This window comes from Populus trichocarpa, chromosome 12 (assembly GCF_000002775.5).
Source record: "Populus trichocarpa isolate Nisqually-1 chromosome 12, P.trichocarpa_v4.1, whole genome shotgun sequence".
Taxonomy (NCBI): Eukaryota; Viridiplantae; Streptophyta; class Magnoliopsida; order Malpighiales; family Salicaceae; genus Populus; species Populus trichocarpa.
Window position 1 is genome coordinate 2159704 of NC_037296.2, and position 212302 is coordinate 2372005.

Genomic DNA, 212302 nt, shown 5'->3' on the forward strand with positions numbered 1-212302 from the left:
AACTCATCAAGTCAACACACAACCTAGCCAAAATCTTGTTTGACTTTGAAAAAACTCAAAATGAAGTTCCATTAACTTTTTATCAAAATTATTTTGGATTGAATCGGGTTAACTTGTTAATCCATAACTCTAGCTTTAAATTAGATCATAAACATGATCCATGTTAGGTTTAATAAGTTTGCATGAATAATCTAGATTTTGTTATTTGCGTTAATAATTTTTAATTTTTTGATTAAGTGTAATATTTTTTTTAAATGCATAAATATGGTGTATTTTTTTATTTTTTTTTGCTTTTTGTGTTGTGAACATGTTAGGTATTTATGATATTAGAGGAATTAATGTACTGAAATTAAATATAAAGCTAAATTTTTTTGGAGAAAACACTGTTTTTTCACTTCTATTATAGATTAAATAGTAATTTGTAGTGTTGTTTTTTAATTATTTTTCACATATAGTAATTTAGTTCTTGCTAAATTAGGTGTTCATCAATATCATTATCTCACAAGAGCAATCCTCTTCCAAAATTGAGAAACAAATAGGCATGTTGTTAAAGGATGAAGATATATACGAAATAAATTTTTTTATATATATTTTTATAAAATATATCTAAAATATATTTTTATAGATATAATATAATTAGTGTGTAATCTTCCTCTCATTTATCACACAAAGCTTCAATTTTAAAGAAAAGATAACAATAAATCGCTAATAATGACAAATTTTAGATCTGATCAAAGTATAATTTAATCTGAATTCTCGAAAACCGGGTAACACTGAAGACTGTGAAAAAAGTCAAAGTATCTATAGTATATTTTTCTGTTTCCAGATCTTGACAGGGTACAAGCATGAGAAGCGAGTGACATATTGTAGGGCCCAGAAACGCGGTTTTCACTGCGACTGATTGTACGGACGTATGAGACGTGGCGAGATCAAGACGAGTTTGATGAATTTTATCGTGGCTTTCAGTGTCGGTGGTTCTGTCGACGAGAGACCCGCATGGCATGTCTTGGATCATGTGCTTATGTTAACATTTTGTGTTCCCACTTTCCAATTCTCTGCACCGTCTGATGTAAAGTGGGACATGTGTGAAGAAAGTACTTCACTATTTTTGATCATGTACTTATGTGGGGACTTGCTCATGAGTGTTGTTCCATTTGTAGAAGAACAAATTAAATGAGCATTTGGTGAAGGAAATACGCCAGCCATAATGAATTTTATTACTGCAATAAATAACACAATGAGTTTTTATATATTAAAATTGAATTTTGACATATTTTGTTTAAGATGGTATGTAATAATGAAACTCATGTATTTATGAAATCTTATTATTGTAATTTTTATTTTAAATTATTTTGAAAATAAAAAAGTGATGAAATTTTTTTTGATCAAACACGTAGTCTTATAATAATGGATATAAGTTTCTTTATAATTTTTGGATCATGATAAATTTTTTCTAAAATATTCTAGAACATGTGTTTTATAGGGATAAAATTTAATAGCCATCTAAGTTAGGAAGACTTTAAAATATAACTTAGAAATTATTGTTCGAGGTTTATCATATTTTCTTAATTAATTTAGGATTTTTTTCCTATTTGTTTTAGATTTTTTTTTTTTAGTTTTATTCAAAATGTTTCTCTTAGTATATATATAAGAAGTATAAAGTAGTTGTAATATAGATTTTTGATGAGAGAAAATATTAAGTAATAAAAATTTAAATTAAAGTTTTTGTGTGGTTACCCTTTTTTTTATATCTTATATCTTATATATATATATATATATATATATTTGTTGTCTTTTTTGTGTTGTTCTTTGAAAATACTAGGTGAAAATATTCTTATTAATTTTTGTGAGTCATGTGTTTTTTTTTTCCCTCTTTGTGTCTATCTTTTCTTTTAAAGTGGACACATGAAATAACTAATAAGATAACACTAATTATTTTCTGAATATCATAAAATTTCTCAGCAAAATATTTTACCATCTTAACTAATATTTTAAAAATCTTACATTAATGTTTTTTTTTTGCTCTTTTTTTTAATTGGAGTGGAAATAATAATTTTCACTTTCTATTGATAGACTATAATACTATATGTATATCTTCAGAAAAAAACATATTTTTTTATTTATGCATTTCCATCAAATTGGTTATAAAAATCACTTCTTTATTTTCTTTCATTTTAAACAAAAAAAGGGTTAATCCATTTTTGAAACTAGGATAATTTTTTTTATAAAATACCTTGCAATTATGAGTTTGGTGTAGATCCCTCATCTTTGAATGGGGAATTCTTTTGCTTGCATTTATATATATTGGACAAGTTTTATAAAGTATAAGTCAGCCAACCTGTAAACCCGTTTAAAATTGTAAGCAAATATAGAAGTAAAATGTATTTTAAACAAGTTGAAATGAATATTTAATTGTATAAAAAAATAATAATAATATAATAATAATAATTATGTAACCTTAAGGCTTTAAGGTTGAGAATAAAATATGTCAGTACAAATCTCTAATTGTAATGGAGTTTTGGATGAATGGAAATAATAAATAAATACAAAATTTATAAATAAATAATGTAAATTGGGAATAAGATATTAGTTGAAGAATATGAATAAATTTGTTCAATATAGTATCAAATTTTATCAGAAACTTGAAAAAATACCTGGAATTATCTAAGAGAAAATGAACAACGGAAAAACTGTATTTTAAAAAAAAAATCTAGCCCCCTCTCTTGTTTAAAGTAGTCGGTCAGGGAGGAAAGGGCATTCTTCTTGTTTTCTTCCTTGCTTTTCTCTAAATTTCTTAGGTAAATTAAATTCTTTAGACATTAATAAGTAAGATTATTAGAGTTAAACACATAATACACAAGAAATGTGAGCGATTAAAGTGAGAAGAAAAGTATAGTTTTAGAGAGAAAAACTAGAAAAAAAGAAGGAAGAAGAAGGATTAGTGGAGACTCGACTGAATAGCATTCGAAGTTGATATAATCAATTGGCAAGGTGTTTTAAACCCATTCATTCAAGTTTGGTGGAAATTTAATGGTTTTGATAAAAAAAAAACAAATTCTCAAAATCTAGGTGAGGATTCAATATTATTGAAATTTAGAAGAATTGCAAAATCAGGTGTAATTGAAGTAATTAAGATGGAATAAGTTGTGATGGATGCAAAATCATGGAAAAACAAAGTAGGAATCATGGTGGTAATGATGGGCTAGGGCCGGCCTTGTTTGTTTCTAAATTAGAAGTTGTTTGTTTGAGTTAAATGTTTAGAAATTGCATAAAATTAAGGTGTTGTTGAAAATGATGATTAAAAATGAATTAAATTATTTTACCATGCAGAATCTAATTGATTTTATTAGTATATTGTGAATTAAGGTATATGTGTGATTTTGTAGGGAATTGTGTTATTGATTTATAATTGATGGATTTAGTTAGAGTAGCTTATTTTTAATGTAAATTCATGAACAATTGAAGAAACAACTATGATGATGGAATGAACCTTATGATCTGTCAAGTATATGGTTTTGAGAGCAATTGGATAATTGATCATAAATTTTATCAATTGTGATTAATCTTGTAATATTAATGAAATGGTGATGGCTAGAAAAGAATACTCCATTTTGTACATTAAAATTTTTGTTTTTACTTAGTTGAAATTATATATGAAAGTTTCAAATATGATTTTGGATAGTTATGAGCTTGTGAGATTTTATAAAGATGGAATTTATGGATAAAATATATGATATTTGTGTGTTTAGTATTTTGTTAAGAAAAAGTAAAATATGTTAGACCCCATTTGTTTGCTGGAAAGTAGTTTCCTTTTAGAAAGTGAATTCCAGGGAAAGTGAATTCTGGGAAAGTATTTTTCAATGTTTGGTAGTGTAAAGAAAAATAAGTTGGAAAACACTTTCTAGTGTTTGGTTATGTCCTGAAAACCAAGCCAAATTTTTCTTTGACTGGAAAGTGTTTTCCGTTGACCAACTTTTCTAATGGCAAACAAACACATGAAAGTTTGGAAAGTGGTTTTCCAGAAATCACTTTCTGGAAAATAAACACAGCCAAAAGGAAAAACACTTTCCTGGAAACCAAACCAAATTTTTCTTTGACTGGAAAATGTTTTCCGTTGACCGGAAAGTGTTTTCATTGACCGGAAAGTGTTTTCCGTTGACCAACTTTTCTAATGACAAACAAACACAGGAAAGTTTGGAAAATGGTTTCCTGAAAAGTGGTTTCCTGGAAAGTAAATTCCGGGAAACAAACATGGCCTTAATGGTAAATAAAAAGTGGTTTGACTTGAAAATTGGATAAGTCAATTTGGGGGACGTATTGATTTTGTGTTGTATTTCCTTTTTGAAATTAGGAGAAATATCAGGAGTTGGGAAAGCAGCTAGAGGAGTTAGGTCTATTGAAGGAGCAGGTAGGTGCCCAACACCTTATTCTATTTAATTTTTTTTTATTTTTCTTCTTTAATTTTTCTTAAATGTTGTATCATTGTTGACTAAATTTGAAAATGAAAATCATGGGAATTATGTTTTGAGATGGACATAATGAATGACTCAACTTTGAACGAGAATTTATAAATCAAATGTAAAAGAGAGATGAATTAAATTAAGTAAAAACATTTCACCACTTACACTTATCAATTTTATTAACATATATATAAGATCAAATACTTAATTTACCATGTTGACAGTAGCTAAGAAAGTTATATCATTATTAATCAATTGTTTTGACAGACAAATAAGATGTTTTGACATTTAATTTACTGTATTGATGGTGGCTAAGAAAATGATATCACTATTAATTAATTGTATTGACAAGCATGTAAGATATTGTGATACTTAGTTTACCGTATTTGATAGTAGTTAAAGGAATGATATCGATATTATAGACTTTATTGATAAAACATGAAGGAAAGTTCTGAAACTTAATTAACTATGTTGATGGTAATTAAGAAGATTGATTTGAAATACATAAATGAGTTATGTAGATGGTGTTTATAATGAAGAATACAATATTTAGTTGTTTGTATTGATGATAACTGAGAAAATTAATGGAAATCTTAGTTTGAATAATTTGATGGTGACTTATTTGATATATACAGATTAATAAATTTATAATGTGGCGGCAAAAATTTAGAATCATTGCAAACATTAAATTGATTGTATTAGTTGAGGGAAATATATTTATGAAATAATAAATTGGTATCTAATTTTACTTTAAATGTATAATAAAATCTAGGGGTGAGCAAAAAAACTGGAAAACCGATTAAACCGAGAAAACCGGAAAAAAATAACCGAAAAAACCAAACCGAAAAAAAAACCGATTAAACTGATGAAAAATTTAAAAAAACCGGCCGGTTCGGTTCGGTTTCGGTTTTATAACCAAAAAACCGAAAAACCAACCGAACCCGACAAAAAACCGGAAAAAAACCGAGCCAAACTGAGCCAAAACCGAGCCAAACCGGAAAAACCGAGCCAAAACCGAGAAAACCGAGCCAAAACCGGAAAAACCGAGCCAAACTGGTTTGAACTGGTTTTTGCCCTAAAAAAACCGAACCGAACCGAAACCGGTCGGTTTGACTCGGTTTCGGTTTTTTTTTTCAAAAAAAAAAATTTCGGTTTGGTTACTTTTTTTGATTAAAACCGAACCGAACCGAAAATGATCACCCCTATTAAAATCCATCTCATTTAGTGAGAATGCGCTGACATTTGTTATTAGTTTATATTTTGCTTGGTATATAGTCTATGTAATTTAAGTATTATGTTATTGTAAAGATTTCCTTTTAAGATGTGTTTAATTATGCAACTTTACTTAAATATTTAGTAAATTAAACATTTTTGTGTTAAATTCCTCCATGAATATAAGAATATGAAAATTATTAATCAAAATAGAGAGTTCAATGGCATGAAACATATAAATTCATAAATAGAATAGTGAAAAGAAGTGATAGTGAATACAGTTAGAAAAGAGAATAAATATAATATTTAAAAAAGAATTTTACCTCATTTTCATTAATGTTACGAAAAACTTGGTGAAATTCTCTACAAAAATACTCATGGGCAAACTTCACTGCTAGATAAGCTGCTAGCATATACTCATGGGCAAACTTCACTGCTAGATCTTGAACATAGTAGACAAGAATCTTGACAAGACTAGTGAGGAACCAATTCCGAGCAGTGCCGGTTGTTCTAGATATTCTTCTTCATCATATCATAGAGTATATAAAATATGAAGAGTTCTGTTTATGCATGACAATGATGGGGTGTGGATAGTTTCAATGTACCAACAACAGCTACCAAAAACAAAAATATTCATCAACTTGTCGAGTGCCAAGTGCAGGTCAATTTCTCTTGTTCTTTTTTTTTTCGTAAAAAAATACGAACTTATGGAAAACCCCCTAAAAATAGTCGTGCTTTCAAGTCAAATATACGAGGCACTGCGGTTTGGCTTCAGTGGTTTTTTTTCTTTCTAAGTAAGGTATTTTGGGACTAGTTTTTGTGTATGGAGATTGACTTCACTTTCCTCCGAATCTCTGACTTAGCCAGAGGCATCATCATATACCCTCTTTATACCCTCTTTGAATCTGTGAGCTCCCAAGCTGCTGCACTCCACTCTCTGGACGTGTATTTAATTTGGGATTAATTTTTGTGTATGGAGACTAAGTGACATCCATGACAAATTTTAAAGTGAGTTATTTGTGTTTAATTAGTGTTTCTGGATAAAAAAAGATGTAGAAGAGACCTGAAAATATTTAATTGAAAAAATAGATACGAAGATACAAAATAAATTCATTTATAATCTTGGAGAGAATTTTTGTATTTTAAAAATAGAAATATAAGAAGACATGTCTCCATTTATTCTTGCTATTTTTGTCTTTTTTATCAAGAGGTAATTACTAAAAACTATGAATTAAGATTGGTATTTTCAAGAAAAAAATTCTTTTTCAAAATTTGTTTTTAGGTTATATTGGTACCAGGAAAAAAAAAGTCTCACCTTTTTTTTTATCTATTAATACTTTTCACCTCTTCCTCTTCATGTTCGATATAAATGATTGAGAGGGAGAAATATTGAGGATGCATCGTTTCAACCATATAAATGGGATTAAATGTCACCCTCCAAGCATGAAAGAGAAACCTCACCCTTTTTTGAAATGAGGGAATGGGTCTCATTTCATATTTAATTATTTATTTAATTTATCACTTATAAATAAGTATCTCATCTTTCATCTTTCATCTTTCATCATTTATTATATTTAAATTTCATGATCTATTAAGGTGTGTGGTGTCCATTAATATCATTTATAAATTTAATTTATTACAAGTCTCATCATTATCAAAATTTTCATCAATTCTTATCAAACATCTTTAAGCACTTCATCTTTTTAACACATTTTAGTTCTTTACTTCTTTTTTAATTTTGCCGGCTCAACAATTTTTTTTAAATTTTTATTAATTTGGTATCAAATATAGTATTAAATGTTAAAAAATTAATTTAACTCAAAAATTCAAGCTGTTATGTTAGATTTCAAGATATAATTTATATTATTTTTTAATATACCACCTCAGATAAAAGTTTTTTGAACTTGAAATTTATACAAACTTACAATACTTTGTGTTTTATTTTTTATCAAATAAATAAGAATGATGAAATATGAATCTCGGACAAGAGCCACAGGTTCAGATGTTCGAGAGAGTGAATATAAAAAAACATACACAATGCCTATGGCCAATTTACCGATTTGCTAGCATTCAACCAACTCGAAGTGTAGCCCAGCAAGGAGCAGAATCAGTCTTCTGCTCATTTATGGAACAATTAACGAACTCCACAGCCAAATTTCCGACTTAATGGCTGCACTTCCTCCAATCAGTTCACGCTCATCTTCATCTTCTTTGTATCCTTATTATCAATCATCACCACTAATTTTGTCTTCAAAGACTACACAGGAGGCCTAAAAGTCTTCACTATCAGACCAAATGGATCTTTAAGGTAGAGATTATCATCGAGCACAGTTCCAAGAGGCCTAAAAGTCTTCACTATATCAGGATAAGGTCGAGTTTGATGAATCTTATTATGGCCTTCAGTGTCGGTGGTTCTGTCGACGAGAGCTAGTGCTGGAGACTCAGATGGCACGTCCTGGATTCATGTGCTTCTGTTAAACATATTGTCTTCCCACTTTCCATTTCTCTGCACCGTCGATGTCAAGTGGGACATGTGTGAAGAAAGTACTCACTATTTTTTATCATGTACTTATGGTAGGGATTTGCTCATGATTGTTCAATTTTGTAGAAAAAGAAATTAATTTAGCATTTGGTGAAGGAAATACGCCAAACATAATGAATTTTATTATTGTAATAAATAATAAAATCAGTTTTTTTTAAAGAGAAAACTCTACAAAATTTATTGGTTTAATTTTAGTGGTTTTTGGGGCTTTTTATGGTCAAATTCAGTTGATTTTTATAGAATAAAGAACAAAAAATCAAATTTATAAAATAAATAATATAATTATAGATACTTAACAATATATATAAATATAATCATAAAAGTTTGTTGGAAGTAAAACTTATCCCAACACTAGAATTGTTCTCTTTTATATATTAGAAACAATATCAACTTCATGTTTTAATAAAATGACAAATTTTATGGGTGGGCTACGAGTGGAGTCGCGGGGGAGATCGAAAGAGAAGGGTGAAGAGGGGGAATGGAGCGTGTGACTATGATAATGAATTTTTGGGTTTGAGTTTTTAGAAGATAATTTTTTATTTATATCCTTGTTAAGTTAACATATATTTTAATTTTTTTTGGTTGAACTGATTTGTTTCAATAAATTAAAACTGAAACAAATTTATTTTTTTGGTTTTCTAACCATTATTATTATTATTATTTTCTCGGTACGGTGATTTTTTCAGTTTAAATAACTTTCCAGTTTTTTTTCTCATCCTATTTACATATAATTAAAAAAAAAAGTGTACTTATTTATTTATTTATGTATTTTCATCAAATACATAAAAAGCTGCTTATAAAAATCATTTCTTTAATTGCTTTAATTTTAAACAAAAAAGGGGTCAATTCATTTTTGAAACTGGGATAAATATTTGTATAAAATATCTTTCAATTATGAGTTTGGTGTAGATCTCTATCCTTTGGAAGGCGAATTCTTTTGCTTGCACGAAGGTCCCATCATTTACAATTGACAAGTACTGTAAAGTATAAATCAGCCAACCTCTTTGAAAAGGGTTTGGATTTTAAATAATTAGGTCTAGGACGTAGAAGTTTGGACCTAGCTGGGGTATGAAAAGGAAACAACATGCATCCTACCTACGTTTGCCTAACTTAATGGAAATGCAAGTTGCTATAATATACTCATGGGAAAACTTTACTGCTAGATCTTGAACAGGGTCGAGCAGCGTCGGCTGTTCTTGATATTCTTATTAATATCATGAAATATATAAAATATGAAGAGTTTTGTTTGCCATGCATGCTTGGACATGGAAATGATGGGGTATGGATAGTTTCCATGTACCTACAAAAACAAACAAAGCAAGATTGTCAAGTGCCGAGTACAGATCAATTTCTCTTGTTCTTTTATTTTAAAAAAATACGAACTTATGGAAGACCCCAAAAACATAAGTCGTAATTTTCCATTACAACATGGTTCAAGTCAAACACATGAGGCAGTGCGGTGGTTTGGCTTCAATGGTTTTTTTCTTTCTAAGAAATGTATTTTGGGACTAGTTTTTGTGTATGGAGACTGACTTCACTTTCCTCAGCAATCTCTAACTTAGATTAGGAAAATACAGTGCAAATTATTTTTAAATTTTTTTATTTAAAATAATTTTTTTATATTTTTAGATCGTTTTATGTGCCCTCCCGTACCTTCTTTGAATCTGTGAGCTCACAAGCTGCTGCACTGCACTCTCTGGTCAGGTATTTAATTTGGGAGTTGGGACTTACTTTTGTGTATGGAGACTAAGTTACATCCAAAAGAGAAATAAATGTTAGATTGAAAAAATAAAGATAAATATATAAAATAAATTTATTTTTATAATATTTTTAGAATAAATTTTTATATTTTTAAAATAAAAAATTGAAGAAGATGTGTCTTCCTCTATCTCACTGTTTTTTTTTTTTTTTTATCAAGAGATAGTTACTGCACACTATGAATTAAGATTGGTATTTTCAAGAAAAAAAATAAAATCTCTCCTTTTTTTTATCTATGAATTTTTCACCCTCTTCCTCGTCATGTTCGATACAAATTATAGAGGGGGAGAAATATTGAAGATATATGTAACGTTTCAATATAAATGGGATTAAATGTCACCCTCCAAGCATGAAAGAGAAACCTTACCCTTCTTTGAAATGAAGCGATTCTCATCGCTTCATATTTAATTATTTATTTAATTTATTACTTATTTATGTATGTATCGCATCTTTCATCATTTATTTTATTTAAAATTCATAATATATTAAGGTGTGTGGTATCCATTAATATCTTTTATAAATCTAATTTATATATTACAAGTCTCATCATTATCTAAATTCTTTTGGATTCTTATCAAACATATATATTTAAACACTTCATCTTTTTAACTCACCCTTCATTTATTATTTTTTCACCTCAACATTTTCCTTATAATTTTTAATCTCATATCAAACGCAATATTAATATTACATGGTACACGAGACAAACCTTAAACATGTTTAGGCTCAATGGTTAGTACAAAAAGCTTGTCCAAGTACACATAGCTTTTTGAGCTTTTTGTAATAGTTTTGCATGAAGTAAGATATCACTTAATTTGTGAGAAAAGGGAAGGGACAATACAAAAGGATCCCATATAAATATCCATCTGGAAAAAGCCCTCGAACTAGAACCACATGTTCAGATCTTTGAGATGGATAATATCAAAAAAATCCACAATGCGTATGGCCCATTTACCTATTTGCTAGCATTCAATCAACTTCAAGTGGTGCACAGCAAGGAGCAGAAGCTGTCTTCTGCTCATTTATTGAACAATCAGGTATTAAGACCGGCCGTGTAAAAAAAAGATATTAGTATTTCAATTACTTCCTACCTAAAATAAGCTGTATTATTTAATTGTTTGATATATTCTAAGGTATTGTCGTGCTTTTTTTTTCCTGTCTGTCTATTGTTCGAGAAAAGCTCTTTTTAGTGAGGAGATTCTTATCTTGCTGGGTAAAACCTAACCATTCTAATCATCGCAAAAAAACTAATTTTTATTTAATATTAGGAATACGACTTACGTAGAAGTTCATAATCCTAGATATTAGAAAGGAAGACAAAATATTTTCTTTTTATTTTTGAAATATTAACCCAGTTCTCGTGACTTTAATAAACTTGTTATTAAAGCCACAAATACATGCTAAGACATTTTTTTATTTTCTATGTTGTATTGAACTACGATAATAATTTATTTTTTTATCTTTGAAAAACTTGATCGTATGCATGAAAATAAAATATTTTTTTTCAGATATATATATATTTGCAACAATTATTAGAAAACCAAGTATTTAATACCAAATTTATATTTTTACAAAAAAAAAAAACAAATCATAAAATAAATACACAATAAAACCACCAATCTCTCTCCCTTTTTTTTTTTTTTTTTTGACTGAGTCTAGCTTGGCCCATATAACTAAGCTGGATCCAAAAGGCCTAACCAGGTCAGTACCCAAGCCAATAAACCGGGTGGGCAAAACAGAGGCGTGTGTGAAATGTACAGCACGCTTGCTACAGCTACAGGAAGAAGTTAATTATAAATGAAGATGCACAGTACCAATGTAATTAAAATGCAAAGTGGGAGGAATGTATGAAACTTACCTTAACTGAGACAGACAAAGACGATGGCGCTGAAACTTTTACACAGAATCGTTGGTAACTGAAACAGACGAAGATGTGAGGTTGTTGGTCGTTAACGCTCCTTTCTTCAATTCTGCCTCTTGCCTTTTTTTGGTTTCTCTCTAGTCGTTCTCCTCTCTGGTTCCTCTGTGTTTTTGTGTTCTCTGTTTTGTTCTTCTCGGTGCTTGTTCCTCCTGGTATCCTCCGTGCAGCCCTCTGTGTTGTACGTCCTGTTCTCTCTTTTCTGTTCTTCTCTTTGCTTGTTCCTCCTCTTCTCTGGTTTTTAGTTCTTCTCTCTTTTTTTCCTTTTTTTAATTTTTCAGTTCCTCTCCTTCTTTTTTTTTCACTTCCTCCCGTTCTCTGTGTTTTCCTTCTCTTTTTTCCCCTTTCGGTCGTGGCCTTTCTCTGGCTTTTATAAGGCCAGAGAATGCCATGCGGTGTAACAGTCGGCTTGGTAACGGCATGCAGAGAGATAGTAGCCGTGAAATGTGCCCCATAACTGAAGCAATTTAGTGCTTTTGCTGTTGAAACGTCTGCACTGCCTTTACTGCCGAAACAGTTGCTGAGGAAGAAGGCAATGAACAGTTGTCCAGGAAACGGCTCCGTTTTCCAATTCAAATGGCTATTTTTGATTTGGTCCTTGGGGTTTCGCGAGTTTTTAATTAAGCCCCTGGATAATTTGTAATTGGAGCCCTGTATTTTATCACCATTTACAGCACAGTCCTTGTTCTTTCTGAACTATTTAATTCAGTCCTCAATTGCTCTAAACTTTGATAACCTCTTCTAACTGCTATTATTTTTGGTTTTTTTCTGAATATTTTTTTTTATTTTCTTTTTTTTACGTGGGGATTCAAAAATAAGTAACAACACACAGTTCCTAGAGGCCTAAAAGCCTTAAACTCATCAACAAAACCTGCAAAATCACCAGGAAGATTGGAAGACTAAGAGAAGTGCTACTGCAGAATAAGGTCCCTTTTTCCCTACCATTGTCTCTCAGACTCCATGTGTTTGCATGCACAGAGAGAGAATTGAGAACCGAAATATTTGTTATTTCCAGGTCAGGAGTGTAATGTGAAGGAAGCTTTAAGATAAGGTGGATAAGATTCTTCAAATCAAGGTTTACAAATACCGTTCTGAAATTCATTCCAAATCTTCGTTTGATACTAAAATTTTCTATATCAGTTCATTTTGGCGTGTCTCAAAACTAGTATTATCACATTTAAAATATTTTTTATACATTTAAAGAAATTTAACTATATTTGTTGTTCTTAATTTCTTAATTGTTTTTGTTCTATTTCTCTCTACTAATTAATATTCATTTGCTAATATAAAGCATGATTTTATAGTTAACATAAACTACAACATACATTAACTATTACATTAATTTGACTTTTTTTCATAGAAGTAAAAAAAAAAAAAATGAACAACAGAAATCCAATACTATGAATCTGCCACTTTAATGTTGTTCCAATATCAACTCTACTTGGTATCTCGTGAGGTAAAACCTTCATTGAAATTGTACTGCAATAAAAAAAAACATATAACCTTCAGTAGTCATGAATACTTATAGTTCTATACTCATAGAATTAGAAATGTTAGACTTATCAAATGAAATAGCAAAGAAAAGATAGTCTCACACAAACTTTGCTAATAAAACCTGAAAATATCAAAAGCTTGCAAAACTTACTTGAATTTACCAAATGCATTTTTTAATTTCTTCTTGCACCATGTATGCGAGCATTCTTCTTTGTTCTTCCTGCCTTCAGATTCCATTGACGTTCAACCATGCTATGAAACCATGCAGGTCGTCTTGTTCTAAACACAATATAACCCATTGTGACTCCAAATACAAACCCACATCCATACCCCATTGCCACAACTTTCCATCCAAACCCATCTTCTTCATTAAAGTTTAATGGCGGTAATGGTGGTACCGCGCCATTGTTGCATTCTGTTAGCACTTGGATTCCACATAAACCCAAGTTTCCTTGAAATGAGCTTGCATCAAACGTGTTGAACTGCATCCCAACAGGTATGGGCCCCTCGAGTTTGTTTTGTGAAAGGTTTAAGATTGCAAGAAATGTTAGATCTGTCAACTGCACAGGAATCCTTCCCGTAAGCATATTTGAAGACATATCTAATGACTCTAGATTGGTTAAAAACCGTAATGATGATTGGATATGGCCTGTAAGGGAATTGTGAGAGAGGTTAAGTTGTTGAAGTCCTTCAAGCTTTCCAATTAGTTCTGGAATCTCACCGGTGAAACTGTTGTTTGATAAATCAAATAATCTGAAGAAACTTCGGATTTTCACAAATTCAATTTCCAACCCTTTCCATGTCATTTTTATTGAATAGGTGTAGCCAGAGTAAGTTCTTGCCGTCATGTAAATCATATCTTGATCGACAGTCATCATTCCTTCAAGACTATTGAAAAACTCTTCTGGTAATGATCCACTCAAATTATTTCCAGAGATGTCAAGAATACGTAATGCGGAGAAGGAATTAAAAGTAGTCGGACCCTTCATAAAACCTTGGAGTTTATTGGATTTTAGAACAAGAATCTTTAGCTCCGGAAGCATTCCTAGGAAATAGGGGAATGTATCCTCAATCTTATTGTTACCAAGATTAAGAAACTTCAGCATTGTGCACTTGACAATAGACATCGGTATTTTCCCTTCTAATTCATTGCCATTGAGGTTGAGATATTCCAAGTTACTTCCCTCTGAAAATGTTGATGGAATAGTGCCTCGGAGATTGTTCATGCCTAGATCCAAAATTGAGAGTCTGTTGCTGAAGTTTCCCAAACATTGTGGTGCAGAACCACTCAAGTCATTGTTGGAAAGGTCCAGGACTCGCAGGAATTTTAACTTGCAAATTGAAGAAGGAACCTCCCATGTCAAGTTACTGTTGGATGCAAGAATAAGAACTACCAAGTTCTCTTGATTGAAAATTGAACTTGGGATTGGACCATGCAAGGAGTTTTTGCTCAAATCAAGGTATTGCAATGAATTGTGTTGGAATTCACCTATATTGCCTATGAATTGATTATTATGAAGGTCCAAATTCCATAAAGAAGGGAGAGCAAATAAAAAGGATGGTATCGTCCCATTGAGTTGATTGTTTGATAAATCTAAATCTGCGAGCAGGGTTAGGTTAGCGAAAAAATCTGGAATCTGACCCATAAAATTATTGGAACTGAGATCCAAGTAACGAAGCTGCACAAGGTTTCCAAATGAAGATGGAATCTGTCTACTAAAATTGTTGTTTGTGAGGTCTAATTGAAAGAGCCGTGTAAGATTACCAAACAGAGCTAGTTTTGACCCAACAATGTTACAATTACTAAGTAACATATACTCTAACGACTTTAAATTACTGATGGAGTCATTTTCTAGATAAATTGAAATTCTTGTATCAGAAAGGTCCAACAGCCAGAGGACATTACTCACATTGGAGGAAGGAAAAGAGCCAGTGAGGCCTTCATTGTCTCGCAGAATGAGTAATTCAAGGTTTGGTAGGAGAAAGATATTACCCGGGATTTTCCCTTGCAATCCGCAACCCCAAAGGTAAAGAGATGACAAAGAAGAGGACAGATTCGTCAAGGAATTAGGTGCAACCAAAGACATATTTACAGAACTCAAATCGAGATCTCTTAGCTTGGTTAGGTTTCGAACAAGCTTGTCAAAAGAAACTGGTTCTACACTTAGATGGTTGTTTCCAGAGAGATTAAGAGAAATCAATTTGGAGAGACGGGAGACTTCTAATGGAACTTGGCCTGCGAAATTGGAATAATTTAGATTAAGATGTGTCAGATTGGAAAACTGGCCAAATCGAGAAGAAATATGGGAGGAGTTGAAATCATTGAAAGAGAGATCGAGCTTCTGAAGATGATGAAGAGAGAAGAGAGAATTATTGGAATGGAGGGTGCCATAAAGCATACTGCAAGAGAGGTTCAGTCCAGTGACTTGCCCGGTTTTCATATCACAAGTGACCCCATCCCACAAGCAGCAATCTGTACCGTCTTTCCATGACTCTGTCTTGGGTTGGCAATCCTCCCAATAAGCAGAACTCTTAATGGAAAAGGATTGTTTGAATTGAAGGAGAGAAAGACTTTGGTGATGAGCACACAAATGATTAGAAGAGGAGTGATTTAAGGAGAATGATGATGAAATTGTTGTATGAAAATGGAAGAGAAACAAAATGGAACAGAGAAATTGAGAGAGGGATAATGAAAACTTCATGTTGGCTTTTCAGGATTCAAAGTATATTTGGAATGCTGAACGATTGGGGAGAGATGAGAAATAAAGAAAGGCACTATTAGTAGTATTTATAGACAAACCAATCTTAGATTCTTCTGTTCATTCAGTTTCTGTAGTAAAAACTAAAAAGAAACCAACCTTGAGTACTAACAACTTGGTCTGTCCTTTTTCTTGACCCCAAAGTCATTTTATATATAAAAAAAATTGTGTAAGAAATGAAATTTCTTGAGCACTAACAACTAAGTTCAGAGATGTTTTTCTATACTGTATTTAGCAATGAAATTTCTGCGAAGCTTGCCTTGACCATCAACAAGGAAAACGAATGTTCAGGATATATTGTATATGAAACTGAATTCAATTGCAAATATTTCCACACAAAGTAGGTCCTTTAGTTGACTGAACCACTACCGGAAAACAGAGAAGCGTGCTAAAACTGACAAAGATCGGAGTTTCAAGGTTCTTGCCCTCAAGATTACCAAGTTAGTGTAGGCCTAAAAGATCTTTCTTTTCCAGCATCAACAAGGGAAAACCAATCGTCACTTGGTCTGTCCTTTTGTGAATATGGAACTGCAGGTTGAATTATTCAATTGCAAATATTTCCAAACAATCAGATCCCTTTGTTGACTATACAAGAATGTTGGAAACATGGCAATATTAATTTCGAAAATTGTCATTTTTTTCAAGAGTAGATAATATCCTTACATTTGCAGCAAGGCTATGTGCTAATAGATTCAACTTTTGCTCTTATTAGAACTTCCTTTGATTTCTTTACCAAGAAGGAGGATGGGTTGGGTTTCAAATTAAGTTGAGTTTGAGTTAATCAAAACTCGGTTTAATTTTTTTTCTCCAAAACATCATGGTTTTCGTTCTTTTTTTAAGAAACTAGTATTTAAAGAAAATTACATATGTTAGTTGTTCTTAATTTCTTTATTGTTTTTGTTTTAGTTATGTCTACTTGTTAATATTGACTTGCTAATATAAAACAGGGTTTTATAGTTAACATTAGATCATTAACCCGTATCATGCAGTGGGTCAAATAAATTTTTTTAACATAAAAAATCATTGAAGTGTTGCTAATATGTTTTCTAGTAAAAAATAATATGTAAACCATGTAGGAGTTTATCTGATATGACTACGTCAACTTGACGACTAAAAAAAAACATGGACAACCGTTAAAAATTTAGTTTGACTAAAAACAATTTCAAGACGACATCTTTTTTTGTAAAATATTGAGACAAAAATATATTGGATCATGATACCAGGATATCCCTATAAAAAGCAAATCAAAATAAATTATGAAATTCAATTCTTAATCAACCTAATATTGAAGGATAAAATTAAAAAAAAATCCAATTAAAAAAAACAAGCAGCTTGAGTCAGCTTGGACTAGCATGTTAAACTCGCAACTTGGATTATGTGACTAGGATAACTTTTTAGAAAGCAAATTAAAATAAATTATGATGTTCAATTCTCAATCAACTCAATGTTGAAGGATAAATTTGAAAAAAAAAATTAAACAAAAGACATAAAAAAAATAATTTGAATTAATCTGGGTTAATTTGTCAAACTCATGATTTAGGTAATGAGACCAAGATAATTTCATAAAAAACAAATTAAAAAAAATTATGAAGTTTTGTTCTAAATTAATTAAATATTAAAGGATAAAACTAGTGATCCAAATCATAAAACTAAGATAAGCAAGCTCATTGAAGAATGAAATTGATTTTTTTTTAAGAAAAGCAAAAAAAAAAAAAAAAATTAAACGTTCAAGTGAACAATGGTTTATGAGGAGGGCAATAATGAACTCCTCTCATCTGTTAATTAACTATTACATACATTGACTTCTTTTCATGGAAGTTACACCCAATTAACTGAAAACAAAAATGAATAACGCAGAAATCCAGCACTATGAATCTGCCACTTAAGTGTTGTTCCAATGTCAACTCTACTTGGTATCTCACGAGGTAAAACCTTTATTGAAATTGTGCTGCAATAAAAAAATAAAATAAAAACATTAACAATCATAGATTGTTCTATTCATTCAATTTCTTTAGTAAAAAAAAAAAAAGCAATCTTGAGTACTAACAACTCCGTCTGTCCTTTTTCTTGACCCCAAATCTTTGTATATAAAAAATTTCTTGAGCACTAACAACTTACTTTGAATGTTCAGAGATGTTTTTCTATTTTGTATTTAGCAATGAAATTTCTGTGAAGCACTGCTCTTTCATGCCTGATATATTCCATGTTTCTGCCCAAGTCTTCATCATATTGTCTCACCTGCTTCCATAGATCGTTACTCTGCGTAAAAGTTATACCGTCTTAATCAAATTTAAGATACGTGAGATATTACCTCCTTAATTAATTTTCTAACAAATAGGCAATAACGCTAATTAATATCATGAGTTGAGCTACAATTAGTGTATTTATCTGGTAAAATGACCTTGATTAGTATGCCTAATTAAGCAGTATACTTTGCCGTCCAAGATATAGACTAATATATTATTTAATATTAATTATTTAATACTCGGTCAAATCTATTAATATTAATTATTTAATACTCGGTCAAATCTATTAGTCTATAGCTTGGACGGCAAAGTACGTATCTGATGTTAGGTGGACGGCAAAGTATGTCCTAACAGTTCTTAAGGTCTCGCTGGTTAGATTTAGTACGTATCTGATGTTAGGTGGATGGATTGCTTGCTGCATCCAAAACTTATTGCAGTTTGTCATTTTTTTAGACATTTTTTTTAAACTTGAAAGTATTTATAAAATAATTTTATATTTTTTTAGTATATTAAAAATATGTAAAAAATGAAAAAAATCAGGTCTTATCCAAGTTTTTGGTTGACCCGACGGGTTGCCTAGGTTTGACTGCGCCAATTACAAGCCCGGATTTTACCCGTTTAAAACTCAGCCAAAACTCCAAGTTTCGAGTCAACCTATCAAACTAGACTGGGTTTCATAACCTTGTTGCGTTCACAATCAAACCCTAATTCCTTTTAGTTATTTTTTAATCCTTACATTTGTAAAAAGTCCATGGGCAAGTAGATACAAGTTGTGCTCTAACGGGTTAGTTTTAAATTAAATTGGATAAAAATTAACTTTTTAATTTGGTTAAAATCTCATTTATTTTTTTTAAATTGATATCATTTAAATTCTTTTAAAAAAACCCTTCAAAAAGATGGAGTTTTAAATTGACGGGATAACCCATCCAGGGTTTAATAATTTTGATTCAGGGGCAAACTTTACTGCTAGACGTTGAACAGAGTTCACAGGAATCTTGAGAATAGTAAGGAACCAATTTCGAGAAGTGCCGGTTGTTCTTGATATTCTTATTCTTATAATAAAATACGAAGAGTTTTGTTCGTCATGCTTACGCATGGCAATGGTGGGCAATGGATTGTTTCTCTCTACCGCCAACAACCACCACGAACAAAAATATTTACTCATTAACTTTAAAATTTCAGAAAATTAATCAAAATATACATAGCTAACCCGAATAACCATAATTACCAAAAAAGACAAAAAACCATCAAATAGTCCACTGCCCAGTACTGATCAACTTCTCCTTTTCTTTTTCTTTTTTCATAAAGAATATGAACCTGTGAAAAACCCCCCCAAAAAATAAGCCTTACTTCTCCAAGTGCAAGTCAAGTACACGAGGTGCTGCGGTCTGGCTTCAATTGTTTTTTTTTTTTTTTCTTAAGATAGGTTTTTCGGACTCATGTTGTAATATTTTACTTCTCAGGTGTAAGTCAAGCCTTTAACATGCTCCTGTCCTTGATGGTTAGTACAAAAAGTTTTTTTTTAGTTATTGTGGATATTCGAGTCAGTTTACATACACTTCGACTAATCCTACAAGCTCTGAAGTTAATGATCATATAAGTCTCCAGTAGCCCTAAAGTTTGTGAGACTCGAACTAATGACTTCTACAGAGCAAACTCAAGGTCTAACCAATTAAACTGTATCCATCGGGATTATACAAAAACCTTTTTTAATCATGCTTTGCGTGCTTAATATAGTTTTGCATGAAGTAAGATATCACTAAATTTATGTAGTAAACAAGAACCAATCTTGATTGAGCAAGAACAACTTGGCCTGCCCTTTTTCCCGACCCCGAAGTCTTTGTATATAAATAAATTGTGTATGAAATGAAGTTTCTTGAGCACTACCAGCTTAATTTGAATGTTCAGAGATGTTTTTCTGTACTGTATTTAGCAATGAAATTTCTGCGAGGCTTGCTTTGACCATCAACAAGGAAAAACCAATGTTCAGGATATGTTGTATATGAAACTGAAGGTTGAATTATTCAGTGGCAAATATTTTCATACAAGTAGGTCCCTTAGTTGACTATACAAGTTGGAAGCACGGCAATATAAATTTCCAAATTGACATTTTTGTCTGATGAGAAGTGTTCCTGGGGACATCTACCCCTCTGTGCCTAGTTGGCTTATCATCTCAATACTGATTTGATCTTCCTTCGCATGTATTGATAAATTATTGCTGTTATTATTAAAAGGAACAAAGGACTGCATGCCTACTTGAAGGGTTAAACAATTTATATGTTTCTAGAATGAGAAGCATTTTATAGTTTAAAAATAGTAATGCATTGGGCATTTCAGGTCGAGAATTCAGGCAACTGCAGATATTACGCATCAAGAACATTGCAAAAACAATTCATTGACAAATGGAACTTCTCAGGAAAACAAATTTCATACTTATTTCAAGGTTCTTGCACTTAAGATTCCCAAGTTACTGTTGGATTGGCAGTCCTAAAAGATCTTTCTTTTTCACCATCAACAGGGAAACCAGTCTTCATTTGGTCTGTCCTCGACCTCCAAGTTATCGGAACTTGGATATATGGTCCGACAAGTGGTGCTGAATATGGAACTGAAGGTTGAATTAATTAAATTAGACGAGAGAGTTGATTCAGGTCAAGATTTTATTTGAATTTTGTTTTTTTATTCTTTTTTAAATAATATTGTTTGATTTTTTTTTAATTTTATTTTGAAACAATACTACTTTAAATTAATTATGTTAATCTGCCTGACTTGTAATCTGAATTTTAAGATGCACTGGGTTTAATAGCTTTGATTCATGGGCAAACTTTACTGCTAGATCTTAGAATAGAGTTGACAAGAATTGTAATGAACCAATTTCGAACAGTGCTGGTTGTTCTTGATATTCCTTTTCTTATCATAAAATATGAAGAGTTTTGTTTGGCATGCTTGGACATGCATCAATTTGTCAAATGCCAGGCACTGATCAACTTCTCCTGTTTTTTTTTTTCCAAAAAAAAAAATATGAACTTGTGAACACCCCCCCGCCCCCTCTAAAAAAAAAACTAAACTATTAGGGATAATTGAGATTTCTTTTATAAAATTCATTGATCATTTTAAAGTTTGATGGGGGAGGAGCTCAGTTTTTTTATATTTTTTTCGCAATATAATTAATTAATTTTTCTTAAACGTAAAATATTATTTAACTTGGGTTTAAAAGTTTTTTTAGATATTTCACTTTTCACAACAATGTAAAATAACTTTATTGCCTCAAACAAAATTTCCTTACCTTGCCTCCAGTTCTGCTTCATACTTTTTTTTTTTTGTGATTATCATGTGGTACCAGGAGCAATATAGTATTTTTAATATATAAAAAGAAAAGTTTTAGGCACATGTGTTAAACGAGCCAGCGAGTATGCCGCCCTGCCATGCTTAAGTGACATGTGCGAGAACTTAGAAAGGCAAAAAAATGACCTTCCTAATTGATGATTTCCGATTCGTTACAGTAGGGCCTACCTTCCTAGACTGTGTGTGTAGCATAATTCCCCTCGGTTTGGAGCCGATTTGCTTTTCTTTTTTTATCTCTTCTCCTTGTTTTTTGTGTTTGACCTTTCAAAATTTCAGAGCAACCCTTCAATTTGTTTATTCTTCAAACTTGGTCCTTGTTCTTTCAATTGATATATATATATAGAATTAAAAATTGTTTTCAATCTTATCATCCTTTAATTTTTTTAATATGTTAGATTTGATATCTATTTTTTTTATTTTTAATTTATTTTATTTGAGATCATTTTTAGAATTAATTTTTTTTCGATTTCATTCTTCATTTTTTATTGTTATTTTTTTTTTTACTTTGATAAATTTTTTAAATTGATATGTTTTTTTTTCTGATTTGATCATTCAACATTCAATTAAGTTTTTTGATTGAGCCACATTCTACGATTTTACAGGTTGCAAGTTTGGGAGATTCACCCGGGTTTAGGACATTAACCCATATCATTCAGTATGTCACCATCTCAATATTTTAAATGTATTTCATCCACTATGCATTGAATTTTGTATTTTTTAACATCTTTATAAAAAAATTTAAGATTAGAAAAAATAATCTGACTTGCGGCTTAGCACAAGCCAAGAATACAACGGGGACCGAGTTAGTTCAATGAAAAATTTTAAGTTAATTATTAGGTTGTGTTTGGTCGATGTCTCAAGACAAAAATAATAGATACAAAAAAAGATAAAAATATATTTGATTAAAAAAACAAAGATACAGAAATAAAATAAATTTATCTTTAAAACAATTTTAAAATTCTTTTTTATACTTTTACAACATCGAATAAAAAAAAATATGTCCTCTCTATTCTTAATATCTTCATCTCTTTTGTCTTCAAACAATAACCAAACATTATACATCAAGATTGTTGTTTTCATGTAAAAATATTCATTTCCATAACTTGATTTTAGGTTGTGTTTGATAATGGGAAAGCTAAAATTTCACCTTTTTTATCTATTAATTTTTCACCCTCTTCTTTCCTTCATGTTCGATACATAGTGATTGAGAGAGAGAAAAATATTAAGGGTGTAAAAATCTCAACCATAGAAATGGGGTCAAATGTTACTCTTCAAGCATGAAGGGTTAACCTTACCTTTCTTTAAAATGAAGCAATGAGTCTCCCTTCATATTTAATTATTTATTTAATTTATTGCTTATTTATGGATGTATCCCATCTTACATCGTTTATTATATTTAAATTCTTAATCTATCCGATTTATATTGTATGGTATTCATTAATATTATTTATAAATCTAATTTATATTAGATCTCATTATTACCCAAATTCTTTTCAATTCTTATCAAACATTTTTAAACACTTCATCTTTTTAACACCTTTTACTTCTTTACACTTCATCATTGATTTTATCACTTCAACATTTTCCTTCAAATTTTTAACTTTATATCAAACACACTAACAATTTTAATGTTTCCATTTTTCAAATTTTTAACTTTATATCAAACACATTAACAATTTTAATGTTTCCATTTTCACTGATCATTAATTACTGCACACCATCTCATATATCACTATGAATTGGAACAATAATTTTTTTAAATATTTTTAATTTCATCATCGAACATTTATTTTGCATATTTGAGCCCAAATTAGTATCCAATTGTGTTTTATTAGGGAGGGTTGAATTGAAAGAAAGAAGATTGAAGTGAAAAACATGGGTAAAATAGGTAGCAACTTTAAAATTTATTTGAAAAGTTCATTTAGTGCCCCATCTTTTTTAACTATTAGGTAACTGGTCCCTTTAATTTTTAAAAATTTAATTTTAGTACCAAACTTTATTTTTTTTATTTTTCGATTCTTTTTTTGTGAGAGGAGAAAGAGAGCCCGCCAGATTTCAGTGTAGAGAGAGAAAGCTCGTCATTGACACACTTTTTTACCACAAAACATGTTAAAATCGATGTCAACAAGTTCCATCAGGCAAGGATAGTTTTATAGTGGTTGTTTTAAGTTTCAATGTATCCTTAAAAACTAGATTTAGGTCGAGGATGAAATATTTTCTTCGATTTGATTTTGTGGTTTTGGCACAAAAAAAATTTGTTTATTAGGTTCATATGTTGGTTTCTTGGTGTTCCAGGGATGGTTATAAGGTGTTTAATGGTTGAAATGAATTGAACAATGAGTTTTATTGGATATAAAACCCAAAGCCTTAATTTTCCGGCCACCACAACACATTGTATACCATAGTGGATGACGTGTCGTTTGTCTATTTTTTTTTTAAAAAAAAAAAAAGTGGGCGAGCCTCTTTGAATAAAAAAAAAATTAACAAGTCCAGGAAGGTGGGCTTTAGCTTGAAGGTCCACGCACTTTGTCTTTTTTTTTTTAATATATATATTTTTTTTCTAATTAATATTTTTTAAAATAATTTTAAATTTATTTTTTAATTAATACCCCCTTATCCGTTTAAGTTCTCCTCCTTAATCGTTATTCCTGGAGAATGTGTACTTCTACAAGCTTTTTGTAGCATGCTTTGGGTGCTTAATCGGAAAATAGTTTTGCATTAGAAAGATATCACTAAATTTGTGAGAAAAGGGAAGGGACAAAACAAAAGGATTCCGTATAATCCACATGGCAAAGGCCCTCGAACAAGAGCCACAGGTTCAGATTTTTGGGAGAGATAATGTCAAAAAAATCCACAACGCCTATGGCCCATTTACGTATTTCCTAGCATTCAACCACCTCTCAAGGAGAAGAAAGCAAATCTAGCAACTCCTGCTGCTCGTTCATCGAGCAACTACAGCCAAATTTCTGACTTAAAAGTCCTGCCAAATGGCTGCACTTCCTTCAATCAGCTCACACTCATCTTCATCTTCTTTGTATCCTAATTATCAATCATCACCACTAATTTTCTCTTCAAAGACTACACAGGACCATTGCTCACCCTTCTTCACTATCAGATCAAATGGATCTTTGAGGGGGAGATTATCCTCAAGCACATTTCCAAGAGGCCTAAAAGTCTTAAATGCAGCAACAAAACCTGCAAAATCACCAGGTACTTTGCTCTAACCTAGACTTTATTAATAAGATTACCCATGGTTTTTGAACAGACACAAGATCACTGATCTCCTAATGATTGTTTCCAACAAGTCATAGAGTCTTTTCTGTGTTTATCCTCAATCTTGACTCTGAGTAAGTTCTTTTTCGTATCTTTCTTCGGAGAGATTAGCTGAGGAAGATTGGAAGACTAAGAGAGAAGTTCTTCTCCAGAATAAGGTCCCTTTTTCCCTACCGTTGTCTCTCAGACTCGCACGTGCACGCACAGAGAGAGAACTAAGAACCAAAATATTTGTTATTTCCAGGTCAGGAGTGTAGATGTGAAGGAAGCTCTGCGTCTTCAGAAAGAAAACAAGTTTGTGATTCTTGACGTGAGACCAGAAGCAGAATTCAAAGAGGTTAGGGGTCTTATCATCATGTCTGAATAAGCAACATCAATCATAACTGACGGCTTATGAACAGAGCTCAAAAGAGTTAACTGCATATTCTGAGGACAAATAACCTAAGTTATCTTTCCTATTTTGATCTCAGGCTCATCCATCAGGAGCTATCAATGTACAAGTATATAGGCTTATAAAGGAATGGACAGCATGGGACATTGCAAGGCGTGCTGCGTTTGCCTTTTTTGGCATCTTTGCTGGCACAGAAGAAAATCCTGAGTTTATGCAGAGTAAGAAATATCTAACAAAGATGCTAAATTGCTTTGATTCTCAATTTATGTGACCAAGAAAAAACTAACAAGTTAAAACATGCTAGCAGCTGTGGAATCAAAGATCAATAAAAATGCAAAGATAATAGTGGCTTGCTCAGCTGGGGGTACAATGAGGCCATCCCAAAATCTTCCTGAAGGACAACAGTCAAGGTCTGTCAACTTCTCTGATTCTAATGTTACTGTTAATATTCTCTATCTTTCAACTCTACCAGCGATGAATTTTTTTTTCATGCAGATCACTGATAGCAGCTTACCTGTTAGTCCTAAACGGTTACAAGAATGTCTTCCACTTAGAAGGGGGTCTCTACACATGGTTCAAAGAGGATTTGCCAGCAGAGTCTGAAGAGTGAAGCATCATCAGTATTACAAATGGTGCTTCCAGAGAAACTCAAGTTTTGTCTTCGTTAGAGATGGTAATTTACTTGTATCATGACTGACTCTATTTTGTCCAACCACGGATGGAAGATCTATTTATTGAAACTGAGTTTAATCACATTGAGAGGCATGCATGGATCTTCAGTGTATATGAAATTATAGTACTAAACTATCTAGCGGTATACTAACAGTAAAGAGTGATGGACTTTGATCTACAGAACAAATTTCCTCTCAACTACTCCAGAAAACACAAGTCAATCAAAGAGTTCATATACAAGGTTTCTAACAAGGCTTCAAACTTGTTCATGATGGAAGTTGTGAAAAGGATATTGTGACTACAATGCGTTCAAACATAGTAAATTAACAAGTCCAGAAGAGCATACCTCTTCAAAATAAAGGAGAGGCGTGGCCTTCTCTATATGTTCTGATTTAAAAAAACCAGATGTACGCATGATAAGCTGCTCCATGTATGGTTCCAACAATTGTCCACGCAAACATGTCTGGAATGTGCAGGTCCAATAACTAACTTGATTCTTCATAACAATAACTAGAGGTGCAGAAGACTTCGGCATTTAATGATTCAAGAATGTGAACATAGGATCTCCCCTGATGAAACTCCTATTTCGTTAAGCCTTTAAAGAAGCTCTAACCTTCATAACTTCGATTTCCACCTATAAATCCACTCAAGTGGACAAACACACAGCCAGGAATCCCTGCTGCCTCAGAGAGCTCATTATCTACCTCTCCAAGGTAATGGAAGAGGTTTCCGGCTCTCAAACCTATCAGGCAACACTGCCACTGCCTATATTCGCCAATTTCCACTCCTATATTCGCCAACATAAGCATTCCATACTCGGATTATGCATGACATATAGCACACGGACAACAAACAACAGCTCCTCCAATTAAACCTCAATTGCATCTATATCAGAATTTCAGTTTGAGATAGTTAGAAAAAGATGGGCTTTTATGTTACCGTATTTGGTACTTCATTAATTAGCGCCCTCATCCACACGTGATAGCAGCTAAATGACGGGCTATATTATTAGCACCTGGTAAATAACATATTTGATGGACTGAGTGAACTTCGTATTAAAACGAATATTGTGATTACATGATGATGTAATCTACAATTAAGATTAAAATTTAATTCTAAAAAGTCAAAAGAGACTTGATAAGAGTTTGATATGATAAAAACTTGTCTCAAGACAACAACACTATTGAAATAAAGTCAAATAATATTACGAAATAAGTTAATTTTCGATAAGTCAGATTCAGTTCATTCGAGAATAAAAAAGTACAAAATTTTCTCTTACATGTTAAACTAAAAAGTTCGGAAGTATTATTTATCAAAAGTGCTGAAATTTAGGGTTAGCATGTGTTTAAATAGTTCTGAGAAATTAACCGTAATAGATTTATCCTTGTGAGCTGAATTGATCCACTTACAAAAACTGACTCAAAATCTTTACTAGTAAGCCCAAACCCTGATCCAAACAAGTCTTGGATCTTAGTTGAAATCCAAAATATTAATTAAGCTCAAACATAGAAATAATAATGAAAACAACAAGTATGGACAGTAGCTTGTTGATGCCGCATATAATAGAAAGAAAAACAAGATAAAATATCTTAATTCCCTAGCTTAAATAACTCTTAACCGAGATCCACCTTCCTAGATACTCTAGGGTTGCTTAACCAACTTTTAAAGTCCTTTAGATTCTAGAAAATCTGATCTGAATAAGAATTTAATTGTTGAACTCTTTTTTTTTTTAGGAGTAGGATTTCTTTTTAGAACATAAAAACAAATCTTATAAATTAATTTTCCTTGTAGTCGTCCATCACTTTCCTTTCTTGACTAGGAGAGTCAGATCTTTAGCATTAAATAATTCTTTCAAATCTAGAATTCAAATTTGACAACCCCTTTATTTTCTTTGCATGATTAGGAAACTTTCTCTTTTGTTGTTAAATATTATTCTCTTAAATAATAGGGACAATAATAAATGAATTTTCCTTGTAAGAAAAAGGATTTCAGCATCTTATTTAACTGAAGCTAACTTTGAATCTCATGTGACCCAAACTTATACTCATTAATATAACCAAAATCAGACCCGATACAAGCTCCTAACAAGCCTGCTTTGCTGTCTAAATCAAACTCATACATGGACTGACCTGATTTGATCGAATGAACCATCAAAGAGATTGGATCGAACCTATCATCATTCACAAACCAAGGGTGGCTAAAACTATCCCATACCAAAAACTCATGGCCGAATGGAACACAAGCTAAATTCCAATAAAAACACAATCTTAGTCGAATAGCCTTCCCATCAAATCGAAATATAAAACCGAAGGCCCATCAAGAAAAATTAATGACTGAACAGTATCATATATCTTCCTTGAGCTCAAATATGTGGAGCTTCCACTGTCAGAAAGATAAAATACAATTTAAGTTCTAACAATGGCTAGATGTATAAAATAATCTATATCCAACTTATGATTAATGTATTGCTTACTAGCTAGATACTAAAATAAACAGTGTCCAAAGTCAAACTCTCTTTCTTCTCTTCCAAGGAAAATAAGCAATGACATATAAGGAAGAAGTTAAGAATCTGCTAATGAAAGATGTTTTTGCATGACATGGAAAATACTTTATAAATCTGCTCATCCATTTTTTTACATGCTAGAAAAACTGATCAAATTAAATGGATACAAGTCATATATACAAATCTCATAAATAAATAATTAGGCTGTTAAACATTAATATAACTACCCACTAATAATGGCTACGGACTCAGGGCATCCACACCTCCCAATGACTTTGTGAGGGAGGTCTTTTCTGTTGTGAGCCCAAAGAAAATGTTCATTCAAGAAACTATTGGGCTTCTACTTTAATCTAAATAATTCAATCAACGAGGCCCACTGGGCTTACCTAATCTTGAAAATTGTTACACCAATCAAATTCATGCAACCTCAAATTTCCAGTTACTTGCAATGAATAACAGGATTAATCTTAAAGGATTGGTATGTTGTTCAAAACGATTTGCTTTCTCTTTTAGCCTTTTAAGTTAGAATCTCACTGTCAACATCTAAAATAAATTGTTCTTCTAAATACACCAATTTAATATAAAAGGTTTGTTTTTAAGATAATTTAATTAATATATTAACAATTTTGAAAATATATGATTGAAAGCTGCTTAATAGAGAGTATTGCTGCGTCATGCTTTGCAGTCACTTTGACTTGAAATAAAGCCGAAGGCCAAAGATTATTTGCAGTCTCTATCTTGTATTTATTTTCTGTGTTTTATGTGCGCTTGTAACCTTATTTGCATCTATTATATTAAGCTTTGTTAATTTGTTCAAGTTTTTCAACGCAGCAACTTAGACAAACGGGCTAAAGCTAGATGGGAAAAGCCGAAGGGACAATTGGCGATAGGCCAAAAAAACAGGCTTGACTTAATCCAAGGAAGCAAACATGGAAAGGCAGGGAAAAGCCAAATGCCTCAATGGCAACTTGGAAAGGGCAGCTTCTTTGCCATCAAACTTATGCAGCTAAAGATGCTGGGGAATAGTCAAAGCATTGACAAAAATAAAGCATAGAATTCCTTTAATTAAACTGAATTGACCATCCAGAATGTTAGCACAGGTTGTTTGCAATCTTTTGCCGTCAAATCTCAAGGATGAGCTAATGAAGTCATAGAAGACTGCTCAAGATGTCTTTTGCAAGAGGCATTTGGAGTGTTCATCAACATTAACCTTCAGGCAGAGTCAATTGTTGACTGCCATTAAACAAAAAAGAGAAACCTTTTCTTTACCACTATGATGTGTACCCTTTTACAAGAGGGTGTCTTTCTACTTTGCAACCAAAAGAAAAGAAAAGGAAAATTAACATTATGATCTATATTTCTAAATTGAAGATTAATTAAGCTGCTTGCTGTGATTCTTCCTTCTCTGCTGAAGAGCTTAAATCCATTGATTCCTTTCTTCTACTTCCCATCCTCCACAATCCATACAATGTCTTGAATTCCCTCACAGCATGAACACTACTTTCTTGGCTAAACACACCTCCAGTTTCACCTGTCTCATCCCTGCTGGACCGAGCTGACCTACTGCCAGTCATTCTTTGGCCAACCTTGCTTGGCCCTCTTAAATCACCGCTATTGGTTTGTGATTGCAAAGCTGAAATGACTGATTTCAAAGCCCGGGTCGGCGAATTCCTGTTAGAGATCATTATTTCACCAATCTCAGCTGGACTTAAACTCGATCCACCATATTGTAAAATTTCTTCAACTTGTGAGAAAAGCTTGTGTTCCTTCACTCCCAAGTAATTATTGGCTAAACTCTTAAATGCTGAGAAATTACATAATGGGAACTGAATATGAACATCAACCCTGCCAGGCCTTAACACTGCTTGATCAATTTGATCCTTACAGTTCATGGTGAACACCATCACACGCTCCTCGCCGCAACACGAAACAATTCCATCCATGAAATTCAAGACCCCAGACAAGCTCACATCCCTTGATTTCTCAGTCAAGAACCTATCAAAATCCTCAATTACAATCATGGACCGACTTGTGGTTTGCAGCAGGAGCATTTTGAGATCAGAATCACCGGAAACCTTGGAGATGTTAATGTCATAGACATCAAAATTGAGGAATCTAGCCATGGCTGCAATGAAGCTGGATTTGCCTGTCCCGGACGCGCCATAAAGAAGATAACTTCTTTTCCATACATGACCTAATCTGTGATAATACTGCTTAGACTTCAAAAACAATTCAAGATCAGCTTTTACCTTGTTCTTCAAGTCTCCATCCATGATCATTGTATCCATGGTGGCTGGATGTGTGAAAGGAACTGATCTCCACCTTCCATTTTCATAAGGGTTCTTCTCTAGATTCATAAACAATTTGATTTCTTTGCTCTTCTGCTCAACCTGATCCGCAACCGAAAGAATGTGCTGCAAGTAAGGACGTAGAATCATTCTCTTGTCTTTCTTTCTCAACTTCAACACCAATGTTCTCTTACCATTTCCTTCACAATATTTCTCATTGCTCCAATGCACTCTAGCCCCAAGAAAACTATCATGAATCACTTGATTCTTGTCGAGATGTAGGATGATGTCATTCGCTTTCGAACCCGAAAACAGATTGGTGAAATCAGAATCTTCGATGGCAGGCAGCGAGGTTAGATAAGTGGAGACCTTGTGGTAGAGTTGATTTTCTAGGGAAAGATCATTGAATTGTGGAACCTTGAAGATTTGGTAAACATAAAACTTGTCTTCAAATGATCTCCAACATCTAGCAAGAATATGTAGAAATGATGTTTTTGCCAAAAATCTAATTATGACTAAAAAGACAACGATTGTAATGAAATGAACAAGAATTGGGCTGCTAAGATTCATGATAAACATGTTAGAAAGGTAATAAGAACAAAGGGGATTGAAGCAAAGTAGAAATAATGGTCGAGTATGGAAAGTGAGGGATGATGATTTTAATGGTGGAGATGGGAGATGTATGGCTTGTGTAGTTTGGAGTTATAGTCAACTTGTGCCGGCAAATTTACTGGGTCAAAGACACGAGATTGGAAGGAGGGAGGTGGGTTATTGCCCCTAGCTGTTAATGAATGACCAGAAAGACTTGAGGTCTATATATTATGATTTGTGAAGGGACTTGTACGACCATACTTTATTCACATTGCTTGATTCCATTGAATATTCAATTATTTGAGTATTCTTTGAACACCCAGAAAATGAAGGCATTTACTTTTATTGTTCCTTGTATAAATAAAAAAAAGTTGTTCTCTGTTATACTCAAGGATGAGTGGATTAATGGCTGATCTAAAATTTAATTTGGATTTGATTTTATTTTATTTTGAATCAAAATGGATGTTGACATAGTTAAATTTAAGTGATTTAACTAAATTCATGTAAGATTTAATCAAGTTATATTTAAAATAATACAATTGTAAGATATATTCGATTGACTTGCAGATTAATTTAATAAATTAGCAAGCCATACTAGTAAGAAAAAGGTAACAATTGTGACACACAATTTGACGGGCATCAATTTGCATGGCATAAAGAGGCAGAGCAGCCATATATGGACCAGTTTGGGAGGATGAGAAAGTGACAACATGCCAGTCTAACTTAATTTCTTTGAATTTTTCAATCTTTTTGAAGTTTTCTTCCCATGAAAAACACACAATTATTCCATCAGAAGTCGATGGTTTTTCCACCTAACTGATAATTATACTTGCAGGCCTGCCTAATTAGTAACCCAACCCATGCAAATCCAACCTCTTTCGCTTTCGATCCTGTTTCCTGCCGCATGCCACAGCTGCCTAATCGCATAAAAAACAAAGCATGTCCACATTGTTTTTGGAGTTTGAACTTCAAATTAAGCTGCTAAGAATGGAACAAGTCAGCTTAGATTTTTCAAGGATTGCAACACAAGGTATCTCAAGCACCTTTTTTTCTTTTTGTGCCTAAGAATATGGTAGGTCAAGCCTTATCAGCCTGTACAAATATATTATTTTTGAACAGTTTCTACAGCATCTCATCAACCTGTGAGTCACGTAGGATAACAAGAACAAAATTAATATTCTATCATTATATTATTACCAATACAGAATATTATAACTTATAGTTTTGGTTTTTTATATAAAAAAAATATATTTTTTATGTATTTTGTTTTATATTTGAAGAAAACCCGTCTTCGTTCCCAATAAATGACACATGTTCTAATTATTTTATTAAGAAAATCTAATAATGAAAAAAGAAAAGATTCTCTTAATGATTAGTGAACAGACCCCTAGTCTTTATAATGCTCAATACTTGCAGATATCACCTCCATTGCTTTGTTTTCTTCTGTGATTTTGGCCTGTTTCAAGCTAGCTAGTACCAAAAGCATCTACATCATGAACACTTTAATCATTTGACATCGAGTGGACAAAGCTTGCACTCATGAAAGAAGGCTGTGCTACAATGGAATAAAGGCTTGCAACTTTCGTGGAATAAGTGTTTTGCTTTGAAGGCTGGACCTGTCTACTTTAGACAAACCAGTGCCAGCTCTTACCTTAACGAACTTAATCATTGATGGGTGTTGCTGTTTGCAAATCATAGAAATCCTGAAAAGAAACAAAAGGGTAATGAGTGTCGTAATGGATAATGCCCGACCAAATGATCCCAGTCAACCTCTATGGTCATTTGTTGCCTTCACTCTGGTAGAAAATGAACACAAATCCAAATACATGTTAGGACTGAAACCCGGCTTGAATCCGAGGGAATATCTTAGGGATAGAAACATAAATCAAGAAATATCAACGAAAAATAACATAATTCCAGAAATATCGTAGAAAGAATTCTTATCAAGCCCAAACATACAATATATGCAAGATAGGAATAAAATCATAATTATTACATTTGATTCATCTTATAAATCTACCTAATAACTTGTTAATTTAGAGTTTGGCTCGAGTTAGGTTTACTTTTTAATTAAGCTGGGAATGAACTTGATTAAATTCAGGTGATTTGATTGGTTAACATGTGATCTAGTTGATCAAGATAAACTCGGTTGGGATTTAATTTAGTCAAGTTTAAGATATTTTTAAAAATTTTATTTAAAATAATATCGTTTTGATTATTATAGGTAAACGAATTAATTTACTTGAATGAACATTGAATTTTGAATTATCCTATATTGCTATCATAACGACCCCCTGAAATAAATGCCTACCATTTAACCTCACTCCCATTCCATATTTTATAAATCAAACTGCCTGTACAAGAAGACAATTTTGTTTCTAGCAGAAAACAAATCTCAACATCATGCTCGTGTTATCTTAGAATAAAATTACGTTTTGCAGTGAAGCCTAAACCACAGACATTCCAAGAAAAAATCTTCATATGCATTAACAATACAAATCCCACTAGCTATAGACTCAAATCTATTACTCTATAGCTTTCCAATCCTCGACTCCCTTTCCACTTGATTTCTTATCTCCTCTGTGAAATTTCTCAGATTAGAGCCACACCCAATATCCAAAATTGTCCCATTTGTCATCATATGATAAACCTCAGTCTCTGCTGCTGTTGTATCTGCAATCTGCAAATTCCTTTCCTGTAGCTATCTTCTGCTTCCCACTAGAATTGCAGTATCCATTGAAGACGCCTCTACTTCCTCAGCTGTGTTTTGCAAACTTCCTGTATTAAAAAGAAATCTTTCCTTGCGGTATCTGCTCCTTTGAGTTATATAAGAATTATGAGTCTGACGGTCCATATCACACTGTCTATTGGAGTCTGTCATTCGGTTATGAGAGTCCATAGGACTGAGACCCAATTCCTGAGAAGCTTCCAAATTTGAGTCCTCATAATCAGAAGAGTTTGTGTTTGTGTTGGAAATGGAAGCAGTAGGATATCCCAAAATCTCAGGAAATAAAATATTGTACTCCATTATTCTCTCGTGTTCAAAAGTAACTTGCCTCCTGAACTGATCCAATGAAGAATTATATTGCAACTCAAAATTGTCCCTATCAGCATCATCAACTGAAGTATTCATCTCCACATCAACATTATTGTCTACATCAGCATCTGCAGACTCTAAATCACCCGACTGATCATCTTCTTCCTGATTGAGCATTACCAAGAAGCTATTCATGGTATAGGATATGGACTCATAATCTGGATAATGAAGTCAGTCTATTTCCACAATAATCTTCTCCATTCAAACGCAAAGTTACTGTTGTGTGCAAAACTTCCCAGGACATGGTGCCAATTAAAATTCGCAAAGCATACAGTGAAGTAAACTTCAAACTGATTTTATCATGTCCAATAACCCTTCCAATACCATGTAAGATCTTTGGAAGACAATCAACATTCCATCCAGAAATTGGCAAATTTGTTACAGACATTTATGCTAATCTATCAATTGCACAATCGGACTATATCCATGGTCGAACCTTGTCAAAGAATTTATTCCAATAGTGCATGTCAGTGGCAAAAGCTTCCATCATTAAATCATAATCATCAAATAATATTAGTGCTTGGGAAGCACCAAGAAAACGGATGCCAGAAAATATCAAACCTCTCTATATCAATCCCTTCTGTATCATGGAATAATCTACTCCCTCTTAAATCCAACCAACCAAACTATTAAGAAGCCATAGAATATCATGGTCTTTTGAATCATCAAGATGCTTCCTGTCACTATGATTAGCAATCTGAATATGACCTTCATTCTTTGAAACAATGTTCGAATTCAGAACATCTGCATAAGTTCTTTCATCCCTCTACCGAATCGGCACTTGAACCTTAGAAATTCGGTATTCATCTTCAGTGAAACCTTAGTTGCAGTCTGTCTGCGATCATGTCAAGCAATATTTGCTCTAGGTTTGTAAGAACCAAACCAGAGATCATTAAGATTTAACAAGAAGAATGCCGTCAGTTAAATTTTGTGCACTGTTCATATCGTGTTTTGAATAATTCAGCCAAGCTTGTAGGACACGTTGAAGAGAATGACTCAAGGGATACTATTTACTTTGTATTCAGTAATATATATAGAAATTTACATATAACTAATTGAGTAACAAAAGAAGAGTAAAATGAAGATTACAAGAGATTTGAAATTCAAAATAGCTAAAACTATTGATGACTAGAGATTTTTCAGATTGGTAGTGTCTGCAAATCCTTTACTGATCTTTCGATGTCGGCTAATATTTCAAACATTTCTTAATTGGATTCTTCTATCAAGTTTCTTAATATTTTCTATATATTAGACCTATTTTAATCAAGAAAAAGTTAATCAAGAAAAAGGCATCATTTTACAGAAAATTTAATACGAAAATTAGTAGAAATTGATAAAAGGATCCAATTTAGAAATTTCTAAAACGTTTAGAATCTAATTGATAAGATTTTTGTCTTGGAATTCAATTGATAATGCATTGGGGGCTAATTTGAGGTTTCCACTCAAATGTTGTGTAGCTTTTGGGCTTTCTCATGTTGTTCTCTTCTCTGCGTACTTTCATATTTCAACCCTTTGTCTTGTACTGTAGCTTCAAAACAATTCCTTCATTTCTTGCGTTTGTACTGTTCACTTAAAACCCATTATTAATCTACGCTTTGAAAGCTCACTTTTTTACCCTTCATTTCTCTCCAATTCAGTGTTTTAAACATGGGCTCTGTTTATTTTCTTGATTTGCTAGCATACTCATCTCTCTCAATTAATTCTTTCATAGAAAGTTTGGTGATCTTTGAAGTTGGTGTTTCGATTTATTATGCTATTGAATACATTGTTTAGTTGCCAGTTCACATCTTTGGTGAAAGCTGGACTTTTTTCTTTTGATTGTATTTGCAGAGCACTTGAAATGCGATTATGGGATGGTTTTTGTTGTTATTGCCACACCTCGGAAAACACAAATAGAAATCATCGAGGACGGAACCGGCACACGATCGGAAGGATTCCCACCAAAAACCTTCATGGCCGTGTTAAACATGAATTATCCAAATAATAATTCCATCATCCATAATTGATATGTTCTTGAAATAAAAATATTTACAGAAATGAATGAGTTTTCATGATGACTTAGTGAGTAATCAAAATAAATAAATGTCAGAATAACATTATCAAACACATTTGATGATGATTGTATTAGAAATTTTCATATTAATGCATGCCCCTTCACATCCTTTTAAAGGTACAACAATTCACCTAACTATTATAACATTTAAAAAATGTGTGATGGCTAGTCCCACCAAATATATAATTTACAATGTAGATAATAAAAGTTTGAATTGTTTATTAGGGTTTGTTTATGATTTGGAAAAAAATTGAATTTGTTTATAATTTGATAAAATTAAGTTTGATTTTGTAACTTTAGTGTATTATACAGAATGAAAAGATGGCTTATTTAATGGTTAACAATCACATTATATCAATTTTATTGTTATGTTGAAAATCTTGATAAATTGATTTTTTTATGGAATTAATAACAATTAAATGGTATTAATCTAGATTGAATAAGTTTGAATTGAGTAAATGATAAATAATTATTTAGGTACTGATTAACTATTGTTGATTGGGTTTATTTAGTAAATATTTTGATGCATCATTAAATTTTTATACAAAAACAATAATTGGTTATTTGATTGTGAATTCATTTTTAATTATCGAAGTTCATTTTTGAATTGATTATTACATTATTAATAAATATTGTTATCGATATTTTATATAAGTTTCTTAAGTAATGGATGATCGTTCTTAGATGTATCGAGATTCACATCAAGAGTTGTATAGGGAATATTAGTGGAAATTGAATTAAATATTTATGTGAGAAGTGTAAAATAAAAAGTTTCACCAATCAAATGTTGTGACAATACATTTTCTAAAAAAATATTCATTGAGAAAAATTTGTATTGGTTTTCATATGAAGAACTATATGTTCCTTACAAGACCATGTTAAAAAATATTGTTAACTCAATATCTAGTTTTATTGACTTATATGAAGTTGTAAATGATAATTGTAATCATTATAAGAGTATGGTGATGGATGAAATATTAATAAATCATGTTTATTCAGGTGAAAATTCACATAACATCCCTTTAAATGAAAAATCAAATGTAAATGCAGTTAGGTTTTTTGAACTTTTAAAAGGGCCTGATAAACCATTATAAATATTTTTGATAGATAGACTGGCAAATATTGGTCGTCAACTAATTTTATCATCGATACTAACATTCTTTTAGCCTATTCATTGACGTTCAAGTCATCGATGTAATTACTGACGAATCTACAATCCTCGATGCAACACTAGCCGATGAAATGTATTCGTCGATATATCCATCAGTGATATTTTTTTACCAACAAAAACAAAGCTTTTATACTGACAAAATATTATGTCTGAAAAAAAAAATCAATTTTATAGTGGTGATATCAAGATGTAAATTTCATACTTTATAAACACACATATTTCATAATAATTACTCACTTCATATACAAACATACATATCACATAAAAATTACTCATAATCATTTAACAGATTTCATATTGTTATACGTATACAAACACACATTTCATAAAAATTCTTAAATATATATATATATATCTCATATTTATTACTCACTATAATATATTGAATACTCACTTTATAGTATTCAACCACTTTCATTACAAATAAGCTATATGTGGTGCCTACGAATTACCTAAACATATTTGAGCATAATATGGAATTAACACCAAATTCAAATGAAATCAAATAAAACTAGATTAAAAAAAACATCAATAAATCTTAATTTCTTGTTAGGACCTAACTTAGAAATTGTCTTTTACTAGTAGGGACCAATTTGTAATTTCCTTAAAAATTCAAAGGTCAAATCATAATTGTACAATATTCAAGGAATAAACTAAAAATATCATAAAAAAATAAAAAAACAAATTATGATTTTTCATCCTTAACTTCACAATCATTTCATCCAAAATATCAAAAAAAATATTTCAGGTGTAAAATCTTAATTTTCTAAAGCTTAGTAACTAAACTTTAATTTTCATAATTCAAGACAAAAATGAGATTTTGTCATCTTCAACCTTATAACCAGAATTTCTAGAATTTTCAGAAAATATCAATAAAATTTCTTAATTCTTCTATTAAAAATGAGAAACTTTATTGATATGATGTGCCATTACAATCAACCAATTACAATGTATACATAGAAATACAACCAAACAATTATGAAAATAAATTATACTCTTCATTATTTTATTTTATTTTAGTTTAATGTGGGTGTTCGGGTCAGTTTGCGCGTACCTCGACTAAAATTATTAGTTTTATCCTTTGATGTAGTACTTGATTTCCTCCATAATTGATGATTGTATTGATTAGATTTCAATTCAAAATATATTCTCTTGATTTGTTTCCTCAACGTGTCTCTTTAAACTTGTAGAGATTTTTTTAAAACAGTCTCCATAAGTTTGATATCTATATTTAAAGATAATATTGAAATTATGATGAATATTTTTAAAAATAATCTAAATAAGCCAAGATTATTAAATCCAAAATAATACTATGTAACTCTTCGTGTATCATTAAAAAAAAAACAAGGTTGAGAATTGGGAATGTAATTCATTTAAACAAATATAGGTTAATAGTAATATATATATATATATATATATATATATATATATATATATATAGATATATATATATATATATAGATATATATATATATTATTTTTTTGTAAGGGATGTATAGTGACGATGGTAGAAATAAAATGACAAGAACAAAAAAGGTTAAGAAAATAAAGAAAATAAAGATTCATGTCTTTTTCACTGCTGCTCTGTTTATCTAGCTTCCTTCTCTGCTCTCTTTGCCATTCTTTTTCTGCTAAGACCTCTCAGATTTTCAAGTGATTGGTTGTTTAGAAAAGAGAAAGATTTCCATTTATATAGTTCTAAACCTTTTTTATTTTATCCATTTAGCCCCTAAAGCAAGTTTTTTTTTAAAAAAAATATTTTGGTTTACAAAGATACAAAACACTTCCTTACTATTGCTTATTAACAACGAACTCATCATCAATTTACTGATTAAGTTTATCATTAACATTACTTAGCGTTTTCAGTGTCATTATTTCATATTGTTCTCTTCTCTGTATACTTTGAGCTATCCACTCAAATGTTGTATAGCTTTTGGGCTTTCTCATATTGTTCTCTTCTCTGTATACTTTAACTCTTGTCTTGTACTGTAGCTTCAGAACGCTTCCTTCCAAGTTCACCAGAGCTGGACCTGAATTGCTCCGACTCACTGAGACATTGTCGCCAAGTTGGGGGTTTTTTGAAGGTATTTCTCTCACTTGTTCTCTTCTTTCATTTCTTGAGTTGTTCATGGGCTTTTTTGGTTTGGTCAAAAACTCTCTCTATACATCTCTCAGATTTGGTGGGTCTTAGTTTTTTACTGTTCACTTAAATCAATCTTTAAACCCCATTAATCTACACTCTAAAAGTTCACTTTTTTCTTGATTTGCTAACATACTCATCTCTCTCAATTAGTTCTGTCATATAGAGCTTGGTGATTTTTGAAGTTGGGGTTTTGATTTATTATGTTACTGGATCAATTGTTGGAATAAAGTTTAATTTCTATTATGTGTGATGTAGTTTAGTTGCCAGTTCACATCTTTGGTGAAAGTTGGAATTTTTCTTGTTTTGATTGTATTTGCAGTGTACTTGAAATGTGACTATGGGTTGGTTCTGGAGAATAAATGGAGTAGGCCGATTTTTCAATCATTTTCTACCAAAAAAGAGGATGAATGGAATGATGCATGAGAAACAGCGTTGCTGCCGGAGGATCTGATGGTTCAGAACAGAGCTCCATAGGAAAAGGATGTAAAATTGTCTTCATCCACAGGGATAGAGAACAAAAAATAAAAATCGAGAACAAAATCACTTACATGACCATGAAGTAATAAGGCTATGTTTCCTTCCCATTCAAGAATCCAACACAGCTCCCTAAAAGCTGTTTTGAATTTGAATGGACTAAGAATTTGGTGCATTTTGTTTGTAGTAAGTGTGATAAAATGTTTTCTGCTAGATTATTCAGGTAGTCTCATGTTATAGGTCCTCTATGAAGTTTAGAAAATTAGAGAATAAATTTGATGTCCTTTTTAGCCCTACTGAATTCCAGGATCTTTTAAGCTTGTGCAGGATTACTGGCAAGTTTGGAATATAACGTGGATTCCTTTTGTCTAACTCACCAATTCTAATAGATATCTTATCACGTAATTTTGACACTGCCATTAATGACTTGGACAACACAGATCCCAAGCTCTTACGAATTTAAAAGCAAGCTTGATGGTTGGGAAACAACAACGAAGGCACAAGATGGAGATATATGGGAAATGTCACAGAGGGAGGAAGATACTCTCTTCCAAGAATTTGATCATCGAATAGCATACAGCAAATTTCAGGTGAATTGATGTTTTCATGCCATTAAGTTTTTTTTTTCTTAGGCTACTCTTAGCGATGAATCTACAATTCAGCCTAGTCATCATCTCCTTTCTGCTAAACTAGCAAATTTTTCTGTGACTACTTGCAGATAGCTAGTTTTATCGAGGATCGCATATTTAGCAGGAGAAGACCTATTGATGGTTGGAAATACATGATAGAGGTGTTGGGACCAGATGCCAAGAAAGGGAGGGGTAGTGTTTCAAGAATACCGAGTATATCAGATCCATCTACACAACCATTCAAGGGGGACAGGAAACTGATTTCCCACAAAGGGGGTAGTTCAGCTCCTGACTCTGCTGAACTTTCTTTCTTTGTTCTTGGCCATTGTATGTTTGCTTGGTGATCAAGCTGCATGCCGTCATGTTTTCTTGAGAGAGTGTTATAGAAAAGACGTCCAATAGGTTAAGCTACTCGTAGCTGTGAGGAAGATAAAGTTCTGTCAATCAAGAAAATGGCAATCTAAATTTGTAAATCATCGATTCATTGTGACTGTAAATGTTGTATATGTACAGATCTCTACGCTAGAAGATTGGTAGGGGTTTGAGAGGCTAAATGTTGTCTGGTTATTCATTTGTGACCCCCAAACTGCTCTGAAAAAATCAAAGCTACCACAGTTTTTTGACATTATGTTCATCAAACAACTTTGTTTGCCAGGACTCTTCAAAGCACATAGGAAATTCCTTTTAGAACAACTGGTTTCTGAATGATATTGATTCCAATCTGCAAGCATTAGTCCGACACATCATCATCATAAGTTGCTATCATGGCAATGATCAATGGCAAAACACGTCTTCTTAACTTCCAGATTCTCATTGCGACTTCATATCTATCCAACTCAGGCTTCTGAATATTCAAAAGAAGTATTTGGAAAGAAGATGCAGCTTGACCAAGAGCACAAAGGCTTTCAAACCCAGATGCAACAGTAGCAACATTGCAACCTAGCTTCTCAAGCAGTGTCGTAGTGTCCGAGTCACAGCTTTGTTGAAATCATCAACATCAGCTAATAGAACTTGGAAGCCTCTGAAAAGAGAGTTGGAATATGAGTGCTCTGAAGAGTCTCTGGATTCAGAGATTGACTGCAATGGATGGTCAAAGTTGAAACCCAAGAACAAATCTCACGCATTCAGGAAAACCTTGAGAGTTGGGCACTATCTAGATCTTGGCTCGCATCAACTACCAAATATAACGAGGTGGGCTTCATCATTTTAGGGAGAATGCCTGCTTCTGAGATTCATATGTCTTCCATCAACGACCTTTTTCTTCTGATCTTGTGCTCCATGGAATCTACTGCAACTTTTGAGCACTGTCCATGTTTTTTTCCACTGTAAGTTCTGTTTACTTTAACCAGCTAATCGTTTCATTACCTAGATTAGATGTTTCTTCTATATAAAAAAAAACCAACGCCTTTTCCTGGGAAGTTTCATATGTCAATGAATCGATTTTGCAATGTTTTTTATTTGTAATGTCTGCAGTTGCGTAAATTGCCAGCCTCGAATGCCCAATGCATTGCTATTCTTTAAGCTATAAAATGCTTCTTTTTTCCGAGAAACATGTAAATTGTTTAATCCTTCAAGTAAGCAGTCCCTTGTTCTTGTTAATAATAACAGTAATAATTTATCAGTGCATGCAAAGGAAGATTAATTAGTATTAAGATCATAAGCCAACAAGATAGAGGGGTGGATGTTCTCAAGAACAGTTCCCATCAGACGAGCAACAAAGGAAGTTCTAGTTAGAGCACAAACTGTATTTATTAGCACGTAGACTTGCTGCAAATGTGGTCGATATTATCTGCTCTCAACAAAAATGTCAACTTTGGAAATTAATATTTCCGGGTTTCCAAGACTCACTCTTGTTTAGTCATCAACTAAGGGACCTACTTGTGTGGAAATATTTGTAATTGAATAATTCAACCTTCAGTTCCATGTTCAGCACCACTTGCTGGACAATATATTTAAGTTCCGATGACTTGGAGGTGAAGGAGGAAAAGGACACGCCAAACGAAGATTGGTTTTTCTTGTTGACGGTGAAAAAGAAAGATCTTTTAGGACTAACAATCCAACAGCAACTTGGGAATCTTGAGTGCAAGAACCTTGGAACTCCAATTTCCATTAGTAAGCTGCTTCGTTTCTGGTAGTGGTTCAGCAATGTTACTGCAGAAACACGTTGACTGGTGTACAACTGAATTTACTGGTTACTTAATTCTTGGTGTGCAACTGTAGATTGGATTGGATTGAAGTGGACATAAGAAGGTGAAGATGACTTTCTTGATCAGTTTTTTATTTCACTTAATTGGTTTGAAAAAAATTTCCTTGCAGATTTTTCTTCTCACGTACTAATTGGACATATCTGATTTGCTCGATGGTTTGTGGACGTCGATCATAAATGTGATGAGATTTATATACATGAGCATTGCTTAAATGAGAAAAGTTGATGATATATTCATAATAACTGAATACATAATCTCATATTTAAGATTTTGAGCTCCAAAACATATCTACGACTCAAGAAAAAGAAAATTTAAACACAGTTTTTAGATTGAATAAAATGGTATGAAATTATTGTTTTAGAGACGCAGCTTGAGTGTTTCTAGTCCACAATGTCTTGGCACCTTCAGCAACAACCTCTAAGTTTTTCATCAAGGCATGAACAACCTTTAAAGCACTATTTCTTCAACATTTTTAGAGGGGAATCGCTTGGATATTTCAACCTCAATGACAATTAATTTCAAGGGAAAATTCCATTGTTTTTCATCAACTGCACAGTATAGAAAGTTCTTGATCTTGACAAAGATTGAGGATACAATTTCTATTTTCTAGAAATGTTTTTAGAGATATAAGTTCTTGTTTTAAAATTCAATAATGAGGGTCGACTACTTATAATTCTTTCTTTGAATTACAGATTTTTGATATTTCCAAGAATAATTTAAGTGGATTTTTTTAATAATCTTGAAGCAATGATGGGTGCTGATTAAAATATAATTTACATAACAGCAAGAAATTATTCTAGCTATATCTATTCCATAAAAATCACTTGTAAAGAGTCAGAAATTGAGTTTGTGAAAACCCGAAGTATCCTCTCATAGTACTTGATTTATCAAATAACAGTTTCAACAATAAGATTCCAAAGCTAGTGGGAAAGCTTAAATGATAATTAATTATCATTGGGATTTTTTATTAATTTACAGTCATTAGATCTTTCTTCAAATTCAATTGCAGTTGACAAATCCAACATTTCTTGAAGTGTTAAATGTTTTACGTACTATCATGAGAGACCCATACCTTGTGGAAAGTCGTTCAACATGTCTGATCATAGCTCATTTGAAGGAAACTTGGGTTTATATGGATTTCCAAAGCCAAAAGAATGCAACAGTGGTGAGGCACCACCATTGCCGCCATCAAATAAGTAGATGATTCAACATTGTTTGGAGATGGATTTGGATGGAAAGCTGTTGCAATGGGGTATGGATGTGGGCTTATGTTTGGAGTCATCATGGGATATGTTGTGTTTAATTAGAACAAGAAGACCTGCATGGTTTCTAAAAATGGTTGAAGATCAATGGAATCTAAAGGCAAGAAGAAGAAAGAAGAAAGCTAGTAGAAATGCAACAAGAAGAAGCTAAACAGTGCAGTCGGTATCTTCAAGTAAGTTATGTAAGTCCTTACCTTTCTGATTCTTGAAGTGCTCATAATTACACTTTTATATTTTTTTCATTGCAATACAATTTCTTACCTCATATTTTTATTTCTTTCTTGCAAACATAAATGAAGGCAGCAACCTGCACATTTGTAGCCATACTGTAACTTAAAATTTTGAGTATTTGTGGATAAGTAAGGCCAGCAAAAGATCTCAAGACCTCAACATGACCTGCTGTATGCTTCACACTGTAAGTTAGAAATGGCAGGGAGTTTACGCAACACAATCCCTGCAGCATCCTCGTCCCCACCTCTGTTCTCCCTGGGCAACTCTACTATAGGAATCAACTGAGTATCCAAATCAAAATTCAGAAACAATGACCGCCTAACAAATTATGTCAATCCCACCAAACCGGCTCAAGAATGTAGCCATCCTATCAATTTCTTCAATAGACTATAGGAACAAAGCCTTGGACAAATTCACATTGTTTTCTTGAGTAATTCCACGATCAATCAACAGCTTAGCCTTTTCATCAAAACCAGCCAAGAACCTTGGCACAGTGGCAATCACAAGGAGCCTAAGCTACGCTGGCTCGACCTTTCCTTCTAATTCATTAAGCACAAAATATATCAACGGATCAATTTCATCAGCTATTAAACACATCCGGCCACTTCACAATTAAGCGATATAGTTCAACGGCTAATCTAAACGTGAAACATGGTCTCGTATAGAATCAAAAGATGCAAACTTTAGACCTGGGATCTGCTTAACAGTAACCCATTTTCTTTCTCATTAAAACCCAGTACTCCAAATGTGTATCTGAACATAATATGCACAGCATGTTTGACAAAAGGTCTCTGAGAATGAAAACAGCTCACCAACTTCAATCCGCAAAACAGCAGGCAAGTCGAGGCAGCTGTACTGGACTAGAAGGTGTTTAGTGAGTGAAAAACCCACAGGGCCTAAGAATCTTGATGCTTTAGATAAATTTACTAGAGTTGGCTTTTTATGGGTCGAGAGAGTTGCAAATGGAGTAGCTAAAGATTGAAGCTTTGTTGGTGATGTGTTTGTTGTTTGCAATAGAAAGGAAGAACTAGAAGAAGAAAATAATGGGTTTGCTGTTGCAAGCATGGTTGTCTTCGTTCAAATGTTCCCTTTGGACGAGCTTGTGGCCGTGGAAGTTGAAGGTTTTGACAGTGGCTTCAGCTTCACTGCTCTAAGTTTGCCTCTACTACTACTCTGGTGAATTGGGTATAAGCACATAGTTGCATGCAGTTAGGTTTCAAGTATTGGTGGTCATGAGCATGAGAAACCTAATCATTGGTAAAATGCACACACTGCTCTAAGTTGAACTGGGGAATTTGGAACAGGTTCACATTGATGAAAAGATGGAATAATACACTGTAGTTTCCTGTAACGAAATATTTAATGTTACTGAAGGATGTTATAACTACTAGAGATACAAATAATAATGATTTCGCTCCATGTCCAATCAATCAGGGGTTAGAATCAGGGTTTGAGGTAATTGTGAGCTTGAGTTTCAAACCCCAAATTCTGTTACCTCTTTCAGGGGGGATTGTGACAAATGAAACCATTTCAGATCCAAGAGCTTCAGCAGCAGGAGGCGTTGTAGACAAATGTAAAGGGTTTGGTCTTGCAGACAACTTGCAGCTATCAATTCTGGAGTTTAGAACAAATCCATCAAGTCTTGTTCTTTCTTTGATTGTCCTTGAGACGATTCTTGGTAATATTCTTCCCACTTTTGTTGCTCGTAGGTATAGTTTTTATAAGAATAACAGATGAGCCACTCTTTATAGATTTCTCGGGCGATCTTGAAAAATGGAACCTGCAAGACATTCAAAAAGAGAAAAATGCATCTCTCATGTGAATTCAAGCATCAAACAATGTGAAAAATTATGAGAAGCAGCACAAGGCCTGCAATTATATTTGCCTCTTTTTGGGAACTTGGCTAAGATCCTCTGGCATTTGTTTATGTTCCTCTTCCCTTCTCTCATCCTCTTGTTTCTGAACCTACACAAGGAAGAATAAACATAACATTAGCACCTCTCCGGTCATAACTTGAAGACTGATCAAAGCTTCCCCTTCCATACCATCATTTGGCATGCTGTTGTAGTCAGCATTACCAGCTGAGGCACCAAACATCTCAAAATGAAATGAATACAAGTAATGCAGAGAAAGACAGATGACACAGTTGGTCAACTCTTGCTTGCCATGCTTTGATTCAGGAAAAACCCATGCAGAATACTATTACTTTCACACTGTTGGACTGAACTCAGTCCAAGCCAAATGCCAAAAGCATAGCCATAACATTGCTGAACATGGAGGTTAGCAAATAAGCAAAAAGAAAAGGGATACTTCAATGGGTGTTTGCTATAGCAATCTTTAGCTTCCTAACAGCTTTCAGAAAGGTATGCTGCGCATGCAGTTCTAAAATAAGTCCAAACAAACAGAAAGAAAAGGGATACTTCGACCCATTTGCAGTCTTTGGACAAGTAGATGCAGATTACAATGTTACCATAACCATAACAATGTCAAGCAAAGAAAACTGAAAACTTAATCAGTACTATACTGAGTGGAGAATGGTAAAGTGCAAGGCAGTGTGATACTATTAAAATGCCATAACTACTTATTCCAGTAAAAAGAACCGAGATGGTGGCAGATATATATGATCATAATTTATAATATCCTATGCTTATTTACTTCACACATGAGAAAATCTGTACCGCAAAGAACTAGTTGCTGAAAAATTGTTAACCTCTGCATCTTTTGGAAAAGATTTATCAATAAATGGATGTATCTAACCTACATGACTGCTTCGATAGGAAAAAATAGCCCCTGTTCCAAATTAATACAAAGAGGCAGCCAGTAGACGGATCATAAGGTGAGCAAATCATTTCAAGGAAATGAGTCTGCACCCGTAATTAAGTTAGGATTTGCATTCCCAAATGAATACAACTGATCTCAGCGCATTGTAACCTCCATGTGATGCAAACACCAACTAATTAGGAAAGCCAAATAGATCATTGCATTTGTTGAACATGTTCTATCAGGCAAAGGCCCAAAAATGTACACCCCATCAAGTTTTTCCAGAACATAACCTTCTAAGTTCAGAAAATTAGAAAATTGAAGAATATAAAATTTCTTTCTTATAATATGCCTCTAGAAACATAGAACGAATTTCTAAATCATAGAGGTAAATCAGACAGATAAACCTAATCCCAACAAGGAAGTCCACTTAATTGGAAACTTTAAAACCATTGCAGACATATAAGCATAAAATAAAGGCAACTTCTTTATCATACAAACATCAAGTTTTTTAGAGGAAGCAGTTGCAACATTAGAATCAATTACAAGCTAGGAGTATATATACAGTCATTGACAATCAAAAGTTAATATTCAGACATCAAAGTCACAGTCAAGGGTTTCTACTTTATCAGCACTGCAATATTTTGAAAGAGAGGAACTTTCATGCTAAGAGGCATGATTATCTTGCTAAAACTGATGAAATAAAGATGTTGATTTGTGCTTTAGCACTAATCAAACTATTCAAGTTTGACGGGTGAATATTTTATGTAATCTGAGAGGCTAAACTGTGGCAAAATGCATAAGCTCTTTTGCGATATGTGATAGCACAGTTTACTCGATCCATTGCAATGATAGGAATGAATGTAATAAGCTGACCGCTGCAGTTTCAACGCCATAGTCCACGACAATTTATACTGATGCTAGACTCAACAATATCAACTTATCAACTTATCTTACACATGCAATACTGAAAGACCATGTCAAGAAAACAGAAAGGAGCTCAAATGCTGCACAAGTTAAGACCTTGCAATATTAAGTCACTAACTAATTATCTGAAACAAGTTATGCAGCAATAAAACATAAAACCCGTATGTAAAATTTTCCTACCCCACACAAAAAAGACTAAAACAAATAAACTCACATCATTGACATCCTTAGACGATCCAACCTCTAAGTTTGAAACTTTAGCTTTCTTCTTAGCACCATTTCCATTAGCAGATTCCAAGTCATTTCCTTTCCTCTTCTTGCTCCCAAACACCCAAGATTTTCCCTTCTTATCTCTAACTTTCCACACATTCTTCTTTCTAAACACCAACTTATCAAACTTCCACACTTGACAACTTGTATCAATTACAGTCACTTCACTTCTTGAATACCCTTTTAGCTCTTTATCACCACCAACACCAAAACCCTTCTCCTCCTCAACATCCTCCTCAACATCCTCCTCATCGTCATCATCATCATCAACAACCCCACAATCCACATTATTAGAATTCTTATCAGAATTCAATGACCCTGTTGCAGCAAGGACATTCCGGTCTTTTCGCACACAATCTAAAGAATCATTACCACTATTATTCCCTGAAATGAAACAAAATTTAGGTTTTGTTTGTTTCCTAGGAACCTTCTCCTTTTTCCTGGAAAGTCTTGAACTTTCCTCAACTGGGTCACTGACACCACCCATGTTGAAGAGGTCTGAAAGAACATTGTTCATTATAAAGAACAAATCTTTATTGTCACTTGAAGAAATCTCCCTGGCTGTTGCTGTCGCTGTTGTTGCTGTAACTTTGATTTGATCTGAGTCAGAGTGAGTTGACTCAGAGTTTGAGTTGATAACAGAGTTTGAGGCATTGGTAGTTGGAGAACTTGATGGGTTTGGAACAGAAGGGTTATTATCATTGTTGTTGTTGAAGCCTCTGTTGGACCAGAGCCGGTCTAACCAGTTTGAACTGGACTTGCTGGTTTGAACTGAACACAGCATTGATTGATTGGCTTGGTTTAATGGGATTTGAGGAGATTCTCGATCTGTAATAATCTTGAAGGGAATGAGAGAGAGATGAGAGCTTTTTGACACTGAACTACAATAAGTTTGGTGGGTGGTGTTGATGGCGGTGGCTGCCACAGATGGGAAGAAAGAGTTCTTGTAGATTTGCCCATGGGATAAACCATAAGCATAGTTTTGTTGGTTGCCACTTGGTGCATTTTTGGAAGCCTTTGAGAAAATAAAATGTAACCAAGAACTGTTTGAATTGGTTTTTGGCAAAAGCAAAAGGTATCCCTTTGAAGATTTATTTCGTAAAATATATTTGTGCTTTTTATTGTTTTGACTGAATTTGTGCTTTGAAGATTTCTCTTTGACAATATTTTTTGTTTTTTCTTTTAAAAATATTTTTTAAATTGTTTTTTTAGATATTTTTAAATAATTTTGATGTATTGGTATAAAAAGAAAATATAAAAAAATTATTTTGATATATTATTATTTAAAAAATACTTTTAAAATATATTTTATACCACAATATTAAATATTAAATCAATAATATAATGTGTTTTAACCTTTTTTAAAAATCTTAAAATGTTACTGTTTTGGATTGTCGTGTATCAATTTAAATGGTGTTTGGTATTGTGATCTAATTGTATTTTTTAAAAAAAGTTATCTTTAAATTAATTTTTAATGTGTTGATATAAAAAATAAAAAAATATTATTTTGATATATTTTCAAGTAAAAAATACTTTGAAAATCAACATAAATCACACTTATAAACAAACCCTTAAATTAACCTATCTAGTTTGTTACTCGAGTCATGGACCGGGTCAAGGGCTAGATCAAGTTTGATAATTTCAGTATGGACATGTTGCTTCTAACATAGGTATTAATCTTAATCTAGCTTGATAGGTCGACCTAGCCTTTAGCCTGGTTTTTAAAAGATTTAATTTGAAGTTTATCTGATTGATCTTATAGGTGAACTTATGATCAACATACTCAAAATCTAGTTTGAGTTTTTTAAAAAAATAAAATGATGTCACTTTCACTTTTTAAAAAATTAAAACAAAATTATTTTGAATTGATTTGAGTTACCCAAATTAATCTGTCCAACTCGTAACTTAAGTCTTGAGTCGAGTCATAAATCAAGCTGAATTTAATAACTTTAATTTTTATTTAAATATGTGACAACACAATAAAAAAAATACTAATATGAAATAAAATATAAAGATTTCTAATCAAATATGAAAAAAAAAAAAAAGCCACTTTGTTTTTGATGTAATTGTAACAGCTGCAAACCAAAAGTTGCAATTTTGTCACAATGATTCATGGGCTTGCAACAAACTATGCATGGATTGCATAATGTAATGATGTTAAGATCATGTGTGTATGATAATAAATGGTGAGTCACATTATTTCAAGCATAAACATTTTTATCTTTAATTTTATTTTATGAAAAAGCAATTAATGTGATAATTAATGTCAATGTGCTTGCATGGATCCACTCTTTAATTAGGAAGACAACACTCTTTTGCATTGGATGGCGCACCAAATTAATTATAGCAAATTCTATAGTGCCAAAAATAGACATCACTTGTGAGCAGATGACCGAAACAAAATTAGGAAGGAAAAAAAAAATATATATATATATATTTCTCAATGTTCTCAATGTGTATTAAAATTGAAATTAAAAAAAGGGCAACATGTCTCGCTGTGCCCATGTGAGTTTCCACTATGGTTCATATGGTGAAATTATTATTTTTTGTCTCTAAGGTTTTTTTTTTTCAATTTAATCTTTTAATTTTATTTTTCTCTAACATTGCATTGATTTCAGATTAATATCATTGATTTGTTTTTATGTTTATATATGGAAACCTAGTAGTGTCAAGAAATATTTCTCCACTTGATTGATGCTCAATTTAAAATAATAAAATTTAATTTTATTGATTTGAAAAATTAGAGTTTCGAGGACTGGATTTTAAGCTTAAACAAATGTTTGGTCCTTCTTTTTTATGCTAATATCAAAGATTTATTTTCAAAGTCAAGGGAAGATTTTTTTCATCACTCGATTTTTTTTTTCTAATTTAATCCTTTTATACTGACTTTATTTAGGATCTCACTTGATAGTTTGTTTTGATTTTCTAAATATAGAATTCTCGCAATGTCAAGAAAAATAAAATAAAATTATGTTGATGTAGAGCAATTAAATATTGATAGATCAAAATTGAAACTCAAACAAAGATGGTGGGCTAGGGTAAATGGGTAGGGCAACTTAGATGGTGCGTATGTTACACGTGCTGGCATGTGGAGGATAGCTAGTGCATGCAACTACCTTCGGTGATGAAAATTCATTGTTCATAGTTGTTGAAAGCATCGCAGTGAGCATTTTCTAGTGATGTGACACGTGTCATGATTAGAGAAACATGGTAATCCATGTTTTTTTTTTCCTTCTCCTCTCTCTTTTCTCTTTTCTCTCCTAAAGTTTCATGTTGCTCTGCCAAAGAAAAAGGTGTCCTACCATTTTATTTTTGTTTCAAATTTGATCCTATTTTTTATTGTTATTTTTTGCTTTAGGTCTTAAAAAAAATCAATTTTTTTTTAATTTTATTCTTCATCATTGGATTGGTTAGAAGTTAAGGTTCATGATTTTTTTATGAGGTGGTTCTTGCTCATGACTCGGATCACAGATTTAAAATGTTAACCCAGGTTGACATTGATCTTTTTTTAGATATTTTTTTACATCAATTTTTTTTTAATTCCATCATTCAAAATTCTATTTGTTGGAAATTGAGCTATTTGATTTTCTTTGCTTTCCTTTTTAAAGGGTTATCATAGTGTCATGACCTAGATCCCAAGTCTGGCGGCTTAGTCTAAGTGACTTTGATTTATTTTTTCGGGTTGTTTTTTAAGATTGAATATTTTTTTTATTTTGTCCTTCAGAATTAAGTTAGTTTGAGAATTGAGTTTCATAATTTTTCTCGTAATTGGCTTTCTATTAGGTTATCTCGTTTCAATTATCTGGCTCGTAAGGTTTGGCAGCCTTGCTTAGGTTTGTTGGGTTTTTGTTTGCTTCTTTTTGTTAATTGATTTTATTTTTTATTTTATCATTCTACATTTAGATTGTTGAGAATTGAGCATTGTAATTTTTTTAATTTGCTTTCTATAAAGTTATCGTGACCTCACAATCCATGTCACAGGTTTAACATGTTAATTCTAGTTGACTTGGGTCATTTTTTTTTCTCAATTTTATTGTTCGACATTAGATTGTTTAGTAATTGAGATTCATTATTTATTCTTTTGCAAACATTCTTTTTGTGCTGGTTATCATGATCACTTTTTATGTTTTTAATTTAGTCCATTTATTGTTATTGTTTTTTTATCATAATATTAGATGAAGTAGTCTTATTGGATCCAATGAGTTCTATAACTTGGATTATAAATTTTTTTGATTATCTTTTCAAGTTAAATATTTTTTTGCTCAACCCACAATATAATGCAAGTTACCTATCTAATGGTAAGGTGAAACTGAATCATCTTCAAGAGATGAAGAGGTCTTGATTTGTAACGAGGATAAACCAAAGTAGTTTTCTTTATTTTTCTTAAGAAATATTTTTTTTCGAGATAGCAAAGAATGTGTTTAGTTATTAAAAAAAAAACACAACATTATCAGTGTTAAATTCTCTTCGAGAGACGAAGAGGTTTTTATTTATAACAAGGATAAAAGCATTTATTTATTTATTTTTCTTCTTTAGGACACTTTTCCTGAAATAATGAAAAAAATAGTATGCTTATTAACAAAAAAAACAATTGACAGGATTTCCACATTCTTAACGTCAATAATTATGGAATACAAAGAATGAACTTTAGTAAAGGGACTAGATTTAAAAAATGATAAGAATATAGGGACTCATGTAGAATTAGCCCCAAAAACATGTCAACAAAGTACGCTATTACACAACACAACTGAGACCTCTCTGTCTGTACATCCAAAGATACATATAAAGACAAATCTAGGAGAGGCGGTGTTGGGAGACGAGTACTTAACTAAAGTCAGTCTCCACCAATCCTCTCTCTCTCTTTTTTTCCCAAACTGGGCCCCCCTCCTCTATGCACACAGTTCCTTTTAGAAGATTTCTCCTACACCAAACAAGGTTGCTTTGCGAAGTACTCAAAAACAGCATGGTGACATGAACCCAGCCCACCTCTTCTCTTATCCACTCACACAATCTTTTCTTGCCACCACCACTCATGTCTCAATCATCTTCACACACAAAAACAAACACAGACACCCTCTTTGTCTTCTTCTTACCAAATTCATGTGATATTTCTTTTCAGGGTTTGATATTTCTCTATATTTCTTTAAACCCTTTGTTGTCTATCTCTTGAGTTATCAATTTCCTTGATTACTCGATTCAAAGATTGAAACTTTTGTTACCAAAGACAACGAAGATTACAAATTTAGAGGTTTATTGATAACCCATTTAGGTTTTGTGAGTTTATATGATGCTATGGCCTTGATTGAGGCTTTATATGATATTTTAGAGCATCCCTCTTCAATGTTAGGTGTACGTACAGAAACGGTGGGTTTTTTAGGTCCACTGTGGATATCTTTTCTTATTGGCTTGATTATTGGATGGTCATGGAAGCCTAAATGGGTGACCAGGGAAAGTGACAAATTGGCTTCTTGTGTATCAAAGATATTGGAGTCATCGTTGCCATCTTCACCTTGTCGATTTTTGATGTCTCCATTGAAGAGTTTTGGTTCTTTCTCGCAGTGGAATTCGGTCTTGGTGAGGTCTTCAAATTGTGAAGCTTCTTGGGTTGTGGACAACAACAACAATTTAGAGCATCAGAAACCATCTCATGTGCCACCTACAGAATATGAAGATTGCAGGTACGAGCCCTTATCACAAAGTGTCTAGTTTTCTGTATCAATAAAAGATTAAATGAAATGAGCCTTGCAATCTTTGAATGAATTTAGAAGTTTGTCAGTAGTATTTGTTTTGTCTATTGTTAAATAACGGGTAAAGTTCTCAATAATTTTGTGGAGTTGAAATTCGTAATCAGTTTGATTAACTGAGGGTTGCTTGTGCCATCATGACAACTTATGGTATGAAAGTATGGTATCTAATGGGAAACTTGAATCTGTGCAAATACTAGAATTGGATGGGGCAAGAAACAGAAAATCTATGATTCCTTGTAGTAATAGTTTCCAGTTTAGCAATGATCTCGTCCTTTATGATTTGTTTAGAATTATCAATTGTTGGGTTTGACACACAATGGGAAACTTTGTCTCTATGGGATGACCATAAAATGGTTTTGGATAATATCAAAGAAAGTTGTGAATGAGCTTAATTTGGGGCAAGTGAATAATTTATTCTTTGTACTTGTCTAGTAGATCACAGCTGAATGAAGAGCAGTCTAATATTGCTAGTCTAGTCACGGAGGAGGATTTAAAACATTTGAACCAGCTTGTTGAGGTTAAAGATGGAGGTTCTACTTGGATACATATGATGGATCGTTCCACCCCAACTATGAGATACCAAGCATGGAGGAGAGATCCCAAGGTAGACTTTTCTCTCTTATTCAAACAGTAATTTAATACAGGCCAACAGTTTTATCAGTTCTTCTGATTCAATTTGGTAATTTGGTTGGAATTTCAGCTACTTTCTTTCATGCAATTGGATAATGTGTGGAATATAGACATCTTTTTTATCAGTTTTTGGTTTAATGGGTTGTTAGACTGGTCCTCCTCAATATCGTAGCAGTACTGTCTTTGAGGATGCCTCACCAGAGATAGTGAGAGACTTATTTTGGGATGATGACTTCCGGACAAAGTGGGATGACATGCTTGCTTATTCTGCAATATTAGATGAATGTTCCATCACAGGGACCATGCTAGTGCATTGGATACGAAAAGTGAGTCTTCCTTTCATATGTTCTAAATCATAGCTTGTCTTGGTTTTATGTGCTCATCTCCTACCAATGCTTTGTGCTGCAGTTTCCCTTTTTCTGTAGTGACAGAGAATACATAATAGGTCGGCGAATATGGGAGTCGGGCAGATCTTATTTCTGTGTGACGAAGGTATGAATCAGGAGTTTATTATTCTGTGTTTATAAATTATGTACAATAATAATAATAATATTAAGCAGCATCTACTTGGTACCTAACTCAACTTATGATGGGACAAACATGGAAACTGAGTTCAGCTATATGTAAGGTAACAGAGGTCTAACAAGCCAATCGGCTAGGGCTGCTGATGCTAACTAAGTTGAACTGGTCTTCTGAAACCTTCCATTTTGAATATCCCCAACCATAGGGTACAAATAAACAATTAATTCTCACTGGCTTAAAATTGGGATGGCTTAAAGTGCTTCTCAGAGTGTAATTCTTATTAGTTCCAGTTCATATTGAATTGACTCGGGTGAATTGAAAAATTAGTAACTTGTGTCTAAGAAAATGTTTGAAACGATACACAATGATAGGGATGGAAAAGACTCGTTCCTTTTGGATACGAGGGAGGCCCTCTCTGTGTAATTACAGTTCCCAAACTAACCCAGTTTTCTTCTAGAACTACATCTTTCTATTGCTCAAACTCATAATCACTTCCCACTAGTGGGAGAGAGATAGCAATGGACCACAAGGTCCTGTGGAAAAAGACTTTCTTTATTAACAAATGGGAGCATTCTGCAATCTCATCTATCAGCTTTTTATCATGTCTGCTTGTTTTCTTTTGCTATCATCGCTGAGATTTTGGACCTCCAATCTAATTGACTGCTTCTAACTAATTTCAGGGAGTACCATGCTCATCTGTCCCAAGGCGAGATAAGCCAAGACGGGTTGACCTATACTACTCAAGTTGGTGTATCCGAGCAGGTATATCATATCTTCTTCCTTTCTGCCATTTAATTGAATAAATCCTTCTTCACCTTGAAACATTTCTTCAGGTTCTCACTACCCCAGAACATTGGGCAATTGCTTTGTCCCGTGAAGAGCTAGTCTGTATATTATTTGTCATGAGACTTAGAATAGTGACTAACAGCTAAATCCACTTGAATTACACTTGATCAGTGGAATCGAGGAGAGGTGATGGCCAGCTGACTGCTTGTGAGGTGTTGCTCTTCCATCATGAAGACATGGGCATCCCATGGGAAATCGCTAAGCTTGGAGTGCGGCAGGGCATGTGGGGAACTGTCAAGAAGATTGAACCTGGTTTACGTGCCTACCAAAAAGCAAGAGCATCAGGGGCAGAACTTTCTCGGCCTGCTTTCATGGCTCAGGTTAACACCAAAATAAATCCAGAGTTGCTGAGATCCTTGGGAGGCGATGAGAATTTGTCAGAGAATGAAGCAGCTACCACTACTTCTGAGAAGTCTTTGGGCCGGAACATACCAAAGCTTCTAATTTTTGGTGGGGCTATTATCCTTGCATGTAGCTTTGATCGAGGACTCTTGACGAAGGCATTTATATTCAATGTGGGAAGAAGGTTTGGAAACATGGGAAGGAATGCAAGATTGAATGCTGGAACTACTTGAAAGTTGAAAACCCAATATGAGAGATGCTCAACTTTTTAACTACCAGTGTCACTCTTCCCTTTTCAGTGGTAGTGGGAGGTTGTATAATTTTGTATCATACTTTAGAAACATGTTGATAATGCGATATGATGAGGATGCTTTTACTCAAAGCAGAAGTTTTCTCTTCAATCAGTTAAACCACAGATACTTAAAGGTCCATGTAGCATCTGCTCTACAAGATGTTGTCATTGTTTATGTTCATCAGTCTCATTTTAGCTCACTTGTTGCAGAAATATTTGTCAACATGATGTCCTGTGCTTTGATGGCATAGCTTCTCCCGTATTATCAGTTAAAAACACCCATTAAGGTTTTAATCTTCCTTCTGTGCATGCTCTGCTCAAGTACAATATCTAATCTTATAGAATGAGAAGTTTCATAGGAGACATCCCTCTCCTGATTTCCTCCAATTCAACCTCTTTCATTTCATGCCATAGGAATTAACAAATAAATCATAATCAGCAAAAGTTTAGACAAAAAATTGTAGCATTTTTCCCTAGTAATGTCTAATCAATGCATGACTAGCTACAACAGAAGCAGTAAGTAATGTTTTGGAGAAAGAAGGTGATGTCCATGGTTTATCATTAATAACAACCTCTGCAAGGCAGTGTAGGAGATAATTAACCACGTAGACCAAGCAGAATCAATGACATATTAATGTTTCAAAACAGTTTAATCCATCCAGTTGGGGTGCTAATTTTGGCGTCTCACTGGTCTTCACTTTTGCCACCATGTTTTCACTAGATGATCTCATTCTGCTTCCCAGCTCCTGAACATAAACAAAGTTAAGCTTGGATTCTTCCACATAAACAAGAAACTAAAACTACAAGTTGAGAGAAAGCAAAGAAATTTATGAAGGGACCTAGTTTATTACCTGAGCTTTGGTGTGGCTTTTGTCGAAGAAATAAATCCCAGCTGCAGCAACAACAACTGTTACTGTCACAGACATTGCACCCATTGCCATTCTTCTATGTTATTCTTGGAGACAATGGCCTCTAATGAAATAACTTGATTTTATATGGAGAAACGCCAAGGAGGGGGTAAAGCAATAGCAAAGGAATTTGAGATAGCTTGCTAGTGAAGAGAAGTAAAGAGTGATAAAGAGGGGAAAGAAAGGCAAGAAAAGTAGGGCAAGAAAGAAAGGAATACAAAGACCATCTCTTATGGTACTATCATGACTAGGAAAAACTAACAAACAAAAAAACCTAAACTGGAATTTTCTCTGTGACAAAGGACCTAGCCTTCCTTCCCTCTTCACCTTCTTGAATTTATAGTATATTAGGCTCTATTTATGGCTTTGAGTTCATAAGCATTCATTTGGGGTAGAGATGAAAAGGGTAATCCTATCCAATTTCTAAGTTACCTATTCCATTGGACATAGTTTCCTCCTGAGAATAGAAGGAGAGCCCACTTTGCTAATCTCTTATCTTGCAAGCAACTTGCCCTCATGAAAAAAGAGCATGCATCTTGTCTATTTTCATCACGTCAAGACTCACCCAAATTCAATTAATTGATCTAATAGTTGTGATAATTTTCTAAACATAAGTTTTTCGATAACATTAAGGTCATGATTACTTGTTAGAAACATGTTTAAAAAAGACAGATAAATATATTTCTTGCCCTCGCGTATGGCTTGGGTTTGAATCATACTCATACCCGTTTAATGGTCAATATTTTATGTTTATAAATATATCTTAATCTTTATCTACATCCAAATAACTCTACTCAAGATCAAAGATTTAGTCTCAATTCATAGGTTTCTTCACTAATATTAAACTTGGCCGTTTGGGCCTATGACTTCCTAGTATAATATGAGTTTCAAATAAATTAAACTAGGTTTCTGCTTATTTTATGAAAAATAGTTTCTTGAAAATTATTTTTCAATTTTTTTCATATTTATTTGTTATTTAAAAAGTTAGTTAATTAAGATCATTTCACTTTAGAAGTTGCAAAAAAATCAAGAATATCAAGTTATTTGTTAATTATATCAAATTTGGTTCTTAATCTTTTAATTAATATATATTTTGTTTTGAATAATTGTTTTTCAATTTTGTCATTTGAAATTTGATTTGATTTTTGTATCAATTTTGATCTTTATTTTTTTATTATTATTTGTTTTTTTTTTTATCATTTTCTTAATTGAAATTTTTTTTATCTATTAGATTTGACCCCTGTTCTTTTTATTGTTATTTATTTATTTGAAATAATTTATGAAATTGATTTTTTTTTCAATTTCATCCTCCTTCAACTTCTTCGTCTGTCAAATTTGATCCTTATTTTTTTTACTGTTATTTTTTAATTTGAAATAATTTATAAAATTAATATTTTTTTTAATTGCATCATCCTTTAACTTTATAATCTGACATTTTAGGTCCTTATTTTTCTAATAAAATTTTAAAAAAATTTAAACATTAATAAGTTATTTTCTAACTCATTTCTCGTAACATAATTAAATATTAAAAAATATTTTTTATGACATTATAAATATAATAAAATAATTTACTTTTTTAATGAACAAAAAGGATAAAAGTTGACCTCGTCTCACTAGTCACACTGCCCCTAGTTTAACTTTTTTTTAAACAAAACAAAACAAAACAATGTGAATATTTTATGATCTATGGAAAATTTGGCAAGCTATGGCCTTTTTTATTTTTGAGAAAAATTAAACAACATTTAGAGATATGAAAAACATGAGATATTATAGACGGTCAATGTCTTGAATGCCTTAAGGAATATTATGCTAGAAAGATTTTTAATTAGAAATATGAGATAAGAACAAGAGATGCGCCGCTTGGTAAACAAGGAAGATACATCAAGAAAGCATAGGTACGTACGTGTGCTGATGGCATTTAAAACATGATAGTTCCTTGCAAGTATTTAAAACTTCAATCTTCCCTTCTTCTAAACTTTTTTTCAGTGTTCAAAGTAATTGATGAAATGGAAATCGGAATTAATGGCCAGAGATTCTTATGGTTACGGCAAGTTCTTTGACGGAAATAGCAGTGGACAGCTGCTTGCATATGACCTTATCATGCAAGAAATTAAGGGTATTTGTTCGAGTGGATGGACTTTCAGGCACTATACCAAATTATTCCTTACTTGGCGTCCTAAGTTTCATCGGAGGGTGGAGGCCATCATCAGAGCAATCAACAAGCTATCACAGTAATTCCATTTTTTTTTTTCTATTCTTTACCTTCTTGGCTGGTGAAATTATTCTTTCATAAACTTGGTTGCGGTTTTGCCTATAAAGAAACTTGAATTTAATTAAATTAATGATGTTAAATCTACAAATTAAGAGGGAAAAATGAGTCTTATAACTGCAAAATGTTGATTACATTACATGAATCACCCGCAATAAATAAATAAATATACACACACACAAAATTAGTTAGTGAAAAACTGAAAGAAAGCTCAATAAGTAATCATTGTCTCAAAACAGTGCACACCATCTAACTCCGGAGCAAACCTTATCCTCCTCTTTTGTTGCTGTAATGGCTTGCTAATGTTTACAGGAGATGATTTTGACAATGATGTTGAAGACTTGTCATCGCTCCCTTCAGACATCTCTCTGTTCTTCATGGACTCAACCTGTGGCTGGCTGTTCCCTTCTTTGGAAGCACTGGATGAGAACCTGAGCTTCTGCACAAGTGATTCTGCGCATAGGGCATCAAATGAACTGAACATAGACATCATCGTGATTGAAACTTGGATCAAAGAAGTGGGCTGTGTTTACTTTCTTTCGTATATGTTACAACAACTATGCAAGCAATTAAAGATCGTCTTCTGGGGCTCAAAACAGGCTTGTTTTTGAGGTTTCAAGAAAAGGGATTTCCTCTTAGGTTTCTTGAAGGAGAAGGATTTCTTGCTTGGATTCGATACTTGAGAGAGGGAGAGAGGAGAGGTATATAAAGGGTAGGAGAAATCTCATCTCAAATGCCTAGAAACATCTGGAAAGAAGCGGTGGAATGTAGGTGTAGAGGTTGGAGCGTAGGATGACTTGGTCCAGCCAGTTACTGCTTGTAAACTGGACAAAGATATATTTCAACTGCCCATTGGAAGTTGAGCACCCATTGTTTGACTTATCGACTCCGTGGAAAGCTGACTGACTCTCCAAATTCCAACATGGTACGTGGGGTGCTTTTGGGACTTGTCAAAACTGAGCTTGAAACTCACCTTCTGCAAGCTCAAAGAAGGTTCTTTGTTGTTGACGACAAGGCGACCCAGATAGGTACTTCTGTTGGTTGTGTTTGGACAAGAGGTTTTAAACCTAACTCGGCAAGGCAAGTTCTAGAAATAAAAATGATATCAATAAAAATAAAAATAAGAAAAATCAACAAGTTTTAATTAAATTTTTTTTTAAGTTAATTAAGTCGTGAGTTAACCTAGATTTTAAAACAGGTTACCCCAAATTAATTCTCTTTTTATTTTTATTAAAACCCAACCTGATTTATACCCAGATCACTAAAGTTACGAATTAATCTATTAAGTTAGGTTGGGTTTTTAAAACTGTGGCCTGGACAAGCCACTTGTTAGTTAAATTTATATAAAATTGTGGAGGAGAGGGGAGATCAGACCGGTTACTTGTTCCAATTATATTATGATGGTGGCATGATTTTTTACAACATATAGTGGCGGTGGTCGTAGTGTTTTCTTGATCAAGAAAGTTTGTTTGGTGCACTTGTAGCTTTTGCCAGGATATATATGAGAGTAAATTATTCCTTACTCCCTCAGTTGATATATATAAAGAGAAGTTATGTTTTAATAAAGTTAATTAAGTAATTTAATTAATTATGGACCAATCGATATTATTTTTTTATTTGGTATGAACACAAACTATGTATTAAATAGATGGGTGCATCATGACAGGGCTAATGCTCTTGTCTTTATACGTTAGAAAGGGGTTTGTTTGGCAGTGTGGTTGCTGTTGCTTTTCAAATAGCTTTTCGTGCCAAAATACATGCCAATGATTTTTTTTATTTTTTAAAAATTATTTTTGACATCGGCACATCAAAATGATTTGAAAACACTAAAAACATATTAATTTCAAGTTAATAAAAAAATAAAAAAAATTTAAATTTTGTCAAAAGCGCTTTTAAAACGCAGAAACAAAAAGGCCCTAATGGGTTCCAAGTAAGCATGCCAAAGCAATGTCCAATGATCATTTTCCATAGCCCTTGTTAGTAAATTGAAGCAGTTTAGCACAGAAAAAATGGTTCAAATTTCTTTCAACTCAAATCTCATTGTCCAATTAAGACTCACATAGCATATTCCAGCAATTAAAGCGACTATTTTTCCACTGTAAATACCAACTTCAAAACTCTCAAGCTCTCACGCTGAAGCACTATCTTTTTGGACTCAAGAATAGGTTCGGTTTTTGTTGAGGAGGCTAGATCTCTTCTCTGTGGTGTTTTGAAATTAGCAACACAATCATCTCCTAGCTGTTACAAGTGGAAAGATGACAGAAGTTCGAACCAAAGAGAAACTCGAGCACATGATATTAGCAATGCAGCATTGCCACAGTAATGAATACAACTAGAAAACTATTGCATAAAAAAAAACTTTTTCCATCGTGAACTGTGTTAATAGGTTTCCAAAACTTGGATAATCTCCAACGCCATGAACATCAAACTTGGATGACATCCTAAACTATAATAGAGTAAATAACAACTTAGTCGGATATATTTGAAAGTTTTGAAACAACAAAACCATTGAAGTTTGATCCAACAAGTAAGAGTTGTTGAGAACTGAATCATGATTGGTATAAACAAGCAAGTTATAATGCTAAAACATCAAAAATTCTTGTATTACTAGAAAGAATTCATGGTCAATCAGTTAGAAATTCTCAAATCATCAACCAAAATTTCACCAAATTGCAATTTAGGAGCCGGTCCTAATTTCATAAAGAAGCCAAAAGAGTTACAATTGATAACAATGGAAAGAAGCACCTAATCGAACAAGCTGAATCCCATGTCATCGTCACTCTCTGGAGCTTCCTCCTGCACGTAAACAAAAACCAAATCTCAAAACAAAATACAAATTCTCTAAACTCAAATAACCCACAAAACAAAACCTGCAATTTCATTTAAAATTCCCGTGAAAATCAAACCTTGACAAATAAGCAAAACAAATCACAACAAAAACAACACACTCAATTTTAAGACTTCGACACCAAAAAACAGCACCATTAATTTTACCTTCTTCTCCTCAACAGCAGGAGCAGCGGCAGATGCAGCGGCAGGAGCAGAAGAAGAAACAGCAATAGGAGCAGCGGCACCACCACCAGCGCCAATATTCATGATAAGATCACCCACATTTCTCTTTTCAGCAAGCTTAGCAAAAAGACTTGGCCAGTAAGATTCCACATTCACATTAGCTGACTTCACCAGTGTAGCAATCTTATCTGACTGCATAATTATTTCAAGAAAAAAACATTAGTTTTCTTCGCAAAACCTTAGGAAAAAAAAAACCAACAACTTTGTGTTTGTGATGAGTGTTTCTTACAGAGATGGCGATGTCTTCATCGTGGAGGATGAGGGTAGCGTAAATGCAAGCAAGCTCACTACCAGCCATGATTGCTGTGATTTGCTTGGTGACCTGCTGCTGCGTAGGGAGTTTGATTTGTATTTATAGATAGGACTAGGGTTTCAGGAAGAGCGGCAAGAAAGAAAGAAATGGTATTGCTTTTTTCTTTGTATTTTGTAGCAGCCCAAGTAAGTACAATGAGCCCATATTGCAAATTATTTGTTGGCGCCAAGATGGATTCCATGGCCTACCATCCTTGGTTGGTGGAGTCCATCTGTCAATGGTGGGCAAGAATCACCGTAACTTATTTCCATGTTAAAATAAACAGTAAAGAAGATATATTTTTTTTTTTTACATTTTCCTTTTTTTTATCCTTTCATCTCAGTTTTTTTTTAATTTTATTTTTTAATATTTATTTAATTTTATATTTTTCTTTATATTTTGTTTCAATTAATATCTTATAAAATTATTACAATCTCAAACAAAAATCTCAATATTTAATTTATATTTGGTTTTACAAGCATATATTTTTTTATTATATTATTAAATTGAAAATAAATTTTTTTAAAATATCTTAAATTTAGCAAAATCCACCACTTAGATCATGAATTTAATAAGTTAAGCCACAAAATCACTTAGATCATGAATTTAATAAGTTAAGCCACAAAATCTAAGCTGATCCAATACAATGACGTTCAATATTACAAAAAGATCTACTTGAAAAAAAATTTAAAACTAAAAATCACTTTTTATAAGTATTTTGATTATTTTTTAACCCGACAAATCAATTAAGTCAAGTGAATTCAATCACCTCGAAACTCTCGTGTACATACAGGCAGTGAATGAAGAGGAAACATTCACATCTGCTCACTCTCATCACCACAGGTGGGAATACTTGGTCCCATTTCATTTTCCATGGCATTTCACCACCAATGTTCCACCGGTAATGGACAATAAAATGACGTCACAGCACCGTCGCTTTATATTAACAGATCAGAGCAACTGGAGTGACAAGTAACAGGTCAAACTATAACACACTTGAATGTTCACCGATTTAAATTGATGGAAGGGAAGTAGCCAAATTCAACACAAAAGTGCCAACATAAACAAATACTCGGTTCAAGCTTAAGGTAAAAATCCGCAATCCAAAATGACAAGAAACCACCAAGCCTTACACTACTAGTTCATGTCTTCATCAAAGCATTTCAAGTAACAGTCTGACTGGATATTTAGAACAACTGGCCCCTCGATATTCTTGCAGGCAGGCCTCAGAGTTTTCTACATCGAAGAAGTTTCAGGTAACAGTCTGATTGGATACGGAGTTTAAAGCGGTCAGGCACTGCCTGACCGTGCCTGCATAGAGAGAAGAGCTTATACTGAGTACATTATTAGACACTGTATTGAAGTCTCACGCGCACAACAAAATAATAACTAAAAATTCTTTGCCCTTTCTTTTTTGAGTAACCAACCAAAGGGGGACTTGCCTTGGTGGGAGATTCAGACCTCGACCTGGACCTTGATTTTGGTCTGCGTATTCAATACAAGAGAAAGACAAAAGGTGCCTTAGCTCAAGAAAAACAGCAAATAAAATGTGATGCAAAGAAACTAATTACCTGGATGATTTGAGAGGTGAAGCAGATCTAGTTTTAGACCTTGACCTCGACCTTGACCTTGACCTTGAAACAGATCGTTCCAATGATTTGCTGCATAAAACAGACAGCTATCACTTTATGGTGGAAAAAAAAAACCTTCAAAGTAGAATGCCATTGAAAAAAATAAGCACACACACCTCCGGTTCCTCCTCGGACTTCGGCTCCTGCTCCTGCTTCTGCTCCTGCTCCTGCCACGGCTCCGGCTCCTTGATGGAGAGCCCTCATATTGCTTCACCTTTAAGAATCAGAACAAACAGCAGAACCAAGAGCAATTATTAAATGAGCCTGGCATCTTTTAAAAAATATTTTCCTTAATATAGGTCCAAAGCATCTCCATGTGGAAGATAGTGAGCTATTTTTATTCTACAGAAGTATGAAAAGAAAAGGCCTCGAAACTTGATGTTTTCAACAATTCCTAGAACTCCAAAATAGAAGATGGAGGGAGTGAGGTAAGGATCCGCTAGGTATAATTAAAGTGAGAACAGGGCAAATTTGCATGCTTGAGACAGTTCTGCACTATAAAACCATTTTCAAATATTTGAATTAACTTACTACCAACTCAACAGATAAAATGCTGGATTTAATGGTTACCCGAATATAAGCTCTGGCCCAGGGATTTTTAAACTCAGTATCATCAAGTTTCCGAATCTGAATAACATAAACCCATGCCAGCTGTTAGATAAGAGGAAAGAAAAACAATCCCAAGCATTTTATTTTTTTTTTGAACCAAGAAACAACTCACGGCATATTTCATGTCTTCATGATTTGTATAATCAACAAGGCCTAAAGTTCCTGAATGTTAAGTCCAAAATTTCAATTCAGTAGCAGCATGAAGACATGCAGCTCATGAGATATTTAACACTGTGTGTTCCAAAATCAGCATCCAAGCATACTTTGCACCTCACTCCAAATTGGGATGTGAAATTGAACGCCAGTTAGATGAATTTCAAGAAAAAAGCTAAAACAGGAACAGGAATGGGAAGTTACAGCATTCTAAGAGGCATACCATCACCATCACGAGTAACTTCAGCAAAACACACATCTCCTGCTTTCCGCATATGATCCTGAAATCAATTTATCACTAAGTAGCAAGGTACATAAACATATAAATTTTGGTTGGTCAAGCATTGGAAGTTCTCCAACCTTCAAATCTTGCCAGGAAGCAGAAGAAGGAAGACCACGAACAATAACTGCAGGTCAAATATGTGGTTTCAAATTATATCCAGGTTACTTGGAAGGAAACTAGAGCAAAACATATGCAAGAAGGGTAGGTTTTGGAAGGACAGTGTCTATTTATTGCTCTGAATCTTTTATATAGAAAAAAAATATTCCCCAAACAAACCTCGAAATTCAGAATGGCGTGAGATGCCAAGTCGACCCCCACCTCCACCTCCACCTCCTCCTCCTCCTCCTCCACCACCACCACCACCACCATACCCACCACGACGATCATTTGACGATGGTCCTCTACCACCATGGGCAAGCTCAACCTGCATAGTAACAATGAGAAATAAAAGAGGCAAGCAGTAAAAGATATATAGAGAAACAATTGGAACCAGTTAATACCCTTAAACGAGAACCGTCAAAGTTATAGCCATCACGGCCCCTTATTGCATCTTCAGCATCCCGAGCATTTTCAAACTGCAAACAAAAAACCACAAGTCCAATGGTGAAGATTCCAGTTGTGAGAGGGGGCTCGGTGAGATAATGAGGATAGTTTCAGCATTTTCTCAATAAGTTGTTGCTCCCCACCCCAGACTCAAAAAAAATCTACACTCTTGTTGCAACCCAAGACAACCAACAATGCACACAATGGCCCCAAAAGATAATTCAAAGCGCTCTCCTTTTTTCCATCCAGAAAATACAAGATGGCTACCTAGCTCCATATGTTGCAGAGATCAAGTGTAGTAAGAGCACTACCTCGACAAAACAATAACAAGGGGGCCGAGGTGGAATCTTCAATTCAACATCCAGGATACGGCCATACTGCAAAATCAAATAACAAAATCTGTAAGCTTAGCCATACTGGTAAACCATTGGACAGCTAAATTGCAGCTGTATAGCAAATACTAACCATGCCATCTTTATATATATATATATATATAACTGGTCTAGTAACAGCTATTTCTCTATGTTATTGTGCAAACAGCGAGCATTGCATAAGTTATACGCGCACATATTGTTCATCCTCAGAGCAGTATACAGACAAGCAATGTATTGCTTAAATTTCTCAATATTTGAATCCACTGATCAGAAGCACAGCTGTGCCTGAATGAACTTTTGACATGTTTTGAGGCAAGCATGGGATGCTGGAAATATATAGCATCACTCAAGGAAATAGTGATAAATAGCAAGCAGGCATGTACATGCTTAATAGTAGGAAAAAATAATCATTTCTGAGGTTAATAGCAATGATAATGGTGCACATATAATTAACTTAAAATGAATAAATCTCATTATTCTGCTAACAAGAAGTATAAGCTTCACATGAAAACATTTAATACAAACCTTGTAAAACAGATCTTCAACTTTCGATTCTCTTATATCTGCAGGTAAGTTGCCAACATAGATTGTACGAGAAAAACGACCACTCATTTTTTGTATCGGAAGAATATAGCAAAGCCTTCGCTGCACGATGCAAATGCATTGCATAAATAAAGGAACATTTCCAGAAACGAAAACAACTCTATCTGGTTATGTTGCGTTTATCATCAGCATGTACTATGATGATAACAAAAGTATGGCAAAACCAAAAACTATGAAGCAAACCAAGAGAGCAATCCTCCATGTGAACCATGCTCCACAAGCTCCATCGCACATTTTCTCCAAGAAGTTCCAAAGCTATAATAAATTGGAAATATATATTTGGTCTCCTCATCATTCCACAATATTTTGCAGATGTATAGCTCTTCTGAGTGTGAGTAACAATCTCCAGTTATAAAAAATAATACTCATAAGTCCAATCCACCCTGATTTTCCCACTCCCTCTCTATATCCCTATGCATGATTGCAAAGCTCAAATTTGTCCAAGCGCTTGTCATCTATCATAAAGAAAGCATTTGTGTCAAGAGATCAAGTAACATATTTATTTATATACCTTACTCAGCTCGCTTTTCAATCAGAATTGAACAAAACAACCCTGTAAATTACAAATACACCCCCAAATTCCCCCTTTTCAAGTCTCCCTCGGGTAGAGGCTAGGGGGCATCTGGCTTTCACATCACTTTGTAAGACTTTTCTGTTCTCAGATTAAATTCACCGACTCAACAATTCATCAAGTAAGTAATTCAGAAAACAATCTGGCCTATCTCGTTCAAAGTTTAAAAAAAAAAGCACACAACAACTAATCTATACAGCCATACGAGACTATGGACTCGCATCCCATTTCCATCTTCCTTACTTTAGTCAGTTAGTACTTCCTAAGCTCGTCCTCACATCAAGTAAAAGCAGTCTCAACCCACACCACACATTTCGCAACCGCAACATGAGTTACTCCAATTATATAGCTCGAACGGAGCATCAAAGTGTTTTCAATATGTTAAGGAGTCAGTTAATGTTACCATCTTCTCAATTTCAATCAAAATATAAGTTAAATTTGTTTTTAATGAAAAAAACTTAAAAATACTAAAAATAAATACTCTAAAGAACACGAACTGCATTGAATAACAATTACACAAGAAATCACAGTCGATTAATCGTAATTATTGAGCAGTAATTCAATTAGTTGCTGTAAGATTCAAGTTTTGGAAGTTGTTAGGGTTTAACAATCGAAGATTGGAATCTTGAAACCCTAAAATGAACTTGAAGAGGTTAGAGAGAGACAGAGATGAGCTAGGTTATTAATGATTGTACCGAGAGAGAAAGAAATGTCGATGCCGGAGCGAGCAGTTGAAGTGAGTCGGGAAGCTAGTCGCGGTGGTTTCGAGAGAGAGAGCGAAGAAGCTAGCTAGGGTTTCTTGTCGTTCCTTGTCTCAAGGCTTGAAACTTTGGCCGATGCTGCGTTTTGGCTGCAATCACACACTTCACTTTCGTAGTGTAATAATAAGCCCTTGTTATAAGATGAGCCCTGTTTGGCGATTCAAACAGTGATTGCTTGTCAGCTATTGGTTACTATATTAAGGTAGATGACACGGAATCGGTAAAATCAAATGAAACATGTGTCAAACTACTTTCTTATGTTATGAAAGGAGATGAATTCAACAAGACATAATAAGCAACAGTTTTTATTTTTTATAATTAAAATTAAAATTTTTTATAAATTTTTTATTTTTTATAAATTTTTTTTAATGTGATGATATTAAAAATTAATTTTTAAAAATAAAAAATTAATATATTTTCAAATAAAAAATACTTTAAAAAATAATCATTACTATAATATCAAATATATTCTAAAATAAAAATATTAAATTACAAAAACAAATCTATTTTTTTAAAATAATATTATTTTAAAGATTTTTTTTATATAAAAAAAAAAAACTAACTTTGGTGGACACCAATCAATCCATTCGATTGGCCACCCAATCTTAGGGCAGATCGACTCTGGGTTGTTTCTTATTACTACTATGGTGATAAGTAATAACTTGTAAGTTCAAAACTGGCTTGAGCCATAAGAACATATATTGAAATAAGTTAAGATAATGATGGCAACTTTATTTTCTTAAAAAGATAAGAAGAATAATTATTATTAAAAATTTAAAAGGTATGACATTTTTATTATGCGCACACCACTGCTCACTCTTCATATTTTATTATGAATTTATTGTTCAAAATTTTGCTTTTTTTAAATTTGATTCTTGAATTTATTTTTTACACAATTGCATCCGTTTTTGGGCCAAATTGAAAGGCAAATAAATCAAATTTGTTGACTAAGGACAAAATGAAAAGAGAAAGGACCAAAATAGAAAAGGCTCAATAAATGGGTGATGGTTTCAAAGTTTACACAAAAAGTTAATTTAGTCCTCACACTTTAAAAAATTTATATCGGTCTCTCAATATTTTTTTCAATTCAATTTTAGTATAAAAGTTCACTTTTGTTATATTCTAGTCCATGATTTGAGAAATGAGAGAGCAAGGTCACTGAATTCTAAATATATAGAGAAAATATTGTTGGCATCGATTTTGACTACCAAAATAATTGATTTTTATATCAAATAGTTCTATTTAATTATGAGATTTCAGCTTAAGTGTTTTTTACCTTAAAAATGCCTTTAAAAAAATAGACGTTGACTCAACAAGATTTTTGGTTTTTTGTTAATTTCGGGTTTTGAGTTTTTTTTTCATGCCATAAATAGGTTTCTCGAGATTCTTATGGTGTTTTCTAGGTGTTTTGGAGAAAAAAAATGAGTTTTTGGAGGAAAAAAAACTCAAACCTAGATTTTTCAGCTGTCATGGTAGTCAAAATAGAGAAAAGCAGACGATGCGTCATCTAGTTTAATTTTCTTTCAAAAAAAATAGGTGGGCAACTTTGCAATGAAAAGGAATTATGGGCCTGAGCGTGTGGTTCTGCCCTGACAGGCCCACACGCGGGCCCTGACGAGATAGGCCAAGCAGGTTGGTATGGCTTGTCAGGCCCCGTAACACCCAAGCTTTTTCTTTTCTTTTTCTAAATTATTTTCTCCTATTTTTTTAAATTAACGCTTTTTTATATGTTTTTTTTCAATATTAATATTTTATTTATATTTAAATTAATATATTTTCTCTCAATAATTTTGTTTATATAGCCTCTTTAAAATTACAATTATTTTTTTAATTATCTTGTATGCATTTAATTTTTAAAGATATTATCTTAATTCATCTATAATTGTTTTTTGTGTTTTATATGAATAAAAAAATATTTATTTATTTTTCATAATATTTATAACATGTGTAACCTTATATAATATTTTTTTATTTTATTCAATCAATTTTATGTGTATTTATTTTTACTATTATTTAATTGAATGAAAATTTGATTTTGATAAATAAGATCATTTAAGACAATCAAGTGAAAGACCCATGTTGTAATGTCTAAGATCTTGATCCATCCGTGTTTATTAATTTTTCATTTATTGTTAATAACTTTTTATTTTCATTTTTTAAGATACATGATTATCAATTTATTTAATTATAAGCATATGCATAACAAAATTTTATATACAAGTACATCTTGGAAAAACCTTCATGTAAATTTTTTTTATTAAAAAAAAAAATATTTAGTGCAATATTGTAACATGTGAGAGCTTTCACCAGTCAAATAGCTAGTGCACTACTATGACATGTGATAGCTTTCACTTTTAATTTGCATAATAAAAGATTTGTTTTTGTCCTGATATTTTTTTATTTTATTTGGTCTGAAATTAATTTTTATAATTTGTTTTTATGGCAATGATGGTACCTTTTAGTGTTGGGGAAATATTACGTTCTTAGTTGATTCTCAATTTTAAAAAATCAAATTCAATTGCATTCGTATAAAAGAACTAGAAATTCAGAGATTGGAATTGAAGACTAAATAAACGTGCAATCCCATTTCTTTGCTAACATCAATGATTGATTTGCATAATTAATAAAATAATTTTTAAGGTCATTCAATTTTTCTTTTATAATTTGATCCTTTTACTAATATTTTTTAAATTTGAGTTGGTAATTTGTTCGGATGTTTATATATGAGATTCTCGTAATGTAATGTTAAGGGAAAGTTTTAGCACTGGATTGATTTCCATGATCTAACTTGCTGAGTTTACTGGTGTTTTTTTTTTTTTTGTTAATTGATTTTTTTAATTTAATTATTTTACATTTAAATTGTTGAAATTGGACATCATAATTCTTTTTAATTGCTTTACCGGGTTATCCTAACTTTATGACTTAAATCATGATTTTGCTATGCTATCCAGGGTTGATTCAAATCGTTTTTTTATAACAAAAAATAAATTTTATAGATGAATATTATATAAAAATTAAATTTTATAATTTCTTATATTTTTAGTGAGCATTTTTTTTATGCTGGTCATCACAATAACGCCAACCTTTCCTTATCTCAGCCCGCAACGGCATACCACGAGTTATCTATCTAGTTTAATTTAATCGAAACTAGTTACCAAATGCATAATCTCTAGGACAAGGTCTACTTTTATGTGAACAAACGTTGCTACTGAGATGAAGAGAGACCAGATGTTTGGGAGGCAGAGATGGGAAACATGGGGAATTGTTCATGATACGAAGAAGTCCAGATCCTGAAAGGTTTCAGGCATTGACTTGAAGGCTGTTGTTGGGAAAGCAAGAAACTCCAGGGCATTGGCAAGGAGAAGAAGGTGAATTTGCAGGTTTGAAACAAGAGCTGCTCAGAATGTAATTGCAAATGGAGGTAATGAAACTGATGGAGCTGGGTAAGAGAGATGATAACAAGGTAGAGGCACGACAAGGACCTGGAAATGATCGCCGAGTGAACATGGAAAGGTGAAGGGCAACATATTGTTTCTGTGCTCATGGAATTTCTTTTGATTTGACTGGCTGTTCCATCCTCCTTCTCCATGGGCATGGGCCAACCACTTTCTGCATCTCCGAAGCATCCGCAACAAATTAGTGGATTTTTAGGATGGTGGTTGGTGTTGGTTTTTAAAATATTTTTTATTTAAAAATATATTAAAATAATATAATTTTTTATTTTAAAAAAATTATTTTTAATATTAGCGTATTAAAATAATTTAAAAATATCATAAATATGTTAATTTGAAGTAAAGAAAAAAAATTAAGAATTTATAATTTTGTTTCAAAAACGCTTTTGAAACGTAAAAACAATGACACGTCTTCTATATACTATTATAATATTTGAAATTATGGTATCGATTGTTTTTTAAAATATTTTTTTATTTAGAAATGTATTAAAATTATATTTTTTATATTTTTTAAAATTTATTTTTGACATCATATCAAAACGATCCAAAATCATAAAAAATTTAAAAATTTTCAAAAATACTTTTTGAACACAAAATAAACACACGGAGTGTTTGAGAGTATGATAAATGTTGTTTTTCAAAATATTTTTTACTTGAAAATATATTAAAATAATATATTTTTTTAATTTATTTTTAATATCAACATATCAAAATGATCTAAAATACTAAAAAATTTAATCAAAACAAAAAAAAATTCAAATTTTAATAATAATAATAATAAAACAACTCGGATATCAATACAAAACAAATACCTTGTGATAAACAAGTGGGTTTCAGCACAGTCCACCTTTTTCTCTTCTTTTATTTTTCCAGTACAAACTTGCTTTTAATCCTGTTGTTTCTTTTATAAGAGATGAAGGTTGCGTTTTGGTAATATCTCTGGAAAGAAAAAATAAATATAGAAATAAAAAAAATTGTATTTTGTGGAAAAAATATAGACAGAAAAATAAAATAAAAAATCAAACCTTTTGTCCTATTGTTTCAATCCATGTGATGTTAGCCTTGTTCATGCAGGATCGAGAAGCATAATCCAAACCGTAATCTCAAAATATCGTAGTTGAGGAAGTCCTCTCTCTCTCTCTCTCTCTCTATATATATATATATATATATATATATATATATATATATATATATATATATATATATATATATATATATATCTTATCTTATAACCTCATCTAATAACTTAAGTTATTGGATTAAGATATAGTATCAGAGCCTTGATGACTAAATAGTCACGAGTTCGAATCTCACCGTTCCCATTTATTTGATAAAAGTTAAGCACAAAGTAATGTGAATCTGTGCAAGTTTCAAACCCAAATAACTTTCACTTGAGGGAGTGTGTTAGAGAATAATATAAATTATATATTGGAATCTCTCCTAACAACTTAAACTATTGGATTGAGATGTTTATTTGATATATATAACCTCCAAAATTACTAATTTTATGAGAAGATTTTTCTCAAGAAAAAATTTCAATGCCAAATATTAACCTGACCCAAATCACCCAATCCATATCAATGGAGGAACAGAAAACGGTGTCGTTTATATTGAAAAATATTAACGGGAATAAAAAGAGAGAAAATAAGAGAAGACAGCCTCTCTAGATAGAAGCACCATATCAGGATTCGAACTAGGGTTTTGCAGCAAATAATAAAACTCTTATTTTTCCCTCCAAATCCCCCCCCACCTCAAAAAAAAAAAAACCCTCCTCTCTTCACTCTACTCTAACCGTGCAGAATCAGTCAACGTCAATGGCGTCGCGATTCCAGGCGGTGGCGTTAGTGGCGTCGCCGTCGTATCCAAACTCCATTGCTTGGTCCGACGATAACTTCATCGCCGTCGCTTCCGCTCACCTCGTCACCATTCTGGTAATCATCATTCTCTAATTACTCACTCCTGCTACTGATAACAGTCTATTGAGTCAATGCAGTCTATCGAAGCTTTTTTTTTTGTTAATTAGTTACTGATTCTACTAATTAAGATCGTAATTAGAGTAGATTGTGTGGTTATTTAGTGAACGCAATGAAAAAGTTTCAAAATTTTTAAATTTTGGCTTAGCCAATTCAGAAGGAAGCTTTTTTTTTTTTTTGTGTTTTTGGTTTTGCTTAGCTAGTAACTATTGTTATTAGTAATTGCAAGAACAAAATCTGTAGCTCTTTTTTTTTTAACTTTAGCTTTTAATTCCTTATTTTTTCTTAATTAGTTGCTGCACATGCTAATTAGTATCGTATCTGGAGTTGATTTTGTGGTTATGTGAATGCAACTAAAAAGTTCAAATTTTTTTAGATTTTAGCTTAGCAAATTCAGTGATGGAAGTGTTTATGTTTTTGGTGTTGCATAATTAGTTAGTATTATTACTAGTAGTTGCAAGAAAAAAGCCAAGGAAATTCAACAATTTCCTTGGATAAAAGGGATATTGGTCATCATCATCGTCATAGTAAAAGGGATATTGGTGTTTTATTGTTTGGATTATTGTGTTTCACTTGGTTGTTAGTGCTGCTTAATAAATGATACTGATAGTTACTTTTGTAATTTGGAGTTTATTACGTGTTTCTTTAGTAGATGCAATAGAAAAAGTTTGAGGCTTTTCTATTTTAGGTGTGGAAATTTGGGCTTTTATTATTCTAATGTTTTAAGTTCTTAGTAATTTTTTATTGATTACTGTGATTTTGTGAGGTATAGAATCCAGCAGTGCCTTATGGACCAAGAGGTTTGATCAGAGTTCCGACATGTGAACCGTACCCAATTGGTTGTGTTAATAGGGAGGGTATGCCTTTATTACTAGTTCTTTTGAGAAATGGGTTTCGGCCTTTTGATTTACACGGTTAAACATGTTGTTTTATTATTTGGAATGCTTGCAGATTTATTCACTAACTGCATGCTGCCCGCTGCATTATCTCGAGACCGTCGTCCATGTGTTCGGTCAATTTCATGGTCCCCAATTGGAATGGCTCCAAATTATGGGTATGAATTTAAGGGTTTTGGTCATATGATGAGGTGTTACGATAACGTTCACAGACTTTGCTCCTCTTGAACTAAGTTCATTTAAAGGTTGAGCAGATCAATTTATGGTGTTCCATTTGTAATGTAATTCTATGCAGGTGCTTGCTTGCTGTCTGCACTGTAGAAGGGCGTGTTAAGATTTACCGTCCACCTTTTTGTGATTTTAGTGCTGAGTGGGTAGAGGTAATGAAGCACTTATTCATGCAATTTTCTAAATTGTAGTGAGGATTGAAAAGTCAATGAAATTTTTTTCCTTTTATAACCATCATTTACTGAATGACTATCTAATAGATATGATGTTTGCATGTAATAGTGGAATATAATTTTTGGTTTGGGATGTTCATCATGTTTATATGCATTGATCACAGTTATCACTCTCGCACTTTCCTGTAGGTTGTGGATATATCAGATAGGCTATATGATTATCTTGCCAAAATCAATTTTGGGGAGTTGGATAATACCCCCTCTGAATTCTCCCATGTAAGTTCTCAGTTATTAAATCACCTGGTTTGAATTGTCCGGTTACCATTTGATTATATTCCCAGTTGCTGCATCATCCAAGGATTGTTTTTGTTATCATTATTGTTAATATCTTTAATATTTTGAGTCTTCCCCCAGGGGCAACCAATAATCCAAGGATGTGCTGATGAGCGACCAAAATCCTGTGCTAATGACTTGCCAAACTCTGGCACATTAAAGCAATACAAGCGAAGGAAAGTGAATGTTCCCACTTACAAGTAAATAGTTCTTTCCCCTTTTCTTACTCCCCTCATTTTTGGTTAGAAGATTCTTTTACTGCCTTAACTCTTTACCCTCTCTCAAAGTACACGACCAAAACTGCATATATGTCTTTTTTGCACTCTGTCAAGTTCACAACAAGAGAAAACTGAATAGGAAAATTTCATAGCTTCCTAATATTGCACTCTTTGTTTATGAAGAGAAAAGTAAGGAATGGTTGAAAATGCTTTTAACTAACATCTTTCATGTGGACCATCAAATTTCTCTCTAAAATGGGTTCAGGGATGAAAGTTGGTGCCAGGAAGAAAGGGCACCAAATTTTTCTATTTCTTAAATCTTTCTTTCTGTTTCATCTCCACTTTCTCTATGGAACTGAGCTGACAAGAATAGAACTTTCCTTTCTTTTGGTATTACCCCAACTGGTTTTGTATTTGGCAAATGAGAACTTAGATCGAAGAATCCTTTGAGTTTGCTGTTTCCTTGGATATTTCTTTAATTTTAACTTCAACTCATAAGGTCTTTTTTCAATGACTGTACAGCATTAAGGACTCGGAAACTTTTCAGGACCAGTTATCAGATCCTATAAATAGGGGGAGAACCACTGCTGGATCTGACCATGAAAATAAAATAGACAGGAGGAGGACAACTAAGGTAAGCTGTTCTCAGAAAAAAAAGAAATAAAGAAAGGAAAGGAAAAGGGGAAAAGAAAGAAAGAATCAATCCCTTATCTTATCCTTCTCTCCTCCCTTTCTCTAGCGATGGGAACTTAAATATGTAACTATATAGTTTGCATTTTCTTGTCCAATCTGACATGGGAAATGCCTCTTGAAACCTTGTTTCTGCCTGTTATTTAATATTCAGGTCCTTGGGAACTGCACACTCCCACTCATTACTGCAGAGAAATATGCTTCTCGCTGTGCCATGTTATCGTCTCTTGTTATTGCCTGGTCACCAGTACTGTGGTTGCCATCAAAAATCTGTTCAGCTCCAGAAAATGATTCATCCAATGGATTCTCTATACTTGCAGTTGGAGGGAAGTCTGGTAAAATCTCTGTCTGGAGAATTAATGTGCCACAATACTACTCTATTGAGCATAGTAGGGTCCCTACTACTGTAACATTTGTTGGACTTCTTCAAGCCCATAATTCATGGGTCACAACAATCAGTTTGGCATTACTGGGTTCCAAGTCTAATCCTCAGGTCTTATTGGCTAGTGGGAGTTCTGATGGGAGGTGAGTTAGGTATGCAAGAACATCTAATCAGTTTTTCAATTTCTTTATAGTACCATGATAATTATATTTTTGAATACACATAAGCTATGGCCCTCATGTTCTGACATCGATATGCTGGAAATGGTTTTAAACAGAGTACCTTTGTCCTCACTGCAAGTTTGTAGGTCACATGTCTCTTAGAATCTATAGAATCACTTAGTTCAATGGTGTCACCTAATCGATTTGTCTTCGAATCCCTTTAAGAGAAAGTAAAATATCTCTGAAAGTATAGTAACTTCAACTTTAGGATGAAGAAAAGAAATTTATACAATGCCAATTGTAACTGGTGCCTAGTTGAATGGACACATGCTGATGGTGTAAGGCCATTCTTCTGAGCATCTGAATAGCCAAACCCCACTTTACATTACCTTTTTACTAAGGATGACAGAACCTTTAACCCCTCTGTTTTTCTTTCTTTTCAGTGTGAGGATCTGGATTGGGAAGGGTGAGGAGTTGCTGGAGACATCAGGGGCCAATAATGCTCCCTTTTCTCTGCTGAAGGAGGTTGGTGTTGTCATCTCCTTCAACAGTTCTGTTTGCATATTTACTCATAGCAGTGAATTCTGACATTTAAATTTCCAAGCAGGTTGTATCTGTCAATTGTGTCCCAATTTCAGTACTATCACTGGCGGTACCTGTTCAAACCATGCACAAAATGCTTTTAGCAGTTGGCAAAGGATCTGGTTCATTTGAAGTATGGACAGCTGACATATCCAGCTCCAAATTTGATAAAGTTTGTTTATATGATGCTCATGACTGTGTTGTAAGTATCTTAATATATAGTTGATCAGTCTTCTGCTGCTTTTTGATGATCCTTCATATATTTAATAATTCATCAGGTCACAGGTTTAGCTTGGGCTTTTGATGGATGTTGTTTGTACAGCTGTGGCCAGGTACTAAGATTTATTCTGTGCAATGTCATGGAACTTTTTGACTTTTAAGTTATACGATTAAATGTAATTCCATCAGTTACATAACATTGAACGTTTAATGATGCAAGGAAAATTATGTCCGTGCTTGGGTTTTGCATGGAAGTGCTCTTTGTGAAGTATCGATTCCTTCAAATACTCCTGGTTTGAGGAGCTCAAATGATGTATGATGTTAACCTTTTTTCCTGTTATTTATTTATTTATTTATTATAGCATATATACTCTAGCTCTAAAATTTAAAATTATTTGCAGCTTCCAAATGTTTTTGTTTCATGCCTTGGTGTGGCAGCATCCCCTGGAAATATTGCGCTTGCAATGGTATGTTACTTCACCTAAATTTATCACCCTCATCTACATGTTTTTAGTTGTGTACGGCATCTCTATTAAAGTGCTTTATGCCCCCCTCGGAATTATCTGATTGTATTCTTAGATTTCTTACTCATTATACCCAACTGTATCAAATTATGGTTGTGACACATTTTACTTTGAGCTTCATGACATGGCTCCTTAGAAAGCTGAGTTTGAAAAATGTCACTGTCAATTTTTCCTGAACGTGGAAAGATCAAGAAGGTTCTTTCTGCACTTGATGCTTAGCTTTTACCTATCTCTTGAAAGTTTTAGTCCCCAAAATAGAATGAAGGTAGATTGTCAACTGTTAACTAGATCATGTACTGGCCATCACAATTCAGAACTATAAACGTATTAAAATATTGAACATTTATATTGCCTTTGGATGCGTATGGTTTGAGCCTACATGTTCTCAACTTTCCTGTCATGTTCAAAAATAACAGAACTCTCCTGTCTTCTCTTCACAGAAGAAATGTATTTGTTTATTACCGTGATGCTGATGATAGGATATTATATGTATGCATGCTGTAGATTAATTACTGAAACAACTGTGCTTGATATTTGCAGGTTCGTAATGTAGATGGTGATTCGTTGGATCCCATGTATGAGGGAAGGTAAGCCGAATCATTCTGCCAAAATGCTTTATCACATCCAACAATCATAAGTTCTTGCATCTTATCAGCTCTTGTGAGTGTGGATGGTGAGATATTAAGAAAAGGTCAAAAGAATCTAGTGCAACTGAATTTAATTGAAAAGGCCTTTTGACCAACTGCTAGCAGCAAAAGAATACCGAAGAGAAATAAGTCAACAAGGATAAACCAACATTTAAACATATTGTGTTGGTGCTTGTTTGCCTTTGTTCCACATAAATAATGACTCTTCTGTGGAATGTGCAGGCTTCAGAAGGCTGTCGTTGAGTTCCTCTGGATAGGTGGACAACAGAAGGATATACTGTCTCCTTCTTCCTCTGATTTCACTAGCGAAGCCTTTCTTGGTTTTTCTGCAAATGAATTGAATTATTGGGAATCTGATATTCTATGGTATTTAACGAAATATGAAAATCTGGATAACCCTCTAGTTGTTTGGGATATAGTGGCAGCATTGTTGGCTTTCAAGCAGTCTGCACCAAAGTACATGGACCGTATACTGGTTAAGTGGCTTTCTGTGACATTTCTGGGTTCATACACAGGCCTTTCCATTGGCGACGTTCTGACATGCATCCCGGAGAATTTCTCAAAGATAACATCTCGACAATTGCACCTCCTTAATATCATCTGTAGACGTGTAATGCTATCTGATGTGAAGGCTGAAGAAATTAATTGTAAAGTGAACTTAGGAGGTTCAGCAGCTGCCAAAGCGGAGCATCTCACTTTGTGGATAGAGCTTCTTTTTAGCAGTGAAAAAGAACTTCGTGAAAGGCTTGTGGGTTTCAGTTTGGCTACTTTTATAAATCGTTTGTCTGATTCAACCACAACGTTTTCCCGACCTGGATTTTGGTATCCTGTTGGAGTAGAACAAATGGAGCTGTGGATTGCACTTAATCATGATCGTGTTAGGGATCAACTAAAAGTCCTCGCATCAGAAGTCAGAAAGCGTGAAAGAAGGTACTCGTTACCATTTTGTTCTCAATGATGAAAGATATGTTAATTATGATATTATAATTATTTCACCAGTTCTTCCATGGGCCAGAGATGGGGCGACTTAGAGGACCGTGCGCTTTCTTGAAAAAGGAGGAAATAATAGACAACGGCATCATTTCTTGAACACGAGGAATAAGAAAAGGGAACCTGTGTTGCATAATGCATTTTTTTATAACTATCATAAATGCAAAGAGCTCCATCACCTCAAATAAAAATAAAAAGCTGAAATGACATCATTTCCTTTGTTGTATCTTCTCTGTAAATTACCCCATTTCGTGGAAGCATAAAAAGTGGGATCTGAGCCCAAATAAATAAGTTGTCACTTTTAATTGAGTGGGGTTAGTTAGCTACGAGAGTTTATTCTCATGGGAGGAAATATTTGTAATTTTTTTAACACTTTCAATCTGCTAACAGTAAGTTTACAAATATACGAGGAAAACTGGTAGCAAATCAAAAAAAATTGTTATATAGATCAAAATGCACTTTGTTTCAGATACCAAGATCAATAAAAAAGATGAATTGCTATGTGAAACATGCAGTGGATGATTTACTCTGCGAGCTTCAAATGTCTTTAGAATCAGGTCAAACTAAAAGGCTAGTCTTGGAACATAATACAATTATGGTCTATTCCAATTTCCAAGCGCTTGCTTGCAGAGAATGGCCTAGCTGAAATGCTGTTCTTTGCTATGAAGATTTAAGTTTGTCTGCAAAATGGGCGCTTCTGTTTATTATATTTGAGCCGTGCTTATTCTCTTACTATGTAATTTTATGTTCAACACAGGCTTCAGTCAAGTGAATATGGAGTTGAAGAGCAATGCATCTATTGTTCAGAGTCAGTTACTTTTGATTCTCCAGAAGTTGCACATTGCCACTGCTCTAACAGTACTGACGAAACTGTTCAGATCTACCAAATGGCAAGATGTGCTGTTTCCATGCAGGTTTGCCCAGCTATCCCTCTATGGTTTTGCAAGTGTTGTTGTAGACGAGCTTCCAAATTGCCACCGGAGACTCTCTTTACATTGCCTGGTTATCCTTTAGATTTCAAATCCTTGACAGAATCTTCTGTTAAAGAAATCCCCACTAAACCCTTGTGTCCCTTTTGTGGGATACCTCTCCAAAGATTACAGCCAGATTTTCTACTCTCACCTTCACCAGTATAAGCTTCCATTCATCATATATTTATGACATCATACATGATGAGTAGTTTGTTTTACAAGCTAGAAAAGCAAGAAGCTAACGGAACTCTGAGCATTTAGGTTTACCAGGACTAGGAAGAAATCTGAAGTGAAGAGTTTGTTGTGCAATATAGAATGATAGGAATTTAACATGAAAAACTAGAAAGAAATTTTGAGGCTAACAATTTGGTGCTGTAATATCATGGTCATTGTGTATGTTTTGGAAATACTCGAGTATATACAGTAATGTATTATTGGCAGGATATGTCAAAAAGCAATAATGTATAGCTTAATTTGTTTTTTTCCCTATTCTACTGTTAGAATTTTTGTTTTTGCCCTAATTGACTCGAGAAGTTGTCCAGCCATCTGACAACTTGAATTTAGGAGCTGGAAAAATTGATGTGACCAAGAGGTTCCCGACCCATGTTTAAGAAATGTCGAACAAATTTCATGGACGTGGGGCAAAAAACTCTGCAAGGACCCACAAAAAATGAGATTTGTTCCCACAAAGGTCCAATTTACAAGACAAGCAAATCATGCACCAATTTGCACGCAGTTTTTTTTAAATTCTTGAGTCCCAAGGATAATCATGTCAGATTTAGCCTTTTCATGCAGCCCTAGGGCCATCTTCTGTTCTATTTGAAGTTGCCAGTCAATGTCAATTTCCAACAAAAATTATGAATGTCAATGGGTCGTTGGAATGGATTTTCAAAACCTTGAAAGTCATTTTTGGACTTCTATATAAGAAAGTAAAAAAAAAATTCATTCAACACTTCAGCAAATGGTCAGAGATTTTGATTTGAAACTTGAAATCCAATGCTGAATGTAAAGTCCACACCATCTAAGTTTTGTGCTTTCTTTTGTTGTTCTTGATTTATTATTTTTCAAATTAAAAACGTTAAAAAATTATTTTTTATATTTTTAGACTTTATTATGATAAATACAAAATTAGGGTAAGATTGGAACTTGAAATCTATTTTTTTTCTCTATTTTTTATCGGATACAAACATACATGAAATCAATCAATATAATAAAGATTTCTACGCTAAGATGATTTTCAATTTGCATATTAGAACAAGTCAATAAACAAGGCATGGAGTTGGAGATTTGCCACTTCAAGTGCTCTTATAGCCTAATCATGCATTAATCATCGATTGTTTAAACTTGTTAAAATCTGGAAAGCATGTTTGTAGCGTGCTAAATATAGTTTTAGGAGAAAAGGACCTCTGGGCATTAATTAAAAGTGAGAGTGACATTCATCCATTTTTTTTTTTTAGAATTGATGTGTACATGTTGCACGGATCACATTGTTAAATTAAATATGAGTAGCTTCTTTAGCCCTTCAGAAGCAATAATAATTAATAATACATCAATTATTAATTTTTTCTTTTCAGACAATTTTAAAAGTGCATCTTCACATCGATTTTGTACATTCAAGAAAAAAATTAATGAGTTCACCGACCTTGACTCTATATTACAACAGCATAATCTTGGATAACTCTAAAGGGTATACCACAACTAGTTAGACTCTAGATTTGTTTTCTAAAGGTTACCAGTTCAAGTCTTACAAATCTCAGGGCCACTGAAAACTTATATAGTCACTAACTCAGGGCCACTGAAAGCTTATATAGTTACTAACTTAAGATCTATGAAATTAGTTAAGATGCGCATAAACTAGCACGAATACGTACATTAATAATAATAATAAAAAAAAGCATAATCTTGGATGCGAGATTTGTTGACTTCCTTTCTTTTTTAGGAAAAAAAAAACCCTGCCAAGAGATTATGCATGTTTGCCTAAGGCCAAGAGACCTGAAATTCATTCACTTCAAAGATTTATGAGGATGCTCATGAGATATATCTTTCCGTCTTTAGTTATTGTGGCTGATGTGACATGAAAACAACAGAACAAGCCATATTATCAAAGCACCTCTGGTATTTATTGCATGAGGGTGGAGATCTAGCGGTGGGGGCGATAAGGATCATCTCGTTTTTTGTTTGTTTTTCAGACACTCGGAGACACACAAAGGGTTTCACAATCTCTCTCTGTTTCCATTTTTTAACAAGATTTTTGGATTTGCCAATTACGTGCCCTCTTTGAATGCGTTATCCATTGCAAGCAAGGCCTTTTCAGGCAAGGCATTGAGCCTCCCTAGTGATCGCGACCTCCGAGCACATGGGGCTGCACAGGCCACCATTCATAGCATCGATTTCATGCTCTGCTCCCTCGACTTGAGCATCATGTATTGGAGTCACGGCACCGATTTCAACTCTGCTGTTTTTTAAGATTTTCAAGCCGAAAGAATCTGTAGGGTAAATTGCAGTGATTTTATTTTATTTGGAGATTCAAGTAAATTGATACTTCAACAATAATCAATTTGTTTTGTTCTTTAAAATACTAGTATTAGAAATTGGTATCGTTGTTAAAAAGACTGTTCTAAGTAAAAAAATAAAAATAAAATTAAAATTTTTAAAAATACTTTTAAAATATAAAAACAAACAGGGATGTAAGGACAGGTGAGATAGCTTTTATTTTTTAAAAAAATATATTAAAATAATATTTTTATTTTTTAAAATTTATTTTTAACCTTCATCTAAAATAATATAAAAATAAAATAATTTTTTTTTTTAAAGCAAGGACACGCCGCTTAAACGAGCACCCTGAATCTTGAAAACAGCCCATCACTCATGCTGTCCATCACAAATCAATGGCTGAGATTTGGCAATCGAATCAATCACAATCAAGATTAGATGGGGTCCATTACCCAGAGTGCTCTCTTTTCACATTTGCAATTCAGCCATCAGTTTCAGTTGCTTGCTGTTTCTTCAATTTTAAAGAGGAAAACACGTTTTATATATATATATATAGCACGTGGATTTAAAAGATTAGGTAGAATAGTATTTTTTATTAAAAAAAACAATAAAATATCATATTTTATTATTATTGGATTGGTATAAAGTTTGTGTGGGCGCGTGAAATGAAAATTTTACCCTTATAAAACAAAAACATATAATTATAGTTGGCGGGATAATTTGATATTTTTACAAGAGTCCATTAATTATTGTTAAATTTAAAAAGAGGTAAATTAGTCTTTTCATGTTTTTTAAAGCATAGTGAATTTACTATACCACCTTTAAAACTATTTTTTTTAAAATTGACATACAAGGAAGTTTTTACATTTTCAATTTTTTAAATACAATAAAATGACTTAGATCCTTTAAAAGTAAATTTTTTTTTAACTTTGAGGTTTTTTTTTCATTATGTTTTTTTTTAATAATCTAGTTTATAGAGAGACAATTTAATAATTTTATAAATATAAATATTATTAAAAAAGTTGACGATATACGTGTTGCACATGTCAACGAGTGGGTAGTGGTCACACTTTTTAGACAGCAAGTATGGAGTCACCCAGCCACCAAACATCGGCTTCAAGGGCGATATTCAAATCATCTTTGTGACATGTTTCGTGTTTGTTGTTGTATAATTAATTTGTTTCGATTTACTTTTTACAAGATTGTTATGATCTCATGACCTAGATTGCAGCGGAGTGCAAACATATGATCCTCATTTTATTTTTGTATGTGCAAGCATCAACACTTTTACTCATAATTATATTTTTCTCGACGTCAAAAAATACGTGGACAACACTTGCATGTTTATTTTTTGGTGTTCGAAAAAAATAATCAAAGCTAGGTTCAATAGATATGTTAACACCTTTATTTTGTATTTATTGACATATATTATTCTTGATTTTTTTTTCTATTCATGCTTAGAACTTTTTTTGTCAAAAAAATCATGTTGAAAAAACATGTAAATTCATTTCTTTTCCTGGAAAAATAAAAATCACAGCCAAACGCAGGTAAAATAACTAATTTATCTAGAAAAAACAAGTAGTGAAACTTTTACCTACGCATTGTGAATTCATTAGTCTTTTCATTTCATGACAATAAAGATCGTTAAATAAGTAGACCTAATTAATCATAAACCACCTTGTTCACTCGAAACAATTAACTTTAGAGTGTTCTTAAATCAACTCATGTCAAGTACGATTGAACAAACCCTTTGAAATCCATGTGCCATGCTATGTTTGATAGAATAAATTCTTTAAAACGTCGATTATAATGTCCTATTTTTTTATTTATTTAAAAAAAAACAAATTATTTTGAATTATTTTTCAAAGTTATTTTTGCTTGAAAATTTATCAAAATAATATTTTTTATTTTTTAAAAATTATTTTTGATATTAATATATCAAAATAATTTAGAAGTACAAAAATATTAATTTTAAAAAAATAAAAATAAAAATAATTATTACTATTAATATTAAAAACACTTTTAAAATATAAAAATAAACCATCAACCTCCTCGTCTGAAGATGAATTTTCTTTGCACTTGACTACAAGGAGATTGGAATTAATCTATACAATTCAATCGAGTACTTAATAATATTATTTACAGAGACAAAATCACATTGGTTGACTTTTTAAATTGGAAAACATGCACCAAAGTCCAAATAGAAAACATGGTCAAAACCTTGTCCAAATTCTCCACGTTCATCTCATAATTAGGACAGTCTTCATGTCTATCCATCTATCTATGTATACAGTTGTTTTATGCCATGGACAGGGATAGAACTGCCAGCACAACAAGTTCGATTCTCGAACAGTCAAATTCCATTGCAGCAGCACCGCACCCTTCCTCTCTGGTGGCTTGAACAGGTAAAGGCCACCCGTTGACAAATAACTATTGCCTCTTGTTTTCGCCCCCTAGGGTTTCCTCGGGTCAAGGTTTCTGAATCAAGATTCCATTCTCGGTTTTTCTCTAGAAAAATAACATATTTATATCATAAAAATATCTTAAATTTTATTCTTAATATAGTATTGAATTAGCAGGCATCAATCTGGAAAAGCGTATCTGAATTTGTTATTTAGAGATCATCAATTTAAAAACTTCAGAACATGTAAAATTAGTTGAGATACATATAATCTAGTTCGGATATCTATATTATTTTTTATAAAAAAAAACATGATATTTATCATTTGAATGTACCTTTAAATAATTAAAATCTATATAGTTTAACATTGCTGATAAATTAATAATCTTAACTGGATAATATATTAATTTAATCTCAACTTAAATTTAAGGTTTGAACAATATATTGATCGAATGATTAATTAATAAAATTTGAATTTACTATTTAAATGTGTTAAATAAGTTAGTTTCCATGTTATTTCCATATATTCAGATTAAAAAAAAAAGTAACAAATATTTTTTTATAAAACACATTAATCGGAATAAAAGTATTGATTAAAGCAGTATTATTAAATCTCCAGCATGAGTTGACCTTGTCAATTTCCGACGACACGATTAGCAAACAACAACGACCCAATCAACTTATTCAAAAACCCGATTTATATATATAAAAAAACTACATCGGTTTAATTTTTTAAGAAAATCATGAAATAAAACCGTTCTTATTTACCAATGTTAACCTATTTAGACGATGTCAGATATTTAGAAATGCAGTGCAAATCGTGTTTTTTTTAAATTTAATTTTTTGTTTTTGCTAAAAATTAATTTTTTTGGTATGTTTTGGATCGTTTTGATGCGTTAATCTCAAAAATAATATTTAAAAAATAAAAAAAATATCATTTTGATGCATGTCGGCACAAAAAGTATTTTGAAAAGCAACCATAATCACACTTTCAAACAGGCAATATAGGATTAGAGAATGATTTAAATCTGGTTTATTTTTATGTTGTAAAAATATATTTTTAAAAAAATTATTTTATTTATTTATTTTAAATTAATTTTTTTAAATATTTTAAAATTATTTTGATGAGGTGATTCAAATGTAGATTTAAAAAAAAATATTATTTAAATATATTTTAAAATAAAAATATTAAAAAAAACAATAATTAAAGCATTAACTAATATGGCCCTAAAATATGGAGAAAAGTACAAAATTACCCTCACTGGCAAGGAAAAGACAAAAATAAGAGATTAGGCCAGTCAGTTAGCAGTACTATTGATTTTCTAACACCAGCACAAAGTGTGGGCCCACTAGGCTCCATGGTTGTTGCGCTTCTCGAGGAGGAGATAGAAACCGATACTATCTACCTGCTCATCACGGCGGTGCACGGTGACAGCTTTTGTGACTCTATCACCTAACAACCAAATGCTAGATCACACGTGGCACTTAGCGTGACGTTTGCTATGGTTCTGGAGATTAGGCTCGCCCGCACGCTAGCATTTATAGCATTCATGGGTACATCCGATCGCATCGTTGCTTATGTGACATGCATGGATGGATGGTACATGACATGAAATGGCATGTATGGAGTTTTTTGTTATTTTTGGGGGTTTGACAGAACTGGATCGATGGATTAAATTGAAACTAATTTGGATTTTTTGGGAAAAAATGATCAACTAATCGTGAAGGTGGGTTTTTTAAAAACAATAATTATGATATTTAGATGGACCGAACCAACTACATGGAAATTAATTTTCTATGGGTTTCTTGATGTTGCGTGTTTATTATTATTATAAAATTTGGTCTAATTTAGTGGTTTAATTCCACGACTTACTAATTCAAGATATTGTCAAGCCTAGATTCCATGTCGAACCGAGTAGAGAGTGATTGGGTCGATACAGTTAAAATCATGATAACATTTTATTTTATTTTTAAAAAACTAAAATAATACCATTTTGATTTTTAAAAAAATATTAAAATGATATTATTTTAGATTGGGCCGAGTCAAACATGGTAACTCTCTCAATTTATAAATGATACTCTGGAACCAGGTTAAATATCAAGTCGGGTCTTATAACTATGGTGTTGGCTAGGATAAAGATCAAAACGATATCGTTTTAGTTAAAAAAAAGTCAACGGGTTACAACCGGATTTTTGACTGAATCACACCAGGTTTTTCCTTTCTTTATTTTTTCTTCAACCCGGGCCGGGTTTCAAAAATATGATTTTTTACAAGTAAAGCAAGAATTTTAGAATCAAATAACGAATTGAAAAAACATTTTTAATTGTAAGCATTTGTTCTGGTCTTGGTAATTAAGGTTCATGATAGCTATGTGAATCTTTTGGGACAGAAAGAAGGGAAGGGGACAAGGATTGTTTGGGTGTACAAGAAAATAAAATATTACAAGATGGCATAAAATTAATACGTTTGAATTTAAAATAACAATTAAACAAAAACAATTATGATGTTTTTTTTTAAAGTTAAATTTAGCTCTGATGAGAGACATGCCTGTATCACCATCCGGAGCAGCAAGAAGTTCTTGGGGCAAGTAAACGTTATTGTAAAGCATTTTCACACGTGTAGTTAAAAAGCTTGGAATAATTTGATAAAAATATTTAAGATCTGGAATTAATTTAAAATCCCATACTATGTAGAATAATGCATCTCGATTTTGAAAACAACTTCAAAATATAAATAATAGTCTTGGAGCATGACTTGAATTCTGCAGTATATATAAAAAAATGTGTTATCTTGTTCTAGAAAGTGATGATTAAGTATATGATACGTTTAGGAGTTCTGTATATTTTTTTTGTATTATTAGGATTTTCTAGTTTTTTATTCAAATAAAATAGTTTTTCTTTTTTATTCAATACCAATAGGTTTTTTTTTTTCTATATAAAGCTTTGTAATAGTTTTTTTTTTGACAAGTTAGGCTTGAATTAATAAAAAAAATAAATATTTTGAGTGCTTTTTATGATTATGTTCTTTTCCAGGGTTTTAATATGTAACAAATATTGATTTAACCGAGAAATGTATAGTTAATTATTTTTAATATTTATCGAGTTATTAACTATAAATAGTTTTTTGATTTGTTGGTAGATATATAGGTTAATAAGAATGTGTAGTTAATTGTTTTTAATATTTATTTATAGTCATTAATTATGAGTAGATTTTTGAGTTGTTGATAAATAGATAGGTAGATTTGGATCATCTTTGATTAACTATTCAAAAGTTCTTCACTATATCGTAATCAATTGCAATCTAAGTCATAATTAATAACAAAACCAAACAAAAGTTCATCTTTGGTTTAATCGATTTTTCAGTTTTTTTACTCAACTCTAATTTGAATTATCTTTAATTAACTATTCAAAGTAGTTCTTCACTATATCTTAATGAATTATAATCTAAGTCACAATTAATAACAAAACCAATCTCAGATTAGAGTTAAAAACAATGAAACCATTTGTCATTGAGTTTACTTAATTTAGTATCATCAATTATAACAAGATTTATGCTTGATTGGTTATTTTATTAAAAAATTACATGTTAAATTAAATAAAATAATTTTCCAATCACTAATGCTTGCACTAAAGTTTTTATTCATAACAAATCAAATATTTTAAAACCAGATTATATTAGTGTTTTAGACTAAAAATGTATTTGGAAACACATCTAGTTATATAATTGACCGCATCCAAACAAAACCTAAATCTAAATCTTTTGTATAAATAGAAAAATCTATTGAAGATATAAAAAACAAATCATTTAACACACATAGCAAGTTAAAAACAACCAATTAGATTTTTTTAAAAAAATTCAAAAAGTCATTGATGACAATAAACAAATAAACTCACAACCTCAAAAAAAAAAAAAGAAAAAAAAAAAGAAAAAAGAAGAAGCAGATAATCTCAAGAGATTAGAATAATCAATTTCAGAAGTCAAACACTATCAAATGGTAACTGCTGATAGGAAGATAGAAATCAATACAAACATGGTATGAGCACAAATCCACCTACCCCCACCCTTCAAACATTTTATCCATGGTGGTTGCTTTTTGGGTTAGTAAATAACTATGCAAAATCAAAAAGTATCATTATATACATCCTTATTAAATCTGATTTAACAGTAGAGTTAGCATAAAATTCAGGTCACAAGCCGAGCAAGTCAATTTAAATTTAATTAGATTATATTTTAATTTTTTTATATGAAACAGATTTTTCAGGTGGAATTGAATTTAAAGGGTATTTGAAAATATAATAATAATTATTTTTTAAAGTATTTTTATTTTAAAATTCATCAAAATAATATTGTTTTTTGTCTCATTATTTCAAAATAATTCAAAAATATATATTAATAAATAATATTTAATAAAAAAAATTAAAATTTAAAATAAACACAGTTTAAAATGCAATTCTAAATAGTAGCTTATCTAGCTATCCGTACATGGCCATCATTGGAACCGAAAAGAAGAAGAAGCATGGGTCTGGTCATCGTTATATTCATCCCCTGGGCACCATAGTCATCTCCTCATCATAGTAAAAATCATGAAAGAAAATAACTATCTAGATAGTGGTCTAATAGTAAAAATTTAAAATTAAAAGGTTTATTCCTTCTATTGTCTCAGATTCGAGCCCTATGGTTGCTCATATGATGGCCACTAGAGGTTTACATGGTTGTTAATTTCAGGGTCTGTAGAAATAGTCGAGGTGTGCGCAAGCTGACCTGGATACCTGCGTTAAACTAAAAAAATAAAAAAATAAAAAAAAATGCTTAGGGTGTCTTAATTATCTTAAACAAAATTTTGGGAAAAGAAAGGAAATAAAAGAAAAGCAAGGTCCAGAAAGGCATAAACGGACGATCCAAAGGAGAACCCTTTTCCTTCTCTCTCTACTTGTTTCTTCCTCTCTCCACAGCTATATCTACAGAGAGAATCACCAACACTAAAATCAATACATAAAAACTTATAGTAATCTAATAAAGTAAAAGCTACTCTTTCTGTTTGTCTTCTTTTATCATTCCTGTAAAGATAATCCTCAGCTGGGTTATCTCTTTAACATCTAATTGAAATTGTATAGACAACGGAAACCAGGCAGGTATGTGGCTTTTTTTCTTTTTTTTGTGTGTTTTTCTTTTATGGGTTTCTTTAGAATTTTTACTTCTGTAATAAAAATTGTGACTTGATTGGTTTCTGATAAAAACTTGTGAAATTTACAGAGAAATCTGAAGAAAAGAAGGCATCTGTTTGTGTTTTGGATACAAAGAGAGAGGGGAGGGGGGGCCTAGTGTTTGTCTGTTTGGTTGACTGATCATGGCTGTTGCCGAGAATGCTGGGGTTAGGAATGGAACTACTGGTCAAAACTTTGACAACACTGTAGTGTCATCAGAGACGAAAGATCTTGAGAGATCATCATCAAAACCCAGAAATGAACCAGTGGTGGCTAACAACACTAAAGACTCAAACTTTCAAGGCCAAAACAATGATCATCAGAGTATTAATGGCATGTCTGGTGAGACCGGGGGTTTAAGCAATGGAAAGACTAATGGGCCACAGATGCAAAATGGGTTTGATATGAACCAGTCTGGTGGCTATGGGGATGATCAGATTCATCATCAAAGGGCTAAATCTAACGGGGTTAATGATATGAATGATTTGGTGGAGATGCTGTCAAAGCTGAATCCTATGGCTGAAGAGTTTGTGCCTCCTTCACTAGCTAATCATCCTGGATTTTTTGGTAACGGCTTTGGCTTTAATGCTAACAATTTTCTAGTGCAAATTAATAATGGGATTGCCAATGGACAGACTAATAGAAGGGTATGTGTTATTTTCCTCTTGTTTCTTGTTTTTTTGGTTGTTGTCATGTGATTGCGGATAAAATGGGTACTTTTTTCTGTTTTGACTGTTGCTTTTTTGTGGTTGCTGCTGAAATGGAATAGACTGATTAGAGTTTGTTGCTTTTATTTATCTCTGCTAATTTTGGTTACAGAAGAAGAACAGCTATAATCAAGGGAGGCGAAGGATGAACAACAGGACAAGTATGGCTCAGCGAGATGAGATAATCAAGAGGACTGTATATGTTTCAGACATTGATCAACAGGTAAGAAGTTGCATTTGGCTCTGGTATTATCTTCCCCATTTAGATTTTTTATGCCTTCATTGTTGTTTGTATGCTGATTTTGGGATCATTGTTTCCATGTGATGGTATATAGGTTACTGAAGAGCAACTTGCAGGTCTCTTTATTCATTGCGGACAGGTATATGGCCATGGTCTTGTTTTCTCTCACATGTGCCTTTTTCATCTTGTTAACTGCTGATAGTGGATTGTGTTTCTTATTGATTTCCTCTCGTTTTCTGGGACAAAGGTTGTTGACTGTCGTATATGTGGTGACCCTAACTCTGTTCTACGTTTTGCCTTCGTCGAGTTTACTGATGAAGGTAATTTCAAAAGCTCACATATCTTTTTTTCCTCAGTGGATGAGCGTAGCTATTTAACAATCAAATGTGCTTGCAGAAGGTGCAAGGACTGCATTAAGTTTGTCAGGGACTGTTCTTGGATTTTACCCGCTAAGAGTGCTGCCATCAAAAACTGCAATCGCACCGGTTAACCCAACATTTTTGCCAAGGGTGAGGACTTTCTCGGGTGCAATGGATGGTTTTTTTCAATAACCAATCATCACTTTAGAAACCTGATCAATTGAATGGTGCCTGTCTTAAATTTCTCATTCATTACCTTGCTGACATTATCATGATCCTCAGTCTGAAGATGAGCGCGAGATGTGTGCAAGGACTGTTTATTGTACAAATATTGACAAAAAGGTAATATTGGAAGATACATGATGTGTGCTAATGTTTTTAAGAGCTATATCTGGAACATGTTTCCTAATTTATTTAATTTCTATGAATGTAGATTACCCAGGCAGATGTCAGGCTCTTCTTTGAATCCTTTTGCGGAGAGGTTTGTAGTGGGATGTATAACAAAATTGCAAACATTGCCTGTCCTTGATTGCGGACCATTCCTTATTGGACATTTTGTTTTTAATAGGTTCATCGCTTGAGGCTCCTGGGAGATTATCATCATTCAACCCGCATAGCTTTTGTTGAGTTCGCAGTGGTAATTACCCATTTACTCTTGATCTTTGTATTCTGGCATTTTAGCATCCATATGTTGCTGGTTTTATATATATGCCATTTCTCGTGTCTTGTTAACTTCTACTACTTTAGAACCATTCATTATGTAGAGTTGTTTTTGCAATCTCATTTGGCCTGAATTACTCCATGTTCTTAGACATTTGCTTTTCTTCACTATCGGGGCCGCATGCCTGATTTTCCAGAATTTTGTCTGAAAAGCATGTTTTGTCATTTTTTTTCCTTGTCAAAACAATCTCTCTTCTGTTTTGCTAGTGTTTGTGCATATTTATAGCATTCAGATCTGGATCAAACTTCCTAATGTTTAATCAGGGCTTCTCATTTTGGAAATGTTCAGAAGTTGCAACATTTTTTAGAGGTTGCATATGAACCACATATTGAGCTTCTTAATGAGAGATGTTCATGCTATGTTGGAATTGGCATTTAAAGGATTACAACAAACACTACTTTTGATGTTAGAATTATATGGGGGTTTTTGGAGAACTTTAATTTTAACCTGAGCTGCAGCAGATCAGAAACTCTAGTCAAATTTCCTTTTTGTGGTTCACTGAGGATTCTGTACCTGCTCAAAACCATATAACAATAGTTAAGACATTGATTGTGGTATCAAATAAGTTCATTCATAAACCGATTGTGGAAAATGCAATTGGGTTTGATGGATTTAAAGTTCCGATAAGATTTCCAATGTAGTAGTTGTTGGTGTTCAGGTTACTAATGCTGGCTTGGGTGCAATTAAAGGTTTGGGGTTAGTGAGTAGGAAATATTGAGGCCTCCCTTTTGTTGAATCATGAGTCACTCGTAAATAAAATCATGTTTTATGAGTCCATTCAGTCTTGACCACGTACCCTTTTGGTTGTCCTTCTATGTTCTTCTATGTCATTCTATGCACAGGATTGGCACTAAAGAAGTCAGGGTGGGAAAATATATGGCTGTGGATGTTGCAGACCCTTCACATTGCTTTCTTTGGGTGTGAAACCTGGTCTTTGCCTCATATCACCATTTTTGGATCTGTTTTCTTTAGTGTTGGTCTTGGAGTTGGTTAATATTAATTGATTTCTCGTTTTGGAACATTGTGTACCATGGGTGTGAAACCTGGTCGTAGACCATCCCTTCACACTGCTTTCTTTGGTTGTGAAACATGTCTTTGCATCATATCACTATTTTCGATCTCTTTCTCCAGTGTCAGTCTTCGAGTTGATTGAGATTTCACCTTTTGGAATTTCGTGAATCATGATAATTGCACTGGTGTAGAACTTAATTTGAATCAACACCATTTAGGAGAATTGATGAGGTGGAGATCTAGTGGTGGCGTTGATTTGAAATTGAAGTTGAGACTTGAGGCTCCTTTAGAATGAGGCACACTATCAACAGTGCCTTTATTTAGTAAGAAGATGAAATGCTGAAAACGTTGTGATTAAGAGACTAATTTAATGTTGTCTATAATGTCTCTGGATAGATTTGTATAGAGGTGTCAATTCTACAACATTGGGAAGTGCCATCCCATTTGACTTTAGGGGACCCTGACTCTGCGCGCGCGCGCACTTGTGATTGAGTTGGATGGTTAGAGTACTTCATTCTAGGCAGAAATTGTTTGTGAGGCATTGTCAATCTTCTACTTTATTAGGAATGCTTAGTTTGTCTTGGTTTGCACTTAGTCCTTAAACTACCACTCACTTTTCTTGGCTCCTTTAATCTAGTTTGTTTTGTTTCACTTCTCATTAGTCCTAAAATTCTTCATTTTGTCTTCGCACCTTTAGAATTAGCCCATTGCCTCATCCCCCAACCTAACCCTTTCCCAGACAATAGTTTTAAGCTTTGATAATTAATTAATTATCATAAAAATCTTAGTTTCTTCACACTTTTATATTCAAAGATAATAGTGAAGCTTGCATGATTCTGGCCTTTGGGTGCTCCAGGGATCAAGCCCATGTTTACCTGGGGAAAGCAGTTCCGTTTCCACACTCGGCAAGTTCATTAGGACTGATCTTGTATTCCCCAACCAAAAACCTGGTCATGCACACATCAAAATATTTTGGTCTCACCATTGTATTGGATGGATCTAAAAGTAGTGGTCCTCTGTGCTCCATCCAGGTCTATAGAATCATACCTTTTTCCAAAGCATCATCTACACAACTTCCTGATGTTTTGGCTACAGCCACTGGGTTTATAAACTTGGAGGGATGTCTAGTGAAATGCACATATTGTTGAACATTATCACACACACACACACCATATGGTTGATGTTGCTTGCTTCCACAGTGGAACACTATGTGAAGTCATAGCCTCAGCTCATTATTTTTTATCCCTTCTTTACCATGACAGTATAGAAGTTAGGTCCAAAGATTCCCAACAGTTCAGGCTCAACTATTTGGAAACTGTTTAGGCATGACTATTTGGAAAATGTTTAGGCTTGACTGTCAGGATCGTAGCCCTTGCTTCTTTTGAAGGTGAAAGGTCATTATTTTCTTAATCTCATCGTTAGTATTTATGATGTGTTTGCAATTGCTGTTGGTTAGTTAAACTTCAAAATGCTAGAATGTTCCCATGTCGGGGCTTGATTTTGTGGACCTGTGAGTTTAATTGGGTACTATGCAATAAGAATGTCTATAATGCTGTTCTCTCAACTCTTGCAGGCAGAGAGTGCAATTGCAGCTCTTAACTGCAGTGGTGCGGTTCTGGGATCCTTGCCAATAAGGTAACCTGTCGGATATCTTTGTACCAACTGGCTGTTCACTTTCTCCATTTCCCTTACAAATTGTTCCTTGTAATTTTTTGTGTCTATAACGATCTTTTGTTCTATACATGCAGGGTGAGCCCTTCAAAGACACCTGTTCGGCCTCGCCTCCCCCGTCCACCTTTCAACTGAATCATCCCTAGTGCTTCCTGGTCTGATCAACTGCTGATAGATATATTAATATATACACATATATGTAGATACTGAAATCTTTTGAAGGTGCTTGTGGCTTCTATATCTATCCCAGCATGTTAGCCCTGTATCTTTGTTACCTGTAGGGGGTCGTTTGTGGTTTTGTCTGCAGACTATAGAGTTGGATGGGGTTTCAAGGATATGAATGGCTTTATTTATGTTGCATGTCATGATGAATTTCTTGAGAACTCATACCATGGGAATATTTCTTGTCAATTGAGATGGACTCCTTCACAGTTTTTCTCCTCCTCTTCTTACTTTTGGAGTAGTTTTGGGTTTCTTTTCTTGGCCAATGCCCCAAAGTGATGGAAGAAGTGTTTGGCATCACTTTTAGGTTTCTGGTTCTGGTTGGTCAAGTTAGGTTCTTGTTTCATTTGATTATGATGACATGGTTTTTTTCTCTTCAAAATCACATCATTAAAAATTACAAAAGTTTACTAAAGCAGCATTGCTGACTAGGTGCATATATTAAATTAATTTTTAATATATTTCATGGGAAAGTCACGGGTTGGGTTCATTGGACTTTGTAGCTTTTTCTAATGAGGAGAAGGTAAAGTGGACCCAAAATAATTGATATTTCACTGATTGCAGAGAGAAGTGAGAGGTTGGCCTCTGGCAGGCTCTGAAGGGGTAATGAATATCTATAAAAATTCATGTTAGCTCACGTAATGCTTGCCATGACCGCTTTGTCTATTCATTTTCATGAGCTTTGCAACACCTCGAGGTTTCAAACCAAAGCTTGGAATGCTAACAAAACACACGACGAGGAGGAAGGATTAGAGCGAATTTTTATCTTTGTAACACACTATGCCAATATGGAGATGCATCACAACCAATCGTCAGAGAATCAATAGATTTCTTTTCGGGAGTGATTCATCCTTCTTGAATGCAACAATGTTTGTTTTTGCAGTATAATTATATATTTAGATTGTTTTATTAAAACAATCAAAATGATAAAATTATCCTTGAGATTCGAAAAATCAAAGGCTAATTATGGGGGTGTTTTGGGTTTTTTAAATTGTTTTTTTGTTATGCTTGGATTTTGACAAGGACGTCTTGGTAATCTTAGGTTTAAAGATATTATAAAAAAAAAATCACACGCACACGTCAATATATGATGGCCTTGACGCTATTCAAGTGGTGCTTGAGAGCCCGTATAGCAACCAAAATCCCACTTTCACTGCGGTGTTAGGAGCGTCGCATCATCATCTTTTCGACAGTGTGATACGTGCTCACAAAGGAGGTTTGGTTGGGCTGCGGTGAATGTTTTTTTTTCCTTCTCTCTTTTCTCTCTCATTCCCTAGAAAATCATGTTTGAACTTTCAAAAAATGAATTGTATTATCTGGTATGTAATCTTATCGATTTTGGTCCATTTTCTTTTAATTACTGTTTATTTGGCTTTTGAACCTTTTTGAAGTTTGGATTTTGTTCAATTTCATCCATTGACATTTTATTCAATTTGATTTTTTTTATTCGATTTAATTCCTCTACTTTTAATTCTCTATTTCTATGTTTTATACTTTTTTTGATTATTTTTTTCTTGCAATTTCATCCATTTTCATTTTATTACATTTTTTAAATTCATTTTTATTCTCATTCTTTTGATTTTTATATTCTTATCCTTTTCTTGATTTATCTTTTTAATTTTGTCCCTCAACATTTAATTTGATTTTCTATCTAGTTCTGGTCCTCATTTTTTTAGTAATTTTTTTTTTATCATTTTCTTAGTTTTTTTGTTTTACAATTTACCCCTAATTATATTCTTTCATTTTTATACCATATTTAGTATGTATTGTTAGAGTTTTAAATTATTTTATGATTGGATATTTTACTTTGTTATTTTTTGTGTAGTTGCCTTCCAGCATGGTGGTCCTTTATTAAAAATTGATTTTTAAAATTATTTTTTATAATTTGCCATTTGGTTACTAAGCCCTTAGCTTCATTGTTTGTTGCACTTTTTTTTTTTGTTGAGTTATCACATTCTCATATCCCGGGTAATATGTTAGTCAAGTTAACCATAGTTATCTTAGGTTTTTTTTCCTCAGTTTGTTTTTGTGAAATTTATTTTTTTACAATTTTATACTTTGACGTTAAATTATTGGCTTTTGAACTATGTGATTTTTTTACTTTTGTTTCTTTTGGGTTATCTCGGGTGCATGTTAATCACGTTGACCCAGGTTAGCTTGCATTTTCTTACTCAATATTTTTTTATTTAACTTCGTTCTTTTTTACGAGGTCTTTCTTTTGAAAGTCTATTTTTTTTTTATTCTGATCTCATATCGTGAGTGGCGAGGTCAGTCAGGTTAACCCAAGTTGACTCAATTTTTTTTTATATAACTTTATGTTTTTTTTTTAATTTTATTAATTTACATACAATTATTTTTCCTTGAGTTTTGTCATTTTCTTACTTCTCTTTCCGCTTCGTTATTTCTAGAGCGGGTTGGTCAACCTAACTCGGGTGAACTTGTGTTTTCATTCACAATATTTTTTTTATTTAGCTAGGGCCTTTTTTTGTTTGGTCCTTCTTTTGGAAGTTTATTTTTTTTTATCCTGATCTCATGTCGCGGTAGGCGGGTTAGTTGAGTTAACTCGGGTCGACTCAGATTTTTTTCCTCTATATTTTTATGATTTTTTTTTTCAATTTCATCATTTTGCAATAAATTATTGGCCTTTGAGCTTTGTCGTTTTTTTGCTTTTCTTTATGTTTGGTTATTCCGAGAGCGGGTTGATAAAGTTAACCCGGGTTGGCTTTGGGTTTTTTTGATGTTTTTTTTTTAATTGAACTTTGGTTTTCTTTGCTAGGTCATCCTTTTGATGTTCTTTTTTTTATCCCGATCTCATATCGCGGGTTGTTAGTTCGTTAAGTTACCCTAAGTTGACTCGGGATTTCTTCTTCGACATTATATTTTTATGATGTTTTTTTTAATTTCTTTTTGCGGGTTTTTTCGGTCTTATATCTTGGATTATATTTTTAATTAATTTAATCTAGATTGTCTCGGATTATTGTCTAAATATTTTTTTTTAGTGTTGAAAAAAATTTGGCCCGGCTCACGCTCGAGGCATGAATCTTTTCTATGATTTCAATCACTCTCCTTTCAAGGGAATGAGGCTGTGCCTTGGGCTCGAGGGTTAACATATCCTTAAACCATGAATCTTTTCTATGATTTCAATATCTGTGAACTCTGCATGTTGGGTTTGTTTTACAAGGCTTATAAATGTTGAATCTAAGGGCTAGAAGTTCACCATGTTTCCTAAGTTTCGACAATGGGGAAAGAATCGAAAGCTTAAGGCATGTTTGTTTCTCGAAATTCACTTTTCAGGAAATCATTTTCCAAATTTTCCTGTGTTTGTTTGCCATTAGGAAAGTTAGTCAACGAAAAACATTTTCCGGTCAACGGAAAACACTTTCCAATTAAAGAAAAATTTGGTTTGGTTTCCAGAAAATTATTTTCCCTTTTGGCTGTGTTTGTTTTCCGGAAAGTGGTTTCCTGAAAACCACTTTCCAAACTTTCCTGTGTTTGTTTGCCATTAGAAAAGTTGGTCAACGAAAAACACTTTCCAGTCAAAGGAAAATTTGGCTTGGTTTTCAGGAAAGTGTTTTCCTGAAAAATTTGGACGGAAAACACTTTCCGGAAGTAGTGAAAAATTTAGAAATGTCATTATTTGCTGATTATATCAAATTTGATCCTCAAATTTTTGATTGTTATATATAATTTGTTTTGAATATTTATTTTTCAATTCCATCACTTAAAATTTAATTTTTATATTAATTTTAGTCCTTATTTTTATAATTGCTATTTGCTTTTTTCTTATCATTTTTTTATTGAAATTTTTTATCTATCAAATTTGATCCTTTTTTTTTTGTTTGTTACTTATTTTATTTGAAATAATTTATGAAATGTTAATTATTATTATTTTAATTTATTCACCTTTCATTTTTTTTTTAATTTTTTAGATTTGATCTCTATTATTTTGATTATTATTTATTTTATTTGAAATAATTTATGAAATTATATTTTTTTTCAATTTCATTCTCATTCAAACTTTTTAATTTGTAAGATTTGTTCCTCATTATTTTAATAAACTTGAGAAAAATAAAACATTAATAAGTTATTTTCCAGCTCATTTTCCATGACATAACCAAACACTGAAAAGTGTTTTCCAACTTATTTTCCATTACACTACCAAACATCGGAAAATACTTTCTCGAAATTCACTTTCCTGGAATTCACTTTTAAAAAAAAAACTACTTTCCAGCAAACAAACAGGGCTAAGTTTTCAGGGCAAGCAAAAGCCCAACAACACTTCTCAGCGTCTGGTTGGCTGGCTAAAATTGTCTCAATCAATTAGCTAAAAGCAATATTGTGTGTGAGATCATGTTTCATAAAAAAATTAACACACGCTGGTTATGTAAAACACAGTTGATCAGAAATAGTTGATGGCCAAGCCATCCAATCTTTTTATTTTGATCTCAACTCAACCAAATGTAATTTTAATGCAAATGGATTCATGGATGCAAACATGATTGAATTCTATATAAACTTTCAATTCCCATTTCATTTCAGAAAGGAAAATTTTTGAAGTGAAAACACAACTGTGCTAAACCATCACCGAGAGACAAAATGTGCAGCAGCATCCATGCTTGATCAAAATTCTGACCATACTGTATGATGGTGTGTGTCTTGAAGAAGTAAACTATACAGAACCTGTAAAAGTTTCTTCTTTCTATGGAATCTATTCTGTTACACCCTGCTGACTCTGAAATGGTGTGAACTAATAATGTTGTTATAATCAAGCCTATTTCTTCTGTTCAGATACAGTTCCTGGCACTCTCATTGCTGTTTGTTCTGCTGCCGCGGCAGGTCTTGCTTCTGCGTACATATCATGATGTCATATGTTGAGTGTCAATTCGTGGAAACATCAACACAAATAGTAATAACACAAAATTTCTCTAGACACTTAACTGGTAATTGGTAGTGAGGAGGAAGCTGAAGTAGGATTCGATAAGGTCCCAAGAGCATTGTGTTGCTGAGAGTTGTGCATCATTTTTGGGTAGTGACTTGGGCTGTTTTGTCCATGTTGAGCATAGAGTGGATAGTAATTCATGTAGACTCCAGGGGAACCTGGTGCCGCGGCGGGGTAATAGAATGGAAACTGTTTCCCTCCGTATGCATTGTAAAAATTATTCTGCAAGACAAAAAAAAAAAAAAAAACTTGTTGGGCAATCAAAACCTGTACACGCTTCTGCCTGTGTATGCAGGCATTTATCAGTGAGCTATCTCAGAAAAACTAACCATTGCATAAGTGCTCTGTGGGTAGATAGGATACCTGAAAGGTAAGGGGCAAGAAAATTAGAAGACAATTAAGTATTTCGACAATTCTTTTCAAATAAGATAGTTTCTTTACCCAAAAACTGAATTAGGAAATGCATATTGAGGTATTTGTTGATTGAAGTACGCAGAAGGGCCATGAGTGTTTAATGGTGTGATGGATCTTGATGCTGCAGGTCCAAGTTTATCAGTTCCTGCAGCTTTAAGGAAAAAGGGAAAAAAAACAAGGATTACAATAAAAATCACCAACATGGAATCAAGACACAGAATTATGAACTTCCTACTAGTGGCAAGCAATCATGGACCAGATGCAGTTAATCAGACCTTTCTTTTGTGCACCAAAGGCAGCAAGATTGCAGTTGGCTCTCCTTCCATCAATAACAGGATATGGATTTTGACAAGCTCTTGTTGCTGAACCAGGATCCTTGAAAGTTACCTAAGAAGCACACACATGACAAAACTATAGTGAATCACATACATGATCATGCCTAATCTGCAGAAAACTTAGCTAAAAACAGTAGGGCTAGCTTACAAAGCCATATCCTTTTGATCTTCCTGTGCTCCTATCAATGATCACAACTGCTTCTTTGATCTCTCCAAACTGCTCAAAATACCTGTGTAAAGAATCACTTCTAGTCTCCCATGGCAATCCTCCAACAAAAATCTTGGTGTAAGTTGTGTCACGAGTGAATTCTGAAACACTATTAGTTCCATTGATCACCATCTTATTTTCCATGATCTCTTGAGACATCCCAATTCTGATACACTAAATCCGAACTGCCACAAGCTGCTGCAAGAACTAAACAAAGAACTAGCTATATGATCCTCCCCCAGATGCCAAAATATGGTGAAAAAGAGCCAGAAAGTTGGAAAGAGCAGTCTGATCAACCAAAATCAATACCAAAACACTACTTTAATCCACACCCTGCCTTTTCTGCCACCTGTTTCTATATATAAAAAAATAGTCTGTCAGGTGCTCTTGGATTCCCCAGCAAAGATACTCTTAACAAGAAAACTGTTAACTGTTTAGAAAATTAAAAGTTTTAGGCTCAAAAGAAACCGAAAAACATGAGAAAACCCTAAGCACATATGCAATATACATTTTTTTTTGTGCAGACTAATACGGAAAGATAGAGAAGAAGAACAAGAGATGAGGGCAGATGTTTAGGAAATTTCCAAAGTACTAAAAAACAAAATTTTTGTTTCCATTCTTTGGAACATGCTTTAATGGGTCCAAAGTTTTTGTGCCTGAGGTATCTAACTTCCTACCTCCTACCAACTGTTCCTAGTTTTTCTTCCTCGCTAAGTCTTCAAGAGTGGGACCATGAAGAGATAAACCCTTTCATTTCCTTTCATTTCAGGGAAGATTAATTAGCCACTTGCCCTTAATTTATATATTGATGGTGCTAGGGCTTTAAAAATGTGAAAATGATTTATGACCAGGTGTCCCACGCAGTGATCTATGATCATGGAAGAAGACTTTTTGTAGCATAAATATTCAAGGTTGTAATCATGGTGGTGACTCAAATCGTAAATTATTAATTACAAGTAGATAAGGCAGCATGGATGCTTTGTCCGATAGTGGACCATTTAGAGATTAAGATAAACCAAGACAATTATTCTAACGGAAAAATCAAGATTTTGTTTTCATTTTCCAATGATAGAGAAGGAGAACCTGTCCCTGCTTTGATTGTGCTGTGTATGGGTCAAACCTTACTTTCTTGTTGTCTTCTTTAATCGCAACTTTTCATGTTTTAGTTTCGGTGGGGGAACCGAGAGTTACGCCGCAGGGCTAAACTAATTTCTTTTTGGTTTTATAGACATGTTTTGAAGAAGAAGAAGAAGAAGATTAGTGATTCAAGTTAGACAGCTGAATAGATTAATTTTAACTTAATTAAATGATAAAAATTAAATAACGACAACATATAGATAAAAATGAAAAACAAACATCTTTCCAAAAAGAGAACAAACAAAATTGGATAAAAAAACAACATAAAAAAATTAGTCCAAATCAACTCAAGTTAGAATGACAAATCTATAATCCCGGTAATTAGAACCGAGAAAAACCAGGTTATCCCGTTAAATCCACGACTTAAATCATGAAATCGAGATAACCCGGGATAAAAATAACGAAGAAAATAACAAAGCCCTTTTTTTAAAAAAAAAACAATAGTGAATGATGAGAACATAAAAGAAAATAAATAAATAAATAAATAAAAAATAATGTCAATTCACTTTAGCTTTTTAAACATACGATCTTGGTCATTAGAATAGAAGCACCCTCTCTTGAAAAACCATGAAACCCAACTTCTAATCAATCAAAAGTTAAAAGATGAAATTAAAAAATAAATTATATAAAATGATTCAAAATAAAAATAGTAATTAAAAAATGAAGATCAAAATTAAATTAAAAAATAAATTTTATTTTTTATTAAAGAATGAAATTGAAAAGAAAAAATAATTTAACAAAAGGAAAAAAACAATAATAAAAAGAATATGGATAAAAATTGAAATAAAACATATATTTTTTTATTGAAGGGTGAAATTGAAAACAAAAATCAATTCAACAAAAGAAACTACAAGAAAACAAATGAGGACCAAATTGAAAAAAAATATCCTAAATTGGGATTGAATGATTAAATTGAAAACAAATCAAAATCTTACAAAACCAGCAAAGAACAAAAAATAAAAATCAAAAGAATATAGACCTAAATGGCAATACCCGTGAATTTGAGAACAATTCTAAAATTTTGCATGGTTAGCGTGATTTTCGAAGGGATAAGAGAGAAAAGAAGGAGAAACAAAGCATCAACGGTGATAAACCACCGGCTGCAAGTACCATCCCAAAAAAAAAGGACATCACATCACTTCTAAATACACGTTGGAAGGGGGATTTTGGCTGGCGAGAGGCGCTGCATTCACCACTTGAAGGGCACAAGCACCTCCCACACGTTGACATGCATAACTATAAGCACTTCCAACACGTTGGTGTGCGTGTTATATGAGCCAATCACTTATATATATATATATAAATAAAACAAAATCATTGTGAAAATATAAAAAAATCTCTTGATATCATTTTTAATTTTTCTACTTTCAAGGGCCCTTCAGTTGACTTGAAAATAATATAAAAACTATTGTGAAAATATGAAAAAGCTATTTGTAGCTAATTTTAAATTTTTTGTTTTCAAAGACATTTAGGTCGTTGCACTATATTTTTATTTATTTATTCAAATACTAAATTTTCCCACTAATCTGATAATTACAAAAAAAAAAAAACCATTATGAAAAATATAAAAAACCCCATAATGATAATTTTAATTTTTTTTTGCTTTTAATGGTGTTTTAGTGATTTTACTATGCTTTTTGTTTTTTTTTATATTTATCAAAATACCAAGTTGCCCATCAGCTGACCTGATAATAACAAAAAAATCATTGTGAAAATACAAAAAAAGTTCCTTGATGCTAATTTTAATTTTTTTTTATCTTCCAATAGTATTTTGGGAATTCCACTGTGCTTTTTAAAATGGAAAAAACTTGTTTATTCCCAATTAATTTCATAACAACTAATGAACGTTATAAAAAAATCTCAATTCCCTTAATAACTAATTTTAAGTTTCTTAGTGAGAAGAGCAAAATTATGCAAACATTTTTTCAATAAATAATATTTTCATTCATAATCTACAACGTTTTCCCTTCTATTTTAGCTTTTGTTATTGGTGGTTAATCTTGATTTTTCAGATTTATATTTTTGAAAAGGGAAATAAACCAATCTTATAACCAAACGAATCTGCCTATATATAAAACTTATATTTCGAGCATGTTGTCGGAATTCCTAGCTTAGATGAATGCACGTGTTCAGCATAGGTTGAAAATAACTTTGCCAAAAGTAATTAATCATAGAATTCTGCTTAATATATACAAAAATAGAGTCTTATAAGACAATGCATAGTGCAATAAAGGCACAGGTTGGATAAATATAGGGATGATAATAGGTATTCAATATTCAAGTTTCTCTATATTATTTTATTTATTATTATAGATAAAAAAATTAGATATTCATATTTTATTTTTTAAATTTTGAACATCCATATAAATATTTATTATCCTATTATGAAAAACCTATATCCATGCAATTTGGAGTATCATTGAATTATTTTCCCTAGATAAATGTCGTTTTTCGGATCCATCGGACCGGGCCGAATTGCGATGGATTCAGTCTTGGTCATAGCCCAAACACATGATGGAAAGCTGGAAACTTGTATACGGACGAAGACAACATAACTAACGTTAATCCAGTTCTGTTTCTCAAAGCACCAAGCCTCTTTCACTGTCTCTCACCCTCTAGCGATTGCGTTTACAGAGTTTTTAGCGAAGACAAAATGGAAGAGATTGAAAAGGGCAACAAAGGAGGCAGTGAGGAGAGATGGAAAGGAGCTGTTGATAATCTAACAGAGATGACATCAAATCTTGATTCTCTTCAAAAGTTACTTGTTAAAAAAGCTGTCTTTGTTGACGACGAAACCTTCTCCAAAGCCTCCCTCACTTCTGAACAAGCCCGCACTATCAAGGTATTGATCTGGGATCTTCCTATTTCATGCAATCTTGATCGGATTGTTGTTAAATCATGATTCTTTACGTTGGTTTCTTCCGTTTGTCATGATCATTGACCAGTTTCACAATCTGGGTTTTGCAAAGATACCTCCATTTGTAGGTTTTCTGATGTAATGAATGCTTCGTTTATTTGACTATGAGTGTAAGAGTAGAATTACTGGATTTCTCCTAAACTTGTACAATGTTGGCAATTGAAGTTAAAGTTTTCAAATGTTCTTGCTAGTTCATTCATTAGGGCACTTTCTTTGACCATTTGGAGTAAAAAAAAAGATAACTAATTTTGAATCCAAATTTCTTTGGACACCAATTTTGAATCCAAATTTCTTTGGACACCAAAATGTAACTGTTTACAGATATTTAACAAATGAAGTTATATGCAAAACGAAAATCTTTGCTAATACATTTGACACTTGCATCATGGGCTTGCAACCTGTTGGATCATGCCTGTATAAAGCTTTTGTCTAGTGATTGAGATTTCAAGATAGTGATGCTGGTTTGCTAGTGTATACTTACCTCATATGCACAATCAACATGCATCTAGATTTTATTACTGGGTAAGTTTATAACTAGAGTTGATTACTACTAGGTTTGTAGCGTGCTGTTTGATACTGTCTTTGTAGCATGTGCAATCTTTTCTCTTGTTGCCTTATTGTCTGAGTTTTCCTTTTCTTTTTATCAAGGCAGCATCAAAATCATATACAGGCTATCTGTTGTGTGTAGGTTCTTGAACAACGGGTAGAGACTTTGGAAAGGGGGCTTGATGCTGCCATCTCAGCTGCTGCTCGTGCTCGTGCAGAAAAGCGACAAGCAGAGGCAGCACAAAAGGCTGCTGAATTACGTGCACAAGAGATAACAAGAGAACTTGAGAACACCACAAGTATGTATGCCAACTCTTCTTTTTAATACCCCTGGATGTCCAGTCAAATGCTGTGCGCTGAGCCAGCCTTGTGCCTTGGCCTGAATGACATTTAATATAATGTAACCATATATCCCTATACGTGTATTAGATACTCGTAAGCGATTTCTATTTTCAAATTTAGAGAGGGTCTTGCCTGTCTATTAGCAGGGGAGGCATGGCCAAGAAGCTGCTAGCTGACTGCCCCCTTCCACTTGGCCTTTGAAAGAAAAATTAGGAAAAGTTAGCTTCATTCCCAGTTCAATCTGAATATCTGTGTGATGCAGCCAGCAAGAGTAGCATTTGTTTTCCTATTTGATTCTAAAGCTTAAGAAGGTTTTTGTGATTAATTTGCTGGGGCACTACTGTAGTTTTCAGATTTTGGAAATTGTAGGTCTAGATTTCTAATTTAAAGTTCAGTAGCCTTTGAATTTTTTGGTTTGGTTTGGTTTTTCCTATTCTAATTAGAAATTATAGTGTTTTCTTATAAACAAGTTTAAATCTTTATTAGACGAGGAGTACTAAAACTTCAATGTATATCTATGACATCTTTGGATAAGGAAAAAGGCCATATTCTCATAGAATTGGCAACACTTATGCTCTTGTTATTGAGTGGTGCAATCAATTTTTGGTGCGACTCCTAAGAACCATAGTTAAGATGATTAGGTCTCTCCCTCTTGGTGTAATTCCTAGAATCTGTACTAGTGTAAAGCTTAGTCGTTTTCTTTCATCCGTGATTAAATTTCAAACCCGAAATCCTTTTCTTATTGGGTTTGCCCTAAAATGCCAATTTTCCAAACCCCAGCCCACCTTAATACACTTGTGGGACAAAAAATCAAATCTGTATTTATAATTCTCCTATGTGCTTCAAACAGATGCCCAAAGCATGGAAACATTTTTTTGTCTGGAATTTAGATTGTCAAAAAATTGCAATTGCATCATGGCATTCCAAATTTGAAGTTGAAGATATAAGTGCAATGCTATCTGTTATCATGGTCAGTAAAATGCTAAGCAGTGTATGAGAAATGGATTGATGAAGGAGTGGAAGTAATAACAGAGTGGTAATTGAATATGATTTAAAGTGCTCATGTGGATAGTTTATTTGTTAGCTTGAAAGTACTCTCTGCGGGTGAGACAGAGAGGGTCTATATTGAGGATTACAGGGAGTCTATGCAGTGCAAGCAAGGTGACAAGTGGAATTGGTTTAGGAAAAGATTGGAGCTCACCAAGCCAAATCTCTCTAAGATACCCCATCAATCTAAGATTAATTGGAGGATTCTTCCACTAATATCTCATTTGATCGTCTTTGTCACCTGTGATAAAAATAATGTCATGTTAGCCATGATAATAATTGAAAATAAACTACTAGTCTCTTCATCTGTATACATTAAAGGTTAATTTGTGCAAAAAATCTGAACAATCTCTCTCCATCAAAGTCCTACCTTATAGAGCCTAAGCAAAGCCATGTAATACAATCCTATGCTTACTGTTACTTGCAGCACCTGGGTGTTTTTTTATTAGTTGATGCTCGAAATCAATGGGAACTTCAATGTTTTTCAATCTAACCTGTTTCTGGACATGATGATTAATCCCTTCCTTTCAAATTTTTTTTGGCAATTACTATATTAAATTTTCACTTTGACAAAATTTTAAGTACAATGTTGCTCCCCTTTGCTGCAGAGGTATTTGAATTGCACATGGAAGAGTTGCGTGCAAAGCAAGACGAGATTTCAAAGCGTGATGGTGACATTAAACTTTTGGAAGCAATAATTCAGACGCTTGGTGGAAAGGAATCCCATTCTTTGAATGGGTAAACATTTTTTTTCCTTCTTCTATTATGTAGATGAAAGTGTTCTGTAAAATGCTCTGTTTACACTGTTCATGCTTGACAACAAAATATTTAGGAACCTAAGAATGTGCCCTCTTTGATACAAACATTCATTTACTTTTCGGTGTCACTCGAGAATACAATTTCAAAAGGTAATAGCATCCTCTGGTTACTTGATAGTGGCTAATGTTTCAATCCATCCCTCCTTTAACCTGTTTCATTGCAGAAGTGAGTCAGGATCAGGTCTGATACTTTGATCTCGAGTTTCATAAATAACAGTGGTGATTTTTCCAATTAAAACTGTATATGCTTTTTGCGTAACACCCTTAATTTCTCTTTCACAGTCAATGAGCTAATGCAGCAAATGCTACTTGAATTGGTCTGACAATTCAAAGATGGCCTAGTTCAACATTCAAGCATTATTTCCTATAGGAGACCATTTCGTTTAGTTAAGATTTGGAGCCGTGATTTTTCGGTGAATTTGCAACAGGGTATTTTAAGCCATGAGTGATGGACAATTGAAGATATATCAATAGGAATTGTGGACTTTGTTTTAGATTGTTACAAGCTAACCAAGTTTCCTGCCATGCTTGTAAACTCAGCCAGTAATCACACCATTGCAAGTTAACTATATAGGTTAGAAGTATGAAACTAAAGAAAAGGAAAAAAAAATCCTATCCGAGAAAAAAAATCATAATTATAAAGTTAATATAGAATCCATCCACTATTAAGCTTCCTACAATATGATTACTCTTTCCTCAACTACTTCTTATATTCCAAATGCTGTATAAAATTGTGAGAAATAAAAGTCCTGTAAATTCTCTGATCACAGCATGGATGGCTTCTTTTGAAGGAAAAAAAAGAGAGGATTGACTTCACTTGGGTTTGCAAAAGTGGACTCGAACATATCTAGATGGAGAACCAAAAGGAGTGGGAAGACTCAAATTTCAGGGTCTCACCTCACCTTTGTGTTCATTCCAATCTTTCATTCGATGACTAAGAAGACCTGGCTAGCCAGTGCCAAAATGGAGGTTGGGTCTGGTGGAGGTGTATGCTTCTGTTGAAGAGTCAATAGATTAATTAGCAAGTCAACCACTTTCAGTGAACTTATTATTGTTAATTAATCCTTAGTACTTTGTGGATTCTAGGAAGATCTTTGTCACCATCCTTCATTTTCCACCATGAGATAATGGCATTTTCTTGGTGGAGGCTCCAACAATACCTAGCAAGATCACTTCAAGCAAGTTAAGCTCTGAAGTTATGTCATCATTAAATTTTTACCACAAGCAGATTAGTAGTAGGAGCCTGTAAATGCTGCAACTCTACATATCATCATCTCTTGCGTCACACTTGAGAATAAGTTCAGAAATGGATTATGAGTATGATCTTCCAAGCTCAACAAATTTGTTTTTTCTCGGAGGAATTTTAGTTTACTCTAGCAAAATTCATTTATCTCAAATTTCCCACTCCAAAACATCCTTACAAAAGTTTCGTGTTGAAGTTTAAAGAAATGATCCAATTGAACAAGATACACAACACGGATCGGATCTATACACGAGAAATAGTTTTTTTTTTTTTACCAAATTAGTTTCTTAAATAATATAAATTATTGATAAAGTAGATTTAATTGACATTAGGAGAAATTCACTGAGATAGATATTTTAAAATGAATATGTTACCTTGACAAATATAATATTGAGATCACGTAATCACTTATGGCAAGCATCTTTCTAAAAGAACCAAGGGTGTGCTAGCTATATTGTTCATCAAATCCTGCCAGAAAATCTCCAGCTATGAGTTCTGGTAGTTAAGATTTCTTTTAAATGCCCTACTATGTTAAATCATCAGCCAACTTCCTGTTAGAACCACCATTATAATAGAGATTTTGTTCACCGGATCCTTGATATTATGTGTCAACTGCATATTTGCATCAGCAAATGTTTGGTCTGTAATGATTGATTCAATTGGTGTACAAACTGATCGGTTTCAGAAAAAAAGACAAAAATAATCTTCCTCTGATTTTTGTCTATATACGATCAAATCCAACATTATATGGACCACTAATCACATGCGTAGAATGTAATAAGTGCAGATCTAAAAAAGATAATGCACCTAGGATGATGCAATAATTAATTATAACACATCTCCTTACATAACCAAACCCCAAGATAATTACAAAACAGAAATCAAAAAGGACAAACCAAAAAGAACCCTAAACTGCAAAATGCTGGTCCAGCATGACCTATATATATATATATATATATATATATATAAGCATACTCCATGAAGATTATTATTTGTATTGGCCATTTCCCCCTCTCATTATCGTGTTATTCTTAGTATGGTTAGTGTTTTATTCTAATTATATATTTAAAAATATTTAATTAATTAACATATACTATAGTTTTGCATGGTTTCTATTGAAAACTTTTTTTAAAAAAAATATTGATTAAAAAAAGTTATAATTTATAGTTTTGCTTAGACTTTTCTTTTAAAAAACCACAACCACATGGTCATACACATACTTACTTTAATAGTCTAAAGTGGTGCCTACGTCTTATGTGTGTGTTGAGTTTTCAAAACACATATACATAACGGAAATAATAAATTTAAATTTTGAGCTTCTAACAACAATTCTCCTAAACTCTTTTAGAAGAGAGGGATTGCTATACCTTAGAGTGTTATTTTTTTTAAGGTATTTTTGTACTATATTCTATTTATCTTAGGAAATAAGAGGCATAACATTCTATTTATGGAGAAATCTAAAAACTCTATAAATGATAAAATATCAATTTGCCCCTTAAATAATATCACATATATTATTTTAGGCTAATTTTAGAGATTTATTCAATTAAGTCCTTGTTTGATTGTTTCTAGATCTAGAATTGTAATCTCCTGTATTAATTACATTTTAGTCCTTAATTTCTAAAATTTATTTACAGTCAAGTCACAGTTGATTAATCATTCCATTTTAATTTCTAACTAATAGTTCTTATGTATGTGACCTATTATATAAGACCCATGTTTTGGCCCAACAGATCTAAGCTCAAAGTTTAGCACAGACCCAACCCAACTAACCTAGGTATTTAAAGAACAGGTTGCAAGAGAAATTGTTATTCTTCATCTCCTCTTTTTCTCCCTTGTCATAACTTTCTCCTAAAATACCAAGGATTTTGATTTTAAGTTTAAGTTTCGGTTCAAGAAAGGTTGAAGAAACAAATAAGTATCTCCCTCTACTGTTATTTTTTATTAAGACATTGATTGTGGAAAGATTAAATAAGCGTTTAGGGTTTTTTATATTGTTTTGGTGATTGAATGATCTAAGAGTTATAATTGATGTTTTAGGGTGTTAGTTGGCTTTAATCGAAGTGATTAGATGACTAGAATCATGGATTATTGAAGAATAGATTGTGTTTTTATGGGATTTACAAATTTGAAGACTGATAGATCGAGATTCTAGAAATCCCGATCAACCGGTCGACTGATTGACTTGATGTTGTCGATTGACCAGTTCGTCTAAACCAGCCAACCAATTAGCTTGTGGTGGTGGTCGATTGGTTGGACATTTCGGTCGACCGGTTGACTTAGCAGTAAAGGTAAATCAGGTCTGTTAGGTTCAATAGGTTTAAGTTATGTTCGAGATTGATCAGGTAAATCAATATGGCTTTATAATTACGTTTTGGTCTCTAATCTTAGAATTTTAATCTTTTATGTTACTTTGCTTCGAGTCGTTTTTTAGTGTTTTTCATATATGTTAAAGGGTTTTGCTGACGTTTCTCCTCATGATCTTCAGTAGTCTCCGATTCTGCATTCGCTTGTCTTTTGCTTTTGTTTTTTTGGTGAGTGAGATAATCTTTAATATGCATGCAATATAAATAATATATGTATGTTGATTATATGATGAGTATAATTGATTAATTCTTGAATATTTATATATGTTGCTTTATTATCTGAGTACTCATCTATTCTTGAATTTATACTCGTATTCTGTTGAATTAAATTCTATTTGATATGACATTCGTTTGCTTTGATAATTACACAAACATCTATTATATCTTGATATAGAACTTGTTAGTAACTCCATACTAATAAGCGTAGTTAGTCTATGTGTACATAGTATTTTGTATACCTAGCTTGTGAGAGAGGCACTGACTTGTGGCGACTGATCCTCCCACAGTGGTCACCTTCGGGTATTATCTGATATCTGACATGTATTTCATTACCTTATATTAATACGCTTAGTATGTATATTTATATCAAGATTTTTACTACCTGTAAATTATTAATATCTGAGATGTATGTTAAATGTTATTCCCTCACTGAGTTGATTGAACTCACCCCTCTATTTTAATATTATTTCAAGTTCTTTGCTTCCATTAGTAGGTTGATCTTTGATTGAGAGTTCTTGTTACTTTTTTTTTTGGTGTGTCTTGCTTGCTTCTGCGAGACTTTTCTTATTCATTGTGATTTAATGTCTTAAATGCTCAACTATTATGTTGTTTTCATTCAAGTTTAGATTATCATTTCAAAGATTGGATTTTATTTAATGTAATAATAAGTATTTTGAATTATAAGTATTGGTTTTGAGGAATATTTTGAAAGATTATGAAACACTGTGGAATCCTTATATAGTTTATTTTATGATATGTATGTTCTGAGGCTTAATGTAGGTTGGATGTCCTTACGACACAGCTTATGCGTTGTCAGTTATGGACCCAGGATTTGGATTGTGACACATTAGGTTCCCTAATAAGTTGTCCCAAATATAAATAAAATTTTTAAATAAAATAAGATTAAATAATTTAAATAATTTAATTTATAATCAATTCAATAATTGATTGACCTGTATTTGAATATCAAGTACAATGTCTAACAACTTGTTATGATCCCTTAGATATTAGAAAAGTCATAAGTGGTTTGACTTAACCTTTCAGTGACTAATTTTCCAGTGTAATTATTATCCTTTCATCAATAATATTTTGATTTATACATTATAGTATGAAGCATGTCTGTCTTGTCAAATCATGTTAGTTCTTAACATTATAGTCATTGATTATTTGAATAAGATTTTGAAACTCTTTTTAAAATTCATTCCATCTTATCAAAGAATTTTACAATCAATACTATTTGAAAATAGATGAAATATTTTTCTAATTCACACAGGATGATAAATCCTCTCTTAATTACTCAAATATCTTCATATAGTTTATATTATACCTAATATTTACTTGTTTGTTACTCTTGATTAAGATCACGTATGGTTAAGATCAAAGCATAACACTCCCTATATAAGATAACTTAGTGATCTCAAGTCTAAGGATCACTTACACAACTATTACATGAGTCTTTTCATAGACATATGTAATCTCTCCATATAGAATTCTCTTGTAGGTCAGTTCAGTGTATATGTTATCTAATAAACATCTACATATTAGTTTCAGATATCTCTCATACCTTAGTTTATAAGAGAAGCTGTTTCCTTTCATAAATGAAGAAACATAATATATATCAATCTCAACAACTGTAATTAATATTCAATCTTAATAAAATATTAACCGAGAATATTTAAAAACAATGCTTTGATACAATAAGAATCTTATAATTATAATAACTTTATAATTTTCTTTACAAAGTATTTTTATCCCGTAAACTTTATCTTTACTCTAGATTCATTAATTAAATATTAGATTCATTAATCAAATATAAATGAATATTAAAGATAAAAAAAGCCTTTATTAATAATAAATATATTTTACATTAATAAAATCAGTGTTATATGTAACCAAACGATTGGCTACGAGGTATATTCATTAACATTATGTTGTGCCACTTGTTTGCAACACTAATTGTATGTTTGATATTGGTGTATTATGCTTTTTAAAAGTGTTTTTAACTTGAAAATATATTATAATGATTTGTTTTTAGTTTTTTTTTATATTTTTAACATTGATACATCAAACAATATTACAAAAAACATTGATTTGATGTTTTTTAACATATTTTTTTAATGCACCTAAATACAGTTTCAAATGCAAAAACAAACTAATTAAATCTTACATTATATCATTTTACCAATTGTAAAATTGGTAACAAAATGAGTTTATTATTTTTAATCTTCTCAAATCATTTTACATTAATCAATATTATTTTTTTAAAATAATTTTAAAGCTATATTTTTTACATCTGATATATTTTAAAAAATTATTTTTTGTCGACCTTCGCTTCTAGATGTATAAAATGAAAGGTAATGGCATAGAAGAAGAGCGAGACTAAAATTCCAACTTCCACTAACCGACCCTGTCTTGCATGCGTGTTGACAATTTTTATATCTCTTTTGCTTTCTTAAAAAAAAATAACGTCTCATTGCTTCTCTTTTATCCTTTCTAAATTCAATTTTTCCATATCTCTCCCTTCATTGCATACAACAAAGTAGAGGAAATCCCTCTTCTCCTCTTGAGATCTTTTGAAACTTCCATGTCCATCTTTTCTTGGAGAAAAATGGGCAATTGTTTAGCTCATTGTGTTAGACCTCCCTTTATAGGTTCATGCATTAGAATTGCTGAAGCCAAGCAAGAGAAAGTTTTGCAGGTCGTGAAAACAGATGGAAAGGTTTTGGAATTCAGCACTCCAATTCTTGTGAGAGATATCTTGGTGAACTTTTCTGGCTCAGGAATTGGTCTAACACAGGAAGGTATAGAGGAGCATCATCTGCCACCAGGTTACGAGTTAAAGCTCGGGAATGTTTACTATATTCTTCCTTCAGCTCCAGTGATTTCACCTGTGATTGACAGAGAAGATCAAGCCAGTGGAGGTGTCCAGAGGATTAAAGTAGTTATCACAAAGCAACAACTTCGACACCTTTTGACAAAGGAAATATCTGTTGAGGAGGTTCTGTTGGGGCTAGAGCAGAAAAGTTCTTCTCTTGATTCTCCAAGAAACTGGAAGTCAAATCTGGAACCAATTCCTGAAGGGTCTGAGTAGTATAGCTTCGGAATGTACACTTTAGGTACTGGATTTTCTCGTGTATCTAACAATTACGAAGTTATCATGCAGATGTACTTATTACTTTGCCAAAGATGGAGAAGATGTAAAAAGAAAAAAAGAGAAGCAATATAGAAAGAATTCTCCAACAGAATCTTGACTGATTCTCGTCTATTCCGTTCTCAACGTGTTCTTACTGGATTAATTTCTTGAAATAGAAAGTAGGAGATGATTCTCTGATATATTTCTGCTATTCTCATGCTGCAAGTTTATTACCTGAGAAATATTGGTTCATCTGGTCCACATGGCCCCCCTTTCCGCGTGCATGATGCACACCAATGCTGTGTTTGGTTAGTGTGGACAAAAATAAAAAAAGAAAGACAGATACATGTTTTGGAGTAAATTTTATCATTTCATAACAAGACATATTTCTTTTATCTCAACATTTTACGTCGTTTTTTCTATATATTTCAAGATAATAACCAAACATTACCTAAAATCCTGATTTAGACCATCATGGGCAGTCCTCGATCAACCAGGCACTACATGCCAATTCAAATGTCAAGCAGAAGAAACAAAATCCCGAGATAATATTATCAAGTGGGGTGAAAATGAAACGAGCCTTAAAGACTGAACATTAATTACCAAGTTGTCGGTTGTCTTTCCTTCCAAGTTAAGGGATGAGAGAAGATTTTTCATGAGAAGAATTGCATTATTGTCCGTTTTTCAAGACCTATCTTGCAAGTTGAAGGCTAGAGAATCTTCATCTACTAGACATTTGCGTAAACAATGTCCAAAAATGCAGGGGCAAACCAGAATGGTAAACTCCTCTGCCCATCCCGCATTAGTTTGACTCTAGCTCGAATGGTTCCTTTCTTACTTTCGCAGAAATGTTTCAAGATTTGAGCATAAGAGATGGTCAAGTGTTTTCATAGTTGTTCATTTTGTTTATACACTGAATCTAAATCTATACCAGATTCTTATGTAACATCGATGCGTGTGCATATCCGACACAAATATCCATATCAAATTTGACTATTTTTTTCTTAATTTCTTTTATATATTTAGAACATCAGATTTCTCCTGGTATCGGAAATGGTTGTCCGTTGTCCGAGGGAAGCAACATAGGCAATAATTGAGAAAGAGAAGAAGCAAGACATTACATTTTCAAATACAATACAAGGACTGAAAGTTCTTTCAAAACAAAAGCATTATACATGGTACAGACTTCTTATAAAATCTTTCACTGGATTTGGACATCAATGACCTTAGGTTCAACTTTGGTCTTAGGAATGTTAATGAACAGAACTCCATTTTTCAACTCAGCCTTGATCTTATCCTTTCCGCAATTATCCGGTAGCCTAAGCCGGGTATCATAAGAGCTGACGCTGCTACTAGACCATGAATCATCGCCAGTTTCTTCCTTCTTGTGCTCTCCTTTAATAACAAGCACATCATCCTCGACCGAGACCTTGACATCCTCCTTAGACAGTCCTGGCATGTCGAACCTCATCTTGATCTCATGTTCCTCATCTTTGATTTCCCATGGTGCACGCACCTCTCCTCCTGTCCTGTTCCTGCTGCTAGGAATTGTCAGTGCATCATCGAACAGTCGGTCCATTGTGTCCAGCATTTGACGCATTGTCCTCATTGGTGACAATGGATCCAACAAACCTGTGATTGAGGTCAAGTTTCAAGTCATTTCAGATCATTTTTTCCATTGCATATGCTCAACATTTATAAAAGATGGATGACTTTTCCTATTAAAGAAAAGTAATTAAATAGTAAAACTGAAGAGTGATCTTCACAACTAGGCCTGATCGAGCATATTTAAGATCGTTAGGAAAGGAGAGAAAAAAAAGAAGGAAGACTACTTACCGAATGGGGAGATATCAACAGCTAATTTTCGAGGCTTTCTCTCAACTGCTGTCCCTTGGTTGTTTCCTTGCTGATTGACATGCACGTCCACTGAAGTATCCTTGTGATCACCGGCAGCTTCTGCTCTCACCAAAGCCAACCTTGAAGGCTTAGTAGTACTCTTGCCAAAACCACCCCTTGATGGAAAAGACACTGAGCAAGGAGTTATAGGCTTAGTTGAAGGCACAACTTCGCCTTTGCTTGACAACAAAGGTGCAGATGACCAAGACAATGTTGACGAAGCCATTGCTAAGTAAAAAACAATATATGCACCAAGTGACAACCAAAGAAACTGTGGCTAGTGGAAGTGGCGGCTGTACACAATAGTATGCTTTCTAGATATGCTGATTAAGGAGCTTGGGATTGTGAATATATAGAGCTAGAGGGCAAAAGAGAGAAGGGAAGCATGGAGAAGAGTCTTGAAAGTTTGAGAGTTCTCGAGCTAACTCAAAGAAACACCTAGAGTTTTGTCATCATCAAACATCATCCATACTAGATTTTCTACTTCGAGTCCTTTTCTCATTCCTTCGGGAAACATCCTTGTATCTTGCTGTACATGGGCAGGCTTTGTGGGATGTAACAGTGTCTGAATTGTAGCCCAATTGTCTTTTGGTTCATGATCCAAGCCCACATGATTTTAGACACCAGTGACATCTCTTTGAACTTGGATTCTTCCCTTGCGGTTGTTTTTGAACAAAACCTTGGCTTTGGTCCACAAGAAAATGGTGGTATTCTCAGTACAGTATCCTTCACTGGATTCTCTGTTTCCTATCAGTACAGCCTACTTTATGTACAGTAGATTCTCGCTGAATATATATATATATATAGGATCCTAAACCCTAAACACTGCAAAGGAAGTCTTGAATAGTAATCCTATCCCATCTTCGGACAAACTCTCACAATTAATCATGTTGAAGAACTGTATATAACCTATTCTTTTTGGCTAAACAAGCTATTATCTTAATTTTTATTATATTTTCTCAAAATCAAAATCTTCGTATAATTTTTATTTTTATTTCTTATGATGAAAAACTTGGATACACACCCTTTGGGTGCCCATCAAGTACATTTCAAACAAATATATAGATTGTGCGAGTTCACAAGTTCTTATTCGAACTCTCAAGAAAGGAGATACCAATATCTATAATTGTTAGAAAAACCAGGTAAGAAGGTAGATACCAATATCTACAATGCCAGACATGCTAAGGGTAAAAGAGAAGCATCGACGGTAAACATGTTTTTAAAATTCAAAAAAACATCAAATCAAATAAAGGTACTTTGAATTGTCATTTTACATGACTTAAAACTAGGTCATATATACAGAGTTAACATTGAAGTGTCGACTGTCATTGTTCTTGAGCAGCAATGATGAATTCCAACCCAGTGAAATATCAGTGAATCACAAGTAAATTTATCATGTCCCACATGAGGCAATCACCCTACAAAAATCAGAGAATCCAAGGCACTTAATATTTTAGCAGCTCATGGAGTCTTATAACTCACAAGTCCCTTTCCCTGTTTGTCACCATCTTTCCCCATAACCAAAATCTCCATAAATAGCTTGGCAAAGTAAAAGAAAAGGAGAGGCTGAGAGAGGATTTATAACTGTTTGACTGGTCCATGGATATGGGACAAACAGTATCTTTCAAGCTATAAACAAGGTCTACTTCCACTACTACTATTACCCTAATCCCTATACCCATACCCTAAACTAGGGTAGGTCTACATTTGAGTCCCCAAATTCTCCACAGCCAAATCCCAATATAGCTGGTCACAAGGGCTCTTGCCAAACTGCCCAGAAAATGACCACAACAGCCCTGAAGATCCTACTTGCTTCATCCCCATTGGAAGATCACTAGAAGAAAACATATTGTTCTCCTCTTCTCCACAAATCCCAACTCCCCAAAACCAGCAATGTAATCATGTAGAAAGCAACCATGGAGGTAAATAAATAAATAAAACAAAGCAAAAGCATAGCACAGCAAAGCAGCAACTGCCCACTCCTCCTCTCTTTTCTTTCACTATAGGAAACACTATCCAGCTTTCAGCGTTCTCGAGGGAGTTAATTATAAATCAGACCCTATATTTTAACAAAATAAATCGATCCATCCTCAACATTTTAGAAATTCAATATTTAATCCCTGTATATTTAAAACCATTCTTTCCCACTTTATTTCCCTTTTCTTTCTCAATAAATGCTTGGAAAAAGAAAACACTAGATACAATGGTAATGGTGTAGTTTTTTGGAACAAGAAGCTTATAAATTAAGCATGGTCAGTTTTAGACAAAGAACTATTTATTTAGTTTTGATATTATAGGGACTAGATATTTCTTGAAATAAACTACAGGGACTAAGGTAAAATTAACACTTCTCGAGGGTACCCACTCTTTGATGTTGTCTCCAACTGTCTGACACAGAACTATTTAGGGCTCTCCATGCCACAAGAAAACACCATTTCTTTTTAACATTGTATCCTATGTCCATATTATTGTTAACCTTTTGCATTTTTGCATTATAGACAATGCACAGAACCTGTTCCCAAATGCATGGACTAGCTCTACCCTTCTTGCAGAATGCAGGCTAAATTATCTGTTCTTTACATTTATTTCTCTGTGCATCTTGCATTTAAACATACCAACCACTCAAATCTGTGTATGTAGCTCTAGACAATTTTTTTTTTTTTTTGCCTTTATATCTAGCCAAGTCTTTTGCTTTAGTACTATCGTTTGCATCATGGGGAAGATTGGAGGAAGTTCTTGGCTGAGTGCAGTTAAAAGGGCTTTTCGGTCTCCTAGTAAAGAGAATGATAAGAGAAGCAGCCGAAGGAGAGAAGATCATGAACAAGAGGAGGAAGAAAAGGTGAAGATTTTTTTCTTGATTAGTAATTCCTTTGTAATACAATAGCTTATTGACATAGAAAAATGTTTTTGTTTTATGGGTTAATTTGTGCAGAAGAGAGGGAAAAGAAGATGGATTTTCAGGAAATTTTCAAGTCAAGAAACAGTAATACACCATTGTGAAGCAAACGCCACTAACAATATTACAGCAACCACCAATGCTGCTGCTGCGGTTGCTCCTAATAATAGTGTTAGTTCTGAAGCGGCTGATGCTCAGCAAAGACATGCCCTTGCAGTGGCCATGGCTACAACAGCAGCCGCACAAGCAGCAGTTGCGACAGCTCAAGCAGCTGTTGAAGTTGTTAGACTCACCAGGCCTCCCCTTTTTGTCAAGCAACACTTTGCTGCCATTGCTATACAAACAGCTTTTAGAGGATATCTGGTAAGTAATTAGCAAGAGATCAGTAAAGAGAAATAATTATATACCTCTTAATCTTAAGAGCTTTTATTTCTAATTAATTATGGCTGTGTTTTTGAAGGCAAAGCGAGCTCTTAAAGCACTTAAGGGGTTAGTGAAGCTGCAAGCCTTGGTGAGAGGCCATAATGTTAGAAAGAGAGCAAAAATGACTCTTCAGTGCATGCAAGTTATGGCGAGGGTGCAATCTCGGGTGTGTGAACAGCGTAGAAGGCTTTCCTATGAGGGCAGCGCAAATTCCATCTCCAGTGATCCAAATAGCTTGCGGGGATCAAATCTTGCTGAGAGGAGATCTACTGTAAGCAATTTTGTTTAAGATATGTACATCATGCTTCAGCGTCAGCTTGTTTTGATTTGGTTCTTAACAATGAACTGCAGTGTTGGGATGGAAGCAGCACTGCTGATGATTGGTTTCATTGCAATTACCATCCTAAAACACTTGAGGAAATTCAGTCAATGTTCCAGGAAACAAAGGAAGTGGTTGCCTTGAAACGTGAAAAGGCTCTTGCATATGCTTTCTCTCAACAGGTTTTTGACCACTTTCCTTGCCCTTAATTTTATCTAGTTCCTTTTATTTTTGTCGGCAATGGCAAGTTATCGATCATTCGATTAAAATTCCTGCATTAATGATAGATATGGAGACCGGGAAGAGACTCGTATGCAAGTGAAGGAGAGGTAGAAAAGAACCCAAGATGGCTTGAAAGGAGGGGAACGATAAAGGAAAGGGAGGGAAGAGGGATTGCATTCCGTGATCAATATCACAGCAGAGACCCTGTCAAAACTGTTGAAATGGACACCTCTAGACCTTACTCTTACTCATCACCTAATGCTCATAAATTGCATCAACATTATCACTACCAACAACACAGGCCTAGCTCATATTCAGTTACCTCTCCTCTTCAAAAAAACCACAACATCTCACAACCAACCACACCATCCCTATCCAAAACAAGAACACTACTTCAAGTCCATTCATCCAGTCCTCGTTTCCTAAGAGAAAGCAGAAACCGTGTAATGGGAGAAACTACTCCATCAGCTACTTCAAAGCCCAACTACATGACTGCCACTGCATCTGCCAATGCTAGAATTCGATCACAAAGCGCACCAAGGCAGAGAGCTTCAACCCCGGAAAGAGAAATATCAGGTTCAGCCAAAAAACGCCTGTCTTTTCCAGTGCCTGATCCGGCAAATAGCAATGAGGGTTCCATGGTTAATGATTATAACCTGAGGAGCCCAAGTTTGAAGGGCATTCATGGAGCCAATATGGTAATGGAGCAAAGGTCTAACATGTCTTCTTGTTACACAGACAGCATTGATGATGAGGTCTCTCCTCCTTCAACTAATGATCTTAGCAGGTGGTTAAGGTAAGCCATTATTTGCAGTGAGTTATTCTTTAGTCCCTCTGTGTTGAATGAAGTCATAACTTAGTCCTTCATAGTTGAAAACATATAAAGTAGTCCCTTGCTCCTTGTTGACCGCGACCTATCAATAGGTCTTCTCTCTAACCTCTCGCTCTGTTGGTTTTTCTCTGAGAGTTTAAATTTTCAACTAGTACATTTGAGATTAATAAAACCGACGAACGTTTTCAATAAGAGAGAACGGTCAACAAGAGCCAAAGGATTAAGTTATAAATTTTCGAACATAAACGACTAAGTTATGATTGCATTGAAAACTTAGGGACAAAACAATGATATACCATTGAAGAACACAACAGGCTTGGCCATATTGAAGATGTTAGAACTGGAGCTAGTAGTTGAAAGAGGAGAATAAAAAATGCAATATGTTCTTCATCAGAATAACCCTAGTAGATGTTAAGAGAATTAAACCAATGCACATCAGTCTTTCAGCAGCTTTTTATAGTATTTTGCACTGCCTTTATCAATGCTGCTGCAACCTTGAAAAAAACAAGTACATTATTGGTTTGATGGAGACATATCTTAAGCATTAATTTAGTCAGAGATGTCATTAAGAACTCAAAATCTCCAGCTTGATTGTAGGAACCAAATGCCCTACTTTGTCCATTCTACTAATTGCAATCAGTAATTTAGCTAGCCGACGATGGCTGTGACTGTGAGTGCAACATTAAGTTCATTGTATGATAAATTTGGCAAGTGAGTTCACTGCAACTCAGTCATTGTTATGATTTCCTTCCTAACGGCTAACTTTCAAGGGAAACAAAATCACATATTATATTGTATATATAGCTAGAGAAAAGGGAAGTTAATGCCTTGCATGTTGTTTCCTTTTTCAGTGACTTTATGTCATTGACATGTTGCACTAGGCTACAGTAGACTCTTATAATATTAAAGTGTAGGCAAGGCAAAGATTCTCTTCTCTTGGCTTTTATCCATATCAAAGTTAGAGCCATCCAAGCATGCATTAACATGAACAGGGATCCAATGTATTCCATTTTGCAAACTACAAGACGCATGCAGATATCGAAGAAACCCCTTTTAGTAGTGCTAAGTTTTGTTGCTCTTCACCTCTGTCTGTCACCTCCGTATATATAGTATATGAAATATAAATATAACGAAGTCCCACCTTGCAACAAAAACAAAACTCAAACAAAGGCAAGTTGAGGGACTTTGGAAAAAATAATAATAAATCATTTCTATTGTTTCAAGCTGAAATCCCACTGTTTGTTGCTAATGGTTATTATTACAGAGTCAGCTTATGCTTTTCAATCTCTGGAACACAAAGAATTTCCTCCAACGCCATCAAAACTTCTTCAATCTAACATGTCATACCATATGTTTTTTTTAGGTATATGTGCGTTTCTTTAGTCTTAAGAAGAGACTTAATATTTGACGTACGATTGACACAAATTATTTACATATATTCTATAAATAATTAACCCTGGGAATGATTTCATATATAAAACAATAATATACTAGAGTTAATAAGCAATTATTGTATGTCGAGTTGGGTAAAAGCAACCAATGAAAAACAAAACATTGATAAAGTTTACAAAACAGTAGCATCATCGAGCCCATCACAACTTGAGCTAGTAAACTTTAAGAACCGGAAATTAATGAAAATCCACAAAACAGTGGCATCATCAAGCACATAACAACTTGTATGTTAAGACATGCGCATTAGAGTTTTTGAGCTCAAATATATCTGAAATTTTCTAATTCTGAAGGAAGAATGTGTGCAGAGACTATGGATGAAATCAAGTTTCTAATTTCCTGACTAGTTCGTGAAATGAAACTTCAGGTCTAAGGTGACTGATGAGGACCTAGGAGGGCTAGAAAGCCGCGGCAAAGAATCGGCGGCAGCAGGAATTCAAGGCAGGAGAGCCGGTGCAGGAGTCCTTGCAGGGGTGAAAATTTATGAAAAAAGTTGGAATTTTAAAACCACATGACAATTTTTTATTTATGTTCAAGCACTTAATCTCAAACTTATTAATACTTTTCCCTACTTCTAATAAATCAAGATGACTAAATTAAAAGGATCCTCTTACTTGTGAAGAAAAGAAAGAAGAATTTAGCAAGTCGGTTCAGGATTTCGGTCTGGGGCATCCTCCCCTCCTTTTTAAACCCAGGAATCTAAAGCCATGCAACAAATCTCATTGATTGAGGTGAAAGCTTTTGCTTGAAGAAGAGTTGTCGAGATGAGCGATGAGGGAGGCCGAGGCTTCCCAGTTGGAAGAAGTGGCAATTCCTTGCGAAGAAATCGATAAAGAAAAGGAAATAACAACACGCAGAAGTTACTTTCGCACTGCGCTTCTCATGATGCTCATCTTAAAGAACAGAAAAGAAAGGTCGCACACGCCCAAAGATATATTTTATTTTATATATATCGTTGCAAGTAAATTTTTAATTTTAAAATGAATAATCAAATATAAATAATTATTTAAAGAATTGTGTATCTCTTGATTCATAATATTTTTTTTTTACCAACGAAAAGCATTGGTCTAATAATTAAAATACTGTTATATCCCTATAAGGTTAAGAACACAAGTTTGATCCTCAAAAATACACTTATTGAGGACAGCCACAAATCTTAAACGGAATTAGTTTTATATTTTAAAAAAAATGTGAGAATACTCAGATAAAAAAAAAATAACAAGTGTTTTTTTTAGAGAATAAAATCTAAATGTAATTTATGGGGAAAAAAAATGTAATTTTCCTAATTAACATTCGATTAATATTTTCATATATATCGCATATACATCAATTGTACAGTTATTAAATATCAATAATATTTTAGCATTAATATGTATTAAACAATTTAAGTGCCAATTATTTTATCTACGTGATTCATATCTTAAATATATTTGTTTTTGTAGAAGTGTTTTTAAGTTGAAAAAACATGAAGTTTAACATTTTTTTACATATTTTTTTTAATAATTTAATTTGACATGAATATATTAAAATTACCAAAAAAATAAATCATTTGAAAATCATCAATTTAATATCTTTTAAGTTTAAATCCATTTAAAAATAAATAAAAAAACATTTTCAAACACAAATCAAAATATATTAAGAAATACATCCTCCATCTCTAATCTATACTTTACAAGAAATCAAAATTCTCACAAGTCACAAGTCTTCTTCGATGGCTGCAGTTTTCGAGGGCTTGTTTCCTCAGCAACATGCCATGGTGTCTTTGTTTTCTTGCGGCATAGTTTTGGCACCAAGAAATGGGCTTCCTTCCACCCCCTCTTCAAGGAAATAAAATATTGGGCCCTTTTCATTTTCTTCTTGTTTCCTTGAGGACTTTGGCGTTCAGAGCTCACAAGCTTATTGGGAAGAAAGCAGGAAAGTGTAAACCAAATTTAGTCCAAATCCAAGTTTAAATCAGCCCAAACCCATTTAAACTAACCTGAATAATTTTTTAAAAAGTAGCTAAGAGCATTGTTTTCCTTTTTTTTCCCTTTTTTTCTTCTCTCTATCGTGATTTCCACTCCTGTTTACAAAGGGTTTTCGTTTTTTAAAGCTTTAGTTGTTTCAACAAGGTTGAAGAAGCAAATAAATAATCCCCCCTCATTTTATTTTCAATTATGATTTGATTATAGAAAAATTGAAAAAAAAATTATGTTTTTGTTATGATTTTGATGATTGTTCGGTCTTGGAATTATAATTGAAATATTAGAGTGTTATTTGATTTAAAATAAATTGATTTGATGGCTTAAATGATAGGTTTTAGAAGAATAAATCATCTCTTTTTTGGTTATGCAAAATAAGGGCTAACAGGTTAGGATTATGAAAATCCCGACCAATCATCCAACCAGTTGGTTTTTGTATTGGTCGACCGGTTGACTTGGAAGTAGAGTTTTATCAGTTCTACTGGGTTCGATCAGTTTGAGTTATGTCCGGGTTTGATCGGGTGAAACAGTTCAGTGTTATATTTATGTTTTGGTATTTAAGCTTAAAGTTTTAAATCTTATATGTTACTTTGCTTCAAATCATTTTTTATTGTTTTTTGTATTCATTATAGGTTCTAGTAACGTTTCTCCTAACGATCTTCAGTAGTCTCCAATTCTGCATCCGTTTGTCTTTTACTTTCGTTTTCCGAGTGAATGAGATAATCTTTAATATGTATGTAATATAAATAAATATGAATGTTGATTATAAATAAATATTTTGAAAGATTATGAAATGTTACGTATTTTTAAATAACTTGTTTTTTTGATATGTTCATTTTGAGGCTTAGCATAAATAGGGTGTCCTTTCGACACCACTCCTGCGTTACCAGTCATGGACCTGGAATTCAGTTCGTGACAGAAAGATTCATAGCTCGGTATGCTTTGGCCGGAAGCATTTAAATTTGGAGGCGCCACAACCCCATATAATAATCCTAAGCTACACAGAGCTCGTTTGGTATTGTTATAACAATTGATTTTTAAGGTATTTTTTATTTAAAAATACATTAAAATAATTTTTTAAAATTTATTTTTGACATAGCGTTTTGAAAATACTAAGAAAAATAAAATAATTTAAAGAAAAAAAATAATTTTTTTTTTGAAAAAAAATCTTTTGAAACATAAAAACAGTTGAAAACAAACGGTTATGAGACAAGCATCAATTATTAGACGCCAGAGGCACCATTGCTTCATAAGTATCGATGAGTTAAAACCTGTATGATGTAAATCCAATTTTCCATGACACTTTGCATGCCCAAAAGAGAAAACATAAGCATCTCATGCTTAACATCATCCAGTTGTGTTTTGTCATGTTCCAAGCACAGTAAAGTTTGGACTTCACTGATTATTTCCGATGAAGAAAGTTCGAGTCTTAACGATTCAGATGTTTTATAATAAACTTCGGATGCTCCACCATGTAGATAAGAAGTTTGGGAACACTATCTTGGTGAACTTCGGATGCTCCACCATGTAGATAAGAAGTTTGGGAACACTATCTTGGTGAACTTCGGATGCTCCACCATGTAGATAAGAAGTTTGGGAACACTATCTTGGTGCTCCACCACAAAGAATCATGGTACAACTTAATCATTAGCTAAAACAGCTTGAAAATGTGAGCACTGATGGACACAGAACAGGCGGGGGAGATGTCCTCATCAAGTCAAAAACAAGATTTTTCCATAAAAAAGAGAAGATATTTTCCGACAAAGAGGGCTAGACAAGTCTCCCTCACTAATAACAGAAGGAGAGCCCACCTTCATTTCCAAGAGCAAAAGAACAAAACATCATCAACTCTACAAACTTCCTCCTACAGCACCACACATAATCTAAACAAAACTCCATTTAGTCGTCCAAAAGACAACTTCAAGAGGTCACAAAATAACCAACTAATTCAAGAACCACCAAAACCATAAAAATATATCAAGCTTATAAAAATTTATATTGCCCTTATGGCCTTGTGTGCCCTTAACTAACTAGAGAGTGGCACATTTAGCCTTGATTTAACCAAAGCATGGCAATTTCAGGTTTGGTCCTTGAACTGGCAAGAGTTGGACTGCTATTACCACTGCTATCAGAAAATGAGGCAAGTGTTTTCTGCAAAACCCCAGATGGAGAAGAGACTGTAGTAGCTGGAGGACTAATAGAATCACCATTTTCCATCATAGAAGAAGATTGATTGGTTCCTGTGGTGTTGCTTGTCCTCAGTTGTAACACCTCTGCCAAGGGGCCACCTGGGGCGCTGCTAGTGTTACCACATTCTTCATTTCGATCTGATTTGATTAGGCCTAAACCCATTTGGATCTGACCCATTTCATCATCAGTAGACCTATTGCTTCCCATTGATAGACTGAGAGGGGAAAGATGGAGCTTCCCATCTGAGGAAACAGAACTTGTGTTTCGAGAAATTGCATCATTAGACCATGCATCAATAAAACTCCTTGGAGCCTCATCAAGAAACAGACTATATTGATTGCTTTGTTGGTCTTCTCTAGCATTAAAATTTCCAAATGAGTTCAAATTCAAAGACTCTCCTTGGTAATGCTGTTTGAGAACAGAAGCACTGTTAAAGGAACCTTCAGTAGCTAGTTCAATTTCTTTGTGCACTAGATGTGGCCATTGTTGATCATTTTTGGCTATAGGACCAGCTTCCCCTTTCAACATCCAGTCCAAGCTCCTTAAGCACAGAATCACCAAAAATTAGGGACTACTCAAGGGAACAAGAAAAAACAAACCAGTTTCGCAAATCACATCCCTCAAAATAATGACTAATTACTAAAATCTAAAGATCAAACCAACCTGGGTTCTTTGAATGTGGAACCATAGGCTCCATTAACATCATAAGTTGAAGTCTTCTCGCTGGTTTTGTTTACAAAAACTGGGGTCTGGATATATGGCTGAGGCATAGGCCCAAAAAACTGATCGTGAGAGGCAGAGCCACTGTTGCTGTTGTTGATTGTGGGTTTAGAAATGGCCACGGTAACAGGAGCTTCTGGACAAATAGCAGGATTATGGCGGTTCTTCTTGTTGTTATTGTTGCTAGCATTGAGTTCCACATGCTTTCTTGAACGGGGTCTGCCTCTATGCATATGACGCTCACAGTATTTCTGATCAGGTGCCACATCTCTTGAGCACCTCCATTTCTTCCCATCTGTTCTCCTACACCTCCCTGGTTCTAGATCTGCCCCATTTGAGAACCTTACATTCAATCCATTCCCCACTGCATGTGCTCAAAATAGCAAAAATTAACCACAAAGATTGCAACTTTGATGTACTTATGAATAACCCACCAAACCAAGAATATTCATCAAGAAAAAAAGAAAAGATATTGAGGGGTTTAGCGTTACTTGGGGTTGGAATTAGAAATTGAGGAGGCACAGGGACTGAGGCCGTTATATAGTTGTATATCATGGCTTGTCTTTCAAGCTCTTTCCACTGTGTATTTGTAAAAGGAAACCCCAAAGACGCTGCCATGTTGCCTCCTGCACTTAGCAAAAGAATTCACTGTATTTGTCAGTCCACACAAACCTTGACTCTTGCTCTCATAAAGGTTTAATCTTTGAAAGTTGAGCAGAGAAAATGAGAGAGACACTAACAAGGAAAAACAGCTAGAAGTGGATAATGGACTTATTGAAAGGAAAAAGAGAGAAATTTTTCTACAACCTGGGGATCTGAAGGCAGAAGCTGCTGTAGAGATACTTGTTTCAGAAATGTCAAAAGGCTGCAAATTCCTAACCCCAACTGCACCGCCACTGGTAGCACCACCAGCAGCAACACGGTATATACGATCACTTATATAGTTCATCAAAGACTTGTTTCTATCACATGATGATGTGGGACCATTGTCAAACATTGGACGGTGGTGATTAACATGAGGAACCATCATAGGAGTACTAGAAGGAAATGATTGATGATGATCAATAGGTTGATGTAGCTTCACACCAAAATCAACATTACTAATACTACTAGTAGTGTTTATTTCCTTAGCTACCTTGTTTGAAACGTTTAAGCCATCATCTGTTGTCATCATGATGAAAAATAAAGAAGAATAATTTTTTTTTTCTCAATTTAGGAAATTCCCTTTCCCATAAAACAAACCACAAGAACCTTTCTTGCACACAAATTCCAACCTTCTCCAATTTTCTTGCTTATGGGGCTTTCTTTTTAAAGAGACCAAAGCAAGCTAGACCACCTTCTTGTGCCCCATGTCTTTAATTTCAAGCATATATGGGCTTATCTTTATTTCTGAAGAAGAAAAAAACTCTCTCTATATCTCTCTAGTGGGTGGGTGGGGTGGAGTCATGTAGGCTTGATGTGGGATTTGGTGATATAGGAATGGGTTGCCGCCATTCTTAGCCTTTGCCGTGCTTCCATGCCTCCAACATTCGCACTCTTGAGGCAGGCAGTAGTAGCAGACAAATTAGTAAAAGCGAACCCTCTCTCATCATTATTACCCTCTGTCGTTTTCTGCATGTAAAAGCTAGCACAGCCGTACTAAACCATCACCTTTTTCTCCATATTGTTGGTGTTTTTTTTAAATTATCCCAAGAAATTTAAAAATTATAAAAAATCATTTTAAAAAAAATCTTATAAAATGGTACCATTTGAATCGAAATATCTACAACATATTATGTTTTTGAAGTGCGATCAATATATGTCATGTTTTTAAAATATGACAATTTAAAATATATTTCACAAGAGTAATATTAATTAAAATTTAAATTGAAGAACAAATCGAACATGTAGTATTGTCTCTTTCTCATGAAAAATACCACTAACACTTTTACTTTTCTCTTGAAAAACCCATTAAACACCCAGTAAAAATAATAATTATGACTGAAAGTGCTTATATATTAGAGTTGGATGAATGAAAAAATGAGATATTTATAAAAATTTTTCATGTGATTATTGACGAGGAATATATAATTTGGTACATGAGTATAACATAAAGGGTTATTACTAAGGATCCTAAATAAGTTTCTCCACCTGAATATATGCAGTACAATCAACATGCCAACAGATTCATCATGTAAGTAATAGATTTTTTATGATTAATATACGTTAATCGTTGAGTTTTACGTGTTTATCTTTTAATTTAATAATAATATTTTATTAATATTAGGTTAACTTCTTGCTACGGAAGGGTCGAGAGGTCGCATCTTATCTTCGTAGTATTGACGAATCCTATCCTCGTAGTATTGATGAAGAAAGCGAAGTTCACACTGTATCGTCCATGTGGTTAAATGTTTATCACATTGGACTTGAAATCTTTAGAGAGAGGCTAACTCTTGATGATATCATGACAGAGGACGAGACCACTCAGGCAAGAGCAAAAGCTGGATCCGGTTGTGCTACTGATGAGTCTAGATCATCTAGTAGACGATGTAGACATATATAAATAGATGAATTATGTTTATATATTTTGGGATTACATGAATATTATATTATTGATTTATTTTATATTTATTTTTCATATGTGTGTGTGTGTAATGCATTCATGAGGCTACTTGTGATTATGGAATATAAGAATGTATTGAGTTGAGTTAGAATTTATTGATTGCAGTTATTGTGGTTTTTTGCATATTTTTTAAGCGAGATAAATTTTTAGGTATAGTTTCTAAATAGAGGAAACTTTATCTAAATTTTGATAAAATTAAAAATATATTAACTCTCTAATATCATTAAGCAAATAAAATTTTAGATTAACAAAAACTATAATTTTATAAACCTTTTCAGGTTTAAAATACAAAAAAGACCCAAAATTTTACAATAGCCAAAACGATTAGATCGTTTTGGCTACAGTCCAACTATTTTATCAATTGTCTAGTTGTTTTTCAAAATGATCTCCTTAAAAATATTGTAGTTCAAAAACGCAACATTTCTCATTAATGTCACGGTTGTGAATCGCAATATTAGTTATTGCGGTTTTGAAATGCAACATGTATCAAATGTCGTGTTTCTGAATCGCGACATTATTGAAATGTCGTGTTTCCGAACCGCGATATTTTCAAATTATGCTATTTTGCTAAAAAAAATTGATCTTGTACTAATTCGACATTTAATTATATTTTGGGTATTAATTACCGAGTTTATCCTTACATTTTATGATTTTCTTTTGTTTGGGATTTGGACACACCCACCCCATTTTCCTCCTGCATAACCTGCCACCTTTTCTTGACCGCCGTTTAGCATCAGCATTGGAAATTGGCATGTCTCAAAAATCTTGCTTAACCAATTCTCTAAGAAATCAAAGATTGCTTTTTGATAAAGTCTAATGATTTAAGTGTAGTTTATTAATTACAAGGTTAGCTCTTCAAGTTTTTCTAATGTTTAACGTTATTCTTTCACATTCTAACATTTTAAATTTGGGATTTAAACCTTAATTAAATGGAAGCATACAACATTAATCATCTAACTATAACCCTTCAAGTTTTTTTTTTTTTTTGAACAGAACCCTTTTAAGTAATTGCTCAATCAATTGTGATGATGTATCAAGAAATTCAAGTAGTTTAAGAATAAGATTTATGTGTTAGATAATCAATTAATCTCTTGATTTTAGTAATCTTATTCCTTCTTCCTGATCAAGGTAATTGGTAGCTAATACTCGGTGTCTGATAAGTTAGAGTGGTTGATAGCTAATACCTGCAAAATGTCTCCTTTCATAGATTTAGGAACTCTCCAATACTTAAACTGTGTATTTTTTTCAGAGAAAAGAAAAGAATATTTTAGAGAGAAGCTGAAAGTATATGTTAAAAAAATATATTCAGCCTCAAGAGATGTCCCCCTCCTTTCAAGGATCCAATGTATCTTTATAGTCCACGATTCTTACATTTCAATTGAAGAATATACTAAAAAATTATTATTTTCTAATAGGATTAAAACATCTCTTATATGTTAGAGAATAAATATCTCCAACTCATCAAAATCTCATGGTTCAATATAGAGCCTAATAAGATTGTCAGAGTCACATGTACTTGGGCTCAATATAGAGCCTAATAAGATTGTCAGAGTCACATGTACTTGGGCTCAATGATTGGTTGAGTCCGGGGATGATGGGTCTGGCAGCTTACAAAGCCTTTACATGTTCATGTTGAGCGCTTGATTGGACTCAATGATGTTGGGTCTGGTAGTTTACAAAACCTATATATACTCAGGCTTAGTGTTTGGCTAAACTTAAAAATATTAACTTTAGTAGTTCGTTAAACTTATATATACTCAAGCTTAGCGCTTGGTTGAGTTTAAGAATGTTAGGTTATCATCTTACCTCTGATTTTTTATTTTGAACATGGATTTTAAATAAACAAAAAATATATATATAAAATAAGATAATCCATCAAATTATAATTCATTGACTTATGGTCTGTCATTAAATAAAAAGATCAACAACCTAGTAGTTAAAATGATCATTTTCTTTGTGGTGTGGTGTATCTTTTATCCTGATTACAAATTTTAAATTTTTTTATTAAGCAACATATCATAATTTTGCATGAAAATTCTATCTTAAGACTTTGATTAGAAAAGGCTATAATTTACAGCTTACTTAAGCCTATTTTCTTGAATAAATTTTTTTATTATTTTCATATGCTCATCTTAAAAATAAAAATTATTATTTTAATATATTTTCAAATAAAAAATATTTTAAAAAGCAACTTACACTGCATTTTAAATCTGCTCTAAATAATTGTGTGCTTCTAACAACTTTTATTTTTTATTTTAAAATATTTTCTATGTTATTTAATTATGGGTTAATATCAACCAAGAGCAATAAACTTGGTAAAGTACAAGACGAACCTCATCATCAGTATTTCTGTCGTCATAAACACCGTTAGAGGCACAGACACCAAGACTCGGGAGGTGCACAAGGCCATAGATGGGGGCCACTTCAAGGTCCATTGAATGTGATGCATTAACAAACTGTACAGCCTCCCCTCCATTCCATGGCCGCACTTGATTCATGCACCGCTTGCCCTCTCCAGTAAGTGCATCCTCCATAATTATGCTCAGATGATCCATGTCTAGATAGAGGAGGAGGATGCACCACCCTTCGCCTCCATTCAAATACATAACTTATGATATAAAAAATTATCGAGCTAAAGAGTATCATCTCCATTTTTATATTTAAAAATATTAAATATCTGTACCCTTCTTTGTACAGGTGAAAAGGCTCATGTATCTAGATAAATGAAGATGGAGCCCTACGATTGTCGTCCCTGTCAATACCCTGGCCATGGGAGAGTGCAGTTCAACCATCACACAGAGAGTGAGGCTAGAATATCAATGTAGTGGAAATTAAGATGTGGATGTGACCAGACATGAGAGAGTGGGGCTGTGGTTGACAAAGAGAAGGAGAATTCTTGGGCATGCGACAACGTAATTATTAGTTTTTGATTGTAGTAATCTGTGTTACAAAATAGGGTCCATTGACGAGACATGTCTTCGATTCGCTGGCTGGTTGGGGATGACTTGCGTGCTGAAACAAAACCGGCCATTGATCCGCTCTCAAGCTTTCTTATTAACTCAACTGGGTTTGATGCTGTGTGGTGATTTTGAATTACAAAAACATTGCTCCCATTTTTTTGTACTTGGATTACAGGATGGATCATTCACGTCTTTTCAATGCACTTTTTTTAATCTACAAGTAGTCATTTCCGAAAGCTTCAGAAATTGCAATATTCATGAATCTCCCCAGTTAATCTACACAACGAACATACATTTGTCCTTACAGAGAAAGAAAGAAGGTAGACAATATTGCTAGTTGTTCCATCCCAAGTCGACCAAGATTGTTTGAAGTGTTTGATCTTACCTTTGAATCCCTCCCATCAAAGAGCAGGGGGTGAATTTTATAATAAGATTGTGTGGAAGTTGAGGCAGCAGGTTCCCAAGGAAGATTGCCAAAGGTATGGGAGGGGATAGCTTTTAAAAAAAGTGTCATGACCATGATCATGAAGCAAGAAAAAGGGCATGCATATAGCAATAACATTAATAAGGCCCTTCTCTATCACTCTATGGGAGGTTGGAGAAGACAGACAGAAGCAGAATCATGCAGTAAGCCAAGCCAAATAAACAGCCTTCTCTTCCTCCTGGATCTTCTGAAACATGGTGGTTAATGAAGGGAGAGGTGCCTAAGCAAGGGGTGAAAGAGGACAGTATGGACCGCCTGCCTGGCTTATGCCTGTAATTAAACTCTTAAATCCTCACTTTTTTTCTTGGAGGAAGCTATTTTTTATTTTTATTTTTCGTTCTCTTTGGGCATGGACTAGCTTTTCATTCCCAAGGACCACCTAGCTCGCTAGCTGCTTGGTCAGGACCATGTAATTATTGTTGGGAGAAATAAACATATGCGTTGGTTATGGATCTTATAGGCCTAGTTACAAGACTGGTCCGGCCTTGCGGGTCAATTTATTGACTCGAGGTTTGGATTACGCTATTTAGAGAGTGAAAAACCCGAAACCTTTTTCTTAAAAAACGATATTATTATAAGACATTACTTCAAGATCAAGCTAAAGACTTCATATATGTATATACTCTTGTTACTAAAAATCTATAAGATTATAATATTAACCAGGTAGGGTTTTTTTTTATTTACTTTGTATCATTTAGTGTGTGTGTGTGTTTTTTTTTTTCAATTCTTGCAAATCAGCTCTTTTGGGTTTTCATAAGTTTAAGGTATAATTTATTGAGTTTAATTTTATTATACCAAAGAGACTGAGAGGAGCAGGTATACTGGTAACGAGTATCCCAGTCAATTTCTATTATATTCATACAAATTTATTAAGAAATAAATAAAAAAATTAAATATATAAAATATGTACTATTTATTATTCAATATAAAATAAAATTATATATATATATATATATATATATATATATATAATTTTATTTTATATTGAATAATAAATAGTAGTCGGCTTCCAGTTAGGTTTCAAGACAAAACTCGTACCACCTTATCCATTACTCGTCAGAATGAATGTGATCCCTCTTCTTTTCCATTATTATCTTAATTTTGCAAAGTGGAAAAAGGAGGGGTACAGAAAGAAGAGGATATTATCTATTGCTCGAATTAGCAGCTTGAATGGTCAATTCTCAACAAACGAGTAATTCCAGCTCTATAAGTACATTGGGCAGATAAGTTTGAGATTTGTCGTTTCTTATTTGATGCTACCACTCTCTAGAGCTGAAGCCATGAAACCTTTGAATGCAGAACAGTAATTACCAATGATACAAAGGATGCACAAGGGCTATGCTCCAGTGTCAGTCCTGCCAAGAAGGCAAGGGTCTTGAATGAGTGATCTTGATCCTGTTTCAAATTGCTGCTTTTGCATTTAATTGTTCCTCCAGGACTTGAACAGCATGCTGGCACCAAGTAGTTTGAGCACATCAGTTGATTGCCCTTGTGAAGGATATCGTACCCTGCAGTACTTCCTGCCTCTAACCTGGTTACAGTCACAGAAAACTTGTGCCCAGAGTAAGGTCGTTTAAATTTGACAAAATCTGAGCACGTGTTGTTCCAATCTGTTGGGCAATTTCAACCTGTTCCTCCAACGGGATCATCTCATAACTGCAAAATGGAACATCTCGATTTAGTCCGGTAGACAAAGTAGTAATCATGACAGATGACAATCCATGAGCAAATGCCAGCCTATGGATGCCTCGCATTCACTGGAATCACATCAATGACAACCCATCCCAACATTCTAGTTATTTAATGAGATCATGTAAGAAACAGATCACAAATAGCCTTGACGACATGGTGTGATTGCCAATCAAAACAAAGAACCAAAACTGTATTAGTAGTGATTTATATCTCTCATTTATCATTGAAGCAAATGCAAATGAGAAACTTTGTCAATGGTTAGTTATATACTTCTTATAAATGAGTATGCTCACTTTAAGACTTAGGCCTACTTATAAATTGAAAGCTTACTTGGCCTAAGATAAACAAGTTGTTAATCAGCCTTAACCACCCCCATTTAATCAGGTTGTTAACTTAACAGGAAGAACTTACTAGGAAAGCATTTCACAATCAACTATGCTTTCAGGGCCAGGTCGGTGAGCCTTTCCATCAGAGCGGAACTGGCGGAATGATTTTGGGTTTAAACCAGCTACATGGGGAACAGCATCAACAAGTTTCTTCTGCAGTGACTGCAGCCTACGAAATGTGAGCTCGTCAAGAGGTGCAATACAACCTATGCTGCCGTCCAAAGTACCAAACAGTAAAGCAAAGCGATTGGTCTTGTCAGAAACTGGAGCGGCACCACTTCGATCAAGTGAAGGGGAAAGCATTTGCAACCTCATGAACTTAGTAACAAGGGCACCAACATGAAATTCAGCCCTTGAAAGCAGTTTCTGTCCTTTCCAACTCTCAGACATCTTTGGTGCATAATAGAATATCTGTTGTCACCAAAAAAATAAAATTGAAAATCAGTGAAAACATAACCAACTTCACCCCATTCTGCTAATCCTTGTTTCCATTCAAAAATATTCTCAAAGTAAAACAATGAGCAAAAAGAATCTCTAGCAACAGAAATGCATGTAGATTGCATAAAAATCATAACAATGTGTAATCAAAATTCAAATTCATTGGTGATTTGTATATTCATGAATTCTATGATGGCAGTAATTTAATTTCCAGCCTCGCATTTGTCGCATCTTTACTTTTGGTTGCAGATATATTATGTTTGACAAAACAACTGCCAATTCAAAATCTAAATTTGCTCCAGTTTGTACATTCATTTTCTGTTTGAGCTAAGAAACTTCACAGCTTTAAGTCAATAATGCACCCCTTAATATGACAATGATAAGACTAGCCATGGCCTGTTAAGGGATTTCACCTGTCTAAAAATACAGTTAAGGACTTACCAGGTGAAGTGGCAAAGGTGAATACAGTATTGAAGGTCTCTCAAATTTCCAGAACAACGAAGATGATTTAGTCAAAAGCAGAAGAGGAAGTTAACATAAAAACCAACTTCATAGAAGATACTGAAGGCATCAAAATTTCTAGTCTACTTGCAAGTTTTTCATCATAATGAAATTTATATAATTTTATCTCACCATTCTAATGCTGTCAACCAAAAACAATATCAGACAACATCAATGAAAGCAACATGTGATAAAGCCCAAACCTGAACATTCTTTTGTTCATCTGAAACCACAAGGCTCAAAGTACTTCCATCAATCAAAAACTCTGTTGAGAAACAATCAAGGGAGGCAAAATCCTTCGCCAGCAAGCTGAGCTGAGCCCCCTGCTCCTTCCAACTAAGAAAGTATATGCTTTTGTGAATGTCACCCAAGAGAATAAAATTCTTCACCTGCAATTGCATGTAGAGGTATGACCATGAAGAAAAGAAAGCATTAAGCAGGTGCACATGTTACATGAAAAAGACAGGATGCAGTGCTTCTATCAATGCTTCTACCTAACATGTTATGTTGGCGAGCCCTGCTGCAATACTGGACTAAACTTAAAAGTAACTAATCCCACTGGATAAATTTTCACAGCAAAAACCATCTATTTTCCATAAATTGAGAAAGGGTAATAAAGACAAACCAAACACGACAGTTTTTAACAAATACCCATCATTGTTATTGGATACAGCAAATTTGGTCACAATGATTCAATCAATATCAGAAAGTACAATTCACATCTTTGAATTCCCCCCCTCCCCTTAATTTTTATCTTTTTTCTCCTTTTGAAATGCAATAGCAACAAGCAGAAAAAAGTTAATCAACTTTACAACAGATAGCTATGTAAAGAAAAGTTCAGAAGAGATGCTGCCGTTGAGTGTCACTTACAATATTTAAGCTCACGACATATAATGGTGGAGCATCAGAAAATGCAACACCAGTCAACTCTGTACCGGTCCATTTGTGTAAAATAATTTTTGGACCAGAAGCTATCAACAGATGGCCTTGAAGTGAGGCTAAAGCAGATATAGCACCTTTCAATTCCTTAGAATAAACTTCTGAAACCTGAAGAGCACAGTGATGAAATCAATACTGATGAATGCAGACGTTTGAAAGACAGATTGGTTTAAGGGATTGCTATAGTGGATTAGTTATGTAATAACTAGTTGAACATAAAACAGAAGGATTTATTAGCAAAGAGAGAACTATCAAAAAAACATACCAAAATCTGAGAATTTTCTGGATTTTTGACTACAGAAAACAGCAGAATACGTCCTCTAGCAGCAACATCCTCCCCTTGCACATAAGCAGTCCCAACAGCCAAAAGTGTTTCATTTTCCTTTGTACTTGTATTCTGTGTTGAGGTACTATGTGAGTGAAAAATGGATCTTATTATAATTATATTGAAAATCAGAAACAATGGCATCAGAAAACAATCTAGAGTTACAAAAGACGAACACTGCTTAGCTGGTATGATGGTCCTTCTCGCTAAGTTTAGATATTCCATTGCGTCTTCCTTTTAACAATTCCACTCTCTAAACCTCATTTTTACCCTTGAATTTCTCTTCATGTTGTTATAGAATTTTCTTTCTTGTTTTTTATGAAAATAAACTCTCTTACTCTCTCAAAAAGTCACTCTCACAAGGAAAGCTGCTATGTATACACGGATTATTATCCGACCAACCACTCACACACACTCCATCTCTCATAAAAAAGAAAAGATGCTAAAAAGATATAATAGCAAAGTAGATGAAGGGATGGAAGAAGTCACTTACAAACAGTGAAACCATTCGTACAGTCAATGCATTTTCAGAAGTCTGCATTGGGATTGTAGCCTTAACTTGCCAAGGGCCATTAGATGGTTCCAAAATCCGAACCTCAAATTCATCTACACTGTAAGTTCGGTGTATTTCTTCAGAACTCAAATTATGATTCTCAATCTGATGGCCAACTTCTTGATCAACCAGTGATGAAAGAACTTGATTTACTGGCTTTTGAACCTGCAGAAGAATGTGAAAGTGGCATTACAGCTGCAGGCTGTGCTCCATTTAAAAAACGAAAAAGGCCACACAGAACTATATCATCACCAATATAATGTATAAGATGCCAGTATGACATGTTCAGGTAGAAGTTGCTGCACCACACTATAGTCGAGACTCAGATGTCCATGGAGACAAACTATTTAATTTCTTTTGGCTAGTGAAACTTGGGAACTGAAGAGTGAAAAATTTAACCAAATATAAAAGTTGTACTCGTTCCACTTCCAAGAATGCTAAAACATCATTTCTTTAATACAGTGATTTATTTCAGAAATCAGTCTGTAAATGAAGCAAGCAATAACAGAAGTTATAAAGGAAGCAAAGCAGATGTTGATTACTCCAGAGGAACATGGATCCGAAAGGATAAGTGCACAGTGTAGGAATCAACTCTCTCCCTCTCTCTCCTTTCCCACTATTTTTTCTGTCTTTGGCTAGCAAACACTTTGTTGGCAGAAAGGATAAGTGCAGTGTAGGAATCAACTCATCCCAACCTTGTTTTCTTTTTTTGTTTATCTTACCCAACCTAGTATTTTAGATTTGAAGCTCGTCAGTCTTAATATATGTCCCCAAAACCTTTCTGCCGCCATCCTTGCAGGTCCCTGGCAAGTTCTCACTTCCAATGAGGCTTTTATTTTCCTCTCTCTCACTTCCAATCGGGCTTTTACTCTCTCTCTCTCTCTCTCTCTCTCTCACACACACACACACACACACACACACACTTACTTATCCAGTTCCCCCTTCAACAAAATTGGGTCACCAAAATGACCAATCCAGATTGTGCTCCAAGATTATTCAATATGTAATTGTACTGCTATTCAGAACATGTGACGTAAATATATTTGCATATCCACAAATCCAGTAACTATGGGAAAGACACTGTAAAAAATAAGCTAAATAGGAAAATAGAGGATACTCCTATTAAGACTATTTTGATAACAAATAAAGCAAAATTTTCAATATGAACATTGTCTTTAATAATCAAAGAAACCTTGGTAATTAACTATCAGTTCTCAAAGTTTCTCTTAGTTCTCTATCATACAATCCAAACTGAATTCCCATAACCAGCCATATATGATTTGGACCAGGCACTGTCCATGTCAGAATTATGCCCACAAAAACGCTGTTTTAACGATCTAAGAAAATACACTTTACAAAAACTAGCAAAGCAAGAAAAATTTAGATAGAAAGAGAAGACACTTACAGGAACTGAAACTATGAGAGGGTATAAATTCCTCTCTGCAAAATAAGTCACTTGATGTGGAGTTCCTTTCAAAGGAATCTAACAAGAAAACAAAATTTCTAATGAGCACATTGATGCCTGTAAGCAAATATCAACTCTCATATGGACAGATGATAGAGGAAACATGAATGAGAAAAGAGGAGCACCTTTTGCACTGGCCAGTAGTTGTCATAACTCGAGACAGATGACAGGTGACAAATCTTCAAATTGCCCTGTAAGATAGGAAAATGAAAAATGAATTCCACCCAACCTCAAAAGTTCTAATATATTCTATCAAAGCATCAAACAGAGAATAAGAATCTTATAATTGTTCAACCTGTGACGTGACATAAATGAGCCCATGATTACAATTAACAGTGTGAAGAACAGTGAAGGCAACAATAGATCCATCACATAGCTGCAAGAAAATCATATATAACAACACGAGAGTGAGATGAAGTGAAGGAAAAACAGGCACTTATCAAGTACCATGCTTGCTTAGGCAGTAAAAATGTCAAGAGACATCAAATTTGAATCATTAGATAGCAATTCAAATTGCCAAGAGCTTACCTGTGGATGAACTCGCAGTCGCTCTCTAAATACCATAAACCAAGCTGGTCTTGATCCAGAAAGGAAAAACCCTTGATAACCACTAATATTCTTGAAAGTCGTAATCCTTTGGCATGAGGTTTCACTTGATGTTTCCTCCCTAGTGTATGTGTCCAAAGGGACCCGAACGAATCGCAGATTTCTAAGCCTTGAAGCACTGATGGTGCTAGCACCAACAGAATTTTGAGCAGAAACAGAATCTTCTAGTTTAGAAGTACCATCTGGACCTTCAAACAGGTATGCGTGGTAACAAAGAATTGTCCCATCAGTCAATATTCCAAAAAGAAAAGGGCGACTGTGACGTCCAGACCATCTCAGCATGGTCAATTCAACAACCTTCATGTTTTGAGTACTTTCTTTTCTGCCAGCACCGGCAACTTCTTCTTTCACCCCCTTCATCATATCTTTAGCAGGTTCCCCCGTGCAGGTATCAAGGAGATGAGTTTTTCCAGAGACAAATTTATCCACGAAGAACACAGAATTGAAATTTGGCACATCAAATATTTCAAGGGCACCAGTCTCATAACAAACAACACAGTATATATCACCCTGCTCATGAGCTCCACTGTCAGCACCATCAATAGCCTCGCTAATTCCAGTAGAAAGCCATGCATCTGTACTTGTCTTCCGGAGCCATGGCTCTGGCCCTTTATCATGATACAGTGTGCAGGCAGATACTGATTTCGTTGAGCTCTGAAAGGCAGACGGAGTGTTTACAGAAACTGTACAAGCAGAAGGATCTGAAATTCCAAATTAAACATGTCCCTTGTTAAAAATTCCAGAAAAGAAAAAAGAAAAGAAAAATCTGTTAAACAAACAGAGAAGAAAAAAACCATGGTTTCACAATACAACAAGGGCATGCCATGCCTGTACAAAGGCATATGAAAACAGATATCATTCACCCACCCAGATAGAATTGTTGGATCATATAGTATTATTACTGCAGTCGATTAACATTTACAGCCACCTGACTGTAAAATCCAATACCTTGGATGTTTCAGTTCAAACTTTAAACCTTAAGCAACTTGAAAAAATTAACAACAGCAGAGTCAAACTACCAGATTCTTCAAATTAATATCAATTACTGCTATTCTAGATTATATATGCCAAAACTATAGAGATTCACCATCTGAGGAACCTAATCTAGACAGAAGAGGTAGTTCTTACAAACTAGTCCAGACAACTGAATCAAAATGTTACAGGGATTCGGGAGGAACTCAAGGGTGAAGAAAAGATATGAAAGATATTGTTGTGGAAGAATGGACTGCACATGAAGAAGGATCAAACATTTCCATGTGGAAAATAATCCAAATTTCACTCATGAATATTTCTGATCCCTCCACTTTGAGTAGGATCAAACTTTGTGGGCCCATGAAGAAGGAAATTGTCCTTTCATTTCCTTCCCATCACTCCAACCAGCCAAACATGAAAAAAATCCAGTTCTATCCTTTTCTCCTCCCTGCAGTATAGAAGCATCATCAATATGGTTGGAGAAGAATGACAATCATGGTTGCACTTTTGAAGACCGCAAGCTTCTTTCTATATTCCTCGGTGTTGTCAAAGGCAAAAGGCAATAAAAGTGCCCGAATGAACCAAGGTGATATACTATAGATTAAAAAAATATATATGTACAATATTATATTATATTATATTATATTATATAAATCTCAAATATATACCTTCCCAATTAATATTAGATCATTAGAAAATAAAAAGAAAATATAAAATACCATAACATAGTCATATAAAGTATTATTTTCACCTTTAAAACAAAATAAGATAATTTAAAGTAGAAAGTAGCCAAATAGATTAAAAAGCAAACTTAAAAATCATCATCATTATTCATTAATCTTCAAAAACATCTTCATCCATGCTTTCATGTTCTGTAATTGTGTTGTTGTTCTCTGTTCAACGCAAAGTTTGGCTAGTGTTTCTCTTCAAGTGTCCTTCCTTGACTGTATGTCTCCCACTTTAATGATTTTTTTACCCTAATCATTGTTTTTTTCAAAAAAAAAAAAAAAAAAACCTAAGTTGTTTCTTGTGGTAAATTAAAAAATGAACAAAAAGGTCAAAACATAAATCAGTTAAAAAAATGCAACAAAAAAAGAAGTATTTCAATCAGGTGCTCGCTTTAACGCTTGACACCCACTCATGAGGCACTCGCCTAGGCAGTGCTTCATTGAAATTCATCGCCCGAGGCTAATAAAGGCGTCGCCTCGCCTCGCCTCGCCTTGCCTGGTGCGTCTTAGCATCTTGAAAACATTAATTCTTCCGGTACAGACCTTTAACAATGCTATAAGCTTATCTATATGAAGCTAAAATAGGAATTTTATTAAATGTGACACCATCAATACATTGATGAAGGTCAGCTTTCATAGGGTTCGGGTAACTAAGACTACAATCTTAGACATGTTCTAAGACTTTATAATGTGAATCAATCATATGGCATGATGCTTTACAATCTTAGAATTGCTATAGCATGAAGGCAAGGGCATTCTGGCCCACATAGTAACCTAGCATGAGAGCTCCCAAACTAGAATGGGAGGATCCAAGAACCTGTCCCTAAAAATATCCGCATACTTTGAGCACAAAAGAAGGGTATGAGCCTCTTCATTGAGTTACAAAATCTACGAAATGCCTTCACAATTTGACCATGTCAAAATAAAAGGAACTAAAGAACGTTTCATGGAATGCTACCATCCATTATGGAAGCTTTCATGGAAACTTGCTTGGAAAGAGAGTCGTGAGCTAACAAAACTATATCATAAAACTAAAACAAATATGTTGAAAGCTAATCCATGTCATAACATACCTCCAACAAGAATCTGAATACTCCCGTCAGCCATTCTAACTAAAACATATGGATCCACAATAGACACATGCATCACTGTGGAACTCTCAGAACGACCTGTTTCCGAGTTAGAACCTCCAAAGCTTAAATCTTGAGTCATAAAAGAACCATCTAAGATTCGAGCACCACGTTCAAACACCTGAACAACTCGACGTCTGAGAAGGGAAATAACCAAGAAGCAGGAAATTTTAGTTTCTAAGTTGATATCAAGAAAATGGAGCCAATTTCTCATCTCAAGGGAAAAGAAATAAAATGGAAAATAATTTGCGAAACATAGTCAAGCAACCAGTAAAGCAATAAAATCATTCAGTCACAATTTACAGCAAGCCTTAGATGACATGTCTTCAATCACTTATCATTTTAATTTGTATGACAAGCCATACATGTGCATATAGACAACAAGAAGCATAGCAAAAATCAATGGGAAAGGTAGTTGTATAGAATTTATTGGTACAGTTGACATTCATGCTTTTTAACAGCATAAAAAAATTGATAGAACAACACCCATTTACATTTCAGAAATTGAATGAAAAGAAAAAATAGTCATCTAAAAGGCAAGCCAATATAAAGAAGCAAGGAAATCAAAACCGCATTCATAAGAAAGTAAATTCAAGTCACTGAAACTAGATGAATTCTCACCTTCCAAACAAGTTCCCTGCAGCAATTGTTCTTCCTTGCACAAAATAGTCCACACTTTCAGTGACTTCCGTCAAATGATCAGCAGTTTCAAGCACCTACCCAGCATGCAAAAATAGATTGCAATTAAAGAATCAAATTACATGATGTTGATCGTAAACTATACAACTAAGGAGATGTTTTTGATAAGAAAATGACAGCATTTGGAACTGCAAATTAGGTTTGATTTTTAAATTTTCTCCTCCATCATCTCAGTGTACATGTAGATGACTTTCAGAGTATAAGATGCTTTGCACTTATATTTAGTCATGCTTAGGGAGAGATGCACATGTACATGATTCCATGTGCTTTAGCAAATAAAAAATAAAGGGGTGGCAAGCTCCTAGGGTGGCCATAGAGATTACTGCGAAAAAGACATGAAATTACACCCCATAAATTATTCCAAAACTAGCAACTTATTGCCCAGTATTCATAACGAATTACTTGAATTTTGAAGATGGAGACATTCATTAAAATTACAGATAATAAACAGGATAATTCCCTATAGATGAGAAGCAACAATAATAAACATTCACAGGGGAGAGAGAGAAAGAGAGAATTAAATTTCACAGATAGAGGCATTCATCAAAATTATAGATAATAAACAGGTTGATTCTATATAGATGAGAAGCACAAAGTATCAAAGTCCATACCAGTGTGTGCGAGAGAGAGAGAGAGAGAGAGAGAGAGAGAGATGGACATTTTCATTTATAGTGTTCAAACTGCCCAAGTACAAGAAGTTTGCTCATATTCTTATTATAGCTATATCCTCTATTTAAGCTATGATGACATCAAGTAGAAACTCTTTGTGATATAGCATCGACCCCATTTAATAGGGGATTGTGCAATTTCTGACCTGAACAATGTCCTAAGCTCCTATATTTATCTCAAGTTTTCTGAAAAACAATAAGGCATATTATGTGGATGTATATTTCAAACTTATTTTTGCAACTCTACTGCACTCACATATTTTACCATTTTTTTTTCTCATTTGATTCCATAACTTTCCTGACTTGCCACTTTCACTTTGCCTACTTAGGTAGACAATTCTGATAATTTTACTGAATGCAGCAAATGGTCACTTGTATGAGAAAACACGAAGAAAAAAAAGACACCAAAATGCGGTGAAAGGACTGGAAAGTCTCTTGTTCAGTTATAAAGATATTAAACATAGCTCTTTCCATATGTTTGTATTATTCCAAATAGGAAATTGCAGAGCAACTTGATATTTTAATAAAAATATTAAAAAAAAGATGTGAAGACTTCTAACAATTATCTTCTATGCATCAGGTCATAACAAGTTCAACTGAGAACCACACAGTTTGCAGATTTTGCAAATAACTTCTGTTAACACAAGTTAATGAGATTACCATTGTCCGTGCCTCCATGCTTATGATCAAATATGCATGATATTCATCATCTGAAGCCATTTTCAATGAGTCAACACTATGACTACGTGCATTCTTGTGGTAAACAGTCCAAATTCCTTTACATCCAGGAAGTTCAACCTGTATTCAGAAACACGTGTACAAGAAAAGATGCACTTAGCCACGAGAAAAGTTGGTCTTAATGAAGTTGCAGTGCATAATTGTAAAACTGTACAGATTGAATAATGATTCCATTTACAAACTGTTCAGATAAAAAGATGGTATCATGTTGCAAACTGTCAGTGGCCTAAATGTAAATATTAAATCAACAATATCATCATCAATGAGACATGAAAGTACTTCATATTAACAAATTAGGATATATAAACTTTCATCTTGATAGAGGATTCTTTGTTGTACCTGAGAAGGAAATATTATGAAAAAAATGAAAAGAGTGATGGTAAAAGTTACTGGACCTTATGGAAGTAATCACAAGAAGTTTTAAGGGGAAAGAATGATGTTTTACCAGCAACAATACATTGTATGTTCCAATAATAAGGACATCCAAGATAGTTAATGAAAAATATTCAAATAACAGAATCTGTATGGCATTGTAACATGGATACAACTCTACAATCCAAACAAAATCATAAGAAATTTTAAAGCTCAAAGCTATTTCCCGTCTAAGAATCATAAAAATAAGATTTAAGGATAAACCTCTGTAATCATTTCTGGGCGAATTGATTGCTGAAGGACACAGAGAGCACCATTTTTACCGTGTCCAGAACAGCACACCTGAAAAGATTAACCAAGAAAAATTTAAAGATAATAGAATTTGAAACAAGAGCTTTTCCATTCTGAAACTCTTGACTCGACAAAATCCATAAGTCATAACTTCTTATTTTGCTCAGTATATTCCTCTTGTAAACATGGAGCCAATTGTTAGATCTGAAGCCTGGTGGTACCAGAAATCAAATTGGGGGAGGGGGCTGAACATCTTGAGTGAACCTCAAAACTTACAGTAACTTATTCCTGAGATTTCACTTCCTTACCTTCTAATAGGTTTTAGAATATCAAATATGTAAAACATAACAAAAATAGCAGTCTGATGTGTGAAACTAACCAATTCATAGTTGCTTTGTTTGGAGATTCCAGTTGCATTTGCATCCGCATTAATCCTTAAACCATATGCAAAGTCCTTCAAAGGGCCAACATTGATCAACGAATCCCTCACTGTAAATGAGAAAGTTTTCTGTACCCATAAAGACAAAAAAGAGGGATGGGATTATTAAAAAAAAATGTAATTAGGAAAAATGCTAACCAGAATAAAATTAGAATAGACAGTCAAAGCTAAAATATCACAATAATTGTGGCAAAACATCAAAAAAAAAACATCTGCCCAGGTAGGATTTATGGTCACGGTCATGGCAATCAAGAAACACATTTGTGTTATTTTCAGTGATAGGAAAAGGAGGATCATTTTAGATGAGCCTCAGACTTGAAAAGAAAACTAAGAAGATCAATAAGGTGCTATTGCTAAACTTAGAAGGATGGTGGAAATTGTTCAGTCTTCTTCCTCACTTTGAGTCCAACATGTTAGATGAGACGATGCAATGCAATGCAATTTATCTTACCTATGATTCAAGATCAACTCCAGTAGCTACTTCAAACTCATACTTACTTGAGTTGTAAAACTCAAATCCTTTATTCTTTAATCAAAACCCTTAAATCCCCATATTTCCAGGCCTGGCTCATCATAAAATGCTTTTAGTTGTAGGACAGAAATTCAAATCTGCCCTGCATCATTCCCAGGATAAGTGTTCTTGCTCCTTTATTTTTTACTTTTATAAAATGCATTGTGGATAAAGTATAAAGGAGAACAATAACTGATACAACCTGTGATGATTCTGCATTATTTGGCGCTGAACTATACAAGGAAAGTTCCTCCCCGCTAACCATATCTTGTAAAGCATCAGAAGAGGACACCTTCAATCGCTTTGCTGAAGGCAAATCACCTTCAATATCTCCAACCTGTAGATACACAGGTAGCAGAGAAGGTTTCAGAATTATAGAAAAAAGAAAACAGCAATTTCTAGAGAGAAATTTGCTTGAAAACAACTCTGGAAAAGAAATTTTTTATCAAGACCAGTTGTGAGAGGATAAAAATAATTAGTCTGACAATTTCAAGACTAAGATTTACAACATGATCCAAAGATGATTGCCAGTTGCTTGAATTTCAGAGGCAGAAAACATGTAGAATTTGATGGGCCGGAACAATTTCATTGAACTTGTCAACATTAACTTGCAAAGAGGAATGGATGGCATCCAACACAATACCTCTTCCTTTAAACCAGGTGACAACATTGAAGATCCCAATCCAGAAGTAAACTGCACAAGCAAACTGTCTCCCAAACGACTTCCCAGAAAAAAGAACGAGTTTCCAAGTGTTGTAATATCCTGTATGAAAAAAAAATGTTTGTAGGAGAAAAACATAGTCAAGAATTATATCAATGGAAAGAATACAGAAAAAAGCTTCACATGAAAAGGAGTTCAGGACAAAGAATCCGTTAGAAGTAACTAACCGAAGTAAGTACTGAAGCTTTAGACTTGGAAAGATCAAGTCTCTGCACAACCCTTCAAGGGGAGAGGAAAAAGAACCATCAAATACATGAGCTATTCAAAATGAAACTTGATTCCAAATGCACATGGTATATGAAAGATTCATAACATCAGAGCAAAATGATTTGAAAAAGGAAACATATGATGCAATTTCTTAAAACATGAAAATTTTGGACCAGCAAAATTTAACCTATTGTAAGAATTGCATACCAAGCTAAACTTTCCAAAGTGTTTAGCTTCCCAATATCATCTCTTTTCACATGTATTTCAAATCTATAAATCTATCTAGATCCGAATTTAAAATTTGATCTCTGTAGGGTAACATTGCATAGTACCAAATCCCATCACATGAGTTGCAGCAATATAACAATTTCTCTAACCGCCGACCACCATTGCTATTTATAACCATCATCTTGTGAAGCAAAAAAACTCTTAGAGCATTGATAAAATATAGCAGTAACCAAACTTCAAAAACTATGTCAACAACCATAAATTTGCACACAGATAAATACCCAAATAATCTAGATTGCACATCTGACAAAAACAAGAAAAAAATGAAAGAAAAAAAAAATCATCTCTGCGCTTTTTCATGCTTCTAGAACTCCTCATATCAAGTAATCTTAACAACTATAGTGGCCACTTGCTATATCACAAAAATAAACTAAATCTCAATTCAAAGACACCTCCGTCCCAAACTAGATGGATCTGCATGGCTCTGTTCCTCTCAATCAGCTTTGTTGCTGGCTAAACTCTAGAATTTAGGATTTCAAGCAAGTTATTATTAGTAATTCGGAAACTGCTAATTTGTGCAAGAAAATAGATAAATAAAAAAGAGATGGGACACAGCTACCTTCCATCATAAACAAGGGTCAGTAACAAGAGTTCCCCAGTTTTTGTTGACAGCAAGGCTACATCTTTTAATAGCCAAGTTGCATTGGCAGCATCAAGTTCCACACTGAAAGTTGCTCTTGGCAGCTCTTGACTAATGAAAGGGGAAAAATAAAAGAAAATGCAAACAAAAAAGGCAGCATGTTTATAAGACAAACTGGAAAACTGAACAGCAGATTAATTCAATTGAAAGCTATAGTAGCGTGAAGAGGCCAATTTTCTAAAAATTTTGCACAGATCAATTGGATTCACATTTAAGGGCTTGCTATTTTACAAAACGATGACAGAAAAACACAACACAGTCCAGATATTTTATTGTTTTTCTGAAGGCATGGTTTTAAAGAGGTAGACAGAGTAAATACCTGCTATCAACAGAAGCAGCATAGCTGTTCAGAGCCAATGCACAAGAAGCTGACTGCACAAACAACACACTCGTGTGTTATTATGCTTACAGATGAAAGAATAAAACTAGAAATATATCCATAAGAAATCAGACTCTGGCAGCAGTTGAGCTTACCTCACTGTGATAATGGATAGTGTTCACACCAATCACAAGAACACCGCCAATGGGAGATGGCACTGCAAGCAGCTTATACGCATCATGCGGGAGATTCTGAAGGAGAAAACAAATGTAAGAAAAAACTCTGCAAACTCTCAAATAATATATGAATTTTTTGGGGGGCTGTATGACATAGTTATTGCTTGAGACAATGTCCAATAAGATGGAAAAATGCGAGACCACCAGTTTTAACCCAAAGCAGAAAACTAAGACATCTTCATTAGAGATCAGAATTATTATGATGATTTGAAAATATTTATTAAAAATGCCAAAACTTCTATAAAGTGATGCTTTGATAATATCCATTCCCACCATGAATATATACAAGGCTAGATGTCTCAAGGTAGCACAACGTATGGAGACCTAACTGTAGAGAAATCTAGAGAAAATTCTGTAGTATTTTTATTAAATCTAAATAATAGTCTTTATCTCCATAAAATAAACTAGATATCCCTATTTATATTAGTCCTAAAATCTTTTATAGGAAAAGATTCCTAATTAAAACTTATCTAATTAATAGAATCAATCTAGCATTACGATTCTTAAATGGTAAAATACTAATTAAATTAAAAGTCCTAATGTAAATAGGAAACAAATAATTAAAATCCAAAATTAACTAGGAAAATAATTAAAACATGAAAATAGTAATTTCATGTTTCATATAAGTTGCTTTTAGGTTTCTTTGTGGACTTCTTTTCAGGTTTGGCCTTGTCAATCTGGTTCATAACTCCTAGGATAATTGTTCTACGTCACTAGGCATATGTCTCAAGAAATAGGCCTCTATAAAATTTCATATAAAGGTGACAAAAATTTGGCCAAAACACAGCTTTTCTAATATTAATTTTTTGATTCCTTAAGGTAGTTCTTTTAGAAACATACTCCAATAGACCATATAAGGGTAGGTTGCTTCAAAGTTGTACTGATACTAAGAGCAGAAATCATGCAAGTATGATGCTTCCACACAACACGCCCAGCCCAAGTAAGCTCTCGCTCGTGAAGGACAACCACCACAGGTTCAATATAATCTGCATATTGCAACACATCAGGAAACATCAAACAGTGTCAGAAATGTAAAATGATCAAAGCTCTTTGTGTACATGTTAAAATGAGAATACACAACTAGCTCATACAACATGCTAATGCCTTATGAAGAATATCATCGTATAAAGACAGTGTGTGGAAAGGTAGACTACCAGATTTCAAACTTGCAATCAGCAATTTAAAATGTCAATTAAAATTATGCAGTACAAAAAGTTTGGCATGCATATGTATCTATAATTCAGAAAAGTCTTTATCTTCAAAAATTAACCCAAACCTAGTTTGATCTACATATTCTTCATAGGTAAGATACAAACCTCGGACCTACCCCCACCATACCCAAACTGTTCACATGCTCACATATTGCAACATTCATTTTAAACATCCATTAGCCCCAGGTTTTAGGTTCAAAGCACGGTATAGAAAAGGAAATTGGGTTCATAAACCAGACTCACCATGCACAAATATGAAATCTTTTACATGTTTCATGTCTAAATCTCTAAGATTAATGATGTAAGAAGAGGCAATATGAGCAGAGATAGCAGCTCCAGAACCAAAAGCATCTTCATCTTGAACCAAGGCAGAACCAGCCTGACAACAAAAGTTTCAGGGTCAAAATTTTCTGTCTCAAAGATTAAAGTAAAGACATTACTATTTTTAATTTCGTTTATAAGAAACCACCTCATAAATGCAGGCACCAAAGACTACCACCCATTCACAAAGCAAAAGAAACTACCAACAAAGTTCAGTGACTGTAAATCAGAAAGTAAACATCTTGAACAGATAATCTATGAATTATATGAAGTCTTCATTGCAAAAGAATATGCTTTCCAGCAAGTCAAAACCCAAAATTTTGGCAAGAATCCTTCAAGTAGTTGAGATGGGTAAACTGGCAAAGTGGTCCATTCTACTTCAGAGTTTGGAGCTCTACCAAGCTTGATCATGGGAAACTGTCTTCTTAAAGAAAGAATAATGTAGGTACACAAACTAAAAATAGTAGGAGTTCCCAATGAAGGGAAAATTATTCATATAGGAAAGATCCAATACCAAGCAACAGTGAGCTAGCTGTTGGTGCTATAGTCAATCTGTGGAAAGCAGTGGATTTATTAGAATCAGTACTCTTCCCCTTAAGCTCTTTCACTTTGCTCCTTGCACAAAACCCAAAATATTGCTGAAGGTATAAACCCCAAGAGTTCTTTTTTTTTTCTCTGCCTGTACAAAAACCATATCTCCAAGGGTCTGTCAAGAGTTGCTTTCTTTATTGTTTTTTATTATTTTTTTATAGTTCATTTTTTATACAGGAATGAGTTAAATGTTATGGTTCATAGTTCATTTAATTTCAGAATTAATCCCGGATGGTATCTGGGTTCATATCATATATAAAAATGTGCCTTGTGTATAACGGCAACATCCAGCTCGAGACCCTTTGACATTCACAACACTAAAACAATTTAGCCATTAAAAAAAAAACATTAGAACAGTTTTATGTTGTAATTCTATCAGGCGTGATTACTTTACTATTTACAAAAACATGATTCATCTTAAAGGAAAAAAGGGTTGAAGTAGTTGAATAACTTGGATTACAGAGAGTTAAAAGTTTGACTACATTAAGCAGGAAAAGTTACCTGAGCAGCCTTAAGTATTATCATCTGCAAATCATAAACAAGAACACCTCCGCATCTTCCTTGAGGATCAACCTTTACCAATGGACCTCTTGCAAATGATTCTCTACCTCTTTTCAAATGACGCCAGTCTGGACCTTCAAAACAATGCATAGAGCTGAAAAGGAATCAATTTTAAACAAAACAAGAAGTAAAACAATGTCAGAAAATCAAATAGATTTGTAGTAGCACAACTACCAAAATGCAATCAAAAGCTCCACATCAATGATGATGATAGACAGTATAAAACTTTACCTTGTGCGAAGTCCATGAATTGAATCATCAAACTCCAAAACAGAAATCTTTGCATCTTTAAATGCCAATATAATAGAATCCCTTCTCCTAGAATCATCACCACCTTCAACAGACAACACCCCCATTGACTCAACATTACCATGCAACCTGCAAAACCAATTCAACATTACCCTTCAAAAGACAAGAAAAAAAATAGAGAGAAAAAGACAGGAACAATGAACAATTACATTGATAACCTCGGAATAAAAATCAAGTCTCTAACTTGGCCCAAACCCAAAACTACAAACACCTAAATCCACACATCCACCAGAAAATGTTAGCTAGTTTAGCTTCCAATTTACCCGAACCCAAAAAACACAAACATCAGGTTTCCATTTTGAGCCAAACCCACAACAGATTCATCTAAGACCAGCATACTGTTTAATCAGATATTTCAATGAGCCAAACCCGAGAACCTAAACCCTAAATTTCCACACACACCACTAAAATCTACCTTCTTTCAATCAAATTTCCAAATTCATCCAAAACCAGCAAACCCAAACCCCTAAAACCTTCAAAACGATCGTTCCTTTTTCAAATTTACCATACCTGTAATGGCAAACAAGCTCAAGAGAAGCTCCAGCAACACCATCCATAACTCCACCACGCTTCAATTCACCCGAACTCCTCGCCCCCTCTTCTTGAACCCTGACAACATAGAGTTCAAGAACATTACCGGAAGCAACAATTAGGTTCGGAGTAGGGCCAATTCCTCCACCGTGGCGGCGGCGTGAAGGCCAGTCAGAGTCAAGATCGTCAGTGTGGAGTTGAGGAAGATGGGCTGACTCGGAGCGAGAATGGGTTACGAAACCGGAGACGCACGTGTCTATGGTGGTTGGCCAGTGCATCATCTTGTAGGCAGCGTAGCTCATTGTGGTTAGGGTTTGGATTTGAGAAAATTGGGGGTTAGGGCTTTTGAATTGGAGAGAAAAGAGAGGAGCTTAAACCCTTTTTGTTTGGCGGGAGGGATTTGGGTGAGAAAATAGTGGCAAATGGATTGTAAGATGAGTAAATTAATATTTCAGTCCCTGAATTATTAACAGAATCATAACTTAGTCTTTCGTTTCTTAAAACCTGTAAATTTTATTTGCTTGACTCTTGTTGACCTCTTTTTTATTAAAACATTATACATTTGTTACTTTTTTTTATTAGTAGTGATTAAGAAAAAAATAAAAAATTCTTTTTAGTCTAATTATAGTTTCAAAAATATTTGGTTAATCAATACATAATATATATTTGCATGATTTCTCTAAAAACTTTCTCTCGAAACTTTGGTTTAAAAAAAACTACAATTGGATTTCATTAAAACTCTCTCTTAAAACTTTGGTTATGAAAAACTATAATTTATTGCTTTTATTAAACTTATTTTTTTAAAATACAATCATAAAAGCTACTGTAATAGTAAATACACACCAAGTGGTGCATATCTTGAGCAATCATTTAAATAAGACTCTAACTCATTTACCCTTTGTATAGTTGCATATTCATCATTAACATGATATATAAAGCGTGTAGATTTTTTACCATACCTTTTTTTATCACTCTTCATCTCATAATTCATTGTAGATTGTAATAGTGATTTTTTTGAAAAATCTCAATTTAGTCCTTAAACTGTTTTTTTGCACAATTGAGCCCTTTTGAACCCAATTTGGATCCCAATTACATGTTTTTTGGGAGGTGAGGGTTGAATTGAAAGAAACAGGGCTTAAGTGAAAAACACAGGTAACATAATTAGTAGCTTTGCTATTTGTTTAAAAAGTTCATTTTAGTATCTTATTCTATAAAACTATTGGTTGATCAGTTTCTATAATTTTAAACATTACATTTTAGTATCATATTTTATTTTTATTTTTTTAGTCATTTTGCAGTGGAAGAAAGAGAGAGAGTCACCGAATTTCAGTTAAAAAAGAGAAAATTGTTGTTAGCAATGATTTTGACCACTAAAACAATTGATTTTTGTGTCAAATGATCTCAAATAACGAGGAGAGTTAAGATTAAGTGTTTTCTTATCTTGAAAACACCTAAAAAAAAGATATGATGTTTGGAAATTTTTTTATTTTCATGTTGATTATGGGTTTTGAGGTAGTTTTTTGTGTTTTTTAAGGAAACAAGGTTTCACTGGTGTTTCCTAAGTGTTTGTAATAAAAAAAAAATAGGTTAAAATAGGTTTTTGGATTAAAAAACAAGAGCCTTGTTTTTCTAGCCGCCACAGTGCCAGATTTTGGATAATTATAGATGACACGTTGTTTATTTTTTCTTGACAAGGTCATCTACCCCATTGACTTTAGAAAAAAAAATAAAGGCTTGCGTGTGGGCTCTTTTTTATGTGTCAGACACTAGGTCTGACTTCATTCTTTTTTTTATATATATATTTTTATTTTTATTTTTTTTTAATTACTATTTTTTTATATGTATTTTTAAGAATAATATTTGTATTTATGTTTTATTTAATACCCCTTCTCTATGATTTTTTTAGCTTATTTAACATTTTTGAAATAAAAATTGTTTTTTAATTATATTGAGTGTGTTTAATTTTTTTATGAGGTTAGTGTAATTCATCTATAATTTTTTTATATTTTATATAGATTAAACTTATTTTTAATTCTAAAAAAACTTTTTTTTAGAATATTTTTAATATGTGCAGCCCTACATGGAAATTTCTTTTTTTATTATTCAATAAATTTAATGTGTGTGTCAATTTCTATTGTATATTGATTTTTATAAATATATTAATTAAACACAATTGGACAAATGACTTATATTACGGTATTAAATATCTTGATTTATATTTGTCACTCAAGTTTTTTCAATTTTATTTTTATTTATCATTGATGACTTTTTTAATTTATTTACAAAATAGTTTGTAATTTATGTAATTAGATGCGTTCATAAGTTTTTTTATTTATATTTAAATTTTTTTATGTAAAAAAACATGTTGAAAAATTCTACATGTTCGATTTTTCAATCATATACTGTGTTTTCAACTTGATCCTTATTCTTTTGATTTGTTTTTCTCAAATTTTTTTATAAAATTTTTATTTTTTTTAATTTCACAATTGAATCTAGGTTGATTGCGTATTGCTTTTTTATTATTATTTTGGTCTTTATTCTATTTTATTGTTAATGTTTTTATTCTTTTCAATTTAAATATAAAATTAAAAATTTATTGTTGTCCTTTGATTTTTTTTATTTTTATAATTTTAACCTTTATTATTTTAATTGCTGTTTTTTTTAGATTTATTTATCTTTTTTTATCTCAAGTCATCCTTTAACCTTTTATTTTATCTTGTGATATCATTCTTCCAACTCAACAGTGAATCATATGTGAAAACACCAATACAACATGTTACTCAATAATAATATCACAAGAAATAAGCATAATTACGGCGCGCCACCATAATTTCTGGAGGGAGTGAAGACATGAGAGGATTTCTTATTGGGATTAAAATAATCCCAACAGGTCTAACAAACATTAGAAAACCACTAGCTTCTGTATTGCTCCGTCTTGAGCTGTGTTTTTATCAGTAAATTCCCATAAAAGACTATTATCTCCACTCAAATCTTGAGTTCTGCTGCTCTTGGATATGATTAATTAATTTATTGACTTCCGATGAAGAGTACAGCAAGAAATATTCACTTCTTTTTCGCCACCAGCTGGGAATGGAACATTTGTACATCTAGGACTCAGCTTAGTGGGGGAATCCAGGGTTCAGGCTTGATTTGGCAGGCTCTATATGAAATTTACACCTTCATTCTATGTTTGTTGTTCTTCAACTTGCTTCTCCTTAAGCTTAGTCCAGGGTATCCAGGCTGTGACTACGCTGTTGATTTTATTTTCATCCGAAAGACTTGTGGTGGGTGGCTCATTCTCGACTTTATGTATTGTTTTTAAAGTTTATTTATTCAATGTAGGATACATTTACTAACAATTTTCGCAGTTGTGCATCTATGAACACTGATTTGTTCTCTCTGTGGGCATTGTATCTCGTTAGGGCTTAATGTTGCATGTACAGATATAGGAAGCTCCCTGTGACCAAGTGGATAGAAATGACAGCTGAATCTGATTATAGGAACTGGTATGGAACATGAGCACAGTATCGAGAGTCAACTATTCTTTTTAAGTCATGTATTCTACTGGCAGGTGAAGGATTTTAGTGAAGGACAATATGATCATGTTCACTGGGAAAGGGGGAATTAATGTTCTTTAGGGAGGGCTTAATTAGGATGCTGGATTGGAATAACTATCATGTTTCTGAAGACTATAGCTAGATAATTGGATGAGAGGTAGAATTACAATTGAATTTTTCAGAAAAATCGTATTTCCATTGTGGTGAGCAACTGTCAGTTATAGGAGGGTAGAGATTCTTTCTTCCTTACATGCAAATATCATCAATTTCCTCCTTCATTACAGACATATTTCCTTCTTTTATGATCATATTTCACATTTTTTAAAATATCTTTCATCTATGCATTATGCTTATCTGCATACCATTTTTGTTTTCTTATTATTCTGCATTATCCGTTACTCATTGGAAAGAATCCTAATCTTCGTACCCCTTGATCTTTTAACTTTTAAAAATTATCTGCATAACAATATTTTTCACCTTCTCAACTAGTTTCTTGTTATCCTCCAACAGCAGACTTCAAGTCAAGGCCTTAAACCTGTCAGGATTCGGGGTTTTTGGTATCTTGAAAAATTCCATATTTCCCATCTCAAACATTTGGTCTTCTTGACCTCGGTAGAAACATTTTAGTGGACTAATCCCCTCCTACTTGGAAACTGTGGCCGACTTCTGTATCACAATGGCTTAGGAGCTTCAATATATATCTGCTTAATTACATTTCTAAATGTCATTCATAGTTCTTTAATTTCAGGTGATGTTCCCCCTAGGGTAAGCCTTGGCAATGTAAATTAAACACAAGCATGGCTGGTGATGAAAAGAAAGACAGCAACAAACAAGCTAAAACCAAAGGTAGTTCAAGGACACACTTGCAATTCCAATGAGGAAACGCTCTCAAGTTTTCGAACCACTAGAAATCATGAACGACCTTGTTTTTAATTCTTTCTTCTGATCGTTCTAGTTGAGTAAATATTTTGAGAGTCTTCAAATATTCTCATGAGAGAGTTTCATCCCCTTAGATGTCTCTCCAGTTTAACTCAACTCTTTGGTCTCTCAACTGTAGATATTATTATCAATGCTTAGTCTCAGGGATGGAGTTCTTAGCTTTTCATAGTATTCTACATGTGTTATACGCATCTTCCCTTCGCCTTGGCCCTTCCCTTCGTCCGTTGCAGCTGACACATTTACCTTCTCCTAGATTTGGAGAGTTAAATAGGTTAACTCACTTTTTATAACTCTGATCACTTCTATGCAGTTTCTTATTAAAGGCTGTTGGGAAAGCACTAGTTTTATTTCTCAAGTTAAGGTGCTGGTTTTCCTCCGGATACTAAGAAGATAATCCATGGAGAATGGATGTTAATTAGTAGCCAACACAGTCAGGGGTGGAGCTGGAATTATATAATAGGAAGGGCCAAAACTCAAGATATAATTTATTATTACGAAACTTATTTATTTAAAATAAAAATATATTATATTATCTTATATTTAAACACTAAAAATATAAAAATAATCGAGGAGGTATGCTCCCAGCTTGTTTAGAAAACTTGCCATATCTACAACTATTGTCTAGAGTAAAATTAGAGCAGTTGACGACATTAGAGTTTATCAAGCTGCCAAACAACAATATTGGTGGGCAAATACCTCCCCCATGCACCCTCAGTTTCAAACTCTTCTACCTTGAGATATCCCTATATCCAAGTGGTAACAAGGAATCATGGGCGAGCTTGTAGTCTTTATGAAGGAAATAGAGTGCCCCAAATGATGCTGGTGCAGGTTTTTATGGCTGCTGGCAAGTGCATCATCCTATAGGCAGCAAAGCTCATTGTTGTGTACATGCTGAAATAGTAAGAATCCCAAATTGGAAATGGGACTCATCAGCAACAAATCTGGAGCAACCAACAGACCAGGAATGTCTATATTAACTAGAGAATCAGGCAAGCATTGAATATACAAAGGATGTAATAATAAGTTGTATTGGTAAATAATGTCTTCAAATTAGTTTTCAAATCAATCGAGATTAAATCCTCTTTTAAATTGATTTTAAGATGAATTAATAGATAACTCATTGGTGAATGAACTCAAAAGATGGAAGACCTAGAGCCTAGAGGTTGGTGTTGTGCAACAATCCACTTGTTTAACACGAGGTTAAAAGAAAGCATTGAATATACGAAGGGTATAATAATTTGCTAGGGTGCCTTTGTGTATACTTCATTGATGGAGAAATGTTGAAGTAACGTTGGCCCTAATGAGTCTTGAAAACAACATCATTTTTATATTGGTGACGTGCATGATTCTGGCTTAAAATAATAAGATGGCAGATGGCAAAAATCATAGTCACCTTATCTCCTCAACATGGCCCTTATTTAACTTTTCTTTTAAGCAAAGCTTCACATTCTCTCAAATATTCAAGTGTCAAAGTTGCACAAAACGACCAAAACGAACACCTTGGACCTCTTTCTTTACATCTGCTGCCATTAGTTTCCCCATAAAGAGCATTTGCCGCCCCACCTCATCTACACACATAAAGACATCAAAGTTTCATAGGAAACAGTAAAAAAACATTATAAATTCAGAAGAAAAACCATTACACAGACAGAGAATATAGCTCACAACTTCGGTACAAACCACTTCCCTTGTCATGTTTAGTTTGGTCTATGATCATTAGTTACCATGTTTCTGCTTTGCCAATGTTTTGTTCTAATCTCTCTTACCCTTTTCCAAGCTTCTTCACCAGCCTCATTACCTTCATCAGCAATCGACCTTCTCAAGTTCCAAGATAGTCTTCCGTTACTTTCTCAAAAGCTCTTGCCATGGAACCAATCAAGCTCATCTTCCTCTCCTTGCCAATGGCCTGGAGTTTCTTGCTATCCCAACAAAAGTTTTCAAGTCAAGGCCTTAAACCTGTCAGGATATGGTCTTTCTGGTGTCTTGAACAACTCCATTTCTTATCTCTGCCGCCATAAACATTTGGTCTTACTTGATCTTAGTGGAAACCATTTCACCGGTGTTATTCCTCACTTGCTTGTAAACTGTGGTCAACTAAATACCATTCTTCTCAATGACAATGGCTTGGAAGGTTCAATTCCTGCTGATGTTTTCAAATCAAAGAAGCTTGTACAGTTAGACTTCGGCTACAACTCTCTTTCTGGTAATATTCCTCCTGAGGTAAGCTTTTGCACCAACCTTGAATACCTAGGGTTGTATAACAATTATTTGAGTGGAGCGGTTCCAAGTGAAATATTTTCTCTGCCAAAGTTGAATTTTATGTATCTTAACACAAATAACCTAACAGGGTTGTTGCCAAATTTCTTACCTTCCTGCGCAATCTCTGATCTTTTGATTCATGAGAATGCATTTTCTGGATCTCTTCCTTCTACTCTCAGTAATTGCCAAAACCTTACCGTGTTTATCGCCTCTCAAAACAATTTTGAAGGAGTCATTGCACCAGAGATTTTCAAGGGTCTTTTGCAACTTGAAGTTCTTTATCTTGATGGAAACAAACTTGAAGGGGAAATTCCAGAAACTTTATGGGGTCTTGAAAATTTACAAGAGCTTGTTCTTTCAGGGAACAAGCTGAATGGCACAATATCTGAGAGGATTTCTCAATGCCCTCAGCTTATGACCATTGCTCTTTCTGGTAATAATCTTGTTGGTCATATTCCTAGATTAGTTGGAACTCTCCAATATTTGACCAATCTAATTCTCTTTGACAATAAGCTTGATGGCTCATTGCCTGCTGAGCTTGGAAATTGCAGTTCACTTGTTGAATTTAGGCTTCAGAATAACCTTATAGGAGGGAACATCCCTCCTGAAATATGTAATCTTGAGAATCTTGAGGTTCTTTTCTTGTCCAATAATTTTGTTGAAGGCCATATTCCAAGGCAGATAGGGAGATTGAGCAACCTTAAAATATTAGCTCTGTATAGCAATAATTTGAGTGGTATAATCCCATCTGAAATCACCAATTTTACAAAACTCACCTATCTTTCATTTGCTCATAATGATCTTACTGGTGAGGTACCATTTGATCTTGGGAAAAATTCTCCAGATCTTGATAGACTCGACCTAACCTCGAACCACCTTTACGGACCAATTCCTCCTAATGTATGCAATGGCAATAATCTGAGAGTTCTGACCCTTGGGGACAACAGGTTTAATGGGATCTTTCCGGTTGAGATTGGCAAGTGTTTGTCTCTAAGGAGGGTGATTCTTAGTAACAATCTTCTAGAGGGGAGTATACCAACCGATTTGGAGAGGAACTCTGGGATTTCTTACTTGGAAGTTAGAGGAAACTTGATTGAAGGAAAAATACCTGCAGTGTTTGGTTCTTGGAGCAATCTATCGATGATTGATTTTTCAGGGAACAAATTCTCTGGCTCTATACCTCCTGAGCTTGGAAAGCTTGCAAATCTTCAAGCCTTGAGACTTTCTTCTAATAATTTAACGGGAAGCATTCCCTCTGACCTCAGTCATTGCAGAAAGTTCATTAAAATAGACTTGAGTAAGAATCAGTTGTCAGGAAAAATTCCTTCAGAGATTACTTCATTGGAAAAATTAGAAAGCCTTCTCCTTCAAGAGAACAAACTTAGTGGAGCTATTCCTGACTCCTTCTCTCCTCTTCAAGGTCTCTTTGAATTGCAGCTTAGCAGTAACATGCTTGAAGGTCCTATTCCTTGCAGTTTGAGTAAGATCAACCATTTTAGTTCAGTTCTTAATCTGAGCTATAATAAGCTTTCTGGTAAAATCCCTGGGTGCCTTGGCAATCTAGACAAGTTACAGATTCTTGATCTCTCATGCAACAGCTTCTATGGTGAGATGCCGACAGAACTCAACAACATGATCTCCCTTTACTTTGTCAACATATCATTCAATCAACTCTCTGGCAAGCTTCCAACTTCATGGATTAGAATAATGGCTTCATATCCAGGGTCTTTTCTTGGAAATCCTGAACTTTGTTTGCCAGGTAATGATGCAAGAGACTGCAAGAATGTTAGAGAAGGCCATACAAGAAGGCTTGACCGGCATGCGTTGGCTGGTGTCATTATATGTGTTGTTATCTCTATGGCATTGCTTTGTTCTGTGGTTTACATAATAGTGGTTCGAGTCCTTCAACATAAATATCACCGTGATCAATCACTTCTTCGTGAATGTCGATCGCATACTGAAGATTTGCCAGAAGATTTACAGTTTGAAGATATAATGCGTGCTACAGAAGGCAGGAGTGAGGAATATGTAATTGGGAGAGGCAAGCATGGCACAGTTTACAGGACAGAATCCGCAAACTCCAGAAAGCATTGGGCTGTCAAGAAGGTGAGCTTGTCTGGGGATAACTTTAGCCTTGAAATGAGAACTTTGAGCGTAGTCAGGCATCGAAATATCGTGAGAATGGGGGGTTACTGCATTAAAGATGGTTACGGGTTCATTGTAACTGAATTCATGCCTGGAGGAACATTATTTGATGTCCTACACAGACATGAACCACGCATGGCTTTGGATTGGGACACCCGATATCGCATTGCTCTTGGTGTTGCACAAGGCCTTTCTTACCTTCATCATGATTGCGTGCCACAAATCATTCACAGAGATGTCAAATCAGATAACATTTTGATGGATTCTGAATTGGAACCCAAGGTTGGAGATTTTGGGATGTCAAAAATGCTTCTTGATTCTGATTCAAGCTCGACGAGGTCTAGAATTGTAGGAACTCTAGGTTACATGGCACCAGGTAAGTCGCTTTCTACCAAGCTAAACCGTTCTTTCGGTTCATTAATCATGAAAAATTTATGTCGAAGCTCAAATACTAATTCCTGTCTTGTGTTTCTCCTTTTTCCTTGTCCAAAATTTCAGAAAATGCATACTCAATCCGATTGACAGAGAAAGTCGATGTATACAGCTACGGAGTCATTTTGTTAGAGATTGTTTGCAGAAAGTTTCCAGTAGACCCCAGCTTTGAAGAAGGTCTGGATATCGTTTCCTGGACGAGGAAGAAGCTGCAAGAGAATGATGAATGTGTTTGCTTCCTTGATAGAGAAATCAGTTTCTGGGATAGAGATGAGCAACAAAAGGCTTTGAAACTGCTAGAATTGGCACTTGAGTGCACTGAATCAGTGGCTGATAAGAGACCATCCATGAGAGATGTAGTAGGTTCTCTTATAAAATTGCATGATAAGCATGAAAGAAGAGTAAATAACAGAAACAATTCGAACCAAAACATCTTATATCCTTCCTGAGTCCTGACCTGTTATAGAAAGTCAGGTTTTCATCAAGGCTCTCTTACACAGACCCTGTATTATTGCATGCTGAATATGCGTGAAATATGAAGAGCTAACTTTGAGCTTTGATGCTTTCCATGTGCCAAAAAAGATGATCAGGATTGATCATTAGCGCACAACAAGCAGCCTTTTTTTTTTGCTGTGTTCCTTCCAAATGCCTCTAATAACTGTCGTCGAGGTGAGGTGGGAGGCTTGTCCTGCCAGAGCACAGCAAATCAAACAATATAGAAGCACCAACTAGTTCCCAGATAAAATCATATCGATTCAGGACAATCCATGAATCAAAATGCGAGCAACACTCATCTGTGTAAGTTTCCCATTTATCTCTTCCTATTGAGATAGGAAGCACAAGTAATGATTTTATCGCAGCTTATCATCATCTCAAATGAAAACTTCTATAGTTGCATCTGCAAGAATGGTGTGCATTATTTACAGCAATTACAAGTGACAAAAATGTCCAGTTACTAAGACGAATCCACACTCACGGATTCACGCCTTCAGATGATATGGTACACCAAATAATAAGACTATCATTAGAAACTAACCAGCCGTTGCTAAAAAAAACCCAGCAACTTTTAAGACATGATGTATAAATACTTTTCCAACATCTTACATAATAATATCAACCACATATAAAATTTGAATACTCATACATTGCCAATCATCCAATAGAGATTGCAATCTTGCCTCTTCAGGAAGACTCTTTAAACTGATTGAGTATTACCATACAGAGTTAGGAGTCATGATTATTCTTTAACAAGGAGACAAAATCCATATAGAAACCAACAGCATTATCAGAAAAACATGTCTGAAGCCACAACATCAAACTACAGTAGAACATCTTGAATCTCCTATTCTGTTGCTTGCAGAGGCTGTGGAGCTTCACTTTGTTTCAATTTTTCCAATGCAGAGATCCGTCTATCAAGTGATTCATGAGCACTTTCCACCTGGAGAATGAAAGAGTAAATAATAGCATATGAGTAGCAAATTCACAAGTTCTCCAAACATGCACACAAAAAGAATCTTTCATGTCCTGTATTATAAACCCACTATCCTACAGCCTTGCACATTCAGAAAAACTTAAAGAAGGAAACCATGGTCCTTCCTTTGAGAATAATGCTGCAGGTAACGTCAATTGTAAAGCATGCATTTAATCCAGAAGAACAGAAGATCTTTAGGCTGGGGCTATTAACACTCCATCAGTTGTTAACGGCCCTTCACCTTTAAAGAGAGAAAAGTACTGTGCCATTAACACTTGATGGAGAGCTAATAACTCCACCCAAAAATTTATTTCAATGCAAAGCAAGAGCAATATTCCTACTGTTTCTTTTACAATATCTTATGAACAGATGATAACAGAATTAGCATTCTAACATTCTTCAGTCAGTTATGCCCTTTTCCATGTTGCAACAAGAGATTAAACACTTTGATGCAGCATTAAGGGGGGCAATGCTCGAAGAATGTTATATGAACCACGAAGATACAATCAAGAGATTAAAAATTGGATGTGCAATGGAATTTCAATTGGTGTCCTCTGATACCATTACCAGACTTGCAAATCATTCTCTACTATTTGTACGATTTCTCTAGACAAAAGTAAACCACAGTTACTTTTTTGACTTCAAATGCATGTTTTCCACAAAAATTGCATTAGTTGTGACAAATTATGATTTGATTTCTGTCTGAACAGGCGACATGGAATTCTCATCAAAGAATGCAAGTAAGTAAAGCATCCTGCGAAAAGAGCCCATATAACCTTAAATTAACACAACCAACACCTAGTAACAAGCACATAAAGACAGGGTAACACTGCAAAAGCGACCAACACCAGGAGCATAAAACACGTACAGTTACCATTAACAAATTAATCTTGTAAATCTACCTTCTCAACTTACAAGGATATACTTCTTCTACGTATTTCTCCCAAATATAACCTCTCTCCAACTAGCTTTACTGCTTCTATACCATTTTTATTGCCTCTTAGGATCCTCGAACTTCTTTAGTACTACTAAATTCCATATAAAAGAGCAATCAATACAGATGATCCACATTTTAATATCAATCTACTAAGTTCCCAGTAAGCATATATTCTTCCACAACAAACAAAAAATCAAGAGCAAAAACCAAAACAATAAAAATAGAGAGAGAAAAAAATTCAAAACCCATGATTAAAATTTCACAATAAGGACTAATTGAACCTCAAGTTTCTACCTTTTTTTCTCAAATGCCAACAGACAAATACCATTCCACAACATGCACAACTCAAGCGAAGAAACACAGTGAAAAAGAGACGATAAAAATGAAAACCCATGATTAATATGTTGCAATAAGGACCAATTGAGCCTCAAGTCGCTGCCTTTTTCACGGATGCTAAATGGAGTGAATATTGACTGCAAAATTCAGCTTAAAAAGAGCAGTTTTTTTTTATTTAGATTTTGATGATTACCTGTTGAGAGATGGCATCATGGGCAACCTTGAAATCTTGGTAAAGGAGATAGAGTCCTGCAAATGATGCTGTTGCTGCTCCTGCAAAGAATGAAGCCAATCTCACTCTCAATACGTAACCCATTCTTTCTCTTCTTTTCTCTCTTCAATTCTAAAATGGTGTCAAGCCCTTTGTCTTTGCTCGCTGGTGTTACTCCTTGTCTTGTACGACGACGTATTCTATTTTAATGGCGAAATACCAATCATAAATCGAAACTTGAAATCTCTTCTATTATATTTATATTCTATTATAAATATTTAGGGCGTAAAAAGCTTATTTTTTATTTATTGATTTTTTATTATTCATTGTATAAATATTATTTATTATTCAATATAAAATAAAAATTATATGTATTTAAGGCATATACATGAATATTAAATATCAAAATCAATAAATAAATAAATAAATTTTCAATTTAGATAATAAATAATAATGTGGCAAGAAAATCCACCTACTACCAAACCAAACCCCCAGCCTTCCTACTCTCCTTGTCCCTTCCAGACAAAAGGGATGCTTCCATAGCTGTAAAACTTTAATAGGGAAAAGATTTAGGTTAGAGGGATCAATTTTAAAAAAAATTAAAATTATTAAAATCATGTTGTTTTAATAAAAAAAAATTAAAAAAATCAACAAGTGTTAAGTTTTGAATTAATTGAAAACTTTTACTAGGTTAGCCAATTTATTTTTTATTTTTTTTGTGTATTTTTTAACGCGGATTAGTCTAGATTCCATGTTAGCCAGCCTGACAGGTCCGACGTCTCTTCCCACGCTATAAAACAACCCTTTGACGCGGCACCGTTTGGGAATCCTTGTCTTGTTACCAAATTTAGCAAAAGAGAAACAAAAAGAATACATTTTTATTTTTATTTTTCTCGAGGGTCATGGTGTAACCCTCAGAATTCTCTATACAAACCTTTTCCTTTCTTTGGTTCTCTCAATCTTTTTTTTTTTAATTTCTTATCTGCAGTTAGGGTTTTTGGGTTTTGTTTTTTAAATGCAGCAGTCACCGCAACAAATGTTGAGCATCACCACTGAGCAGATTCAAAAGGTACACACACTTCATTTTTTTTTTCCAAAAAGTTAAAATGTGGACATGCTAGATATGGTTTTTTTTTTTTTTTTTTGGTAATGGATTTGGCCTCTTGCATGCATTTGTTTGTGGTAAGAGTAGTAGGACTTGTTTGTCTAACTTGTGTCTATAAATCCTGGACAATGGTGTTAGTTGATCAAGGTGTTCCCTCTGAGCTTTAAAACTTGGTTTTATTGATTTTTTTTGCTTGTTGTGTTTCTGGGTTGGCAGTTTTCTTGTTGTTGATGGGGTTTGTTTAAAGTTTAGTTCTTTGTTTGACCATGTTTTACATGTATATATTGCTGGCCTGTTGGGAATTGTTCATATTCTCTGATTTTTGGTGTTCTTTTGAAAATAAAATGAGGGATTGTGTGTTAGAGTAGAGAATTTTGATTACTTCCAAACAAAAAAGGATAGCAGTTTGGCTGTCATTCTGTGATCAAATAATTGATGAGGCACGGATGGTTACAATTGTTGAGGTAATTGAGAGGATGGTACTGTGGTGGTGGTTCTTCTGTTAAAAATGAAAGACAAGGCAGGTTTCGCCAATTAGTTAATGTTAATAAGGATTCAACATGAGTGTTCTTTTGATCTGCCTCTGGTTCTATTCTTTGTAATGGGGTTCAACGTAATTATGCTTTTGTGACCTACATTGAAGCATTTGTGTCAAGTAGATTTTTCTTATGCAAAACATAGACCCTGACAACTTACTAATTAGTAATTGATTTGATTGTTTATGATGGAACAGACAATGCCTAAAAATTGGTTAGAAAATGAAATTCATTGTTCGATTATAAGTTTAAGACGGTGATTATTTGTGATTCATGCAGTACTTAGAAGAGAACAAGCAGCTGATTATGGCTATACTGGAGAATCAGAACAAGGGAAACGTTTCTGAATGTGCTTCGTGAGTTACAAACTAACTGCAATGTCATTTATCTTGTTTGTTTCCTTTCTGGCACAAAAATGGTGTGATCTGCCTAATTTTGAACTCAAATATTTTTGCTGAGAGCTTGATGTTTCTGACTATTTCCAATATCCCCCCCCCCCCCCCGCCCCCCACATTTCTTACCCGCTCATGTGAATCCTTTTAATCTTCTCCTTTGTTGATGAGATTGCAAGGCTGTTCATGATATAACAGATCACTGATTAGCTTCAGTGGTCTTTCACCTATCACTGATTACCTTCAGTGGACATTTGTTTTTAACATGGCATTGGAAACGAAGACTGCATACATAACTGAATGTATTATACCAACTGAAAGCTAATTTGGACATCAACATTAAAAATCTCACCTCTGGCACTGCTTATTGGTGAATAGCAAGTGTTGATTTGTTAAAAATGTTGGTTTATTAAAAGATTTATAATTGACATCAATCCTTAGCTCAGACAAAGTGTCCATTGAGAGTGAACGGGTAGCAACAACTATGATCTAGCTAATGTTTCTGAATCATCTGTGATATAAGATAAACCTAAGTTTTTGCATCATGCTTAATCTTGCAGAATTTTTGGCTCAAAGTGAACTGGGAGCTATGAACTATTATGAGCTTCTCTTTCAGTCTTCGGTTCATCAGCTTCATAGAACTCTTATGAGCATCACCGATGAATCTTTTTCTTCCCTTACTAGTATATGTCACATTTGTGTCTTTTCTGAATAAAAATTTGAAAGGCCATCTTGCCTCTAACTCTCTCTCTCTTTCGATGTTAAGAAAGAGAACGGAAAATTATGTTAGCTCTTATCTGCAACTTTGTGATTCATCTAGACAGGTACATATATATTCACACACTTGTTCTTGTAAAATTTGCCAATGATTCAGGTATCAAGCCCAGTTACAGCAGAACCTGATGTACCTAGCAAGAATTGCTGATGCCCAACCACAAGGAACCACAATGCCTTCTCAGGTAAAATTGCTGAACAAGACCTGAACACATTCTTTTTTCTTTTTTTTGGGTGTGTCCCCTACAAAAATTCATTTCGGCTTTGGATAGCCTGCTGTTGAATTTGAACTGTTTCTTCTGTTGAAAAAAAAAAATTAGATGCCCCCTCAGCAGCCCGCAGTGAAGCAAGAGCAGTACATGCAGCCATCTCAAGTTGCTATGACTCAGCAACCAATTTTCTTCAATCAGAAGCTCCCTTTCCAAACGAACTTTCAGCATGAGCAGCAGCAACAGCTGCCACCACACCTCCAACAGCAACACTTCACCCAAGGACAGATGAGAATGAGACCCGGTGTCACTGATCAAGATTCTGATGCCTAAAACCAGCAAATTCTGATTGCCCAGAATGTCTGTAGTTTAGGACTGCCTCAGAACTAGCAGTACAGGAATATCTATTTAACTGCATTTTCTTCTGTAGGCTGTCTGGTTAATATATCTTGTAAGCATTACTAAGAGGCATTCTCTTTTTCTTTCATGGGTGTGTATGCTTAGTAATTTCCAGGTAAATCTGCTGCTATTTTTCTAGGGGTTCAGATGGAAAAGCTTCATACAAGTTGGAATATGGAGGCATTGTTTGGTTTCACTGTCAATTCTTGTTAAAGGCAGTTATTCACACAGTGCTGATGCGACATAAATTAAGAACTTTAACATATCATTCAAACAATGTCAAGGTTCAGAGAAACAATGTTATGCCCATGGCCATGCGGGTATTTGCATTGCGTAGTTGGAACTTGGGTTTCAAGTCTAAGGTAAGACACAGGACTGCTTTAGCGTGAAGATGCCTCAAAACTTTGATTAATTCTTGTTGTTCCTTGTGTGCTTCTCAAGTTGAGAGTTGTTTTTGGATTGTAGACTACACACAGCATAAGATGACTGAAAACATAAAAGTAATTATTTAATTTATTTTAAAAATACATTAAATAACTCTTATGTTCTCTCTTTTTTGTAATGGCCACTTAATTTTGAATTGAGGGAGCACCACCAGCCACTAACAGAATATTCCAGCCAATAAGCTTTGGTCCCCAACAATGAGTGGATAATCCACACATCTTGATGATTTCACATGACCAATCTTTATTTCCATAAAGTTAAAGAGATCAAATAGCTCTCTATCGCAGCCAATATCTCTGATTTTCTTCTAATAAGAGTCACATATATCAAGTCAATAATATATCCAATTTCCCCATTATAACAATACTTGTCAATCCAACATCCAAGCACCATGAAAGCTATGAGAAAGCCCATGTTTTTGTAATTTTGATGCATTCATTTGCGGCTGAAACAATGCTCTAGTTAAAAATTTTACCAATGAAAGAACTTGAAAGGGAAGAATAAAAGAGGGGTGGAGCAAAGATAATTTGCTTAGAGAAAACTCACAAAGAAAAGGAGCTGACAGGAGGAGGTATGGACTATCAAATGCACAGAAGCAATTGTGTGCATGAATATCAATGCAGAAAGTTGAACGAGTTCGTCTTCGGTATCATAAACACACAAAAAGCAGGTTTTTTCCAAAAGCATAAAACTAAAGAGGATAAAAAAAAATCAGCTAAGTCCAATGGTGGATTCTATCAGAAGCAAAAGATGGCTGGCAATTTCATCAAGAGCACAATTCTACCACAGATCGCTCCCATAAATGCCCAATCTGCACTCCTGTTAACTCCATGAATTCATTCATATGTTGGACATTGCCTCCTGCAAAATCAAATTAAAATTGATTATAAATCCATGGAAAATCACACAAAACATAGACAAGAATCCATGATCACCGAAACCGAGAAGTGGCATACAATGCAAATGCACATCTCAGATAATTATTATTACCATACTATCTTCTAGAAGTTAATGCAGCTCCAGTTGTCCTGAAAACATTCAAACACATAAAACTCAATGAGCTCTTAAACCACTGGTACACATCACTACATTATCCAACATAAATTGCAAATTCTGCAATATTTAGAAGGATTTAAACCATACCTGCTCTGCTGTTTTCCAGTATAAATTGAGTTAGATGTCCCATGAATTGAGCCCTTGCTTTGAGTACTGCTTACGCTGGATCTATCAGAATCTGGCACATTTAGTTCTTGAGAATCTTTTGATTTGCTCAAAAATTTTACATTTGATATGCCTCCAGCAACCCCAAAATTAACACCATTAGAAAACTTTGATTCAATTGACGGAACCTTCTTAAGTCGATGAGATTGTGCCATGGGAGTAACAGCCACAGATGGCAAGAATGATGAGTAAGGAGATGATGCTGCAACAGCAGCAGCAACTTTAGCAACAGCTGCTGTAGCAGCTATCATTTCTTGAGCTCCTTCCCGAAGCTGGATAAAGTCACCCTCGATCAAAAACAACTGAAATCACAACGTAGAGGCTCAGATACAGTGTTACAGTCCATGTAAGCAAACATGTAAATTGAGATCCCAAAAACTCACTTCTGGGTGACCACCCACAAAGTCCTCTAGCTTTCCATATTTTTTCTTGTAATCATGCCAATGCAAAGGTGAAAGCATCTTGCCAAGTCTATTTGGTAGCTGTAATTGACATGAATGGCAATTATCATTGCTTCTTAAAGGATTTTAAAATGAGCTAAGATGGGAATAATAAAATATTTTACTCAGTCACTAACTGTTGAATTGATCCGAATTTGGCCACCAGCTGGAATGGTGCGAACTATGCAAGTCAACAGAGATCTTTCATCGAGGAGAGGAGTCTCAGAAGTTTTTCCTCCGGTAACCATATTTGTCTGCTCAGATGAGATCAATGCTTTAGTCGAAACAGCAGCAGTTCCATTGTTGATTGTGGTTTCGTTGACATTAACTGAATGCGTGGATGTTTCAGATAGTGATGCACTGGCAGCAGAACTTGCCTGCTCTTCCATCAAAGCTTGGCCATGGTTATTAAAGTTCAAAACATTTTGATCCTACACCAGTCCATATGCAACTGATTTTAGTTTCTGCCCTAATTGTCAAATGCTACTAATGGAGTAAAAACAACCCAATAAATGGAACCAGCAATGCAAAGGAACTTTCAGCAAAAACAAGCACAGACCTTCGTTTCAGTATTCCGTTCAGGAGGATTCAATCTCAAGGCATCATTAAATTGGGAAGAAATCTCTTGCAAGCTCTGCTCAGGTTGGGGATTGACCAAGTAACCCCTGTCAATCGACTCAATAACCTGCAGAAGGTAGAATTTTTGCAGGCAGTCAATAATCATCATGAAACATAAGTTTGTGTTGAGAGTCAATGGCCCCATGTTTTTTAGAAAGTTCATTTTGGCCCTTGTATCTAAGGTGAGGCCCCTCCAAAAATTTGATAACTTTATTGATGATACATTTCTAATAATTTTATTAATGACACATTTCTTATAGTTTATCTCATCATCGTTATTTTCATATCTCCCTCCCCCCAATTTTATTTTACTATAACTCTGCCACTATTGATTACAAAGGCAACAACTTAATATGCATAACCTGTGATTCCCCTGTGGATGATGAGATTACAGAATCTGGCTCTGCTCCTTGACTGATGTGAACATCTAGATAGTCTGGATGAAACTCGTGGCCATTAACAGACCTTTCATAGTCATACTTCCCATCTGAACTCATGAGGTTATGATCAACTTCAGATGATGCAAGTTGATTCTGTGCAGGTAATTGTGCACTCTCTGTTACAGCCTGAAATATATATATATTTTTTTTAAAAGGGAAGTATACAAATTGTTATCATGGTTTAGGTTAGAAAACATGTTATTGAGTGATATCAAAGAGAAATGAGCACCTGTAATATTTACAATGATAAAATCTACAATGATGACAGAAGAAGTTTCTATTCAATAGTTACCTGCCCATTCTGCCAGTGCGGGACAGATGACATTGCAGGTACTGAGTGAAAATGTCCAGCATGAGATTGGGGAACATGAGATGCCATAGAATGGGGAATCCCCTGTTGATGCAGAATGAATGGGTGCAGTGCAGTCACCTGCCCAGGTGGAAGGTAGGTAGGCATCCCGAGTAAGGATGTTGGAGCCATTGGAACACCAGCAACATGGTTGGTCTATTGATCAAGAGAACAGATATTGGAAGTCATGGATATAGGATTTGAACATTTAATTTTACTTCCTACTAAAAAGTATGTTTCAATTACCTACTGGCTACTGCATAACAGAAACAATTTTTTTTTATTGGGAAAAAAACTTGGAAACACCTATAACATATTTTATCTGTATGGTGTTTTCCACAGTATGAATCCTTCTGATTAACAGTCTTATCAAATTAGGTGTTTTCCACAGTATGAATCCTTTTGATTGCTCATATCTCAATAGGCATGACTCAGATCTCAGCTCTAGGGGTATACTATGGAACCAGCTACCTAAAGAGGGATGGAAAAATTCGAAACTAAGCCAGAGAAATGGAGGTCATGGTGAGAGGGGAACCAGGAATATGAGGACACATGAAGTGGCATTACATATACTGAATGGCAGCAACAATGTTGTAGAATAGAAGAGTAGTCAGTATCTACAGTTCTCACATTGATAACTTGGAAAAGAGCAAGACTACATACATTAAGAGACCATTCGTTTTTGTATTTCAAAAGCGTTTTTGAAAAAAAAAATTAATTTTTTTTTGTTTGCTTCAAATTAACTATTTTTTTATGTTTTTAGATCGTTTTGATATGCTAAAGTCAAAAATGAATTTTAAAAAATGAAAAAACATTCTTTCATGCATTTCCAAGCGAAATGCTCTTTGAAAAGCAACCACTACCACAATACCAAACGGGCCCAGATTTATGGGAAAAAACAGCCACAGTGATATGGAAGATACCTGATGTGCATTTCCAGTTGACGCAAAAGACTGAGCATTGTCCGCATTCCCATTTGACAGTTCTCCATTACTAGCAATGGATGCAGCAGTTCCATTTACATCAAGTTGGTTACCATTGTTCTGAATAAAGTTTGATTCATCCTTTGTGTTTGATTGAGATAGGTGTGACTCGTCTGCATAGGATCCACTCCTTTCTCTGGCATCAGCTAGTTCAAACTGAAGCTGTTGTACAGTATGTAGATGAACTCTCTCCATCTCTGCAAACTGATATCAGTGACCACGAGGGAGGGAAAAAACAGTCAATACAAAATGTTTAACCATGGTGAACAGTAAATTGTTCTGTGATGTGTAGTGAACAAAAACACATCAAGGAATGAAAACTGTAGTAAAATTTCAATATCTTAATGTAGAAATTGGTTTTTCAGTTGAATGAATACAGTAAAATATCACAAACAGAGATACAGGCGAACAAATGCATGCAAGCAGCAAAAACACACGCACACACATGCACACACATCAGGCCCAAGTGATATAAACCAAGGACTGAAAAGAAGTGCAAAGGGTGAAGAAAGCAAGCGACCTGTCGTTGACAGCCAAGCCAAAGCTGATTATACTGCTCTGTGCGGTCTCTCAATTCAGCTTGTAAGGAATGGTTGGCATTAGAATGCAAGGCATCCATCTCCTGAACACGTGCGATCCAAACTTTCAATTGTTCATCCTTCAAATATACAGTCTCCTGATCAACCCTATGCTGAAAGAAAAGATCAATGTTAGACCTCCCACTCAAAACATGTTTCAAGAATTCCTTTTCTTTTCCTGATTTTAAGCTGTAACATAACAGTGTTACTTTATGTTTAAGAATTCTTGTTCGGCAATCTTATAGTAAAAACTTCCGTTTTCTATAAACAGCACCTGGTCAAAACCAGAAGTGTCAACTCCCACTCAATGAAAAAATGCAAGCAAATCAGAACTGAATTGATGGACAGACCTGTTCCTGCAACTCTAGAATCTGCCTTTCCTTGTCTTGAAAATGTTCTTGAAGGTCGTGCAATTGCTGTATATGCTGTGCCCTTTCAGCTTCAGAATGATCATGCTCTCTTCTGCAAAAAGAAATAGACCATCTAAATTAGCCCATCCAGACTTAAATGACCCAACCTAACCTTAAAGAAGGGTAAAATAAATCGAAAAAGCTCAACAAATTTTTTTTTAAAATCATTGAGACCTAAACGTATGATAGTCTATGAATTTTTCACGTGCACATCTTTTAAAAGCCTTGCATGAAATTAGAAAGTTGCTTCTACCATCAAACTAAGGCATAAAACAGTGTCAAAACAATGAACAAGTGACATACCTAAATGTTGCCAGTTCTTTATTTTGTTCCCTGAGAAGATCCTCTTTAGCCCAGGCCTGTAAGAATAGACAAGAGATAGCACATGACATATGGCTTGCCGCAAAGACTGTGTCCAAAGGTACAGCGAAGAGATGAACAAACCGCTTCATTATCTAATTTAATTGCATGCAGTTCTCTATCTTTTTCTTCCATTCTCCTTTCCAAGTCATGTATGGTCTGTCCCCTTTCATGCAGTTGTTCCTGCATGGCATAGTAAGCTTGCATTTATAAGGGAAATTGTTGCAGAAATGAGAAATTGTTGAGCAGTCACTACACAGTTTCTAAAAACTGCTTTGTGGAATAACATAAAGACATTCAACAAAATCTATGGACCTGAACATGAGGGTTTCAGGTGAGGTCACTGTAATTGCAATACAAACCTGATCAAATTCATACAGTGGCGGTTTTACAACTTCTATCAGACTTAAACCCAACACAATGACCAGAAAATGTTTAATGCAATTACAAATTATTGCAATTTGTACATACTAGGAGAAGAATTCTGAGACTGTATTGATAGAAAAATCCAAACCTGAAGCTTTGCAGCAGCATCTTCACGTTCTTTGATTTGTGCATGGAAGCTTTTCTGTATTTCCATGATCTCAGACCCCGCAATCACTTGAGCTCTGAGCTCAGTCTCCATGTGTTGCAACTCTTCTCTTTGTCTAGCAATGCTGTGAATTCGCTGCTGCAAGATGTCATCATCTAAACCCCCATCAACTGTGATCGAACAGAAGTCCACATCAACAGGCTCTCTTCCATGCTGCACCTTGATAAACATCAAACCAAGTTAACTTTATACAATCCGTTAACCAAACACCCAGCCCCAAAAACCACAACATTTACCTCATATATTGTTCTCTCATCTGATTGCCCCAACTTTGAACGTTCCAAATTCTGTGATAAAAAGCTTCCACAGTTAATGACCCAAAAACCAATCATCTAATACCCACATTGATTGCCTAGCAGATACTGAAAACTCGAAGAAAAATATTTTTTGGTTTGCATTCAAACGCCCATTAACAAACACACAGAAAAACATCTAAAAAGGAAAAGAAACCCCAGTTACTAACTCTATTCAATCTCCCCATCTTCAAATAACCAAAAAAGAGACAGCTTTCCCATCAAAAAAGCTAATAACATTTCACCCATTTACCCATGGCCTCAAAAACAATTAGCTTAGTCACTTGGTTTTCAAAACAAACCCTTGCTTGCTTCGAAAACCATACAAGCCAAACATTCCACATCAAGGGTATCACCAATACATTTCTACAAACCACTATATAAGCACATTTTAACACACAGAGAGAAACCCAATTCCCTGTCTTGCATCTCAAAAACATGATAATTAAAAACCCGCATGATTCCATAAAGCCCAAATCAAAACACCAAGGTTTTTTCCTGTTTCCCATCACATTTCCCCATCAACCAAACAAACCCCGATAAAGCAAGAAATCACTCACCACCTCTTCCCCACCACCACCATTTCTATGCTGCTGCTCCGTAACCGCTCGCCACTCCTTCCTCGACAACGAACCTCGTGAGGCTGCCGCTACTCCGGCAGTCACCTCCATTTACTTCACAAATCGCAGATACCTCTCCAATTCGTAACTGCACAAAACACAACGGCAAGAAAACCCTAATTAAAAAAAAAAAAAACCTAGAATTGCGAAAGAGAAACTGAAATGAGGGAGGAGAAAACGAGAGTGCCTTGAGTGAAAAAATCTTGAGAAGTGGATTTAGTGAATAGATTAGGGATTTCGGGAAACTTTTTTGAGGGTTCTGAGAGGGGTTGGAGTGTCAATAGTGGAAAAAGTTGACGAGAGAGAGCTTGGTAGGAAATGAAGGCTCCCGCAATTTATAGGGAAAAAAAAAGGTGAAACATTATTGGTATCTTTGGTCACTGCCAGTCTTTTGAGCAGTGTTGTTAAACACGGCTTAACACGTTGATTGTCAATACTTACAGGAGAAGTAGAAACTTTTTGTTTTTATTATTTAAAAATATTTTAAAAAAATTAAGAAAGTTTTTTTAATTTTTTTTAAATTAATATTTTTATCTCTAATTAATTTACTGTTATGAAAAATATTATTTTAATATATTTCTGAATAAAAATACTTTAAAAAATAATTATTATTTTTTAAATATTTTTAGATTATTTTAATATATTGATATTAAAAATAATTTTTAAAAATAAAAAATTATTCTTTTATATATTTTTAAACAAAAAATACTTTAAAAAATAACTATTACACCATACAATCATTTTTATATTAGGTTACAGTTGTACCATGTTTTAAAAAAATTATTATTTTATAATTTTAAATTAATTATTTTAATGTACTAATACTATAAATAAATTTAAAAAATATATTATTTTAATATTTTTATAAATATAAAATACTTTAAAAATTTTAAATTAAATTGAATATAATGTTAATTTATAAAAAATTTATTTATAATTAACGGTTCAATAAAAATTTAATTTTATTTTGAATAATTCAAAATAAATTTATTTTAATTTTCAAAAAAATAAATCTCCAAACGAGTTAACTATTCGAACTGTAATTCAAGTACTGCGAGGGTGAGCTATGAATCTGTGACCATGTGTCAGAACTCAGAAGGGGCTGGCATGCTGGTACATGCTGCACCTGCTGATCTGAATGGGGGCCCAAGTTTATACGGGCCTAAGCCCATGTCTGCACCTGCTGATCTGAATGGGGGAGCCCAAGTTGTTACGGGCCTAAGCCCATGGATCACAAATTAGACCATCAATACGCTGGTGGAGATGACCCAGCCCAACGTACAAAACCCAATTCTATTCAACGATAAGTTAGTTTGCACCATAATTTTTAGACCCGGTCCAGTCCAAGACCCGGGTTCTGAGTTTTGACCGGGTCACCGGGTCATCCAGGTCAACTCTTTTTTTAAAAAAATAAAAATGACATTATTTTAATAAAAAAAAACAAGTCAACGGATTGTAACAGGGTTTTTGACCTGGTTTTACCAAGTCAACCCGTTGGGTCATACCGGGTTTTTTTTTTCTATTTTTTTTTAACCCGGCCCGGTTCCAGCTCTGGATCCCTGATCGACCCGTCAGGCCGAGCTGGATTTTAAAACTATAGTTTGAACCATCAAAATTCACAGCTGCCAGGAGAAAAGGCAATTTTAAGGATTCTTGTTGTTCATTTTCAAGTTTTAAAAATTTGATTCCGGGTTGAATACCAAAGTGTGTACTGCAGTTTTTTAAGGTAGTTGGAGAAGTTAGTCACATGATAACATCAACTAACATGTAAATATTCCCATAAAGAAAATCACAATAGAAAAAAATAATAATAATATGATGACGCCTAAATTTTATGAATGAAGTCATGGATGAAATCAGCACGAGAGTAAAATCCATCCATGATAAAAAAAAAAAAAAATTGAATAAAACAAAACTCAGACATAACTATATTAAGTTGTTGTGGTTGGTCTGCTTTTTGACTGGGCTTTCATACAAAGATATCAGTTAAAGCCTGGACTTGGTCTATCAAGGCTTTGAATTGTGCTTGGATGACCACCACATTATTTATTAATATATTAATAATTCTGAAAAGTATAATTTAACCGGTTAGATTATAGATTTGTTATGTAAAGATCACTAGTTCGAGACCTATAAACCTCATGATCATTGGAGACTTACATGATTATTAACTTCAGGGCCTGTAAAATTAGTCAAAGTACACAAAAGCTGGTCTAGACACGCACGTTGATCAATATATATAGTCGATGGAGTTTCAGTATTGGTTCTAGTGGTTTGAGAATTAAATTATTCATCATTCTCATTCAAAATGTTTTCTATCACGTCCAAACATACAACATCAAACTAATGATGTAAGAAAAATTGATTCAGTTAAACAGAATACAAATATAACGTGAATTGTTGTCGTCCACAAAACCTATAATTTTTTAAGTAGGTGATTGAGTTAATTATGTTTAAAATATATTGTAACCCAATTTCACATCCCAAATTTGTTTTATAAAAGGTATATTTTTTTATTAAAAAAATTAAAAAATCTAAAAATATTTTTCGGACATGAAGATATAAGCCTTTAAGCTATAAAAGACTAAATTAGATACTAGAAGAATACTAAGACAAGATGAGATGAAGAAAGGAAGAAAATTGAGGTTGAAATTCAAACTTGACTAAAATTAGAAGAATTAATTAAGTCTAAGGATTTAATTAAACTTCTAGCAGGTTTAATTAACTTATTTAAAAACTTAATTGAAGAAGAATTAAGTTTAAAAGTCAGTTGGAAAATATTTAAAAAAATTAATTAAGTTCAAGGACTAATTAAATTTTTAATTGTTTTTGTGGATTCAATCAAGAACTCTATTAAAAAAAAATCAAGTTTGGAGGCCTATTTTTTATTAATCTGCAAAGATTGGAAGTTCAGGAATACAATTGAAACTTTTAAATGATGCAATCAGGGTCTAATTAAAAGAAATTTAAAGTATAATACTCAACTGACTACCATGTTGATGAAATCCAAAACAACTAGAGGTAATCATTTTCGGTTCGGTTCGGTTCGGTTTTTATCAAAAAAAGTAACCAAATCGAATTTTTTTTTTTGAAAAAAAAACCGAAACCAGGTCAAACCGACCGGTTTCGGTTCGGTTCGGTTTTTTTAGGGCAAAAACCGGTTCAAACCTGTTTGGCTCGGTTTTTCCGGTTTTCTCGGTTTTGGCTCGGTTTTTTTCGGTTTGGCTCGGTTTTTTTTCCGGTTTTTTTTCGATTTCGGTTCGGTTCGGTTTTTTCGGTTTTTTGGTTATAAAACCGAAACCGAACCTAACCGGCCGGTTTTTTCAAAAATTTAATCGGTTTTTTTTTTCGGTTCGGTTTTTTTTCCGGTTTTCTCGGTTTAATCGGTTTTCCGGTTTTTTTGCTCACTCCTAAAAACAACAAAAAGCTGGAGGGGTGGCTGAACCGAACACCATCAACGCCATCGCACTACAACAAAAATATTTATTATTTTTTAAATATTTTTAGATTATTTTAATATATTGATATTAAAAATAATTTTTAAAAATAAAAAATTATTTTTTTATATATTTTTAAATAAAAAAATACTTTAAAAAATAACTATTACCGCATTCAATCATTTTTATATTAGGTTATAGCTGTACTATGTTTTTAAAAAAATTATTTTTTTATAATTTTAAATTAATTATTTTAATATACTAATACTATAAATAAATTTAAAAAATATATTATTTTAATATTTTTATAAATGTAAAATACTTTAAAATTTTTAAATAAAATTGAATATAATGTTAATTTATAAAAAAATTATTTATAATTAACGGTTCAATAAAAATTTAATTTTATTTTGAATAATTCAAAATAAATTTATTTTAATTTTCAAAAAAATAAATCTCCAAACGAGTTAACTATTCGAACTGTAATTCAAGTACTGCGAGGGTGAGCTATGAATCTGTGACCATGTGTCAGAACTCAGAAGGGGCTGGCATGCTGGTACATGCTGCACCCGCTGATCTGAATGGGGGCCCAAGTTCTTACGGGCCTAAGCCCATGTCTGCACCTGCTAATCTGAATGGGGAAGCCCAAGTTGTTACGGCCCTAAGCCCATGGATCACAAATTAGACCATCAATACGCTGATGGAGATGACCCAGCCCAACGTACAAAACCCAATTCTATTCAACGATAAGTTAGTTTGAACCGTAGTTTTTAGACCCGGTCCGGTCCAAGACCTGGTTCTAAGTTTTGACCGGGTCACCAGGTCATCCAGGTCAACTTTTTTAAATAAAAAAATCAAAACAACGTCGTTTTAATATACAAAAACAAGTCAACGGGTTACAATCGGGTTTTTGACCGGGTCTTGCCAAGTCAGCCCGCCGGGTCACACCAGGTTTTTCCTTCCTCTATTTTTCTTCAATCCGGCCCGGTTCCAGCTCTGGATCCCTGATCGACCCGTCGAGCCGAGTTGGGTTTTAAAAGTATGGGTTGAAACATCAAAATTCACAGCTGCCAGGAGAAAAGGCAATTTTAAGGATTCCTGTTGTTCATTTTCAAGTTTTAAAAATTTGATTCCGGGTTGAATACCAAAGTGTGTACTGCAGTTTTTTAAGGTAGTTGGAGAAGTTAGTCACATGATAACACCAACTAACATGTAAATATTCCCATAAAGAAAATCACAATAGAAAAAAAAATTAAATAATATGATGACGTCTAAATTTTATGAATGAAGTCATGGATGAAATCAGCACGAGAGTAAAATCCATCCATGATAAAAATAAAAAAATGAATAAAACAAAACTCAGACATAACTATATTAAGTTGTTGTGGTTGGTCTACTTTTTGACTGGACTTTCATACAAAGATATCAGTTAAAGCCTGGACTTGGTCTATCAAGGCTTTGAATTGTGCTTGGATGACCACCATATTATTTATTAATATATTAATAATTCTGGAAAGTATAGTTTAACCGGTCAGATTATAGGTTTGTTATGTAAAGATCACTAGTTCGAGACCTATAAACCTCAGGGTCATTGGAGACTTAAATAATTATTAACTTCAGGGCCTGTAAGATTAGTCAAGGTATACAAAAGCTGGTTTGGACACGCACGTTGATCAAAATATATATATATATATATATATAGTCGATGGAGTTTCAGTATTGGTTCTAGTGGTTTGAGAATTAAATTATTCATTATTCTCATTCAAAATGTTTCTATCACGTCCAAGCATAAAAGGTATATTTTTTTATTAAAAAAATTAAAAAATCTAAAAATATTTTTTGGACATGAAGATATAAGCCTTTAAGCTATAAAAGACTAAATTAGATACTAGAAGAATAGTAAGACAAGATGAGATGAAGAAAGGAAGAAAATTGAGTTTGAAATTCATACTTGACTAAAATTAGAAGAATTAATTAAGTCTAAGGACTTAATTAAACTTCTAGCAGGTTTAATTAACTTATTTAAAAACTTAATTGAAGAAGAATTAAGTTTAAAAGTCAGTTGGAAAATATTTAAAAAAATTAATTAAGTTCAGGGACTAATTAAATTTTTAATGGTTTTTGTGGATTCAATAAAGGACTCTATTAAAAAAAAATCAAGTTTGGAGGCCTATTTTTTATTAATCTGCAAAGATTGAAAGTTCAGGAATACAATTGAAACTTTAAAATGATGCAATCAGGGTCTAATTAAAAGAAATTTAAAGTATAATACTCAACTGACTACCATGTTGATGAAATCCAAAACAACAAAAAGCTGGAGGGGTGGCTGAACCGAACACCATCAACGCCATCGCACTACATTTCAAGCATTTCTTAGCCAGGAAACATAAGCCAACCCTGAAAAAGAAAAAAAAACAGAGAGAGAGCCAAGAACACTAACAGGGCCTTCCCCGTAACCAAAGGCTCCACCTACAATCTTTACACCATCATACAGCCTCTCCCTTATCCTCATTTCACTGCCAACCCCTAGCTTCCACCATACTCGAACGTCCAGCCCCTCTCCTCTTCTATGCCCAAAAAGACCCTTCACTCTCTATTCCAAAAAAAAAAAAAACAAATAGACCCTTTTCTCTGTCCAATCCAACCAAAACATAGTAGTTCCTCCTCGGCTACAACAACTCTTCTCAAGACCACCAAGATCGTCTACCTCACGGTTCCTGTCCAGCAGAGTTTCATCATTCCATTCACAGCGGCAACAAAGTTTCTTCCTCTCGATCACAGCAGCAGCAGTGTTGTTTTTTTTTCCTTTTTTTTTCCTCTCTTCAGCAGACCAGCGACTCAACCGGTCAACCCAACTACACTACTGCAGCAAGCACCACAGCAACCAAGCAGTGTCCACTTCTTCTTAATTCTTTTCCATTCGCAGCATCCACAGCAGTAGACTTCTCTAGCCAAACGCAGTAACACCACTTGTGTCAGTCAAGAGCAGTAGTAGATTTCTCTAGCCGGGAGCAATAGCCTTGCTCCAGCCATGAGCATATCAGTCTCTATTCTAACCAAGAATATTGCCAGGTATTGACCAAAGGGTAATGAAAATAGTTGCTACATTTTTCTTAGAATTACATCTTGCTTTTTCATGTGGTTTGGATTAATGAGGTCCCGTTTTACTGTAGAGTAAAAATGAGGGTGAGAGTGAGGAGTGAAATAACCAGGTTTCTTTTTTTCGGAAACATTGAAGAGCCTAGGGTTGTTGAAGTTTTCTTCTGTAAGGCCAAGACTCTGAATAAACTCTGAAGTATAAATCATTTATTTATTTATTTTCGTAAGCTTAAACTTCCCTTTACAATGCATTTCGGTGGTACATATAGAAAAAAGGAAACATGTTTTATTTTGGCTATTTCTTAGGCAATATCGGTCTGGGTTGTTTTGGAAAACAAGTTTCTTTGATTTCAGCTGTTTTGATTATTCAAGAACAAGAAGGGTGCTTTTAGTTTTGTTTGTGGGTCAAAGCCAATGTTTTTAAAAAAGGTGGGTTGTTTTCTTTTCATGGATGCCCGTCTTTTTCTAAGCCCGTACGGTTTCCTTGGGTAGAGCCTGCATCAGTTTGGGCTTGGCTAGGAAGCCCAGTCCACCTTATTGGGCTGAGCCTTTAGAGGCTTAAGGCCACGTTTGTCTTGACAAAAAATTGCCAAAGAAAGATGCATTTTTTTGGTCTTTTAAGACTTTAAGTTTTGTTTGGCAAACGCGACCCAAGCAAAATTCAAGCCTTGTATTTCTTTTTTGTTTTCCTCTATGTAATTTAATATTTAGAATTATGATTAGATTGAATAAATCAGTTTTGTTTCGTAAAAACAAAAAAAAATTTTCTTTTAAAAATATATTTTTATTTTAAATTATATATGGTCAAATCTCTTAAAAATAAATTATATTTATATCTTTTAGCATATTAAAAAATCACAAAAAATAGTTGTTTTTTTTAATGCATATTGAATTTAATAATCAGTTTATTAAAATTATTGAAACTTAACCTACATTTTAAAAATATTAAAAAAAATTGTTTGTTCTAATATCAATAATTATGAACTTACACGTAAGACGTATTATCGATATTAAAAAAAATACAAAAAAAATATTTGTTGACTCTAAAATGAATAAAATAAAAACCTCATTACCAAGAAATACTTTTCTTGAACTTTAAACAGATCAATTATTAGAAACATACAACAATATCTTAGTTTATATAAAAAAAACAAACAATGCATTTTATTTTAGATAGGGTGTGCTAGAAATGATACATCCTTCCAACACACAATTAGTTCATGTATTTAGACTCTAAAGCCGGTTAAAGTTACTAGTAATCAAAATATTAGATGAGAAATATTTCATTTATTTTTTACTAATAAAAAATAATTTTTTTTTATTTTTTCCCATCACAAAAAAAATCCCCGATTAGTAAGGGCAATCGTCGTGACAATATACAATTGAGATAAAATAAATAATAAAGCTAGTTTGCAAACAGAACTTGGTTACCTTGGGAATATAACATTGTAGTTTTAAAACATTATCTAGAGGTTGACTTGTAATTGTTTTTTTAAAAAAAAAAAAACACAATTAAAAAGACGATGCTTTGACCAAAAAAAATAAAACTTAGAAAAATAATTAACAGGTTAATGACTTGATTTTTCCTCCTAGAATGATATCATTTTACTTATTTTTTTTTTAAATATTGAAGGTTCACCTTGCTGACTGGTTCAAGTTGAACAACTATAATAAAAGTAATTATTTATTTAAAATCGCTGTTTGAATTTAGATTAACCAGCAAGTGTCTTGGTGAACTAACTTGCAATATATCTTTAATATTTTCATCAAACTGCGTGAAGTGTGAATTGATTAGATTTTCCTTCGCGTCCCATACCGTTTACCAATTCTAAGATCCAGACAGGGAACAGAACCGGCAAGCCGGAAAATATATTACAAAGGAAAAGCAAAGTCAAACATGAGAATGTTTCCTGTATGAAAACCTCCCTGTTCATGGTTGTTCGGTAACCTGTATTTTGATTATTCCAAGACCAATCATAGTTATACACGGATTCTCACTTAATCCAAGCTCGAGAGTTGTGGATTTATGTTTTAAATAAAAAATTTAAAAATTTATTAAAATTAATTTAGTCAGGGTTAATTAGGCAAGTTAGGTATAGTCCACCTGGTTTTAATTAGGAAATTGTTTTTGCCTCGTTCTTTAAATTTACCAAATTATATAAACCGAATTAAATAAAAAAAAAACAGATTAAAATTACTTGAAAAAAAAAAGAAATTTGATTTATGTTCATACACTAACCCGTACAACAATAAATTTAATTTATGACCCATTACTTTCTATTTTGTTATGTTGCTCAAAGAGTAAAAACATTTAATTGGAGATGGTGACAACATTAAACTCTCTAATTCACCCACCATGTAGTATAGGGTTCTAGACTTTATTCTTGTTCATTTTTTATTCAATAATCAAGATATTTACGAATTTCATGCTTCGAATTAAATTTTTTATATACAATAAGATTTTAGACCACCCATCTATCTCTAATTTGGTGCATTTATAAGGGATTTTCATCATTAATTACATTATAGATTTGAATCCCAAGCCACAAATCCATTTACTAGTTTTAAAATTTCATAATTAAAGTTATTAAATCGACTATTACAAGAGGATTAATCCGAGCTGATTTTGGTGAATTTAAAATATTATAATTTTAATTTTTTTAAAATAAAATAACATTGTTTTAAATTATTATTTTTACCAATCAAATTATGTTTTAATTGAATCATACGTTAATTAAGTTAATTTTTTATTGATTTAATTTAAAATCAAATTCATTGCGCGTTAGGTTTAGGACGGAAAAGCCGTGACATCAGCCATACTTTTCAGCTTTCTAAACATGGAAAACAATAACAAAATCTTTCACTTTTGGATCAAAAGAAGAACCTTGAGAAAACAATTAACGATTTTTCCAAGGGAGGATCAATGGCCTGTCCTAGTCTTCTACTGCCTGTCCTTTTCTTTCCTCAAAAGTATCCACCTGCAGATTCACACAAATTTTCCTCAAGAAAACGCGTTTTCTCACAGACCAGGATCAATAATTATATCAATAAATATAATATCATAACTTATAAACTAAAATAAGTCAAGGGATTTCCTTAACGTAAGTCAAAGAAATATAATGCTATTTCTTTTCAAAAACAAAATTATTACAAAAAAAAATAAAACTGTTTCGTGAAACCTGGCCATAAAATAAAACGAAGGAGTTAATTCCTTGGCTTAGAACTTTTTATTTTTATGTTTTAAAAGTATTTTTTTAAAAATTTAAATTTATTTTATTTTTTTCTTTACTTCAAATTAATATTTTTTTGATTTTTTCAAATCATTTTCATGCCCCGATGTTAAAAGTAATTTTTTAAAAATAAAAAATATATTATTTTAATGTATTTTTGAGTGAAAAATACTTTAAAAAACAACTACAACCACACTTCCAAACACGTCCAATCTCCTGTAATATGAAAATGGAAGACATTTTCATTATATTTTGGCTATTAGTTTCGATTAATGAATTTATTTTTCATATTATCATCCGGATTTAATCTTAAACAGAAAAATAAATCTCTCATGAGTACATAAATAATTTAGAACTCGAATATATATATATAAAACAACAAATTGTTTAAAAATATGCTTTATTGTGGATCTAAGGCTTTTTTCTTTTAATAAGAACATTGAAATGAAGAATAGGGTCGCATTCATTGCATTCACATAATGGAAACTTTGAATCGGGCCTTCGCAAAAATGAGTTTTTTTTACACATGTTGACTTATCTTTAATTAAATAGTAAATAAATTCTGAGTTTTAAAACATGAAAAATATTTACAGACCTTAAAAATAAAAATAACACATTTATACTGTGGTAAACATTTATACTATGGTAATATTAAGCAGTATAAAACCAGCGAAATTCATTTTTTAAGTTTAACCCTATAGTTTTGACTTCTAATCGTATAGTCTCAATTTCAAAATCAAAATCATGGAAAAAAATATGATCTAAATCAAAGATCATATAATAATTAAATTAAAATTAAAATTATGGAAAAAAATATGATAAAAAATAGAAGCCGTGAAAACAAATGTAACCAAAATCCAAAAGTATAGAAAAAAAACAAACACTAAATTATAGGGTTAAAAATAAAAATAAAAATAATATTTTAACTCTTCAATGAGTGGCATTCATCAAGGGTAAATACACAAGGGACCCGCAGGCACCTTATGTGATAACAATAATCAGACGGACAGAAATTTGGCTTTGACCAATTAAGGCATACAATTCAATGTCACTCTATCTTCTCTCTGTCAACTTTCAAAAATATTAATAGCCCACCCCCCTCCTCCATTTCTCAACTCCTTCTTTCTTTACCTTTCCTTCTTTGTATTTCCCTCTAAATTTCCTTCCCACGGTTACTGCCTCAGCACCTGACTTAATATCACAGCCCACCGTTTGATGATCTGACTCTCTCTGATCAACAACTTCACCTCCGTATCCACCCATGGGACACTGCTGCAGCAAAGACGTGTCTGCTGTTAACAATGAAGTGATCAACTCGATCAAGCATCCAGCTACTCCGCCGAACGCGGCGACAGTTGAGGTGGCACCGCCTGCCACCAATGGCTACGCCAATTCATTCGCAGCCAGCCCATTTCAGAGCCCACTTCCCGCGGGAGTCATGCCATCGCCTTCCCCGGCGAGGACGCCGGGGAGGAAGTTCCGGTGGCCGTTGCCGCCTCCTTCTCCGGCTAAGCCGATCATGGCTATGATGAGGAGGCGGGTGCAGGGGAAGCAGCAGCCTCAGGAGGGGCAACCGATAACGGTGGATGGTGGCGGAGAGGGAGGAGGGGGAGAGAGGGTAGCGGCGGGGACTGGGACGGGGGGTTTGGATAAGAATTTTGGGTATCCAAAGAACTTGGCGGCGAAGTTTGAGTTGGGAAAGGAGGTGGGGAGAGGGCATTTTGGGCATACTTGCTGGGCTAAAGGAAAGAAAGGAGAGCTTAAAGGACAACCTGTTGCTGTCAAGATCATTTCCAAAGCTAAGGTGCATTGTTTTCAGTGTTAGTCTTGATTGATGAATCCTGACCGTTCGTTTGCTGTTACATACGTGTGTTTTCTGTCGGTTGTTGTCAGCATTTGTCTACTTCCTCTTTCATCTGTCCAAATGCCATAATTTTCTCCTGTGATAACTATCATGTCTTTGAAACATGCTATATGATTGTGCCGGTTGTCTTGTTCAGTTCATGTTTCCATGTCTTGATATTGTTTAATGTCACAATGTTGCTGACCTGAGCAAACATTATCCCTTAAACATGCTATACAATGAGTATGGGTGCCCTTAAGATCGTATTTAGTTTCTGTTGATGCATTAGCTGGATCGAGAATATCCCTTGCCGTCGAACAAAAAACGAAATCATGATGTTGTTTAGTGTCTAGTATTGCTGACCTGAGCAAGCATTGTAAGAGCTGCAATTGCCACTAGAGATGAAATCGATTGTTTTAGCTAGCTGATGTATTGTATGACTGAATCGATGTTGGGGTGTTTTACTAACTAAATGGGTATTGATTGGCAGATGACAACAGCAATATCAATTGAAGATGTTCGACGGGAGGTCAAGATATTGAAAGCATTGTCGGGGCATAAGAATATAATCAAATTCTATGATGCTTTTGAGGATGAAAATAATGTCTACATAGCCATGGAGTATGTATATTCTGTACTTCTTCTTCGAAAAGATTATTCATCTTATCGGAGTTCAACCTCTCGTTTTGGATGATTTCTTTGATGTTTTATTTACACCTTCATGAATTGAGCTGATGCTTATGATGAACCTAACCCTCCATTATAAATTTAATTTGTTTGCTATTGAGTTAAGTGAGGTTTATTTACTATGCCGTCACAAAATTTCTAAATTTGTTCTCATGTGTTTTAAAATCTCTTTGTTATTGTCAGATTATGTGAAGGTGGAGAACTGCTGGACAGAATTTTATCAAGGTAGTAAAGGAGAAGGGAATACTTCTACTCGCTGTGATGCTTCAGTTTTTTAGTTGCTTTATAGTTTGGACTTCAGATTTTTTGTTTGACTCTATTCCTTGTGGCTTCCATTTTGCAGAGGGGGAAGGTACACCGAGCAAGATGCTAAAACTATTGTTGTGCAAATTCTAAGTGTAGTTGCCTATTGTCATCTTCAAGGGGTTTCTCACCGTGATCTAAAGCCAGAGGTACTTTGATAAGCATGGGCACTAAAGTATGTTGTTGTTTTGTTTGGATTCTATGTTTTAAAGTAACAAACTCATGTCGGAGGACACTGTGCCACCAATTTCCTTTCCAGCTCTTAACCATGTATTCTGTGACCACTTGGCAGAATTTTCTTTTCACCTCAAGAGATGAGGATGCTCCAATGAGGATTATCGATTTTGGTCTATCTGATTTTGTAAGGCCAGGTAACATTTGCTTACCGATAAACTTGTCAAAGGGTTTTCTATTTTCTCTGTGAAATTGTCCCAGTTACAATTTCATATTCATTGGGAGGTTGATTTGCTCCACAAAATAATGTCACATATAAAGCATTTTTATTGGTGGATTCAAAGGCTCAAAATCAAACTTCTCCTATGTCGCGCCTCAGGAAATTCCGTGTGAAATGCAGATTTCACTTGCGTTCATTTTCCTTTTCAGTTTCTGTCAGGGCATAATATGATATTTATAAAAAGAAATATTTTTACGTACTCTTCTAATTTCTGATTTTCATTTTCTTTCAAGTTTATGCTAACAGAAGAAAAATCAACAATTAGGAATTTTTTTCACAAAAGAACAAATAGGAAATTGTGGATCAAAGGAAAATGAAATCGAACTATATCTGATTCATGGTGTTTCCCAGCCAACCTGCATTGGTTCCTTTGTCCTCATACAAGCTTGGGTTGGCTGACTGCCAGAAACTTACATCATTGGCAATTCCATATGAATTTATTTGTTTATGACTGTGCTTTCAATTGCATTTAACTGCTTGAAGTAAAACACGGATACTTTCCATGGATTTGAATCATACAAAATTATTAGATCTTCCAGCCACCCGTGCAATTTTTTTTTTTCCTGGTTATTGCTACAACCAGTTCCCTTTAATACAGGCTAGTTATTTCCAACTGTTGTTTGAGTGCAAAACATTCAGTTCTTATACATCCACAGATGATCGTCTCAACGATGTTGTTGGCAGTGCATATTATGTTGCACCTGAAGTGCTCCACAGATCGTACAATCTCGAAGCTGATATGTGGAGTACCGGTGTGATAACATACATATTATTATGCGGGAGTAGACCTTTCTGGGCAAGAACTGAATCGGGAATTTTCCGCTCTGTGCTAAGAGCTGATCCTAACTTTGATGATTCACCTTGGCCTTCTGTGTCACCAGAAGCTAAAGATTTTGTCAAAAGGCTTCTGAACAAGGACCACAGAAAAAGAATGACTGCTGCTCAGGCTCTAAGTAAGTTATTTGCAAATATTTCAGAACCTCCATTACTTTAATCAGTGAACACTGAATATATAGATAATCTCTGTCTCTCTCTCTCCCTCTCTGTTCTGGATATGTATGGTTTTGTGCATCCTTTTTACTAACAGTTTACGCTGTGCGTTCATCTTTGTGGAAACTAATAAAATCTCCTACATTTGCAGCCCACCCATGGTTACGAGATTTAAATCCAGCTGTGCCTTTGGATATTTTGATCTTCAAGTTGGTCAAGTCATATGTTCGTGCCACACCTTTCAAACGTGCAGCATTGAAGGTATTTATGCATAGACACTTGTATTTTTAAAGGTATCTTTTCCCTCGAAAAGAAGGAAAGAACAGGAAAATAACGGGATTTTATCACTGTCATTGAGTAATGTGTATGTTGCCTTGCTTTATTGAGTGATGTGGCACTCGTTGCCACCATTTGGAGCATAGTAGCTTTCCACTGAATACTCTTTAAGTAAGATTGAGACTGGTTTTTATTTGTATTACTTCGTACCACAGCTTTCAAACACAACGGTGACAATAATTATGCATGGACACTTGCATTCTGATTGGAACCGTTTCCCTCATAAAGAACGAAAAAAAAAAGAGGATAATAATGGGATTTTATGATTATGTCATTGAGTAATGTGTAGGTTGGTTTTCTTTCTTGAGTGATTTGAATCTAGTTGTCCACCATTTCGGGCATAGTAGCTTTCAATATAATACTCTCATTATCATGTAGAATTGCGATTTGGGACTGGTTTTTTACTTGTTTGACTTTTGCAGGCTCTTTCAAAAGCCATTCCTGAAGATGAGCTCGTCTATCTCAAGACTCAATTTAGTCTCTTGGAACCGAAAAATGGATCCGTATCCCTTAATAATTTCAGAGTGGTTAGTCAAAGCTTTCTTTTCTTTCTCTATCTCTCTACGTGAAGTTTTGACATTTTCAAACAGAGGTTGTTAGTTTATTTTTTATAAGTATAACGTGATTGATTAATGGATCCAATTTTATATTGTATTAGTTATTTGTTTTTCAGTATGTTCTTCTCACAACATATAAACTTGTGGTGAAGTGCAGGCTTTGACGAGACATGTTACTGATGCCATGAAGGAATCACGGGTTCTTGACATTTTAAATGTGGTAAGGTTTATTTACTTATTCCGCTGGCTTCTTCCACAGCATTGTTTGTGGAGATTTTCCAGAAAGAAAAGAAAATAATAATGTTGATTCCAAAGTTCATTTGGCTATATATTTAGTACACTTGACAGTTTCCTTACCTTAATCTTTCTGACTTTATCTCGTTTAGGTTAGTGTTACGTGAGTTGTTTAACATTTTGGAGCTTGAGGTGAAATATTTGACCAACTTATTTCCTTGATAGTGACTATTGAAAAATCAACTCATCATCTGTTCTTGAGAGGGAACATCTCTACTTCTATATCATTTGGAAATCACTAAATGATATGATTTCATGTGACTCTTGCACGAGGAGCTTGTCATGCTGTGAACCCCAATGGCTAAGACTAATATCTTAGCTTCCAATTTCAGATGGAACCGCTCGCTCACAAGAGAATGGGGTTCGAGGAATTCTGTGCTGCTGCAATCAGCACACATCAGCTCGAAGCCCTGGAAGGATGGGAGAACATTGCAACTGAAGCCTTTGGTTTTTTTGAACAAGAAGGAAACCAGGTCATCTCGGTGGAGGAATTGGCACAGGTATCTGCATCTACTATTTTACTAGCTAGCTACCAGTTTATGTTCAATCGATCAAACACCTCCTGACAATCAAATAATTTCTGCAGGAAATGAATTTGGGCCCTACGGCCTATTCTGCAGTCAAGGATTGGATTAGAAGCTCTGATGGGAAGTTGAGTTTTATTGGATATACCAAGTTCTTACATGGCGTGACAATGCGCACCTCGAATGCAAGACATCGATGACATAGCCAATACATAACTGTAGAACTGTTACACACTATTTTTTGTACCAAGTGCATCGACTTTCTTGTTATCGCATCTGATTGGAGGTGTAGGAAGAAATGTCTAGCCAGGATCATGTTGAGATTCAATTTGTTTTGATTTAAACCCATATAGCGTGACTCTTATGTCAAAAATGTTTACATGATTTTTCAGCTGAATTAACTTATGTATATTATCGAATTAAAATAGCAACAAGCATGTTGACGGTTTTATAAAGTGAGCACAAATGCGACAGTTCTTGGAATTACCTCGGAACACCATCAATGGCTCCGATCAAGGGGAGTCTCCGATTGGTATACATTCTGGTGTTGATCGATCGGCATGGGATATTTGAGGGAACAACACCAAGGAAAAACCAGTCCATAATTAATATGTGACTCTGTCTCTGTACAAGGCCTTGTAGTTGGTTCCAACGACGTGGATCCCAGAAGCCATGGTGCGTGTCGGAATCAACTTGGTGATTTATTTAATATCTTGAATTAATGTACTATAGTCGTATACGTAGTACTAACTAATTTATTTAACGTGGCGTTTTTTCATTAGACCAGCTTGGTGGGGGCCCTCAAGGTTTGGACCATGGCAATAAAATACAGGTCATGTTAAACAAATCGCAGGTTTGGTTTGGTTTGGTGATCAACAACTGATAATTTATTTAATTCCTATTTTTATTTTTAAAGATTATTTTTTATTTAATAGATTTATACAATAATAAAGCACATGGAAAATTTTTTATATTAAATATTTTTTTAGGAGAAAAACATGTAGGCGCGTGGGACTGAGATAAAAAAACAGAGAATTAATAAAAAATAGTGTAATTATATTTTTTTATTTTCAAGTTGAATAAAAAAAACTAAACTAATGATAATAAATGGCGAAATTGTATTATTTTAAATTGATGGGCAAAAAATACTTTAAAGAAATAATAAATAAATAAAATTATAGTCTTGAGTGCTGTGACTTAACTCGTTAAACCTGTGATTTCAGTCATGAATTCATCAATGTTTATTAATATATTTCTTATAAATCTATATTTAACCTAAATAAAAAATAAAAAAACAAAAAAATAAGCTCAAACATTTAAAGCCTATGGCCAACACCCTAGTGCCTTTGAAAGAAATAGCTTAAACGCGTGGACGTTGAAGTCCAAGTTCGCGTGATTGGGTTATATTTTTTTAAAGGGTAGAATAGTAAATATTTAGATTTTAGCCACTACTATGGTGTTGGAAAAACATGGTAATGAGTTTCGACTTAAAAAATTTATTTTCAACCTATTTTAACTTAAAAACACCCTACAAATACTCTTAGAACACTCAAAAATCAACTTATCAACCTAATAAACTGAAATAATAGTTCAAATCACAAAATCAAACCAAATAAAATTTATCATTCTTGTCTTAGGTCTATTTTTTAGGATAATATCGAAACTCAAAACAACCACTATAAAACTCCTCATACCAAAAAACACTAATTTTAACTATTTTGGTGGTCGGAATAGGTGTTAATGATGACTTTCTCTCTTTACACTGAAATTTTCAAGAGCTCTCTCTCTCTCCTCAAATAAATCAGAGATTGAAAAATAAAAAAAATAAGGATTTTTACCAAAAATGAATTTCTAACAATTAAAAGGACCAATTAACCTATTAATTGAAAAAAAGAGGGACTAAATGAACTTTTGGTATGAAATTAGAAGTTGCCATCTATTTTTCTGTTTTTTTTATTTTGATCCTTTATTTTTCAAGTCAATCTTTTTTTTTAAAAAAAAACAATTAGATACTAATTTGAGTTCGAAAGAGTTTAATTATGCAAAAAAAAAAAAAAATAAGAGTTAAAGATCAAATTGAAAATTTTTAAAAAATTATGATTTGTGAAAGAGTGCAAAATGTACAATAAAAACGCCTCGTTGGTGTGTGTGTATATATATATATATATACACACAAAGATCAGGCCTGAGCCTGGACAGCTATATAGCCCACAAGAGCAGTAGGAAGCCGACGTGGCTAGTGCCGAAGATTATGTTCTTCACACATGGAAAAGATTCCTCAAATTAATTCTATCTCTAGACCAACTTATACCTCAAATCAAAATTATATTCTTTCTTCAAGGACACAAAAAAAATTAAATAAATTCATCTGATTGTTGCTCTAAGTCTTGAACAAGAAGATTAATAAATGAAGCGTACCATCAGACCACCGCCTTGAAGTTTTAAAATTATTTGTACTTTAATTTAACATTGGTTGGAGGGATTTTTACTAATTCTTGGCTTATTTTTCTCAAGGAGAATTTTAGCTTCCAATTCTTCCATGGCCAGCAGCTGCCAAGAGAGTACAGAGAGTTCAATCAGTAAAGCTTGAAACTTGGTATCTGCAGGCTAAAATATTGCCCACCAGCCTAAAAAAGAATATAAATGCTGTACAAGGTGGCGTGGTCCCTGAGGCCCGAGCAAGAACATGATGTTAGCTTATGGTTTCAAAATGTAGGCAGAAAATAGAAGGAAAGATGCAATTGCATTCATACAAGCAAACAGCCTTTAAAGCAAACGTCCGGCCCTTCTCCAACCGTCGGTTTCCATGGGACCAAATTGTTTCAACTAAGCTGTGCTGTCACATGCACTTGATGATGACTTTAAGGGGCATCTTTTGGCTAAATTGTTCAAGAAAACCACTCATTATCTGGGAACTTGTAAAAAAAGTGAGGCACATTTCCTACGCAAAATTGGGATTGTGGTTTTGTTGTTTTCTCACCCAATTGATATGATTTCATTTCATTTGCATGCCTTGGGCATTATATGATTTTGATAGTAATGTTATTAAATTTGATTTGGATTAGTTGTGATTTATCAATTAAAATCTAACTCGAGTTAGATTTTAAATTAAACTGGATGTGATTTAATTTTATCAGATCTGATTGATTTAGAAAGTTATCTCATGAATTGGTTTATTCAATCAAAATTTAATTTAATTTTTAAAACTATATCATTTTAGTGTAATTCAAGTTAATTACATGACCTAAATGATGTATATTTTTAGTTTTTGAATGCAATATCTTGTTGAGAGCATATCCACTACTTAATTATCGTGAGCATTAGGCAAATTAATCAACCGTCTTTAATACATGCACGATCAAGATGCTTCTAAATGTTAATTTCTATTGCCAAATAACTTAATTACCAGACAAAAAAAAATTAACAATAAAGATGGTTCATAATTTTTAACAACATCGATCTTGGGACAAATGCTAAGAGTTTCCAAGGATGTGGTAAGAATGCGAAGTCCAAGCACTGATCTTGTATTTGAAGTGGAGAAGGAGCAATAGCTAGAAAGAGGGTGGAGCTCCACCAAACATGCACTCCTAGGCAACCTCGATCCGGCTGAATGTTTCAAACATTAGGTTCAACCATGATTTTGAATTCTTAAAAGACATCGAAGAAAAGACTTAAACAACTATATATTACCATCTATAAACATTGCAATTGGGAATAATAATAATAATAATAATATTAATAATAATAATTAAAAAAAATAGCTTGGTGAAGGGACTTGATGCTTGTCTCTTCATGTATGGTTTATATACAAGGAATATATTCCAAACAATATGAATCACAAAATGGAAAGAAAAAGTAAAAGAAAACAAAAGGATTTGTGAAATCACACACAAAGAATCAAATCCAATGGCTCTACGCAAACCCTCTTCCCCCTTCAAAGTTCTAGCCGTGTCCTATACGGTTGCCCTTAACATGTCCTCTAGCTCTCTCCATCTACTATTTCAATTGTCAACCGTTTCTTGTGTCCACATTAATAAGAAAGCAGCAAAACAAGCAAGCCAAAAATAAATTATGCCCAAGAAAAAAAAAAAAAAAATATATATATATATATAATGTTGCAAGAGAATATGGTTGTGATTAATTGTTATTGAACCAAACACAATCTTCTTTCCATTAAATTTTTCGTGATCATCAAAATATACAATAATATTGAAGCGGATAATAATTAATCTGGCAGACAAAGGAAAATGAAAAGAGACCACAAATGATTTTTATACAACTCCATAAATAATTAAATCAAACCCTAAAGCACAAGATATGATGGTGATGGTGGTGGTGGTGGTGTTGTTGTTGTTGATGATCTTGGGAGGACTTTTCCTCTTCAATCATGCCTTGAACATTGCGAAACTCCTCAACATGGCAAGGAATAGTGATGGGGCCTTCTTGATCAAATCCAAACTCTTCCTCAGCTTCTTTCAATAACTGCATGAACAGCGGGTGATTTATATAAATCACAGGAATCACAAACCTCTGTTGCTCCTCACCTTGCCCTACCATGACTGCGAGACACCCTTTTGGGATATCTTTCAACTGCTTCTTGCCATGATGATCATGGTGGTGGTGGTGGTGGTGATGATGGTGGTGGTGGTGATGGTGATTTGGCAAGTGAATATGAAAACTCAAATGATTTTTATCTCCACTCCCCATTGTACGCTTAAACACCACAAAAAATCAAAGAAACAACAAAGAAGATCACCCTGAAAGCCTAAAGATGGGTGCAAATTCTTATATAGTATAGGTTATAAGAAAACAAGAGAGAAAGGCCAAGGATCAGCTGCAGAAATGGCAAGCTTGAAAAGGGTGAAAGAAGAGTCTGCAAGAGATCTTGGTATATTGCTCATGATATATGAAAATCAAACAAAAACAACATAAGCACAAGAAAGAAAGATCGAGGGTTATTTTTTTCTAGGAAGAAGAGTGGTTTACATATATATAGTGGGGGAGGGAGGTAGTAGATATGGTTCTAGCTTGCTAGGATATGCTTCGGTTATACTCGTAGAGGTTGTTCTAGAGACAGAAACAGCCAGAGACGCCAAGAGTTCACATCTTAGGTAGGTTTCTATATATTTTTTTAATAACTTTCCGTCTAAGATAAGAGAATGTAAATACAAAATTGATCATCTTATTTACAGCTGGAATTAAAACACGCTATTTACAGGATAAAGCTTGGTGGAAATTAACATTTGACTTTTCAAATAAGCGAAAGGTCAAATATTAAGAGAAAAATAAATAAACACTATTCGTCTCTAGGATTAGTGCGATAAAAAGGTGAAAAAATAGGGCATACGCTGCTCTGATTTTGCCAAATGTGAAGATTGCGAGTGCTGTGATGGATCCTGAAATAGCTTGATATTCATTATTGTGTGAATGACAACCTCGCAGACTTTTCCAATCAGAAAGGGATATTATTATATTAAAAAAATAAAAATTCTAGGTGCATAATTACCAGGTAATTTTTTATTTTATTTTATTTTATTTAAAGGGGTGCTTGACTTTCTCATCAACATGACTAAAATAAATTCTAAGCATTTGGGTTTCATGTAAAATATCAATTCTAAGAATACTATATTTCAGTTGACAGATGCTGCAAATTTTGGATAAGATTTGAATTTTATTTTTTTTATTTTAACCAAGAGGGTGTCTGCCACCCTGACAAGCATGACGTCCATCTACAGACAATTATAAGTTATTTTATTAATATTTTCTAATATTATTTGGATTTGGATTTTCTAATTAATATTACGATTTTGTAGGATTAATTAATATTGGTAATTTATTGTGAGATTCGTGTGTTTTGATTGCCGAAATTATGACGAGGTATTTCCTTTAATTACTAATTAAGGTAATACATTAATTAATATCTTATTCTTTCTCCCTTTCTGGGTCATATTAATATTCATATTTTTTAAGCTAATATTTAGCTAATAAATCAAGCCAAAACCAATATATTCACAATCCAGTAATATTGGAGGTAGGAGGAGAGAATAAACTGCTCATAGCAATTACACCAAGAAAAGAGGATAACGATGAGAGGTGAAACGACGTGGGACCCGTGAACGGCCATGTAGACGTCAGCAAGAAGGGAGCAACCAATAGCAAGCGTGAACTCGTCAAACCTGACATCACAAAATCTGACAAGTTCATTAATTAGTCACTAATTACTAATTACCTTGTTTTTAACGTGTGATCTTGGAACAGTTACAAAATTGCAGACAAACACGCTTCTAGGCAGCCAAATCAGGGGTTGTGGGTGTATTACCAATTCTACCCTTTATTTATTTATTATTATTATTATTTCTTTAATGGATGACACCTACATGGGAGCTCCTTGGTCAAGGTCTAGCCGGATGTTGCGGCTGATTTCATTGCAATTTTTTTTGTGATGCAAAGGTGTGTGATCATATATATATTATTGAGGTTCGATCGAATATGTATATGATTATTTATTATTCAATTATTATTTAATATTCATAAAAAATAATATATATATATACACACACATTAAATTAAAAAAATAAATACTATATATATAAAAAAATTGAGAAATATAAATGTGAATTTAACTGCAAACATATATATATATATATATATATATATATATATATATATATATATATATATGTGGTTAGCATAGAAATTCCATGACAGTTCACCTTTTCAGCATGATAGTGGATTCGGGAGAATGGGAAAGAAAACAAAGGGTTGCGGGTTTTGGCCCACCCATAAGTTGGGAAAGGCTAAAGAAATACATGATCATTTCAATTAGGTCCTTCTTCATTGATTTTCTATAATTTTGCAGCTTTATTCTTCGCACCTGCTTTAAACTTTTCAAATCAAAGATTTGCCCCCAAATTAATGGACGGGGAAGATAACCAACATATATAGTGGCCAATCAAAATCCATTATAAAAGGTATAGGATAAAGATAATTCCATTATAAAAGGTATAGGATAATTAGGTTTTAGGTCTTTATCAAATTAAAGGGATAGATAACTATAGACATTAATTTCACCATAATTATACGAAGACAAAACATCATGCTTTGTGTTGGTAATTCAAGATATTGACATGAAATTAATTTGATTTCCATTTTCCACTATATATATATATTATTAGCTCAAACAATTTTGAATATATAATAAAAAATATATCTTTTTTTTCTTGGTAATAAAAAATTTTATTTTTAAAATTTTATTTTTTACATAAAAAATGAGTGTTATTAGATTAACTTATACCTTAATCTATATCAATACTTACTCCTTGTATAGCTTAAGAGCTTGTTTAGTTATTGTTTTTTAAAGTGTTTTTCGCTTAGAAATATATACAAATAATATATATTTTTAAAAAAATTATTTTAACATCAATACATTAAAACGATCTAAAAAAAAAATTAATTTGATGAATTTTTTTTAATTTTTTAAAAAACACTATTAAAATTAATGTAAAAACAAACAAGGCATATATTTAGTTGATTAGTCATTAAATAATCTTAAATAAATTGATTGAAATATCCAAATACAATAAAGTTCTCCACCTCCTGATGTTTGGCCTACCCAACCACTCTTTCTGCCACGCACAAAGAAGGGGACGTGCCACTAGCAACATTTCCCTGTGGGTCACACCATAATCAATTTCCTAGCTGCGTGGTTCACATCACCTATTCACAAGTAGTAATGGGTCTAGAAATGCGATAAAAAACAACTAAGGGTCTAGAAGTTCAAATTGTTAGAAAATCTTGTAAAGCTAGAACCGGTGAATTCTAAAATATGCAAGAATTCAAGGGTCAAGCATGCAATATGCCATTTGCATAAAGAAAGGGAGCGTCAAGAGAAGAAGGAGAAAATTACAAGACAAGGCACTCCAAAAGGTGTGGATGGAAGAGTGGACTTTTTTGCTTTGTGGCAAAGAGATTGTGAAATGGAGCTTGATTTAGGGCTTTTTTCCTTTTCTTTTCCCCCAAGCAAGGTGCTTGTGTTCTTTCTTTGTTGCCTCTATTGTTCATAAAGGTATTATTTAATTACTTCTCATATTTTTCTTCTCAGAGCTTAGCTAATCTTTATTATTTCTATTGTCTTAATGGTGTTAAAAAATTTAGCTTGGTTTGACGGATCAACTTAGTGACTTGCCAAATTAGAATATGATCTAAATCGAGATTCAAATTAAATCATGTAGAAATCGATATAGCCGAACCTGACTAACCCGATAAATCAACCCGTTATCTAATCAAATCAATCAAAACTCATTTTTTTCAAAATAATACCATTTTTAATTAATTAAAATAAATATTTTAGTTTTGAATTAATCTAGAACAACCGAGGTCATGCCAACTCTAGCCTTGGGACAAGTCATGGACGAGACCGTCTTTGATAACTTCGATCATGGTTAAGGAGACTAAAGTTTAAACTTAAATATTCCATGTTTTTAGATTTTTCATCCCTTTCGAATGTATAAAAGGGACGGGGTCAAAGCAAGAGCTATGCTGACTATAGACTCGGCCTACCAGGCCGTCTGTCTTGCATTAATTTTGGAATTTACCGCAACTATCGAAGACATCTACTCCACACATTTCCTTATTTTCATGTCTAAACAACAACAACAAAAAAGTCAACCCAGATTTACGTTTCAGAATTTTTAATCAGAAATCCCAAAGAAGAAAATAATTTCATCTAAGAAGGTCAATGCTTATCAACCAATCAATTGACATGTGCATATTTTCCTGAGAGAAACTGATAGAATATTCATTAAACAATTAGCAGCTAAACTGCTAGCTAGCAGGCATGTAGAAGTTCCGGCCGGGAAGGAGGCAGGTGACCCTTACCATGCCATTATCTCTTCTATGATTTGTTGAAGGAGGCAGGTGACCTTTTTTATTATATGTATATATTTGTCAAGTAACCACTAAGTATTTACATCATTTGAAGAGCTTGACTATGGAATCTCATTCTTTGAACACCATTTTTGAATAACACCTTCCTCATGCAAATCACAAAAAAAAAAAAAAAAACTGTCTTAACCCAAATCCCAAAAAAAACTGGGGAAAAGAGGTCTAGTGTTTACCGAGCCAGCTTGATAAACTTATGCGCTTCAACTAACCATTTGGGTTGGGCATTTAAAGCCTTGGGATCTCTAGCATGTCCACTAATAAAAAAGGGCCAGCTAGCTAGACATCAAAGTCATGAAGAAGTTTATCCTCTAATGAAAAGGTACACTAATCCGAATTGGATTCAGTATTTTCAATTTATTAGCCAAGAAACAATCATAATTTAAGCTGTCAAGTCAAGACAAGACAAGACAAGAAACAAATCTCCAATGGAGGAACACGGTTTTCCTCGTCCAATTGTTGTTAGACAACCATTATATTTCAAGGCCTATAGTCAAGAACAAGGTTTTTCGACTGTTCTTGAACTCATGAGACAATACTGTTCTCAAAGTTATCTTTTTACCCACTAGAATCTCTCGAAGTTAATTAACACAAATGCTCATCTTGCATCCAGTAAAATTAGTTGCAAATTAAGTTGATTTTGCAACTTAAATGTCTCCAATTGCAACTGGATTTGTTGTTGCTAGCTAATTCAATTTTTTTCTTCGGTGAGATAATTCTCCAAACCATCAAAGTCGTATACCGTAGACATGGTATACTTGTATATACAAAATCTGCTCTGTATTTACATGATAAAGGCAACAACAAGCTCACTATATAGCACATGAATGTCAGAGTCAGGAACATATTATCAAGAAGAAAAAACTCATCAGATTGAGGCATTGCACAACTTGTGAGAAAATGGCCTGCTTTGCAAATCTAATTAGGGGTCTGAACAATATACCAAACAACAGAAAGGACCTAATCTTGATTGGCATAACTTGGTCCCGTGCCATGTTGCGCATTGGCATGCATATTTTGGTCGACTTGAAAGCCCTTCATGCACCAACAGAGTGACTACTTCGGTCCCGATCAATATCAACTTTGTATTATTACACTCAGATACCTCTGGCCAGCTTCCTGCTTCTGTGGAAACAGGGAAGTGGTTCCTCCGGCAGCCAACGAATCAATGATAGGTCTAATTATCATTATGCCCTCTCCAACGGCGGCAATAGCTAATGTTGTGAAAAAAACAAGGAAAGAAAATGCGCCGTATATGGTCTCCTCAGGTCTCCAAAAAGCTGACAATACAAGAAACAAGATCTCTAATGGCAACATTACCATCACCACAAAAGCTAGGCTATATATTCTAGCTCTTAACCCTTTGTTGATTGCGAGGGTGACCACCTTGAAACATGACAAGAAGAAGAACAAAGTGTACCAAACCCCAAAAGCACCAAATATGATGCAACTTATTAGAGGGTACGTGCACATCACAATTTCCACCCCAAAATTATTCTTGAAAACAACTGAACTTCGATGAAAAATAGATGGCATCTTTACCATCGAAGTGAACACAAACACAAATTGTATAGTGAGGATGGGAATACATGCAGACCAAAGAAAGGCATGAACCCAAGTACCCCGTGGGGTTTTTCTCTTGATGGATATGTTCATAAGAAAAAGGAGGATCACCAGGAAACCAGGTTCTAATAACCCTAATGAGAGAACAACATGGACTTTGCAAAGACTTTCTTGTTGTGATAGGGTTAAAGAAGGAAAAAAAGGGTAGAGATGTTGTTTACGAAATAAGGGTAAGCGAAAAAACTCGTTAAGACCCCAAAGTGTGATGATAAAGACAAGGAGGAATCGGACGGACCAAAGGGAGTTGAAGCTTTGTAAATGATGGGAATTTTGTGATTTGAATAGGAGATGAAATACAAAGCAAAGAGAGAAGAGGGAAAGGAGGAAGAGGGCAATGATGGAGTAGAGAATCGCCAAGTCGAAGGTGGTGTTATAGGATGGATCATAGATAGAAGAAATGTTCAACATGGCACAACCTAACAATTAATGAATTGCTATAATAGATGGTGTTGGTGATGATATTGATAATGGTAATGATCGATTACATTGTTAGGTAAAGGTGGTGATGGTTTAAGAGAAATTTGGATTGGAAAATGCATAGAAATTAAAGATTTGAAGAAGAACAAGTACTGTTACATATGGTGGTCGGAAGGGGAAAGGGGAGGTTAAAGAATAGATGGTAGTTTTCTCTCCCCCAATTCCCAACCTGCTGAAACCAGGCTGGTGGACAGCTACAAAGATTAATAAGAGAAACAACAATGGGGAGAGGAAAACAAGAGGGCAGATGGGTTGAGATGGCTGCTTTGATTTCGGGTTTGTATGGTTATGGTGTATGAGTGTTTATGCCAGAAATTTTGTTAATTTTTAGGCATGGATGATGATTTTTTATGTGATTTCTTGGAATATTTCTATCTATAGAAGCTTACGATTCTTATGTGACATATATAGATTATATACAGTATCTTGAATGAAAAATAAAATAAAAAATACAGCTATATTTAGATCCTATATCGTTGTTTTTTACTTGAAATTGTAGTGCAAATTTTGAGACAAATGCTCACCTAGATTATTTAGGTGACAAGGTGGATGCTTGCATTGGCACAATGCATGAAAGTTGCTGTCTATATATAGTTCATGATGTTGTGTTAAGCACTAGCTAATCGACGACCATGGATACCAACCCGACCTTCTTCTTCTTCAAAACCATACAAATAAAAATGGGAGCTCAAGGGTAGTTGAAAATGCAAGATATATATATATATATATATATATATATATATATATATATATATATATATATAAACATAAATGGATATGCTACCAAGTAAAATCTATCTGTAAATTTATTTATCTTTGATTTTATATTTATTTACATTTTAAAATTAATTTATATGTCAATCAAGATTAAATACTTTATCTGATTGATTGTAAGAGCAACATCCTTTTACCATCTTATAAATTAAGGAAGGGTTGCTATGTTGATGTACTAACGTGCGGTTAATAAAACTGCTTAAAACTTGAGAAAAAAATTTAATTTCTAATATGAGAATATCTTTCATTATTAAATAAAAAAGGCTTTATTAGTATATATTATATGATTCGTGAAACTTCTTAAGTGAAATAGAGGCATGAATATGGTTAGGGTCAACTTAGTAACTTATCAATTCAATACATAATCTAGATCATATTTTAAATTAAAATAGATAAGAATTAATTAACTAAATCAAATCTAATCAATTCAGCATTAATCAATCAATCTATTTTTTTTTAAATAATGTGATTTCATTGTCCTTTTTAAAAAATCTTCGAATAATGTGGTTTTAATTTTTTCTTAAAAAATCTTCAAACAAAAGTTTTTAAGATTGATTCGAGGTATTCATAAGTTAAGTTCTAAGCCGGATCATAAACTAAGACGAGTTTGGTAACTTTGATTTTTTCTAAAGAAATTTAAAATGTTAAATCATAAATGATGAATTTTGAAATTAAAAAAAAAACTAACAAATATTTTAACAAACGAACATGAAATATAACTATATTGTTAAAACTAGGTACTCATCTATGGACCCAATTACTAGTTAGGCTCATGGTTCAAGGGATTAACTCTACCTCGAGCCCCAAAGTAACTCAACCATTTTGTGATAAAACAAGTGTAAGGAAATATTAACTTAAGCTTAATTAGTCAGATTTTGAATTTGTTTTTTAATAGCTATACGTTTAAGTTTTTCAAAGCCATTAGAAACTTATATGATTGTTAACGTAGGATTAGTTGAGGTACGTGCAAGTTGGTCCAAACACCAATTTTAATAATAATAATAATAATAATAATAATAATAATAATAATAATAATGTAAGGAAATGTTACATGCACCCTATAGTTTCAGTCAAAGCTAGATCCAATTTTCACTGTTAAAGGGACACCACGTGCTTGTGTTAAATGTGGGCATGTCTTTAATTTCAACACATGTCATTTGATTCAATATAGCTGTAATGGATCATTTGAGGATTGATTCAATACTTAATTACTGGGTTGAAAACTTTTAGAGTAAAGATCTTAAGCAACCTCATCGGTTGAGAATCAAGATCTAGCCAAAGAAGAACTGCAAATGGGTCAAGGCAGAGGCACAGTTCCATGTCTAAATGCCACAGAAGAACCCTAATGTTGATTTGCTATCATTTTACGAGTAAGATAAAACTAAGTACTATTTAAGCCGACAGACATTGCTTTTGTGTGTACTGATCTTTTACATTTTACAAGGCTAAAAAGCAGAAAAGTGGTTCAAGGTAAGATGACATTTCATCAGCTAACCTGGCGGTATGCATAAAACCTACACTTCTAGTCATCACTGTCTGTTGGACCTATAAAAGTGAAAGTCCTTCTCTTTTTACCCTTGTCTTCCTGCACTGCACACCTGCTCCCCACTACTGATAGTTAATGCAAATATTTTTTCAAGTGGTTTACACAATTCTTGAAATATGAAGTTATTCTACCAACCCCACTGTGGTCCAGACAGATACACACACTACAGTAGTACTCGTCCAGGAGAGAGTGCATATCCTAGATTTTGAAACATTTCTCGTAGATATATATATATATATAGCCTTGATAAGACCTCGATATCTTGAATATAATTAACAAGATTGAGGCAATGGGATATTGGTGTCATTTGAAAGAGGTTTTAGAATTGAACTTAATCCTCCCACTTCCAAGCTACATATAATCTTCCTCAAATTAATGGATAGGTTAATTATTTACCAAGTTTGGAACTTTATTCAAGTTGAAAATCATAGATTTAATAGCCTCTCTTCGTATAGATTCCTTAATTTTTCTTGACAAAAAACTCTCGGTGCATGATCTTTTGTCTACCAAGAATCCAATGCTTGTATATGGATAGTTATTTCTAAAAAGTGAATTTATATCTTTTCAAAATAGAAAGAACAGTGAAAGATGTCTTCTCTATTTTTTCTGTTTCTGCCTCAAGAGTATTATAACCAAATGTTACCTAACTAAGAAAAAAATAATTAGAAACATGGACCCAATGAAACAGATAAAAAATAAAAATGCTAACCAAATGCTATGAAAAAACTAAGAAACATGGTAATCAGATAATAGAAAATAATTCAAATATACCACCACCAGTCCACAGAGTCGTAGACAAGGTGATTCTTTAAACATAGGAATCACTGATAATTAACTAATGAGTTCTAGCAAATAAAAGAGAAGGCTTTGAAGTTTGGAACTGGAATATTTTGTCATGGGGCTTTTACCAATTACAGAACCATGACAGTTGCCTTTAGTGTACCATAGCTTCTGAATTTTAGCCGGTGTTCATTACGTATGGTTTGTATTTAGGAGAGATTGTGCTGACAAAAGTGAAAAACCCAGCAGAGTAAAAGATTTTGATGCTTACAAAGGCCATATCCAGCATCATCATAGTACTTATGAATGCATCATCATTCTCATGATCAAGTAGTGAAATCATGCACTACTGCAATAAAAGAGCGAGTTAAAGTGTTGCATGGCATGCCATGTATTTCAATGATTACCTTTCCTTTCTCATGCAAATTGGAAACCCTGTAACAATTTTCTCTAAATTTTTACCCTAACGAAATTGCATGGAAGAAATCAGTAACTCCAGTTGTAACTTGTAGTCAAAGATATCAAAATCTTCCACAATGATGTGTTACACCAATATTCTAGAGTTAGATCCCATGGTAGTTCCAGATTTGTCTATTTCACAAGAAACAAAGCACAATTAAAGAAGAAGAAGCTTCAAAGCTTCTTCAAGCCTGTATGTAAGGATTTAAAAGGTGTTCATTGCCATTTCTAGCTCAAGTCCTGTGTTTGTCCAAAGGATAAAATCAGCTTCTTAATGTGGTGATTGAATTCTTGCATGAAGATTTGATAGACTGAAACCAGCTTGAACAAATTAAGTCAAGATTTTAGCCATATATATATATGATTTGGAAAGGGAATAAATTGTATGGAAGATTATTAAGTAAATTAGTTGCGTCAACAAGAAGAAAGGATTTGAAAAGATTTAAAGGTTTCAAGTTGAGAGATAGAAGTAGAAAGATACCTCTCTTTTAGTAAAGAAAGTGATCATGGGAATCAAATACTAGAGAACATATCCACTGCTCTATATATACTTGGCTTCAAATCTTTAGTGCAGCTGCTTGTCTTCCACTAAAATGTAAATGGATATATTCTCTAATGAGTTTAATTAATATACAATGAACTGGAAGTAAGACATTGGGGAAGGTAAAGAAAGCAGAGAAATATCTACAAACTCTGCAGATCCAACCACCCCCATTAAGCAATAACATATAGAAAAAGCCTCGGTCTTCAAAAGGGTTTTGTTCTTTCAAGTTCTGCAGGCTAAATTTTGACAATTCTTTTATCATTTCTTTTTGCACCTCTCTGCAAGAGTGAAGAAAGTTGATCATCACATGCCTAGCATTACACTATACCTAATTAAAAAAAGGGAAGGCTGAAAAGATGACATGAAAAGAATAACATATTGGTAAATGTGGAGAGAGGAAGGAGATAGAGAGAGTCCAACCCTAGCTACTGCTCAAGAAGAGAGTTGCAGACACATATCTCCAGTTCCTTTGAAAAAATATCGAACATGTAAAAAATCCATCCATCCATCCAATGATGAAAAACACAAAAAAGGTTATCAATTGGAAAGGAGAGAGGAGTACTGACAAAATCTCATAGCCCCATGATAACCTAAGTTGAAAACTTAAGTACTAATTGAATAGTACTTTAGATCATTCATACTCACAGCAGGAAGCAATGATTAAGATTTAAGTGTCTACCCATCGGATCACAAGACAGTCAAAATGTCTCATCATTACTCCAATCTGCTAGTAATTAGTCAACAACCTTGATCTATGTGAAATTTAACTATAACATGGAATTCATCAACCAAAGAAAAAAAGCTGATAAAAGCAAAGGGAAACCGTATAAAAAAAGAAAAAAAATCGTCACCTCCATATCTCGAAGTTGATCCAAAATGATCTGATCATGCATATTTGGAAGCAGTAATTGAGGGGAATGAAGCCTGGTCCGAGGACATGATATTTTAAATTCCAAGACATGGGGTGGCCAGGCCTTGAACCAAACAACATTCCCCTCAAAAGACAAGCTTCCTTTCTAACTAGCAAGCAGCCAGCTACCATCTTGTAATTTCTTGGCAAGCTTCTCTCTTTTCTTGATCATGAAGGAGTGCTCAATGCAGCCAGCTATGTGGTGTTATAAGGAGATGGAACAGAAGGAAGCGAATAAGGGTTTTGTGCTAAATACCATGGACAAAACAACAAACATGATGATGATAAGGATAATCATTTAGTTTTATTGGAAAGAAAAAGGGGCCCCAAATGAGAGAGAAGGAAGAGAATATGGGGTCTGGCCGTCCATGAGTCGTGGTCATTTCTCTCTTTTGTCCGTGCCTCGTGAATAATTACAACAACACAATAAGAATATATTTGCCAACAGTAGTTTCCTCTCAACTTCTACCCTTGGATTCGGCCATCATGACTGATCAAACACACATGTATTCTTTAAGGAAATACAAAGGGTACATTAAAAATAAAAGTATAAGAATGTTCAAGTCTGCCTGTGAAGTCATGTTTTGTACCATGATTCAGATTCCAAGCAGCGACAGGTCTTACAACAGGAACTCTTTTCTGCAGAGTTTAATTTGAATCCAAAAAGATGATGACAGCAGAAAGAAATGAAATAACTCAATACCAAATTTCTCTTTCTATGCTATAATCTGGGGCTTGGGACTTGCTTTGTTCAAGTTTGACGAAAGGCAAAGTGGAAGCTCTCGAGGCTTGACCATATGAAACTTACCCTTTCCAATTTCTAGTCCCAAAAGCATATTCGGGCCGCCTCGATGATTGCTTCAGTTAGAAGCCTGTATTTTATAACTTTGATCTCCAGACAGATTTTGGCCCAGCCCATCCACCAGTTTCTGGAATTCTTAGTATTCTTTTCTTATTTATTGTTTTACCTTAATAAATAATTTTATTCTACCCCTATGGAATATTATATAAATTATAAATATTCTTCGTTTAATTTTATTGGAAAATCGTGAAAATTCACCGTAATATTTAATATATTATTCCTTGTTAATTTGTTTTTAACTTGTTTAAAAATTTTATGTGTCAATTCAAAAAACACATTAAATTATATAAATATTCCCATTTCCTAAAAAAAATTATATAGTATTTTAATTCTTTCTTCTTCTTTTTTCACTTGTATTAGTTAAAAAATCAATTCCTTTTCATGATTGAAAGAATTCACGTTTTTAATTAACTTATTTTATTTTCTTTAAAAAATATTAATTTAAATTATTTTGTTAAAATACTTTTAATTTAAAAAACACAATAATTTATAATCAAATAGTTTATTTTATATATATATATATATATATATATATATATATATATTAATTGTAGTTAGTTTGATAATGTTTTTCAAACTCAAAGCACAATGGTCACAACAAAGGCCAAACAAATTCTATACCACCTAATCAATCTATACGATTAGCAGCAGTCTTAGAATTTTTAGTAATTTTGTTTTGTTATGTTTAGCCAGGCACTTGAAATTTATATCTGTGAATTAATCAAAAACATTCTTTTACCCTTAAATCTCTATAAATTAAAACTCTTGAAATTATGAAAATTAATTAATTAATCAATATATTATTTAAATTTTAAATTTAAATCGGGATTGAATAAAAATATTATTTAATTGAGGTTATTAATTTATTAAAGCTATATTATAGTTAGATGCTATTTAATTATTTTCCTAAAGTTAAGATTTTTTTTTAATTATCAATAACTATTTAATTACTTATTCAGTACTTCATATGATATTTTTCTAGTTATAAAATCATCAATAATGTTAAATTGCTTTTAAAAAAACAAACGTTACCTCGTGAAGTTAGCAACAAGCCACATTAAATTTATATTTATTATTGTGGTAGTTTTTATAATTATAATTTTAAAAAAATATATTTTAAAAAAATAATAAATTATAGATTTTTCATAACCATTGTTTCAAATTTTTATTTTTTTTATAAGATTCATGTAAAATTATGATGCATGTTGATTAAGCTTGTGCTTTCAAAACTATGGTAAAGAGAAAACTAACCCGGTTTCAATCACACACATCATATTACTAAACCTACCCTGAATCCCTCTTCTACCCAAACTCGCATTAAGATTAAGTGCACGCATCTTCTTCCTTGCAAATAAAGTACATTTAGAGCTAGCAATATACGTGTTCTTCCTCATCCCAAATAAAAACCCTAGCCAAATGCAAGTATGGATTCTTTGACAGTAATAAAGAAGAAAGAGTTTTGCTTTTGATGAGTGGTCAAGCAAAGTACACTTTGTGTAAATGGAAACATATGAGTAATCATGGCCGTTCAAAGACAAAAAGACTGTCGTTTTCAGAGACAGAGTTTGATGTAGAATTGATGATCCTTCACTTCACACGTAGTCTTCGAAGATAAGGGAGCTTATTCAAGTTTCCTCGACTTGGACAGTCAATTTTTTGTCCCAGCACCTAAAACAGTGGCCATGCTTCTGATGCAGCTGGCTAGCCTTTTTGATCTTTGATGCCATCATAATTCTGTATGAAATATTGTTGTTCATGCTGTAAATGATGCAAACAACTAGAAATATATAGTTAATTAAGGTGTTGTGATGGGCACTGATAATAATATTTTTGACAACAGTAAGTTTTACTTTTCACTATTTCAATAGCGGTGTGTGAAAAGAAGTTTTTGGGGATTTCATGGGTTAGCCCTTCCCACTCTTTAAATCTTCATATCCTAGTTAGTTTTGAAAGGATTTCAACATGGAATCTTAATTTGGATAAGAT

General features: G+C 33.6%; 22 protein-coding genes and 3 long non-coding RNA genes across 39 annotated transcripts; 11 read left to right on the plus strand and 14 right to left on the minus strand.

Annotated features, from left to right (window-relative positions):
* Nucleotides 1–13166: 13166 nt before the first annotated feature.
* On the minus strand, nucleotides 13167–16209 carry LOC18103652 (receptor-like protein Cf-9). Its single transcript, XM_024593007.2, has 2 exons — nucleotides 13536–16209; nucleotides 13167–13369 (listed from the first exon to the last, which is right to left on the minus strand). Exon 1 carries the CDS (start codon nucleotides 16084–16086, stop codon nucleotides 13558–13560), a length of 2529 nt encoding a protein of 842 aa, XP_024448775.2. The 5' UTR covers nucleotides 16087–16209; the 3' UTR covers nucleotides 13167–13369; nucleotides 13536–13557.
* An 8404-nt stretch (nucleotides 16210–24613) lies between these two features.
* Nucleotides 24614–26148, plus strand: LOC112323577 (rhodanese-like domain-containing protein 14, chloroplastic). The gene is made up of 6 exons (XM_024582244.2): nucleotides 24614–24941; nucleotides 25116–25162; nucleotides 25249–25341; nucleotides 25475–25613; nucleotides 25703–25805; nucleotides 25891–26148. Exons 1-6 carry the CDS (start codon nucleotides 24719–24721, stop codon nucleotides 26003–26005), a joined length of 720 nt encoding a protein of 239 aa, XP_024438012.1. The 5' UTR covers nucleotides 24614–24718; the 3' UTR covers nucleotides 26006–26148.
* Nucleotides 26149–29742: 3594 nt separating this feature from the next.
* Nucleotides 29743–31631, minus strand: LOC112323553 (AAA-ATPase At2g46620). The gene has a single exon (XM_024582133.2). It carries the CDS (start codon nucleotides 31435–31437, stop codon nucleotides 29947–29949), a length of 1491 nt encoding a protein of 496 aa, XP_024437901.1. The 5' UTR covers nucleotides 31438–31631; the 3' UTR covers nucleotides 29743–29946.
* A 7676-nt stretch (nucleotides 31632–39307) lies between these two features.
* LOC7464301 (protein GAMETE CELL DEFECTIVE 1, mitochondrial-like) lies at nucleotides 39308–41642 on the plus strand. Of its 3 annotated transcripts, none has more exons than XR_008056894.1 (3): nucleotides 39308–39854; nucleotides 40233–40977; nucleotides 41106–41642. XR_008056894.1 is itself a non-coding variant. In XM_052445778.1 (2 exons), exons 1-2 carry the CDS (start codon nucleotides 40810–40812, stop codon nucleotides 41358–41360), a joined length of 423 nt encoding a protein of 140 aa, XP_052301738.1. In that variant the 5' UTR covers nucleotides 39863–40809; the 3' UTR covers nucleotides 41361–41642. The 3 variants fall into 3 exon arrangements, 1 of the variants encoding a protein (XP_052301738.1); XR_008056895.1 differs by having other exon boundaries at nucleotides 39310–39854; nucleotides 40828–40977; XM_052445778.1 differs by lacking the exon at nucleotides 39308–39854 and having other exon boundaries at nucleotides 39863–40977.
* A 4355-nt stretch (nucleotides 41643–45997) lies between these two features.
* Nucleotides 45998–49713, minus strand: LOC7464302 (uncharacterized). Its single transcript, XM_002318419.4, has 3 exons — nucleotides 48618–49713; nucleotides 46602–46681; nucleotides 45998–46496 (listed from the first exon to the last, which is right to left on the minus strand). The coding sequence occupies exons 1-3, from the start codon at nucleotides 49455–49457 to the stop codon at nucleotides 46352–46354; spliced, it is 1065 nt and encodes a 354-aa protein (XP_002318455.4). The 5' UTR covers nucleotides 49458–49713; the 3' UTR covers nucleotides 45998–46351.
* A 3786-nt stretch (nucleotides 49714–53499) lies between these two features.
* Nucleotides 53500–57142, plus strand: LOC7464303 (uncharacterized). Of its 2 annotated transcripts, none has more exons than XM_024582643.2 (6): nucleotides 53500–54351; nucleotides 54853–55024; nucleotides 55200–55376; nucleotides 55459–55542; nucleotides 56253–56334; nucleotides 56530–57142. In XM_024582643.2, exons 1-6 carry the CDS (start codon nucleotides 53966–53968, stop codon nucleotides 56991–56993), a joined length of 1365 nt encoding a protein of 454 aa, XP_024438411.2. In that variant the 5' UTR covers nucleotides 53500–53965; the 3' UTR covers nucleotides 56994–57142. The 2 variants fall into 2 exon arrangements, with proteins under 2 accessions (XP_024438411.2, XP_006376667.3); XM_006376605.3 differs by having other exon boundaries at nucleotides 53503–54351; nucleotides 54856–55024.
* Nucleotides 57143–57429: 287 nt separating this feature from the next.
* Nucleotides 57430–58949, minus strand: LOC18103656 (uncharacterized). The gene is made up of 2 exons (XR_002977120.2): nucleotides 57904–58949; nucleotides 57430–57798 (listed from the first exon to the last, which is right to left on the minus strand). It is a non-coding gene; the product is annotated as an uncharacterized LOC18103656 (long non-coding RNA).
* A 3853-nt stretch (nucleotides 58950–62802) lies between these two features.
* On the minus strand, nucleotides 62803–63724 carry LOC7464304 (60S acidic ribosomal protein P1). The gene is made up of 3 exons (XM_006376608.3): nucleotides 63531–63724; nucleotides 63224–63433; nucleotides 62803–63025 (listed from the first exon to the last, which is right to left on the minus strand). Exons 1-3 carry the CDS (start codon nucleotides 63597–63599, stop codon nucleotides 62975–62977), a joined length of 330 nt encoding a protein of 109 aa, XP_006376670.2. The 5' UTR covers nucleotides 63600–63724; the 3' UTR covers nucleotides 62803–62974.
* Nucleotides 63725–64579: 855 nt separating this feature from the next.
* LOC18103658 (serine/arginine-rich splicing factor SR34A) lies at nucleotides 64580–69266 on the minus strand. Of its 2 annotated transcripts, XM_024582826.2 has the most exons (14): nucleotides 69056–69266; nucleotides 67973–68244; nucleotides 67712–67831; nucleotides 67124–67189; nucleotides 66770–66844; nucleotides 66546–66693; nucleotides 66347–66393; nucleotides 66210–66267; nucleotides 65946–65995; nucleotides 65795–65851; nucleotides 65341–65438; nucleotides 65165–65254; nucleotides 65036–65078; nucleotides 64580–64904 (listed from the first exon to the last, which is right to left on the minus strand). In XM_024582826.2, the coding sequence occupies exons 2-14, from the start codon at nucleotides 68021–68023 to the stop codon at nucleotides 64884–64886; spliced, it is 924 nt and encodes a 307-aa protein (XP_024438594.1). In that variant the 5' UTR covers nucleotides 68024–68244; nucleotides 69056–69266; the 3' UTR covers nucleotides 64580–64883. The 2 variants fall into 2 exon arrangements, with proteins under 2 accessions (XP_024438594.1, XP_006376671.1); XM_006376609.3 differs by lacking the exon at nucleotides 67973–68244 and having other exon boundaries at nucleotides 69056–69265.
* Nucleotides 69267–74261: 4995 nt separating this feature from the next.
* On the plus strand, nucleotides 74262–82049 carry LOC7464306 (uncharacterized). 3 transcript variants are annotated; one of them, XM_002317769.4, is made up of 16 exons: nucleotides 74262–74504; nucleotides 75319–75403; nucleotides 75498–75600; nucleotides 75738–75822; nucleotides 76033–76119; nucleotides 76258–76376; nucleotides 76917–77028; nucleotides 77239–77609; nucleotides 78071–78152; nucleotides 78235–78411; nucleotides 78488–78541; nucleotides 78649–78741; nucleotides 78830–78895; nucleotides 79493–79539; nucleotides 79822–80529; nucleotides 81347–82049. In XM_002317769.4, the coding sequence occupies exons 1-16, from the start codon at nucleotides 74388–74390 to the stop codon at nucleotides 81723–81725; spliced, it is 2685 nt and encodes an 894-aa protein (XP_002317805.4). In that variant the 5' UTR covers nucleotides 74262–74387; the 3' UTR covers nucleotides 81726–82049. The 3 variants fall into 3 exon arrangements, with proteins under 3 accessions (XP_002317805.4, XP_024437886.2, XP_024437887.2); XM_024582118.2 differs by having other exon boundaries at nucleotides 78235–78342; XM_024582119.2 differs by lacking the exon at nucleotides 75319–75403 and having other exon boundaries at nucleotides 74378–74504.
* A 9270-nt stretch (nucleotides 82050–91319) lies between these two features.
* LOC7496426 (polyadenylate-binding protein-interacting protein 10) lies at nucleotides 91320–96805 on the plus strand. 3 transcript variants are annotated; one of them, XM_024582555.2, is made up of 11 exons: nucleotides 91320–91587; nucleotides 91709–92306; nucleotides 92482–92589; nucleotides 92702–92746; nucleotides 92855–92927; nucleotides 93004–93116; nucleotides 93249–93308; nucleotides 93400–93447; nucleotides 93535–93603; nucleotides 96272–96333; nucleotides 96447–96805. In XM_024582555.2, the coding sequence occupies exons 2-11, from the start codon at nucleotides 91803–91805 to the stop codon at nucleotides 96502–96504; spliced, it is 1140 nt and encodes a 379-aa protein (XP_024438323.1). In that variant the 5' UTR covers nucleotides 91320–91587; nucleotides 91709–91802; the 3' UTR covers nucleotides 96505–96805. The 3 variants fall into 3 exon arrangements, with proteins under 3 accessions (XP_024438323.1, XP_024438322.1, XP_002317806.2); XM_024582554.2 differs by having other exon boundaries at nucleotides 91321–91587; nucleotides 92479–92589; XM_002317770.4 differs by having other exon boundaries at nucleotides 91321–91583; nucleotides 92479–92589.
* Nucleotides 96806–101090: 4285 nt separating this feature from the next.
* LOC7496427 (uncharacterized) lies at nucleotides 101091–103242 on the minus strand. 2 transcript variants are annotated; one of them, XM_024582698.2, is made up of 6 exons: nucleotides 102428–103242; nucleotides 102220–102331; nucleotides 101972–102095; nucleotides 101860–101893; nucleotides 101530–101752; nucleotides 101091–101436 (listed from the first exon to the last, which is right to left on the minus strand). In XM_024582698.2, exons 1-6 carry the CDS (start codon nucleotides 102644–102646, stop codon nucleotides 101363–101365), a joined length of 786 nt encoding a protein of 261 aa, XP_024438466.1. In that variant the 5' UTR covers nucleotides 102647–103242; the 3' UTR covers nucleotides 101091–101362. The 2 variants fall into 2 exon arrangements, with proteins under 2 accessions (XP_024438466.1, XP_024438467.1); XM_024582699.2 differs by having other exon boundaries at nucleotides 101972–102089; nucleotides 102428–103241.
* A 2931-nt stretch (nucleotides 103243–106173) lies between these two features.
* On the plus strand, nucleotides 106174–109411 carry LOC7464307 (uncharacterized). Its single transcript, XM_024582700.2, has 3 exons — nucleotides 106174–106466; nucleotides 107230–107386; nucleotides 109085–109411. Exons 1-3 carry the CDS (start codon nucleotides 106278–106280, stop codon nucleotides 109216–109218), a joined length of 480 nt encoding a protein of 159 aa, XP_024438468.1. The 5' UTR covers nucleotides 106174–106277; the 3' UTR covers nucleotides 109219–109411.
* Nucleotides 109412–117348: 7937 nt separating this feature from the next.
* On the minus strand, nucleotides 117349–118618 carry LOC7496429 (small heat shock protein, chloroplastic). The gene is made up of 2 exons (XM_002318424.4): nucleotides 118092–118618; nucleotides 117349–117887 (listed from the first exon to the last, which is right to left on the minus strand). The coding sequence occupies exons 1-2, from the start codon at nucleotides 118375–118377 to the stop codon at nucleotides 117457–117459; spliced, it is 717 nt and encodes a 238-aa protein (XP_002318460.1). The 5' UTR covers nucleotides 118378–118618; the 3' UTR covers nucleotides 117349–117456.
* A 1954-nt stretch (nucleotides 118619–120572) lies between these two features.
* Nucleotides 120573–124894, plus strand: LOC7464308 (protein IQ-DOMAIN 17). Its single transcript, XM_002317773.4, has 6 exons — nucleotides 120573–120990; nucleotides 121084–121410; nucleotides 121508–121741; nucleotides 121822–121971; nucleotides 122077–122807; nucleotides 124660–124894. Exons 1-6 carry the CDS (start codon nucleotides 120865–120867, stop codon nucleotides 124805–124807), a joined length of 1716 nt encoding a protein of 571 aa, XP_002317809.4. The 5' UTR covers nucleotides 120573–120864; the 3' UTR covers nucleotides 124808–124894.
* A 3071-nt stretch (nucleotides 124895–127965) lies between these two features.
* Nucleotides 127966–130694, minus strand: LOC7496430 (growth-regulating factor 4). The gene is made up of 4 exons (XM_024582167.2): nucleotides 129971–130694; nucleotides 129655–129789; nucleotides 129107–129527; nucleotides 127966–128984 (listed from the first exon to the last, which is right to left on the minus strand). Exons 1-4 carry the CDS (start codon nucleotides 130335–130337, stop codon nucleotides 128300–128302), a joined length of 1608 nt encoding a protein of 535 aa, XP_024437935.1. The 5' UTR covers nucleotides 130338–130694; the 3' UTR covers nucleotides 127966–128299.
* A 3436-nt stretch (nucleotides 130695–134130) lies between these two features.
* LOC112323482 (uncharacterized) lies at nucleotides 134131–134924 on the plus strand. The gene is made up of 2 exons (XR_002976907.2): nucleotides 134131–134282; nucleotides 134463–134924. It is a non-coding gene; the product is annotated as an uncharacterized LOC112323482 (long non-coding RNA).
* A 1409-nt stretch (nucleotides 134925–136333) lies between these two features.
* Nucleotides 136334–155008, minus strand: LOC7464309 (cleavage and polyadenylation specificity factor subunit 1). Its single transcript, XM_024582498.2, has 26 exons — nucleotides 154577–155008; nucleotides 153989–154135; nucleotides 153698–153851; nucleotides 152528–152663; nucleotides 151914–152059; nucleotides 150993–151088; nucleotides 150838–150890; nucleotides 150438–150569; nucleotides 149551–149602; nucleotides 149306–149425; nucleotides 148865–148999; nucleotides 148092–148220; nucleotides 147686–147763; nucleotides 146972–147109; nucleotides 145566–145660; nucleotides 144888–145081; nucleotides 142037–142815; nucleotides 141804–141884; nucleotides 141634–141699; nucleotides 141449–141526; nucleotides 139984–140208; nucleotides 139431–139562; nucleotides 139097–139273; nucleotides 138430–138615; nucleotides 137313–137698; nucleotides 136334–136865 (listed from the first exon to the last, which is right to left on the minus strand). The coding sequence occupies exons 1-26, from the start codon at nucleotides 154897–154899 to the stop codon at nucleotides 136751–136753; spliced, it is 4353 nt and encodes a 1450-aa protein (XP_024438266.2). The 5' UTR covers nucleotides 154900–155008; the 3' UTR covers nucleotides 136334–136750.
* A 5767-nt stretch (nucleotides 155009–160775) lies between these two features.
* LOC7464310 (LRR receptor-like serine/threonine-protein kinase GSO1) lies at nucleotides 160776–164487 on the plus strand. Its single transcript, XM_002317774.3, has 2 exons — nucleotides 160776–163873; nucleotides 163996–164487. The coding sequence occupies exons 1-2, from the start codon at nucleotides 160819–160821 to the stop codon at nucleotides 164376–164378; spliced, it is 3438 nt and encodes a 1145-aa protein (XP_002317810.1). The 5' UTR covers nucleotides 160776–160818; the 3' UTR covers nucleotides 164379–164487.
* Nucleotides 164488–164975: 488 nt separating this feature from the next.
* On the minus strand, nucleotides 164976–167210 carry LOC7496431 (uncharacterized). Its single transcript, XM_002318427.4, has 2 exons — nucleotides 166867–167210; nucleotides 164976–165367 (listed from the first exon to the last, which is right to left on the minus strand). Exons 1-2 carry the CDS (start codon nucleotides 166987–166989, stop codon nucleotides 165272–165274), a joined length of 219 nt encoding a protein of 72 aa, XP_002318463.1. The 5' UTR covers nucleotides 166990–167210; the 3' UTR covers nucleotides 164976–165271.
* Nucleotides 167211–167379: 169 nt separating this feature from the next.
* LOC7464311 (GRF1-interacting factor 3) lies at nucleotides 167380–170495 on the plus strand. The gene is made up of 4 exons (XM_002317775.4): nucleotides 167380–167953; nucleotides 168805–168881; nucleotides 169792–169876; nucleotides 170012–170495. The coding sequence occupies exons 1-4, from the start codon at nucleotides 167900–167902 to the stop codon at nucleotides 170231–170233; spliced, it is 438 nt and encodes a 145-aa protein (XP_002317811.1). The 5' UTR covers nucleotides 167380–167899; the 3' UTR covers nucleotides 170234–170495.
* A 760-nt stretch (nucleotides 170496–171255) lies between these two features.
* On the minus strand, nucleotides 171256–178004 carry LOC7496432 (uncharacterized). 2 transcript variants are annotated; one of them, XM_024582319.2, is made up of 17 exons: nucleotides 177835–178004; nucleotides 177588–177735; nucleotides 176971–177021; nucleotides 176657–176893; nucleotides 176227–176325; nucleotides 176086–176141; nucleotides 175723–175834; nucleotides 175315–175485; nucleotides 174735–174998; nucleotides 173755–173967; nucleotides 173385–173588; nucleotides 172964–173089; nucleotides 172542–172835; nucleotides 172348–172446; nucleotides 171887–172266; nucleotides 171734–171771; nucleotides 171256–171604 (listed from the first exon to the last, which is right to left on the minus strand). In XM_024582319.2, the coding sequence occupies exons 2-16, from the start codon at nucleotides 177696–177698 to the stop codon at nucleotides 171738–171740; spliced, it is 2451 nt and encodes an 816-aa protein (XP_024438087.2). In that variant the 5' UTR covers nucleotides 177699–177735; nucleotides 177835–178004; the 3' UTR covers nucleotides 171256–171604; nucleotides 171734–171737. The 2 variants fall into 2 exon arrangements, with proteins under 2 accessions (XP_024438087.2, XP_002318464.3); XM_002318428.4 differs by having other exon boundaries at nucleotides 176657–176887; nucleotides 177835–178003.
* A 10500-nt stretch (nucleotides 178005–188504) lies between these two features.
* Nucleotides 188505–193856, plus strand: LOC7464312 (CDPK-related kinase 4). Of its 3 annotated transcripts, XM_002317776.4 has the most exons (11): nucleotides 188508–189217; nucleotides 189747–189877; nucleotides 190127–190168; nucleotides 190287–190395; nucleotides 190539–190617; nucleotides 191357–191653; nucleotides 191842–191951; nucleotides 192449–192553; nucleotides 192741–192803; nucleotides 193210–193377; nucleotides 193464–193856. In XM_002317776.4, exons 1-11 carry the CDS (start codon nucleotides 188675–188677, stop codon nucleotides 193599–193601), a joined length of 1785 nt encoding a protein of 594 aa, XP_002317812.2. In that variant the 5' UTR covers nucleotides 188508–188674; the 3' UTR covers nucleotides 193602–193856. The 3 variants fall into 3 exon arrangements, with proteins under 3 accessions (XP_024438665.1, XP_052302059.1, XP_002317812.2); XM_024582897.2 differs by lacking the exons at nucleotides 193210–193377; nucleotides 193464–193856 and adding an exon at nucleotides 193043–193187 and having other exon boundaries at nucleotides 188505–189217; XM_052446099.1 differs by lacking the exons at nucleotides 193210–193377; nucleotides 193464–193856 and adding an exon at nucleotides 192970–192999 and having other exon boundaries at nucleotides 188505–189217.
* A 3686-nt stretch (nucleotides 193857–197542) lies between these two features.
* LOC7496433 (auxin-responsive protein SAUR32) lies at nucleotides 197543–198251 on the minus strand. The gene has a single exon (XM_002318429.4). It carries the CDS (start codon nucleotides 198106–198108, stop codon nucleotides 197698–197700), a length of 411 nt encoding a protein of 136 aa, XP_002318465.2. The 5' UTR covers nucleotides 198109–198251; the 3' UTR covers nucleotides 197543–197697.
* A 9657-nt stretch (nucleotides 198252–207908) lies between these two features.
* Nucleotides 207909–210217, minus strand: LOC112323594 (uncharacterized). 3 transcript variants are annotated; one of them, XR_002977037.2, is made up of 2 exons: nucleotides 209396–210217; nucleotides 207909–208822 (listed from the first exon to the last, which is right to left on the minus strand). It is a non-coding gene; the product is annotated as an uncharacterized LOC112323594 (long non-coding RNA). The 3 variants fall into 3 exon arrangements; XR_002977038.2 differs by having other exon boundaries at nucleotides 207909–209011; XR_002977039.2 differs by having other exon boundaries at nucleotides 208965–210217.
* Between the last annotated feature and the right edge of the window lie 2085 nt (nucleotides 210218–212302).

Coding starts and splice junctions, on each gene's coding strand:
- LOC18103652 (XM_024593007.2), bottom strand. CDS start 16,086: ATGAAGTTTTCATTATCCCTCTCTCAATTTCTCTGTTCCATTTTGTTT.
- LOC112323577 (XM_024582244.2), top strand. CDS start 24,719: ATGGCTGCACTTCCTTCAATCAGCTCACACTCATCTTCATCTTCTTTG. Junction 25,163..25,248: donor AAGTTCTTCTCCAGAATAAG/GTCCCTTTTTCC, acceptor TGTTATTTCCAG/GTCAGGAGTGTAGATGTGAA. Junction 25,342..25,474: donor CAGAAGCAGAATTCAAAGAG/GTTAGGGGTCTT, acceptor TTTTGATCTCAG/GCTCATCCATCAGGAGCTAT.
- LOC112323553 (XM_024582133.2), bottom strand. CDS start 31,437: ATGTTTATCATGAATCTTAGCAGCCCAATTCTTGTTCATTTCATTACA.
- LOC7464301 (XM_052445778.1), top strand. CDS start 40,810: ATGACTTGGACAACACAGATCCCAAGCTCTTACGAATTTAAAAGCAAG. Junction 40,978..41,105: donor TAGCATACAGCAAATTTCAG/GTGAATTGATGT, acceptor GACTACTTGCAG/ATAGCTAGTTTTATCGAGGA.
- LOC7464302 (XM_002318419.4), bottom strand. CDS start 49,457: ATGCTGTGTTCAGTTCAAACCAGCAAGTCCAGTTCAAACTGGTTAGAC. Junction 46,682..48,617: donor CGTCTAAGGATGTCAATGAT/GTGAGTTTATTT, acceptor TTCCTTGTGTAG/GTTCAGAAACAAGAGGATGA. Junction 46,497..46,601: donor AGCCAAGTTCCCAAAAAGAG/GCAAATATAATT, acceptor AATGTCTTGCAG/GTTCCATTTTTCAAGATCGC.
- LOC7464303 (XM_024582643.2), top strand. CDS start 53,966: ATGGCCTTGATTGAGGCTTTATATGATATTTTAGAGCATCCCTCTTCA. Junction 55,025..55,199: donor CATGGAGGAGAGATCCCAAG/GTAGACTTTTCT, acceptor ATGGGTTGTTAG/ACTGGTCCTCCTCAATATCG. Junction 55,543..56,252: donor CTTATTTCTGTGTGACGAAG/GTATGAATCAGG, acceptor AACTAATTTCAG/GGAGTACCATGCTCATCTGT.
- LOC7464304 (XM_006376608.3), bottom strand. CDS start 63,599: ATGGCTGGTAGTGAGCTTGCTTGCATTTACGCTACCCTCATCCTCCAC. Junction 63,434..63,530: donor ATGAAGACATCGCCATCTCT/GTAAGAAACACT, acceptor ATAATTATGCAG/TCAGATAAGATTGCTACACT. Junction 63,026..63,223: donor CTGCTGTTGAGGAGAAGAAG/GTAAAATTAATG, acceptor GTTTACGTGCAG/GAGGAAGCTCCAGAGAGTGA.
- LOC18103658 (XM_024582826.2), bottom strand. CDS start 68,023: ATGTGCGATGGAGCTTGTGGAGCATGGTTCACATGGAGGATTGCTCTC. Junction 65,996..66,209: donor AGTTACTCGTGATGGTGATG/GTATGCCTCTTA, acceptor CTTAACATTCAG/GAACTTTAGGCCTTGTTGAT. Junction 65,079..65,164: donor TCACCTCTCAAATCATCCAG/GTAATTAGTTTC, acceptor TTGAATACGCAG/ACCAAAATCAAGGTCCAGGT.
- LOC7464306 (XM_002317769.4), top strand. CDS start 74,388: ATGGCGTCGCGATTCCAGGCGGTGGCGTTAGTGGCGTCGCCGTCGTAT. Junction 76,120..76,257: donor CCCCCTCTGAATTCTCCCAT/GTAAGTTCTCAG, acceptor GTCTTCCCCCAG/GGGCAACCAATAATCCAAGG. Junction 77,610..78,070: donor AGTGGGAGTTCTGATGGGAG/GTGAGTTAGGTA, acceptor CTTTCTTTTCAG/TGTGAGGATCTGGATTGGGA.
- LOC7496426 (XM_024582554.2), top strand. CDS start 91,803: ATGGCTGTTGCCGAGAATGCTGGGGTTAGGAATGGAACTACTGGTCAA. Junction 93,604..96,271: donor CTTTTGTTGAGTTCGCAGTG/GTAATTACCCAT, acceptor CAACTCTTGCAG/GCAGAGAGTGCAATTGCAGC. Junction 96,334..96,446: donor CTGGGATCCTTGCCAATAAG/GTAACCTGTCGG, acceptor CTATACATGCAG/GGTGAGCCCTTCAAAGACAC.
- LOC7496427 (XM_024582698.2), bottom strand. CDS start 102,646: ATGTCTCAAGAGATCATGGAAAATAAGATGGTGATCAATGGAACTAAT. Junction 102,096..102,219: donor CTTTGGTGCACAAAAGAAAG/GTCTGATTAACT, acceptor TTTTCCTTAAAG/CTGCAGGAACTGATAAACTT. Junction 101,894..101,971: donor TTTCCTAATTCAGTTTTTGG/GTAAAGAAACTA, acceptor CTTACCTTTCAG/GTATCCTATCTACCCACAGA.
- LOC7464307 (XM_024582700.2), top strand. CDS start 106,278: ATGGAAGAGATTGAAAAGGGCAACAAAGGAGGCAGTGAGGAGAGATGG. Junction 106,467..107,229: donor AACAAGCCCGCACTATCAAG/GTATTGATCTGG, acceptor TGTTGTGTGTAG/GTTCTTGAACAACGGGTAGA. Junction 107,387..109,084: donor AGAACTTGAGAACACCACAA/GTATGTATGCCA, acceptor CCTTTGCTGCAG/AGGTATTTGAATTGCACATG.
- LOC7496429 (XM_002318424.4), bottom strand. CDS start 118,377: ATGGCTTCGTCAACATTGTCTTGGTCATCTGCACCTTTGTTGTCAAGC. Junction 117,888..118,091: donor TGTTGATATCTCCCCATTCG/GTAAGTAGTCTT, acceptor CCTCAATCACAG/GTTTGTTGGATCCATTGTCA.
- LOC7464308 (XM_002317773.4), top strand. CDS start 120,865: ATGGGGAAGATTGGAGGAAGTTCTTGGCTGAGTGCAGTTAAAAGGGCT. Junction 121,742..121,821: donor TTGCTGAGAGGAGATCTACT/GTAAGCAATTTT, acceptor AATGAACTGCAG/TGTTGGGATGGAAGCAGCAC. Junction 122,808..124,659: donor GATCTTAGCAGGTGGTTAAG/GTAAGCCATTAT, acceptor ATGAAACTTCAG/GTCTAAGGTGACTGATGAGG.
- LOC7496430 (XM_024582167.2), bottom strand. CDS start 130,337: ATGATGACAACAGATGATGGCTTAAACGTTTCAAACAAGGTAGCTAAG. Junction 129,790..129,970: donor TTCTGCCTTCAGATCCCCAG/GTTGTAGAAAAA, acceptor TGCTAAGTGCAG/GAGGCAACATGGCAGCGTCT. Junction 129,528..129,654: donor ATTTCTAATTCCAACCCCAA/GTAACGCTAAAC, acceptor GAGCACATGCAG/TGGGGAATGGATTGAATGTA.
- LOC7464309 (XM_024582498.2), bottom strand. CDS start 154,899: ATGAGCTACGCTGCCTACAAGATGATGCACTGGCCAACCACCATAGAC. Junction 139,563..139,983: donor TACGAATGGTTTCACTGTTT/GTAAGTGACTTC, acceptor ACCTCAACACAG/AATACAAGTACAAAGGAAAA. Junction 139,274..139,430: donor CAGAAAATTCTCAGATTTTG/GTATGTTTTTTT, acceptor TGTGCTCTTCAG/GTTTCAGAAGTTTATTCTAA.
- LOC7464310 (XM_002317774.3), top strand. CDS start 160,819: ATGTTTCTGCTTTGCCAATGTTTTGTTCTAATCTCTCTTACCCTTTTC. Junction 163,874..163,995: donor TCTAGGTTACATGGCACCAG/GTAAGTCGCTTT, acceptor CCAAAATTTCAG/AAAATGCATACTCAATCCGA.
- LOC7496431 (XM_002318427.4), bottom strand. CDS start 166,989: ATGGGTTACGTATTGAGAGTGAGATTGGCTTCATTCTTTGCAGGAGCA. Junction 165,368..166,866: donor ATGATGCCATCTCTCAACAG/GTAATCATCAAA, acceptor TTCATTCTCCAG/GTGGAAAGTGCTCATGAATC.
- LOC7464311 (XM_002317775.4), top strand. CDS start 167,900: ATGCAGCAGTCACCGCAACAAATGTTGAGCATCACCACTGAGCAGATT. Junction 167,954..168,804: donor CCACTGAGCAGATTCAAAAG/GTACACACACTT, acceptor TGATTCATGCAG/TACTTAGAAGAGAACAAGCA. Junction 168,882..169,791: donor AACGTTTCTGAATGTGCTTC/GTGAGTTACAAA, acceptor CCAATGATTCAG/GTATCAAGCCCAGTTACAGC.
- LOC7496432 (XM_024582319.2), bottom strand. CDS start 177,698: ATGGAGGTGACTGCCGGAGTAGCGGCAGCCTCACGAGGTTCGTTGTCG. Junction 174,999..175,314: donor GGCTTGGCTGTCAACGACAG/GTCGCTTGCTTT, acceptor CACTGATATCAG/TTTGCAGAGATGGAGAGAGT. Junction 172,447..172,541: donor AAATTCGGATCAATTCAACA/GTTAGTGACTGA, acceptor TGTCAATTACAG/CTACCAAATAGACTTGGCAA.
- LOC7464312 (XM_002317776.4), top strand. CDS start 188,675: ATGGGACACTGCTGCAGCAAAGACGTGTCTGCTGTTAACAATGAAGTG. Junction 189,878..190,126: donor AATGTCTACATAGCCATGGA/GTATGTATATTC, acceptor TGTTATTGTCAG/ATTATGTGAAGGTGGAGAAC. Junction 190,396..190,538: donor ACCGTGATCTAAAGCCAGAG/GTACTTTGATAA, acceptor ACCACTTGGCAG/AATTTTCTTTTCACCTCAAG.
- LOC7496433 (XM_002318429.4), bottom strand. CDS start 198,108: ATGGGGAGTGGAGATAAAAATCATTTGAGTTTTCATATTCACTTGCCA.